At 34.0% G+C, this 280835-nt stretch overlaps 24 protein-coding genes across 35 annotated transcripts; 13 read left to right on the top strand and 11 right to left on the bottom strand.

Moving 5' to 3' along the window:
- Window positions 1–25714: 25714 nt before the first annotated feature.
- On the bottom strand, window positions 25715–48614 carry LOC106707805 (anoctamin-1). 9 transcript variants are annotated; one of them, XM_045686134.1, is made up of 22 exons: window positions 48131–48614; window positions 43383–43480; window positions 40269–40385; window positions 39362–39448; window positions 38545–38761; window positions 38154–38219; window positions 37631–37699; window positions 33719–33879; window positions 33006–33174; window positions 32806–32926; window positions 32273–32384; window positions 32039–32199; window positions 31820–31956; window positions 31096–31362; window positions 30686–30889; window positions 30346–30494; window positions 29919–30004; window positions 29618–29823; window positions 29069–29229; window positions 28434–28536; window positions 27903–28089; window positions 25715–25912 (listed from the first exon to the last, which is right to left on the bottom strand). In XM_045686134.1, the coding sequence occupies exons 1-22, from the start codon at window positions 48359–48361 to the stop codon at window positions 25755–25757; spliced, it is 3267 nt and encodes a 1088-aa protein (XP_045542090.1). In that variant the 5' UTR covers window positions 48362–48614; the 3' UTR covers window positions 25715–25754. The 9 variants fall into 9 exon arrangements, with proteins under 9 accessions (XP_045542090.1, XP_045542117.1, XP_045542104.1 ...); XM_045686161.1 differs by lacking the exon at window positions 48131–48614 and adding an exon at window positions 43841–43934; XM_045686148.1 differs by lacking the exon at window positions 48131–48614 and adding an exon at window positions 43653–43784.
- A 288-nt stretch (window positions 48615–48902) lies between these two features.
- Window positions 48903–56491, top strand: LOC106707883 (dolichyl-diphosphooligosaccharide--protein glycosyltransferase subunit STT3A). The gene is made up of 13 exons (XM_014499330.2): window positions 48903–49177; window positions 49555–49722; window positions 50151–50311; window positions 50490–50687; window positions 51195–51386; window positions 51727–51880; window positions 52203–52280; window positions 52482–52642; window positions 53150–53314; window positions 53797–53985; window positions 54298–54517; window positions 54915–55103; window positions 55682–56491. Exons 1-13 carry the CDS (start codon window positions 49075–49077, stop codon window positions 55825–55827), a joined length of 2124 nt encoding a protein of 707 aa, XP_014354816.1. The 5' UTR covers window positions 48903–49074; the 3' UTR covers window positions 55828–56491.
- Window positions 56492–57728: 1237 nt separating this feature from the next.
- Window positions 57729–59717, bottom strand: LOC106707848. The gene is made up of 7 exons (XM_014499292.2): window positions 59555–59717; window positions 59301–59473; window positions 59017–59194; window positions 58675–58832; window positions 58429–58603; window positions 58033–58157; window positions 57729–57895 (listed from the first exon to the last, which is right to left on the bottom strand). The coding sequence occupies exons 1-7, from the start codon at window positions 59601–59603 to the stop codon at window positions 57764–57766; spliced, it is 990 nt and encodes a 329-aa protein (XP_014354778.2). The 5' UTR covers window positions 59604–59717; the 3' UTR covers window positions 57729–57763.
- A 1381-nt stretch (window positions 59718–61098) lies between these two features.
- On the top strand, window positions 61099–64051 carry LOC106707806 (SET and MYND domain-containing protein 4). 2 transcript variants are annotated; one of them, XM_045686364.1, is made up of 3 exons: window positions 61099–61300; window positions 62007–63384; window positions 63533–64051. In XM_045686364.1, exons 2-3 carry the CDS (start codon window positions 62012–62014, stop codon window positions 63876–63878), a joined length of 1719 nt encoding a protein of 572 aa, XP_045542320.1. In that variant the 5' UTR covers window positions 61099–61300; window positions 62007–62011; the 3' UTR covers window positions 63879–64051. The 2 variants fall into 2 exon arrangements, with proteins under 2 accessions (XP_045542320.1, XP_045542319.1); XM_045686363.1 differs by having other exon boundaries at window positions 61099–61304.
- Window positions 64052–64957: 906 nt separating this feature from the next.
- On the bottom strand, window positions 64958–70987 carry LOC106707829 (exonuclease 3'-5' domain-containing protein 2). The gene is made up of 10 exons (XM_014499268.2): window positions 70681–70987; window positions 70421–70577; window positions 69955–70155; window positions 69173–69414; window positions 68544–68696; window positions 67320–67522; window positions 66204–66369; window positions 65724–65885; window positions 65454–65618; window positions 64958–65241 (listed from the first exon to the last, which is right to left on the bottom strand). Exons 1-10 carry the CDS (start codon window positions 70869–70871, stop codon window positions 65178–65180), a joined length of 1704 nt encoding a protein of 567 aa, XP_014354754.2. The 5' UTR covers window positions 70872–70987; the 3' UTR covers window positions 64958–65177.
- A 248-nt stretch (window positions 70988–71235) lies between these two features.
- LOC106707869 (probable ATP-dependent RNA helicase DDX23) lies at window positions 71236–73844 on the top strand. Its single transcript, XM_014499315.2, has one exon. The coding sequence runs from the start codon at window positions 71372–71374 to the stop codon at window positions 73838–73840; it is 2469 nt and encodes an 822-aa protein (XP_014354801.2). The 5' UTR covers window positions 71236–71371; the 3' UTR covers window positions 73841–73844.
- On the bottom strand, window positions 73750–75963 carry LOC106707870. Its single transcript, XM_014499316.2, has 8 exons — window positions 75869–75963; window positions 75619–75782; window positions 75380–75546; window positions 75136–75245; window positions 74825–74960; window positions 74564–74736; window positions 74130–74168; window positions 73750–73993 (listed from the first exon to the last, which is right to left on the bottom strand). The coding sequence occupies exons 2-6, from the start codon at window positions 75780–75782 to the stop codon at window positions 74564–74566; spliced, it is 750 nt and encodes a 249-aa protein (XP_014354802.2). The 5' UTR covers window positions 75869–75963; the 3' UTR covers window positions 73750–73993; window positions 74130–74168.
- A 538-nt stretch (window positions 75964–76501) lies between these two features.
- LOC106707807 lies at window positions 76502–83272 on the top strand. Its single transcript, XM_014499244.2, has 3 exons — window positions 76502–76625; window positions 80473–80646; window positions 82981–83272. Exons 1-3 carry the CDS (start codon window positions 76559–76561, stop codon window positions 83064–83066), a joined length of 327 nt encoding a protein of 108 aa, XP_014354730.2. The 5' UTR covers window positions 76502–76558; the 3' UTR covers window positions 83067–83272.
- Window positions 83273–89256: 5984 nt separating this feature from the next.
- On the top strand, window positions 89257–101279 carry LOC106707808 (neural Wiskott-Aldrich syndrome protein). The gene is made up of 11 exons (XM_045686514.1): window positions 89257–89618; window positions 93215–93442; window positions 96489–96588; window positions 97745–97906; window positions 98280–98396; window positions 99009–99182; window positions 99593–99712; window positions 99789–99887; window positions 99972–100195; window positions 100297–100386; window positions 100557–101279. Exons 1-11 carry the CDS (start codon window positions 89523–89525, stop codon window positions 100722–100724), a joined length of 1578 nt encoding a protein of 525 aa, XP_045542470.1. The 5' UTR covers window positions 89257–89522; the 3' UTR covers window positions 100725–101279.
- An 8755-nt stretch (window positions 101280–110034) lies between these two features.
- On the bottom strand, window positions 110035–116267 carry LOC106707871 (zinc finger protein 729). Its single transcript, XM_014499317.2, has 6 exons — window positions 116176–116267; window positions 115891–116054; window positions 115318–115450; window positions 113941–115060; window positions 112902–113727; window positions 110035–112793 (listed from the first exon to the last, which is right to left on the bottom strand). Exons 2-6 carry the CDS (start codon window positions 116008–116010, stop codon window positions 110151–110153), a joined length of 4842 nt encoding a protein of 1613 aa, XP_014354803.2. The 5' UTR covers window positions 116011–116054; window positions 116176–116267; the 3' UTR covers window positions 110035–110150.
- A 1312-nt stretch (window positions 116268–117579) lies between these two features.
- On the top strand, window positions 117580–120310 carry LOC106707819 (protein arginine N-methyltransferase 9). Its single transcript, XM_014499256.2, has one exon. It carries the CDS (start codon window positions 117763–117765, stop codon window positions 119947–119949), a length of 2187 nt encoding a protein of 728 aa, XP_014354742.2. The 5' UTR covers window positions 117580–117762; the 3' UTR covers window positions 119950–120310.
- A 2594-nt stretch (window positions 120311–122904) lies between these two features.
- Window positions 122905–133221, bottom strand: LOC106707809 (PAX3- and PAX7-binding protein 1). Its single transcript, XM_014499246.2, has 16 exons — window positions 132895–133221; window positions 132292–132419; window positions 131674–131931; window positions 130887–131034; window positions 130587–130688; window positions 129824–129968; window positions 128951–129140; window positions 128076–128199; window positions 127328–127531; window positions 127052–127227; window positions 126901–126965; window positions 126558–126730; window positions 125166–125346; window positions 124359–124492; window positions 123605–123779; window positions 122905–123097 (listed from the first exon to the last, which is right to left on the bottom strand). Exons 1-16 carry the CDS (start codon window positions 133052–133054, stop codon window positions 123043–123045), a joined length of 2418 nt encoding a protein of 805 aa, XP_014354732.2. The 5' UTR covers window positions 133055–133221; the 3' UTR covers window positions 122905–123042.
- Window positions 133222–133579: 358 nt separating this feature from the next.
- On the top strand, window positions 133580–136157 carry LOC106707818 (60S acidic ribosomal protein P0). Its single transcript, XM_045686712.1, has 7 exons — window positions 133580–133657; window positions 133818–133910; window positions 134188–134424; window positions 134561–134717; window positions 134986–135110; window positions 135517–135753; window positions 135895–136157. The coding sequence occupies exons 2-7, from the start codon at window positions 133857–133859 to the stop codon at window positions 136033–136035; spliced, it is 951 nt and encodes a 316-aa protein (XP_045542668.1). The 5' UTR covers window positions 133580–133657; window positions 133818–133856; the 3' UTR covers window positions 136036–136157.
- Window positions 136158–138737: 2580 nt separating this feature from the next.
- LOC106707810 (E3 ubiquitin-protein ligase RNF13) lies at window positions 138738–148572 on the bottom strand. Of its 2 annotated transcripts, none has more exons than XM_045686311.1 (12): window positions 148423–148572; window positions 147128–147310; window positions 144717–144886; window positions 144276–144367; window positions 142372–142477; window positions 141979–142084; window positions 141536–141710; window positions 141073–141233; window positions 140890–140988; window positions 140739–140785; window positions 139620–139753; window positions 138738–139259 (listed from the first exon to the last, which is right to left on the bottom strand). In XM_045686311.1, the coding sequence occupies exons 2-12, from the start codon at window positions 147212–147214 to the stop codon at window positions 139204–139206; spliced, it is 1233 nt and encodes a 410-aa protein (XP_045542267.1). In that variant the 5' UTR covers window positions 147215–147310; window positions 148423–148572; the 3' UTR covers window positions 138738–139203. The 2 variants fall into 2 exon arrangements, with proteins under 2 accessions (XP_045542267.1, XP_045542268.1); XM_045686312.1 differs by having other exon boundaries at window positions 147128–147305.
- Window positions 148573–149549: 977 nt separating this feature from the next.
- Window positions 149550–154478, top strand: LOC106707811 (solute carrier family 22 member 3). The gene is made up of 12 exons (XM_045686477.1): window positions 149550–149632; window positions 149966–150180; window positions 150506–150689; window positions 151045–151174; window positions 151361–151489; window positions 151717–151909; window positions 151995–152100; window positions 152228–152460; window positions 152561–152640; window positions 152727–152902; window positions 153187–153341; window positions 154338–154478. Exons 1-12 carry the CDS (start codon window positions 149591–149593, stop codon window positions 154384–154386), a joined length of 1692 nt encoding a protein of 563 aa, XP_045542433.1. The 5' UTR covers window positions 149550–149590; the 3' UTR covers window positions 154387–154478.
- Window positions 154479–157774: 3296 nt separating this feature from the next.
- Window positions 157775–172281, top strand: LOC106707836 (beta-alanine transporter). 2 transcript variants are annotated; one of them, XM_045686362.1, is made up of 12 exons: window positions 157775–157807; window positions 166726–166952; window positions 167832–168012; window positions 169360–169489; window positions 169828–169956; window positions 170247–170439; window positions 170580–170685; window positions 170831–171063; window positions 171142–171221; window positions 171400–171575; window positions 171697–171851; window positions 172096–172281. In XM_045686362.1, exons 1-12 carry the CDS (start codon window positions 157805–157807, stop codon window positions 172151–172153), a joined length of 1671 nt encoding a protein of 556 aa, XP_045542318.1. In that variant the 5' UTR covers window positions 157775–157804; the 3' UTR covers window positions 172154–172281. The 2 variants fall into 2 exon arrangements, with proteins under 2 accessions (XP_045542318.1, XP_014354765.2); XM_014499279.2 differs by lacking the exon at window positions 157775–157807 and adding an exon at window positions 165665–165874.
- Window positions 172282–175083: 2802 nt separating this feature from the next.
- LOC106707812 (solute carrier family 22 member 3) lies at window positions 175084–181109 on the top strand. Its single transcript, XM_045686467.1, has 12 exons — window positions 175084–175211; window positions 176270–176496; window positions 176881–177061; window positions 177478–177607; window positions 178007–178135; window positions 178497–178689; window positions 178768–178873; window positions 179028–179260; window positions 180022–180101; window positions 180192–180367; window positions 180672–180826; window positions 180966–181109. The coding sequence occupies exons 1-12, from the start codon at window positions 175167–175169 to the stop codon at window positions 181018–181020; spliced, it is 1710 nt and encodes a 569-aa protein (XP_045542423.1). The 5' UTR covers window positions 175084–175166; the 3' UTR covers window positions 181021–181109.
- Window positions 181110–181450: 341 nt separating this feature from the next.
- Window positions 181451–188687, bottom strand: LOC106707813 (general transcription factor IIF subunit 1). Its single transcript, XM_045686347.1, has 13 exons — window positions 188409–188687; window positions 187854–188032; window positions 186354–186479; window positions 186137–186238; window positions 185849–185917; window positions 185577–185698; window positions 184966–185088; window positions 184702–184810; window positions 184264–184329; window positions 183562–183710; window positions 182863–182976; window positions 182190–182331; window positions 181451–181670 (listed from the first exon to the last, which is right to left on the bottom strand). Exons 1-13 carry the CDS (start codon window positions 188436–188438, stop codon window positions 181463–181465), a joined length of 1539 nt encoding a protein of 512 aa, XP_045542303.1. The 5' UTR covers window positions 188439–188687; the 3' UTR covers window positions 181451–181462.
- Window positions 188688–189239: 552 nt separating this feature from the next.
- On the top strand, window positions 189240–192497 carry LOC106707834 (kelch domain-containing protein 4). Its single transcript, XM_045686405.1, has 10 exons — window positions 189240–189439; window positions 189535–189708; window positions 189953–190074; window positions 190332–190440; window positions 190683–190910; window positions 190981–191187; window positions 191264–191432; window positions 191512–191594; window positions 191643–191772; window positions 192135–192497. The coding sequence occupies exons 1-10, from the start codon at window positions 189329–189331 to the stop codon at window positions 192266–192268; spliced, it is 1467 nt and encodes a 488-aa protein (XP_045542361.1). The 5' UTR covers window positions 189240–189328; the 3' UTR covers window positions 192269–192497.
- Window positions 192498–195582: 3085 nt separating this feature from the next.
- LOC106707814 (glypican-6) lies at window positions 195583–254520 on the bottom strand. The gene is made up of 11 exons (XM_045686513.1): window positions 254132–254520; window positions 210022–210174; window positions 203042–203165; window positions 202054–202164; window positions 200285–200441; window positions 197982–198144; window positions 197201–197776; window positions 196543–196699; window positions 196211–196383; window positions 195982–196125; window positions 195583–195905 (listed from the first exon to the last, which is right to left on the bottom strand). Exons 1-11 carry the CDS (start codon window positions 254349–254351, stop codon window positions 195583–195585), a joined length of 2301 nt encoding a protein of 766 aa, XP_045542469.1. The 5' UTR covers window positions 254352–254520.
- A 340-nt stretch (window positions 254521–254860) lies between these two features.
- On the top strand, window positions 254861–257265 carry LOC106707833 (probable pseudouridine-5'-phosphatase). The gene is made up of 4 exons (XM_014499275.2): window positions 254861–255167; window positions 255389–255607; window positions 255779–256011; window positions 256425–257265. Exons 1-4 carry the CDS (start codon window positions 255053–255055, stop codon window positions 256599–256601), a joined length of 744 nt encoding a protein of 247 aa, XP_014354761.2. The 5' UTR covers window positions 254861–255052; the 3' UTR covers window positions 256602–257265.
- Window positions 257266–258103: 838 nt separating this feature from the next.
- Window positions 258104–259443, bottom strand: LOC106707854 (NADH dehydrogenase [ubiquinone] 1 alpha subcomplex subunit 2). The gene is made up of 3 exons (XM_014499298.2): window positions 259260–259443; window positions 258966–259072; window positions 258104–258230 (listed from the first exon to the last, which is right to left on the bottom strand). Exons 1-3 carry the CDS (start codon window positions 259340–259342, stop codon window positions 258148–258150), a joined length of 273 nt encoding a protein of 90 aa, XP_014354784.1. The 5' UTR covers window positions 259343–259443; the 3' UTR covers window positions 258104–258147.
- A 2061-nt stretch (window positions 259444–261504) lies between these two features.
- LOC106707835 (DCN1-like protein 1) lies at window positions 261505–263642 on the bottom strand. The gene is made up of 3 exons (XM_014499278.2): window positions 263544–263642; window positions 262813–263412; window positions 261505–262183 (listed from the first exon to the last, which is right to left on the bottom strand). The coding sequence occupies exons 1-3, from the start codon at window positions 263544–263546 to the stop codon at window positions 261989–261991; spliced, it is 798 nt and encodes a 265-aa protein (XP_014354764.1). The 5' UTR covers window positions 263547–263642; the 3' UTR covers window positions 261505–261988.
- Window positions 263643–264141: 499 nt separating this feature from the next.
- On the top strand, window positions 264142–267746 carry LOC106707815 (probable glutamate--tRNA ligase, mitochondrial). The gene is made up of 6 exons (XM_014499252.2): window positions 264142–264512; window positions 264606–264801; window positions 265278–265492; window positions 265823–265938; window positions 266747–266856; window positions 267210–267746. Exons 1-6 carry the CDS (start codon window positions 264175–264177, stop codon window positions 267744–267746), a joined length of 1512 nt encoding a protein of 503 aa, XP_014354738.2. The 5' UTR covers window positions 264142–264174.
- Window positions 267747–280835: the final 13089 nt, after the last annotated feature.

Raw genomic sequence — 280835 nt, 5'->3', positions numbered from 1 at the left:
TGAAATCAAAACTTCTCAAATGAGTAATATTTCAAAAATAAATGAGTATATTAACAGAAACGGCCTGTAAATTAATCACCCACTTTAAGATAAGTAATCAAAGTAACATACTGCCATACTTAGATGCGAATCTACTACTAAAAAACTAAAGAAGTCTGTTAACAAACGAAATACGTGTATATGCGAGTAAAAGTTTTAGTAATACATCAATGAGGTAAGAGAGGTAGAGCGTCGGTGGCTCAGGGGTTAAGCACTTGACTTGCAATCTGCAGGTCCTGGGTTCGAATCCCGCCATGTACCAATGTGTTTTTCGATTTTCGATTTACATATGTACATTTATCCGACGTTCTTACGGTGAAGGAAAACATCGTGATGCAACCTGCATATATCTGAGAAGAAGTTCAATGATATGTGTGAAGTCAACCAACCCGCACTTGGCCAGCGTGGTTGACTATGGCCTAGACACCCCTAACTTGGGGTAGGCTCCGAGCCCCTCGGTGGGGACGTATAGTGAGCTGATGATGATGATGATCAATGAGGTAAACGGCTCTAATCCTGTTATCAAGTTGCGTGAGCGTGAAAACACCGTAAGCGATGTTTTATCAGTCGTCCTCACCGCGCCGTATCTCGCGAACAGCTTTTACAAGTCACGGTTTACTCTAGCTTTTATTAAAATAATTTTGACATTATAATCCGTGTTGTTAGAAGACACTATCCTCAGGAGGAAACGATGAACAGAGAGAGAGCGGTTACGTTACTTTACTTTACAAAACATACATAGAATAATTAAATATATAATTTGAATGTTAATTCAATTGCATCTTTTTGTAAAACTTTAAAATACGTTTAAATAGATATCATTTAATATCTCTTATTGATTTCTTAAATTAAACAATTATTGTTAAGGAAGGCACTTAAGGAAATTGGATCACGTTCAATTTAACGTAAGTACATATCTCAAAAAGCCATCTTTATTGTCCCCTTGTTTACTACGGACATTGACGTATTACGAAATAAGTTTTCCTTATCAAATTAATATAACAAAAATTTAAATATTACAAGGTTTGTCCTATAAGAATGATCATCATCAGCTCACTATACGTCCCCAATGAGAGTCCCAGTGTAAGTTGGTTGACTTCACACATATCTTTGAATATCTTCGCATATATATGCAGGTTGCATCACGATGTTTTAATGTTTTCCTTCACCGTAAGAACGACGGATAAATGTACATATGTAAATAGAAAAACACATTGATACATGGCGGGATTCGAACCCAGTTAAATATACATATGTAAATCTAAAATAGAAAAACACATTGATACATGGCGGGATTCGAACCCAGTTAAATATACATATGTAAATCTAAAATAGAAAAACACATTGATACATGGCGGGATTCGAACCCAGTTAAATATACATATGTAAATCTAAAATAGAAAAACACATTGATACATGGCGGGATTCGAACCCAGTTAAATATACATATGTAAATCTAAAATAGAAAAACACATTGATACATGGCGGGATTCGAACCCAGTTAAATATACATATGTAAATCTAAAATAGAAAAACACATTGGTACATGGCGGGATTCGAACCCAGTTAAATATACATATGTAAATCTAAAATAGAAAAACACATTGGTACATGGCGGGATTCGAACCCAGTTAAATATACATATGTAAATCTAAAATAGAAAAACACATTGATACATGGCGGGATTCGAACCCAGTTAAATATACATATGTAAATCTAAAATAGAAAAACACATTGATACATGGCGGGATTCGAACCCAGTTAAATATACATATGTAAATCTAAAATAGAAAAACACATTGGTACATGGCGGGATTTGAACCCAGTTAAATATACATATGTAAATCTAAAATAGAAAAACACATTGATACATGGCGGGATTCGAACCCAGTTAAATATACATATGTAAATCTAAAATAGAAAAACACATTGGTACATGGCGGGATTCGAACCCAGTTAAATATACATATGTAAATCTAAAATAGAAAAACACATTGGTACATGGCGGGATTCGAACCCAGTTAAATATACATATGTAAATCTAAAATAGAAAAACACATTGATACATGGCGGGATTCGAACCCAGTTAAATATACATATGTAAATCTAAAATAGAAAAACACATTGATACATGGCGGGATTCGAACCCAGTTAAATATACATATGTAAATCTAAAATAGAAAAACACATTGGTACATGGCGGGATTCGAACCCAGTTAAATATACATATGTAAATCTAAAATAGAAAAACACATTGATACATGGCGGGATTCGAACCCAGTTAAATATACATATGTAAATCTAAAATAGAAAAACACATTGATACATGGCGGGATTCGAACCCAGTTAAATATACATATGTAAATCTAAAATAGAAAAACACATTGATACATGGCGGGATTCGAACCCAGTTAAATATACATATGTAAATCTAAAATAGAAAAACACATTGATACATGGCGGGATTCGAACCCAGTTAAATATACATATGTAAATCTAAAATAGAAAAACACATTGGTACATGGCGGGATTCGAACCCAGTTAAATATACATATGTAAATCTAAAATAGAAAAACACATTGATACATGGCGGGATTCGAACCCAGTTAAATATACATATGTAAATCTAAAATAGAAAAACACATTGATACATGGCGGGATTCGAACCCAGTTAAATATACATATGTAAATCTAAAATAGAAAAACACATTGGTACATGGCGGGATTCGAACCCAGTTAAATATACATATGTAAATCTAAAATAGAAAAACACATTGATACATGGCGGGATTCGAACCCAGTTAAATATACATATGTAAATCTAAAATAGAAAAACACATTGATACATGGCGGGATTCGAACCCAGTTAAACATACATATGTAAATCTAAAATAGAAAAACACATTGATACATGGCGGGATTCGAACCCAGTTAAATATACATATGTAAATCTAAAATAGAAAAACACATTGATACATGGCGGGATTCGAACCCAGTTAAATATACATATGTAAATCTAAAATAGAAAAACACATTGATACATGGCGGGATTCGAACCCAGTTAAATATACATATGTAAATCTAAAATAGAAAAACACATTGATACATGGCGGGATTCGAACCCAGTTAAATATACATATGTAAATCTAAAATAGAAAAACACATTGATACATGGCGGGATTCGAACCCAGTTAAACATACATATGTAAATCTAAAATAGAAAAACACATTGATACATGGCGGGATTCGAACCCAGTTAAATATACATATGTAAATCTAAAATAGAAAAACACATTGATACATGGCGGGATTCGAACCCAGTTAAACATACATATGTAAATCTAAAATAGAAAAACACATTGATACATGGCGGGATTCGAACCCAGTTAAATATACATATGTAAATCTAAAATAGAAAAACACATTGATACATGGCGGGATTCTAACCCAGTTAAACATACATATGTAAATCTAAAATAGAAAATACATTGGTGCATGGCGGGATTCGAACCCAGGACCTGTAAATTAACAAGTGCTTAACTCCTGAACTACCGACGCTCACATATAAAAATACAAAAAGGTAATGAATGAGAAAAATTAATACATTTAAGAACGAATTTTAGGCAATTTAGGATTAATGCTTAGATAGAAAACCTCTTCCTTAATATTTGTTTTAAATTTTTGAATGAAATGTTTTGATTCAATTTATATTATTACTTAGAGTTTTGTATTTATTACAATAATCATGTAACAGTCAGTTCTGATTTTTGATTCTTTACAAAATATTTATCACTTTTTCTGTTTTCTTTCTCATCGTTAATTTTAAGTGTTTATTAACATGTATTGTTATCTCTATTTTTTTACAAAAGGAATGAATGAGAGGCATAGCAATACTGTTGTAATACGTCAGACAAACATCTGAAATGTTAAATGTCCTTGTTATAATTGGGTAACCCGCCCTCACCTTCTCTTATCGGCGGCAAACAAAAACAAAGTGCGGTTGAGGCGCGAGATTAATGAAGAAACGTGTCACATGTGTTTTTTGTGCTCATAAATTTGTCACAGTGCGACAGATTTACGTTTTCGTATTTTCCCTGGATAATGTGTAACTCAAATAAATGGTTAATAATTGATACACATTACGCGAGAAAGATGAGAGAACTTTTAAGATAATGTGTTATCGAATTATTCAAACTTAAATCTTTTTCCTTTTTCCACAGCACCATTAAATTTTAGCTCACTTTAGTCTCCACTGAGGGGCTCAGAGCCTACCCTAAGTCTAAGTGTCTAGGACATAGTCAACCGAGCTGGCACAATGCGGGTTTACACTTATGTTTTTGAATATCTTCTCACCATCATTAGCAACAGTCATTTTTAGTATTCCGGACAAAAAACATTGGAAAAATAATACGTTCATAAAGTTTATCACGAAGATTATTCAAATATGCTGAACACGGCCGAAACCTTTTTATAATACCGCTGTGAATTTAATTTCATGTAATTTAACGATGTATCAAATTAATAATTATAAATTTATTATGACCCAGCCTCGGCTTATTAACAAAGGGTCAATTAATTAAAATTTAAGAGTTAATATTGTTATGAATAATTTAATTAACTCATTTCTGTTTTGACGATTCTTTCCTTGCATTACAACATAATTAATTTTTTTTATTAAGTTAAGTGTTAAGTTAAAGATATTCATTTACGACGTTTACATAAAATTGGCCACTATTATACTTTCTTTTAAACTTTATGTAAGTTGTCGTTAGAAAATTCTTCCATTATATACTCGTATTATATTGATACAAGGTAGCGAACATAATCTAGATCAATCAGACGTTAACTTACATCTAATGTCGAACAGTAAGTGACCTTTTGAAAGAAAATGTAACTCTTAACCGCGAGAAGGAAAGAAACCGTAATGGAATGTAGACGAAGAAAATATTTCAACAAAATCAATATAAACTGAAACGATTTTTGAAACTGTTCCATCAGTTTCTAGGCCTCTGTGAAAATTAACTTTATCTGAACTTAATTTGATAAATAATGCATCAGATGCATTAAATAATGGACCCATTATCATTCATACATTAGCTCATATGCAAGCAGAAAATAAATGGTTAATGCTATGGAAATTTTATATTACTCGTCAAAAGTAAGCAGTACAATTTTAAAATTGAAACTCTTTACTAAATTTACAAAATAAAAACTGTTTTGTAACTTAAGAATGTAACGGTAATGTATAATTTTTAACTAGTATACATTAAGATTTTTTAACTGAATTGGTAAAAAACTAAAATTATATTTATAAGCATGTTAAAATATTATTACGGTGTCATTAATTTTAATTTTAATGTTAATTCAGAACTAAAATATAGGTATGTTATACACAAATAATGGGGCATATAGTTTGAATAATTTAAGTTCCAATCAAGAAACAAGACGTGCCCCAAATACGAGTATGAGCGCGTGATTATTGACAAGGAAATTGCTGCCGAGTGTATTCTATGAATTACAGTGCTTGTGAATTAATTAAATCAATAACACATTAATTATGTTACATTGAATTTAAGTAACAAACCGGCAGGAGATATAGAAATTGTTATTTTGAAACAAATTTAGTTGTGTACATACTAGTGTCCCTCTGCTGCATAGACTTCTGCATGCATCTGTATCATTATTCTATTACAGTTAAAACTTTAGATGATCAATGATTATTTTTTTAAAGTACTGTGGGCTTATAGAAGTCATCATCTTCCTGGCCTTATCCCACTCACGTGGGGTCGGCACAAAAGGTTTTATGAACCTTAAAGTTTTGACTTAATTTTTTACGGCCGGCCATCTGCTTGTCGCCAACTCTATTTGGGAGAAAGGAAGATTTACCTAAGGCTTATAGAAATAAAGTAAATATAACGTTTACAAGTATTATGTTGCAAAATAGAAGATAAAAAAAAACTCAATCTTTTTCACACTGAGAAAACATTTCCATTCGAATTACTCCTCCAATGTTAAAAGTCCACCGAGAAAGAAAAATAAACGAATGCAAACATTATTTGAATTACGTAAATATGTTTTCTCCGGAACGAATAATAAATAATTTTCATTTACTGCCGATTCATAATATTTAAGAGATATGAATCAAACGATCAAGTAAATTATTTTAACAATCGTACTAGCATTTATCAGATAACGGAGGTCACTGTTTTGAAGTTAAAACCGTTTCAATTGACTTACCTCCTGATGTAAAACGACTCAAGTCGTATTAAAACCACACATCCTGTATACAACTGAAAACTACGACATCATAATGTTAATCTTTGCCAAACTCTACAAAAATATTACACAGATAATAAATGGCCAGTAAATTAAATCTAATGTCGGTACCAGGAAGTTAACCGATAAATAATATTTTGGCGTTGCTGCCGCATAGCGTATTTGTAAATCCGCCATACATGGTACTGAAAGGGCAAGATTTAATATGCACAAAGAAACTTGAATTAACCTTTTTAAATATGGAAGAAACTTAAAAAAATCGAAATAAATATTACCATATTTTTTTCATTTATCTTAAAGATCTTGTGTTGTAATCGTTTGTTTAATTATATGAAAAAAGTTTATTTATCTAAGACGTGAATATCGATTTTTGACCTACTCATTTTACTTCAACCTTCCTTAAGCCTTCAGCTTTATCGGAAAAAAGGTTAATTTTTCCTTAGCTTTTAAAAATCTTAACGTTTTTAGGTTAAGTGGGTTTTTATTTCCCATTGTCTGAGAAAAAATATAATCCATTGTCACTTCGATGTAATATTTAATTCACAATTTTCTTACAAACAATTTCTTTTTACTTCTTTTTCAAATACAAACATTATATTGCTTTAATAATAAAGAAAGACCCTGTACTAAATTTCTACAGACTCAGTAAAACGTATGTACATTTTAGTTACTCTGGATTTTACTAAATTAGTGCTGAAAAAATTGTGACTGTGTTTTGGACAGTAGTGATGTGCGTACCTTATATGAGTATATCGATAAGTCGTACGTAATGACGCAAGTACGTCGGAAGTTAATTATCAATAAACAAGTCTCCCGCTTTCATTATCCTTGTTGACACAATTTATAAGCCAGCTCGTACACGATAACGGAATTAATATATTGTCTACGGATTGAGCAGAATATCAAATTACTATCAAAATATAAGAGAAAACTTTACAAATATGTTTTTACATACAAGTAGACTAGCACAACGGCCGTCCCAGGTATTGCTGTGGGATGAGATGGAAAGGGACATACTGGAGCATCAAGTCTTGGTCTGGGCGTAGATGGTGCGGTACTACGGAAGGTGGAGACTTTTAATGTCAATGGCGAAAGCTCACATTGTGTTGATGCGTCACTCTAGTTAGTTTAACTTGACCTTGACATCCAAGCTTACCATTTTATTCATGGAGTAAAAATTATATACTGATGAAATAAATGTGACAATTGTCGCCACATTACAATCTTAGTTAAATGATTTTTTACAACAAATCTGTCGCACATTTATTTTAAAACGGAAACTCGATGTCGGTAATGGCTTTCACTTAATTTTTTTTGGTTTGACAAAATTGAGTGAACGTTAATAGCTGGTAGCTATTAAGCATCGCTTTTATTACTGTTTTATTAATTAAAAAAAAAGTGCGTAACTCAAAATTTATTAAAAAAAAATGTAAACGGAGTAACCACAACATAATGCTTACAATCAGGTAATAAGTAATTTTTTAATTGTTTGTTCGATTAAATATATTAAAAAAAAAATTGGTAAACAAACAATGGGAGAACAAATTTTTATCCTTGCCAATAAATATTCGGAATAAATGTCTCGTCCAACTTAAGTTATCACGAGTTTTATTAAAAGAACACAGAAGCAAAGGATGATTATAGAACAAAACTTTAGTAAAAGTAATATAGTAAGTACAAGGTAAATATATAACGCTAGGTTTTCGCTGCATCTAAACTTCATACAAAACATATTGCCTATGATTATCTCTGTTTTTCAATGGGAATAATAGCTATGATTATTTATTATTATAAAATTTTGATATTGGAGTTTCAACTGTAAAACCGCATAGTAAATGCAAGAGACATCGGCTCCACATATCTTAAGTAACTTGACTTAATCTTAACTCTTAATAAAGTTTGTTTAATGGTGACTTGAGACCATTAAAAGTTCAAATATTTAAAGTTCACAGACTAACTCTGTTGGCATCTCGTTAGTCTTGATTTATTGGTTTTGTGAAACTCAATAATTAATTCTCTAAATTCAAATTGCTCTGTTGAAATAAAGCATTAAGCTCTCGTAACTCAAAGGTTCGATGATCGCTTTATATAAGTACTTAGTGCGTACAGTATTTGGTGAGATACTTACAGATATTGATATAGTTACCTCTACTTACGCTTTAATATTGATGAAGGCTTTTCTCCTCAATCTAATACGTATTATTTTATATGTTAATTGAACTATAAACAACTACGACCAAGAATTTACAAATTTTCCATTGAATTGACATGCATTACACATTCGTTCGAGAAAACGTATCGAAGGGCAAGATGACACAGCCGTTTTCAACTCGCCACAATGTAACCAACTCGCTCACGTAAACGCCTTGACATGTAGCTCAAGGGTCCATACTAGAACATTGACAAAAGGGATAATTGTTAACTAGATTAAAGGTAAATACCAATAGTCCTTAAACTAATAACCAGGGTACAGAGCAAGCGCAAGCTTCATTTTATAATCATTCTACAGTTTATCCCCAAGGGTTGGCGAATGGTAGGTGGCTGTGGTTGCGGACGAAAACGAAAGCGTGTCCGCAACCCCTCCATTATGCGTTGGATTAACAGAGGGGTTTAGTGGGTATGCTTCCCATCTGGAAGAGAATCCTACATAACTACCGCGCCTCCCCCGGGGCGCGGAGTATGCATAAAGCATTCCCCTCTGAAAAAAAAAAGGTAGCTGTAAAAATTAAGTCTACACATTAAGGTTAATAAAACCTTGTTCGTCGACCCTACGTGAGTGAGATAAGGCCATGAAAATGATGTTTAGTATATATCTAGTTTACCATTACTTTTGTTCGGCTATTTAATAAAAATAGCATTGTCATATTAAATGAAGATTTTTTTTTTTTGTTTAGTTTATAAAATACTTCTCTACTGTCCTAGTAATACAACCTTGTAATACAATAGTTGTTTCATCTGAACCATGGATTCAATTAAGTATACACTGGGTCAATTGTTTTAAAATAAATTCAATATGTCAACCAATACAATAAGAACCACATGATACTGCTTGTAAACCGATTGATGTGAGGTCTATGTATATTGGTCAGCAACACTGGTATTACGCGGTCGGTGTCCATTATGGAAGCTATTCACTATTGATTGTTCACTCTATGTCATCAATGTCTCGAATATTCAATGTATAAAGTAATCTATGTTGGCAGATATTAAAAAGTTTCGGCAACTACATGTGCAAAGATTAAACCAGTATTAAGTATGTATTAAACCACCATTAAAGTGACGATATTAATTGTAACATGGTGACGAAACTCATCGATTAAGTTCAGATAATGATAGCAATCGGACAATACGTTCTCCTGTTATCTAACGACAGTCGATACGATAAAAAATCTTTGTGGAGCGTATTTTGTTACATTCTTTTCAAGGATTTTATCAGGGTTAAAAATCGTCCCAACGTGGATATTACTGTCAGAGTGAACCTATTGGAGGAGGACATTACGAGTAAATCACACAGCGTGAACCTCCGGCACAAAAGTTGTTAAAGTTGGACAATCGCCTTATTTATTACATAGTTTATTTATTTGATTACTTTATTTATTTGTTTATTTATAAATACACAAAACAGATAAATTATTGTAACATTCATAAAAGAAATAAAAATTGTGTAATACACACCACTGACTATTTATTATAGTACAGACTAGTATTATAAATGCGAAAGTTTAGATGGATGGATGGATGGACGTTTGTTTGAAGTTATCTTCGGAACGGATCTTGATGAAATTTGGCACAGATGTAGAACATTGTCCGGAAGAACACGTAGGTTATTTCTTAAGTTTTTTTTTCATAATAAAGAACGGAGTCGTGTAAAAGCTAGTTACAGATTAAGACAAAATTATTAGGAAAAAATTAGTGGAACAATCAGGAAATAAAGTTTCACGTACAAATAATGTTAAATTTTAGTTAGATTTGATTCAAAATAGTCCAAAACTTTTCGATTTTTTCAACATAACATGTACATCATGTAATGATAGTTAACAAACAGTATATAATTATGCGCCTATTCTTTCTAATTAACTTTTTCTTAATTTGTCGTATGTATATACAAAATGAAATTAACTTGTTTGTCGTTTTGCGAATTGGAAATTTGTTTTGATTCGATTAGTATTCAAAACACGATTCCTCGTGTCGACAACACGAGTAGCAACCGTCATACATAAACAGAATATTCTAGTAAATACGTTGTTTGTGTTTTTAGTTTCATTAATGGTATAAAGACGTTTACAAGAACACGTTTTAACACTGTTCTTATTAAAGAGTTATTCGCTTTAAAGAGTTATTATGCATTAAGTCTGAACGTGACTTAATGGATCACTTTGACGCGAAAATTTTAATAAAGATGTCTACTAAAATGTCTATATCTAAATTAAAAGACTAATTAAGTATCTATGATATATCTAAGAATATCTATGAAGTTCAACTTTCTTTTTTACTATCGCGCATTATTATATTTTACACTATTTTTACGGACATTAACAAAAATATCGTTAGTTTTATTTCAAAATTTTCATGATATACTCCTGTACTACTCATTGTTCAGAGTACACCAACTAAGGTATATTAAGAAAGAAAAAAACAATAAGCATATCGTGAAATACTGGCAACATCATTTATAAAGAACTATTTTGTCATAATATTATTTTACACAATATTTCTCTGACTAAAATGTCCACTAACTCAACCACTCGAAATATTTATTCTTCAAAGAGCAAATATAGAAGTGCTACGATATCTTGAGCGTAGCACATCTACGAATATATACTTTTAATGGCGTAGCACCGTTTAATATAATAAATAATTAACCTATGAATTATACCATGTCTATTCAACACTGAACCACTCATCCAAGACATTATATTAAAGCTCTCATTCACGTTTAACAATAACCAAGACGTTTTATGATTTTACCCAACTGACTCAAGAGCTATGTATGTAATTTCCATTGTGATTGCTTGTAGCCTAAAATAATAATCAGCTTTTGATGAATAATATGTCATTTAATTCATATTTTTCCCTTGAGTTTTAAAGGATTACAGTAGGGTTTTTAGTTTTTATAGAAGCAGTATTAGTCAATGTTAACTAAAAAAGAAAGTGACTTAAATAAAAACAGTAGTCTCTATTACCATACGACTCGGTGCGGCGGAAGTTCTCTAGGGAAATCTAATAAAATCTTTATGTGCTCAGCACGCGCTACTAAAATAGATTGAAGATAGTCGATTCAATTGGCCCAATAAACTATTCCTGTGTAGTAACCGCCCGCCGTGATAATAAGCAAATCGACTAACAATATGTTCAAATAGATGTAACAACATTACTTAATTGTTAAGTAATACGGTCTCATAAAAACCTTTAAATACATAACGTTCGTTTCGGAGAAAAATTAAATTAATAACACTTGTATTTTATTGTAATTGTGAAATTGCTCCCACACGTAAAACCGAAGACAACAAACAAAAAAGTTAAATAAGAATGAATTGTAGGTATCTACTACCAAACTGAATAAGGTTGTGTTTAATTAACTTGCACGTAAACTAACGTTAAAACACAAAACGCATCTAAACATTATGTTGCATTTTTTTTCTATTTGTCTTAATAACTTTCTTGAGCGCACCTTTTCAATTACGACGTCCATTTTTTTCTAAAGGCAGTTTCATTAGATGTGGCGAAGCTTTCCGGATATTGTGTGGAATTGGCAATTGAAAAGGAAATTTGTATTGTCTTCCACATGGATATTAGAGTTGTGCGAATATCGTTCGAATCGAATCAAATATTATTTAATTTCAAATCGATTATTATGTGGGTTTCGATTCGACGAATTCTTAAAAAAGTCGAATTATTTTGGGACTTGATCAACTTTAGATTCATAAGTTAAAATTATCCGCACCCCTAATATATATATATATACGTAACCTCTATAGATGGAATTTTTCATACAAGTTTAACACTGAGAGTATTTACCCTAACAAAAGGCGTCCTGAGGCCTTTTTTCGACTCACTTTTAAGCTCCGGATTAGGTTTCTATATGTTATAGGTCAATGATCTTTCATTTTAAAGGTACTTGTATTGGTAGCATACGCAGCAATCATACAAGGACTTCAACACTATATTACAGTTGTGGTTCGACCAGGACGACGGCGACCAGGCGAGCAGGCGACCAGGACGAATATGGAATAAGCAATTTGTACAGAGAATAGAGATTACAACTAAGTATAAAAAGAAATAAATAATTTAACTTTTAATAATTTGAATAAATAAATAAAATCGACAAATGAAAAGCTACAATAACAAATTTCCAGCAGGCTACACTTACAAAATGGAATGAATTATTTTAATACTAGATGTCGACCGTGGCTCCGTTTGCGCGGAATAAAATAAAAACTTAAGTAGTAGTCTATGTGTTCTTCCAGGCGATCTGGAGATACCTTCTAACAAGCATCCATCCATCCAAAGTAATAATTTGAGTAACATTAACTCAATTGAATTATCCCTTATCATTTTTTATTATTATCGTAACAGGATCGTTATAGTTAAACTCTACGAGACCGCAATCTCGATGACATAATATTTGCTTTTTGTTATCCATTCATACAAAAAAATTAAAATCTCGTGACCAACTTTATCTTTTTATTACGTCAACTTTAAAACAATTTTTCCTGTATCGTGTGTTTATAAATTTGCTCATGGTCAGCAGTTAGTTAATCTAAATCACGAATGCAATAATTTTTTGGATGATTTAAGTATGTTACTAAAAATGTAATTAAGATAGATCACGATTTTTCTCGATCACAATTTTAAATAACAGATTAATTTACAATCTAGAACGTTTTCAATACATTTTCGATTGTTGGATCTTATTTTTCAAATTGGATCAAAGAAGACTCCTTAAATCTTGATTTAAATTGGCTAAACTTTGATTTACAAACTACAAAACAACCCAACTCATCCTAGCATCGTATCGCACGAAAATTACAAAGCAAACTACTAACTAAAGTAATTTAAATGCACGTGATTTTGACTTGATTAAGGTCTTTGATATGCAAAATAAAGGTCAGTTTATTTTAACATGACGACTTCAGTTTTAGTTTTGAGTACGAAGAGTAATTCGATTTTCTACTTACTAATATTATAAATGCGAATGTTTAAATGGATGGATGGATATTTGTTAGAAGTTACACAGCGGTCAAAGAGATGTCACTGAAATTTGACATAGATATAGAATACTAGCTTTTTCCCGCGACTCCGTCCGCGCGGAATAAAAAAATAGAAAACGGGGTAAAAATTATCCTATGTCCTTTTCCTGGTCCTAAGCTACCTGCCCACCAATTTTCAATCGAATCGATTCAGCCGTTCTTGAGTTATAAATGGTGTAACTAACACGACTTTCTTTTATATATATAGATATATAGTCTGGAAGAACACACAGGCTATGTGAGTTGTGGGCATCATATTAGTAACCTTATTAATTATTATTTGTATAAAACATTTGCGTCACTTTTGCTGATTCAGAACTAGTCAATTATTATTTCACGAATTCGTGAGTTTGGAACTATCTTGGGTCTTTATCAAGGGTGTTAATAACGGGTCAAATAAGAACAAAGGGTAAGACGTAGGATTCCTTAGACTGAATATTTGTCTTATTCCTCTGTTTAGTTTTTTTTTGTAACAGAACAAATTTTCTTTTCTTCGAAACGAATAAATAAAAAGTCTTACTCATTTCTTTAATTTTTGTCTGAAAATAACGTAATTTAAAGAATAGACTATTATTTCATTATTTTATCAAATTACACAAAATGCCCTGGAGCGAAAATAGAATATTAATTTCACGCGAGATTGAATCGCTTCAGATTTCTCAGTACTTATTACAATAAAAACGTCACGAAGTTTTTTGTGATATCATTAATTCAAAAGAACATAAATTTTCATTTGATTTTTTTTACTATTATCTATATACTAAGTAACTATTGAATACAAAAAGGTCAAGAACGAGACAAAAATCACCGCATCGTAAGCACGCTGTGGCATATCTGTTAGGCCACTCGTACACAAGCAACGTAAATTGTCGAAACTAATATAGTATGGTTGCATGGCGAGAATAGCCTTGTACGCACTCGATATTAACTGTATAAATTTACCCCATCTTAAAAACTTGACTTTACTCACTAATCTTTAGAAACAGGTTGCGAGCTGCCTTTGGTGATGACAGATAGAAATAGAAGACGCGCGCTGCGTACAAATCTTTACGACGTTGGATTGCAAGTCGCTTAGCGACTAAACTCGCCAGCTTTCGAAGATTTACGAAAGGCTTTATTCAAGCGATGACCAGTTTAAACAAATCTTAATTCGATTAATTACAATATGTATTTGTATGTAGCGATGACATAAGTAGAGGAGTGTTTATCCATCGAAGCGTCTCTAATTTAATTGATTCTCCACTGACTCAGATTAGAGGATATCGATCTAGTCTTGCTCACAATTATATTACATTGAAGGACATCTCTCATCAATTATATAGCAATACGGTATTAAGATGACGAATTTTAAATACACGAGAGAGGTGTGTCAGAACCGCGCTAGAAAATCCGCAATCTTTGCCAACTCTTCTGGGTTACGAGCGTGAGTTACGTTGTTGTTATAACCTAAAATACTTATTCATGTTATCTATACATGGTTCATCCCGTCACATGTTTCATACCCAGAAGCCTATGTTTTTCTTTCTTCGATAACTTTTTCTGTAGCATAAATATCAAAAAAAAAATCAAAAGGAAAGATAAAGTGCGTGACACTTTTTCTTAACAAATACTACTTCAAATCTAGTTCAATATTTCGATGTAGACTTTATTTGGAATACAAATGTAATGCGGAAACCAACCAAGTGCTTAAATATTTATTCAAGCGAAAAGAATTTTCAGAAACATAAATATCAGGTGTGTTCTCGTATAAAATGAGATGATATTTAAAAATAAATTTTATTACTTTAATAACAAATTAAAAATATCCGTTAAGAACTTTTCATAAAAATTTTTGAGTACCAAGTCTAAAATTCAAACTGACAATTCATGCAAATTTGTGAAATACGCGAAAAATGTAATAAAGCATAAAACTCTAAACGTCAAGTCAGGGGAAGACCTTTGTGAATAAAAGACGGCTTAGGGAATCGCTGTGTGATCGAATTGATTAAATATAATTCAGCTGAATGTGTAAGGGATTTTTCGAATGGAGGTCGAAAACGATGCCTTTCCACTTAGAGTATCGCACAACAAACTTTTAACGAGCAAAATTTTAAATAATCTCACTGACTGACGTACACAGAGAAGATAATCGGTCGACAAAAAAAGACACTTTGAATAGATTTCTCATACATAACCTATACTAAGGGGGTACATAACATCTTTGAAAGAGGTCGTAAGTGGAATATTATTAAAGTTATAAATGAACTGTGAAGGAAAATTATATTTCCACTACAAAAATTACTAAGGAAATTAGACAAATCAATTACAACTCTTTGACTAAAATGGTATACTGACGGTCACTCCTATTAATATTATAAATGAATAAAAATTATGAATATCAGAAAGTTTTGAAAGGGGAAGGACATCGCTGCCTCATGACCAACGAATCAACATAAATTATAACTTTTATATGAAACAGAAACGATTTATGCGCTAACTTGTGACGTGAATCGTATGCAAAATGGCGTATGGAAAAACTTTACCAATTGACATACTATAAAAGTGAATGAAGTTATTTTTAAAGCCAGATTCGTTTTATATTAAAGTAAAAAAAGATAACCTAATACTACTACTTGCCCTACACTATTATGCCGAACAGTCATCGACAAAATTTGTATTCAAATATGTGCAGCGCCTCTATCGAGCGTAAAGTACAACAAAAAAAAATCACACTTATTTTGGCATAATTATCGCTGACGTTACGAAGGCGATTTTTACAAATATTCGTGTTAGGCCCACAGTAAAAACCGTGATTTACTACTCGGCAAAAGACATATAATCCCTCTCATCCTTTATAAAAAAAAATGGGATATCCCAGTTTTTACCAGTATATGTATTATTTGCTTGAATAACTAATGCTTTTGGTGGACATATAAGTTGGTTTTTTAATGGGTTTATATGTATTTAAATCCCATAGTGTCAGCAAGGAGCCTAAAGGACTGAAGCGATTTATTAAGGATTTTTTTGTGAATAAACGAGTCCAATCTCATTCGACATACTTCTATTACATCGCAAAATAAATTTTTCGATTTTTTCGAGTATATTCAAAAATTAAAAAGTATTATGTACAAAACCACACAATAGATGGCGCTATCCATTAGAGTCTCAATCAGTCGGGATTTTTTTTTAAATCAAGGTTAGGTTATGAACAAGTTGTTCTATAGAAAAAACTAACGTTTAAAGTGTTCAAATTAAAACAGACAGTTTAAAATTAGAGCGCTAACACATCGACGGTTCATCATTTAGACCGTCAGTAACACGACAAGATTTAATTAACGACCGGAATTATTGTGACTGCATAACGTCATGTCGACTACGGACCACTACGTTTGTCAGGTCCCAAAATGGAAAACAGTGAAATGACATACAATGAGATGAAATTTATTGTCACTCGACGATCCAAAATTCATTTTCAATTCAACATACTGATCTACACAGATCCTATTTGACACTTTTTAATGAAAAAAACTCTTAAATGAAATAAAATAACTACGTTATAATTCTATTCAGTCATTTGTTATACGCGAAACAAATACCAGTAACAGAAATCCTTAAGAATTGTTGACGAACTAAATACCGTGGGTTTTTGATACCAAAATCTCCGTTTAAAACATATTGCTATCTCTCTGTTGTCAAACATAATGCCAGGGATATCTTTTATACAGAGATTTTGGTCTCGGAAACCTACGGATAGAGAAATTAATAATGATGATGTCTTTACAAAATTAAAACGTAGTATATCGCCATTATTTAAAAATAGACTTCATGATAAAATAATAATAGACGGATTGAAAAAAAAAACTCAATAAAACAATAGTGCCGCAAACCAGGTCGATATTTTCTATCTGCAGTAACGCATAACCAATTACTTCAGATGTATCATTATTATGCAATTTGTAGTGAGTTGAGTATTTGTCATGAATCCATTGTACAAACTGTTAATTGGATTAAATAAAAATTATCTTTATTGCAGACATCATTCAGTTAAACAGTTTTTAAACCCAACACTTTTTTTTTAACTAAAAAATATATATTTTTAAATTTTCTAGCAATAAACGATCAAATAGTTTAATCAAATTAGCAAATAACTAAAATATTCAGGTATCAAACATTTTGAAAAACACTTATTATTTCACCAAAAAAATTTCGTTTATTGGTAACATTATATTTTGATCTATAATACCTACAAATGTTTAGATGCATCTAATAACTAATATGAAATTGCCAATAATGCCATGGGATAAAGAAAGACGTACACACTCGAGGCAGTTCTCGAGTATAACAGTGACAGTTCCAATCCCTCGAGAATAAGTAACTTGATACTTATGAAATATAACATTATTGACAACATAATATACTGTAGTGGGGGCGCCCTTACAGCTTTTAATATAATTGAAGTAAAAGTTCTTCCAATAGGTACAGTCACTTTCATACGCGGTATTCCAGATACGGCAAATTTATGTGGGCAAGCTATCTTATCCGACGTTCTTACAGTGAAGGAAAACATCGTGATGCTGCACATATCTGAGAAGAAATTCAAAAGATATGTGTGAAGTCAACCCGCACTTGCCAGCGTGGTTGACTATGGCCTAGTCACCCCTAACTTGGGGTAGGCTCCGAGCCCCTCAGTGGGGACGTATAGTGAGCTGATGATGATGAAGCTAATATTTAAAATCACAAAAGATATAGAAAATCACCTAAAATAATAAACATGACAAGAAAGCTATAGCGCGAATTTGACCTTTTGACCTTTGCTTGTGACCCTTTTTTAACATTGACATGAGGACGCTAGTGAGTCTTTTAACTTAGTTTGACATATGCCCAACGGGTCAGTTAATTGATGGTCGATAGCAAAATAATTGTCTTGTACCTCGCAACTAACCTTAAAACTTCCTAACTAACCTCACCTTAACTCCGCCTCTTTTCACAAATATACAATTAGGCTGCTACCGAATAACTGTAGGTTACTTGCATTGTACCTCTGACTATTATATATTGGATAGGCTATTGTATTAAAATAGTAGTTGTATATTGTAGTTTCAACGTTTATTCAAGGCAAGGTATTACGAAAAATAATGTTATCATTTGGACCACCGATAATTCCGTAAAAATAAAATTATATGTCACTTTTAGTTCAAGGACATAGTTTGGTTTTAAATTGTAAAGTAAACCGCATAAGTAAGGTTAACATAAATGCATCGGCTAGACGGCTCCAAGCACAGAATGCAAGCACAGAGCGGCGAAACTCCATTAGTAGACGCATTTGCAAATAATTGCTTATTCAGCTTGAATTACTGCACATCGAAGAAACATTAGTAGATGAAACTAAAAGTAATTTGTTTACCGAAAGAATAAACTATTTTTTTTTAATTTCTCCCCGCGACTTCTCCCGCGAAAAGCATACATTTTTAAAATATCCTGAAATACGTATTTAATTGTTTATATTAGGGATGCAACGGATGTCTGTTTCCGTTTCCGCAAGTGCGGAAGTTCCGCACGCTTTTCAACATCCGTTTCTGCTTCTGTTTCCGCAACTTTTATAACGGAGATAAAACGGAACTTTACGACGGCTGAGAGATCCAAATGCGCGGCGCGAGACGCGCAGTCCGTGCGCGACCTTTCGGCACTTGTCGCATTTGTTTGTTTACGTACTATTTTGTGAATTTAAGCGCGTAATATTTTCTGCTGCTGTTTGAAACAATCAGTTTCTCTTGCTGGAGTAAACTGTCTAGTTGTTGTCCATATAAAATTTGACAACTTGCAAAATGTGACTATTTCATACTTACGAGTTATTAAATTTACTTTTGAATAAGTGATAACCATGTAATATATCATCATCATTATATAGTTAGAAATATATTTGTCGTTTGTCAACACGAGTGGTTTGGCGAACTTTAATTTGTAAATAGTGTAACTTTGTTTCCTGAAAATAAATTTTAAAAAACGCGTATTTTAACTTATTGCAGCGCAGTAAAAATACAAATATTGAAGGCTAAAGGACACCGATATCCAATGCCTTAATAAATTAAAAACGAATACAAACTGTTTTTACCGAAAAAATTTTTTTTGTAAATATGTTTTTTATTATTATTTACACTTCTGTTTCCGCATCCGTTTCCGTTTCCGTTTCTGCTAAAATTTATTTTTGACATCTGTTTCCGTTTCTGGTTCCGCTAAGACACTTCCGTTGCATCACTAGTTTATATAGAAAACAGTTTTCTTAAGAAGTTTTAGGAATTAATTTATAAAAATTATTTTTTATTTCTCGGCTACATAATAACCGAAATCTCTGTGGTCAATTTTGCAATCAATGGATTTTAGAAACCTTGCACTATCAATTATTACCATTCTAATTACAAATACGCTAATTTTGTAGGTTTGTCTCGAATCAATGTCAATTTGCTTCACTTGACCTTAATTAGGAATCGAAAATAAGTACTTCGATGAAACCGCCTCTTAGCAGCCTATATTCAATACTTTGCGAATGTGCCTCATTTCCTGTGTTTCGTTCCATTAAAAAGTACTTTATAAGGAGAATCTATTGTTGCTCTAAAATATAATTCGATTATGTTACGTGTGGTGAGGAAATTGAATATTGATGCTCTTGTAGTCAATGTCTAAACCCATTCTAAAGCAAATTCACGATTATAGAACTCACAAAAAAAGTCGAATGGAATTTCTATATGTTGTTATAGCTATATTTGAAATGTTATTAGCCCTTAAAACGATATTTTAAAGGTGATTGTTAAAGAAATTATCATGTATAAATTATATAAATTAGCATCGTCTTGTTATGAATGTTAGAACAAAGTATTTAATTGGCTATTTATGAAGGCTGCATATTCCCACGCGCGAACAAACAAAAACCTATATTTCCACATACGAAGAAAAATGGTTTATCTAATATATAAAATTCTCGTGTCACAGTTTTCGTCACCGTACTCCTCCGAAACGGCTTGACCGATTCTCATGAAATTTTGTGAGCATATTCAGTAGGTCTGAGAATCGGCCAACATCTATTTTTCATAACCCCCCCCCCCCATTTTTTAAGTGCGCGCGGACGGAGTCGCGGGCGACAGCTAGTAATAGATAAAATAAAAGTTGAATACTTTCACGTACTAAGAAGATAAACTTGCACTCAACGATTATATCGTGTAATCTAATTTAACTTCATACTATTATCTTAAATGAATTGTTGCGTAAGAACAACCATGTTCACTGTCAGTTAACTATGAGAAATATAAATTTAAAAAATAACGATTCTTCAATGAATCTACACAATATTTATGCATTTTTTTTATATGGTGACAGGTTCAGTCCCTACATCATCTCTCTGTCCTTATCACACTTATGTAGGGTCCGCGCACCAGGTTTAATTTATTCTCTCTTATGAATCTTGAAATCTTAGTAGCAAATAAATAACAATGAAATCTACTTTACAAATCTAGGGCAATATGTAGGATAAATTCGCAAGGGCTAATAGGCGTAAGCATTTTCCTCACATAAAAATATGCATAATGGGAACACACGATGCCGTGGAATATAACTTAAGCGGTAAAAAATGATAATTCAAGAAGCGTTCCCAAATATGTTAACGCTGCCGCGACTAGTTTACAAGGAAAATAATTTAACTATAAATTACCAACAAGTGCAACCAGCTCCGCATTATAATGCAATATCGGTTAACATCATTTAACTAAATTCAATGCACGAGTTAAGAGGATGTAAACAAGATTGCATGAACATAGACGGTGTGTGGCAACAACAGAATACCGTCTAAACTAAACAATAGAACCTAGTATTAAAATAATGCTCCATAGACTGTTAGCAATTATTTATGATTATGTATTCATTCACATAAATTGAAAACATTATCCTTCTACAAATCATTAATAATTAAAGATAAAGACTTGAAATTGAGAAGGCGGAGTAGCAGATATGGTTATACATAAATATTTACTTGTTTTAGTAGAAAGAGCAATAATAGATTCATACTAAAATTTCACAGAAACCAACAAAGTTGAATATAGAAAACAGCTAAAACACTAACGTACATATCGCCTCTTTACAAGAACAACGTGATATTTTTAAACCACAAATTTAGAGGAAAGCAATTTTTAACATTTAAATATTGATAAATTCTAAAATATTGATAATTTTACCGTCGGAAAACAATAAAATTGTTGCGGTAATTAATGTGTAAAATTAATTTATCAACGCTTGAATTGTTTGAAATTGCTCTCCTGTAAAGTTGTGGTTTTAAAAATATCACGTTGTTCTTGTAAAGAGGCGATATGTCCGGTGTCGGCACCGACTAGTTTCGAACCCATCGGGGGCCCTTCATCAGGGTGAATGGGTGGTATTATTTTGCGGACGCGGCCCTTTGCTCACTATATTATTAGTCACTTTCTATATTAATTAATAATAATGTCTCTCAAGTTTGAATAAATTAATAACAAAATTAAAATGATGATGAGCTTCCAGTTTTTTTCTAGAAAAGAACAATGGAATAGATAAGAATGGAGGATAGCACGTCGGTGACAACTTAACATAACAGAGGCAATATGGAATGCCATTAATGTTATATTTAGATTAGCTTATTTTATATCAAAAGGTGACAGACGAGCAAATGGTCATCTTAATTAAAATAGTGAAGCGACCTCTGCCCATTGACATACGCAATTTCAGATGTTTTTTTTTTTTGAAAAAATAAAGCTTTGTTTTTGAAAAGAAACTTTTTTTACTTTTGGCAGTTTATTAAAATATGTAATTATATCTCGTTTTTGTTGTTTATTTTGGTGAAACGCAAATTTTCCTAATTTTTTTAAATAAAATTAAAAGTTGGCTCAATTACTATCGATGTAATTTAGTAACGATTCTGTAACTTACGATTTCGTATGAAAAGCAACTATGGAATTGTAATTTTTCGCGATACAATGTTATTGTTTAATCATTCAGTAAGGACTCTACCAAACCTTTTAATGAATTTTATTTCCTATCTCCCTTTACGTTGTATCCCTTTTTCAAGTTACCGTAGAACCTTAAATTGCTACGTTACTACTAATTCAAAGCACTACTCAAGCACTTAATTACTTAAATTAACTTACATTTTCACTTAAAATAATATAACAAAGACTTTTAAAACTTTAACATGTCTTTACACAACAAAATTATACACAATTGGTTACATTATCACACAAGTTTCACAATAAAAACTCTTAAACTTTGTGTCTTTAGTAAACACATGCACTCTCGTCCACCGCCGCGACGTAACTGAAAAATATTTGTATCAATACAATTTGAGTGATAGCATAATCTCATTTAATTCTCTCATCAAGAGAGGATTTGTTTTGGCGGGAAATTGAATTATTAAATTAAATTTGTGATACAGAAACCGCGATAGTCGAGTTGTTGAACGATCGACATTCGAAACTAACCACCGGATCTAATTTAAAGTTGAAAAAATAAGGAAGGAAATAAAAAATAAAACTTTTTTTAACTTTCCATATATTGTTCGTATAAACTTTATAAATACAAGCGTTTTACATTTAACTGCATTGGTTAACAATAGTCATAAATGGACATTGAAAGCGTTTTTATACCACGACACCAACACTACTATATTTGTGACTACAAATGTTTACTTAAAAGTAATAGTGTAACACTTACTGTAGGTTTCTGAGACCGAAATCTCTTTGAAATATATTTTTATCTCTATTTATTCTAAGATAATGATAGAGATGGCTATGTTTTGTACAGATATTTTGGTCTCAGAAATCAACAATTAAAATGTTGGACTTGATAAGATCGGTAAAAAATTACAAATATATTATAGAAAAAAAGATAAAAAAATAAATAAAAAATAGATGATGCTTATATATAATTACAAGTGTTTAGAAGTAATATTTAAAAAGAATTTTATCATCAAAACAGCCAATTTCTCTACAAAGTATTTATTGCAAAATATTTATTTTGGTTATATTAATAGACTAGTAGACAAATAACAGCCAAAATCTTTGAACATAAAATAATTTTTAACACTCAAACAAACTGTAGTTATAGAAAATATAAATTTATAAAAAAGTAAAAAAAAAATATTTTTTTCCCCAAAACTTCGTGAACAAATATCTAAAATTAGTTCGGAAACATATTATACTTTATCATAATAAATAACAGAAATTTTATATAAATACAATAAACGTTTGTAAATATTACGAAATTAATTAAAAACTAAATCCATTTTTGTTTTTACGACATAAACCAACTTACCGTGGATTTCTGAGACCAAGATCCCCTGAGAGAAAAATGAGGTTAAAATATGTTATCTCTGGTTTCTTAAAGATAATGACATAGATGACGACATGTTTTATACAGACTTTGATCTCAAAAACATTTTCCAACAATAAGCAATAGCACCGGATGCGAATTAACTATACTTTTTTAACAACATTATTTTTTCCATAGATATATTTACGCTTAATAATAGTTTGCTTTAAGCTTTAGAAATAACAAGAAATCATTGGTGCATATTTATATGAGGTATAAATTAAAATCCCTATTTCACGACCGAACCCAATATTCTATTCTTAGGATCGATCTGTTTTTTTTATTTTACGGAATTAATTAATCGCCAACAATGTTTTAAAAATATTTATTACGTATTCAAGTGTATTTATTTTCGGCTTAACGATATAATTTATTATTTAATGAACACACGATTTTCGTTATAAAAATTTACCAAAAGTTCTGTTTTTTAAACGATTTCATTAAATAAAAATAATACAGATTGTAATGTTTTCTATGAGCATTTAAAATTATTTCAAAATATAGAATCAAAAATATTATATTTTAGGTTACATATAAACACAGAGGTTTAAATAAATAATATTTGTATGTATAATTGTACATAAAAAAATGTGAGATTCATTTTTGACTTATATTTACTACCTTTATTATTTAGAACCTTTCAAAACTCCATAAAATATTAAATAAACCTATGTATTAAATGTTTTAATTTAAATTGTTCTATCTTTTCCTTTATTAAGTAATGTAAAAAATTATATCAACCCAAATAACTTATTTGTAAGACAACAATATCATTCATATATACGTAGGAATTAGGAACCTAAAAAGTAGTCAGGGACATTTATTTCCTACCCACCAGTAAAATGTCATTTATCACCCACAATGTACTAAGATCAAGAATTCCTCATAGCAACATATTACATGACAAATTATAGCTCTTATGGTAAAAGTTTGCATTATTTCACTGTACATATAGGAAACATATCCGCAGTTAAGTACATATATAAAAAAGCTAAAGATCCTACTTTCGAGACAAATGGAAAAAGTATATGAATATGTACTTAATCTATGTACTACTTATGTATAATATATAAATTAATATATAAAAGGCAAAAATGAGATAATTCCTAATGATTCTAAGGAGATTGAATATATTTATGACATATATATAATAAACTAGCTTGGCGTCGCTAAACCATTATTTTCTATATTGCGCATTAACAAAAAAAAATTGTTGTTTAATCTATTTCTCTGTAAGTTTGAATTAATTCCATTTTAAGTTTTTTTTTTTACATATCATATCATACGAAATATACTTTTGTCATGTAAGTAAAGTCGAGCCCTCGTTTGTTTGTTTTACAATTGATATGCAAGTGTTACTAGAGTAATAAAATAGGTTTACACCACAAAATAAATTAATATACAGATTCTATATCAAAGCTTATGAAATGTGCGTCTGATTTTTTTGTTATTTAATTTCTTTATCAGAAGCATATTAATATTTTGTATAAAAAAAAATCTAATTTCACTGTTATAATCTGTTATAAATCTCTCATTAATCTGTTATAAAATATTTGGTGACCATATTTAAAAAAACATTAAAAAAAATTGTTTTTTTGGTCACTGGCTTATAAGTTGTATAATTTGGCTTTTTAACTTATACACGCATTCATACAACCGACAAGAATAAAAAAATCACATGTGATGTTGACAATAGAACACCGGTCCATCACCACAAAAAGACCTAAGCATCTGTTAAATACGTGAATGTTGTCAACAATTACGGTGACCACGCAACGGTTCGGTAAACCATATCTCTAGTATAGACGACGACGTTGACAATAACTAGACATGCGCTGGACCTGGCCGCTCCTGTGTTGTCGTGTTGGTGACCACATGCTTAGCGATGTCCGTGATGTTTGGATGGTCACCATGCGCAGCCAGATCGAAATCGGACCCCGACAGCGAGGCTATGTGGTTCCAATCAGAATCGCTTCTGTCACCTGGTTATGATAAGTTGTTTTAAAATTGTGTGATAGAAAGATTTTCATTAAAAAATAATGTAACTATGGAGCGCAATCAATAGTTACTTACCATCATATAGGTTATCTTACTTTTAAATTTTTTAATATTTAAAAACAGATCTGTCATAGTCTGGAAATTTATTTATTTTAAACTGTAGGTGAACCATTATTTCGTTCATTTCCCGATTGTTTTAACTCATACTTCTAAAAATTATATCTAAAAGGAAATTTATTTCAAAGCAACAAAGTAAAAAAAAAATAGAACTTCAAACAACCTAAAATACCTTACAACTAGCCAAACTACTTGAAAACCCAACACAAAATGTCAAAGCCAATCAATTAATAGCGTAATGCGATTTAGTTGAAAAAAAGGAAATTTAATCTGTGGTATATTAGTGTTTAAATTGAATTTAATTTTCAACGACAGTGTTGCTATAGTGTAAGAAAGTGTTACCAGCAATCATGTTATTTATTTACTATTAAATTATCTAATATATAAAGTATATAATATATTTAAATTATATATTATAATATATATAAATATAAATTATAATAAGCTTTCAAGACTATATTCGATACTTTAGTATAAACAGACATTTTACTCAGAAAAAAACTTCACGGTCATTTTAAAATAAAAAGGGATGGGCTTTTCGTACAAATAGTCATGAAAGCTTTAATTACATTTATAAATAATTAAATATTTAAGAATTTGTGTTTTATTTTTGTTAATTGCATGCCGTAAGTTAAATTTAAATTAAAAAAATTCACTCACACATGTCTCTGAGAGCTCGTAACTGCAGCTTTAACTTATAAATGTATTACTTAGTGTAATTCTAAGTTATTATCTAAGCTCGCTTTAGTAATACGACCAAATTAAAAAACCTTAACTTATATAAGTTTTTTTTATTTATTTAGTTGTTGAGGATCTTTCATTTGGTATGTAAGACTGCGTTGGATGTAACATGTGGCTATGTAACTACTTAATTGCAAAGCGTAAGAAAGTAAACCCTAACACATATTTATAAGGTTCATTTTAGAATAACTAAATAAATATTAGTAAAGCAAATTGACTACTAATATTAAAATTATATCAAAAACATTTACGTATCTGCGATAGAAATTTTATCTTTATTAAGGGAGAGTTGTTTACAAAAGAAGAATTTTTCGTTACTTTTTATTCTATTTGGATTGTTTAAAATAAGCATTTTACGTACAGTACAGGTGTTTCAGCAATGAAAACCCACTATAAGATACCACCAATACACGCTTCCAGAAGCTAAAGCACCTGATATAACTCTCCCAAATAACTACCCTAATTTATACCCAAAAGCGTGGTCATTATATACATTATTTTGTCACTGAGTGAACACTTAAACATATTAAGTTCTTGTATAATAATACTTACGCTTCACAAATATTTTCATACTAAATTAACGTTCGGGAGATAAACTTTGGCAAGTTTGTTAACATACACAATGGAAACCTAACCTAATTTAAAACATTCCTGTAAAATATCACACAACACAGTCTTAAAATACGACCTTCATTAACTGATATATACAACTTAAAATAGACTAGAAATTAGGTATGAAAATGTATTATTTTACAATCAACTATCTCTATGAAAAAAAAAACATAATTTACTTTAATATACGAAAAAAAAAGTTCAAACAATAGATCTGGATTGGTTAATTCAAGTTAAAAATTAATCCCCTTAGGACTAGATTCGACCAAAAACTTACTTTAAACCACCATTCATAATATAGTTTAGCCGTTTTTTTTTAAATAATTAAAAAAAACAATTATCAATATAAAAATATCACATATATAAAACAATACATTTTTTTCTAAAACATAAATTATAAATAAAAAATAAAAAATCAGTTAAGTAAGGGTCGTTGTTAGTATGGCACACATATAAAGCGGATACGCTACCGTGCCATGTCCTATACGCTAGTGATGGGTCCACCTTGCGCACGCGCATCCGCGCGCGTGTCCGTGCGCGAGTTGTTGCGCTCGGCGAGCGTTCGCGCGCGCGTCTCGTCCAATATGAAGCTGTTGATGACGTAAGCCTCGCGCCGGATGCGATCGCGCAGCTCTCCGGACATGTCCGGTATCGCCCACTTCACTATTATCATCACCAGCGCCACCACGTTCTGTTACAAACACTCATTCTTTTACACTCACTCTCTCTCACGTAGAGTTGCCAGGTCGTCAAACCTACAAGCCGGACAGACCAGCCAGTTTGGCCGGACATTTCGGTAAAAAGGTCAGACACCCTGTATTATTTAGAATTTTGTCTCAGTATTAATAGGTACACTCAGGTTTGGGAAATGTAAAAAGCCTAACAAAAGCCGGAAAACCCTTTATTTTGGCCGGACACGCAATCAAAAAGCCTACCTATGTCCGGCTTTATCCGGACGCCTAGCAACGCTAATCCCACGAGTGTTTCAACTAAAGTTCACGTCACTATTTTTTTTTTAATAAAAATATAACTCACCTCAAAAACAACGACAAAGGCCAGTCTCGCACCAATAATATGCCAATACCAGTTAGAGTGTTCGTAGTCGTCTCCTTCTTTGTAATACCAGTATCCGGGATAGCTACAATACAAAGATTAAAAAAGAAAAACTTTTTTAATTACCAACATTGTATTGAATAAATAACCATCTAGTAAGTAAGTGTAAGTAAATTATAGTTCCATGGCAGCCATTTCTTTTTTAAATATTTTCTGGCCTGGATACTTGTCTTTTAGTCCTTTTGGCCGCATGACAGCCATACAGTTCAATGTTGCCATTTTCATAATATCGAAATTCCATTAAAATATCACACAAATGTTGGTGAAGTTGCTAATATGTTCGGATGTAATAATTTTAATAGTAGGAAATTACTACGAAATTCAAGTCATAAGATGCAAATCAATTGCTTCGAATTAAAACATGAACAACTATCAGAAGAAGTTGGGAAATTTTTGTGCACTGGCAACACTTAAAACTTGTAAGAGCCCCATCAATATAAAAAAACTGCCATTAGATCCTTGTGGGACTGTATAATCCTTCAAATTTAACTTGTGGCTTCAAGTTTCTGACTACTAGTGCCACTAACTGCACTGTCACTAACTGCACTGTCACTAACCTGCACATGGACTGGTTGTACTTGGACTCGTGCGGCGGATGCTCAAGCACGGTGACATTGAAGTCAGCCAGCGTGTGGTTAACGTAGTTATCCAGTGATCCAGTCGAGTAATGGTACACCAGCCGCGGAATGAACTCCGACGTGAACGCTATTATGAATCCCTACAACGAACACAACACGTCAGTTAGTTTATCTCAATATTAATGTTTAAATGGATGGATGGATGTTTGTTGCAAGGTATTCCAAGAACTGCTCAACAGAACTCACTGAAATTTTGCATGGATGTAAAACATACTCTAGAAGAACACATAGGCTGAATAAGATTTTTTTTTAATTCCGCGCGAACGAAAACGCGGGCAACAGCTAGTGAACTGTAGATTTTAAAAATCACCTAAAGTGTCACATAAGGTCTGTTATTTAGTTAAAGATTTCTGGAAACGGAGACTAAGTCAAGATATATTCCGACTCGAAGGACCATATGGGAAAACTTTTGAGATTGCTCTACCCACAGGAGTATTGTTTATGTTTTAACATATTGTGTTGACTCACGTTGGTGATGATGCTGAGCTTGCCGATGGTGTCGAGGATGCGGTACCAGACGCCGATGTCTATAACGCGCTGGGGCACAGGTCTGCGGTAGCAAGTCAAGAACTTCTTGGCGTCAAGTCGCATCTCAAGCACATTGTTGATGAGCGCAAACAGCGGCGCCAGTGGAAACGCAGCCACGAATATAGTTACAAAACCGTACTGTAATACTAAAAAAAATAAGTAGGTTTTAATAACAAACTCTAACAGGTATCCTATCTTGTTTAACAAGTGTGTGAATTAATTTAATTTATACAAAACTTACCCATTTCAAGATATTCTGGAAATAGACCCATATTACCAAAGTCGACTAGTTTGAAATCTTTTACCCATTGTATTGGACTTTTTATTCTGCAACCAATAACATTATATAACGTAACTGTTAAAAAAAAACTTGAGAGGTGTGTTGGGACACTCGGATGGAACGAAGTTCCTTTCAATTAATTAGTGAAGGAACAATGTTTATTCTATGAATAAAAAACTTAAGTCTTCACAAGAAGTACATTTTATTTCTATGAATTATCGTTATATATTGTCACGTCGTTGCCATGGTGAAGTAGCGCTCATTCGTCGTTAACATACTATAACAAAAAGTGTCGTGACAACTTTTCGTAAGAATTTTTTCCGTCTAGCCCCCTTTGACTTCGTTCCAATAATTGAATTTAGTTTATCAAAGGTAACTTGTTATTTACCGGTTTTTCCTTCCAATGGTGCGTATGATGTTCCACCACTTGAGGAGATAAGGCAGGAGCATCTCGACCACGGTGTTGATGAACTGCTTTCCCACCATGATGATGGCCAGCTGGATAGACAGCTCTAGTAAACAGCCACCCGGAGCGCACTATAGAAATAGAACGTCTACATTATCTATTAAAATTGAGTCAAAAGCACTTAAATTCTGACAATGTGACAGAATATCAAAATGTATTTTACAAAAGATTCTGGATTGTTCCCTTGTCCCTTAATTTATTAATTTAACACACATGATTCTTCAAGCTGGTATCTAAGAATAGACAAAGATTAAAACCTCACCTCTTCTTGTCTATGTCCAAACAGTCTCACATAGTCCCCGGGCCGGCCAATAAACTTGCCTTTGAAAAACGCAATATAGAATATTGAGGCGTAGTAGTTGACGAATTGAAGGAGATATATCTTGAGCGTCAACGAATCGTCGAATTCAGTTTGCGTTCGCAGCAGCTCCTTTTCCGTCAGCCATTCCGCGAGGTACTGATACACCTGGACAAAATAAAAGATTTTTGCAACATTTATTGATTTTTACTGTATGTTATTTTATTTTTGGTCCTTCGAATCACCTAATGTAAACTTAAAAAGATGGAAAAGCTTATCCTATTGAGAAAAACAGGCTTCTTCTTCTAAGGGTCGTTTTAGGGACTTCTTTAATGACCAATTAACGATAATGATTGCAGAAGATAAACACTCACGTAATTAAATATACAGATGAAAACAAGATTGATGCAGGCAGCTGTAGCGGTGGTGAACATGATGGGATTGGATGTGATGAGGTCCTTGTCGTTGCGGCGCAGGATGCTGGCTCCGAGGAGTGACATGCGGTACAGCACCACACCCAGAACAGTGGCCAGCGCCAGCAGCACCAGCAGCGCTACCACACTGAACGACATCAGCGTGGCCGGGAGACGCATGCGCCAGTACGGCACTGTCGGCTCGCGCACACCAGTTACCACATTCAGCTGGTAAACGATTATCAACTTTATTACGTCTGACATACAGATCAAATTAATCAAATTAATCAAATTTAAAAGTATTATGTCGTATAAGGAAGAGGCTCCGGTCTTTTCGACGATTGCATAAATTGACAAATTTACGTAACTATTACTTATCTTTTATTTACAAGCCATTTGCAATCAAATATGATATGAGCCAAAATTTTCAGTTAAACTGAAGTTAACTAATTGTCGCTCGCGACTCCGTCCGCTCGGAAATAAAATAAAGGTTAATAAGTAGCCTATGTGTTCTTCCACACTAGATTCTGCATCTATGGTAAATTTCAGCGAGATTCATACAGCCGTCTTATAGATACTTTTTACAAACAACTATCCATCCATTCAACAATACATCCAAACATTCCCATTTATAATATTAGTAAGATTATTTACTACACTATTATACAAAAAGGACGACACTCACTTGTGTCCTCTTGACGTGCGCCAGCCGGGCCAGGTACTGTGGTCTGGGATGCTCCTCATACACGTCGAAGCCTGTCAGGTCCCATCTGTGTGTCATCTCCGCTGAGTATCTCTTCCACATCTCTAAGAAACATGCAGCTGGAAAAAAACAAACATAACATAATACAAATTTCACGACGTTTTACGGCGCTATGAAGTGAAATAGGGTCAAAATACTAACCCCAGAAGCTCATAAAGATGGCAAAGAAGACAGTGGTGGAGTTATCGAAGAGGTAAGTGATACGCGACTGCAAACATGTGTCTCGTAAGTCCCAGTACTCGCAGAAGTAATCACATAACGGACACATCTTTATATTTGACTCGTAATTACATACATCTTCACTGTAAAATACAATCAATTATAAAATAATAATCTGTTATTCTCAAATTGCATACAAAAAAGTTAATTATTTACCTTGGTTTATAAGAAGATAGAGTAGAGGCAGAATATATCACGCAAATAAGACCAACTATAGACGCTGGGATCAACATGTGAGTGTAAAATCCCAACCAAGCAAAGTACAGTCCTGTAAAAAAATATCATTTATAAATAGTTTAAAGTTACATTGTTACAATCTTACTAATATTATAAACTAGCTTTAACCCGCGACTTCGTCCGCGCGGAATAAAAAAAATGCACACAAGATAAAACAGTTCCTATGTCGGTCTCCTAGTTCTAAGCTACCTCCCCATCAATTTTCAGCTAAATCAGTTCGACCGATCTTGAGTTATAAATAGTGTAACTAACACGACTTTCTTTTATATATATAGATATGGATGGATGGATGGAAGTTTTTTGAAGGTATCTCCGGAACGGATCTTGATAAAATTTGGCACAAATGTAGAAATTAGTCTGGAATACTTAGATATAGACTACTTATTTTGTTTTTTAATTCCGTGCGGACGGAGTCGCGGGCGACATTTAGTAAGTAATAATAAGTTTCATACCAATTTTAACTCCAAAGTAATCCTTTACATAATCCAGGGGTTGATATTTAATACATTTGGTTACACTAGCCCACTCCGTATATAACAAATGTCGCATAGAGCCAGGAGTTTTCAAATCACCCTTGAAAATTAAAAAAAAAAAAAAATTACCAAATATCTAATTACCAATCAAAATTTCTTAGTAGTATACGTTTACTTACATCGTGTAGAGGATACGCTGCACTGTAAGTATTGTATGATATAAGCCGAGCGATACCAAAAGCGAAGTCGTCATTCTGTCGCTCCGAGAAACGTTTACGATCCAATATGAATTGAACGATGCGAGATCGTACTGACGGGGTCCAGAAACAATCCGACGCTGTATCAAATCTGGAAACGAAACAACGTATATATTTAAAAGTTTATTCCCACTATTTTCGTAGTAATCAATCTATATATATAAAAGAAAGTCGTGTTAGTTACACTATTTATGACTCAAGATCGGTCGAACTGATTTAGCTGAAAATTGATGGGGAGGTAGCTTAGAACTAGGCGACGGACATAGGAACTTTTTTATCTTGTGTGCATTTTTTTAATTCCGCGCAGACGAAGTCGCGGGTAAAAGCTAGTTTATTATGTTTTATTACATTTTGACAAATAATAAAACATATCCTATTGTGGAAACCAAAAACTGTCTTTTATATGCAAACTCCACCGTTTTTTGTATTTTTTTATGATTCAAGGCACTAGACTTGTTGGTCCTTCGAGACAGATAAAGTAAAAATATAGTTATACTAGCCGTCGCCCGTGACTCCGTAGGCGCGGAAAAAAAAATTTAATTAGTAACCTACGTGTTCTTCAAGACTTTGTTCTACGCACATTCGCATTAATATTAGTAAGATTTGATTAAAAAATATGAATTCGAGATACGTACAAGTATTCTTTATCCTTAGAGTATATTGCGGTTAACCGATGCTTTCTTTCCGGAAACTTCGTGTGGTCGACTCTAATCTTCGACATGAAGCTATCCCAGCAAGCCTGTATTCTATCTAATAACGTGTTCGTCTTCTCATGCACGTCTTTTAATGCTGAAAACTAGAAAACACAACTTTATTGCTATACAATAAAGTTCAATTCCGGTTGCTGTTAATTAATATGGACACGGTAGCATTATAGTTCAATAACAAAGTCTCATACCAAAAGTATTCCGATAGAATTGGTACACATTTACTGTGGGTTTCCGAGACCAAAATTCGTTCAAAACAATATTGTTATCTATGTTTTTTTTTTATTATTTTTTTATTTAGTAATTTAAGAGGCTTTGTCGCAATGCGACCATATTGCCCCATAAGCCTTCCAATTAATACACATTACATCTAATTATCTACATTGTTTCTTAAACACATGTCAGTCAACTTAAACATCATCCTGGCCTCGTCAGAAGACGGGTAAGCCAGGATAGTATTTATCTGACCGACATTATACCCGAAAACCTTAAAATAATTACGTCTAAGCCGTTCGTTCCGAGCACACTCCAAAACAACATGATGGATATCTTCTACTACCCCACAGTCTCTGCAATTAGGTGATTGAACTTTTTTCATGAGAAATCCGAACTTGTTGCCGGGAATGTGTCCGGAACGTAATCTCATCGCCATCTTTATGAACAATGCTGACATTTGGATACTGTCTACCCACGGGCGTAAGGAGATTTGTGGTTGGATCGTCTTGTACCAAATCCCGCATATTCTCGACCTGACGTCGAAATACTCCTGCCAAGCGCACTTACACATTTCTTTTAAATTTTGTACCTTATCTGTATAAAATGGTAATATGTGAAAAGGGAGTCCATCGGTAATGGCTTGTCTAGCTAGCAGATCCACATCATCACTTCTCATTATTTGGCTGTGCGATGGAATCCATTGTAATCTTATCTTTTTATTTTGTTTTTGTAACCTTAGAATCGACTCTAATATACTGTAGGCAATCGGTGTGCCTCGCTTAAGCGAGGTACAGCGAGCCAGGTGTTGTAGCGAACTTTTAGAGTCCGTTAAAATAACAAATTTGTCAGAACTAATCGACGTAATGTATGCCAGAGCTTCTGCAATTGCGATTAGCTCTGCAGTCATTATGCAGACGTCCGAGTCGATCCTAAGCTTAACAACACTTATATCATGATCATCTAATATAGCTGCCCGGTTCCCTTTTTGTCTTTAGACCCGTCTGTAAAAATCCTATACCAACCTTCGTATTCTTTTACAATAAAATTTGTGCAAATCATTTGAATGTTTTGAATGTTGTAAGTACGCTTAGCACGAGTAAGTTCTGGAATCGAGTCTGAAATCACTTCTGAAAGATCAATGTTGCTTATCCAAGTTTCGAGCATGTACATCTCAAGTTGTTTGCTGGTGTAGATTGGCGTCGATTCCAGCGAGTTTTGGGTTGTAGTAAGTAAGGGTTGTTTTTTCCTAGTCCAGAACGCCAAATGCATAGTGGAGGAAAGCTTCTGGATGACTTCGATACTACCATTTTTGTCCAAAGATTTAGATTTAAGCCAAAAAAGCATCTATGTTTTGTACAAGATAATGACAGGGATGACAACATTAAGATATTTTAGTACAAAAACACCTTTATAAAAAGACTATTTTTTAATTAGTCTGTGAAAAGAAAATAATCATGCAGGTCGCAATGATACTTGTCTATAGTATTAAAAAAATACAATACAATATCACAAGATAACATCTATTTGAATTATTTCCTTGTATCTGTGAACAATAGACACGAAACTCCGCATACAACAATCACCATGCAATATATAACAATATAAGTAAAACCAAAATAACTGACTCACTACCGTTTATAATTTTTAAAAATATTTATCAACGATAACACACATTTTTTGTTGTTTACAAGGACTTTTTTTATTTATTTATTTATTTATTTAAACTTTGTACATACACATGAAGTATTGTACTGGAAAGCTTAACTCTAAAAGAGTTCTCTTACAGCTTACCATTATATAGAGAGAGGTTGTTTAATGGGTAATTTATTTATTTATTTATTTAATAAGTAAATGTGTGTACAAGTCGTCATAAATAACGTCTTAAATAATAAACTATAACTTTATTATACAACAAAATATAGTCATACATTTATAGTGATATTAGCTAAGTTTTTTTTTAATTTCTTTAGTTCCTCCCCATTGCATATACTCTGATGAACTATTTGATCATAAAATTATTTGTATTAAGCTTGTGCTTCATTAATCCAAAGCGTGTATATATTCATTTAGCAAAATGCGTAATAATGTGATGAAAATTTGATGGAAAACCGCATAACCGATGTCCAACGATATGAAAAGAAGGACGTTTAATATTTCTACACAAAACCAAAAAAAAAAGTAAAAAAAAATTACTATTCTATTGGTCTATTGTTCAGAACTAATGCAGAATTATTGTGGCATGTCTTTATTAAGTCAGTCGGTCTGTTAATCAATTTATTGACTCATATTAATACACAAAAAATGCAATTTTTTGCTATAAATAAGCAGGGGTTATGTTAAAGAATACAAAATCATTTAAAAGTATATCATATCCCTTAACGAAGAATATAAATCTATGACTCATAAGTAACATAACCAGATTAAACTGTCGAAGCTAACCATTCTTGATACTTTTATTCTAAAATTTTCTTAAAGTTTCTACGAGTATTTTTTATAAATAAAAAAACATAATGTATCAAGCATCCACCGTCTCATAGTGAAATTAAATTTATTTACAGCAATGATATGACAGCGTCGAAACACGCGCAACCCGCCATAGGCAAAGCAATTGAGATAGGAAATCTGCATTTAAATAGACATTTTATTTCATTGTGTTTAGGTTTAGTTTCATTTGTCCGTGAAATATTCAGTATAATACACTTCCCCATCTCTCGTATGCGCGAAATTACGACTTAAAACCACAACCAGAAGCAAGTAATAATTCATGCGAATAAAAATATAATTGTTTTGATCACAATTTAGCACACGTTGAAATAATATGTTTCATTAGTCAATGTATACAAGATCAATCAAGAAGCCAGAGGAGAAACTAAATGAACTGGTAACCGTGAGTTTCCATTGCTGTGAGATTCGAGTCATGTGACTATCTTATTGATATTGTTGTCTCTAGTCAATGAGAATGTAAGCGACGGCAATATGTATTAATACAAATGCTAATAAACCAAAGTTCTGGAGTTATCTTTTCATTCACCTTTAAAAAAAATTTTTTTTGTATGTAATAGCAGTGAAAAGTCACGGTATAATGACGTAAAACAAATCAGTAAACATGCATGCAAAACATTTCAGCACGGTTATAAAATTAATTACAGTCGGTGCACATTAAATTCAGTGTTACCAGTCACCAAAATACACCAACAACTAATAACAATTCAAAACAAAAGCAATTATAGTATGTACTAATAACTCATCTCTTTAAATGTTGTATGAAGAATTACGGAAGAATCCACAAGCATAAAGGGTGTTTCAGCATACCGAACAATCGGCCCAATAGGATTATTCTCATTGGGCCGACTGATTCTGGTATTACCAATCTGATAGGCCCACCAATCGTTACAACAGGATACACCCAACATAAGATATACCAAGAATTATAAAACAATATTCCTACCTATAGTTATTTAATATTATGTTAATTTATAGTCTGCTAAGCTGTTAAATTGTTAGATAGTTAGACGACCCACTGGCCAACCTACAACCGAGTTAATTGTATGTAACAGCTATAATGTTTACGAGAAACGTCTTGTTAGCAAGCGAGCGGGCGCGGTAGATACGACATCTGCATACCTTCGACATATACATGGCGGCATTCAGTATTGCATTCGTCTTCCCACTTTTTCTTATTTTACTGCAGTCCTATGAACGTACAGACAATTTAAAAACAAAGCGATTTTTTTCTGTGTTTAAAGCACATAATGCCTGTTTAAATGCTTGTGCCGTTTCAATTTTAATTTGAAAATGCAATAAAAAATTATGAAATATAAAAATCGAGTGCTCTTATGAGTGACGGTGTAGAATTTAATATCAAAACAAACTGATTTTGTTTGTATTAGTAACAAAGTAACCTTAATAATTCTTTACGCAAATGTCTCTTCCCTAAAATTTAAATCTTGAATTTTAAAACAAATAACATAAAATTCGATCCCAAATTTTTATATGATTTATGAATGCAAAAATAAAATCCCTGCAAAATAAAAACATTTACTAAGTTACATAAATCTAAAGTTAATTTTCACCAACGACAGAAGCCAAACACAATCCTGCATTAACTTAGTACACCGACATAAAAAACAAAATCTATTCCACGTACCTTCATCGGCATCCGAAGTTTTAAGATTTCACTGTAGTCCTTTAAAACTGAAAGGGGTGCATGTATCTAAAAACAAACACAGAAAATCAATACCAAATATAACCTTACTAATAAGAAAGTTGTCTAGATAAATAAACTGTGAACTATTTCAACAATCTTTCGAAAATCTTATGGTTGAATTTACGTAATAATTTTTGCTCTGTTAATTTTAAAATATGAATAGTTTTAAATACACTATATGTGTTACTACTATATAATTAAGTATTACTAAACTTCACTAAGCAAGTATTTAAGTAACCAATTAAAATCTTCTAAGTGCAGAAGTAACACTAATAAAAAATTAGCTATATAGAAGAGTAAAATTACAGTACACTTTCTGTAAAAAAAATACCTTAACAAAGTGCAATCCGTGCAAGTTTTCCGGCGCCTCCCTCTCCAACTGCAGGCCCTCTTTCTCGAGATTCTCCTCGAATACTTTCCTTTGCTTGAAGGCTTCCGGCGTGGTGGAGTTCTCCCTGCCCGCCTCCCACACAAGCACAAAGTCCACCGAACGTACACCGTCGTTGAAGCTCAGTGATGGATTGTTTAGTATACCGCCCATCACTATCCTATTTAGAGCATATACTGATAATTATAAATACGTATTTCGTATGATTTAAAAGCGTATTTAGAGCGGGTAATTATTATAAATCGATACTAATAAGTATCGATTTCCAATGTTTCACTAAACATAGCTATAAATTTCACAATTCGATGTTGTGAATTTTGTTTTTTACCAAAGAAAAAAATATGTTTTTATAAGTATTTCAGTAGTGAAAGGTCACGGTAAAGAAAATAAATTCTAAACTAAAAGAAGTTTGTGCAACATTAACACAATTCAACGTTTTGTGTGAAATTGATTGTGTATCGCTTTCTCTTCGTCAGTCAAAATTTTAGATAGTTTAGTGGTGATGTTAGTTATTTTACTGGTATTACTTTATAATTTCAGATCATTCAAAATGTATTAATGGATAATGGAGTCATGCATAAATGCCCAACATATTAATATACCGCATAACAAACACCCTGAATTACACCTAAGACAAATAACATAACAAAGACATATAACATAATCAACATACAACATAATATAATTTACAATTGCCAACATAACATAATCCCTTATTTTAATTCACAATTGCAAGACGAACGTAACAAAAATATAGAACCTTATCCCATTCCCCAGTATCTTCTCTGATGTAAAGCCATTACCATGACTTGCAGATATTTTCGTAATACCGTTGAAACGCGAATAACTAAGAAAAAAATTATGCTATATTTAATTAAGAAAATTTTAAACTAATCGCCTATACTTTCTTGCTTAGATTCTTAACATAATCCGAATCATTTTATTTATCAAGACAAATAGTTATCTAGTAATTATTCGTTTTATAACTCACATTTTAAGGTCGAATTGAGTACAATAATAATACCTCTTGCAAAAGTTGAATAACTCTTTCATATCAACCAATCAACTATTATGATTGTAAATAAAATTGATCAACATTGATCAGAAACGACTATTATCAATTGATCATAGTTTCATTACGTGCTAGTGTCAAAAAGACAATGTCTCTTCGTACAAGACATTCCTTGTATTGCTACTTGAAAAAAAACTACAAAAAAAACAAACAAAATATGCGTAACTTCTACAGAAAATTCTCATGCAATTGAGTCTCGTTAATTCCGAACAAAAAATATAAATCAAAATTAAAAACCATGCTGTATAATATGTGTGCGAAAAAACGCAATTTGGAGTCGTATATTTTTCTTCTATTTGGAATACTACCTCTGCTTATCAATTTGTAACTTTATAAAGAGGAAAGATTTGTACTTTTGTATGTATCGTATAAACTCAAAAACTACAGGACCTATTTGAAAAATTCTTATGTCACCTCTGTTACTCTGCGATGAGATTTCTAAACTTAGGTTTATCACTAGTTTTTGTTTTGTTTTATTAAAAAAAACTGCAAAAACTAAAAATTAAATAAGATGAGAGTATAACAGACATATGGCTTGCTAATGTGATCAAATTTCATGTCAATCATTTGTCGGTTGGCCAAACATGTTACTTACGAGCAATGATTGGCCACAGGTTTGCCATTATTGTTGGAGGAGTCGAGGTGTGGTTGCGCGGGCTCGCCGCAGCCGCACTCTTCCGCGGCTCGGGTCGAAGCTTCGCTACCGTTGTCACTGAAATTATTATTTTCATTGTATGGCCAACTTTTTGTAAACATGATGATCAAAAATTCATGTTGCATAAGTAGTGGTGATGACCAAGTGAATTGATTTCTTTCTATACATATAAATCAAATTATTCGCGTCATGTTTAGACATTTGGCAATTAATTTATACAATAGTATAGTAATTGTCAGGTATCTTAACTGCTCTATATTTCATAGGAGTTGCTGCGCAGAACACAATTTTCGATGCGGAGCGACGACATTACGCAGCGCGCCGATGACCTTGGGCCGCTAAGATATTTGAAAAGAACTATAAGACTACTTTAAAATGCCTATAAAAGAAAGATGTTCAACTTGTTGATACTTATAAAATAAAAATTGCTTTGTATTTTACGAGATTATAAGCAAATAATCAATTAAAATACCTTAGAAAAATATTGATTTTCCGTAAACATTAATTGGAAAATATGAAATCAAAAAGATGATTCTTTAAAATCATAGGTACATCTTGCGTGTGTACAATTCGTTACGAGGTCTTCGTAATCATTGAATGCCAATTATTCACTAGCTAACTTCTTTTTTTTTATAAAGTTTTGACACTTCACTCCTTAGTACATGTAAATTAGTACTGGGCAAAATTATATGTGTTATATGCAAATTATTTAAATATACAACATTTATGTAAAACTGTATTTGCTCTGGAGACAACTGGAATAGATTGTATTAACACGTTCCATGCCGCTAAATATTTAATATGATAATAAACTCGCCAGCTGATTCGTTGCAACTGAACGTGTTAAGATTTATTAAACAAAAACTAATTTACATTAGAATTTATAGAGTATTTTAAGCAAATCAACTACAGCGACTATTGTTTTGAAAATAACAGGAAAAACCAGAATAGTTACAATGGGAAAAATCAACGCACATTAATATTGTTACTGGACCCACTACGTCAGGTCTGAGTAGAACTTTGTTTATATAGAGAAATACAAAAAAAGTTAACAAAAGTATCCTTATATTTTACTACTCTGTATTATAATTAATTTCTACATAATACTATTCTCTCATATCCCATTTAACCCACCATTTAACCGTGAAAACATTTTGTACTATAGTAGTGGTGAAAATTTATGTAAAGCTCTGTTATGTGAAGTCTGATAACGAGTGAGTGACAAACAATCAATACCCACATGATGTCATATATTAGCGCCTAATAATACGCTAGGTTAACGCACTGCTGCTTAAGATTCACTGTTGACTATATTCTTGAAAGAATTTTATTGAATACTAGCTGTCGCCCGGGACTCCGTCCGCGCGCAGTTAAAAAAAAAACTAAATGGGGGGGGGGGGGGTTTAAAAATAGATGTTGGCCGATTCTCAGACCTACTGAATATGCTCACAAAATTACATGAGAATCGGTCAAGCCGTTTCGGAGGAGTTCAAGTTCGAACCCCGTGACACGAGAATTTTCTATATAAGACTAGCTGTCGCCCGCGACTCCGTCCGCACGCAGTTAAAAAAAAAACTAAATGGGGGGGGGTTTATGAAAAATAGATGTTGGCCGATTCTCAGACCTACTGAATATGCTCACAAAATTTCATGAGAATCGATCAAGCCGTTTCGGAGGAGTACGGTGACGAAAACTGTGACACGAGAATTTTATATATTAGATATATCTTAACATCAGACTAATAAATATCTATACATTATGTATAATCATGGATTCCTGCGTATTTTGAGAAGGACTTTAAACACTCAAGACGCTTTATCCGCTCGAATAAACCCTGGCCGTAGCAATAAATATCAAAATGGTAACAGAAATTATAAAACATTATATAATAGCAGAAAATTGATAAAATACTTGTGCCCGATTTAATTTAAAAACATATACAATAATCGCTATCAACGTTATATTTTATTTGAGACCGGTATTAAAGAAGTTGAGTAAAAGTTGTTCAAGCGCTTGCAGTCAATATTACCAAATAACCATGCCTTTGCTACGTTGTGACACAACCTGACATAAATTCTTTAAAAGCTAATATTTATCAAACTGAACTAATATATTATTATTTATTATAAATATTGTATGAATTTATTAATTTATTAAAAACTAGCTTTTACCCGCGACTCCGTCCGCGCGGAATAAAAAATAGAAAACGGGGTAAAAATTATCCTATGTCCGTTTCCTGGTTCTAAGCTACCTGCCCACCAATTTTCAGTCAAATCGATTCAGCCGTTCTTGAGTTATAAATAGTGTAACTAACACGACTTTCTTTTATATATATAGATACGAATGTTTAGATGGATGGATGTTTGTTTGAAGGTATCTCCATAACGGCTCAATGGATCTCGATTAAATTTGGCACAGATGTAGAACAACACAAGAAGAACACATAGGCTACAAATTAAGTTTTTTCGATTCCGCGCGGACGGAATCGTGGACGACAGCTGTAACAATATAAGGCGTAAAAAATATTGTAAAATGTTTCGATCACATTTATTATTTTCTTATTATTTAATGTATGTTATGACAATTACAAGCTTATAATGAATAGCTTTTATTAATAATGGTAAAATAAAATACCACACCCATATATAACAAAACATGCTGTGGGAATAAGCTAATTAAGGGCCAGTTATATTAGTGAATAAAACGAAGTAAACAATGCCTATAAAATATTATGTATGTTTTGTAATTTAAGTAAATAAAATTAAAACTATAACGAATTTAAAATAAAAAGTCCCGCACAAATATCACTAAAGCACATTCAAATACCACATTCATAAAAAAACAAACCGCTTGTTATGGATATAAAAGAAATAACGAAAAAATCGTATCTTATTATTGTAGGCTATTTATATTCTTAAACTTTTACTTAACTTTTATATACCTATAAAACTCTTTTATACCATAAAAACTTTTTTATCAACAGCCCGTTAGTAAGACAATGACAAAGAAACATAATGTTAAACACAGATCCAAACAGCAAACATCTAAACTCACCGATCGGTGTTCATGTCTTGCGACAAATTGTCCTGGTATGTACTGAGGACGGACATGGCCTGCAGGTCGCCTATCTTCTCCTGCGTCTCCTTCTCCGCCTGCTCCAAACAGGAAGAGAAAGTGTCAATCTCTTGCCGAAATTGCACCGAACAAAATACGCTAAAAGTGCCATATCGCCAACCGCACAAACATCCTTGGCTTCGTTATACCACCGAGTCAATGACATTAATGTGCTCAGATAACGAAAAATAAAGGTCGTTTACACCGTACTTTGTAGTCGCGTCTCGCGTGCGTTCTAAACACTCTCTGCGTTCCAGCATCGTAAATAACGTACCGCAGCACTTCGATAAAAGACCTAGCTATCATCGTCAACGCTCGAGTCGCGGCAGTGAACTGCAAAGGCGGCTAGAGGCGCGCTCTCGCGACCTTGGCCGTTTCACACTGAAAAGCTGATTCACCTGTGTTTGATTAAGAGTCTCAAGAGCTAAGTTGGTGCGCCGTAAAACATTTTATACACAAAGACGTCCTCTCACTTGGTGCACTAAAAAAATATTATTCATTAAAACACAGGCACTCTTTCAAACTAATTAGTAAAATTAACCAGTAACATAAGACACATTCGTCGTCTTGCACGCGTAGCGACCTACTGTGTAATATTTAGTTTGGTATTAGATTAGTTACACGCAAAATGATACGGACGTCTAAAATAAGAATTATCGCGTTTTATATTACATAAAACATACAACATGAACGTCATAGTAGCAAACTTGACAGATTAGGTTGAACAGCTTCATTCGAATCCTGAATGTACAATGACATTATCTTTAAAGATATCACTTTTTAATAATAATAATTTCTGTACCTATCAATTAGGTCCAGTCCAGTTGAGATAAAAGCTCAGACAATTTGGACTATTATACAAAACCTGAACTGTCCATTGCATTGTAAAGTGACAAATAAAAGGTACATGTTTGACTCATATCCTCAAACAATGGAAATGACGTCGTAAATTCAAATAATAAGAATTCGTCACTAGGTATATTACAGCAAATAACACACATTCTACACAACAATTCTTCAAAACCAGTGTGTAGATAGCCTAAGGCGGTAGTTATCTTTAATAGACTAACACAAGGGTAAATACATTTGCATTTTAATAACTCTAGTTAAAAGTTAAGCACCTCTATTCCCTATAGCATTCCAACATGAATAGTGTATTAAAATAATTGATGTTTCTAAAGAAAAAAAATGGTTATTATGAGAAAACTATAAAAGATAGATATATGCCATCGCAGACTTTTATTTAGCACATTTAAAGAGCTACAATTCTTCCATACATCATTTTTATGTAGGTCCTATAGTTTAGCCTATGTAAGCACTGAAAGCAAAAATGTCCCTAATTTTCGCACCACATTTTGAAGCTAAATTCAAAATCTACTAGCCTTCTAGTTATTTAAAAAAAACAAAAAAATGGGAAATCTGCAAGCACTTCCTTTCAATTAAAATAATTTTTATCAAAATCGGACTACCAGGGGCGCAGTTTCGCGATAACACACATAAAAAAAACAGTCGAATTGATAACCTCCTTCTTTTTGAAGTCGGCTAAAAATATGTTTAAAACCTACAATGAATATCCTATTGCTATTGGAAATAACACAGTATGGTACTTTTATGGTACTTTTTAGACAATCTAAATGGTAAGAATTATGAAGAAAAATAAATTTTTCAGTGAACTACTAATGTTTTGTGTATACTAATATTATTATGGGGGAAAAATTGATTGTTCATCTGTTTATTTCTTTTAAATAGAATCCTAAACTACTGACCCAATTTGAAAAATTCTTTTACCGTTGGGAAGCTACACTATCCCTATCCCCAGTTGACAGAAGCTATATTTATTGCTATATTATTTTAAATTCTAAATAACTAGTTTTAAAATATGTTATTAGATCATGTTATTACAAGACAATGTTGCTTAAATATACTTATTAATTAGTATACTAATTATATAAAATTTTAATGATAATGAAGGATTATAAAGGTAATTTCAATGTCAACTATAATTATAAATGAATTGGAGTAATAGTAAACAAAGATTTGTTCATTAACAGTTAGTAAATAAGGATTATTTACTATTAGAATATTTATGAGAATCATGTAGTTAACATGCAAAGCTGATCAACAAAGCAAAAAAACCTGTCTGACTAATTCTAAGCTTTATAAAGAGAATATTAAAGAAATAAAGACAGTAACTCTGAATCTTAACATATTGAATTTAAGGTTGAAATTAATATATCTAATGCCCGAATACTGAAACGTTACTTAAATATCTCCTTTCGTAAGCATTGCTTACAATTTAACAGACGTCAAAATTTAAGTGGAATACACAAACGCAAATCAAGACATGTAAGCGCGTGATTCCGTAAGTAGACGTATTATTTTTACGTCATGGCAACATCCTTTGTTTTCGGTCAAAGAGTGTCTAAAAAATACTTGTTCTCGATTACGTTTTCTTAAAATTCACTTTACGTATCCGTTTCACGCAGCATGGCTTGGACAACCTATAGTTGTAAGACGTGTTCATTCCCAAATAGTAAAGAAATTTAAAATAAAAATACTAAATAATCAAAAATCAAAGAAGGTTGTTAAAAAATATCCTTTCTGTTTAAAGTATTTTTAAATAAAAAAAAATTAAAAAATTTGACCATACTTTTGTAGAATGGAAAGCATCTGGCGTTATGTTTTGACAAGTTTAAATTAATAAAATTTTAATAAATCATAATATCATCAAGACACTTTTTAAGCAGTTTAAGCGGGCGCAGACAGATGTCGCTACAAACCTATTTGCGATTTCGATATATTCTCGTTCAGTCGGCATTTTTATATAAATACTAGCTGTCGCCCGCGACTCCGTTCGTGCGCAGTTAAAAAAAACTTTATAGGGGTATGAATAATAGATTTTGGCCGATTCTCAGACCTACTGAATATGCTCACAAAATTTCATGAGAATCGGTCAAGCCATTTCGGAGGAGTACGGGAACGAACATTGTGACATGAGAATTTTATTTGTCCGAATGCGATGATTATGATGAAGCAGACATGTTAACACCTTAGATTTTAACTTTTAAGATAGCCCGCGACCACTCTTAAATTGTTGGCGTACTTAAGTCGACATGACAGTTCTTTTGACAGCAAAATGTCGTTGAGTGACGATCCAGTATAAGAAACATGATATTGAGTGGCCTTTAAGCATGGTACGACTTGAGTGGCATCAAAGTTGAGATGCGTCTTTAACTGACTTACGAAAATTCCATATTGGAGTTTAAGCGTGGTCTTATAATTTAAGACGCTCTTACATATTTAAGTGACGTTTCAGTATTCGGGCATAAGACAACTAATTTATTCAACTTGCACTTAAACATCTTCTGGTGACATTCAAAACTTTAATAAATAATAATAAAAATCAATTATTTAGTAATTAATTTTAATATTAGAGTGAAGTGAAAAATTTGAATTAATGTCTTAATACTAACTTGGCTACTAGTAAATTATTACATACTACTTTAAATACAAGAAAAATAATTAAAAAAATGGGACCCATCTGCAAGCATATATCGATTGGAATTTTTTTTATCAAAATCGGAGCACCAAGGGCGGAGTTTCACAGTAACACACATTAAAAGAAATACAGTTGAATTGATAACCTCCTTCTTTTTGAAGTCGGCTAAAATGTAAACTACACTGAGTAGCCATAAGAGTTTCTACATAGTAAAGCACTTAAGTAAAACAAGATTCACTTTGTAAACCCACATGGGGTATATAGGATTACATTATTTCATTAATGGAAATATACTGCAACATTGCAAATAATGGGTATTGCTTAACTAAACATTATTTATTTGTCCGAAACATAATGGAACTAATCTTAACTCCATGAGATGTAAAGTTACAGAACAAGATACCTATACCTAAATTATTATAAACTATGTTAGGATGTGCTAAGAGTTTTTGTACCCAATCAAAAGATGGTTAATATTTTGTTTGAAATAGGAAGGCATTATCTATGATCAGACCATGATATTACTGTTCATAGCGGAATATTTTAGTAAACATTCCCATTTACCAGAAACATCTTATCTACTTATAGCACTATTGAATGTTGTTTGTTTAACTAACATCATAATGCAAGGCTTTATTGACCAATGATGTCACCATTTTTAGACTTTTCCAAATGAAAATAATGGCACATATTTAATTATGCAAATGAAGCACATAGTCTAGTTTATGTAAAGATTATATTCTTATATACTTCTATAGAATATTTTAAAAATGATCAATAAAAAAATGTTTACAACAGAGCACTTTAAACCTTGTGAAATTTAACTAATGTAATAACAGTTTAACTCATTTGTAGTCTGTTGTAAGTACTAACAGATTTTGAGTCTGTTGGAAGGTCTGTATGAATTAATATCAGTCCCACTCACCCCAAGTTTAGGCCCCTAATAGGGACCTATTTACTTATGTCTATAACTAATTGAGAAACTAATAGATACAAATATGAGACTTAATGTAAGTTAATGTTTTATTTAATTTATAAGAATACTGTATAAATATAACTTAAAATGTTGTTACATTGAAAGTTGACGAAACTACACCCTTCCACAATAGTTATACACTTTCAATCATACATTTGTGCATGAGAATTTAACACATTAATTTAATACAAAATAAAACTGTTGTAAACTTACTGAGTGAAAGTCTCCAGCTCCATCTTCAAATAGTTGTTGGAGCGCAAGTTCATTTCTTTGTGCGGCGGTCAGGAAGGATTCGGTTTCTGTAGCGTCTGATCTCTTATGGTGTAATTTCACACCGCCAGCGTAAATTGGTGTCGATATCTTTGGCGTAAACACATTCTCTTCAGGTCTTTCCAGTAGTGGCTTTGGTACGTCTTCTTCGAGAGATGGATCCCCGTCAGACATTACTTATACGTTTATTTAAATGCTAACAACTCACAGTCATTATACGAATTCGGATTTTTTTCTTCCTGATTCTATTAGTCACCAAACTGAGGCTAATGATACATTGCACTAACTTTCATCTAACGCAACGATTAGATATTGTTATATAGAAATTAAGTTAATGGTGAGCAAGAAATTCAACAAAACAATCATTAAAATATTAAACGGGATGAAACGATGATAATCAAAACGGAAAATCAGAGGAATAAAAGAACGGCTGAAATGAAAGATGAGAATAAAATGACATATGGCAAAATGACAATCAAATGACATTGACACAAAAAAAATGAAACAGATTGTAAAAAGTTCATTCGGATGTTTCTGGATTTCAAACTTTAGCTTTGACTTATTTATTTAAAGTTAAATAATATTTATGATATTTAATGTAATTATTTACTACTTCAACAATTTGAGAATACTTATTTTCAGATATTTTTTGAAAAAAGATAATTTAAAAACTACAGGAATGGGTGTATTCACCCCTTTACCATTATGCCACGCCGCTCGCAAACTGTCATCGACGTCAATGCGTCAAACAATCTTTTTCGTCCTAGGTAGCATTCAATAAGTGAATAGGTTGCCGGCGAAATTATTTTCATTTATTTGCAGTGTAAACTGTTTTAAATCAAATTTATGTTATGATTTAAATTTGTGTTAAATAAACTGCATCCAATATGACCGTAGAGACCCAACCTAAGGCAAAACTGCCATACCTCTCCTCCGATAAACAGCTAACGTTTATAAAATTGGCTGTTTTATCAATGGCAGCAATCTTATGTAAGTAATTTAATTGATTATTATAGCTCTTTACATGCACTAAATAGCGCTTCATACATTAGTACTAAGAACATGCACAACTATAAATAATACTTTATGTTTCAAGTTAGTCACGGTACCTCACCATTATTTATATTATTCGTATTTCAGTCATCTAATTCGTTAAATCGCATGTATGTTTACATGGATATTATACTGAATTTGTCTTGCCATATTCAAATCAACATATAAGAATTAACCTTAGCACTTTACTTTGATATTTGAACTGCATTTTATAAACGAACATAGTAAAATTACAAGACAATTAGAGAGTTCAACCAGTAACAAATAAAGTTAGTTAGTTGATTTTGTCATATTCAATGAAAAAAAAATTTCAGCATTTGCAACCAGGCTGTTTTCGGTACTTCGCTTTGAGAGTGTCATCCACGAGTTTGATCCATACTTCAACTATAGAACTACTCGCTACCTCACGGAGGAGGGTTTTTACAACTTCCACAACTGGTTTGATGATCGAGCATGGTACCCGTTGGGTCGTATTATTGGAGGTAAGTTTTTATTAATAATGCACCTTCTTGTCTTAGTAAATCCACATTTACATTCCAAACAAATGTTTTCTAAAAAACCACATGTATTAATTTATTTAAATGTTGCACTTTGAACATTCTATGATTCTATTGACTTTAAGAATATTAACATATTTTCTTATCAAATTTTAAGAAGTCAATTTTTAGCTACATATTTTTTTTTTAAATACCAGCAACTGAATGATACTAATTTTATAAATGCCAAAGTTTGGATGATTGGGTGGATGTTTGTTAGAAGGTATCTCCAGAATGTTTCAACAGATTTCAGATGTAGACCATAGTGTAGAAGAACACATAGGCTATTAATTAAGTTTTTTATAAATTCTGCATGGATGGATTTGCAGACAATAGTTTTGTTTATAAGTTTAAATTACAATATTGTTTTTTAGGTACAATATACCCTGGTTTGATGGTGACATCGGCAACACTTTACAATATTATGCAGTTTCTAAATATCACAATAGACATTAGAAATGTCTGTGTCTTCCTCGCACCTTTTTTCTCATCTCTAACTACAATTGTCACTTATCTGCTGACTAAGGAACTTAAGGTAATTTCATTTAAATTATATTTGTTTTTTATTATAAAAATAATATATTTTGTTTGATTTTCTGTCATTTTTCAATACCAAAACCTTCATACAAAAAACATATTGTTGTGTGAGAATGCTGTCAAGATTATATGTGAATAAAAAATAAAAAAAAATACCTCTAAATATTGTTCTTTAGGATGAAGGTGCAGGTTTAGTTGCAGCCGCAATGATAGCTATTGTACCAGGATACATCAGTCGGTCAGTCGCTGGCAGTTACGATAATGAAGGCATAGCCATATTCTGCATGTTGCTTACATACTACTTTTGGATAAAAGCAGTCAATACAGGAACCATTCTGTGGGCTACGATGACTGCTCTTGCTTATTTCTACATGGTAAGGATTCTTATATATTATTGTTTTTTTTTTTTTTTTTTGATTGTGCTACCTTTTATTTAGATTGCTGTATAAAGTAAATATACGGTTATCATGTGCCAATCATAGATCAATAAGGTGGATGTTTCACACTGATAAGTTAATACTTATCCGTTTTTGCACTTTCACACATTTTATTTAATATTTTGAAATCTACAACATCATAAAGAACTTTTGAATGAATGTTATGAGATTTTTTTTGTAATGGAATTGGAATTGAATTGAATTTAAATAAAATGGTTCATAGCATGCATATCTATATATATAAAAGAAAGTCGTGTTAGTTACACTATTTATAACTCAAGAACGGCTGAAACGATTTGACTGAAAATTGGTGGGCAGGTAGCTTAGAACCAGGAAACGGACATAGGATAATTTTTACCCCGTTTTCTATTTTTTATTCCGCGCGGACGGAGTCGCGGGTAAAAGCTAGTATTAAAATAAATCTAACATTATATACAATTACAGGTATCATCATGGGGTGGTTATGTGTTCCTAATCAACTTGATCCCACTTCATGTACTAGCACTGATGTTACTGGGTCGTTTCTCTGCCCGTGTGTATGTGGCGTACAGCACACTGTACTGTGTTGGCACTATACTGTCAATGCAGATCTCATTTGTCGGCTTCCAACCAGTACAGAGCTCGGAGCACATGTTGGTGAGTTAAAAATTTGTATTAAGGAATAATTTTAAGAACTTGCAACACCCACGAATAAAAAAATATATAAAAATTTACATTTTATTATACAAAACTGCTTGAGTTTTATGTGTGCTCAAAGTCATCTATACTATATTATAAAAAGATAAGATTTGAATGTTTGTTTGCATTGAATGAGCTCCGAAACTACTGAACCAAATTTGAAAAATGGTTTACTATAAGCTATAATATGCCATAGGCTTTATTTATTACTGGATATTTTTTAAATTCCGTACAGACAAAACTGCGGGCTACCATAGTTCTTAATACCTCAGCTGAATGCTTCATATGTATTGTATAGGCTCTGGGTACGTTTGGTCTGTGCCAGCTGTATGCGTTCGCACAGTACCTGCGCGCAAGACTCTCGCCTGCCAACTTTGAGCTGCTGTTCCGAGCATTACTCACTACTTTGTTGGCAACACTGGGCACTGCTGTCGTTGCTCTCACTGTCACAGGTTGGTACTACCTATTTAGTGCCTCACTATGATTCTTATATCCTTAATTTCGTTAATACTGGCAAGTATATTGTTAGGTATGAAATAATTACTTTTTGATACCTATATGAAAAAAATTATATTGCTTATATTATTTAATATACATACATTTTCCATATATATGTATATATATATATATATATATATGTGTGTGTGTGTGTGTGTGTTTTACATATGTATACATATACGTATATGTATATATATGTTAAATTTTTCATTCCTAAATTTTATTTACAAAAAAATTCAACGAAACAAACAGTTTGAGTATTTTCTAAATTTTCAGGAAAAATTTCACCATGGACGGGAAGATTCTACTCTCTGCTTGATCCTTCTTATGCTAAGAATCACATTCCTATCATTGGTAAGTTTGTCTATGAATTTTTTAAATCTATGGATTTTTTAAATTATATTAAAGAATAATCATACTTATATTATAAATACGAAAGCTTAGATGGATGGATGAGTCTTAGAAGGTATCTACGGAGTCGGGGGCGACAACTAGTCCAAAAAAAATATGTATACGCTAAATTCTTTAAATGTGACCAAAGTTTTTTCTCCTCAGCATCTGTATCGGAGCACCAGCCCACGTCGTGGTCCTCGTTCTACTTCGATCTGCAGGTGCTGGTGTTCCTCTTCCCCGCTGGACTCTACTTCTGCTTCAGCAAACTAACCGATGCCAACATATTCATCATACTTTATGGAGTGCTCAGTATTTACTTTGCGGTGAGTGACTTAGTACACTTATAGTTATTTAATTGTCATTAAATCAGTCCCTTAGTGTGGTAAAATAAATCTATTTTTATAGTCTGCTTAGTTTTCATTGTGTAAAATCTTATATATATAAAAGAAAGTCGTGTTAGTTACACTATTTATAACTCAAGAACGACTGAATCGATTTGACTGAAAATTGGTGGGCAGGTAGCTTAGAACCAGGAAACGGACATAGGATAATTTTTACCCTGTTTTTTATTTTTTATTCCGCGCGGACGGAGTCGCTGGTAAAAGCTAGTTTTAAATAAATAAACAATTAGATATGAAATAGTAATTATTGCATTTTAACTTAAATGATGACAACAGAAAGTTTGATAGCGTAGTAGGCGAAGTCGAGAATTTCTCCATTGCCTCCGCACTATGATCCATACACTTTGATCGCTGATTACTTCAATCACTTTATAATACATTATTACAAAAACCGATATAACTAAAGCTACACACTGGTAATATATCCAGGGTGTGATGGTCCGTCTCATGCTGGTACTTGCTCCGGTGATGTGCATCGTGTCTGGAGTGGCTGCGTCCAGTTTGCTGAGTCTGCATGTCAAAGATATAGAACCTAAAGTAGATAAACATGATAAGAAAAAGAAACACGAGAACAATTTTGTATTCCGGTCTGAGGTAAGATTTTAATTTCACCTTGTTAGAAATTTTTAAATATAGATAAGCGAAATTATATTTATTTGTATCACTACAAATTTACATATAATATTTTTTGTAATAATCAAATAAATTGGTAGCTTCGAACCAATAACTATTTTTATAATCTGTACCCATAACAACTAAGCTATTAGTGCTTTGAAGCCTCTTATCAAGTTGGCATGTTTAGTTCTTATATAATATAATGGATAAAAACTTCTCCATAGAACAAAAAAACAATATACTTTACTATTTTTGTTAAAACCCATTTCCTCAAATAACTATATAAAATTAACTACCCTTATTTTAAAATATCACTTCACCGTATCTCACAATTTTCCCGAAATAATCTAAAAAAAAAAGTCAAATCGTTACGACTGCCATATTTATATGGAATTTGACATATCTCTGTTTATTTAATTTCAACTTTCAATTGAAATGGAGATTAATTGAGTGATGTCTAGGTGGGGACATTGTTTGTGTGCGTGTTGGGCTGCTTGCTGGTGTCGTATGTGTTCCACTGTACGTGGGTGACGTCAGAGGCGTACTCCTCCCCCTCTATCGTGTTGTCTGCGCGCGCTCACGACGGCGCCAGGATCATATTCGACGATTTCCGTGAAGCGTACACCTGGCTCAAGATGAATACACCTGAGGTATATCTTCAAATCTGTCTATTTTTTATCTATTTCTCATTAATTTAACTTTTTAGCCGACTTCAAAAAGAAGGAGGTTATCAATTCAACTGATTTTTTTTTTTTATGTGAGTTACTGCGAATCTCTGCCCCTGGTGGTCCGATTTTGATATAAATTATTTTAATCGAAAGGAAGTGCTTGCAGATGGGTCCCATTTTTTTTTTTTTTAAATAACTAGTAGATTTTTAAATCATCTAGACTAGTATTTTTTCCTAACGAATTTATAATTTTTCCTACTTCATTACTTATTGTTTTTTTGTCTCCTTGCGCAGGAGTCGAAGGTGATGTCGTGGTGGGACTATGGTTACCAGATAACAGCGATGGCGAACCGCACAGTAATAGTGGATAACAATACGTGGAACAATACGCACATTTCGCGCGTTGGACAAGCCATGGCCTCCAGCGAGGAGCGCGCCTACGAGATCATGCGAGAGCTGGACGTAGACTATGTTCTAGTAATATTTGGTGGACTCGTGGGGTACTCTTCTGATGGTAAGAAATTGTTAAATCTTGTAAATCAACATTTAGAAACTTCATCATCATCATCAGCTCACTACAGTTGCCCACTGAGGGGCTCGGAGCGTACCCTAAGTTAGGGGTGACTAGGCCATAGTCAACCACAGCCAAGTGCGGGTTGACTTCATACATATCATTGAATTTCTTCTCAGATATGTGCAGCATCACGGTCTATATAAGTGATTCCCAAACTATTTTGGACAAGTGACTCCCTTTTCTAAAATAAACCGTTACCACAGACCCCCATGGCCAAATTACCTACTTTTAAGATCAATTATTATTATTCATTCTGACTTAGGTCAATAGAAGAAGACAAAGTGAGAATTAGCAATCCCTGGTCTATATTATATAATGATAAAATTGTTGTTTTTAGACATAAACAAGTTCCTATGGATGGTTCGCATTGGTGGTAGTACTGAGCGTGGTGCTCACATTAGAGAGGCGGACTACTACACTCCAGCGGGAGAGTTCCGCGTTGACGCTGATGGTGCACCCACACTGCTCAACTGTCTCATGTACAAGATGAGCTACTACAAGTTCGGTCTCGTCTACACTGAAGGAGGTCAGTACATCACTACTAGCATACAAATAAATCCAATATGGCTACCACCTCAAAATGGCGGATCACATATTTGTACCTTTTACTAAATGATAGGTTTTAACTAATACAATATCTTTTCTTAATGTTAAAATAAGGAATTGACTTGAATAAATTAATTATTTTTAAGAAATATAGCAGCTTATGATATTAAATGACATAAATTAGTATAGGCACTTTATCTTACTTCTTACTAATATTATAAACTAGCTTTTACCCGCGACTCTGTCCGCGCGGAATAAAAAAATGCCCCCAAGATAAAAAAAGTTCCTATGTCCGTCTCCTAGTTCTAAGCTACCTCCACATAAATTTTCATCTAAATCAGTTCGACCGATCTTGAGTTATAAATAGTGTAACTAACACGACTTTCTTTTATATATATAGATGCGAATGTTTAGATGGATGGATGTTTGAATGTATCTCCAAAACTAGAAAATAGTCTAGGACAAATAGGCTACTAATTAAGTCTTTTTTTATTCCGCGCGGAGTCGCGGGCGACAACTATGTCGATATATTATTGAATAAGTTTTGGTATGTCGCAGGTCGTCCTCCGGGCTTCGACCGTGTGCGTGGTGCGGAGATCGGCAACAAGGACTTCAATCTGGACGTACTGGAGGAGGCCTACACCACGGAGCACTGGCTCGTCCGCATCTACAAGGTGAAGCCGCTGCCCAACCGCGGTCTCTGATCACCACTCACCATCATTGACCATCTAACACCATTGATCACCACTCATAAGTAATCATCGAGATGAATGGATAATGTCAATATACTATATGCTTGAATTTCATACATTTATATTTGTAAGTCTCGCAATCTTTCTTATCTTGTACTAATTACCCACTCATGCTTTCCTCAAGCTCTCTATTGATGAAATTAATTTTTTGATCAGTTTAATAGTTTTAAAGTAAAAAAAAAAAACATTAAATTATATTGAATTTGTCACAAAAACTAGGCTAAGATCTAGGTAAGATAGCACAAAAAGCTAAGATCGACTAAGATTGCGAGCAGTCGTATATTTATCAAGCAATTTTAGTGTCAAAGTATGCTAGTGATGATAGACATGTCTTTTTCATTCATTTTCATAATTTAATATTAATTTACAACAGTACTGTAAGTGTAAAAATACAGAACCATTGAAAACTGCACACTACCAATGTGTTCATACTAAATCAAATTAAATAATATATATTTTTTAATGGAAACTGTTTATTATTTAACAATTTTTTTTACTAAAATCAGCAGATTAATAACAAGATGTGTCCTTACAGAATCATTGACGTACAAATTTAAGTATAACTTGTCTCAAAATTTTAAGCACAGATGTCAGTAATTTGTCTCAAATAAGAATCACACAGTAGAACAATTTAACAATGAGCGAAGCTGTTAAGATTTTATATTATGCCTCAAAATTAACAATAAACACAGAACTATTTATTTTCTATCTATCTAATATATCCATTGGTCAATGTTTATTGGATAATGAGTTATTGGTGATCGATCAGTGTGCTAAAGTGGACTTGATCCCGATGAGATGCGAAAAATACCTTGAAAACTTATTTAAAAGTTTCCTGTAGTGCAGAAATGCTGAATCTTAGGTAATTAGATAGAATATTATAATTGTTATTATAAATAATTTTTCTGTTAAAATAAAATTTAAGATAATTTTATAACAGTTTATTCTTTGCTCCAATGATAATTTTAATTTCTTGGAATATTAATAGATTTTTTTTATTGATATATTAGATCACTTAAACAGAAAATTAACAGATAATTTAGCATTCAGTAGTGCGAGCTAGCAATTATTTTTTACTATAAATATAAGAACAGAAAATAGTTTTAAAATATCTGAAGTTAGACATGCGAGAAGAGAACCAATAATGGATTAAAAATAATATAGCTTTCAAAATTACTTTCCTCATTTGAAATTTCCTGATATTGTTATAAATTGAATATAAAATCGGGAAATACGTATAAATTTCAATACCGGATATTTAATGCGCAATTGTATGCCGATTTTATATTAAGTTCCTTGTACAAATGTCATTAAAAAATCTACAATTCAGACATAACCATATTAGTCACAAGTTAGCTTAACTCATATAGTACATTAAAAATAAATTTGGAAATTAGTAGCACAAATATTATTATAATTCAAGGCAATTTTCGTAGACCTAGACCCAATGTTATGTATGAAGTTCTGTATAAATTCATTTTTATATTTTTATTTCTAATAAATTTTTTAATGATATACAAATGTTTTATTTTCCAATGTGATATTATCATCTATCTATATATATAAAAGAAAGTCGTGTTAGTTACACTATTTATAACTCAAGAACGACTGAATCAATTTGACTGAAAATTTGTGGGCAGGTAGCTTAGAACCAGGAAAAGGACATAGGATAATTTTTACCCCGTTTTCTATTTTTTATTCCGCGCGGACGGAGTCGCAGGTAAAAGCTAGTAGTGAATATTTCTTGTGTTTTCTGGAATAATATTGTTTAATTCACATTTATATAACACAAGATATTAAATAAAAATCAGTTTATGTATTAAATTATATTTACAATTTTTTATATAGCTTAACAAAAATATTAACGAGACAAACTAGCAGTATAAGTTTATATATCATCATCATTGTCACCCTGATCGGAACATTCTTCGGGGAGAAAGGTGTCATCATTGTGGGGGTTGTGTCTGTTGGGCCGGAAGCGCTTGCGTCTCAGCTGCTGATTTGGTTCATCTACTGTCAGCTGTAAACAGGACAATATAGTAAATAATATCTTAATGAAGAGAGTACTGTAGTAGACTTGTATTGTATTGTATTATAAGGAATTTGAGTAGGATTTTTTTTTTATCAATTTATTATTGTATGTAGTGTAATCAATACCTGTTTCAACAGTTTGTAAGGTCCAATTCCATCCATGAATGCATCTTTGAATGCTTTATGAAGCTCTTTCTTTCTGAACACTGTACATTGTGTGTGCAGAACACTTGATATGTCCTCTGATAAATCTGTTGAAATAAAGTAGATTATTTGATAAACACTGAATTTCATTCTATTTAAGATCTGTTTAATACAAATTCTCTGATCATTATAAATGGATAGTTTCTTAGAAATGTTAGCTTTTGCTTTGTCAATTTAAATGTGCTTTTTATCTTTATCTTCAAACACTGCTTCCTAATGCTATTGTCAGCACCAACATTGAAAAAAATCAAATAGGCACAAAATATCATGACAATAGCCTGTCCATGTAAGTGGTTAGAGACTTAATTTAATATTTACCTGCATCATTGAATCTGTAAGTCTTAGGTCTTATATCATTGATGTCATAATCTAGGATAAGAGCTATAGGAATCATAACAAATTCATTGTCCACATTCGCTTCAGCAAAAAATGATATCTCTATATATGACGAATCTAATTTTTTAAATAACTTTGCTTCAATGTTTAATAATTTCTGTAAATCACAAAATCAATTTCATTTCATAATAGTCATATTAAATCAATAATATGAATTTAGAATATCACCTTTAGAGCATCAAATTGTGCGAGTCTATCGTAATATGCGACAAGAGCTTTTCGTATAGATCCAAGACATGCTGGTTTCATCACATTATCAAACTCTTCAATAACAGCTTTGAAATTAAAGCCAAGTGGAAATGAACTTCTTTTTATTTCGTTTTTTCCTATAATATAGAGAAATATTACATTTGTAACTATAATTTAATAAAAAAATAAACCTCAATATTCTATTACAAGACGTAACAATAACACTTATGGCAACATAAAGATGTTTTTTGCATTAAAGTGAACTCACCAGGCCAATCGGTAACACTACTAAAATACTATTGTGTGGAAATAAAGGCTTACCCAAGGTCATGTCAATTTCCAAACAGTGTTTGACTTGGTGTTGTGAATCATGCTGCAAGTGATAGACAATGCAGCAGAGCTCCCCAGACATATAAGACTGCACCTCCATACCTGACACCATAGATGTTAACTCCAGATTTTTCTTCATTGTGTCAATTGAATTTTGTAGCATAATTATCTAGTTGATATAATTTTATTAATAACATTTACCTATTTTGTTAGTCTTATTACAAATTGCAGATATGCCCGAGGTTAATATAACAAACCGGAAAATAATTAAATACCTGGGGTCTAACAAAAACTTCGGGTTTTTTCGGTAAGCTATTGACTGGTGCAGATTTGCTTCTATACTTATTGCGCTGGATCTGAAATAACTCATAATGTTTTTGCCTAAGCTGTCTTTCTAGGTCCTGTATCTCTTCCTGCAACTCTTGAAAGTCATCTGGTGCTTTAGTAGCTAAAAATAACGAAGAATACAAACTCTAATTACACAGTTCTTTCATATAAGTAACTCAGAAATTTAAAGGAAAATACATACCGCCTTTTCGGAATAACTTTGTTATTTTTATTTGTTTAGTGTTCGTCATTATTCCGACAATATTTTCTCAGTAGTAGAAATTATAAATTACCTACTGAACGACGAAATTACAACGGTTTTACAGTTTAAATTCGTTTTGCGTTTTGTTTTGTTGCGTTGTCCAAAGAGTATGTATCTGCTTCGAAGTATTACCTAGGCCACAAAGAGTATGTAACTACTTCGTAGTAGGCCAGCTCAGTAGGCAAGGTGCGCTTGAAATCAGCGCTGACGCCTATAGAAGCCAATAAGTCAGTTTGACCGATAACTGGGATGGCGTTCTACTTTTCAGGCTAGTTCGGCCATTCCTCGGTAACTGGCATAATGTGGACGGTCTGGATCTGGCCAGTCCAGCTGCTGGTCATTTTCGGTTTCGAAAAAAGTTTTTCATATTTTCTGTAAGCAAGAAATTTTTGACTATAAAGTATAAAAAGGACCTTGACACTTTTTTAATATTGACAAACAGACGCTACTATGCTATCATTAGTTTGATTTATTCCCGGGGTTTTTCTTTGTCGGTCTATCCAAGATTTAAAAGGATCTTGAGACACTTTTTTTGGCATTGACAGGGGAGGTGCTAGTGAGCTCTCATAATTTAACTTTTGTCCACCGATTCAGATAACTTTTTTGGTCCATACATTGGTAGAGTGGTACGGTTTTAATAGAGCCCGCAATTTATTTTAATTTTAATTATCATACTTATCTAATTTTATTTTATATTAATTTAAATTTAAATTAAATTTATTTTAATTTTAATTATCATATTTATCTAGTTTTATTTTATATCAATTTAAATTTAAATTAAATTTTTTGATCCCACAGTAAAATTATTTTATATAATTTTGTGGGACATAGTTCTATTTTAGGTTATTATTGTATTGTAAATAAATAAATAAATAATAATAACATCTGCATGAATGGACCGACTCGACCGGTAAAATACCAAGACCACACAAAAGGCCGGCGTGAAATGGAAGTAACTCCGTGTTTCGCCTGATAAGAGTGCCTGTCGGAGGCCTAATTTTAGTCCTTTTTTTCATTCCCAACCTTTTCTTTTTAAGTATAAAAGTAAAAGTATTTGAAAGGAAAATGGATTTGACAGAAGAACTGGAAGGTGAAATACCCTCTTACTGTGCGTCCTCAGATCCCAACGGCAACGACAAAAGGCAATGGATCTGCAAATGTTAATGGGCAACGGTCATTTTGCTATTTTGGCGAATTCAAGAGGCCGCTTTGTCCTTTGCCACTTTTAGCTATATTAAAAAATACCTAATCTTAACAGCTCAATATAAAATAGACAAGCAGTAGATAGTTCGTTTTTACATTTGTAATATTTTTCGAATTGCCAACATAAACTTTCTTATCTATAAAAATTAATATATATTATAAATTTGTTTTTTAATCTACTACAAAAAATCAAAAACAGTTATGTTTTTGTCTATGGTCAGGTAATTTCCTAAAATAATATTCGTCGAGGAAAATCTACGTCTACGGTCAAATCAAACAAACAACAATTTGGCGTTGGAAGGCACTTGTCGTACCTTACTGTTTCATATTTCGTTGAGTTTAGATTTGCTATTTTACCGTTTTATAACCTATCCTAAAGTTCTTTTGTCCAACTTATTTTACTGTGAAGTTTCTCTATCAAATTCTAAGGAAAGTAAAGTTGGTTTATCTACATTGCCGTTTTATTGAAGAATCATCTTACGTGTAGGTAAGTTTAAAATTATTTAAAATTGCTGCAAAGATGTTTTAGGAATTATTCCAATGTTTAATAATTATAAATAGAATAGAAATATAATAAGATGCACTTATGCACTCAATAGACTTGCATAGTTTGATATTAATATTCAAAGTTAATGTCGAAACCTGCATTATTCAAAAATGTATCCCTTCAAGTCGGGCAGAAATTTACATATACTTTTAGGGTAGCGATATACTCACAACAATAAATAATGTATATATCAATTATTTGTTTCAATACTAGTTTTAGTCATAGTAGTTGTCATAATATTTCTTCATCTCTGCTTTTGAATATCAAGTAAAGTCTGTGATGATTATACTTTTATAGTTTATTAATTTCATAAAATAATTGTCAAATCAAAGTTTTTAAGCTATTGTTATTGAAGATTAATAATTTTTGTGTAATTTGTGTAAATTGTATTGTTATCTATATATATAAAAGAAAGTTGTGTTAGTTACACCATTTATAACTCAAGAACGGCTGAATCGATTTGACTGAAAATTGGTGAGCAGGTAGCTTAGAACCAGGAATAGGACATAGGATAATTTTTACCCCGTTTTCTTTTCTTTTTTTTTATTCCGCGCGGACGGAGTCGCGGGAAAAAGCTAGTTTTGTATAGTTTATACTTATTTTACTAACAATTTGTCTTATATGTAAATATTTCATTTACAGACAAGATGTTTATTATGCCATCTACTCACCAACAATACTTAAGGGATAGAGGTTTGACAACTGAAATTTATGCAGCAATGGACAGTGATGACTATGCTGATGTGGTTATGGCAGCTTTTCAAGCACTTGAAAAGAGTGGTGGCTTCCCACGCATACCCAGAGTTTATAAATGTGAAACAAAATCTAATGAGTATCGTGATGTTGGCAACCTCGCATTTAAAACGGGAAATTACAATGAAGCACTAGAATGCTATAATCGAGCACTTATGTATGCCCCGAATAACTCCAGGGCAATGAAGCTTGCATACAGCAATAGATCTGCTGTTTTTCTAAACAGGAAACAATTTCATGCTTGTAAAGTCGACATAGATCATTGCTTTCAACTTGGTTGTCCATCAGATATTATTGAAAAATTAAAGAAAAGAATGGCATCGGTTAAACTGTTAAGTGACATAGAAGCACAAGCTATGTTAGAATTAAAAGGTAAATTTGCTGATATTTTTAAGTTGGGAACTGAGCGAAATCCTCAAATACCTTGTGTTAGTGCCAATGTCGAAGTTGTTAAGAAAGATTCTTCTGTAAAGATAGTTGCAGCAAAAGACATTAAGGTTGGAACCCTTCTAGCATTGGAACCGTCATTTGTAAGTTGTAATAATGAAGAGAATGTTGCTTTTTCTTGCCATTACTGTCACAAGATGTCATTGAACCTTATCCCATGTGATAGATGCTGTTTTGTTATGTTCTGTGATGAGAAATGTAAAAAGCTTTGCTTTAAAGATTTTCATAGCATCGAATGTCAAATTATGGAACTAATTGAGAAACATATTTGTAGTCCAATGGCAAAATTGATGGTCAAAGGTGCTATTAAAATTGTACAACTGTGTGAGTCCTGGGAAGAGATAAAAACAATTTCACATTGCACAGGATCAAAAAGAATAAGCACTGCTTCAGTGCAGGAAATGTTTGATGGTGGAAATAAGCTTTCTGTGCTTTGTTATAATGATGATAAGCTGTTTGTACATGGAAGCATGTATGTGGCCAGTTTCTTCTGTGCAACAATAATTTATTATTTAGAAAAAGTGCCAGACTTTTTCCCTCGTTTATTAGGAGAAAGGAAAACGGCGAGGGAAACTCTGGGACGGCTCCTAATGTACTTTGCATTGTATGCTGAACCTACACAAGTTGTATTAACCGTAAGCAACAGAATTTCATCAATTACGTACAGCCATCCGCATATAAATCACGGATGGTATCCATTCGTCGGAAAATTGCGGCAATCTTGCAATCCTAATGTCATTGTTTCAAATTTGAACAAAACTGCTGCATTGATAGCATCACAACCTATCGAAAAAGGAACGGAGTTGACTGTTTCTTACATGTGAGTATTTACTAATAATGTGATAATAGAATTTGCACTGTGACTAATTTAAAAAAATTGTAAATGTCTGCTCACATCTTTCTATTAATTTTATTGGCTTATTCCTGGAACGTTTTTTAGTTTCTAAGATTTTTTTTTTTGTTTCCAGGGGTCATTACCATACACTAAATATTGATGTACATGCAAAAAATTGCATATCATTTGTAAAAACTGGAAAAGTTTGCAATTGTGAAATATGCAATGGCAATTGGAAATTGCAAACCAACAAGAGTGTGTTAACAGAAAAACAACGCAAAATGTACAATAATAAGTTTCGGCCAATAATGAACAACGCGGACTTTACCAAAATACATGAATATCTTTCACAATTGTCTGAAGTGATGACTTGTTTAAATAATGTGCCTTTCTCTGAAGAATATAAAAATGTTTTTACTATGTTTCATAAATGCATATTAGCATATGAGGAAAGTAAAGGCAACCTAGTTATAGATTAGATTAAAAAATTTGTCTATCCCAGATTTTTTTTTTTCACATCTCCAAAACTAAACCCCCCTTGAACCGCCGGAAATTAAAAAAAACACCTCCTCGCTGCTCATTGATTCCAATAAAATAGATAATCATACTATTAAGTGAATGTTTAGATGGATGTTTGTATGAAGGTATCTCCAGTACGGTCCAACAGATCTTGATGAAATTTGGCACAGATGTAGAACATAGTTTGAAAGAGCACATAGGCTACTAAATTTTTTCTAATCCGCGCGGACGGAACCGCGGGCGACAGCTAGTCATTTATATTTAAATTATCTATATTATTAAACTGTTTAAATTTTCGTGAGACATTATAATAAAATTAATTCATAATTTATTACAATTTATGTTTTTCTTTGGTTATAAGTATATTTTTTTTAGGCATGTATGAAATATTCTTTACTTTCAGATCCTCTTTCCAAATTTCTGCTCCTATATACGACTTTTGCGCGACTTGGTTCCCGAGTTTTTATACTTTTCAGTTGCTTGTCAGTGGCTAAATACACTTGCGTGTGAAAGCCAAGAAGAGAAGAAAAAAAATTAAGAACGGCCGGTGACCGTCGTTGCTCATTCTTTTTTTTGTTTTAAATTGAATAAAAATTTTATTTATAAATAATTGTATGATTTTAAGATAGATATCTATACATATAAAAGAAAGTCGAACTGATTTAGCTGAAAATTGGTGGGCAGGTAGCTTAGAACAAGGAAACGGACATAGGATAATTTTTACCCCGTTTTCTATTTTTTATTCCGCGCGGACGGAGTCGCGGGTAAAAGCTAGTTAAACATATTAATCGTTTTAAGGATTATCGTAACAAATGTGTAAATAAGATTAAGGCATTGAAATAAATAAATACATTATTTAAAAATGTTTTGTTTATTGATATTCCTCAATATTTTACAATTTAAAAAACAACAAATTGTACATCTTATGAATTTATAAAAATGATTACAAGAGAGAAAAAAAACAACAAACGGTACATTTTATTGATGGGAAAAGGACGGTAACAAGCGGGACGTGACAGTGACGTACAACATGTGGTCGTCACGTTTACGCCGCGTCACCGCCGCGGGATGCTGAGACCAGCTTGATGTTCCCTTTGCCTCTCTCTTTCAGCCACGAAACCGAGGCGAAGCCCTAAAAATATCAAAACGTAACTAAACATTTCCTCCAACTTAGATCCGTCCGCTTGAAGTCTAGCAGCTAACTACAACTGCGCAGTTCCTGACTGTGTCGTCACTAATGTCAGCTTGATTCACAGCATTTAAAGTCCTATCAGCTTTGCGTCTTCATCAGAAAGACGACCTTCTTCTAACCGTATTTTTAACCTGAAATAAGACTTCTTAATTTTACACGTTATATAGAAAAATATGAATGGTTCATCGACATGTTTACAGAAAAGAACCATAAAGTAAAACTGTTCCTTACACGTGCTGGAATTGAAATGTTATCAAAACGACACATTACATTGAAACTTTGGTTGCCAAATTTAGAGCTAAAAGGCTTTAAAAACGATGCACTGAATGATTGAATGAATGACCTCTGCTCGTTGTGATCTAGCGACCAGAGCTGCGGCATGTGTCGCGGTCGCATGGAGGTGAGGAAGTGCTGCCGCCAAAGCCGCTCCAGCTGCAGCAGACCCTCATGCTTCATGAAGTATTCCACCACTTTATGTCCGTGCGACTCGTAGTCTATATTCTCAAACCTGTCAGATAATAACCAAAGACAATTCTTCATCCAAACATAAAAATTTAAGTGGTAGAACTTATCTAATACTGGAGTTAAAAAAATATTGGAATTAGAAGCTTACACAACTTGCATGTCCGCCACCTTTTTCAGAAGTTCCTCTGTGATTTGTTCATGTTGGGGGAAGTTACGTAATATAATTTGTTCCAGCTCGTTCCTCCTCTCCTCTGGCAGAACATGCTTCCTCGACTGATAAAGCAGAGCGCGAGCGGCTGAACGAATTTTTCTATTTAACAAAAATTAATTAGTTTTAACAAAGCAAAACCAATAGTATTTTACCAAAAAAAAAGAGACTGCACTCTTTATTTATTCATAAAGAAGCTGACTGCGAATTTTTCATTATTAGTTAGTGAGCTTCCAGACTATGTTCTACATCTATGCCAAATTTCAGTGAGATCCATACGGCCATTTTGGAGATACCTTCTAACAAACATCGATAAGAATTGAAATATAAAGATAGATAAAGAAGAATAAAGAAAAGAAGAATGAGAAAGTCAATGTTTTAAACATACAAGTATATTGTATAGGTTTTATTTTAACTAACTTGCAGTCGGCGTCCTCCTTGAATTTGTTGTCGGTGTGCGCGGCGAGCGGCGCGCCGCACTGCTCGGCGAGCCGCTCGCGCACCGCCTGGTCGCGCATGTTGCTGCGCTGGTGGCAGCCCGTGCACAGCAGCACCACATCGTGCGATGAATGGTCTTTCATTATTTCTAATCAACGAAAAATACATAAAAACATTAAAAAAATCCAAAAACTCGTCCAAACACTCACAATGTGAAGTGAAATACCGCCCTTCAGTACTAATGGATCCTTCTAAACAGAATAATACCTAAGTAGGTGTCCCTTCCGCTGATAGCTTTCGCTAAATTCTTGTTAATAAATTTAATTAATAAAAATTCGAAAATTCGAAAATAATTTATGGTAGACTAGTTTTCGCCCCCGACTCCGTACGCGCAGAATTAGAAAATAAAATTATAAGTAGCCTATATGTTCCAGATTGTTCTATAACTGTACCGAATTTCATTACGATCCGTTGAGCCGTTCCGGAGATACCTCAAACAAACATCCATACATCTAAACATTTTCATCTATATATATAAAAGAAAGTCGTGTTAATTATACTATTTGTAACTCAAGATCGGTCGAACTGATTTAGCTGAAAATTGGTGGGCAGGTAGCTTAGAACCAGGAAACGGACAAAGGATAATTTTTACCCAGTTTTCTATTTTTTTTTATCCCGCGCGGACGGAGCCGCGGGTAAAAGCTAGTTTATAATATTCGTTACATTGTTTGAATGTATTTCATACTTAGATTTATATTTCCTAGTATTGTTAGTGTTTGTCACCAACAACAATATACTGCGGAAGTTTGATAATTTAATATCAAAGTATATGACGCATCAATATTACAACTCTTTATACATACATAACTGTTAGATTACATAAATCTACTGGATAAATCTAATTCTTCCATTCAGAAAGATTAGGTGGGTTAACAGTATAAAAAAACTTAGGCTTAATAACAAGTAACTACTGTTTTTTTTATAGTTTAATTTAGTTTTTCTTTCTAAGTGTTTTTTATTTTTATTTTTTACAACAAACATGAAACAATATAGTAAATTGACGCGAGGAATTGGAATTTTATACAACAAGAATTTTACCTGGAAAATATTTTCTGTATTCTCTGGGCACGACATTTTTTCGTATATAAGAGTTATCGCCGCCGCAAACAACGCATTTGTTTTCTTTAGTAAGTTGGTAGTATCGGCCAACCTCTCCCACAGAACGGCCCGAAGGCTCGAAACGCAGACGTACTGTGAGCGGATTCTCGTTCACCACATCTGCCAATCCTTTATCTACGTACCTTAAAACAATTAACATAGTAAAATATAAAATACTAGCTTTTACCCGCGACTCCGTCCGCGCGGAAAAAAAAATGCACACAAGATAAAAAAGTACCTATGTCGGTCTCCTAGTTCTAAGCTACCTCCCCATCAATTTTCAGCTAAATCAGTTCGACCGATCTTGAGTTATAAATAGTGTAACTAACACGACTTTCTTTTATATATGTAGACTAATAAAGTTTAAATAATAAATCTAACCAAATTTTAGGTTTATTTAGGTTTAATTTTTATCTGTCTGCCTGTGATGTGAGCAAGCCGGATACACATAGTTATGAAATTCTAAAATTGAATAAAAAAAAAACTGGTTACATTTCGAGGATTGATATTCTGTGTGCCTAGCGAGAATTTACTTTTGTAGCAACAAATCTCATACTAATTATGACATAATTGATGAAGGTACAAAGGCACGATTGTCACAAACACCTATTTGTGGCTCACTAATACAGTCCGGTTTAGTTTAGCTCTTAACAACTGTGCCACCGACACTCTAACACTCTCCTAAATATTATGTATACTTTCCCGAACACTTATTTATAGAACTTATTGACTTTTACTTATTTATTGATCTAAATTTACTTTATAATTTATGTGTAATTAAAGTTTTGCAAAAAACCGTAAAATCTTATCTTACTAATATTATAAATACGAATGTTTGGATGGATGAATGTTTGTGTGAAGATATCGTCGGATCTTGATGAAATTTGGTACAGATGTAGAACATAGTCTGGAAGAACACATAGAGTACTTATTACGTTCTTTATAACTCCACGCGGACGGAGTGGCGGGTGACAGCTAGTATAATCATAACTTATTAATTAGGGCGCCATCTGTTGCTCCATATTTAGAAACATATTTACAAAACATATTTTTTGCCATTTTTATTTATTTAAAAAATACTTCAACATGCACAAATAAAGAAATTGAACACAATTATAATAAAAGATAAATCAAAAGTGTATTTCAAATGTTGTAATGACTCACCATTCAGCCTTTTTGGTGTCACAAGTGCATAACAACTCTCCATCTGGTGCCACTAAGAAACAATTGTGGTACAGCGGCTTGGACCGCGTCGCGTGCGGATATCGTTTGCTTACTACAGAGTCTTTCGTTAATTTACCTTCCTTATCTTTTTTCCTACAAAAAAAACGTAACTTTGATTTCAAAAATTAATTTCATATTTCAATAGCCTATTAATTAATTAAGATAAAAAAGAAAAATCTTTGTTTATTTGACATAACATATTATACAGTACTAGTTTTATATACTTGTTGCTTTAGCTTTATATACTTGTTGTGATTTAAATAAGAGCCAAAAGCAAGTATATATAATACAAGCAACATACATTTTTTGACAAGATACCAACAACACTCACATGTTTTGTCCCAGATTCATTCATAAATCTTATTTATTAATGAGGCAGCTGATTTCTTTATGCTTTATTTATACTTTATGCTTATGCATTACATTACATGCGTATACATTTATACTTTATGCTTTATATTAGATTGGAATATCTATTAAAATATTTTAAATCATACAAAACAAATAAAAGTATTATCATTAATAAGAGTTATTCAAAGAAAAATATTTATTATTTTTTACATACATACATTTCACTGCCCAATTTAGATGTGTGTTTATTTTTAAAACCAATATCAGCATACTTCCAGCAAATATTATTGATATTGTTCCAAACTTTATTATCATTTGAAAGGTTCAACCAACTCCATATTGAGCCATACTTCTTATTTATAAGGTAAACAAAGATCTTAATAGAGACATGAGCATCAGCTGCTGCGTAGTTAATTTGTGTTTGTGTTAACTCATCAACTTCCCAGTTACTGCAACGCACCTGAAAACTAAAGACTGGTACAATTTGCACACAATTTTTTTACTACCTCTTGTTACATCTAAGAATTATGTAGTGCTTTCGCTTGTGATGATGCAGAGTCACAGTAAAATAAAACAGCCTTAATCAGTTTAACAATAGAGGAATGTATTAAAAATATGTACACAACAGGAAGGAAGAAAGAATGAACGATATTATAACTGAAGAAAAAATTGCCATATGTGTGTTGGGGTTGCCAACACCTCTGACAATTTATTAATATTTGTTATCTTGACCTAGACTATGTTAATTCGACTATTGGGGATGTCTTATCCATGTAAAACTTTTTGTCTGACATTGTATGGATGGCATTATGATTAACTAGCTTTTACCCGCGACTCTGTCCGCGCGGAATAAAAAAAACGGAGTAAAAATTAAATCAGTCAAATCGATCAGCCGTTCTTGAGTTATAAATAGTGTAACTAACACGACTTTCTTTTATATATATAGATTTATGTCATAAGTTTGGCCTATAATTTCGTATATCAAGATGTTTTTACTTACCCTCCAACTCTTGTCTAAAATAATGTTGAGTTCAGATTGAGCCAAGAAAGCTAAACCACCTGAAGTATGGCCGGCAAGTTCTACAATGTGCCGTAGATCCAAAGTGGACTTTAATGATACTGAATAATCACTTAATAAATATTTAGCATCATCAAATGGTGCCACACCTACTTTGAATATGTTCTCGTCTTCTAAAAGCTCCTGGAAGACATTATTAAACCATTTTAACTACAATTTTTTACACTTCACTAATAATTAATATATGATATGGAAGTAACACATATAATTTTATTTTATTGCTCATTATTTCATCTTCAAAGGAAATGTCACAGTGGCAAAAGTATATTGATGTCTGATGATGAAATTGTATAACTATCTTTTTTTCAAGTATTTAAATACTGTTTAGTAGCATTTATATATCCTTTTTATTCTATTATCACACAGCTATTAATAGTAATTTAATTACCTTTAAAGAGTTGGGTATAGTCTTTAAGTGGCTAAGTCTGAACAAACCACAATAACCATCATAAGAAGAGAGCTGAACCAAAGCAACAGGTTGTCTTCTGCCCTGATTTGTAACCCATTCACAATCAAAACCGACAGCTTTATGGAGTCTTATTCTCCTGAAATATATTATAAAATATTTGTTATTTCTTTCTGAACTTAAATTTTTGAGAAGTAAAACCAAACTGACTTTGCTAAAATTTGACTAATAAAATGTGTTACCTGCGTAATTCATTTATAACTTCATCGCAGCACTCTTCTGTGATCACGTTTCTAATTATTAAGTAGTTAAGAGCATCGACTGCATTTCTTTTTCTCAGTTTATATTTTAATATCAACAAAGTGGCACCGGCGAAACCGACAGCTAGAGCCGTAGAGGTTACAAATGTTTTTAATTTTAAATATGTATCCATGGCAATAATAACAATTAATTAACAGTCAATCTTACGATAGTAATAAAATATATTGCTTAGTAGTTATGCATTTCATAATAAAAAGACATCATAACATACAAAGCAAACATTTGTTAAGCAACTGACAATGACAGCTGACAGTGCACCGTTTTTTTTTTTTTCGCCAATGGCGCAGGCTATCGTCTTCCGACCATATTCTACAGCGTTTTATTTTTAGTTTGGTAAAGTATATAGTTTATTTAGTAGTTTTAACATATTATTCATAGTTTTTAAATAATAAAAACTTTACTCTAACAGCTCAACAAAGAGTTAGAAAAAAGATTGATGTAAAATCAAACTGGTCCGTACTGAATTCAAATTTATTTAATCTTGTATCTTGCAGTCATCTGTCGCTGTTAAATCATATTGTTGTGATTCTGATTCTACGTATTTCATAAAATAAATTACTTTCACACTTTTTATATTACTTATGTAAAAATACATATTTTATGTAATTAATTATGGCACGGGATAGAAGTCCAGAGCGGAGGCGATCACGCTCTAGAGAAAGACGAGAAAGAGATCGTCACGACGATCGTGAATCTTACCGGGACAAAACCAAACGCCGAGAAAGATCAAGAAGTCCACGGAAAGAGCGAGATAGATCTCGTAGCCCTCAGAGGAAGGAAAGAGATCGTTCCAGAAGTCCTCGTAAAGACCGTGATCGTTCAAAAAGTCCATCGCGTCGAGAACGCGGGCGGTCTCGAAGTCCAAAGAAACGTGATGGAAAAGAAAAAAATGAAAAGGAAAAGCGATACGATGATAAAGTCAAGGATAAGAAAGATGACGATAAAAAACATAGCGAAGATAAGCCTGAGGTTGTAGAAGAAGAACCAAAACCTGTAAAAAAGGAACCATTATCTCTGGAAGAACTGCTTGCTAAAAAGAAAGCAGAAGAGGAGGCTAGAAGTAAACCTGTTTTTCTAACAAAAGAGCAGAGAGCTGCTTTAGCACTGCAAAGGAGACATGAACAAGTGGAGGCTATGAAAGCCAATGTCGAAAGACCTACCATTACTACGATTGATCTCACTGGGCCCTCGGTGCCTTCCAGAAGGGAGGAGGATAGGAAGTATAGGGAGGAAAGAGAAAAAGAACGTGAGAGGGAAAGAGAACGTAAATATGAGGATAGAAAAAATGCATCTGATAGAAGAGATGACAAAAAAGATAAAAATGATGATGTATCCAAAAATAAAGATAAGGAAAGAGAAGAAGAAGCTATCAAGGCACGCTACTTAGGCATAGTAAAAAAGAAGCGCAGAGTTCGAAGGCTTAATGACAGAAAATTTGTTTTTGACTGGGATGCTTCAGAGGACACTTCAAATGATTACAATGTTTTGTATAAAGAAAGACATCAAGTGCAATTTTTTGGGCGTGGACATATTGCAGGAATTGATATTAAAGCACAGAAAAAAGATCATAGTAAGTTCTATGGAAACCTGTTGGAGAAACGCAGAACTGAATTAGAGAAGGAACAAGAAAAGTTGAGATTAAAGAAGGTTAAAAAGAAAGAAGACAAACAGAAGTGGGATGACAGGCACTGGTCTGAAAAAGATCACGATGAAATGACAGAGAGAGATTGGCGCATATTCAGGGAGGATTATAACATAACTATTAAAGGTGGCAAAATTCCTAATCCTATACGGTCTTGGAAGGAAGCAGGCTTCCATCAAGATATAATGGAAATTATTAATAAAGTTGGATACAAAAGTCCTACACCTATTCAGAGACAAGCTATCCCTATCGGATTACAAAACCGTGATATCATTGGTGTTGCTGAAACAGGTTCTGGAAAAACACTTGCGTTCCTTATACCCCTTCTCACTTGGATACAATCTTTACCAAAAAGTGAGCGAATGGAAGATGCTGATCAAGGACCTTATGCCATTATTTTAGCTCCAACTCGTGAGTTGGCTCAACAGATTGAAGAAGAGACAAACAAATTTGGCATCCCACTTGGTATTACATCAGTGGTGGTTGTGGGTGGTTTATCCCGAGAGGAACAAGGTTTCAAACTTAGATTGGGTTGCGAAATTGTAATAGCCACACCAGGTCGTTTAATTGATGTATTAGAGAATAGGTACTTAGTTCTAAACCGTTGCACTTACGTTGTTCTTGATGAAGCCGATCGTATGATTGACATGGGTTTTGAGCCAGATGTGCAAAAGATCTTAGAATATATGCCTGTGTCTAATATCAAGCCCGATACAGATGCAGCTGAGGATGCTGCAGTTCTACTGGCAAATTATAACACGAAAAAGAAGTATAGACAAACTGTGATGTTCACAGCAACTATGCCTCCAGCAGTAGAACGTTTAGCAAGGAGTTATTTGAGGAGACCAGCAATTGTTTACATTGGATCAGTAGGCAAGCCAGTTGACAGAACTGAGCAGGTAGTATTCATGATCGGCGAGAGTGAGAAGCGTAGGAAATTAACAGAAATACTACAGCGCGGAGTCGAACCGCCAATCATAATATTCGTTAACCAGAAAAAAGGTGCCGATGTTCTTGCAAAAGGCCTCGAAAAGCTGGGATTCAACGCCTGTACATTGCATGGTGGTAAAGGCCAAGAACAGCGTGACTTTGCATTGGCTAGTCTTAAAAATGGTTCCAAAGACATACTGGTGGCAACAGATGTTGCTGGTCGAGGTATTGATATTAAAGACGTCAGTATAGTAATTAACTATGATATGGCAAAAAGTATTGAAGATTATACACATCGTATCGGTCGTACAGGACGTGCCGGCAAAACTGGTAAAGCGATATCTTTCGTGACTAAGGAAGACTCTGCTGTGTTCTATGACCTAAAGCAAGTGTTGCTCTCCAGCTCGGTTTCCACTTGTCCTCCTGAATTAATGAACCATCCAGAGGCTCAACACAAACCAGGGACTGTTGTCACTAAAAAGCGACGGGAGGAAATGATTTTCGCATAAGTTGTATTCATAATTTAATTAATGCTCTTTGAAACTGAATTGTATAATTACAACTGGCTTTGTACAACAAACTTTGTATTTCATTTCAATACACAGGAATAAATAATATAAGTAGTGTTGTGGACATCACATTGTTTTAATTCTTCTCAATTTCTGAAAAAAAAAATATAGTTATTTAAGAGAAAAGTATATATTAGCAAATTTCTTTGTTATGGCGACTAAAATTTGCAAATTTTCAAGTACTTTTGTGTCATCATTTTGATAATGTAAACGTATGATCTATACTCACTTTACATACTTCCATTTTCTACTTTATTTTCACGGAAATCTGAAAAAACTTGATTTGTTATAAATTACCAAAAATAAAAAATAATAATATATAGCTTAAAAGCTTGAAATAACATATATTAAAAAAGGCTATAACAATACAGATACAAGCAAAACAAAAAAGTAAGCAACATTAAGCTATGTAATAGAGTAGATAAGCAAAAGCATAAAATAGAACATCCAAAACGTGAGATATGAGCGCTTTGGGTTGTGGGAATGTGGAAATAATTAGTTAGGATTTATTAATGAACAAGAACTTTTTAAAAATCATAAGCAGAAAAAAAATATGGATGTTATAAACATGGCATGACTATTACAATTTCAACAGAAAGCAACGGGAAATAAGCAGAGTGAAGTTTAGAAACCATGCTCTCAGCTAACTGTTCCAGTTTATACCTATTCTTTACTTTCTGATGGTTTATCATCAACCACATCCTTCAAAGGAGGTGGCATAATGGCCTGTTTGGCTGACACAGCTAATGAAACTGTTAAGTCAACAAATTCAGAAAAATTCTTGGGCAATAATAAGTCTGGGAATTTCACTTCCAGTTGTGGGTCTCCTGGTTTCACTGGTGATTAAATTGATGAATTAAACATTAATAAATTAATATACAGTATTCTAACTAATTTTTTTAATTAGTCAATAAAAATACTAACCACCATAAAGGAAGTTGTAAGCAATATTGATATATTGTTTGGCTAAGGCTCCATTATTCTTAGCTAAATCCTTTGTCTCTTCAGGGAAACAGATTGCTCCCATTGCTGTTGTGCCAATACCAGCATAAAATACCCTCTGAAATAAGAAAATAAAATTGTTTATTCATAACATATTTTTATCTTCATTTCTGAATAAAATAAAAGAATAAATAAACAATTGACTAGAATGTTGACAGGTTTAGAATATGTTAGACTACAACTTCAGATTCTGTTTTAAACATCATTATTAGAATAAAAAAATGATAACTCACTCTAATAAAACCTCCCCTAAGTCCAAATATAAATCCTGTTAAGCCACCCATTACAACAGCCCCATACCTTATGTCCTTGTTATCTTCCTCTCTTAAATATTTTACAATCCCTGAAAATTAAGAACACTGTTAAGTAAGAATAAGTAATGCAAATTCTCTAGAGATAAAATCTTTGTAAATTTTGACAGTTTTTAATGTATGTAATTGGTAAATGCTTAATTTATTAAGATATAAAAATACTTACAATCAGTTCGGTCCCTTAATTCGTGATAATTATCTTGTACTGTATGCAAGAGAGATTCGGTATGAGCAATTCCTATTTCTGCTGTCTCTCGCACAGCACGAACTGGTGGCTGTAGCACTGATCTTAAGTAGCTGTTCTTATTTGACTCTGATAATGACCGAATATATCTGTAAGAGAAAGATAATATTACTTGCCGTTTATAAAATTGTTTATTACGTTATAATACTGAAAATACATACTCTCCGTATTCGGCATGTGGCGCTTCATATATTGGAAGGTCAGATGGTCTCATTGGTGGCGGCTTTAATGGCTCTCCGGGTTTTTCTTGCACAGGAGTCGCGGCACTGACCGTCGGTACAAGAGCGATCACTCCAGCAGTCCCTATCGCCACTTTCCTCAGCATCTTCCAAAAAAGTGTTTGGTTTTAGGTATTTGAAATGAACAAAATATGAAATGTACAACAAACTTATTGGTATAAATGTCCGGTACCTTGAATGTAATTATTAAAAATTACATAAAATATAATACAACAAGGACAAGTTCGCTCAATCAGCTGGTTGGCTTGACACCTGTCAAATTTACATACAGTTCTACAGTTACATAACAAAAAAGAGTAGTAATAAAAACTACATCCACATCAAATTTATTACCTATAAGCATTTGAAATGATCTCAGTAGATATAAAAACAAAATTTAAAGTCATGATCGGTAAGAAACACGGTAACAATGAATTAATGAATGTTGTATTTGAATGAAATGTTTGACAACCAAATTACTTTTCTGGTAATGGTAACACATCCATCCATGTCATTTCTCCATTTCATTTTAAATTCTCTCTCTTTGTCCTGTCTAGATTTTAGATAGTTCGCCTCATCTGACACTATTTTCCTTTGGATTTGGATAATAAATGTCCTTTCTCCTGAAACTGTAATTTTCTTGCACGATCATTGTAATATAAATAAATTTTCTTTGTTATTAAATTCGGTGCAACGACGTTTCACATTGTAAATATTATCCATCTAAAAGTGAAATTACATCTATAGTGAAACGGATGAAAATAACGTGATTGTGAGTACGATATCGAAAAATCAAACGTGTTATATTAATTTAAAACGGTAATTGGTGTTAAAATTATTAATATTTCTTTTTAATTGCCTTTGTAACCGAGTTATATTAAAAATGTCCGGAGTGCGCGCTGGTCGTGTACCTAAGCGCCTGAGAGCTCATCGTATGAAGAGTCGGTCAGGTAAGCGAAGGCCCGCATGATGGTGCTTCGCCGCAGTCGGCACAGAGCGCGGGAAACGAATTGCTTGAAGACCTATCTTTAGTTTAGTTTGCTTCTGTTCAAACTCATTACGAAGGTTCCATTTTCCATTTTACTAGAAATTCAGTAAAACTTAAAGTAAACACCATTTCCATCGATCTATTTTTATGACCTTACCATAACTAACATGAAATCTATATTTGTGCATGTGAAGTCCTATGTACAAAGGGGTAATTTGAAAGTATTACATCCAATAAAGTATCAAAGATATGGTTCAGAGTCTACGCTGTTAGTGACCAATCAAAAGAAAACTGCTAACAAAACTGTTGCTTAACTTTTGTAAATCCCCATTTCATTGATGACATGACAAATATGGATACCTTCCCTTCAACTACTCTATTTTGGGTTGGTACAACAAATTTCTGTTTTCAAAATCATTTTCTCTTTCATCATTGTAGTTGTTTTCCTTCTAGGTAATGTCACCTTCACACAATCCATCACATCATTGTCTACTGTCAAATGTTTTACATTATGTGCAATATTATATGGAGCCTTCAAATGAGCACTTATTACAGTTATAGTTGCATTCTAACGAGAGTGTGTGATTTACTAACAAATAACTTGCATTGATCCAGGATGTAAGGTGCATGATGTTTAGAGTGATGAACACTTAACTCCACCTTTAAGGATCCACAATACCAAATGGCTGAGGAACTTAGGAATGAAATGGTACACATTCTTTTATTTATTGACATTACATTTATTTCTTGTTTTGGTCAATTATGTTTACTTTATATTTGCACTATAATTTTAATATAATTGAGAAAATTCATAAATCAAACTAATAAATCATTATAAGTCTTAAAATTGATAACTGAATTATATTTTTGCACTGCTTGAATATTTTGATTGAATAGATTTTTTTATCACTCTTTTTGTTATGGGCTTTTATTAAATTTCTTGCTTTTTTACCTATATTTTTCTAGAAGTTGCAATTTTACAACAATTTTCTGTAAATTATTGTGAAGTTCATATTGATTACAAACATCTTAATGTTAAGGCATGTAACAGAAACTTTGAAAGTAGGTATCATTTGGAATCTATTGGTTTTAGCAAATAATATGCATGTAATATTAATAAAAAAATATTAGTGTATATAATTTTAGTGTTGTTTACCCAACTAAATTCAGGATGTGTTTGTCACTTAAATAGATATTAGTTTTCAAAAAAATATGCGTTCTTTGTCCATACAATTTAGTTGAAGTTTATAATATTATCACCTTGTGGTATTTTTTTGTAGCCATACTAGTGTATCTTATTTGTCTTGTATTTGACCTTCAATGTTATCTATTTCTGTTCTTTTTTTTACTCAGTTTTCACTGTTAAAATACTGACAAAAAATAAAATCAATCATTTCCATTAATATTGTCACACTAGCTGTTGCCACTACGTTCCCGCGATATTAAAAATGACATAATAAGTAGCTTATGTATTCTTCCAGATTATGTTCTGAATCTGTGCAAAATTTCATCAAGATCCATTGAGGTATTCCAATGATACCTTCTAATAAACATCCACCCATCCATCTAAACATTCACATTTATAATATTAGTAAGATTTAGCACTTATTTTTTTACTATACTGTGCCAATCCTCTTGCATGAGAGGTGGATATGTTCTCATATCCAATGCATACTTACAATATTCACTGTTTTTATTATTTGAGACAGTGTGCGGGTATTTCCTTTGGTGTCTTTTGTAATTATTTGCACAGAGAATAATTACCTAACATACTACAATTTTGTTACATTGATTGTGTGAACATAAGAGGAACGTTTTGCGTCACAGCTTCATTGTGAGGCAATTATAATCAGATTTGAAAGGAAACTCTTTGAAGCGCACATTAACATAACAATGATTGTAGACGTAATGAGTCCTTTGCTAAATAGGACTCTTGGCAAAACGCCATAATTTGTGTTAGTAAAATTTTATGTTCCATGCATTCCTTGCATTATCAGTAGGGCTGCTAAACCAAACACTGGGCGTTAAAAAAAGACCAACCAGAAGATGTCGCCACCCCTAATCATGAGACAAAATTCTCCGTGCAGGACAGTTGGTGGGCTATCATACAGTGGAATATTGTAACCCTGACCAAATATTCTGCAATAACCTATGAAACTCTGGATTACATTTTTCTTTTGCTTATTAGGGAATGTAGCAATTTAATACGATTTTTATCGTGTATAAGTTTAAAAACAATATCTAAAATTTGCCACATTTTGATATAAAGAAAAGTTAATTTACTAATGAAAAATTATTCAATATCATGGTGTAAAATGTTTCTAGTTTTGTGTCTGTTCACCCCATTTAAAAGTATCCATTTCCCTTTATACTTTGTCTAACTATCTGGACGGCGAGCATAAAGGTTTATTTCTAGTTGCAGTGCATTCTTTCGTAACTAGACAAAAAAATATCATCACTTTTTTGTCTTAAATTTTACTAGACTATACTTTACTATTTATTATCGAGAGATTACGAATCCATTACTAAAATTATTAGAGAAATATTCTTGTAGATATATTTTAATCTCAGTAAAAGGTATATTGTTAGTCAGCCACTATAGTAATGAATGTGCCCCTACGTACGTACTGAGCGTATTTTTACGGCTCCCCTGCGGATAAAACTATCTCGTTTATAATTATTGTTATTCTGTACATACAATCATTCAGTACTCCTTTCATTAATTACACAACGATAACACTGTCTATCTTACAAAGGTGTCATAGAAATGAAGACGTCTGATATGATTACTTTATACTTTATATTATTATAAACACTTAACTAGTATAGAAAAGGTATATTATATTTTTATTAAACGGCAAATATCGTCATTCTATCGATTTACTAGAAGTATATACAGCTATCGGTCTTAAACACATCAAACTATATAAAAACAGCCTTAACTTTTGTAACGTATACACGTATACGTAAACACTTGTCATCGAGATGTGAAAATTTTTAGAGCTATCTATATCTATTTTAAATTATGTTCTAAATAAAAGATTTGTCTTTCGAGTCCTTTTCTTCATTAATTATTGTTTTTATGACAAAAAAAATGTTCTGTACAAAAACATTTAAGTAATGCATATTCGTTGGTTGTGTCAAGGCAACGCTGATGACGTAAAATGGACGTGACCCAGTAATTAAAGATAATGTATGGCTTGGTATATTGTGCGGTCTATCATCACCGAACCTAATGAATTTCGTAAAAGTGGACACACGTATTAACATTATACTCTTTAGAAATAGAACGTACAATTAGTAGAGCCAAAAGCTAACTGATGATTGTGTGTTTTAGAGTTAGTTATTACCTCTGTTAGTATCCACTTATTGCTATCAATTTGAGCAAATAGAAAATTATGTTGCAATCGAAATCATTTGGAACGTTGTTATGAAGGAAATATAAAAAAGGTTTTATAGATAATAGACAAAATAAAAAAAAATTACGTGATAATTGCAGTGAAATGCGTTTGTTGACCTAAATGCTCAATGAACGATTAACATTTTTTTACTTTTTAACTTTAGATTCATATTCAGGTAAAGAAACTAACCAATATCGTTTTTACCGTTATTTGTAATTTGTAAACAAAACAATACTCTTATATCTGTCAATATCATAATGGCGCGAAAAGTGGAAGTGATCATAGATTAATAATTCAATATCATAGATAAAATAGATAATTGTTTAACGACTCTATTGATCACGATAAGGCTATCACCACCAACTATGTTTGTTTTATATGTTAATTATGATTTTTATGACATTCCAGTGCTGAGAATGATGGCAATAATGCAGGACAGGAACAGTGAGGAGGTGCCTCGCGAGTTCTTGGAGACAGGCAGGACGGGCCGGAGAAACGCCATGCCTGATATATTGCACCCCCAGGGCGCCGAGATGACGACGGCGGACCTGCCCTCCCGGTTGCAACAGCTGGCCACTACTGGTATTGCAATTTTTGGCACAAAGTTTATTAACATAATTAAAAATTGTACAAAAGCCATGAGTATCAAATGAAAACGTACACATTATTGATTTTGTTAGTGGTTTTAAAAAAAAAATTAAAACAAATGTATTTCTTGTTGTCAAACCACGGTCATTTTCAACAGCTGGTGAAATACGTCATCCTCTCTAGGTCATCCACTTATAAGCCGAAAAAATGTCAACAACTTATGCGATGAAACATTTTAAACGCATAAGCGCAAAATGTATTAAAATACGATTGCTTCAATAGTGGTAGACAACATCTGTTTAACGAATGGGCCAGCACGCCCGGTACAAGTCGAAGTGATTCCGTTTTTCGTCTGATAAGTGTGCGTGCCGGAAGCCTAATTTCCCATGCTTATCTTGTATAGAAAGTATGGGAAGGGGAAGTTGATTTGATGGAACAATTCACTTTCTGTTCGTCTCTACCTCCATCCATTAAATGTAGGCAACGCATCTGCAACTGCGGATTCCTAAAGGCAGCGGTCGCTTCGCTATTTCGGCGAAATCTCAGTTTTAATAATACTATACTAGTCAGCTTTTATTCGTTAAGTTTAGTACAAAAATACTGGAGTAAGAAGTAGGCTATTTACTGTGTTGGTGTCACACAATTTGTTTGAACGATTAGGGTCGGTCGGCAATTAACAAAACCGACTTTATCCATCGTACCGCGACGAACGCGTGCTTGAATGACGTGACAAATTGAGCTCCCTTCTGACGTAGTGTGTCACGTGAATTTTCTAGAATTAGACTAACCTAATAGTCGAAGTAAATATAGTTCTTTACAAAATATGATGTTTAACTTGAGATTTTAATTTAATAGATTTAATTAAATGGATTTCCACTTCCTTAACATTACTTATTCAGTTCATATAGAGATACATAATTGGGTTTGTAATGGGAACATAATATATCACTGCAAATTGATTGTGGCATCGTTAACTCTGTTATATACTGACTCCAAAGCGGCTTGTTTGAGTAAAATGAGCCCTTATTTACGTGGCTTAATCAGGTCAATAGTTCCTATGAGATACATAATGAGTCCAATCAAATCGACCGTGTGTGTCGCTACACAATGTTTACACAGTTAGGGTGTTACATTTTTTTTTCACATTTCTTTTCATAGCGTAGCATTGATATTTTTTATAACTTTTACCCTAATTGATAGATGGGATATGTTTCTTGTTGATATTTTTATACGTTTAATAGTGAATTAAACGTATAAATAGGCATGAAGATTAACGACTTTTTTGAATTGTCGGTTCATTAAAAATAACGACGCATAACATCCTTGCAAATAATTTTAATTAAATGCTTTATCTAATCTGTATGACCCTAACTTTTTAATATAGTGTGCATAAATGTGTTTACGATATTTCTAAGTGGATATAATAGTAGGGAAGGTATATAAAGTATGCAAGGCATGTCAAATCAACTTCTTTTCACTACATTAGGTTTTTTTCACGTAATTGTCGAACTTCCTAGTGAAAATCACACAGAACGACCCAATTATTAAATTAAATTAATTAACTAAGCAAAGTATATACCAAACTTCTGGTTTTTTCTATCTTATTAATTTTATAATATAACTGAAGAATATAATAGATAGATATGAATGATATATGATAAATATGACTTATTTGTCATCTCTTTGCAAAATCATGTTTGAAACATACCAAATGTTTAAGACATCGATGTAGGGACGCGTTTCGTATATCTCGATATGTACGTAAATAGCTGATACTGAAATAACATTTAGCGACGTAAAACGAGCGCGATCATCTCGTCTTGCGTCACCGCACTAATCTGCAGCTTATCGGTCAACGTTGAGACAAACAACTTGCGCACATGGCCTAATGTTGACGAATATGTTTTGTCTTTAATGAAATCGTGAGATTATTTTGAAGTCAACGTTCAATAAATCTTGACATTGTACAACATAAGAAGGTACAGTGTAGCATGACCAATCTAATTATCTATAACTGTAACGCCTGTTTTTTTTAATATCACCATCAGCTCACTATACGTCCCCACTGAGGGACTCGGAGCCTACCCTAAGTTAGGGGTGACAAGGCCATAGTGAACCACGTTGGCCCAGTACGAGTCGGTTGAAAATTAAGTAATACAGAATTACAATGTTTTTTGTACAGCTATATCGATAGTAAAACAGTTTTTACTATCGATATAGCTGTACAAAAAACATTTACGTTTACAAAGAGATTAAAGATAAAAAGATGCCAACGTAATAAGATGGACGTAGATTGTATTATTTTATTGCAAATTTTATTTTTTCCAGATCCAGAACACCCGCAGCCGAGCACATCGAAGAATGATCTCGAAGCGTCCAAAGAGGATCCAGCAAGTAAAAGTAATTGCAGTTGAGCTGCCTCGCAATATGGTCGCTGACCACTGGACTTGCCCAAAGTTAAAGTAATCTCAAAAAGGTAAATAGAAACCCTAAGCACTGAATATAGTGTAGGCCCACCTTTTTGTAGGAAGGTATAGTGTACAAATATAGCTCTAATGATAGTTTGTAAAGGCTATGTGTAATTTAATTTGTACTAAATAATTACATACAGAAGTTCTTTAAAATGATTTTGACATTTTTTGAAAAAAAAAAGTAATAATTTTTGTCTATGCTATGTAAGTTTTTAAAACTTCTTTTCGGTTACTTTCGGAAACATTTATATATTCTGCTGCCAATAACACAAAGTAAAGCATTAAATAGTACTACATTGTCACATTAAATTGATTAAATTATACCTTTAAAGATGCTATTTAGTGATAAAAACTTTTTATGTGCTCTATTGTCAACTGTGTTGTTTGTTTGAGCGTCAAGAATATTTTTTTTTAATAACTGACGAGGCTATTAATTTAGAAAATAGTGATATGCAAAGCATCGAAGCAATTGTTTTACCTTGGTTGTGAGTGTGTACGAAATGTTTGTGTTCTACGTCTTTTGTATAACTCTACGAGACTCCTTGGCTAAATACATCGAATCTTTGTTATGTAATGTTATTGTTTAATTATATTTTCCTATAGTTTTAGGCTATATTAAATAGCTGTGTAAAAAATTGTCATAATTATTTCATCTACTTTTTTATTACTGTTAACAATGACAGCTAATTAGCTGATAAAAGGGCTTGATTGGAAAAGTACAGAACACTATGAAAAATCTAATATGGCCGCCGTCAAATAATGGCGGATGACATATTTTTGTACAGCTACGAATAAAAGAACTTGACTGTTACAATATCATGTTAAAATACAATTTGAAACATGTATTGACAACCTAAAAATAAATCGCTTAAAAGTTTTTTGACCAAAGTTGGAACTGACTTGTAATATATTTAACAATACTTGTTTTGTACTCCATTGGCTTAAATCCCATACAGTTACTTTAGTAATTTGCAACCTTTGTAATTATAAGAAAACATAATAATTAGCAAATATTTAATTTCTTATGCTATTTGATCTCTTTTTTATATATACGATACGATAGCACACATTTTTCTGACAACTAACCTCTATAGCAGCACCTCTCTTAGTCGCATTAAACATTTAGTTTTAGCTTAGAATGTCAGCAGAAACTACTTGGACTATTTATATTTTAATAGTACTTTTCTAATACTTTAATAACTTTTTTTACAGACTATCGGTTATTATAGTAAAATAATAAATTTAAGAAAATATAATTTTACTTTAATGTTAATTGTACCTCCTGGAATACAGTAAAAAAAATATTTCATATAAATAAAAATAATCTATTAATTAAGAAACGGCTTAACTCACGTTTGATCGTCCGGTGACGGTGAGTTAAGCCGTTTCTTAATTAATAGATTATGATGTCTCACGAAAGTTTAAACAATTTAAAAATAATCTATTCATTATTTAGTACAATACATTTAGAATATTTGTGTGATTTTGTCTAAAATCATGCACAATACGGTTTGATAAATACCCTAAATCTTCATCCCCCCATCCATAGCCTTGGTGCTACATTTTTAAATTTATACAAAGCTACAAATGCTTATCAAAATGTTGGGAGATTGTACCTTGAGATTTCGAGAGCTATATGGTCAAATTGACCATAAGGGAATGGGGAGAAAAGCTTTTAGTAGGTGACGCCATCATGGACTGTTATCAGTTGAATTTTTATAACTGATTCTAGCAATTTAAAAAATGTGTTAAATTTTTTGTTGTAAATAATTTATGTTGTATGTGAAATTATTTTGCGTGAAATTTGACGGAACTAGTTGCTTATAGCTACAGTTCACAGATTACTTTGTGTATAAAATAAAATTTGTTTGCGGTACATACTATTGGTATATGAGAACACACTTTCTATTTAAAACATATCCCTCTCATTATTTTTGATAAATAATAATGTTTCACTCTCGATTATGCTGACATCTATAGTGTGCAAAAGGTAGTTTTTCTCCCCATTAAATGTAGAACAATGTTACATGCAACAATGATGCATTGTGAGTCGTGCATAATATTTATACCAATATACTAACGTTGATTCAATGATAAACTTTAAATGCTATTTAGTGGTTTAACGCTTATTTGCACTTATAAAACGAGACAAAAAACATGTCAATTATCAATAACACACGTAAATATTTATAATATACCTTCAATTTAGTGCTAAGAAGATACAATAATTGAAAAATAAATAGCTACTAACTGTATTCTTACCAGATTTGGGAGTTATGTTGTTCATAAAATTTTTGCAAGTCCTCTTATATAAAAGGAATTTATAACAATAATACATTTATATACTTAGCGTGGGTGAAAGGAAAACCGATAACGTGCTTTATGAGGAGTCTGCTGTAGTCTGGGAGTATTTTTAAGGACTTAATGATTTACGTCAATTTACGTGAATTATTATTAAATGTGGAAATCCAACGTACATTAGTAAAGTCGAATATAGATTTTGTTAGTAAATTAAAATTCTTACTTATCTGTGTGAATTATTTCGACCATAGACAAATCCATGTTAAGTGAATGTTTTCACCATAGCGTCCACTTAATTCGATTTTTTTCAAGATTCTTTATTCTATTCATTTTAATTATTTCAAATGAACTGACTTAAGAACCATTATATAATTGTATATAGCATTAAAGCTACGTAGGAATTTTGAAATTAGATGTGAGTCCATTTAGAGAAATTGGAACAAGGATAGGTACAGGTTTAAAATAATTGCGTGAATTAATTTTTATACCTTTATATAACGGTTTAGAAAAAAATTAGCTTTTAATCTACTAAACTGTACATATCTATAATAATGAAGCGTTTAGCAAAGTAGTTCTGTCATTGTAAAATAATGTCTCAATTGTTGATTTAGCCCCTTTGTGCACAAGGCAACGTAAACCTTCGAAACTAATATAGTATCCTTACGTCGCGAGTATCTGGTTGCTCACGCTCCGTACTTGCAAAGTTGAATCGTCGATGCACGTCGTCTTTTCAGTTAGTACATGTTAACTTGCTCCGCCATCTTGAAAATCACGGTGAGCAAAGTCAACAAAATGTCAGCGATGCGTGCCTATGTACGAAACTCTATGGCATTGTATTGCATAAATCGCTTAGTGACTAAAATCGTCGTGTTTCGACGATTTGCGTTGCATTGTGTACGAAAGGCCTGAAAGTGAATATAATTTTTTAAACATCCTTATTTTCTAATTACTATATATGACAAACAACCTAATTTCCAGTCTTATATATATGACATAAAAAAATATTTTGTTCCAAATTACCAGAGCTGGGCATTAACTCGTTAATCCGTTAATCGTTAATTAACGAAGTTAACATTTTGCTTAACGGATTAACTTTTAAGTTAACTTCAAAAAGTGTTAACGCTTTTGTTAACTTCCGTTAAAATCAACTTCCGTTAATAAAAGTCCGTTAATCGTTAAATTAGAAACTTGGAGACGTGCTGTCATTTTGTTTATATTAAGCGCCACGCCACGCTCGTAAGTTCAACTATGTTGGGCGACTGTCAGCGACTCGAATGGTGAGCGAACGAGTTGATAATTGATATATGTGAAGTTCGCGTGCAAGTGTGATGCATCAGAGCGTCCGGGAAAGACGTGACTAACAGGACAAAATCAAAAGAAGGTTCGAAATAGTTTATTTCATAACGAGTCTATAAAAGCACGAATATGTAATAGCCCACATTCCGAACGCTCTTCATCCCTGCAATACGCCACTTTTTGAGCAACTGTATTAAGAACACTTTTTTACTCGTGCTTTTTCTTTAGCTTTTCCAAACTCGTGCGTTCTCTTTCCCAACTGTCAAAATAATGTCTATTAAAAAGAAAAAAACAACCACGAAGTTTTTATGATTCATGCAAATATTTCTAAAAAGAAGCTCCTAATTTATTATAATATCAGATTTAATGATTTGATTCAATGAATTAGGTTGGTTTCATTTTATTTCATCTCATTAAATTTCATTTTCATTTCATATCAATAAAAATAATCTACCGAAGACTTCGCTGTTTGGGCATAGTTCCCCTTGCCTACCCAGAATGGGTGAAGAAAACAAAAAAAAATCTCTGTATTCTTTTACGGTTGGCGCCATTTTCCAAATATTTTAGTTAGATGAGTTTATTGTGTTTTTATTATTAAATTAAATTGCTTCATTTTTTCACAACTGTATTAAAAATAGTTGTTTAGTACATGGGCGAAACTGTCATTACAACTTGTGTCAACTGGGCCAACTCAACCCTCACCTTCGGCTGCGCTTCGGGTCGGGTAGACATTTGTCGGAACACTTTGCGATGACAGGCTTTCCGCACTCGTAATGAAATATACTATAATGCATTCATACTTGTCTCCAATACTAATGTCTTATAGAATTAAGATTAATTTTTATTAATTTTTATATTACTAAAAATTAATTTTCATATTAATAAAAAAAAAATTTATACTAATAAAAATTAATTTTTATAATTAAAATAATCAAATTAATATTTTAAACAAGTGTCGCCACCATAAGTGTTAAAGTAGTATGTATAATTTTGGTATGGTTAACTGTTAACGATTAACTTTAACTTGCGTTAAATTTTCGAGAATTTAACGCTTTAACGATTAACGAAGTTAAATTTTTAATTAACGAATTAACGATTAACGAAGTTAACTTTTCGATTAACTGTGCCCACCTGTGCAAATTACATTAATCGTTTGAAGTAAACTTTATACGTTGAATAACTAATGAGATAGAATGGATAGCACGTGTGAGTTTCGAATGTCGCAAAACTTGTATATTAACATAGTGACATAACTCGGATAATCGGATAATAAATCTTAGTAGAAGTATCACGTCAATAGTTTTTCACAGGATGAGTTCGCAACATATTTTCGTTCGAAACATTCACATATACAAGTTATCTCTTTTCCCCTGACGGAAGGTTAAGATCGAAACCAGAACAAGAACACATCCGCCCATTACTCTGAATTTGGCTAGGGTCGTTAACTATATTATGTAATAATTTGTTAGATCTCATGATTTTTACGAAATATGAGTTTTGTTGTTATTGTAATAGGATAAAGAGTTTTTGTGTCTGAGTAGATATGTTATATTGTTTAAAATTAATCTTTGTAATTTATAGTTACAGTGAATTTTGATTATTGCTTAAGGTAAATGTGATAATATTAAAATTTTCAGGTAAATTATAACCTCTTTTATCTATAATTACTTAATATTTTATTGATTGCAAGTTTATTTGCATTGTTTAAATTGAACTCGAAGTACCTATGTAGGTATATGCTTAACTTCAATACTCAAAAAGTATTTTGTTATTTTGGAAAAGTGACATTAAATCCCAAACAAACATAATCGGAAGAGGTTATGAAAGCAGATTTTTTTGTATAAAAATATTAAAAGTATATATTTCAACATGATAGTATCTCTTCACAACTACATATTTTGAAATTGCAAATGTATTTGGAAGTTTTTGTATTTGATTTGTTACAAATATATAAATATAAGAAAACATGTACTGTCGTTTTATTTATATTATTTATTTAAGTTAACTTTTTTGTTCCTGTGCCAGCACCGCGCCAAACCGAAATCAGTAATCTCTGCCTACCCCTCGAGTTATGGACGAGATATTGTGTCGTTGTTGAACGCAGTTATTAACATTTGTTGCCATTAATACAATGGAATATAGTGACATTATAAGACATCTCGGAAAAGAACACTTAACTAGTGTTAACATAATAATAGATGGTGTTATCCTCAAATCACAGGTAGTTATATAAAATTTCAACCATGCAATATATTGCCGAAATGTTTATTTCAATCGTATGGTTCTCCTTTTTTTAAAGATAAGGAGAGACGACAATGAAACTCATGTTTCGACTGTGGAAACTGTAAGGTGCTCGTTACCTAAATAATTTAGAATAAAAAAGACGTATAAAGTAAAAGGTAAAACAAATTTTTACCATTTCTTTTATTAATGCAATGAGTAGCGAAACAATAAATTTGACAATTTGTACCGTGAAACGAAACGCATGAGAAAGGTTTTTGACAACCAGTCATCAAGAAACTTTGAGTATGGCAACTTGTGGCTGTGGCAACTGGCAACATTAGTCTGATGATTGATGTTTCACGTACGGATGTAGAGAAAGTAATTTGTGATTTTTCCAAGTTTATCTCGTTTAAACGTGAAATGATTATTTCCGTGTCGTAAGAAATGCTCTTATTGCTGTTTAGAGTCAATTGCGAACATAAAATAAAAAGTGTAACGTCAAAATGTTGGGAGACCGCTATGACTGATCGTTTTTATCGTGGCTGTTTATAGTGTTTTTATGAGTGTATTTAAAAGTCAATGGGAAGGATGCCGAGGGGAGAACACAGGCCTAGCACCCTGTTGTCGCGGGACGAGAACGAACAGGTGTTCAGCCTCATCGGACCTAAGTGCCAGGTAGGTCAATATGTACCGCGTCCTTCCTCGTGATTCAGTCAATAGATTAAACATTATCTTTACCTGTATCGAAGAATTTCGATGATACGGACGCGATAAGCATTAACGTTTTAGATAAAATTTGATTTGTTCGATTTAAAAAGTTTGTAAATCACTCAGAACTTAAAAATACTTATTTTTATGGAATGAAACTGAATAACACTTAAATTAATGACATCATCTAAAGAAACAAAAATTCCTTAACAGAATAAACATTCATTAATAAAAAAAGTTTTTTCTTATAACTGATGCACATTTAAATAAAGTAGTGTCATTGGAGTAATTTTAACTAACAAAAGTCAAAATTTCATAAAATAAAAAGAAAACACTGAAGGCCACATAATTTATATTCCATTATACTATCATTAACATTTTCTGTAACAATTTTAATTTCATTTAACTATCATTGTAGTAATTTAAAAATGATAAATATTTTGACCGATGAAGCTATGAAAATTTTCCAGACCCTCATTTTTTATTCATAATTTGTTATATTGTGGCAAAATAAATAAAGTAGCTAATCTACAAACCATGAATTAATGGATAGATACATATATTATTTATATTATAGTATTTGCATGTGTTGAGGTGACTTTTACAAAAGTGCAACCAATTGAATGATTAAAATAATAATGTTCTTTGACAATAACCAATTTCTGAATTTTACTAATATTATAAATTCGAATGTTTAGATGGATGGATGGATGTTTGATAGAAGGTATCTCCAGAACAGCTAAATGGTATTCACTGAAACTTTTGTATAGATGTAGAACATAGTCTGGGAGAACACATAGGCTACTAAATAAGATTTATTTATTAATTCCTTGTGGAGGCTTGTAAATCGTCTAAACCAGTGTTTCTGAAAGTAGACTGAGCTTTGATCTTTCAAAAATATTTCCAACCTTGGGACCTATTGACTGTCTTATTTGTTCTAATTGGAATGAAAAGTGTTAATAATATCAAGGGCTTAAATATAAATGACTAGCTGTCGCCCATGACTCCATCTGCGCGAAATTAAAAATAAGTATAATGAGTAGGATATGTGTTCTTCCAGATTATGTTCTAAATCTGTGTTGAATTTCATCAAGATTATTTGAGCAGTTCCGGAGATACCTACAAACAAACATCCATCCATCCATCTAAAAATATGCATTTATAATGTTTGTAAAGTATAGTGTAATATTAGTGAAAATTGAACACTGAAATGTACAGTCTAAAATTTCAGAGTACAATTTTCATTCCCAATGGTGGGTACTAATTGTATTTTGAAAACATCTGTTCTAAAGCATTATTTCTAGTCTATTCACTTTATAAAGAACAAGTGATAATCACATCAATAGATTCATTCAGTTTCAATAAGAGTTACTCAGAAATGTATAATAAATGATTATTGAAACTCTTAAAAAACAATAAAATTATATAAAAACAAGTTTATGACTTGTTATGTAAATATATCCAGAGATGGTATCAAAGCAATTCCTCTCTATATACATGCAAGTACATAGCTATGTGCAGTGAAAGTGTCAATGAATTTGAATCCTGCTTTAAAACCTCTCTGTCTTGTATAACAGCATTTAGTTTATAGCCTTACAAAGACACATTTACTGCCACAGTCTCACCTGACAAGTTACCTTTCATACATAGAAATTAAATAAAAAATTGTAGTTGCACTGAATGTGTTGAATATTGTGAGATCAGATTAATTTATGTTGAAACTGAAAGCTATATATATAACTAGCTTTTACCCGCGACTCCGTTCGCGCGGAATAAAAAAATGCACACAAGATAAAAAAGTTCCTATGTCCGTCTCCTAGTTCTAAGCTACCTCCCCATCAATTTTCAGCTAAATCAGTTCGACTGATCTTGAGTTATAAATAGTGTAACTAACACGACTTTTTTTTATATATATAGATAATATAGATATAAGATTATATATCAGGGTGTGTGTAAATTTGTACTATTAATATAAATGCAAATGTTTAGATGGAGAGATGTTTGTTTGAAGGTATCTCCAGAACAGTTCGACGGATCTTGATGAAATTTGAAACAGATGTATATAGTCGGGAAGAACACAACACTACGTATTTTATTTAATTCCGCGCGGAAAGAGTCGCGAGCGACAGCTAGTTATATAAATAATCCTAAAATATTTCTTTATTATATAAACATCATAATTTAGGGGTCAATAACACTGACAAAATATTTGTATTCAATATATTGTTATCAGTTATTTTCAAAGGATATAAAATGTCAATATGTTTTGATACAAGGTTTTCTTAAGTGAGAACTCACTTATACCTTTCATTTTAATTGTTGTAAACCACATATTTGAACATTATTGTTACCTCTATTTCTTTCAAGATCAACATTCGGTTAATAGTATTACATTTATCACAATGAACACCAATTGTCACATAATAAGTGATTTTGCAACATATTGTATCATATCAAAGTAATTGTTTATGTACAATGTTTGTTTTTACAAAAATGTTAAGGATTGTTGTTGTATTTTTTTAATTTAATAAATCCTCATAATTGTCAATAATGTTTAATTCTTCTCTTTCATTTTCAAAATTTTACGAAACTTACTTCGAACATTATTTATTTACTTTGTACTTAGTTGCACCACCTCAATTATATAGTTCATTTAATACAATAAGAAGTAACAGCATAAACAATCTATAACCTAATATTCCCATTTACAGTCAAAGAATTTAATTCACTGCCCACTTGGGACGATTATCGTACAACAAATCACAATAAGCGCCATAATTTAGCACATATGTATGTTGATATGAAAAGATTTTTTTACATTTAATTGCATTTAAGTGCCAAATGACATTTCATTGCAATGGTTAGGAAATAAACGTCCTCGACTGTACACGGTATGATAATACAATATTATCGATCTATTCAAATGTCCCGATGAAACAGGACGCTAACCTGCTTAAATACCTTTTCGAATTTCCTTTTCAATCAGTCATTTCCTGCGACCGTCCGGAACTACTTACATCGATAGGAGCCGGAAATAATAAGCCTGTTACTAATTCTTGTAAAAATATATTTTGTCTTATTCGGTATTTCCATTTATTAAACATATTTTGTATTAGTTGTCGTCCGTGACTCCGTCCGCGTGGAATTAAAAAAAAACTTAATAAGTAGCCTATGTGTTCTTCCAGACTATGAATTCCAGAATATCTACATCTTTGATATATTTCATCGAGATCCGTTGAGCCGTTTTGGAGATACCTTCAAACAAACGTCCATCCATCCATCCATCTAAACATTCCATTCCATCATTTTATAATATTAGTAAGATTGAAACTTTAATCTTATGTACGTGTAAAAACTGGAGACTAATTTTGATCGTGGCTGATTTAATTGCCGAAACACTTTAGAAAATGGAACATAATTGTACAATTTAATGTCGTGTGTCTCATTTAATTCAGATTATTGCAGACGTTTAGTTATTAAATACCAAACAGGCGTCCAATGTTTCGTATTAAGATAAGGTAACTGTTTTTAAGTGAATGAAAGACGATTTGTTTTATCCGCAGAGCTTAGCGACTGCCGTCGTCCAACTGTTCACGACAGAAGGTCCCGCGCATTCAGAATGGAAGAAAAAGGACACAGGTGTACTGTGCCTCATCAAGGACAACGGCAGGCGGTCCTATTTCTTCCGTATTTATTGCCTGTACCGCAAGGCTATGATATGGGAACACGAAGTCTACCTCCAGATAGAATATAAAAGCCCCAGACCTTATCTACACACGTTTGAAGCTGAGGTGAGTCAATTTTATTTTGATTTGATTTAAATAAATTCAATTATAGATCGAGCATTCGAATCATTTTCCTACAACTTTTACTATAATTGTCTGTAGCAAACAAGTAGTACTTTAAATTTAGACAGGACAACACAACTTGTTACCATTATGTATGAGTCGTCTGTTGTTCAACTGGTAAACTGTAATTTTTAAAAACTTTCATAAATAGCTATTGGTTCATTGATTGCCATGTTTATTTAAAGAATTATATTTCATACTATGTTATACAAGACTTTCTCCAGTTAAATTATGCTAATGACATATGAATGGTGACAATAATCACAGAATAAAAATCGGGACTCTTTAATATAACGGAATTTGCCGTATATTATATTTGAATTACCAATAGATTACAAAATTTGCATCATCCAAAATTATAAATAATTACAGTAAAGATTATTCACACAAGGAATAAGACCACACTCCAGTTATTCGCGTTATTCAACAGTCTTTCTCGATGTACTTCAGTTCGGTATAGATCTTTTCACTCGTAATCGTCAAATTAATTACAAGGCTTATCTATGTTGTCGTGATGTATTGTTTTCGAGCATATTCTAAGAGTGTATTCAACAGTTGATTGCTATAATGTATACTGGCCAAGACTTGACAGTTAAGCACTGTGTGAATATTCCAGCTGTAGGCTTCTTAATTAATATTATCCTTCAATTAGGAATATTCAATAACACAATGTATTCTTTATCGTCGCCTTTCCCTGTACTTACGACAATTTTATGTTAAGATTACTTACATGTTATGGCTGTGTTTATTACAATTTCTGTCTATATTTATCTAACTATACTATTATTTTTAAAATAGTATGTACATAAATCTAATAAACGGCACAAACTTATATATAGTATGTTGTAGACGTGTAAGTGTAGGACGCGATAAATTCTTTATGTAGAAAGCAAGTGAATTACATCACCCTTTAATACGTGATACGATTACCATGGATATATATGTAATACCTACCTACAACTTCTAGTGAGAAAGCGGAACATACAGATAAGGATGGAAATAAAAAGATTTGCCTGATACCTAGAAAAATATAATTTCAATCTTGTAACTACGCTATTTGCCGATGGAATGTAAAAAAAAATTTTTACATTAAATAAAGCTTGCAACACACCTTTAGTTTTAACTGTTGTTAAATATTGCCTAAACACAAATGATTTGACTGTACAGTTAAAACTGAAGGTGTGTTGCGGGCTTAATAGTTTGTTTCAACTGTATACACAAAAAAAGTGATAGACTTTTAAAACTGCCGTTCGGAACTGGTTCAATTAATCTATCATTACTTAAATGCTCTAGTTACACACATTTCTTTATAATTATACAATGTTCGTGCAAAATATTAATAGCACGAAGTAATTGCTTAATCTGTCTGCGAGACGTTAATGCCCCTTTCACATGAAATCGAACAAGGTCAGTTCCTTCCGGCGGGGTGACATCCATCCATCAATTGGGTTTACATCCGCCACTTTGGAACATTATATTTTATGTTTACAATAAAATGGACATGATATCTTTGTTTCGTTTAAAAAATATCTATAAAATTACCGTACCGAATATTTGATAAAAATATACGATTGTCTCTTTCTAACGTCAGATACTCCTTTACTCTTTTTATATAAAAATTACGGTTACTTATCACTTTCCTTTAATAAAAATCTGATCATGTAAACACGTGAGTATGCTGTGTGCCCTACTAACGCATCCATTCATCGTTGTAACCTTATTCTTATTTTATCAAACAACTATTATTCAATGAATCATCAATAAACTATGGGCGTGTGATCAACATCGAGACGTCGAGATTTAAAAACAAAAAAGTCACCGACGTTCCTCGTTACGCAATCTATCGCAAGAATGAACAGTGGTCGGGTCGGATCGGCTGTTCATTGTTTTCTTCAGTCTGACAGAACGTAACAGCTCATTTGAGTCGAGCTTTCTAATTCTGCGCCTGCGCCGCCGTCTGCAATGGACAGGCGACGCTTACGTCACATCAGAGCTGTTATGTAAATCAGTTTTGGTGTTCTGATATGGACAATGCAAAAATATGCTCGTCTCGTACGCATTACTTTGTCTAACAGTCATTATCATACTCGATGACTCTTTGATCCTATGAGCAATGCACATTCAATTAATACGTCATTATGTATCTCAATATAGTTAAAAGTTATCGCTTAATATGACTATAAACATGTATAAAAGATACGTTTATTGTAAAGACTAATGCCAAAAACGAACAAAAATCTCCCGAAAACCTCAAAACTCGAAGGCTGTGGTACTACTGCTACAAAATTTGAATAACACATTTGTACGTAAAACTACATAACTTTATAACCCAAAGTAAGGGAAGAGAGATGAGGCAAATTTGTTTTTGTACTTATTTACGTTATCTTACTTCATACTAATATTATAAATACGAATGTTTAGACGGATGGATGGATGTTTGTTTGAAGGTATCTCCAGAACGCCTCAACTAATCTTGATGAAATTTGGCCTAGAGGTAGATCATACTATGTTTTTTTTTAAAATTCCGTGCGGATGTAACGCAGTGCAATGAACGGAAAATTTTTACTAAGATCAAATAATTATGTTGATATCTATTTAAACATTAAAAGCGATTAAACTATAAATAGGAAAGTTTTATTTGCCATTTATGCTCCTAGCAGCATCCAACTATAAAACCGGTGTTCAGGAACAAACTATATATCAACATACTAATAAAGTCAAGTAGTGGAAGTTGTTCTAAATAATTCTATTGATAATATTTATAATCGAAACACCCGTTTCATATATAGTTACCTCTATTTTTTAGAAAAAATGAGCGTGATGTGAAAATATGTTTTAGATTTCTAAAAATCAATAAAAAAAATAAAAAGATTTATAAGTACTTTTTCATATGGCAACAATAAGACAGTGTTGTTGGAAATAAAAAAAACGTAGTACTATGGTTTTGTAATTTCATGTTATTAAAATTATATGAAATTATCTTTTTCAGGACTATATGACCGCGTTCAATTTCGCCAACGAAGATGAGGCGAAAATACTTAGAGACACCCTTATCGAGAAGATCGAATTGCGGAAACAGAGACGGCAAGGTAAAATTCTATGTTAATAGACTAAAATGATACAGTGCCATGCAAACTTTATGGCGGTTAACAATTTCGCACAAGACACGGCGCAGATCACAATTTTAGGTATCGGCGGAACATAAAGGGATGCAGAGGTTGTACAAACATCTACGCACGCTTTCGTCTACTCTCATCCCGCGTGCTAACACAAGCGCTGTCACCTAAAACCAAGCCTGCATAAAATTTGAATACTTTCTAGAGTTTATACAGAAATAACGATTAAAATGAAGTAATTGTACTTCGTAATCGTGATTTTTTCGGGTTTTCTTTAAAAACAAGCAATAGTATTGTTCACGCATTGTTAAGTTGAATTTTATAATACTGTGATTTCATCGGTCGTTGTTTTCTATAGCTGGCATAATAATACACAACTGTTTACTAACAAATATCTCATATATAAACAAGCGCACGCTGTTGTGTTACTGCCGAGCTCCTGATGTGTATGTTACGTTTATAAAATACCTACGTAAAATAAATGTCAATACAACTTTCCAAATACATCACCGTGAATATAATATTAATACAAAAATTTCCCAAACACATATAAAAAATCAAACCATACATACAAACATGAATTATGATATTGGTTTTTCTATTATATAGTTTGAGAATTTATGATCAACTATTAACGGGTATTAGCTTCACTCACGGAGAGGTTCTCGCATGTACGCAGACATGAAGAACAAAACATATATTTTTTATTAAAAACTTCGCTAATATCTAGCCTTTTTATTAAATTTAAAAATAGTAATATATAAAATGTTTAAATTAGTAACCAAATTGCAATCTTACTAATATTATAAATGCGAATGTTTGGATGGATGGGATGTTTCTTTGAAGGTATCTCCAGAACGGCTCAACAGATCTCGATAAAATTTGGAATAGATGTAGATCATAGTCTGGAAGAACACATAGGCTACTTATGATTTTTTTAATTACACGCGGACGGAGTCGCGTGCGATAGCTAGTGTACTATAATAAGTAGTTTTTAGAATAACTAATTTGTGGTACCTGCAAGAAATGAAAGGCTTTTTTATTTATTTTATTTATTAGCTGGTATGGAAAAGTATGATCTCTTAAGATTTTACCATATTCCTTTCTTATTGCCGTGTATACGTTGCAGAACGACGGCAGAAGTCAATGATGGCGGCTCGCATGAACAGTACGACGTCGCAGCGATCGGTTCGGCACAACGGCGTCGCTCCGCCCATGCCAGTCCCACTGCAAACTACCCATCAAGCTCCCCTGCCCACACAACAGCCTGTTAAAACACCTTCCTTTTCAGGCAAGTAGATCTCAATTTAGTCCTAAACGAGGTTTAGGCTAAGCGCCATCTGCGCCTCAAGTCCGTTGAAGCTGTAAACGCCAATTCAAGGCTAACAGTGCCTACTCAAAAAAAATTACATAAGAGTGACGGTTTCCAAATGAAATGTTGTGACCACTATTCAATTATTCACAGCTTATTTAAAAAGTATTTTGTAAGTATTTCTAATTAAATATGGAAAGAGTAAAGATACGAACAAAAAAAATACATTTTCCTACATAAGAGAAGACGAGAAATGTAGTGCGTTCTTTCAATATAGTATATAGGTACTAGATTCTTGGCAATTCAAATAACAACTAAAAAGTTCTTAAGTTAATTTTGTACTTTATTACAGGCGGAAATTATACATTGAAGAGCAAAAAACCTAAAGGTCGGAAACTAACGAAAGCCGACATCGGCTCACCGAAAGACTTCCAGCACATATCCCACGTCGGCTGGGATGCTAACAAAGGTGAGTTATTCTTATAGTCAACTGTCAAAGCTTTCCGTAGAAGTTTTTTTTTATTTACTTTAATATTTTAACAGTGGTAGATCCTGCAACAACAATATTTGTTGGGTGCACGAATTGGTCGGGTCGACCGGTGCAATACCACGACCACACAGAAGACTGGCGTGAAGTGGAAGTAATTCCGCGTTTTGTCTGATGAGTGTGGTACCGGAGGCCTAATTTTAATCCCCTTTCCCTTCCCACCCTTTTCTTATTAGGAAAGGATAGGGGAAGTGGATTTGTCGGAAGAGGGGACGCATAGGAAGGAGAAATATCCTCTTTCTGTGCGTCCCCTTCTCCGTTAATTAAAGTTAGGCAACGCATCTGCATTTGCGGATGTCTATGGCAACGGTCGCCTCGCTATTTCGGCGAATCCAAGTGGCCGTTTGCTAGTTTGCCACCTTATGATATAAAAAAAATATTGTTCTGCACATTAACATATCTAATTAAATAAGTGATCCCTCTAGACTTATTTAACTACGGAAATAGACATTCTATTGAGCTTTAATATTCCACTGAACTCAACAGATTATATGACTAAATAATTAATATTGTTGTATTTGTTTTATGCGACAGGTTTCGATGTGGACTTACCCGAAGAGGAGATGCGATCTTTCTTCTCGAAAGCGGGCATATCAGAGACGCAGCTGCAGGACCACGACACCATGGAGTTTGTGTACGACTTCATCAACTCGCACGGTGGTATCAACGCTGTCAAGGACGACCTGCACGACGCACCTCGACAGAAAAGTAATTCCATATGTCTTTTCATTTACAGCTGTAGTGAAAGATAAGAGAATAGAAGCTTCATAGGTTGGACTTAATTTTAGACAGTAACGAACGCCTACAACCTAAAATTCTAGCCTAAAATTGACATTTATAAAAATTGTTGCATGAATAATTTGCCGGCATTATTTGTATGTATTAATATTAATCTTACCAATATTATAAATGCGAATGTTTAGATGGATGGATGTTTCTTTGAAGGTATATCCGCAACGGCTCAACGGATCTTTATGATGAGATGTAGGACATAGTCTGGAAGAACACATAGGCTACTTATTACGTTTTTTTTTTGTTACAGAAACGCGGGCGACAGCTAGTGTTATATAACTTTACGATTTAGATAAAATTAGTAATATTTTCGTTTGTATTTTCAGATTCAATTCGTTCCCCTGCGCCGCAGTCTGCGCCCCCCGCGCCCCCTGCACCCCCCGCGCCTCCAGTGCCGTCGCGCGCCCCCTCGCGCACGCACTCGCAGCCGCACCCGCCCGCACCGCGTTAGTACACAACCTTAGTTACATATAAAAAGAAACGTATATTATCAAGGTAATGTTATGTATGTGTATGTTACAGCGTCACGAGCGCCCCCACCGCCCCCCGCGCGCGCCGTGCCCCCGCCACCGCCCCCCTCGCTCACCGCGCCCAGGAACCCCCCGCCGCGACCCCCGCAACGTGAGTACTAACTTAGACTTCTTACCACTTATAATTTCATTTGGTTTTTATTATTAAATAAAAATGTCTGTATGTCGTGTGCAGCGCTGCCGAGCTCTGTTGCGTTGCCGCCGGCGGTACCGCCCCCGCCCCCGCCGGGCGTGCCGCCGCCCCCACCGCCGGCTCCACCCGCACCCCCCCTGCCGCCACCCCCGCCTCCACCCGCCCTGTCCCCCGCCGCACCCACACCCTCCCCCGCCTCCCCCGCCGCGCCAGACCCCCGCGCCGCCCTCATGGAGAGCATACGTAGCGGTAGCAAACAGCTCAGGGTGAGTTTGAAACTGCCTACTTACTTTTTTTTATACTTTTAATATCTACTTTTTTTTATTAATTCAAAATCAAATTATTATTATTAATGTATAACCCCCAGCATGTGGAGGTCGGCTCCAAGACGTCGTTGAACGAAGACAACAGAAGCAATCTGCTCAGCGAGATCAGACGCGGCATCGATTTGAAATCGGTAATAAAATAAACAAATTAATAAACTCATTTATGACATTTTCCTCGACGCTGTCACATAATCGACATTTAATAAATTTTAATTTGATAATTTTACACTTATTAGCAGTTATAAATTCATTTAAAAATTATTTTCCAATACGTGGTACGACATAAAATATCTTCTTCCAGGTGTCCCGTTCTACAAGCAGCTCGGGCGAGAGGGCGAAGCCCGAGGCGCAAGTGCGTTCGTGCGGCCTGGCCGAAGCCCTAGCGCGGGCGCTGGACGAACGCAACCGCGCCATACACTCCTCCGACTCGGACAACACCGACGCCGACAGCGACGGTGAATGGGACTAGTGACGTCATTACACTGACGCTGTGACGTCACATATCCCCACACTACAGAACATCAGGCGACAATACTGCGTTAAGACACTTCCAACGCCGACAGTTATGACGGCATTAGATTTCGACATGTTTCTTATTCCGACAACATTCGCCGACAATATTGTGTCGGCCGAAAGATTTACAAGTCATATTTGTCGCATCGAAACGAGACAACCATAAACAAGTGAACTGAAAAAATATATTTATAAAGGTGCGTATACACTACAATAATTCTTTACTTTGCTTTCATAAAGATGCAAGTCACACGGATATAAATTATATCACCTTTACTTCGCCTCACTTGTTTGTATGCTACAAGCATGCTGTGACGTCATCATACTAAAGTCTTATCGTATTCTTCCATGGTCTAGTATTGATGTTTCAATTCATAGATATACTAATGAATAGACCATTCAGACAATATATCTATTGTATTTGATAATACCCTTGCGTGATATATAGGCATAATAATTATAATAAGATCCCGAAGTGTCGTATATAATTGTGTTCCCTGAGTCGCTCAATATTTTACTGTCTCTACAGTAGTATAAACTTAGTTCGATTTTTATATGAAGAGCTTTGACAAGTCTGAAACATTACATACTCTATGGTTACTTACGTTCCGTTACCCCACAGTTTCTTAATATTTTTTAAAGTATTATTATTAATAAAAAGGTGCAAAGTTATTTCTTTATAAATTTGTTAAATTAAAAAGTACTTGATCAATAGATGTTTTTTTTTTCTAAGAATATTGGTATTATATATAAGTGGTATAAGTAGTAATTATTCAGCATATCTTTTAACTGTCAAAGTTCATTATACAAAATTTCAAGAACAAAAATGGTGTAACTTTTTTTTAATGTTAGAAAAATATACTTTCATAGTTTTTATACTTATTATTTTTTTATTAAATGTGTAAATTAATTAATAATAGTATATCATTTAATTTAATAAAACAAGAATCGTTATGTAATTTTGATTGGACGCAAATACAGTAGAAATAAAAAAATGATTTCTTTTATTCTTTGTTGTATTTTGCAGATAAAACTACGTTTATGTTATTCAGTTTTGCCTAATTAATATTTTTCTTCCCTTTTATGATCTCTAAGAATTTTCTTAACTTAGGTGTTGAAATTTCATATCTTATTTCTATTGTTAGCTCAGATATATTATAATTCCCTAAATTTTTCATAAGCTCAGGCAATTTTTTAATATTCATGTTTAAGAGAAGTCTGAATTTATTCTATAATATCGATGGGTACCGGGAATAAAGCCGCAATCGTAAAAATGAAAATGTTCAGGAAAAAATATTTAATGAAATTATGGAATAACTATAAAACCACTGAATATCTTAAAATAAATTATATGTCACCTTGTTCGTTATTTTTTGCCTAAAGTACTGTTGCAGTTACAAGATTGTATATTTTATCCAAATAGGAAAAAATCGCTAAAGATCATATTGCTACTATTTATGTCGAAAGGTTGTTCCCATAATAGTCACTTACAGCTTTGTTCCACGAAAAAAAAAATGAATGTTGATACAGTAATAACATGTTACAGCTTTTTTCAGTGTATTATAGGATACACGATGGATACAGTAACCATAGTTTGTGTTCTTATTCCTTGAACTTGATGAGCGTTTTGTGGACGGTATTCATATTTTACTGTATATTCATCGTTGTATGTTTTTTTTTAATCTTTTATCTTTGCGTGAATATCTTATTTTTATTGACAGTGCTTTTATTATTATTATTTTTTTACTAGAAATATAAGAATGGATCATTTAAAGTGGTAGAAATAAAGAGCATTATGTTATTATTAAACAATCATTTATTGAATCAAAGTAGCATAATTAGACTTTTTTACTTATATTATCCATGAAAATTAAGAATTCCTAATAAAAAAGGTACTTATGCTTAACTTTAAAACTTGTGCTATTTAAATTAAATTGTTTTATAAAATGTACCTACTCTAATTATAATAAACTAAGACTAGTTTATTAGGAACTGTAGGAAATAAACTCATCTAAACCAACATTCGTATTATCTTAACATAATAAAAAAATTGGGTACCAAAATATTTAAAGCAAAATCACGTCTAAAGACTTGACTCCTGTAGCGGATCCTGTACCTCAGCAGTTTCGTCGGTTCCACATGCCAAAGATTTATAGAAATCGTGATAATATTGTGGAATATCATGACTGTTACAAAGACTCAGTAGATCAGAGTACAGAGCTTTCGACACAGGAACCGGTTCGTTGTAAGCTCCTTGTAATTCAGGAAGAGTTGCAGATTCAGCTGTAGAATACGTAGAAACAACGTGTCCATTTCCTGCTCGCTCAAACCTGGCCCTTCCTCCCCTTGTGCTCTGTACTCTCCTCCTTACTCTGCTTGGTAATGCACGTGTTTCTAGTTCTAAATATTCATCTTCAAAACTATATTTAAATTTCAATTTACCCGGCTCGGTATGACACGCGTTGACTTCCATAATGTTAGACCACATCACTTTATTACCGTTTGAGTCATGCATCCAGTTTTGCCCTTCAATTAGCAATTTAATGTTTAAAAAATCGGACTGGTTCATCTCAACGACATTATACTTTTCACCCGTAACTTTCGCATTCATGGCTATTCCGTACATTTGTTCTGGTGAGTATATAAATTTATTTTTCTTTAACTCTCGCTCTCGAAAAATCGGTGAGTGATATTCATTTGAAATTTTGTAGCCGCATACAAATAAGGCGCAAAAATGAAGCGATTTTTATTTTGACCACGACATCCGTCTGAATACAGTGATATTTTATTAATCGATCTGATATATTCACTCTCCAGAAACTTGAATATGCAACTACCAATCTCAATAGCACCTCGTTTAGCTATTGCGTGATGCCACATAAAGCAGTAGCCTAGTTTTCGACTTGCATCAAACACTGTTAAGTTGTATACTGGGTATTTACGCTTATAGTAAAATACTCCAACTTCTGATTTGGGGATGTAGAGAACTTTCTCTAAATCGAAAATTGCAATGGTTTCTGAATCGCTTGCTTTTTCTTTTTCAGTTTCTTTTATATTACGTACTGTTTCTTTATTTTTAATGTGCATATCATAGTTAACTTGCATTGCTTTTTTTGTATCGTCATCAGCTCGTTTATAACGTGCACACGTTGTACATTGATCTTTCTTAGGCTTAAAGAAAGAATAATTAAACTGCGTATTAAATATCTTTCTGTACTGCCGTGCAGACGCCATTTTAACATCTTGATAATTATCTTGTTCTGAAAACCATTGCTTATACAGTCTATACATTTTCGAAATATTGAGATCGTCAGATAGGTATAGTTTTTGAGAGTCCTTTCTGACGTAATGAGCTTCCACTGTCGGGAATAGTTTTATATGTTGCACGACACTCTCTTCAGTTGACGAGCCCGTTTTGTGAGGTCTATTATTATGACATCCACGCAAATCAGCTAGGCTCTCATCATACTTCACTTTTTCTAAAGCAGTAAATACCATAGTATCAGAGATTTTCAAAGTGTTTAAAAAGAAATTCTTGCATACTAGTTCTTTTGAACTAGTATGCAAGAATTTCTTTGATGTTTTTACACCATCTCCAGGTGTAAAAACACCATCAATCAGAAAATAATATTTCAGTGTTTGGGTGCGGTTACATTTTCTATTAATCGTGGTTCGCTTAATATCTTGAGCTTGGATATTCCTTAAAATAAATTGCCACTGAAGTTCATGATTTAAGTAAATGTCATTTGTAAAATATCAGAAAACAAAAATTTTGACACAGGTACATTAATTCGAATCATGAACAGATGACTATAAAATTGTAAAATAATTATTGTAGATTATTATCTTCAGTAATACAAATAAAATAACTATAGTTTGGTAGTCTTGTGCGTGATTTAATATTTGCTGCCATTGAGTAACGACTCAACGATAGTTTAGTAGGTACAGCAATGTTTAGTGCGAATCTGTTAACATCAAAGTAGGTACAGTAATGTATAGTGCGTTTAATGTTTACATGTTTTATTCCCTGGAAGAAAGCCGTAATTACAATTGCTGGTCTAAAATTGAAACAAAAATTTCACTTTCAACATAACCGTATTGTTCCAGTAATATTTTTCTAAACGTTTACCAGGAACAAACAATTAATGTACAAAGTGATTTTTCTATTTTTGTCATTTTCCATCAGAATTAAGTAAAAAAAATATATAAGGTGTATTTAGGTCCGTAGATACCGAATCTGACTTAACCCGAAGACTGTCGCAATATCCATTGCGACATTATTCCAACTACCCATCGATATCATTGCGTCCGAACATTTTCTTTAAATAATTTGATACCTCTAACACAGTATTTTTATTATTTACATTATTTTGGCAATTATTTAACTTTCTTATATAAAAAAATCGATGAACTTGCAAAGCATTTAGTAATTACTGTAAAAAGTGTCTTAACTTCATGTCTATAAACAAATATATATATATTTTTATGTATTCATTAGTTTATAAGAAATTTTATTTATATAACGTTTTTGTATGTAAATCTTTGTAATTCCCATGTAAATGTGTACATAGTTTTTCGGTAGATGGACGACTGAAGAACGTTATTGTATTATAATTTGTATAGGCCGTTACAATCGTTTTGGCGGCTCAAGGTCAGTGCGCATTGCCCTCCCCCCGCAGCCTCTGACGCCCCGCTGCTTCGCGCAACGACTTGTTCGATATTCCGAGCTGCGAACATATATGAATGTAATAATAATTTAATATGTAGTTGAAGGTTTAATGTTCAAATACTTTGTATAGCATGTTATAAAGCACGTCTCTAAATATACTAACTCAATTCTTCCCGATAACTATTATAATAATTTTCCAAGTAATACATTAAGCAATAATTATTTTTAAGTTTTTTTTTAATGTCACAGATGTAAACAACGATTTAGCGTCTTTTTTTTTTTTTTTGTTGTAATATTTTAGCGTATGGTCTGGGTCGTTCGCGTATTGGCATCGTAGATTCGTATTTAACATTTTTGATTTATTTAAAAAATTTGAAAGTAAAATAATAAAAAATCATTGTAATTTTTTTGATGTAAGAAATACATATTAAAATCACACTTTAAGTATTTCTATTTTATTGTTAAGACGATAAAAATTATACATTATATATATCGTAAGTCAATAGCTTTGAATCCTGCTCGTTATTCTTTCAATATTTATTTAAACAGTTAGTTCCTATCCAACCGCCCATAGATATTTATATATAGACATAGTTCCCAAGAAAGTTTGTTTTGGTTAGGAAATTTAGTAGAAAAAATGACCTATCACCTGTCACATGAGACCACGCAATCTATGGATAGATTTTGTTATTTTAATTCATGTTGTTATTTAAACTAATTGAAATACAGAAGATTTCTATTGAAATATTATTTCCAGATATAACCTTAACTATTATCCTCTAATGAACATTGTATTTAGCTAATACGGAACGACTCTGACTTCGTTACTTCAAATATTTGTCTAGACTAAGATATAACATTTAACTTTTAGCAAAATCCTCCCAAAATATAACGTATTTTTACATTTTAGAGGTATTTAGAAAAAAAATAGTTTTCTTTTAATTGGTTTTTTAATACTAACTTATATAGAAACGGCTAAAACACTCACGTATATATATATCCGGTGTCGTCACCGACTAGGTTTTTTAATAGATAAATATTAAGTGCCAAATATTTGTTATCTTGTTAATTTGTTTTCCGTAACGCCATTGTGTTTATTATATAAACCTAGGCTGTATTAAATTGGGAATCCTCTCCATTTTGAAGTCTTAAGTCATTGTTAATTAGACGCTTACAGTGGGTTTCTGAAACCAAAATCTCCGTCTAAAACATATTGTTAGGGAACATACCCATACTACGTGACCTATTTTTTAAGATTTTTCGACCCCTCCCTCCCCTCGGTGACCATTCGTAGTATATACCAAGACCCCCCCCCTCCCCCTTTAGTTTACACGTAGTAATTCATAATTATGATTTTTAATCATTTCACAGGCAAAAATTGAAAAAAAAAAATAATTTGACTCATACTCGTCTTTATTGCATAAGACTGCAATAAAGACGACTTCCAAAACACATAAAACTTCTTGTAGCCTCCTGGATAGAATCCGCAGAGGTCGCACGCGAGACAGATTGTCCACTGCACCACCATGCACCAACTGTGAGTTTACAAAGCGCTAAACACCGCGCTATATTCGAGTATAGGTCGAAAAAATACGAGATTTCTCTCATTAAAATCGACTACGTGACAAAAAGCTGAACCACCCCCCCCCCCCTCCCGTGACTGACCGTAGTATTTTAAAGACTTCGCCCCCCCCCCCCCCTAAACGGGTCACGTAGTATGGGTACGTTCCCTTATCTGTTTTTTTAAGATAATGTCTGGGAAGGCGATATGTTTTATAAAGAGATTTTGTTATTGCCTTTACAGTCACATGAAATATCTTTCTGAATATTTTTTTCTATCAATGACTTTGTGAGTTGGATGATGTTATAGAACTTTTTTAAATACCTCCAAAATGTGAATATACACAAACAGAAGCGCCGCTATTATTGGTGTTAGTAATAAACAAAGCTGCGTCTGTGATGTGGTGCCCTCTGCCGCTCTGCGTGAGTCGGTCTATATGTAACGTAGCGTAGCTCTTTGTACATTGTAAAATGACGCATAGCTATTTTTATAATGTTCGAGTAAAGTTTATGTTTTATATTTATTCTTGTGTGCGAGGTTGTGCTGGCTTACGAGACTAACCGAGTGTAACCACCTCTACACTATGTTGAATAAATAAACGATCATTAATTACATTTTGTAGTTTATTTTATATAAGTTTATTCTTTCTTGTATGAAAATTTGAATCATAGTGGGCACAAATATGTGTGAAAATCAACGATCTTCGTATCGTCATAGTTATTTATGTTAACATTAGTATGAAATTTTGGATATACTTAGCGTTGCCAGGCGTCCGGATAAAGCCGGACATAGGTAGGCTTTCTGAATGTGTGTCCGGCCAAAATAAAAAGAGAGTGGCCGAGCGCAGGTGTCGAGAGTCGACAGACGGTCGTGTCCGGCCAAACTGGTTAGTCTGTCCGGCTATTGGGTTTGGCGATCTGGCACCCGTAGATGTACTTTACCCCCGATAGGGGACTGCACAAATTTTGTCGATGACTTACAATGGCGATTTTCACAAATATTCCAGCTAGGCTCACAGAATTATCTCTTCCTCTTTATCATCTAACTAGTTACGTACAGGTGATTTAATAAGCGTCTCTTTTATACAGTACTAGCAACGTTGCCTAGTTCCGTTCTAAAAAATATTACCCAAGTACAGTCCGGCCAGTTCACGGTATACCGCTTAAGGAAATTGCCTTATTCTTTCTTATTCCTTTTTTCTTCCTTCTTCTTCCGTCCCCTTCTTACAAATAATCAGTAAGGTAGCAATGAGTTGTGCAAACGGGATAATAGTAACAAATGTTCGTAAGAAACGGATTTTTACCACGATCTCGGACTCTTTTAAGGGGAATACCGCCAGATATCCCAATAGTACCTACTTGGAAAAGTATTTTTTTTTGTGTTGTTGGATATAAAAAAAAACTCTTTATAATTTGTATTTATTTAAGAACTAAACAATTATTTTACATTTTTCAGTACTGATTTGAACTAAATCTAAAATATAATCGCAAAATTGAATTACAAACATGAATACCAAAACAATCAATTACGACATAGTTAATACAGCGAAGGTATTATCAAATTTAGCAGATAACAAGTACTTAAGTACTTTCAAGTCAACAAAGAATTTAAAAAATACATATTTTAAATTCAACTTATTGTTGAGATCACAGAAGTAATCATATTTTAATAGGACTTTTAACAAATCATTTAAATTCACGATAAATTTACTATTACTTTGGCAACTTACTCCAGATGGAGTAGTGAAAAGAAAATTTTGGAATGATCAACAAAATAAAGCAAATACCACATTTAAAGACAAATTTAAACAATCAAATTTATATATTTCTATAAGAAGTCTACAAGTAAAACAAATATTTCTACATAATACCTAATTATAAAAAAAAAAGATTTGAGGATGACATCGCCTCAGTCAATAAAATATATAGAGTTCTCTTATTTTAATATACTAACTTACAAGTAAAATTTGTATACCTTAAAGTGAAAAATACAATTTAATTAAAGTCCCATTTCAAATGTCCATTTGTTGCTCTTTGTTCATCTCAAGTAACTGGCTCTATCAATTTAACTGCCATACTCATAGTTGGTTTCTAAGAACTAAACCACTCTAAGGTAAGGTAATGTTTTAAACAGGGATTTTGAACTCAGAAACTAACGATTAATGAGTTTAAAGGAGACCCATAGTGGAGGTTTAGTATGAAGTCTGCTACATAAGTGACCGTGACTCTGAGAGCAGAAAGTGTAATTTTAATATGTTAAACTCGAAAGATCTTCTATTATTCGATGGGTTAAAAATCTATACCTACTGTTTACAGTTTTATTTAGGTACTAAAAAATGTCAATATCATTTCGGTTGCAATTAAATATATTTCACTATCATAATAAAAAAAATTTTTTGTTTTACTTTAAACAGTTTTATCAATATTGCAGTTTTTTTCTTTCAAATATATCGTTACAGTTTTATACCACTATATATCTTATAATGAGGTTATGTTGCCTTATAAAAAGCTAACAATTTTATTTAAATTACAATATGGCAGCCCAATAGCTGGTAAATTATACATTAAGAAAAAAAAACTAACGTAACTAAAGTACAATTAAAAAAACTATGTTTCTTCTTAAAATTATATATACACAATTTAAAGTCCAACTTTTATTAAAAAAAAAACATTCAAATTTCAACAATGCGATCAGTGCTCTTTTAATATTATCTCTTTTAAATTGACGAATTGACAGAGCGTCACCATACGAGTATTTTTTTGGAAAATAAGTGTGTATTTTAGTAAAGTTGCCTTGACTTTTAGCAAAAATATTTGAACGAAATGAAAAATATGATAACATGATTCTGAAACATGAAAATCTACTTAAACATACTATAACTAAATTATATAATAATTTATAAGATCTTTATTTATACCTTAAACATATTTAACACGCATAACCTACGCAATAAACATATACATTTAGATCAATAATAACATAATTCACTGCACACTTCAGCAGAGTTTCGAATAACTTTTTTTAATGTCACTTATAACTTAAAGTGGAGAATTCTTCAGTTTTATTTGCCATATGCTTTGGTCAATGAAAACAGATACTCAAATAGCTTAGCTTACTCAATAATTTCCACATCAAATGTTAGTTAGATTAATTCAGTCATCTATAGTAATGATGTTAACAATATCTTCACCGTCTAGGCTGTTATCATCGACCAAGTCGACCACATTAAGAGTCTCTTCTTCCTTTTGCTTGTAAAGCGATAGAACATCTGATATAATGGGCGCATGGACCATTTGATGAATACTCATATCTGTGGAATTTTGACTCTCCTCATCTTGTGTCATGTAATCATTGTGAGGTACATTCGGCTCTACGGCCATCTCGTCCTCATCATCGCTGTGCCCGTAGAATTTTTCGTCGTCTTTCTCGTCCTTGGGCGTGTACGAATTGATAAGAGCCAAGAGGTTCTCGTCGCAGGTGAACACTTTCGATGGATTAGAATCCTCTTTGTCGCATTCGTGTTGTGAGAACACTTTGCAAGAAGTAAAGTATTTGCGACACTGCTGGCACTGGTTCTGAAGATGCGCGCGGTAGTGGTTGTGCAAGTTGGGGAAGAGATCCCCGCAGACGACGCACGGCTCCGGGCGCACCATCGCGCGGTAGTGCAGTTTCTGCTTCGACTTGTGCACCGCCCTCATGTGCCTTATGAAGGGTCCGTAGCGCACGAATTTCTCCCCGCACTGCCGACACTTTATCGGCTTCTTGTCGTACTTTCTGCTGCGGTGGGAGAACGCGTGGATGTTGAACGCGTCAATAGTTTTAAACTTGAGAGGGCAGAAGCGGCACGAGATGGAGCCGGACACCTTATGGATATGGTCGTGCAGCCGCTGCGAGTTCTTCTTCGTCGTGGGCTTGAAGCAAAACGCACACTCCTCGTATTTCGGTCTTAGATCACTTTCGTTCTTCTCATCGACCTCTTCTTCACTCTCTATTGCGCACAGGTGATTGTCGTACTCAATCTGAGAGTAAAAATACTCTGAGCATTTTTTACATCTATTCTCTTCATGGTATGCCAAATGTTTGTGGAGGTTGAAGAATATTTTGTTGCAAATATGGCACTTTTCCTCTATCGACTCTTTGGGCAATACCGTCCATTCCTTATCGTCCCCGTGGACATCTCTCATGTGATATATAAACTCTCTAAATGCGACAAAAGTCTCATCGCAGTGCTCGCACTTGGTCGGGTTGTCGACGTTCAGCTGTGAAAAATGATGGTTTTTATGCTTTTTGAACACCGTCAGTGTGTTGAACTTTCGGTTGCAGTACAGGCAGCCGTAGAAACCGACGGTGCGATGATAGACTTTGTGAGTACTCAGAGCGAACTCATTCTCGAACACTTTAAAGCAATAATCGCAGACAAAGTCCTTTTTACCTTCAGACACCTCTTTACAAACTTTAATATTGTGCTGAGTTCTCAGATGACAGTCTAATTTAACTTGAAGATGAAATGCTTTGTAACAGATATGGCACTTCACTTTCCGGGGATACACCTCCGTGTCGCCGACGAGTTTCTTCTTGTCGCAGCTGAAGGTGAGGTGGCCCTCCAAGAATCTGAGCGAGCTGAAGTAGTCGAAGCAGTAGTTGCACCTCAGTGAATTGTGGTAATCAATGTGTCGCTCGAAGTTGCCTTTGCTCGCGAGTATCTTAAGGCAGATGGAGCACTGGAACTCTTTGAGAGGTCCATTCAGCGTTATCTCGGTGCGCTCCGCTATCCACGTCTCGGTGATGTCGTGGACGTCGCGCAGGTGATAATGCAGATCGTATCCCCGCGTGAAGGTTTCCTCGCAATGCATGCACTTGAGAGGCTCATCGATATATTTTTGTGTCAAGTGAGATTTAATGTGCAGGCGATGACCCTTCAAAGACATGGTCTTCTTGCCGCAGAATTTGCATTTAAAGAATTCCGGCTTCCTCAAGTGGGCCTCCTCATGGTGCTGCAGCCTGCGCTCGTCGAGGAATACTTTGGCGCATAGTTTACACGAGAAGTAACTCTGCTGCGGCGCATCCGGATCGTTCTTTATCATTTTGCTCTCGGGATGCGTCCGCCGCAGATGACGGATGAGTTTAACGAGATCGGGATAGAATCGGCTACAAATCGGGCACTTTACCTTGTCCTTTCTGAGCTTCGCTATCCTGGCCTGGTGCGATTGGTGATCAAAGTTGTGCCCCTTCACGTGTTTTCTGTGATAGACTTCGTCGATGAATCCTTTCCCGCATATTGTACATTTGTAAGGGCCATTGTCGTCCTCGTAATGAGATCGGACATGCAGCTCCAATGTTCTCTTGTTGGTGAACATAATGCCGCAGATGTTGCATTCATGACGGGCGCCGAAGAGCGAGGTCTTCGACTTGTGCCATATGACATGATGCTTGAGCGAGACTTCGGAGTCGCACACTTTCCCGCAGTATTGGCAGGTGTGTGCCGCGGCGGGCTCGCGGGCGACGGCCGACTCGATGCCGACCACCGTGTTGTTGGCGCTCTCGCCGCGCTTGTAGTGTATCGCCATGTGAGAAAGGTACACCTTTCGGAACTGAAAGACTCTCTTGCATATGGAGCACTGGTAGTCCTTATTCTTGAAACGCGTCTGTTTGTGGAAATTCATATGTGCCTTCGCGGCGCGGAGGTGCTTGCTCTTGCGGTTGCAGATGGTGCAGGTGAGAAGCGCGGGGTCCAGGTTTGTGTCGTTGTAGTGTTTTCGCATGTGCAGCCGGTAGTGACACTGGAACCGGAATACCTGGAGGACATATTGAAACAAATATAGATATTTGAAGGTCAGAGAACACTTGATTAACATGCACTTGATTAAAAAACACTTGATTAACAACAGATTCTATATGCTCACCTCTTTACAGACAAAACATTCCAGCTTCTTTTCAATGTTGTTGCCGACATTAGAATGCCAGTTGATGTGCCTCTTCAGTGATATCAAGGTGGGCATCTGCTTGCCACAGGTGGGGCAGGTGAAGCCGGACAGATTGACTAGTGGTGCAGACTCGGGATCAGACGGAACCGTCACAAGGTCGTCGCGATCCTGGCCCGAAGCCAGAGGTTCCGTCTTGGTCACGACGACCTCACAAAAATCCGCCAACTCCGCGCGCTGCAGCTTGGGCGTTTGCGGCTGCTTCAGCCGGTGCACCAACTTGATGTGCGTGGCCAGTGAGCTGCAGCTCTTAAACTTCTCATTGCATTCCGCACACGTGTACAGATTACGAGGCTTTATGTTAATAGTTGTGTGTTTTTGGTTGTGCTCGTTTATTGCGCTCACTTTCATTTCTATGTCACAGATGAGACACTTCACACTGCAGTCTTTGAGGCTGATTTTGGCTCTCTTCGTGCCGGAGCTCATGTTGTGTTTGGTCTTCTTGTGCTGAATTAACAGACGCTTGTAAGAAAATTCCTTCTCACAAATATCGCATGTATTGTCGTCATCGTCTTCTTGACTAGATTCCGACTCGGACTCACGGTAGGACTCGCTCAGCAAACTGCTGTCCTTCTCCTCTGGCTCTTGTTTTATCTCTAACTCTCCATCCAAGTGCTTCTGTTCATGAGTGACGAGAGCTTTCTTATAGGTGAATCGTTTCTCACACATGCTACACTTCAGTGGTCCAGAAGATACATGAGGATTTGAGTAGTTTGCTAAATCTGCTTCATTGTCTGTAGGACTTTCACTGTAATTGAAAATTACAATTAATAGATTATAAAAACATTAATTTTTAGCTTGTGAAATTATGTGATTTTTTTGAACCAAACTTTTAAAATAACAGTTTAGATGGTAAATTATGTATGTAATTCTTCAAACAAGAGAGAATTTTTGTAGCAAACATAAAGGAATCATTGACACTTTCAGCAGTAGAAATAACATATTTTTAATTCTAACATACCATGTATTGACTTCAGCCATTTCATCATCACCCATGTTGGACATATGCCCTGCCAGATGACTTATGAGCTGGTCTTGAGACACCATCTTCTTACTACATATGCGACATTCAAATGAACCTTCCATAGATTTGTCGACACTCTTGTTTTGTTCCCCACAAACAGACAAATGCATATTTTTTATATGAAGGAAATAAGTGCTCTTTTTAGACAAAACTTTGCGGCAGAGTGGACATGTGAAAATAATAACATCGCGCTTCTTTGAACAATTATCAAAGTGTTCAATGTAAACATTATAATCCTCGAATGGCTGCGCGCAAAAATAACAAGGGGCGACGTTTGCACCGTTTTCGACTATTTGCTCATATTTATCGCGTTTTAGAACAGCCGCATGTACTACTCTCATATGTTTCTCCAAATTATCTATAGTTTTAAATTTGTTTGAGCACATTTCACATTCAATTTTGTTTTGCGAGGAAACAGAGTCAATTGGCTCCAGTGAAACTTGCAACTCTTTAATTGGTGACTTTGGTAATATCTTTCCGCATGTTTCTTGGTGACGTTTCAACATTATTTTCAATTTAAATTTCTTGTCACATTTCTCACATTCCATCTTATCCTCAATATCATTGGCATTCTCCACTTCACTATTCTCAACAGGTTGTGGTATGTTGACTATAACGTTCTTGTAACTTTTCCTTAAATGAACTTTGGAATGTGCGGACACACCTTTTTGTGAGGCGAATTCTTTGCCACAAACTTTACATTTGAATTCGCTCTTTGATGGTTCATCAGAATCAGTTTCAACAGAGCATTGGGAACCACTATTGTCTTCATAATCAGAGTCTGCATTAGAAGAGTTAAGGGTTCTTCTTGGCCTTTTTTCTGCAGCACGAAGTTCCGCCACTCGTTTAGTAGAGGTGGGTCGGTATTCATAGGATTGTCCGCTGGATGATGTATTGTCAATACTTTCCGCACTACGTTTTCTGCTCCGACTTGCAGGAGAGACTTTTGTTTCCGTCGGCGATGTTGTGGCCTGAGTCTTAACAGACACATCTGTGTTGTTAGAGAATGCTGAGTCGCTGCTCTGCCTGTTTGTAGGTGAAGGTACAGCACTGTAACCTGATATGTAAATAAAACTATATAAAGAATGACATGAGTATATAAAGTACAAAAATTTATTGCATTGATGGCATTTGAGGGTCTCTTATTAATATTCCTTAAAATAACAAGAAAACAAACTCCATATGGAATATTTAAAATGTGTAGATATCAGAGTTGACTTTCATATATGTCACAGAAAAACCAAAAATATTGTGTTATAGAGTGTATCAGTCAATGAAATACACATTAGTAATGATAAAAAACAAAATATTTACCAGGTGGAGGCACATAATTTCGTCGCAACTCCTGATCCGATCTTTCACACTGCTGCTTGAATATGTGTGCACTGCTAAGCTTCTGAATACACTCTGAGCATATCTTGTCTGGCAGTCCATCTCCTTCATATATCTTTAAATAACAAAGGTACAAGATAAGGTTACTTTCTTAGAAAGAAGGGTGTCCATTTTCATCTTTTTGGCAGTAAAAGGACAGCTTAAGAAGCTGTAAGAAAGCTGCTACTCAGAATTTTGGACCAAAGAAGATATTGGTTGATATAATTGATTGGTTGATTTAGTAAAAGATTGGAAATTTGTTATTTTTAATTGAACAGGGCGTAAAACAATAAGGAATCAAATAGTTTTAGATTTAGCAGTAATATCAAGATAACATTTCGTCATACTTGTGATCCATTTTTCGTTCATTTATCCAAACTGAACTGTATAACATGGGCAAAAACCAATTACAACATAGATTAACATAGTTGTATTGAGTGGTAAAGTATTTTTAAACGTAAAGTGGCAACTGAAAAACATAGCCGCTACTCAAATAAGACAATTAAAGGATTTTACCTTTACTCGAGCACATTCCATAACCATCTCCGCGAGCTGCAAGTTGTTATCCATCGTGAAGATGGAATAAAAGTCGCCGAGTTTGAGGCAGAGCCTACATTTTCCAAGCTTGAGGGCCATATTGATTTCTTTACACCAATCTTCATGACACTACAAAATCGCATCTGCGAAATAATGTGTTGTTATACGTCCATAAGTATGAATATTTATCAACATTATTGCTAACTAAACCACGCAAATCCATATTTACTTTTCACGTAGTAAATTTAAACAAGATAAAAGTACCTGGCTTGCCGGCATACTCCATTATTGGTTGCAATTGGTTGTTATTGGTCTGGTTTGGTTTACTATATTGGTACAATTTCTGGTATAACGTACCATTGCTACGTTCACATACTACCAATAGGGATGAGCGTTGATTAAATGAGATACTTGAATCAACCGTTTTCCGTAATCCCCCTCCAACGTATCAACCATTGACATTTTTATTTAACAAGCTGAATTCAACTATTTGAATCGACTTCTTTTTTCGCTCCCAGTCTTCTGGTGTTTCTTTACTTTATTGGATGTGCAATGGCCACACACACACCTGAGTTTACAAGATAACTAGTCCATCGAGTAGTTGAAAATTAACGTAACGTAGCGGTGACGCCAAAACTACCAAAATGTTAGAAATACCAACAATAATAACGGGTTAGTCCATCTACAGTTTGTCTATTAATAAGGAAGTGTGTTTGACAATTCACTATTATAGAAATGCTTTGAATAAAATTGGCGATGAATCTTTTCAATTTTCGATAGTTGGTCTCATAGAATTTGCATTCGATAATTACGTGAAAATTATTTTTTGCATTCCAATGTAAATAAAATTTATTTTTTTCAATTCCCATTTCGTTCTTTATAATAAAGAAATAAATCTTTTAACCGATAGGGATATGAAAAAGGTATTTAATTTTTTTTAGTTAATTGTAGCTATTGAATAAGAAAAAACATGATATTACAGCTATAATGTGAACAGAACTTTACGATAATTTTTTTACATTGAAACGTGAGCGGGGAGATGTGCTAAGGATTCAAGTGCATTCCCGGAATCCCCTTTTATTAAACTTGAATATTTATTTTATGCCATTTTCTATACCTGTGTAGGTTTTACATATTTTTTTCTTTGTGTAATGCCAACTCATATTCCTCTATATTTTCAGAAATAAAAGTTATTTTTTTAACGAAAAATCGCTTAAACTTATAGACATAAAAGTTATTCTTTAAAAAGTTTAAAGAATTTTCACAGATTGCTCCTCGGACATGTATTACCCCTTTTATATATCAAGGGAAATGGATGGACAAACCCGATAGCAGCGCCTCTCATCGTGCCAGATATCCTGTTTCGAATATAAAGTACCAAAAATATTCAAATAATACGATGAATACTGTGGCATTGTGTAAACATGGAAACATGTCATAACTAGGGATGTTGACGGTTTTATCATGAACGAAACCTGAGCATTGAAGATTTTGTCAACTAGGTAGTTGAGGTGAGGAGTGTCCACCACACATTCAATAAAGAAGGTCCTGAAAACCGTGAAAACCGGAGGTGAAAAAAAAAGGAACAGTGACTCCTTCGTAAACTATTCGATGATTACAACTAAAACATGAAAAATTCAACCAGTTGATAATAGAATGAAAAACGGTTAATAGTTGATACGTTTATTTAAGCCCATCTCTAAACAAGACTAAGATGCACAATATTGATATTTGTTGATATTGAGCGAAATCAATTATAATTGCGTTTTTACACTTTGTGTGCGCTGAAATTGTGCGCCGCAGGAGTTAGTACGCATAAAAGATATAAGGTGATACGCAAAATTTTTGAAAATGGAGGAAATAGAAGGAGACTATGTGAACTACGCACGGCAACTTTCGTCGAGTGGTAATCTTAGCAAATCTTTCGATATATACATTTCGGTTTTTGAAAAGAATCCCCGCCTTAAAAACATGTATGAACCAGAATTCCAGATCGTTATGATGCGGTACAATGAAACCTTGTCCGCAGCTGGAAAGATTGAAGACATATTTACTAATTTTAGTCGCGCTATTAAGATTTTCCCGAAAAACGTATACCTGTTGAATGAGATTGGCAAATATTTGTATAAGTTCGGTTATTACGAAGAGGCTTGGTCTCACTTCCAGAAAGCTCTCAGCGCGAATTCCGGTTTTGTAAATGCGGAAAAGAATTTGAATTCTGTGAAAAATTTACTTGTTGAAAGATGGCATTTTCGAATGTTAAATGACAAAAAACGAAATGAGCTATTTCGAGCCGCTATTCATGAGATAGTCAAGTTCGGCAAGGATAACGTGATTGATGTTGGAACTGGGACAGGCTTGCTGGCGCTGTTTGCTCGGAAGTGCCAGCCACTGACCATCACTGCATGTGATGGCTCTAGTGTTATGACTAAAATAGCAGAGAATATAATACAAGACTATGAGATAAATGATATAGCCATTGTAAACAAGATGTCCACAGCCATGGATTATAAAGAGATAGGTTCCAAATGCACTGTCCTGGTGACTGAAATGTTTGATGCTGGCTTATTCGGGGAACATGTGTTGCAAACACTGTTGCATGCTTGGAATTATTTGATAGATGTTGGAGGAAAAGTAATTCCTGGTAGAGCAGAGTTCTTTGTAGCAGGTGTAAATTGCAACTACCTTAATTTAAAATATCAGCTGGGGCAAGGCATTAAAACTTTATTGAATATCCCCACAGCAAATGTTCACATGATGTCCAATGATGAGACATATGACTGTGAAGATGTACATTCTTTCAAAGATTTAAAATACATGACTGAAGAGCATTCTCTCATCAAAATAGACTTTAATAATTATGATGATATTCAAGATAAGTTATATCGAAGTGAACCTTTCAATATTGACTTGATTGCCACCCAAGATGGTGAAATAAATTGTATGATCGGTTGGTTTAACTTGTATTTGACAGATAATGTTACAATAACAACAGATCCCCGCTCTGAAGATCGGTGCAATGCTTGGCAGCAGGCTGTCTTCTTTGACATCATACCAAAAGAAGTTAAAAAGAATGACTCATATACTACACAATTTTTGATGAATACTGGAAAGTTGACTATGGTTCCCAATTACAATATAAACATTGACAAGATTTCGCATGAAGCATTGAGATTTTTGAATGATTCAGAATATGTGAAGACGATTCTTGGATGCGTTGGCATGGCTTGTGTCTACCTTGGTCAAATTATTGAGATGGCCGAGATTGTTGTTATTGATTTATGCCCATTCCCTCTGTTTGGTTTGCAAATGTTGAAAAGAGGTGCCAAGTCCTTGGTCTGTACTGCTAGAACTTATAATGATGAAATATTCATTCTTAAAGTCTTAGAAGCCAATAAAATTGACATATCCAAAATAACTATACTAGTGGGAGATCTGTGGAATTTGGATTCTTTTGTTGATACATTATTCCATGCAATTTTTTGCCATCCTTTCGAGTTATGTGGGGAAATTGATTTGAGACTGAAAGATATAGCTCACGAATTGAAGACATCCCATTTGGCACCGGGAGGTCTTTACATGCCGGCCACCATTAGCATCATAGGCCAGCTTGTTGATAGTCACTGGCTAGACATTAACAACAGGGTTTACGATGAAAATACAATTGATTACAAAGTATCGGGATATATGAATGTGTATCAAGTATCACAGAACTTCTGTATTGACATGTCCCGTTTGGAATACACTCCTATGTCGCGGCCTACATGTTTGGGTGAGTGTTCAAATGAGTTAAGATCGTTTGTGATTAATGTACCTATCATTAAGGATGGCACAGCAAATGCCATTCTTTGCTGGTATAAAATTGAATTGATGGAAGACATAGGAGAAATAGCCACAAATAGAAGTGACGGTTTTGTAGACAGCATAGCGTTCCTTGCTGATCCTAAAGTTCCAATGAAGAAAGGAGATATTGCGAATGTATTGCGCTGCGTTGATCCTGATGGTGGTTTTAAACTACTTGTCGATATCGAAAATTAATGGTTATAGGCTAACATACATTTATTTATGAAACCTTTTTTATTAGTTACCATAAGTAATAAAATTTTATTTTTTATCAAACTAAGCAGGAATGTTAAGTGAAGGTTAACTCTAGGCAGTAATTTTTTATCCAAATGACATACACTGCTGATCATAGATCTCACTCGATAATTTTTAAGACTCCTCTAATACATAATAGTTCCTTATTTTATTTTACTTTAGGCGTCAAACCAATGTGTTAGTAAAAATATTTTTTCAACCTTTACTAGTCATAATAAAGTAAGTATAGGGTATAACTTAGGGTCCTTCAAGAAGCGAGCGTATCACAATCTCAAAGGCCGGCAACGCATTTGCGATTCCTCTGGTATTGCAGATGTCCATGGGCGTTGATGAACACCTTGGTGTTCCCGCTGCTCGTTTGCCTCCTTCTCTTATAAAAAAAAAAAATGTATACTGAGTAAATGTTGAAATATTGTTGTTTTTGTTAGACATCCCAAATGAAATTATGTAAATATTTTTTTTCTAGCTTTAACAGCTAATGTTATGTATTTTAAGTTACAAAATGAAGTCTGAATTTTAGAATTGTTTAATTTTGACCCTAAATGTAAGTGTTAATTTTTATAAATGCAGTCACATAGTTTATACAACATGCAACTTTTTTATGCTGATTTTTCATTTATATGAAATATTTTCCTTATTTTATAGATTTTGTTGTGTTTATCAAAGAGTTTTGTAGTAAATGTAATTGAAATAAATGTTGCTGGCGATGTATATTTATATTTTCTATTTTAAGAATTGTATTTTATTGTGTCGTAGTAAAAACTTGCCATCTTATCAACAAAGTCTGACCTGGTGAGCATAAATCAAACTAAATTACAATAACTTACTAGTACCCTTCTGCAACTGTCAAAAAGTGTCAATATCCTTGTAGCTCTCATGTCATGTCTTGTTCTGTCATTTTCTAAGCCTACAGACCCATTCTGATCTGATGAAGTTGGCACTTCACTTTATAACCAGACATTTTTGTAGCATACTTATTTATATTGTCAAGTTCATGATATAATTGCTTATGTGTGGTATATTATATAATGATATACATATAATGAAATAAATAATATGTTTTTAGCTATAATGATGTTGCTTTGTATGTGCTTGTAAACACTGAATCCAAATTGATTTAAGTAAAATACGTATTAAATGACTTGCATTTATATATTAAAGTATTGTGTAACAAAATATTTCAGTGTTAGACTGAATGTGACATTTCCTGATGTAATGTTTTTGAAATAAAGTAGATTATAAAATAAGATTGTATTATTTTTTTTTGCCAAACTAACGGAAATTTTTTATATGTCTGTTGGATTGGGACCAAAACATGCTGGATCAGGTTTTTTTAAGATTCATTAATATTAATATGATATACTGTTCGTAAGAAACGAGATTCTTACCACGATTAGGCTGTTTGAGCTCCCGATATTTCGACACAGTTGCATGCATATTGGTAAAAACCACGAAAGTTTGAAGTTATATATTGATTTATATGCTACTTCAAGAGTTCCTTAAGGGTATAACCCAGCGATTGTCAAACTTATTTCTTTCACCGCCCCCTTTGAAAATCAATTATATTTCAGAGCGCCCCTAATTTTTATTCAGCCCTAAAACTTAAAAACCACAATTTCATTACTTTAATTAATTTCAATGCCTCCCATTTTTGGGCCTCTTATCGCCCCCTCCTAGGTTTCAAACGCCTCCAAGGGGGCGTTATCGCCCACTTTGGGAAACACTGGTATGAACCTATATATGGGGTATAAAAATATATATGGGTTTAATTAATTTTTTTTCAAATAACTATTTTTATTTAACTTTTTCTGTTGTAGCTTGAAGTTATAATTTAATTTGCGGATCTTAAAAAAAACTACAATGATTCGTCTTATTTCTTTATTAATATTAATTAAATATCAATCAATGTCCTCTCAATATAATTGTTAACTTATTTATACACTACAAAATCCAATTGCATACAAAAATATTTATAAATGTATATTCTCTTCAATGAGAAATAAGCTCAATACGCACGCAAAGTTACAACTTAATTGTCTACAACATTAATTATTTAACCATCCAAATAAAATTAATTAACTAACGGAATAGAATAAACAAAAAACATAGAAGTATGAACAAAACTGAATTATCATTACTTCACAATGTCTTATAAATAGCGGCGTTGTTGCAAAAAAAAGAAACCTAATTCCTAAATAAAAATTATATAAGAAATGTAATAATAGAAAGATGTTTTTTTTAATATCTACAAACAGACTATTTTTATAAGTTTGTTGTTTACTTAAAGGACACACTTTTGTTTATTTTAACATATTCCTTTCCCGCGTATTTGTATCAAAGACTATGGCTAGAGCAGTCATTGAAAAAGGACAAGAATTTGTAGAGCTTACATGTTCTATGTAAAAAATACTGCAAGCAGAAAATCTAGAAGACTGGCGAATGTAATGTACACTGGGTAGCTTTTTTAAAATTGCTCAATAAGTCGTTTAAAAGACCATGCATCTAAAATAAAAAGTGGTGTATAAATTAAATGTCTCTTAGTTAACCAGCAATAGGTGGTTTTATTTCCCAGTGCTCCGTATTGAGGGTGCACATTATTGCTGGTACTTCCCCCGTGTAATTTATGTTGTATGTTTGGACCTCAACAGGGTCTGATATCGAATGTACACTGCGTAATACTTTGAGATATAATTAATTTTGATTTCGCAACTAAAAGCAGATTTTAATTTGAAATGTTCATATAATTTTTATTTTTCTTATTAACGGACATAATTGATTTTAATCAAAGACCAAGCAAAGGTCTTTGTCTATGTAGTTTTCTGTTTTCGTTTTATAGTTTTAAATATTTACAACAGAATGGATATTTTTAAATCGATTCATGAACAAGACATGTCACCTTTCAAACGAACATCGATATTTCTTGTTCGATTATATTTTAATCGATGACAGAATCATTTCATACATAGTTGTCTCTCTTCATGACATATATCCTGTATGTTAACGCAAATGAGTTCTGCGACGACTAATTTGATGTCATTCAGCCGCGCGCGCCTCGGACAAGATGTTGCGCGCTTGTTCCAGTGCTTTCCTGTTGATAAAAATTATATTTAGTTCAAAATAACAAGTTTTACAATTTTTTTATTAAACCACAAATACTGGTACTATGCGTTAGTACTGTACTTTTTACTTTCTGCGGGCAACAGGCGGCTCAAAGTCACAGAAAGGGCAATGGGCAGAACCAAAGTATCCGACATTGCTCAAAGAATTGTAAACCTTAAGTAGCGATGGGCCGGCCATATTGCCCACAGAACGAACGGCAGATGGGGCCACAAAGTACTGGAATGGCGGCCATGTACCGACGATCTGGTCAAGGTTACGGCAGCATCCTGGATGCGGGTTACATAGAACGGATCATCGTGGTCTTGGGAGAGGCCTATGCCCAGTAATGGCCGTTATGAGGCTGAATAGATTGATGGACTGTATTTTATTACATTTTCTGTTACAAAAAAAAAACTTAAAAGTAATTTTTTTATCTAGCCATCTAGTGTTTGTTATTTCGCTTAAGGCAGAGCTAGGTTATCTAGAGTATACATACAAGTGCATAGGATTGTCAGTTTGTAGTCGTGCGAGAGCTAGTTGTGCGAGTCTGGCGAGGCGATGTAGCGCGCGCGTGCGCAGTGTGCCGGTGCGGGGCAATGTGTCCGCTAGTGCTGCGCCCGCAGCCGCCGCCTGCACACCTGGCGCAGCACCCGCAGCACAGCACAGCGTCTCTGTGTACACAGTTCAACATTTTTTTAATATATCTGAAAACTATTTAGTAAATCATAATCTACATATTTGAGTAAGTTTCAAAGATAATGTGGGCTATTTCATATTTTCCGTTTTTTATTTTTTTGGAACGAAGTTCCTTATCGCGCGTTATGAAAGGGGGCTAGACGGAAAAAATTCTTACGAAAAGTTGTCACGACACTATTTGCTATAGTAAGTATGTTAACGACGAATGAGCGCTACTTCACCATGGCAACGACGTGACAATATATAACGAAAATTCATAGAAATAAAATGTACTTCTTGTGAAGACTTAAGTTTTTTATTCATAGAATAAACATTGGTTCTTTCACTAATTAATAGAAAGAAACTTCGTTCCATCCGGGTGTCCCTTGACACCTCTCAAGTTTTTTTATAAAAAAAAGTAGACAAACAAGCTGGAACACCAAAGGTGATCATCGATTCCCATGGACATCTGCAACATCAGAGAAACTTCAGATGCGTTGTCGCCCTTAATGTTGTAAATATCTAATCTTGTGATTATACTAGTTCTTGTGTAACAAAGTCCAGATATAATTTACCAATGAGTGAGAGTACGAGGGTGTCCGCATTGAGTGTTGGCGGAGGTGCGGAGAGCGCGAGCGCGGCGCGCATCAGCCTTACACCTGCGCCTACGCAGCGCCGCCAGAAAGCACCACCAGCGCCCTCCAATACGCTGTCAAGTACAATTCATTTTAAATTCATCCATTTTATTAAAGTCCAATCTCATATATTTCTTCCCAAAATCTATATATATAAAAGAAAGTCGTGTTAGTTACACTATTTATAACTCAAGAACGGCTGAATCGATTTGACTGAAAATTGGTGGGCAGGTAGCTTAGAACCAGGAAACGTACATAGGATAATTTTTACCCCGTTTTCTATTTTTTATTCCGCGCGGACGGAGTCGCGGGTAAAAGCTAGTATCATTTTATTTCTGATAAATTTTATAGGAATTCTTAGTTTTGTTTACAATCTTTTTTTAATAAAATATTACGGCATATATTTAATATAATGTATGTAAACTAAGGACTGAGGAGCGTCGGTGGTTCAGGAATAAGCACTTGACTTGCAATCTTCAGGTCCTGGGTTCAATCCCACCATATACCAATGTGTTTTTTGATTTACATATGTACATTTATCCGACATTTTTACAATGACGGAAAACGTCGTGATACTGCACATATTCAACCCGCACTTGGCTGTGGTTGACTATGTCTTAGTCATCCTTAATTCAATTCCTTAATTCATTCAAATCCTTAGTCAATTGGGGATAGATTCCGAGCTTGTCAGTGAGGACGAATAGAGAGGTGATGATGATGATGATGATGATGATGATGTATACTGACTGTGGCGGTAGTGCAGGTAAGAATACATCAGCATGTAGTGCTGCAGCGAGTCGTGCGCGTGCGGCTGTGGCCAGTCTGCGCAGTGCAGCTCCGCCCGGCAACGCACACGCACGCTCCAACACACGCCGCAGACGCACGCATGCGCGCACGCACATAGGATCCCAAGCTTGCTCCACCAGCTCTATAATACATATACTGCTCTTATATATTATACTTTTATATATAACTTATGAGTTAATAAAGTAGTTTTTGAATTTTTAACAAAAAAAAAAATTATTTCGCTTTTCAATTTTTTTAAAGTAATACAGTATAACCCGTTTAATACGATCACGCTTAATACGATTTCTCGCATAATACGCCGCTTTACGCCAGTCCCTGCAACTTGAGACATATTTTCATACATTTCTTAATGCTTAATACGACTCGTCATCCCGTTAAATACGCCCTCGCTCAGGCCATACGCCCGCACTCGAGGCCAGCCGACAGCGCTCTAACGGCGAGGATGAGCCGTCGTGTTGGAAGAAGAAGAACCCCAGATACTGCAGGGTTTTCCTGGATATTCTTCCATTGATGACAATGTAGCACCGTACGAAATTCAATAAATTGAAGATTTTATTGAGAATGTGAATAACACACAAAATGAGGCCTATATAAGTGATAATGATGAAGACGAAGATGAGTCGACTCCGGTTTTGTGAAACGCCCAGGCATTATCAGCTGTAAATGATTTAAGACGCTATGTTGCTTCTTTGGATCAAAGTGATAAGAAGACGCACTGCAAAAGTTGAATTATGTTGAAAATCTTTTAATTGCTAATGCATCAAAATCTTTCTGTCAAACCAAAATAAGTGATTATTTTAAATACAATATGTATTGTAATATGTAATGTATTTAATGTACATAATTTAAAATAATAAGAACAAAATACATAATAATATGTAGTAAGTTCGTTTTATTTTCCCTATCCCGCATAATACGCTTTCTCGCTTAAGACGCGTTTTAGGTGGGGTCCCTGAGAAATCGTATTAAGCGGGTTTTACTGTATTCCCAAATTTACTGTTGTTGTGCAAAGAAAACGGAAAGTTTCATGAACGGATAAAACAATGTCACAGTGACAGATGTCAATGGTTACCTTTAATAAAATTACCTTTGTTCTCTCGTTTAAAATAATAGCAAGTAGCAAGTTACTATCCCTCTATAATATTGTAAGTTTTATCAAAGATGTACTTCAAAAGCACTTAGAACTCAATATTTACTTGTTATAAATTAATATCTAAACTTTTTTCTTTTTTTTTAGCAAATAGGCAATTTGTACTTACGCGTTTTAGCAGCTACTAATTACGGTATAAATGTTACAAATTAAAACAAAAACAAACAAAAAAGATGTTTTACCTGTAACTTTGGGTAGCACGACCTTGTTTATGAGTGTGGGCACAAGCAGTAGGTCTGGGTCATCTCGCAGCGCCGCCTCGCTCAGTCCCGCACCCGGACTCGTCTCCTCCTCCTCTGACAGCTCGGAGTCACTCGACAGCCTCTCAGCGCGCACTCCGTACATCATCAGACATCTGGTTCAAGTTTACATAAGTTTCACATTTTATTTCTTTGAATTAACATTTTCCTCCATGGATGGATGGATCATCAGTTTCTTAAACAACTACAAAAATAATTACTACAAATTTACTTTATAACATCAAGTTTATATAAAAAAACGTACAAATAAAATATAAATGCTCACTTGTACCAGTCCATCTTTTCATAATCTTCATTGTCTTCATCCGCCAACGGATTCCACAGTATCAACTGAAATACAAATATTTTGATTAGCAACATGTATCAAAACATGAAAATATCAACACCAAAGTGCCATTTAAAATTATGGAGGATACCTCATGCCGGATATATGGTGCGAGTAACTTCGGCAGGCAATCAGCGACGTACGCATCGTTATAGAGTGCGGGCTGTGAGCGTCGCCAACGCGACACACGCGCGCATACACCGCGTACACTCCGCCACGCCGGCAACGCGTCCGCAAACACCTGAGATGACATCTGACGGATTGCCTCTGAAAACAAAAATTATACCAAAGTTAAGAAATTTGTTGAAATAAAGCCAAATAAAGTGTCGGAATACTGTGGAAGTGACTGGTTCATTCTTACACTTACCAGCTTCCTGTGCAAAGTGTTGTTGTTCAGTGGGTGGCAGATCATCATCACTGGAGTCTCCGTCTCGGTGCGTAGGAGCCCCCGCCCCTGCAGCTGCTGCGGTGGCCTCTCGCCGCAACCTGCGCACACGTCGCCTCCCCTCGCGCTCCGCCGCGCGTCGCGTCTTCTCCTCGCTGTCTACTGGCTTCGCTACGCCGGGACGGGCTGTAATAATGTCATCATCGGCTCACTATACGTCCCCACTGAGGAGCTCGGAGCCTACCCCAAGTTAGGGGTGACTAGGACATAGTCAACCACGCTAGCCAAGTGCAGGTTGACTTCACACATATCATTGAATATCTTCTCAGATATGTGCAGCATCACGATGTTTTCCTTCACCGTAATAACATCGGATAAATGTACATATGTAAATCAAAAAACACATTGGTACATGGCGGGATTCGAACCCAGGACCTGCAGATTGCAAGTCAAGTGCTTAACAATGTATCTGATTAATTTTATAAATGCGAATGTTAAGATGGATGGATGTATGTATGAAAGTATATCCAGAACGGCTCAACAGATCTCGAAGAAATTTAGCATAGATGTAGATCATAGTCTAGAAAATCACATACTCATTATGTTTCTTTTTTAATTCCGCACGGACGAAGTTGCGGGCGAAAGCTAGTAATATGAATATTATTTTTAATTGCTTGCTTACATTAAATATTTAAGCAAAGGTATGTTGTGTATGTGAGGTGTTATATACCTGCGAGTGCGAGTACATCCTGTGCCTGGTCGCGCACGTCAGCACGCCGGCGCTCCACGAGGAACTCACAGCGGCGCCGGTGCAGCATCAGCGCGCGAGCCTCCAGCGCCTCCAGCTGCGGCATCTACACCACGTACAGTACATTACATCTCACATATATCTTGTAACATCAGTAATGTACATACATGTTTTCCCATCGTCAGCCATTTATCAATTCGACTGTATTTTTTTTAATGTATGTTACCGCAATGCTCGGCCCCTGGTGCTCCGATTTTTATAAAAATTATTTTAATCGAAAGGAACTGCTTGCAGATCTGTCCCATTTTCTTGAATTTATTTAAATAACTAAAAGACTAGTAGATTTTGTATTTTATAACACGCGTACGTTCGGTCACCGTACATACCGTACCATTAAGCCGTAGTTTTAGATAATTAACCAAATTATTTCCTAACCCCAGCATTATTCTTTGTATGTATGTACCAACTCGTACAAATAATTTATTATTATAACGAAATCTTGAAGATTAAAAGATTAATTTTAAATTATCATCAACTAAAATCTTTAATAATCTATTTTCACACATTTTCATTCATTATAAGTGAGTCTTTGTTTGTCAGTATGTCTGTGACATGTATAAATGTATTCAAATATGTTAGCGGCTCCGGCAAGATCTAATATATAAAATTCTCGTGTCACAATGTTCGTTCCCGTACTCCTCCGAAACGGCTTTCCCGATTCTCATGAAATTTTGTGAGCATATTCAGTAGGTCTGAGAATCGGCCAACATCCATTTTTCATACCCCCCCATTTAGTTTTTTTAAACTGCTCGCGGACGGAGTCCCGGGCGACAGCTAGTATTTGAATAGTTATATACCTTTTCATCGAGACATTCGACAAGATCGGTGATATAACCGCGTGCGGCTTGAGCGCGGCGATATGCGGCATCGAGGTGATTGCGTCGTGCGGCTCGAGACTCCCGCATGCGAGCCGCAAGCAGCAGCCGCGTGTTCACCTCCTCCCGCTTCCTCGCCCTCACCGACCTCTCCTTCCGCAGCTCCTCTAACCTGGTACAAGAACACCAAGATTATTAGGGTCCTTCAAGAAGCGAGCGTATCACCATCTCAAAGGCCGGCAACGCATCTGCGATTCCTCTGGTATTTTAGATGTCCATGGACTTTGATGAACAGACTTGGTGTTCCCGCTGCTCGTTTGCCTTCTTCTCTTATAAAAAAAAATACCTATGGGACTTTAGTTTTTCCTGTACTAAGTGTTGCTCTTAACTATCTGATATGATTTTTAGTATAAGAGATTTTTTTATTGATCAACCTTTTAATTTAATTTTCCTAGTACATTTTTCTTAGTAAGATTATTAATTCCAGTCAGTAAAATGACATTTCCTGTGTTACAAGTTTTTAGTCCCAAAAAGTGATGTGGTAGAATCGAATTTTTACAATGAAATGTTAGTTGAGATTAAATTTTTTTTTTTTCAATATCAAATTGCCTTTATCACTATTCGGGTCATCCTTTTTTGTATCTGTGACAGTTGCACTTGTCATTTTATTGACTGGAATTAATAATCATACTTTATGGCAAATTTCAACGAGATCTGTTTAACTGTTTTACAAATCTCTTGTTAAATCTTTTCGTATTTTTAATATTACTTTTATATAATTTAAATATAAATTTGTCGCTTATCACCAAAATGAAAAATACCTAAACTAATAAAGAAGTATATAACAACATGTACCTTGATGTGAGCGCTTCAAGAAGTTGTTGTGGTGTAGTGGGTGTGGTGTTGTCAGCTGTGAGCAATGACCGCAAGTATGATGTGTCAGACACCTGCGGGGCTGGGGGTGGTACTGCGAACGGGTTCAAATCCGTATTGCCATCACCTGATGAATACGGAATGTCTTAAATTAATGTAAAGTAAAACGGATCAAAATTAATCACGGAGTTAATACAAGGAAAACTGGAAAAGACTGGAAATTCCAAGATTTTTATGATTAATTCAACTATTTACTACACAGATAAAAAATATATATACAGTCAAAACCGTTTATAGCGACATCGTTTAGAACAACATCCCGGTTAAATTGACCAAAATCAAAGGTCCTGGCTGAATGTTATTACATATCTTTCCTATTAATACCTGTCACCGGTTGTTACAACTATCAGTTTTTACGACTCAATATGAGTAGTCCCTTCGATGTCGTTATAACAGATTTTGACTGTATATTTAAATCCATTTAATATTTTATACAACAATAACTCTCGCCCGTGACTTCGTCCGCACGGAATTAAAAAAATAAAATAAATAGCCTATGTGTTCTTCCGGACTATGATCCCTGCCAAATTTCAATGAGATATGTTGAGCCGTTCTGAAGATACCTTCAAACATCCATCCATCCATTCAAACATTTGCATTTATAATATTAGTAAAATTTAGGCTTATTGAATAACAAGAATTATGTAAAACATTGAATCATTATGTATTTCAAAGACAAACTCACCTGTAATATCAATATTAGCGGGCATTGCTTTTTGTATTTGCTGTTTCTCCCATTCCTCATCTTCGCTGTCCAGCTCTTCTTCAGAGGCGGCTGCGGTGCCACCTGGTGGTGACAAAAGTAACTCTGTACTTTCTGATGCTATATTAAGACTATTGCCTTATGTAATTTATTCAAGTGTTATATAATAAATAATGACATATATACTAGTCTGGTTCTTACTTGGAATTCTGCATTTTCAAATAAACAGAATATTCAAACCGTCTACTTTTTAAAATCAATGCTACTATATTTAATACTTACGTTTAGGTTTATCACTAGGCAGGACAAGTCCGCAGACTTCTATCCTGCCATCCTCGTCGTCGTCATCACCGGAGCCGTCGTCCCGGATTAGCCGCGGGCCCGGCACAGCCTCCGATCTGATAGGAACGAAGTCACCCAACTCGCGAGCCTGCAATTACAAGTTTCATATTGAAATTGACTTATTTAATAAGTCATAATTGATACAAAAGCACATACAATTTCAATAACCAATACCTCAATAACATATTTTTGTTTTAATACCAAATGTGAATTACTTCTTCTTATTTTTGTATAAAATTTACAAAACTTCAATTCCAAGGAAAATCTATATATATAAAAGAAAGTCGTGTTAGTTACACTATTTATAACTCAAGAAGGTAGGCAAGTAGCTTAGAACTAGGAGAGGGACATAGGAATTTTTACCCCGTTCTCTATTTTTTATTCCGCGCGGACGGAGTCGCGGGCAAAAGCTAGAGTTGTATGAATTGAAAAAAAAAACAATGTACCTACATAACTTTTCGCGCAGCAACATGTGCAATTCCTCATGCGTAAGTTAAGCAAACTTGTACAAATATGTAGAAGTGTACAACATAAACAGATGACTGGGAAACAGGTGCAGATGCATCTTAACAAGTACAAGCATACCCGGACTGCATTACTACATGTATACAAATATGCACTTTGTATCCATTATTTAATACAAAACTGTAGGCGCCAGAAGACACAAACGAGGGTGTCGACTTCGTCGCGTGGTGACGGCCATCTCTTAGTCCCTCACCTCTCATACCTGCTGTCGGGTCTTGCGCGCCGCGTGGATGAGCGCCGCGTCGGGTATGTGGCCCGGCTGTGCGAGCGCAGCGCGAACCGACTCCGCGCGGTACCGATGAAAACCCCTACTATCCTCGTCTGCCTCCATCTCATCATCAGACAAGTCCCCAGCTCCATCTGCCGCAAGGGCCTCGCGTCCCGACAGTATGAGACCCTCCAGTGATACTTTCTTCTTGACCTTTGGCTTTTCTTCCATGTCCTCATTGTCCATTGTGCCCTGGATATTGTAATAGAATTATTAACAGTTACGGGTAATATGAGATTATAATTGTGTGAGTATTCACAAGATAAAGTGCTGCAACTTGATTATCTGGAATTAAGTTATCCAGACTTGGTATTCCTCCCACACCCTCTGTGATCACAGTTCCATGCGTTTCACAACGTAAACATTCACATTTGTAATATTTGTGAGATTAGATATTGCATAATACTTGAATTTCACCGTGCCTTAAGGGACTCCTTTTAATAATATATTTTAGTTTTTATGTTATATTTTTTAAGGTTTTAGGTTCAAGCGTAATTTATATTTGTGATTTCTTGAATTGTTATGTATTGTTTGTCTTTGTGTGAACATTACCTCAGGAGAATTATTGTCATATTTGTTATTATCACCATCAGGGACACGACGTTTTTCCTTCTCACGCCTCTTGGCAAGTTTCTTGCTTTGCGAAGATTTTTTTACTTTAAAAACTTCTCCATCATCCTCTGTTATAAAATAGAATGAATTAAATTATGTTTATTCAATGATGTAATAATTTTCAAAGAATATTACGTCAGTTGAAGAGCAATTTTTATCAAGTGGAAAAAAAAACAAATTATTATGGTATAAATTGTTGTTACAGTTAAAGTAACAAGTTGATTGGACTTAGAAAAACCTCCTATGCTTTTAAAATAAGATAAATCAAGTAAGATTTTAGAATCTGTATTTTTTTACATTCCAAAGATATAGTTTAAAATAAAAAAAATTACAAGCAATAATTATTTTGTTTTGAATAATTGTTTTTTATCATGTTTTGCTACATCAATTTTTGTATAAGTACTTAAAAAAAAGTATTATCTTTTCAATCATAGTTCTAGTATTGGTTTTAAAATATTAGCATGTTTATATTGCATAGTAATCAACAAAACTTCATATTTATTAGGTTATAACTAGACAAATTATTCTAGGTTAAGGACAAACCTTCGTCAGCAAAACTCAAGAGTGTAGTATTTTTAACAGGCTTGTTTTCTTTTTTCTGGCTGATGATAGGAGGTGGTGGTGGTTCAGGATCACCGTCATCGTCATCATCAGCGCAAAAGACGCGTCGTTGAATCTTCTTTGGTTTACGAAATAATGACATTATTTTGTTTTATGAGTAGTCTGATGATAGATAATTATGATTGACAAGAATATTGTCTTTATGTTTTCACTGTAAACTTTCTGATTAATTTAGTAAGGACTGTACAATTCAATGATATTTTTATAATTTTCGACGCTCTATGCAAAGAATTCACAAATTCATTGGCTGTCAATGTCTTTTATTTTTTAGTCTGTGATAGTTTTTCGTTTTTCCACTATGGTCAGTGCACACAGATTATGTAATGCTAGTGTTGGGCTTTTAAAAAAAACCTTTCGTTAAATAGAAACGCTGCTAGATTAATAGCTAAGAACGCTATCCCACTGGCGTTTTACAAGCGTTTACGGCGTTTAGCCTAATAGGGACAAATTAACCCTGATATCAAAAAATATTATTCCCGAAATATTTTTTGATACCAGGGTTTAAGCAATTCAAAATCCTATTTTGACGGAGATAATTAAAACCGATAAATCGGTAAAGTTTTGGAGTTGCCATATCAAAAACTGGAAAATGGTTTGACATTGCGCATTCCCTACAACCCAACACTAGATCTGTCTTTGTGTCCCACGAACGCACACGTTCTGTGCGTTTTTGTGTTTGGTCTTGGTAAGTTGTCCCAAATCTGGATTTATTTAAGTAATCAATTACAGTTTTCTTTGTTTTAATGTGGTATTATAATCCTTGTTACATTTACTATAAATAATGTGCAATATTTATATGAAATCGGTGAAGTGTGTCTTCTTACAAAAATGTGTTTGTCTTCTAGTCCTTAAATTTCTTCGAAGTCCCTACTTCACTCATCAAGATGGGTAGGGAGGACAAGGCTACTTGGAAGACTAACTACTTCACCAAAATCATCGTAAGTTTGATTTGTTTTAGTCAACGTTTGCAAACAATATGTCTGTCCTAATACCAGTGAGCACGAAATTGGTTCTCTGGCTTCGCTTTCAGACTAAATCAACGTCTTCAAATTTATCCTAGTGTGATAGTTTCATATATTAACATTGCACTGGCATTTTGGAGATACAAGAAAACCTTTTCGACAAATTTAGTTGACAGTATTTTATTAGATAAATTACTTTTCAAAGTGTATAATAATATAAACTTTTCTATAATAAGTCTTTTATTGATTTCAGCAACTCTTAGACGAGTATCCGAAATGCTTCTTAGTGGGAGCAGACAACGTGGGTTCGACCCAGATGCAGCAGATCCGTATCTCGCTGCGAGGCCACAGTATCGTGCTGATGGGCAAGAACACAATGATGCGCAAAGCTATCAAAGACCACCTGGAGAACAACCCGGCCCTGGAGAAGCTGCTGCCACACATCAAGGGAAATGTTGGATTTGTGTTCACCCGCGGAGACTTGGTGGAGGTAAATAAGCATCAATATGTTTGAATTACATAGAATAATTGGTAAACTCAAAATTGTTGAGTATAAATGTGTAAAATCTTATGAAATAAAATATACAAAATTTGAAATGTTCAAAATTGTAATTCTTCTATGTTAGGTGCGTGATAAACTGCTGGAGAACAAGGTGCGCGCGCCTGCTCGTCCTGGTGCTATCGCGCCTCTTTCCGTCGTCATCCCGGCACACAACACCGGTCTGGGCCCTGAGAAGACCTCTTTCTTCCAGGCCCTCTCTATCCCCACCAAGATTTCCAAGGGTAAGAAAAAGATTACTAAGTTTAATTTTTTTTGTTTGCTTGTAAATATTTGCAATATCTTGAGGGTATATGAAAAATTATAATATGAAACTCTCTTTAAAGCAAATTCAACTGTAATAAAACTGTATTGATTAACTCATATTTTATAAAAATGCATTAATAGAAAACTAAAATGTGTAGAAACTCCTTTACCATTTGTTGCAAAACTTTCAAAGACATCTTTCATATTTTTAATGCAGTATTATAATAAACATTAGTATGTTGTCAGGTACCATTGAAATCATCAACGATGTGCACATCCTGAAGCCCGGCGACAAGGTGGGCGCCTCTGAGGCCACACTCCTCAACATGTTGAACATCTCACCCTTCTCGTATGGTCTGGTCGTTAAACAGGTGAGCAAAAGGAACATTTTACTCTATATTTTGCAAGTTAATTCATAGCTTTATTTTGTAACTAAATATCTTTGGGTAGTCAAAAGAGAAGTAACTAAATAAGTTAAATAACTTTGCATTGATAGTGCAGTTTCAGCCTGTTTACTACGGTCCAAAGTGTTGAGTACAGTCTGCATAAAATAATGCATTCTGATAATTTATCTTTGGTATAGTAGTTGCTGCATGGATATAGAATATTTCTGTGTGATAACAGAAGTGAGATCTATTGGCAGACATTTTAAAACTTTCATAAATATAATGTACAAAAAGCTGCTTACAAAGTGTACAGATTATTTAGATAATTAATGTAATTTCTAAATTGTATCAAGAAACTATTTGATGGTAATAATTTTTATTTTCAATCCAGGTGTATGACTCTGGCACCATTTTCGCGCCGGCGATCCTGGACATAAAGCCAGAGGACCTGCGCGCCAAGTTCATGGAGGGTGTGGCAAATGTGGCTGCGCTTTCGCTGGCTGCAGGATACCCCACGCTGGCCTCCGCCCCGCACTCCATCGCCAACGGATTCAAGAACCTGCTCGCCATCGCCGCAGTTACAGAAGTCGAGTTCAAAGAGGCCACCACTATCAAGGAGTTCATCAAGGTATGTTATCGAGGTTTACAAGTTTAATATTTGCCCATAACTGCTTTTGTTAAAGCAATAAAAAAAAATTGCCTGTTTTCTTAATTGCTGGCTTGATTTGAAATGTCCATGAAATATACCTATCTTATGTATTCCTATCAGGACCCGAGCAAGTTCGCGGCAGCTGCAGTGTCAGCCCCGGCCGCAGCAGCGCCAGTCGCAGACAAGAAGGAGGAGGAGAAGAAGCCCGAGAAGGAGGAGTCCGAAAGCGACGACGACATGGGCTTCGGTCTCTTTGACTAAACTGTTGTGGCTTAGTCTCGCTCCCACTGTGACAGGACTCGTCGCGCCGCCGGCTCGGACAGCTATATGGCGGCCAACACAAGTCTACACAGCGGTTGCTAGTCAATAAATGCTACTATGACTATTTGTCTTCTTTTATTTTGTTCTATGATACATCTATTGAATTTATGAATATGAAGGAGAGCGACGCCTTTTTTACCTACCGCGCTTGTCACAGCTAAAACATTGTTGCAGTAAAGCCGCGCTTCAGTTAGGCAACAATTGACGCGCAACTTGTTTGGCAACGTTGCAAAACAACCCTCGATGTTGACAATCTGTTTTGCATCGTTAATTGAGCAACAATTATCAAGTGAGGAATTTGGAAGTGACGCGTTATAACAGTATATTAAAACGCAAGGCTGCGGTAACATGGTCACTGATGACGTAATCTTCCCTTAGGGCGGAATTTCATTAAGATAACTCATACAGCATGAGAGTCAGTCGATGATAGCAAGCGTCGTTTGGGGACACAGTTGAGTATAGCCGCGTACCCACCTAGCGCACAGGCTCACGCGGCAGCCTCGTGAGCCAATGCCTCCGCTGGTGTGGACGTGCCTCGGCCTGCCTCGGGCGCGCATTTCCTCGACCGAGCACGGCTCGGCCCCGATCCATCTATTGTCGGTTAACTTGACGCGCTCAAAGGTGCCTCAGTGAGCGCTGTGCGTTAGGTGGGGACGGTTATGTTTTGGCTCGCGAGCGAAGCTACTTCAAGTTTTGTCTCTTGCCGTGTTTGTCTTCTGTAATTTTGATATCATGGGCAGTCAGGAGGAGTCCAGTAGGTTTTTTTGATACGTGACTGTTTCCGTTTCTTTAAACAATAAGCAGCTAGGAAAATAGCTGCAGCTGAAAATACACGACTGTCTATTACGAATACTCGCGGACTTATGATGGCTCAGCCTGCCTCGCAAGGCGGCCACGGTCACGCGGAACAAAACTACTGAGGCTGCCGCAGGAGCCATCGCTCGCGATCCGGACACCGAGGCTGCCGCGTGAGCCTGTGCGCTAGGTGGGTACGCGGCTTTTTAAAAGCGCTTTCGTATGAATTATTCGGTAAAAAAGCGCCCGTGTGAATGAGTGCGTTCCTGACCCTGTAGGGTGATCATTTGCTCAGTCAACGCCAAATAAATGTTTAGCCAATGTTACCAAGTTATTCCTTAGGAAAGTATATACTACGAATTAAAATTCAATTTGTGTCCAAACGATTTTATTTCTTTGGTTTTTATCCTAAGAAGTTGTAACGATTAGAAGCTTCGTCGCTCCTAGCGTTTATTACGCTTAAATTTATCTTTACATACATTAGTCCCTTCTGTCACCAGTCGAGAAGAAAAATATAATTATATCACATAAGGTACAGACAATTTTAAATATACATATATTCTTAACTTAAAAACGAAGATAATGTATAAAAATGGCAAAAGAAGTTTTAAACACAATTAAAAATATAACATTTCTTCTAATACTATACTAAAAAGTTCTTGAAGCGTGTTAGTTAGCTACAAAATAAATTTTCTGAACATATGGCTCGGCTTTTTACATCAAATAGGTATATATAATTATATCACCGAAGAATTATGTATGCCGCCAGTTTGTAAATTGCCTAGACAAATTATAAAAAGAAGCAAATTACACGTGAAACAAATTCAATCATAATGTGATTAAAATTTGTACAGATTCTTCATAAGAACGCCGTTGCTTTGTCAATGAATTTGTTTATATGCAATTAATTGCGGACTCAATGATTTGCCTATGTAATTTAGAAATAGACGGTATTCACGATCTCTCAGTAACTTTCAAATAATATCTGGATAGATATATTGAGGATTTTTTTACTATATTTGTCATTTTTATGTGGAAAAAGATGTATTTGATTTCTATTTCTAAAAGTAAGAAAATATTATGTAAACTATATTTCAACAAAACTAATACCAAAATAAAATTTACATTGTCTTTTTTTGTGTAACTTTAGTTAACAATTTCAAAATCACAGAAATACTTAGAATAACGACAAATAATAATTCAACATATTTTTAATCGACAAGAATATAAAAATACACAAAAAAGAGTTAACTAAAATAGAAAATTTAAAACTGATTTAAAAGCAAATGTTTCTAATAATACAATTTTTTGATGTATTTTTAATTTTTTAGAAAATTCAATTGACTTCCCATCACTAAGCGTAAGACGAAGAAATAAACGAAAGTGAGGTTAATTATATTATTTTAAAGTGCAAAATATTTGCCGTGCATACATTTTGAGCTACACTGACCAGATTATATTATGCAAGGACAGTATTGAAAATTGTTTTTCAAAGTATTTTTGTTTTTTCTAAAAATGACTATAAAAGTACAGTCGCCTTCTTTCGCGGTGTTCCAGTTACAAAAAATTGTCTCGCACCTTGCAAACGAAAGCACGCTGCCCTCCCCCCCCCCTATTTACGAATAATTAATTACGATGCTGTTAATGTTTTTTGTTTTCGTCAATTTATGTTTAAAGTCTCTTAAGTTTTTTTTAATAAATCAAGTTGGAAAATCATATTTGTAGTCATATTACATTTAAATTACGTGTCTAAATGAAGTAAATATGTGACTTTTTTAAAGGTACAAAAAAACTACAAGTATGACTCATTTCTTTACGTCAAGTCTAAAGACATTTGTGAGCTCTTAGTTAAAGGTATTATATAACCAATTGTGATGTTAGTGTGTTGTAAAATTGTCTTATTTATATTTTTACTATACAAATTAGTTGCATATTCATGTATATTTAATAAATTATTGGTCAAGAAGACATCCACCTCAATATACAAAGTCAATAACTAATGCCTTAAAAATTATACTTATAATTGTGGGTGCAAAACAATGGATAAAACATTTTTTTTGTTATAACGACGTCTCACACATTATTCAAACACAAGTAATTTTAACCGAGCCTTGTCACAATTGAAAAAAAAAACGAAACCTAGAGTTAATATTGCACAACACTTTCGTATTTTCTAATTGTAATTGATGTTACCTTATTTTGTTTCGCGTAGTGTTTGCAATTAGCGCTAAGAATGGCGCGGTTCTGTTTGGACGTTACAAGATGGCGGCGGGTGACGTCACACGGTCAGATACACGTCACTTACGGACGCGTTCATAATATATGCTGCGGAGTGACATCCGCCGGAGACACTGGTAATGCAGCCACACCTACAAGTAAAGTAAATAAAGGAAGGCCTAATTATATAAGTAAAGGAGGCCTAATTTTAGTTCACGTTACCTTCCCAACCTTTTTATAAGGAAATGATGGGAAAGGGAAGTGGATTTGACAGGGGAGGGCTCGCAGAAAGAAGATATATCCTCTTCCTATGCGTCTCCTCCTCTGTCGATTAAAGGTAGGCAACGCAGCTGCTATTACGGATGTCTTTGGGCAGCGGTCGCTTGACTGTTTAGACGGATTCAGGTTACCGCTTGCTATTTGCCACATTATGATATATAAAAAAAAGTATTGTATTGTATAAAATAAATTATGGTTTAATCCAATTTCCCTTGTTTTTTTTTACAACTCACCTATTTCCCCTTGTGTTTCACTGTTAATGGATGCATTTTGGCGAGCGTGCGCTCTTCTTTCGCGTCTCGAGCGCCGCTGTCTCCGCTCCGTGCGCGCCACCAGCGACTGTGTCTCCTCCGCTTCCACACTTGCACTGTACTCACAAATATCACCTCTCTTACCACTCAATTTAAACCCTCACTTAATATATATTGTTATCTCCCTTATTTGTTAAAAACTCAGATAATAATAATAATAATAATAATAAACTCATTTAATCCATTCAGAAAGCAAACAATAATTGGGAAGTAAACACTAATAATGTAAAAAAAAAAAAATAATAACAAAATAACAAAACATGCTGAAGGGAGGGAAAAACACAAAAGCTATATATAAAAAAGCAACAGGCATGTACATATTAACAGGTATAAAAAATTAAAATTCCTACTAGATTTGCAATGCTGAATGGATAAGGCCTTTACTCAGCATTGTGCTTATTACTTTTCAGAAATAAGCGCTGATATTCTGCAAAAGCCTTAGCATCAGTGCGTCAGTTACAGCAGTAAATAATTGTTAATTTTCATACATGTATAAGTGAAATAAGGTGATCCAAAAAAAAAAAAAAAAAAAGATGTACATATAATTACGAATTTAGGTTAGGTTGAGAGTAAAATAAAGTATAATTTGGAAAGGGGAAAAAATAATAATTGGGGAATCTTCCGATCATTGCTGAAAAACAAATGAGGGGTCTGTAGGTCTGATTACGCATTCACAACTCTTTTTGAATTTTCATCAAAAACGATCTCAATTTGCTTTTAAATGTAATTTTGGTGCGTGCGCTCTTAATCGGCGGCGGGATGTTGTTCCAACACTTTGTTGCCGCATACCGAAAGCTACCTCGGAACACGGCGGACTTGTGACGTTGGGTGCACAATTGCGGAAAACGTCGCCCCTGTTCGGAGCCCCTGCTCCTTGTAAAAATCAGTTTATTGCTCAGGTATTTTGGAGCTTCTGTGTTTATAATCTCAAAGAGCAAGCATGCTAAGTGAAGTTTTCTGCGATAAGTGATTTTTAACATGTTATGCTCATTTAGGAATAAGATAAGGTTACATTACGAATTTGTACTTATAAGTACTTACTTTTCGCCATTATTTGTCTGTTCAGTTTCTTCTGAAGGCTGAGCGCTCTGGAATAAACAAAAATATTAAGTCTAAGGCAACGAATGAAGCCAACTGATAAATAGACTGTATTTTGGTTTAAATTTACAGTCGAGCTTCATACAGTGCGTACCTCTGCGTCTTGTGCGCGCTCATGGCGCTCGCGAAGGCGCACCATATGTCGCACAGCGCGCACAAACGGGTTCTCTCTCTGTTCATCAAATGTACCACCCTGGAAACATATATACATATAAACTAGCGATATATCGAACCAAACACCCACCAGCACGAAACCCTGTATTAGTGAAGTACTAACCTGTGTGAGGACTTGATCGCTGTCTGCGAGCAGTGGCTCAGTGTCGCTGTCAGAGTCTGAGCGAGTTCGCGGCTCTCCGGCGGCCAACACTCGCCGCTTGCACACGGGACATACGCGTCGATTCTGCGTCAACCACGGGTCGATGCACTTCGAGTGGTACGCTACATACAAATATACACACAAATTGAGTAATTACTTCAGCCAAATATACATTTAATTGCTTGTAAAAATAAATAACAGGTCATTAAAATTGATAAAAAAAAATTGAACTCACGAATACTGTACACAGTATTCCAAATTAGTTAATTTTGTAGGTCAATGTTGTTTTTGTAGAGCGATCAATCAATCAGGTAAAGAGAAAATTAACCAATGCAAAAATACGAAATCAATAACTTTTTTGCACCCTGAAATTACGCAATCTAATATAAGGCATCTATTAAACAAATATAATATAATATCTAACCATGTGCACAAGGCAGCACTCGCAGACGCTCGCCCTCCTGGTAGTCATCGAGGCAGATAGCGCAAGTGTCGTATGGATCACCCTTACTGAACTTGCAGGTCGGGATCTTCTTCAGGAACCTGTTCGGTAGGCGATGTCGTCGAGCACGTCGTCGGTCTTTTATGCATTTTATTATCTAAAATTAAATATAATGTTCCTTATATTAAATGTTTGTTTGGATGGATGGATGGATGAATTTTTGTTTGAAAGTATATCCAGAACGACTCAATGGATCTCGATGAAATTTGGAATAGATGTAGATCATAGTCTGGAAGAATGCATAGGCTACTTATATTTTTTTTGGGCGTCAGCTAGAACGACATAAATGCAAGTCTAATGGATTTAAATATATCTCATAGAGCAAGACATTATGGAATTATTATTTCTCTGATTGAAATACTCACCATAAATATAAGTATCACAATGAGGCATAGAACCACTACGACTGCAAAGGGCACCAGCAAACTATTAATATTGTACGGTGAAATACCGTCCAACATTATATAATAACTGAAAACCGAGAACAAAACTCATTTGATATGCTAAATAGTGCACAGACAGAAAACATGAAAAATATCTTAAATTAACTTAAGATTTTTTACTTTCAGATCTTTAAGGGCATTCGCAAAAAAATCCACTGACTTTACAATTGAATTAAAAAATATTGTTGGTTAAGGTTGTTTTCAAAGAGAATGACAAATGTAAATATGCCTTAATAAAAGTATTTTGATAAATGAAAACCCACACTATAGTACATTCGTAAGTGTACCACCGCGAACGAAGCCGACTGTACTTACTTTCCGAAAGTGTAGAGGTATGCTTCAATGAGCACTTGCCCCGTCTTGTCGCTCACAAAAGTTGACGGAATCAATATACCATCCGGGTTTTTAGCCGACATTGTCTCTGAAAATAAACACTCTTTGTTACAGATGGCGCTTGTTTCATCGGGTTGAGTTTAAGGCGCTAAATGGATATCGGGTTAAGTCTACCCACAGGCTACAAGTCCAACCTTAATGATATAATAAAGTGTAAGCACACACTTCTTTATAACGCAGGATTGTAGCAATCATGACATATTTTTTAACATTTCTATTTGTAAAAAAAGCCCTATATTAAGGACTCGCTTTAAGGAAATATTTTTCACGCCCTTAAATTTGGTAGGTGAGTAAATTGAAAAAACTCATAAGAGAAAGGGACAAAAATTGCAAGTCAATAGCAGCAAAGATGGATGGTTGCCATGGTAACGGTAATCCTCATCCAATGGCAATGGCTTTCTTTGTCATTTCAACATTTGAATTTTGACATTTACAATTAAAAAAAAGATTGACTGTGTAACAAAAATGGGATGCAAAAACGGATGTAGCCCCACGAGAAAAGCTAGTTGAGAACTATAAACTTTATATTAATTTCAATGTGTTGTTTTTCTCTTCAGATTATATCGCGGTGTAAACAATTTTTATTAAATATTGATAACAAAACGCAATTCGTATTGTTTGTTGCGGTGTTTACATATACACATATATATAAAAGAAAGTCGTGTTAGTTACACTATTTATAACTCAAGATCGGTCGAACTGATTTAGCTGAATGTATGGGGAGGTAGCTTAGAACTAGGAGACGGACATTGGTACTTTTTTATCTTGTGTGCATTTTTTTATTCCGCGAGGACGGAGTCGCGTGCAACTGCTAGTATATTATAAAATAAAAACTCAATAAAATTACTATTAGTGGCAAAGATTTAATTATAATTTGAAATACACAATAATAATAATAATATTATAATAATTTTTTGAGTATTTTATGGGTCCTGGGTTTTATAAGAAATTATATATGGTTTATTTGGCCATGAACAACAATTATCTAAAATATAATAGAGTTGATCTTAGACTTATGCAGATTAGTAGACAGAGAAAAATAGATTCGTACGAGCTAAGAAGAGAAGTAAGTAATTCAAGTAATCCTTTTACAATAAAGGGTTAAAGACAGACTTTTATATAACAATAAAACAGAGACTTACATGATATTTATTCACTTGTGTATTGAAATACGCCATGTCTATTTATTACTACTGTCAATACGTAAATGCAATGGACAGAGACAAGTTCGCGATATCAATGCGGTTAACGCACGGATAAGAGGTCGTCTCAGTAATAAACTTACGGAAGGATTGTCTTGAGATGTATTTGATTACTTTTATTTAAACTTATTGTGAACTAACTTTGGCCAACGAATCCGTTAGCGTGAAATTAAAAAAACTTAATAAGTAGCCTATGTGTTCTTCAAGACTGGGTTCTATATCTGTGCCAAATTTGATCAAGATCCGTTTAGCCGTTCCGGATATACCTTCAAAGAAATATCCATCTATCTATCCATCCATCCAAACATTCGCATTTATAACATTGATAAGAAGTAAGATTAGAATAATTCAATTCAAAATAAGAATTTCAACTTCTCAGATTTACAAAAAAAAAAAAAAAAGTTACAATGTAAGTTAATATCAAAGGTAATCTCGTTATAAGAAAAAAATATTATTTATCGTTGGGATAAATTTTTGTCCGACTGCTAGGAGGGCAATGTTTTTGTATGGTCCTACTGTAACCTAAACGGTTCCATCAATTTTATTGTTCCCCAGAATATTAATTTAGTGTTGACGAGCTATTTTAGTTATTTTTAATGAACTCTACACTTTTGTACAACTCACCAAGATCGCTAGAGTTGACATTGTGTACAATGGCACAGTCGTAGCCGGCTGCCTGCGCGTTACGAATCTTTATCTCAAAGCTGCAATTAAATCTGCAACAAAAACAAACATTAGCTTTTAGCTGTGGGTTTCTGAGACCAAAATCTCCATTTAAAACATATTGTTAACCTCTTTTTTTTCAAAAATGACAGAGATGACGTTGTTTTATATACAGATGTTGGTCTCAGAAACCAAAGATAAGTCTATTAATTGACAATAAAATGGTATCGGATTGATAACTGTCACTGCCAAAACTTATTCCTATATTTGTAATTTGCCCTGGGAAATCGTAAAAATTTTTCTTATTTTTTATGATTTGGAAAACTATAAACAGGCGGAGTACACGATTTGTCTGCGACATAACCACTAGGTACTATTAGGATTTTTGAAATGTGTGTATACCTGGCGAGTAGCACTATCCATTTGCCGGTGAAGTTGTCGGTGACCTGCGGAGGTGGCGGCAGGGCGGAGCACCCGTCCTCGGGCTCGCCCTGAACCAGCAGCCCGCGCAACCCCGTTAGCGGCACCTCGCCGCCGAAAGTCGCCGGCATGTCGGGGAACTCTTGCGCTATCTGTACAAATAATTTATTTAAATTATTATTTATAATTGAATATTGTCACAAGAGCTACTACTAATATTATGAATACGAATGTTTAGATGGTTGGATGTTTGTTAGAAGGTAACTCCATAACGAATCTAGAACATAGGCCTACCTGTCAAGTTTTTTACAAGCGGAGGGAATTGTGAGCGACAGCTAGTATGGGATATAAATTACTTTGACAAATTTTTAACCTCATTGCATTGTCAGCTATACATGACGGTTCACAGAAATGGGTTGGAAATAAATGTCCTTGACTATAAAACATACTCAATTCCTCCAGTTCAACTTAATATTTTGTTTCAGTCTTTTTGACGACAGTAATAGGGACGGCATTATGTTTTTGTAAACTCAATGTAAATTCATAGGTAGATAATTATAAATACTACACAGTATAATGAAATAGTAGATTCATAGTGAGTAGGTCATGAAACTAACAATGTGAGTGGCTTCTTGAGAGATAACTTGCTGCAAACAAATAAGATTAAACCTAACGTAAATAAAATGCTCCACAATGTTTACTATCAAATAAGGTTTCCTTAGTTATTTTTAGGAAGCATTGTATAAAATGATTAATATTACATGAATACTGTCAAAAAACACGTAAAATATATTAATTAGATGTAAATAAAAAATAATGAAAATTTACTAAACACCTCAAGAATGTAATAACTAAAACACAAAAAAAAAAATTGTAAAAAGATTGAAAACTGACAATTCAATTAAAGACAACAAAAAATTAGACCAATTTAAACTCTTTAGTTCAAACCCTTCTGTAATTTGACAAACTATTAAAATGAGCCATATCTCTTTGTAATAAGATTTAATTTCCAATGTAATTGACTAACATGAGGAAACATTAACAATGTAAAATGGGTGCTAATTGTTCAATGTGTGCTTGTTAACCTCTATTGAAACAGAACAATGTGAACATCTTTATTATTATAAAATAAAACTTTAATAAAGTTCGATATAAGTAAATTACGAGGAGAAATAAATTTTATAATTTAATTCCAATTGTGTATAAAATTTCATAGTTTTGAAAGTTGAACCAGGATAAGCAAGAGTATGTTAATCTATTACTCATAAATATTTCTCTCTAACTCGAGTGTCTCGCTTGTGGAAGTAGTCCTAGTGAACAATGACTCTCGCTTAACAGTTTCTCACTTACTCAGTTCTCGCTTGTAATACATTAATATTGACTACTAGTCGAGTTACCATGAGTTGTTAACCCTGACACATCTAAAATATCATTGTATATATTTGGTTATTGATATGAGTGAAGTCAATTTTTCATAATACTCTTGAGGGCTTTGAACATATAGATAACTATATTGATTGTATATTTATCACTTTGTATATAGATTTGATATTAGCACATAAATAACAGTCTTATCTCAATTGACCTTGTTTAAATTATATCACTAGGTCTTTGGAACACAACAACGAAATATGATTAAGTTGATCCAGTATTGTTTAGTTCGCAATCTACAGCTAGTTAAATTATAGGACAGATAAATGTATTCAAGTTTTTGTAGAAAATATATTTTTGCCTTACAAGTATAGACATCATTCAGTACTATATGTTAATGCAATGTGCATAACTGAGGTTATGTATGAGTCAGTGATGCGAAGGAATTTCTTTTTAATTGCAAAAGTGGGTGCAAAAACATGTATTGCAAAGTGCTAACGTACACTTATGTTTATGTTAGACATAATCTATATATATAAAAGAAAGTCGTGTTAGTTACACTATTTATAACTCAAGATGGGTCGAACTGATTTAACTGAAAATTAATGGGGAGGTAGTTTAGAACTGGGAGACGGACATAGGAACTTTTTTATTTTGTGTGCATCTTTTTTAATCCACGCGGACGGAGTCGCGGGTAAAAGCTAGTTATTGATAATGATGAAAATAATAGCAATAAGAACAAGATGTGATCTTATTAAATGGTTTAGTGGAATTTAAAAATTAAGTCAATTTATTGAATTGTATAAATATATTTTTTTTAATTATTTAAATTGAAGATAAGAACGTTAGGGTTTCTATAAAGTGGTCTATTTTGGCATATGTTGACAGGAAATGGATCTCTCAACATAGATCAGATCACCAAGGAACCGTAGCATTCCTCAAGTAACTGATAATCTCTAGTAGATAACCAAATAATTTAGTAAATATAATTCTAAGATTAAAACTAAGTATGTAATACTCACTGTGTGTGGTGTGTCCACCGTGTAAACATATACATTAGCAGTGGCTCTAGTGAGTAGTGCCAAGAGGCAGGCGATGGCACGCTGCATGTTGGCGCGGTCCCACCAGCGCCCTCAGGGTGCAACGTCACGTCTTATGTGCTCCCTTCTGTGCCACAGACCGGCGACAGAGCATGGTCTGCTATTCTGAAAAGATTTTGTATTAAGGCCTTTTTTTAGATGTATTTGAGAAAATGATGAGATTGTAATTATTTTATTTGTCAAACTTTAAGTCAGATAATCACATTTCTGAGTTCTGTTTCTGTTTCTGAGTTTTTGGTTCTTATTATGATCACCAAAAAATATAACTATGCTAAATGGATATTCTTTGTAAAGGTTATAATAACATAAAAAAAGTTAACATTTTGTATTTTGTTAGATACCCTTAATTACATCATCACACAATTTTAAGAAAGTATAATAACTGAAAAAGAGAAATACTGTATTTACTTTGTTTAGGTGTTAGATTGAAACAAGGTTAAATACCAGGTTTACATTATGCCAGTACAGTAGGATAGTAGTGTGCAACACTGGCATACAACATGGATAATGTAAACTATAATGGACACTAGTGGGGCCATAAAGTCAATGGGAGGCCAGCACTACTGTCCTACTGTACTAGTATGTTGCAAGCCAGGCATAAATCATCTTTTTTTTGCAACAGACCATTTGAGCAATATCTACCACAGTGAATCAATATACCTGACTGAATACATCAGTGGTAGCTAGATTCACTTGCATTATTAAAAATAACTCGTCATAACTTCAGGTTCAGATTGTACATAATCAAATGTCTGTGACGTTTTTAACCTATATTACAAATAATAATTGATACACATTGTAACTTGTATTAACAAGGTTAGCAATAATATTGATAAAGTTCAGATCACAAGTTGCAGATAATACAAAAGTGTGGATATCTTTATCAAGACGTGGGAACAAAATTTAGAACAATCGGAACAGATAATGCAGATCACTTATTGTTTATTTATACAACAGTGTACATTGTTTTGAAATTGATAACAAAGTGAATTTCGTAATCACAACATTTGCTTCTGATCGAACCCGAACGTAATTTTGCACTATGCAAATTAGCAGGATATTTCAATTAAATTAAACAGTTAGGACATGGTGGCCTTGAGTCACGTGCTAACAACCACAATAACTTCATTCCATGATATTATTACTGTATCTAAAGCAAATACAACAGCTTAATAATCGGTACGTGAAACACAAAAGAAATTATGAAGCGTACTTACAATTAAAGTAGTTTTGATCCACGTATTTATAGAGCACAATCAGTTTTATAATCAATACACAATTTCATTACAATTTGACGAATAAATATTTCTCAAAACGAAAAATATGAACTATTACGACTGAATCACTTTTTGATGAAAAAATCAAGCCATTCCTATATCTAATGTCAACGATGGTACGTTCATAAACCTATACTTTTTGTTTTATTTGTTGTGTTTTTGCTATAATGGAAGCAAAAACAACACATAAAAATTAATACTATTATTGTTTCCAATTTTTAAAAAATTGCAAACGTTATTTGAGAATTACAAAAATCACGAACTATTTAGTTTCGGAACGTCTTTCATTGACAGTAAAACGGTCTGCATAGACCATAGTGTACACCTAATTCCTGTGAGCGGTATTTAGACATAAGTTATAATCTTATAATTTATAATTTATGTAAAAAAGACTGAAAACTACTATAATTTGTACTTAATGATTTACTTATTTAGTATATAGTATTAAAATATCGTTGAAAAAGAAAATTACAGCGCCTAACATTTTTATCTTGACTTTAAGATCGGTTTATGTTATGATTTAAATGTTAGGAGCGTAATTTGTTTTTTACTGTACTTTTACTAATATTATAAATGCGAATGTTTAGATGGATGGATGTTTGTTTGAAGGTAACTCCGGAACGGCTCAACGGATCTTAATGAAATTTGGCACATATGTAGAACATAGTCTGGAAGAACACATAGTCTACTTATTAAGTTTTATTTTTAATTCCGCACGGACGTTTTCTCGGTCGACAGCTAATATTTATATATTAAAACAGTTCTCCTTTGTCGAATTTCAGAGCCGACTAACACAATGATAAATGATAACGATAAACATGTTCCGTGTTGATTTGGAAGTTATATACCTTATTATCTATACTATCTAACTTGTGCAGCAGTGCAGAAGACATTATTTGGTTGATAAACTTTTAGCAACTATCTTGGTACCACATGACATTGAAATTTAATAAACTTATCCGTATGACAATCTGATACACATACCTAAGATTAATTTATCTTAGAAATAAAACATTAGGATAAGAATATTAATTATCAACATTTGATCAGTTTATTGGTGACTTATCAATAATTCGCACGTACACATTCACCGAATACAAAAACGAAAATGGCAGGCGATAATGAAATAATTGTACATGAAAGTAATGAGGTATGTTACTAATAGTTTTTTATTCTAGGTATTATAACAATAAAATTTACATTATAGATATTTTTAAGCCTTCAACTAACTTTTGAATGATTCGTTGGTTATACTTTGTTTCGTTTATAAAAATAAAAAGTTTGGTAAATTAAATTAACGAATACCTTTATCGTCTTCTTTGTTGAAACCGTAATGTAAGAAAGGTAAAAAGCTGCGCTGGTATAACTAATTAGAAAGAATGATGATTTAGTTTGTTTTAAAAAAAAAGATTTAAAGCACAGATTAGTTGTAATTAAGACTAAAGAGGGTAAAAAACTTTAATATTAACATTTCATGTTGTAGAATAAGGAAAATACAAGTGACATCGGCGGCGCGCTCGACAGGGTTATCGAGCATGTTGGCGAGCTGGGCTTGTATCAGCGCCTGCTGTTCATATGCATGCTGCCGTTCGGCATGGTGTGGGCCTTCGCCTATATGGGGCAAATATTCATCACCGCCACCCCACAGGAGCACTGGTGCAGAGTGCCGGAGTTGGCAGGCCTTAGCGTGGAACTTAGGTTTGAATTATTACGTAACAAAGTTAGTTACAGTGAATTGAAACATCGTGGTGAAAACATAATCGGTGAAGAAATTCAAATACATGTGTGAAGTCAACAAACCCGTATTGGCCTAGCGTGGTTGACTATGGCCTAGTTTCCTCTAACTTGGGTAGGACCTGAGCTTCTTGTTGTTGTCCAGTTAATTGTTGGCTTGTAAGTTTCTATTGCGAACAGTACAATGGAGACGGCAAAAGAAACTGATGCGTAAAGAAAGTACTGCGAACGGAGAGATACATAAAACATGTAATTATGTTAACTAACAATCCTGTTTAAACGATTTCAGACGAACCCTCTCCATTCCCGGAGCGGTAGAAGGCGACTACGATCACTGTCGGATGTACGCCGCTAACTGGACGCAGGTGCTACAAACCCTGATACCGCCGGAACCCGGCACACCCACAGTGCCCTGTCAGCACGGCTGGGAGTTTCTCTTCGATGACATACCCTACTCAACTGTTGTTAACGAGGTATGTTAAGTAAGAGTTAATTATATGTAGTTTTCATCCCTTTTTGTAACGAAGTTCCTTATCGCGCGTTGTGAAAGGGGGCTAGACGGAAAAAATTCTTACGAAAATTTGTCACGACACTTTTTGCTATGTTAACGACGAATGAGCGCTACTTTACCATGGCAACGACGTGACAATATATAACGAAAATTCATAGAAATAAAATGTACTTCTTGTGAAGACTTAAGTTTTTTATTCATAGAATAAACATTGGTTCCTTCACTAATTAATCGAAAGGAACTTCGTTCCATCCGGGTGGCCCTTGACACCTATCAAGTTTTATTTTTATTTTAAGAAGTTAATTTCCTGCTTACAGAGGGAATGGGTGTGCGATCGGGCGAGCAATGTGCCGTGGTCTCAGACGATAAACTTCGTCGGCTCCATCTTCGGCGGTATTATCTGCGGCACGTTAGCAGACAAGTATGGACGACTACCTGTTTTAATTTGTAAGTTTATCACATTCCTGTCTTCGCAAGAGTGAAGCGAGCAGGTACTAATATATTTTTCACGTCAATTTTGCGTTAATTCTGTGAGGTTGTAGCAATTAACCAAAAGGTCCACTTAGTACTCCCTGCTGTTTCTTCCAGCTGTAGTATTCTTGAGATATTGCTATTGAAAAATTTATATTTCAGTCGCTAACATCGTTGGCTGTCTGGGCGGTGTGGCGACCATGTTTACGAACGGTTTCTGGGACTTCTCGATGTGTCGTTTTATAGTCGGCATGTCCTGTGACAGCTGCTTCATGATCATATATATCCTGGGTAAGACTTAAAATTACTTACCCTAACGTCGATTCCTCGTCGATTGTTCGTAGTAATGGCACAGAACTCTTTGTATTTAACATTTAACCGTCTTTAAAATTTCTGGTTTATACAAAATGTGGTACACAAAGATATCCTCTTTCCTGCCATCACCTCTGATTAATCTGTTTATCCTAATTATTCTATGGATTTTTGGATTCTATGGATTCTATGCATTTTTGTTTCAGTATTGGAATACGTAGGTACTCGGTACCGAACCTTAATAGCTAACATGTCAATAGCATTGTTCTTCGGTGGCGGCTGCCTTTTGCTGCCGTGGCTGGCGCTGTGGATCTCCGACTGGCGATACTTCGTACTGGCCACCTCGCTGCCCATGCTATTAGCCGTGTTTACGCCTCTTATAGTGCCGGAGAGTGCTAGGTTAGCTAAGCAATACACAAATGTCATAACTTTAATATGAACCTGTTTTAAATGTTTCTATTTAACATTAAATTAATTTTCACAGGTGGCTAGTGTCTAAGGGTAGAGTGGACGATGCGGTAAAGATTTTGAAAAGATTCGAAAGATTAAACCAGACTAAGATACCACAGCAAGTGATGGATGATTTCATTGTAAGTAATTGTTGTCAATAGACCTGCGTGTATGAATGTCATTACGGATTAATAGAGCTATGTTTTATATATATCTATTACGAAGGACGTTTTTGTTAACCAATCAACTCCTTAATTTCCTTTTCAGTTTGCTGGGATAACTAACAACGAAAAGGAAGACAACATTTTCACGCTACTAAGGACATCGTCTCTTCGTAAGATGCTGGCTCTTTTGGTGATCACCTTTATGGCGGTGGCGGTGATATTTGACGGAATCATTCGTATGTCGGAGAACCTCGGCCTTGACCTCTTTATCACTTTCGCCGTCACCTCCGCCTCGGAGATACCATCTATCGGTATACTGGTGTTTTTATTAGACAGGTTTGCACGAAAATTATTATTTGTAGGCAGACATTTGGGAACGCTTTTTATCTAATAGTATTGTGTTGATTTACATGTTTTAACTTTGATTCTTTTCCAGATTTGGTCGACGAAAACTAGTTTTTGCTCCAATAATGGTATCAGGCATTTTGTCTCTAATAACTGCCTTCCTTCCTCGCGGTAAGTTATAATCTATACAAACTTGAAACATTAATATGACTTTGGAAACATTCGTAAACACAATTTCGACGATTTTATTATACCAGGCGTGGTGACAGTTGCAATGGCGACGTTGGCGCGGTTCTTCATAAACATGGCGTACGGCGCCATCATCCAGTGGACGCCCGAGCTGCTGCCGACGGCGACACGCGCCTCCGGAGCCTCGCTCGTGCATATCAGCGCCTTTGCGGGGCTTGTTGTCTCCCCTTTCATTGTATATTCGGTGAGGCTACAAACAAACAAAACGGCTACAACTAGAGATATCTTAGTTCTTCAAACGGCTACAACTAGAGATGTCACGGGCACTGTCTCAGAAACACTTGTATAGAAATATTGTCATCAAATATTGTTTACTGAACTGATCTGGATGAAATTTGGAACAAAGAATACAGTCTGAAATAAAGTCATAATCTTCGAAACATTCGTGACGAACAGAAAAACGTTATCGGAGATAAAACGGTTTTATTCGTTTGTATTTCTTAAACAATTTCTTTGTTTCGTTGACAGGAACGTGCTTGGGAAGGTCTCCCGTTGATCATCATCGCAGTGCTGGCGGTGATGTCTGGCGCCACGGCATTGTTTCTGCCGGAGACAGCGGGTCGCAGCATGCCGCAGACTATGGAGGATTGGCACCAGCTTGCGGCCACCTCCCGTTGTCACCAGTCAGTACATTCTTAGAGCGCTTTTAGCGTCCTCCTTAGTGTACTAGGGAACCCCCTTAATAACTCCTCGACTGTCGGATGACTTATGGCAGTAGTTATGTGTAAATCAGCTCTGAACCGGTTCAAAAGTTCAGCTCACATAAACTCGTAGTTCGCAGCTCGAAAGGCAAATCTCTATCTCGGTAAAATTTTAGCTCATCTGCTTCACACATGTGAAGTTCTGAGATGATCCGCAGGTCATAAATTATAGTTGAATTAATCATGTATGGCCTCCCTTATATGGCAGTATTTGTTATTTACTTTTGCCTTAGAATGTTGAAAAAATTACTAAGTACTTTTTATCAAGGCAATAGTTATTTTCGTAACACAATTTGGTGACCGCGATAAATCGATTATTCAAATTAACAGCGTGTTTTCGTTAATCGAAACTAATGGCCGGATGTCTTTTGTTTTTGTCCACGCACGGCTTGTTATTGTCTATGCGTAATAGTCGAATCAAATTGTAAGTCATAGTGAAAATTTGTTTTTCTTTATTTTTTTAAATACGCGAAATATATTTGACCAGAACTAATGAGGCAACAGGTACAATCTAGTACCATTTAATTAGTATTTATTTATTAGCTTTGCAGTGTGTCATAGAGTTTATTTTTTTATCATGGCAACAAAGCAATTAAGTTTTTTTATTTTTTATTTGTGTTTAATGCGAAAACTAGTAATTTTAGGAGCCAATGTTTGATTTTAATCTTAAAATATTATGCATTGATAACAAAAAGAAAACTTTCGTAGAAGTATAACATTATTTATTGATTTCTGAGACCAAGATTTCTGTAAAAAATATAACGTCATCTATCTCATTATCTTTTGCAGAACAGAGATAACTTAAGTTTGTTTTATGCGGGGATTTGGTCTCGGAAACCAACGATAAGAAGTGTAATAACATGATATATAAACGTGACAATTTGGTTTTGTTGTTAGTTTTTTTTTTAATTTTTTTAGGAAACAAAGAGACACCGAGGCGTCTTCTGGTGTGCCGGTGAGCAGTTGACACTTGTCCACGGATCTCTTTCATGTGCTTTCTACTTCAATCTACTATACAATAAAAGGAGTAATAATTTCGAATTTTGATGTTTTATTTGAAAATGGAAACATGAAATTTCAATGAAAACTAAGAGTTATTCAAAAACACAGAAAATATGAAATAGATGATTTCCGAAGACATTTAATATTAAATATACCTTTCTTTACACAGTTTTAACTTTTTATCACTACAATCTGTCGCCCGCAAGTCCGTCCGCACGGAATTAAAAAAGAAAAAGTAGCCTTTGTATTCTTCCAAAATATTTTCTACATCTGTACCAAATTCATCAATTCATCAAGATCCTTTCAGCCGTTCCGGAGATATCTTCAAACAAACATCCATCTAAACTTTCGCATTTATAATATTAGTAAGATTTGGAACTGCTGATACTTATCTTAATAGTAGGTATTTCCTAAGCCCTAAGTTATCTCTAGTTTACGTTATTACACAAGCTGTCTTCATTTGTGATACAAACAATTATATATTACAATTCGATATCTTCACTTAACATTTTGTAAATGCGATCGTGTGTAGATAGTAGCCATCTTATCTTAGTGCAACGTACGCGAGGTGTCAAGGCGATCCTTTTTACATAATGACGTTATATCTTTTAACTAACGCCATCAGTCCTTTGTAAATATTACTGTTTGTTTAATGTATTGGTTCTTGCAGGGCGCTTCGATCTGTAGTTATACCACATTTTAGTATGATGATAGAATAGAATGGAAACTTTCAGATGTTTAACTATTTTAGTAAACTAATACAGCCATTTTCATTATCAGTGGGAAAGATAGAACATGAAGGTTGTTAACTGTGAATTTAAACTGTCTTAACTGTCATGTAAAAGTACACAATTTCTATCTCTGTTCAGAGTTCAAAGAGTATGAGCGTGAGGGCAATAAACACAGGAGCTACGGCAGTGGAGACTCGCTGTAAAACTAATGCATCTGAGACCAAAAACCCCTCTTAAACATAAAGTTATCTCTGTTTTTATCAAAAAAGAAAGACAGGGATGACGATATGTTTTATACAGAGGTTTTTGTGTCTTAACCTACGGTTAGTGAACTTTTTAAAAAATTTAATCTGTCATCAGTTCTCTGGTGTTCTTTTTTTTTCAAAAGGAAATCTTAATTTAATTTAACTACTTAATCAAATAAGTGAATTTTAACACATATGTATTTGTTAAAACAACGACTGATTACATGAAGTTATCTCGTCATCTTTATCGTGTAAGATAAAGTATTTTATTAACCTCTTGTAAATAACTTTACACATGACAATAGCAAATAACCACCATAAGAATAATTCACAGACCTTCCTATAATTACAACTATATGTTTATTACGATGACGTTAAATTAATAGCATTTCAAAACCTTTGTTTCAATTTATAACATTGTTTATGAATTATAATATAAAAATATTTTATGGAGTTTTACGAGACACTATAATTATATTACTATAGAATAATTATTTTAATATATCTACACGTATAAATCTCTTATTATGATCAATTACATTGACGTAAAATCTTAGTTACGTAGAAATGACGTCAAGATGATTTTTACCGTGAATTTCTTAGATCAGACATAGATTTTAACAGTGGTAGATCCCACAACAACAATATTTGCTGGGTGAACGAATTGGCCGGGTCGACCGGTGAAATACCACGACCACACAGAAGACAGGCGTGAAGTGGAAGCAATTCCGCATTCTGTCTGATGAGTGTGGTCCCGGAGGCCTAATTAGGCCTAAATACTCCTCTTTCGAAGCGGATTTGGCGGAAGAGGGGGCGCAAAGGAAGGGGAAATATTCTCTTTCTGTGCGTCCCCTTCTCCATTGATTAAAGGTAGGCAACGCGTCTGCATTTGCGGATGTCTATGGGCAACGGTTGCCTTGCTAAATCGGCGAATTCAGGTGGTCGTTTGCTCGTTATCCACCTTTTGATATAAAAAAACCTCCGTATAAAACATATCGTCATCCCTGTCATTATCTTTGACAAAACAGAGATAACAATATTTTTTAAATGCAGATTTAGGTCTCAAAAACCCACGGTTATTGATATAAATTCCCCAAAATAATGATCGTGGATCCGAATCTAAACTATTACAGATACAAGTGATAGACTTGAATATTAAACATATCAAACTTTTTTATTTTAATATTCAATTATATTTAATATAAATATTTATTATTAATATTAAATATTGAACAGTTATTTTATGTGATATTACCAATACTTATTACTATTTTTTGGAATATTCAGTATTCACACATTTAAGATCTTTATAGACATTAGACTACAGCCATAGGTTATCCTGGTTTAATAAATTTCTAATTAGGACCTTTATTCAAAATTCAATGATACCCTGCCTACCTCTGTATTGTGAAAGAAAATTAATGCTGTTTTTTTCTCATTAAAACAAGTTTACGCTCCTTAGCATACATTCCAAGTCAAGCAATTTTATTGAGAAAAACTTTGATGCGAAGCATGAAAAGCTCGGTATTGAAATAACGCTCGCCGAGGTCACGATTGGTCGGTGACCTTTTGCGCTGTTTTGCTATTGGTCTATTTTAGTAAAGTTTACCGCAGTGCGTAAAAGGTAAACTTAATAAAAGGAAACTTTTAAATAATTATATGTTAAAAAATTTCATTCAAACGATTTCGCAGATCGCATAATCTGCAGGTCCAGGGTTCGAATCCCACCATGTACCAATGTGTTTTTCGATTTTCGATTTACACATGTACATTTATCCGACGTTCTTACGGTGAAGGAAAACATCGTGATGCAACCTGCACATGTCTGAGAAGAGATTCAATGATATGTGTGAAGTCAACCAACTCGCACTTGGCTAGCGTGGTTGACTATGGCCTAGTCACCCCTAACTTGGGGTAGGCTCCGAGCCCCTCGGTGGGGACGTATAGTGAGCTGATGATGATGATGATGATGATGATTTCGCAGATAATTGAACATTTTCATTTTTGTTGGAAATGCAACTTGCAAGGTGTTGATGAGTTTTTCGCGCAAAATTTGTAATAGTTAGAGACTTTTCTGTGGTAAAACCGGCTGGGCTTTCATTGTAATGAAAATATAAACAAGTAGATGTACAGAGTAAATTGCATTTTATTTCTTGAAAAATAAAGTGACTTTTCGTTTGTGCGCATACCTCTACGAGTGGTTCATATGTAATGGCACATTGCAGTATACAAGTGTATCTGCAACGATCGGTCGCGCCAACTGGGTGAAAACATTTGAATTTCGAATATTTCATCCACAATTAAAAAAAAAGTTTTCTGACAAAAGTTGCTATTTTTCGGCCAGAATTGAGAGTGTATTTTAAAAAAAGTTTTTTATATGTTTTATTTTAAATGAAATAGAGTCGAAATGGTGAGTTTGTACACTTGTATTTTTTTAATATGCTATGATTTCTAAACTAGCAACAACAAAACAAATTCAAAAATCAATGATATGAAAACAATGATTACTTGTCATCATTTTGTCAACACCATGCAGCAAAAAAAAACGAAATAGAAAAATGTTGAATAATTTATTGCTATATAATTATTTGTTACAAATACATGTCTTTACTACCCGTAAAACAATAAATATTATATAAATAAACATAAAAGTTATCTGTCATCGTAACATTTGTTTATTTTTTTTGTTCATGCTTTCAGTCCAGCATCTCTATGTATTCTTTGATCAACTTTTCAACCGTATTTGCAAATTCAATCATTGCTGATCGGTTTTTATGGTGGAAAATTTAATTTCCTATTTACTAACAGGTGGTATTTATTCAAATATGTTTCTACCCAAAGAATATTGTGATACAATATACTACAAATATTGTGACCACCCATTGCCATTGCCATTGCCAGGGGTCAGTGATTACGTGAGTGTAAATCATTATGAAAGATTAAAACTAAGAATTTAGAATAATAAATAATAATTTTGGTAAATAATTAATTATTAAAATCAGTTCGTTTATTATATTGTACTTACTGTGAATACTCAAGTCAAACTCCGGTCAATCGACGGGGTTTACTTTGTTAATTGTGTGATACCCCTAACATGTTGCATTCAAGGACTCATAAGTTTATTAATTTAATGGCAACTGTCAAAAGCATTTTTTCTTAAAATATTTTATAAACAAAGTTTATTGTAATTTTTTTTTGTTGCGTTGCCAGCTTTTTTAAGTAACATTTGTTCAAAAACGTATTGGTAAATCAGATTTTGTTTTAATCAAGGGATATATAATACTATATTATTAAAGTATATATTATATACTTCAAAAAAAAAAAAAAAACTTACCGTGCTTATCTCCGAGTATTACGATCAAAGTGTTTAAAATGATAAAGCTTCTCTGCTTTAGGTTAGGTCATCACATCCGTGGAGCGCACTATAATCGTGACAAGGATAACCACGTTACCTAACTGTTCTAGTAATCAATCGAATAGTACTTGTAAATTCCATATTAATTCATATTCGGTGAAGAACGATTATTTAGATCCTTTTGTGTGATTGTGATTTGATTGCGGTTTGAGACTTAGCTAAAAGCAACGAGTTAAAAAAACTATCTTCCAAGAATTGCTTACAAAAATTTCAAATCATAAGGTTATTGCATAAACGTACGTAGTTTTGTTCTATTTATAATATTTTATTACTCATTTTTATTGTTGGTGTATTTTTGGAAGTAATTTTGCTTTATTTGTTAATATTATATTTAATTTTAAAATATTCCTCCCAAGTAAAGTTGGTGACAGACAGGCCGTAAAAAATTAAGCCAAAACTAGAAGGTTTATAAAATCCTATGCGCCGAACCTACTTGAGTGAGATAATTCCAGGGAGATGATGATATACATACCTAATAAAAAAAATCTTATGAAATAAAATATGACCTTGTTAAATTTGATAAAGAGTGTAATATTTAATTATTATTATTATCGGTCGAGTTTCTTGATTTTATTGATTTTTATCGTTGTAAAGGTCGTGTAATATGATAGATTATGTTATTGAGTAACTATATCATAATCTGTTAATTGCGTCCCAGTTTTAAATGCTGTACAAATCTATTGTAAAGGAAACTACGCTAATAAAGCATGCAAACTTCGCATAATCTTTTAAATGTTATAAGACCGTAAATTTTGTACATGTGCGCTAAATTAATGCTCAGTAAATTCCCACTAAACTGACAAATGCTTTAAGCGAATAGCAAATAAATTACAAGATCTTGATATCACGCTCGAAAATGCAAATATAGACAAGCTTAATTGCAACATTAAATACAAAGTAATTTGAATTAGATTGCAGTTATTTTGAACAAAACATAAATAATCATCTGACAAACAATATTATAATATTGTAGATTTAAAGAGAATATAAATGGATGGCTATATCTCTATGACACTTAGGGGAAGGATTTAAATTGAATGCTCACTCGTGAAAATTGGATCAGTCGTTTAGGTTATGGCCGCTCCAGATGTTTAGTGTTTGCTACAACAGCCACAATCATCAAACACGTACCAAACACCCAACACAAACAGGCATCCCCACGTTTGTCAAACATCCTTTGATTTGTGTAGAAAAATCGCAGAGACGCCAGACAGCGAACACCAAACAAATCAGGCAAACACCAATCCACACTTCATGTTTGCTGTTCGCCGTCGTTTGTCAAGTGTGGGTAGCGGGCATTACGGCATACAAGTGATCACAATGGAATTTATATACCATACAAACCCACATAAATTAAAACTTTTACGCGCGAAAAACATTACCTTTATGAGTCATTCGGATAATAAATCAAAACTAAATGTTGATGTGTCAAATAGTTTTATTGTTCTTTATATTTAGGATTGTGTTGTCTGTGATTTGTTAGTATGATTAATTTGAATATTTAAAAAGGTGTCTTACAATATCTTTACACATTACAATACATACTGTATACGATGTGTATTAAATATTTTATACTCGAATGGTCTAAATACTTTTTTCCTTTAGATACAGAAATGTTTGGAGGCCTAATTTTAGTCCTCTTCCCCTTCATAATCTTTTATTATTGGGAAAGGATGAGAAGGGAAAGTGGATTTGGCGACAGAGGAGACGCATAGGAAGGGGAAATGTCCTCTTTCTGTGCGTCCTCTTCTCCGTTGATTAAAGGTAGGTAACACATCTGCATGTTTGGGCAACGTTCGCCTCGCTATTTCGGCGAATTCAGGTGACCGTTTGGCACCTTTTCATATAAAAAAATGTTTGACTTTTATTTTTACATTAATTTATTTAATTATCTATTTAATTATCTTCACAGACACAACTTTATTGCCATTGTTGATAATATTAGTAACAGTAGAATGTTTTTCATCTGCTATCTCATGGTTAATTTTACTTATAAAATGTTTATCTTTCATTTAATTACTGTATTCAGAATAATAAGTAAATGAAAGTGGAAAATTATATGAGACATTTTTTAATCTCAACTTGAGAATTCAAAAATTTGTTAGTTTAGCAAAAATATTCATATTAATTAAACAGGAAAAAGTTTTGTATTGGTTTAATTAAATCATCTTAATACATTTACGATATTTACAGGCGTTATCAAAAGAAATTTAAAACTCTTGTGTACAATATCCTTAGTATTTTCTTTTATGTAAAGTCTATTGTTAGAATGTGTTAATCTTCGTTTATTTTGCGAGATCAGTAATGCGTCTTTTATCTCAAATGGCTGACTTCGTAACATACAAATATTGGAGTTAATTTATCATTGTTACATGCTCTTACAATACTGTAATGTGTTCTGCTTACATTTTACAAATGTCTTAATTTTTATTGTTTACTAGCTTTTTCCCGCGACTCCGTCCGCGCGGAATAAAAAAAACAAGAAAAGAAAACAGGGTAAAAAATATCCTATGTCCTATTCCTGGTTCTAAGCTACCTGCCCACCAATTTTCAGTCAAATCGATTCAGCCGTTCTTGAGTTATAAATGGTGTAACTAACACAACTTTCTTTTATATATATAGATTTTCTTTTGCTTGTGTTGTTTTTAATGAATCTGGACGACTAATTTTAGGGGTAAATTTCGTTGAATTTCAATAACAAAGCTTAGTTTCCACATAATAAAGCGCTTTAACTGATTCAAGGTTGATGCTTATCGCTATAGTAATGAAATACATTATTCACTGTAGTCCTTGGTTTTCAAGGTCGTATATTTCAAGCAAACAACTGAATAATGTACGACGTAACAATAATAAACAATAAGCTTCCAAGTACATTCAACTTAAGTATTTGTTGTTAGTAAAAACAATGTTTTCGCGGATATGTTAGTATGTTTCTATGTTTTATGGTTTTGACTTGATAAGAACACTTTTCAATATAAATAATTGACTGTTAGACTACTTAATTAGTGCCTGTAATTTAAATAACCTACGGCCCACGAACATCTACTTATCTGGACTACCTATCTTCTCTCCAAAGTTGGCCATGTTTGGCCGACTTGTTGGCGTTACTATGCAAATATAACATATAAGGTAAATCTAATAAGATAAACCAAACGTTTTCAGTTATTTATTTATTTTCAGTTTTGGTCATAGCAAATTGTATAAACATTACAGGGCTAAGTATTTAGTATTGATGTGATCGTGTTTGTATGTTGTCCCATTTAAGATATAAAGGTTAGTACTAGGAAGCGTCGGTGGCTCAGGGGATAAGCAGGTCATGGGTTCGAATCCGGCCATGTACCAATGTGTTTTTCGAGTTTTGATTTACATATGTAAATTTATCCGACGTTCTTACGGTGAAGGAAAACATTGTGATGCTGCTGCACATATCTGAATTATTTGAAGAAATTCAAAGATATGTGTGAAGTGAACCAACCCGCACTGAGCCAGCGTGGTTGACTATGGCCTTGTCACCCCTAACTTAGGGTAGGCTCCGAGCCCCTCAGTAGGGACGTATAGTACGCTGATGATGATGATGATGATGATGTTAGTACTAGCGGCTATATATTGTTACATATTTTCCATGTTTATTTACTAATTTTAACATAATTTGTATGGATAAAAGATAATGTACACTTTAAACTTTATATTGATTTGTAAATAATAGTGAAAATAACGACGCCTATATACATAGATTTTTCTTTTTTAAATTCGTTTTTTGTAATATTTTATACGCATTACAATTATGAAATTAAAGTGAAAATTATTTATGTATCTATAAGTGTTTGCGTGCAGAACTGCTCTATCGATCCTTATATAAAAGAACTAAAAAGTTACCTAAAGTTTCAGCGATAAATCGTGCTTTTTTTCTCGATAGCGCGATGTTTATATTAATTCAATGCCATGGAACTTTGGCTAAAATATTAGCATACTATGGAAATAATAAGTAAGAAGGTATTGAGTTTAGATATGTCTACGTTTAGCAATGTATGGAGAAGTAGTAATGTGACGACGCTCCGTTGGGAAATGGGCAGGATGTTGATGAGCGAAGTTTGGCGAATACAGAAGTGTCATAATGAGTGGGCTAAGACTTATTAAGTATTTTAATATGAAAACAAAAAGAGAGCGTCAGTGGCGCAGTTGCGCAGACTGAGCCGGACCGTCCCACGGTGGTCTCAAATCGGATTTGAGGGACTTAGGGTCAAAGTGTTCGTTACCAGTTTTTTCTTTATGGAAATGAGTAGAGGACATCAACCCAAATAATAGTTGTCATGTACATTTTTTGCCTAAAGGTTGTAGTTTGGACAGAAAAAAATAATCATCGTTTTTTTTGTATGAAACGCATCAAAAAATGTTAAATTGTAGCTAAGCCCTGTTTGATCCCGCCTTCAAACCTTTTTTTTCTTAATCCCTGTCTAGTCTACTATCGTTACACATAGTAAACTTGCGCAACTAGCTGCTACTCTTCGAGATTAAACGATTTAAAAATTTGCAAAATCAGGATTATTTTTAAAATATTTATTTTGTATTTACATATTTTATTTGCACCTACTTTATAAAGAACTGAATAAAAATGTATTTAAACTATGATTATAATGTCAATATCAAACATAATATCAAAAACTAGTGTCTAAACTTACTCACTATTGCTATCACTATGTTGCAATTGCAATGTATCTACATCTTGAAATTTGATTTCTGACTCTCTCGAAAAAGGTAGCAGCTCTTTGGCTCTTGGCGATAGAACCATTGCATTTTGATTTCTCATACGAGGTCTTAGCGCTGAAATCTTCGGATCAGACGACAACCTTTATTTACTTCAACCTTTTTGAATTTTGATGGCTCCGAGTGTTTCTATTTCACCTCTTATACTAGTTCTTATAGCTGCCACTGTTGATTTTGTTTCTTTTGTAAATTTAAAAAAAAATAGGACGACAATAGAACGTTGAAGACGGTCCGTCATTTTCCCAAACAATACTTCCATCAGATTTCTGCAGCCTTATTGGAACTAGACTAGCCATAAAAATACTAGTCATCAAATTCTTCATCTGACTTCTGTTTGTAGTTACTTTGACGGGAAGCTCCATCTAAGGCCCATTTACTAATAAGCTGTAATTCTGCAGTAGAGTCCAAGTCAAAAGCAAGTACATCCAGAAGTCATGATACTGTCAAGTTCAGCAGGGGCTTGAAGTTTAATGGATGCTCCTTCATTAGTAATTGTCTTGTCTTCTTTGTCTGGATAACACTGTAATTTGGCTTGCTTAAGCTTAATAATATGACGGATACAGCTCAGAGCCAGTTTCGCCCACTGCCTCTCTAAAATTGATGTATTGCCACTTCGATAGTTTTAGGGAAACAAACAATGCTTAGATGGAGCTTCCCGTCAAAGTAACAGGAAACAGGAGTCAGATGAAGAATTTGATGACTAGTATTTTTACGGCTAGTCTAGTTCCAATAAGGCTGCAGAACCTGATGGAACTATTGTTTGGGAAAATGACGGACCGTCTTCAACGTTCTATTGTCGTCCTATTTTTTTTTTAATTAACAAAAGAAACAAAATCAACAGTGGCAGCTATAAGAACTAGTATAAGAGGTGAAATAGAAACACTCGGAGCCATCAAAATTCAAAAAGGTTGAAGTAAATAAAGGTTGTCGTCTGATCCGAAGATTTCAGCGCTAAGACCTCGTATGAGAAATCAAAATGCAATGGTTCTATCGCCAAGAGCCAAAGAGCTGCTACCTTTTTCGAGAGAGTCAGAAATCAAATTTCAAGATGTAGATACATTGCAATTGCAACATGGTGATAGCAATAGTGAGTAAGTTTAGACACTAGTTTTTGATATTATGTTTGATATTGACATTATAATCATAATTTAAATAGATTTTTATTCAGTTCTTTATAAAGTAGGTGCAAATAAAATATGTAAATGCAAAATAAATATTTTAAAAATAATCCTGATTTTGCAAATTTTTAAATCGTTTAATCTCGAAGAGTAGCAGCTAGTTGCGCAAGTTTACTATGTGTAACGATAGTAGACTAGACAGGGATTAAGAAAAAAAAGGTTTGAAGGCGGGATCAAACAGGGCTTAGCTACAATTTAACATTTTTTGATGCGTTTCATACAAAAAAAACGATGATTATTTTTTTCTGTCCAAACTACAACCTTTAGGCAAAAAATGTACATGACAACTATTATTTGGGTTGATGTCCTCTACTCATTTCCATAAAGAAAAAACTGGTAACGAACACTTTGACCCTAAGTCCCTCAAATCCGATTTGAGACCACCGTGCGTCCATCCAATGTGGTTTTCTATTTTTTTTTTCTTTAGCCATTGTCAATGGAAAGGTGGTCTGAGGAAATGACGTGTTGACACCTGTCTCCATTTCAAAGCGAACGCGATTTCCTAAAATATTTCGGTTGTCGAATTAACCACGGTTAAACAACAGTGTGGTTACGGTGATTTTGATGGTCTGAAAGCGATTAGCATACAGCCAACTATTGTCTACAAACATTAGTGCTCGTTCCAATTTCCTTGTGCATCGACTATACTTTGTAAGCACTTTTTCTAACAAGACGTTGCCCGCTCGAGCCTATATTTTTTAAATTATAACTTGACGTCAATGCGAAACTATTCTATCCTTACTGTTATTGTTATTCGATGTTCATCTAAATAAATAAATTCCATTGATTTTATGTAATTTGTGTAGAAAAGTTATACGAAAAGGTTCTGAACATAAATGAGACAACGATCTAAATCGTAGTTTTCGGTGCATGATATACTCGTTTTTACGCACGTAATCAATTTCCGAATAGGGCATCGTTACCTGTATTTTTTAATCGAGAAACAACGTAAATACGTAGCCAAATTCGATCCTGCATGCTTTAGATATCAGACCACGAGAAGTATTGGACGTGTTTAACGAGTGACTGCAATAGTTACACTTTGATAAATGTATATTGTTTTTTTGGTGAATTGCGGTTCAAGATGAGAATAAAGGAGTCAGAATCCATTGGAATGGAGGTTTGTTTTATAATTTATTCAGGATTCCAAAAAAAAAAAAAATTAAAAATAGGACTTTTTTGTATAGTACATCGAAGTTGTATTAACATAAAGATATAAAGACTATTGTTGTTGTTGCTTGTTTTAAAGAAATCTTTACATTTTGTAGGTTAAAATGTTTTACTTGTTCTTAAGTTTATTATTATTATTTTCTCTACTCTGGATTTCTAACAAATTATTTCTTTTATAAATATCATAACAACCGATGTGCAGATAAACAAACAGTTGACGACGCGTGTGGATATCCAGTGACAAAAATATTTTTTTATCCCTTTGTACCACAAAAATTATTTTGGATTCCCACTCCAATATCTCATTTTATAAATTTTCGGATGCAACAGGAATTATCTATTTAGCGTTGGTTTCTGAGATTAAAATCTCTATATGAAACATATGGTCACCCCTGTCATTATTTTTGACAAAACGGAGATAACAATGTTTTAAACGAGGACTTTGGTATTAGAAACCTACGGTTAGTCATGTATTTATTAAGGTTTTCATTTCGTTAAACGAAACAATCTCACTGAGATAATCTATCCTGCACATGGATAGGATAATTATGACTTCTTACCAGAGAAACTACTTACTAAAACAAGTCGAACAGTTTGTACTATTTGTAAATCGAATAAGGAACTGAAATGACTACTGTACAAACTTACTAAATTATTTTAACGTTTCGTTGTTACAAAATAACTTTTTGAATGACGAATCAATTTGGAAACGGAGATGTGTTGAACCTCCATTGGCTGCTAAGGACAGGGAGATGATTTTGATGATATAAATGAGCTTTTTGCATTTCTTTTTTTTTGCAGGAAAAAGAACAAATGAAGAAGAAGGAGGCGGGAGACAGTGATGCTCTGGAAAACGTGTTGTATCACGTCGGTGGCATGGGGCTTTACCAGAGAATGCTGTTCCTCTCCATGCTGCCAGTCGGTATTTTCTTCGCCTTCATTTACTTTGGGCAGATGTTTATCACGGCTACACCGCAGCAGCACTGGTGCCATGTACCGGAGTTGGCGCACTTGGATATGGAGACCAGGTAACTAACGCATATGAATCCCCGAATAGTCATTTTAAAATAATATGTTACATACTTTATATATTATAGTTTACTTGATTAACTGATGGTTTCTGAGAGGAAAATCTCTTTATAAAACATATCGTCGTCCCTATCATTATGTTTGACAAAACAGAGATAGCAATATTATATTTTCATGGGAGGTTTTGGTCTCAGAAACCCACGGTCAGTAATGTAATCTCATTCACAAAAATAACTAAGTGCAAAATTTTATTCCCGTAATTTTGATATTTGTAGATAAGGTAGGTAATAAGGATAAAGGTTTGAATAATTGCGAATCAATTAAAACGCGTATAGCAGATTATCTAAAGGGGGTAAAAGTTTTGACTTCGCAGCCATTGGATCAGGGCGGAAACTCCTCTTTAAAGCGGATTCTGGATTGTGTCTAGAAGTAGATATTTAGTATATAAACAAGATGTCACTTTCAGAATAATATAAACTTTGTATCGAAAGATAATTGTGAAAACAATCATCGCATCTATGTACACGTAATGATATTTAGATTCATACTTCCTCTGAAACTGGAAACCGATCTAAAGTTTTAAATGTACGAAATGCTTATCAGATTACGCTGCTTCTATCTACGAGTATGTTCGAAATTGAATAATGATAACATTTTTAAGAAATTTGGATATGTATACATTAGTAACGCCGACAAACAAACCGACTAACAGTATGCCTTTGATACTCTGGAGGAAGGAATGATTTTTCACTCTTCAAAATTGGACAGAGGCTACAGAAGCCACAATGGACCTATAAGTTGGGTTGTCGAAATTCAATTATCTGTACGTATTGAAAGAAAATTTTAATGGTGTTGATTTAAATGTTTCTTGTTTTAAGACGTAATCTGTCAGTTCCGCGCGTGGGTGATGGTTGGGTTCAGTGCGCGGTGTACGCTGCCAACTGGAGCCTCGTCCTGCACACCATGCAGCCGCCGGAGCCCAGCACACCCACGGTGCCCTGCCAGAACGGCTGGGACTTCCAACTGGGAGACATTCCATATCACACAGTTGTCAGCGAGGTAAGATTACATTTGGCACTCAATCAAGTCTTAAATGAGTAAGGAATGTCGAGGGAAAATTGTAACAGAAACATCTTTGCCTGTTACTTTAGAAATCCCGTAATGTATAAATTTAATCCAGATAATTTTCAAAGAACAAACTGACACAGATTAAAAGATTAAAATTAAGTGTGAAAAAGCCTTTCATTACGTGTGATCTAGAGTTAGGAATGAGTGTGGTTTTGTTCTTTTATGAATCACTTTAAACAAATTATTATTTTATCTCATTGTGTAAACATCTCCTTACAATTATTTAAATTTAATGTTGATATTTTATTGGCGTCTTAGACAGTGGCTTTTGGTTTTCTGCAAACTTTTTCCTTATTTTGTACAATTTGTGTAATGTAATTATACTTGCGTACATGACGTAACATTGGAATGTACGGTTTACACAAAAGTTTACGTCTTTCGACAAACAATCACACTGTGCAACATCAAAAAAATCACTGACATCCCGGGTGGTGATTTGTATTAGCTATGTTTAGTATAAACAACAGATAATAAATTAATATTTACATATCACGTCCCAGGACAAAAATAACTGTAATTTTCGTAACGTAAGATTATAATCTTACTTTATTTACTTTCCGCTACACTTAGTTAAACAAAACAAAACTGGCCTTTAAGTTCAGGTTTCGTGCTTAAAAAAATATAAAAAAACGAACCATTACTGCCATCTGAGAAAATCATTTTACCGCCGTTACACATCAAACTTGGTTTGATAAAGAATTTTGTAAAAGCTCTCCCCAAAGACGAACCTGGATTTTTATTTCTTAAAACAAAATTTCCTATGCTAAGTGAGGTAAAAATTAAAGAAGGTATTTTCATCGGTCCTGACATAAGGAAATTGGTCAATGATCCTGCTTTTTTATCGAGCCTCAGATCTATTGAAAAAAAATGCATGGTTGGCTTTTGTTGACGTCACAAAAAATTTCTCGAAAATCACAAATCGGATTTTCATGAAAAGATTAATCGGATGCTGGATGCTTAACACAAATAGGATCCAATATGTCAATGTTCAAAATTTATTTTTTACACTCCCATTTAAGTTTCTTTCCTGATAACATCAGGCGCAAGATCTTAGGGTTCAGTAAGTATGAACACGGTGAAAGATTTCATCAAGAAATTGCAGAATACGGGAAGCGTTACCAGGGTAGATTGGAGCCTGCCATGATTGCAGACTACTGTTGGAGCCTCCAGAGGGATACTGCCACTACCGATTAAGAGAAAAACCCGTCGTTTCTTTTTTTAATATTTCAAATTTTAGTACGTTAAGTTTATTTTCATAATTGTTTTGTTTGCTGTTAGCGTGGCTGGGTGTGCGAGTACTCCGGTTACGCGCCCCTGGCACAAACAATATACTTCGTGGGCTCTCTAGTGGGAGGTATATTCTTTGGTTGGATGGCTGACCGTTTCGGGAGAGTGCCTGCTCTAGTTGGTAAGAGTAAAGTTTATTTAGACGAATGAATAATTAAAATAACCTTAATAAGATAGAAACAACATTTGTACATTTGATTACAAAACCGTCGTCCTTGTTCTATTAAAAGAACGCTTTCTCCCCAAGGTCTTGCTGGCCTTGACCGTTTGTTTTTTAAAGATCTTTTATAGAGATTACAAAAGTATTCACAGGGCTATAAAATGTTCCATATTAAAATATCTTTGAATTGTATAATTCAAATGTACACGCCGATCATAATAAGTTTATGGAATTTTTTTAATTTCTCCTTTTTAAAACCTTTGGTGAAATACCGTACTTATATATCGTAATATTTTCAGGTACGCATTTGGTAGCGTGTGTGGGCGGTTTGGGAACTATATACACGACGGACATCTGGGACTTCATTTTCTGCCGGTTCCTAGTGGGCATGGCGTTCGATAACAACTTCATGATGTTGTACATACTTGGTAGGTGTAACATAGTAATCGTGAAATTCCATCTCCGTAACACTCGTTTAAAACATAATATTATTCACAATTTTTCAAAGAAAAGCAGAGACAAGTGATTGGAGAAAGCCACAATAAAGATTTATATACGAAATAGATACTTAAAAATATCATGTAATACTTAATATTTTGAAGATAAAAGACGAATCACACTTGGACGTAATTTTTTATCAAAAGTAGGTCCTCCCGTTAATTCGTTATAACTTACTTTAAATTAATTCCATGTTTACTAATGATTGATTGTCTTCCAGTGCTAGAGTACGTGGGCCCTCGTCACAGAACATGGGTGGCGAGCATGGCAACCGCTCTATTCTTCGGCGGCGGTTGTCTCCTGTTGCCCTGGATCGCTTACTTCATAGCGGACTGGCGCAAGTTCCTATGGGCTACCTCCTTGCCTATGGCTGTTTGCGTGTTTGTACCTTTCGTCATTCCTGAGAGTGCAAGGTAACCTACCAGGGCTTCTTTATAGTGACATATTTTTAAAAGCTGTTATTTTAATTTCGATCCTCCAAACGATGAAGATATCATTTGAAAAATCAATATTCTACACTTTATTTTAACCGTAACTTTTTATTATTTTACAGGTGGCTAGCATCGCGCGGAAAGGTCAACCAAGCAGTTAAGATCCTGAAGAGAATTGAGAAAATCAACGGAACAAAGATCCCTCAAGACGTTATGGATGAATTTATTGTAAGGTTTAACTTGATTATAAAGAAAAATTCTAATTAATTATGAAATAAATCCGCATACTTTTCTGCTTGAACTAATTTAATAAATTGTGCTAGAGAATTATTCAGGACGCAAACTTTATCTAATCCTGACTAAAATTTCACAGGTATCCTCAAGTCAGACAAGACAGTCGAGGGAATCGCTTTTCGATCTATTCCGAAGCGGTCCACTGCGTAACATGATCATATTTATGGTGGTAATCTACATGGCGTGTGCGATGATGTTCGACGGCCTCGTGCGCATGTCCGAAGGTCTAGGCCTCGATTTCTTTATCACCTTCACCCTTACCTCGGCCACTGAGATACCCTCGGTGACTTTCGTCGCTATAGTTCTAGACAGGTGAGAAATTAACATACATATAAATAGATTTGATTTAGTTTATGACAACATCTGCATGTTTTAATATTTATTTTCCAGATGGGGACGAAGGAAACTAACAATTGGCCCCATTGTCACTGCTGGCACATTCACATTAATTGCTGCCTTTTTATCCAAAGGTAATAAAATGTCATGTATATTAAACAACCAACTCAGAATATCTACAGCGGTTAACTGTTTCTCCAAACATATAGTGCTTGGCGTGAGCATGATATATTTTATATTTTTATGTACATAGTTTGATTTCAAGAATTTTGGGGGTATAGCTTTTTTCACGTTGTTTACTTTGTTGCACAGGCGTGCCGCAAGTGACGCTGGCGATTGCATCGCGCTTTATGATAAACATGTCGTACACGGCGATCGTGCAGTGGAGCGCCGAGCTGGTGCCGACGGGCGCGCGCGCGTCTGGTTCTGCTCTAATACACGTCAGCGGGTACATCGCCACCATGATGTCGCCCTTCATCGTATACTCGGTAAGTAATCGGATGCTTTCTCCTTCGTAGTCAAACATCTGCCACAGTTATCCAATGAGCTTTTTATTCGCATGTCGCTAGAAATCTAATAAAAATGTATGAAATTTTATACTCGTATTAGGAACGATTTTGGAGCTCACTCCCGCTGCTGATCCTGGGCGGCACGGCGCTGTTGGCGAGCAGCTTCGCATTCCTTCTGCCTGAGACCATGGGCCGGCCGATGCCGCAGACCATCGTCGAGGGCGAGAAGTTCGTCATGTCGCACACCGTGTGCGGGTAAGAATCTTTTCAATGCAATATTTTGTTGAGTTCCCGTAAGTTACATCTCAATGAGACCATTAAATATGACATGTCAGATTCAGTGTTATCAGACAACTAAGTCTATCAAATTTATCCTTTAAAACAAGTATAAGTTTGAGGTTAGGTCTTTCAAGTAATGTCAGGAATTTTCTTCTGTCGCGCCCAGATATATAGTCCGAGTTCGTCCCGAATTAACTAAAGTATTAACTTTTGTTTTTAGGAAAGCTGAGGATGAAGATGAATTAAAATATGAAAAACAGAAGGCTCTCATCACATAGGAAGTACACGCTATATTGTACGTAGATCAGGGGTGCAGAACCTCTTGGCAACATCTCAACTGTTGATCAATTTAGTTTGTAAAAACTTTATTATATTTAGTACAACGAAATTAAAATAATATAATTAAGTACTCAAATGTGTATCGTCGTTATGGGAACATTACATCTCGGGATTAAAATAAAATGCCTTTATATACTTTGATGTTTGAAATTATGATAATATTATCTGTGAGTATATTTAAGGAAATATTCGTCCGCAAGAGACATATCTGAGTAGCAATTAGAACGCAACATTTTAACTATATTAAGAAATTTGTTTCATTTTTTTAATTAGGCATAACATTATAGTACAAATCAAACTTATAATGAACACGAAATATTAAATTTGTAATAATTATGTACAAGTTTTTACTTTGTACTTTATTGTTAACAATGTATGTCTCAGTCAGTGCGTTAATAATAGGATCCATTTACTGTGATATTAACTGATTAGTTTATGTATTAAATACGATAATATACGAGTAAACGACACTTACATATCATAAGAGTTAAGGATAACAGTTAAATTGTGATTATCTTTTTGTCAATTATTACATAATTATTTTATGAACGATTTTACAAAAGAAACATAACATTTATATTGTAAATGCGTAATAAAACAGTTTTTGGTTAAATCTTACTAATATAATAAATGCGAATGTTTAGATGGATGGATGTTTGTTTGAAGGTATTTCCAAAACGGCTCAACTGATCTTCATGAAATTTGACACAGTTGTAGAACATAGTTTGGAAGAACACATAGGCTACTTATTATATTTTTTAATTCCGCGCGGACGGAGTCGAAAGCTAGTAATGGTGTAAATTATAAATATGTTGTTAAAGATTAAATTATTACATTTCCATATATTGTTATATAGGTCATTATTATACAGCGCGGAGACTTTTTACATTGACAGTAACGTTATTAATGTCTCAAATGATTTTTATTAACAATAATGTTATTTAAAATCATGTACTTTTACTTGATAAGATGTTGATTGATGTTAAAATATAATTTTGTGAGAAAAATTATTTGTGATAATTGTGTTATTTTAGTATATTATCAATTCAGTATGTTACTAGTAATAATTAATTTATTTGAATAAGGTTTAATCTTACGTGATAATATTATTCATTTGTAATTTTATATAAGATGAGAATAATGATATAACAATATCTAAGTAATAATGTTATTATTTAAATAAATAGTTAAAATATTAAATACGACTTTTATTGTGCGACAATATCTTCAGAAGAAACTATATTCAACTTTATTCGCTTTTAATATTATTAAATAAGGATAAGTATTCGAGATTAACACAATAAAAAATAAGCAGTACTACCTCACAGAAGAAAGGCTTGAGGTAGAACAATTTTATGGCTTTGCGTTTCCAGTACTGAAAGCTGAAACTGCACTGAAACATGATTTAAGCCGAGATCACGTGGCCACCAAAATTACTTCATTTTAGCAAAGGATCCTCTGGTGTTACAGATGTCCATGGGCGTCGTTGCTTGCACCCTTCTCTTATAAATAAAGGATACTAATAAGTAAAAAGATTTTCTAATCTCCAACACTCGTTGACAACTCAATTTGTTAGTGCAGTTTTATTCTCACATCTTGAAATACGAGTGCATCATAGTATTAAGACCGGCTACACTAAAAGAGCGGCTCTACATAGAGCGCTTCATTTGTGGTAGGAGTACTCGACTGCGTGCCTTTCCTCACTTATGTTTAACTGCCACGCTCGAGTAAATCAAAAAATTCCCGCTTCGGCCACCCTACTAAACCGTCCAGCCAATCTGCGAGAAAAACACATGAAAAAAATCGTTTAATTTTTTTATACAAAACGGCAATTTCATAGGTAAAGGCCTAATATAATTAAGTCACTGTCCAATAAACTTGGATTATACATCTCATCTCATGTATTATCCTAATTTTATCTCTAATTACCAAATGACAAGGCTACAATTTACTGTTATCGTAATATAAGTACAGTCAGCATCACAATCTTTATAAACGTCTTTCAAAATAAGTTATTTTTTATTGGGTAAATAATTTGACTTTCTAATGTCAGGAATATCGCATTAGAATTAAAAATGAAATCAATTAAGTATACATGTATCTTTTTTTCTTTTGACAGCTCCATAAATCTTTTATGTTTTCCCCATCCATAAATAGTTTAATTTTATTGACATTGGTACATCTTCTGTAAATGAGTGGTGTGACGAGAAAATGATTCCTCTTTAATACATCCTTTTTACCCGAAACCTTTTCTAAAATTTTAAATACTAACCTAAAAGCAAGGGTGTAATTTTCCCTAAAAATATTTATTTAATTTAGATCTAATTTGTTTAGTTTCGACATTGACTGTACTAACATTTCAGGTAATGAAAAAAGTAATCAGACGGAGCTTAAAAGCAAACATCCTTACTAGCATGTAAAGAACAATAATAATTTTTTTATCGTAAAGTGGATAATCTGATGAGACGGGTAGGCGGGGACAAACCCTTGAACCCATAGATACACTAGATATAGAAGGACTAGTTAAATTTCCCAACTATTCAATCTGTTGGGAAGTAAGCCGATAATAAGTATTAATTTTATTTAATTTGGGACATATAGGTAACTAAAATATTTATTCCATCAACTGTTTAATGAAAACCTTGCTTAAATCAAACTTAGTCCAAACTGATTGGTGTCGATATATATTTTATTAAATTTTACATATGTAAAGTTTTTATATAGTTATAAAACCTTATGTACATGTTGTTTGTTCATCGGAAGGTGTGTCTCGCTTGAGACTAATCTCAAAATGATAGGTCTAATTACGGAATTCGTTTTATCAAGAAACCAACATCTGTAAATATGTGGACACTGCGAACCCAGCGATCATTCCTCCTCGGTCGGCAGCTGTTGACGAACGGACTTACCAATAGACAGTTTTTATATATTCTTTTTGTGTTAATTAACAAAATGATTTTGACTAAAGTAGACACAGATGATCCAGATTATGTTGAGGTTTGTTATGTTCAATTATCATCTTATTTATTTAAAAAAAATAATTTATCCGTACATTTCCGCTGCGGTAATTTTATAACAAATATATTGATGTTCATTTTCAATTTTTTAACAATTTGTAATAATTCTTGTATGAATAAATCGGTAGAGGAAACCTAGACATGTTTTATTACATAACTATTCTATCCCGTACAATTTATTTGTCTGAAAAATGATAGAGAAGTTATCAAAATGTGAGAGATTAAAATAGTAATGTTTCCATGTAAATGTTTCAGCAGTGCGATCTCACTTTTACAAATTAGGCAAAAGTTGTTGTCTGAAGCTTAATTTAAAAAAGCAACTCTTTCATATTTAAAAGTCATCACGTGAATCATACTAAATAAACCTAGAATTGATTATTATCTATTGTACTAATAGTTTAGTTATATTAAAATATTTTTTAAGTTTAAGTTATTTTTATCAATCAAACATCCAATTTACTTAAATATTAGTTTATTTATGATAGTGTGCACTTACAACTTGTACTTTTACTTGTTTTGTAACTATCTACCCACCCTGTTCATTTTCATTTAACAGCTTGTATCATAGAAACGACTTTATTATCCTAATAAACTTTATTGCTAAGCAATAGTGAACAAGCCAGATGAATTAGGCGTCTTTATTAACAGATTAGTATGAACATGCATTTAATATCCTAAACTGGAGTTTTATTGCCACATTTTGTAACTACATCGAGATAATCTTATGCAATTAGATTACAACCTCGAAAATAGGATTATCAGTATTGCTGTGTGTAAAAATTAAGCCAGTAATTAATAAATGCGTTTATTTGTCGTGTTTCGTTAATTAAAATCCAATCGTAATTTACGTGGTTTTATTTTGCTCTAAATAAGCTTCAAAACCCAGTCACGCCTAATTTGGGTAGGCTCTGAAAATCTCGGCGGGGACATTTATAAGCTGACGACAATAATGCTTTAAAAATAAAGGACGGTAAAATGTATAATTGGAGGTCCGTATGTACGAAAGTGACTACTCACTGTCTTCTAACTTCTTCGCAGAGCTGTAAAGAAGAGATGAAGAAGGAACCGGTAGGCAGCGACGCGCTGGAGAGAGTTCTCTACCACGTGGGGGAGATGGGCCGCTACCAGAAGCTGATGTTCCTCTCGATGCTACCGTTCGCTCTGTTGTTCACCTTCATCTACTTTGGGCAGATGTTCATCACGGCCACGCCACAGCAGCACTGGTGTCATGTACCGGAGTTGGCGCACTTAGATATGGAGACCAGGTTAGATAGCGGACTTTCTGTAATTTAAAATCTAACTTGATATCAATGTGTACTTGTAATTAATTATTTCCAAGCGCTCCCATCTCTGAAACATCCCTTCAAAATCATATTGTCTCCTCTTTTTTTCAAAGATGGCGAGTGGTATTACTATATGTTTTTATAAATAAATTTCTGCCGTGAAATCAAACAGTTACTCGACTTACAAGAGGGTATGCTGTGTAGCTGTTTAAATATTACTCATGCTTAGAAGCTTTGCCGATGGCTCAAAACTTCATGCGTTAACTGACGGTACTGAGTAGACGAGCGCCGGTGGCGATGGGTGTTAATGGGAGGGGGAGGCATCGGAAAACCTTCTGTGCTTGGCTAATATATTATTTTTTTTAGACGTAACCTGTCAGTGCCTCGTGTGGGGGATGGATGGGCGCAGTGCGAGATGTATGCGGCCAACTGGAGCCTCGTGCTGGATGCCATGCAGCCGCCAGAGCCTAGCACACCTAAGCTGCCCTGTCAGCATGGCTGGGACTTCCTGCTGAAAGACATTCCTTACCAAACCGTCGTCAGTGAGGTTAGGTTCAACAAAAGTAACCTGGATGAGAAACAATTGCATTGTGGCGTCTAAAACTAATGTATACGATAGAGCTTTATAATGCTTGTGCTTATGCTTCCGATGTTACTTAGACCTACAGATTCAGTATGTACAAAAATCAGAAATAAGCCCAGGAGTATACTGATTTTATTTGTGTTACATCGAAGTAACAGCCTGAGCCGAGGCTCCCGAGGAGCCCTCGAGCCTAGTTACTCTTAAACGAGGTTTAGACTAAGCGCCATCTGCGCCCGGCCACCTCAAGCCCAGTGAAACTGTAAATGCCTCCTCAAGGCAAACAGTGACTACTCAGTCACAAAAAAAATCGAGTTCAACTGTTTTATTTTCATAAATTTTCATAACGTGTAATTATATTATTTATTTTATTTATTCGTCAGCGTGGCTGGGTGTGCGAGTACTCCGGCTACGCGCCGTTCGCACAGACTATGTACTTCGTGGGTTCGTTAACGGGAGGTATATTATTCGGATGGGCAGCTGATCACTTCGGTCGAGTACCAGCTTTGGTTGGTAAGGATTTTTGATGTCACAAAGAAATTTTTTTTTGTCGGTGTGTATTGTTAGCAAGCCGGCAAAAATCTAGTGAAATAATTCAATCAATTTTGGAGATTTTTTGCTATTTAATAAGTAAAATTTGTGTCTTTTTAACGTACTAGTTACGCTATTCTTGTACCCTTTGTACTTAACATTTACATTCACCATTTTTATTAAAAAGAAGAACAATTAGATTTGTATTTTTACATGTAACGAATAAACACAACAAACACGTGACCGATTTCTTAAGTTATTTGCTATTAGAAATATGCATTATCACTGAGTATCATAGGCTATAGTTATTACTAGATGTTTTTAATCCCGCGCGGATGAGGTTGCAGGCAAAAACTAACCTACAAATAATTTTATTTACAGGTGCAAATCTAATAGCGTGTGTAGGTGGCTTGGGCACTATATTCACGAAGGGATTATGGGATTTCGTCTTCTGCCGTTTCCTCGTGGGAATGGCGTTTGACAATAGTTTTACGTTATTGTATATACTTGGTAAGCAACTAATCTTAGTTTCGGTTAAATTAACTACCACGTTATATTAGTAACGCCTTATATCTCTCTTCAGATACTTATCAGGACCGTGTAAACCAAACACGTGTTTTGGTAATTCTAGGCGTATTTGAAAATTACTATAGAAACGTCCATACTAAAATGTATTTCTACGACATCAAGTTACAGATTAATTTTAGTTACCACAAGTGAATTTGCAGTGGTTATCATTTTTATTAATTTTGTTTATTATTATTTATTGTTAATATTAAAGATTATAAAACCTCGCGCGTCGTACTCACGTAAATGGGATAAGACCAAATATATGATTATATTTTTTGAGGAGTTTTCCTTTTTGCTTTAGTCTTAGAGTACGTGGGTCCGAAGCAAAGGACGTGGGTAGCGAACGTACCCTTAGCGCTCTTCTTCGGCGGCAGCAGCCTGGTGATCCCGTGGGTGGCGTACTTGATCGCGGATTGGCGCAAGTTCCTCTGGTACAGCACGTTGCCGCTCTCGTTTTGTTTGCTGGTTCCTTATCTTATACCGGAAAGCGCTAGGTAAATATTTAATGCCGCTAAGATTTAGAACGTGGGTTCCTATTAGTGTGGATTTATTATGAGTAATAATTTCTACAGATGGCTCGCATCACGCGGCAAAGTGAACCAAGCTGTCAAAGTGCTGAAAAAGTTTGAGAGAATTAACCGCACGAAAGTCCCTCAGGACGTTATGGATGACTTTATTGTAAGTACATACTCACTAATAACTAACAAGAAAAAATAACTAAAAACCGAATAAATCAAGAAAAACGTTAACAATAAGCAATCAAATTAATTGAATGTACTGAATACCTTTTTTTTAATTTATAGAAGCAGCTAATTATTTAATATTCCGTCAGGTATCATCAAGTCAATCCAGAGAGAGCAAAGAGTCAATAATCGAGGTATTCAAGAGCGCCCCTTTGCGGAAGATGATGTTGCTGCTAATGGTGATTTACATGGGTTGCTCGGTGATCTTCGACGGGCTGGTGCGCATGTCTGAGGGTCTGGGGGTCGACTTCTTCTTGGCCTTCACACTCGCGGCCTCCACGCAAATACCATCTGTGGGACTCGTTGCCCTCTTACTTGACAGGTTAGAATAATTTTCAAACATGCTTCAAATTCAAATTAATTTATTTTATTACATACTAGCTTTTACCCGCGACTCCGTCCGCGCGGAATAAAACATAGAAAACGGGGTAAAAATTATCCTATGTCCGTTTCCTGGTTCTAAGCTACCTGTTCACCAATTTTCAGTCAAATCGATTCATCCGTTCTTGAGTTATAAATGGTGTAACTAACACAACTTTCTTTTATATATATATAGACTAGCTTTTACCTGCGACTCCGTCCGCGCGGAATTAAAAATAAAAAAGGGGTAAAAATTATCCTATGTCCGTTTCCTGGTTCTAAGCTACCTGCCCACCAATTTTCAGTCAAATCGATTCAGCCGTTCTTGAGTTATAAATAGTGTAACTAACACGACTTTCTTAGTTATAAATGGTGTAACTAACACAACTTTCTTTTATATATATAGACTAGCTTTTACCTGCGACTCCGTCCGCGCGGAATTAAAAATAAAAAAAGGGGTAAAAATTATCCTATGTCCGTTTCCTGGTTCTAAGCTACCTGCCCACCAATTTTCAGTCAAATCGATTCAGCCGTTCTTGAGTTATAAATAGTGTAACTAACACGACTTTCTTTTATATATATAGATTATATAATGCTTACTTGTATGGTTAATAATTGTCTCATTGTATGTACGTATAAGTCAGAATTTAGTTTCGTCTCTCATTCAAAATTAATTAATTAGGTAAAAAAATGCTATTTTTCATTTGTAATCTCATTTCACAGGTTAGGAAGAAGGAACTTTACAATGGGACCTATCATTATGACTGGAATATTCACAATCACTGCAGCTTTCGTGCCTAAAGGTACCTTTATCATTTATTATTATATAATGTCTGTCTCTGATCTGTCTGTTTTTTTTCATGTTAAACTAACAACTAACATGTTGTACCCAGGTCTGCCACAGATGATCCTGGCGATCGCGTCTCGGTTCTCGATCAATATGGCGTACACGGCGGCGGTGCAGTGGAGTACCGAGCTGGTGCCGACGGGCGCACGCGCCTCAGGACTGTCACTTGTGCACGTCAGCGGTTACGTCGGCAATATGCTCTCGCCTTTGATCGTGTACTCGGTAAATAATAGACATAATAAATAATACAATACTTTCATATAAAATGAAAAGAATCTGTGACGAATGGAAACTCTGAAGGGTACTAAAAATCTGCAGTCGTTCAAGTTTTCTGCCACTGCGAAATTAACCATAAACTTTTATTGAAATAAAAACCAAATAATGAAGGAACAGTCAAAATCAACTATAAGAATAAAATCTTGTTCTCTTATTCATGTTTAGAAGACTAAAGTCTATTCCTAGTTTTTAATAAAGTACCCACATAGACGTATTCAAAACATCAATGTATGTTTAATGTTTGTTTTAGGCACGTATCTGGGGCCCGTTCCCACTGTTAACGTTGGGCTCGATTGCGCTAACAGTAAGCAGTTTCTGCTTCCTGCTGCCCGAGACCAAAGGCCGGTCAATGCCGCAGACCATCGCGGACGGAGAAAGAGTAATGCGGTCACACACTTTGTGCGGGTGAGACAGTGATAACAATATTATTTTTTGTATGAATGTTTAATGACGATAAATAGAGTGCGATAAGGACAGATGATGATAGCAGTGAAAACCTGGAAACAATGTAGTTCATGTTAATATATTCATATTTTTGTTTCAGAAAAGCTGAAGAAGAAACAGATTTGAACGAGAAAGAAAAAACACTCATCACATAAGGCCCGTGATAAAATATTTTAGCTTTATTTACTTTAAATGTCGTAAATTTTATCGAAACGTCGCGTCGTCTAAATAATACGAGTATGTAAAACGCAATATTCAATAAGAAAAGTTAAATTCTAGAAAGTTATTTATCGCAATTATTGTAAATAAGTTATTATTTTTAATAAGATTTTAACTTAAGAAAGGCCTAGAGGCACAAGTTACATTTAAAATAAATTAAAGAAAAAAAATTGATGAATTATTTCTAATTTTTCATTAAGTCATAAGTCATACCTACCATAGAGTAAGAAACCTAACAGAGCGGTCATTATATCATACCTACCATAGAGCAAGAAACCTAACAGAGCGGTCATTAAGTCATACCTACCATAGAGTAAGGAACCTAACAGAGCGGATACACGAAAGAAAACAACAAAAAGTTGTTGATAAATTTATTAATCATGTATGGTTGATGCTGAGATACATTTTTCCGTTGATGTTCTGCTTGAGGGGGTTGATACGTTTGAGGATCTGAGTCATTGTCTCAACAAGACGGTCACTGCTGACTCCGGTGCGTTTCGACTTGAACTTGGTCAACAGCTCTGTGGTTGTCATAGGTTTGCGGGCCAAGTATCGCCTCACCGCTTCCTCAGTCACACCACACTCGCTGCAGTATGCAAGAAAACTTTCAAATAAACTAACATAGATGGCACTAAAATAAATAATAAATGATGGTTCTAGATTTGGACACCATTAAAATATTATATACTGTTACTTTGATGTTATAAAAAAACCACAAGTATATCTTTACCGGTGAGAGACGTTAATATCGCGGATAATTCTCTCACAATATATATAAAACCTATTTAGTTATAGAAAAAGACTTAAAAGAAAAAACAAGAAACAGCTCCAGTAAAAAAGAGGAACTTGTGACATTTTTTGAAGTTGATAGGGGGGCGCTAGTGTGCTGTCATAACTTTGACTTACTATCACTGGATCAGATAGCCTCTTCGACCTATAGTTCCAGATTTAGCCGTATTTTAGAAATTACATGCTACCACTTTGACGACAGAAAAGAAAGGGCTCAATATATAGTGGTTTTTGATAAAAAATATTTTAATCGAAAGGAAGTGCTAGCAGGTGGGTCCCATTTTTTGTTTTTTTTTTTATGTAGTTATATGCTTACGTGTATGCTGCATCAAGTTTGACTCGTTTGCTGGGATGGTGCGCAGACGCCGCATTGGCTGCAGCGACCGCCGCAGCAGCACCACCTGCGCTGACTCCCGGCTGCGGAGTACCCGCACGAGATGTACTCGCAGACCCCGGCGCTGTATACATATACACTTAGTCACATTGCAGGAGCGATATTTGCATTATAAAAAACTTGTGAGCCATCATGGGACGCCTGCCAGATGTGAAACATCGTGTGTGTACAAGTAATATGCATAAAATATTAAATAAATAATAATGATAATAATAATAATGACAATAATGATAAAAAAATTATAAAAAAATGATAAAATAATGATAATAATAATAATGTATACCTCAGTATAGCGTAGCGACCCGTCGCCACACCGTACACTACTACACATAAAATATATATATATATATTTGTATACCTTAGTATAGCTTGGCGACCCGTCGCCACGGCAAGCGTCGCCACGCCAACGATTTGGTTTACAAGTGATCCTATAGATGTTTCACATCAAAAAACTTTTGTATGGAGATAAATTGAATCCAATGAACATTTTATCTATTTACGATACTTTTAACACTCTCATTGCTACAAAGCTTTTAAAGTATTAAAATTGATGTGATTTCATCAAGTCTAAAAATATAATGTGACTAAATATCACCTGAGGAGTTTGCCGCTGGCGGGTTCTTGTCGCTGGTCTTAGTCTTCTTGGTCTTCTTTGGGCCGCTGGTCTCCGGGTCCGTGTCCGAGTCAGAACTAAAGTCACTGCTCGACTCTGTCAAGTAATTATACAATTGTGGTACAAATTGTCGAAATTCAGCCACAAAATATTAACCTAGACTAGATAATAGCTAATCTTTGATAGATGACACATATTGACAAAACAACAATCAAGATAAAAATCTAAGATCAACTATAAAACTTCAGCAGAAAGAAAAAAAAAATTGACTTTTTATATTTCACTAGCTCTGTTGCCTGCGACTCCGTCCGCGCGGAATTAAAAAAAAACGTAATAAGTAGTCTATGTGTTCTTCCAAACTATGTTCTACATCTGTACCAAATTTCATCAAAATCCGTTGAGCCATTTTGGAGATACATTCAAACATCCATCCATCCATCTAAACATCTATATATATAAAAGAAAGTCGTGTTAGTTACACTATTTATAACTCAAGAACGGCTGAATCGATTTGACTGAAAATTGGTGGGCAGGTAGCTTAGAACCAGGAAACGGACATAGGATAATGAAAAGACAGAGTCGCGGGTAAAAGCTAGTTTATAATATTAGTAAGATTTTAAATACTTTTAAGTAATTCAAATACCAAAATATGTATAGTCTAGATTTTTTATCTGTATTTACCTTTTTTACCCTCATCCCCCTTCTTTTTGGCCTTCTTGGTGAGCTTGCTGGCGCGCTCCTCTCCCTCTTTGGTGGGCTCATCCTCCTGCTCCGACTCCTGCTTCTGTTCCTGCTCCTCTTCAGATTCCTCTTCCGATGTCAAGATTTTCCTGACACAAGACAAAGATTGTTTTAGTCATTTCTACTTTATTGGTCTGAGAATATAAAAAATAACTAGATATTTCCAGCAATTTGATTCGTCACAAGGTAAAATATCAAGTAAATCTAGTAATTAGGCTGACAAAATGTATAAAGATGTTATACGATAAATTACCTTGAAGTCAATCTTTTCCATTCCATCTAATATTACATAGTATTTACACAACTCACGCCTATAACCCAAAGAGGTAGGCAGAGATCACGGACTTTTTTTTAAATTACTTATTTCTAACCTGGATTCAAAGTCCTTTAGCCGTATACATCAATAAGACAACTTTATACAAAAAAACAACTAAAAAAAGGAATCAAACATAAACTCTACAAACAATAATCAAATCAAAAATCTAAAAACACATTGGTACATGCCGGGATTCGAACCCAAAACCTATAGATTACAAATCAAGTGTTTAACCCCTGAGCCACCGAGCGCTAACATAATTTTTAATAGTTTACAATTGACTATTAATACTTTAAATACACTAATTTGAAAAAAAAAATAGTTACCTGAGTCCGTCTTCTTCTGCCACTCCTTTCAACTCTTTATTCGCCTTAGACTCGTGATCTGATTCACTGAAGATATAAAAAAAAATATATGTAAAAGATAATGTAGTTACTTTCTAATTTAACTTATAATCAAAAAATGCAAGCAATCTGCCATTAAACAGCGTACTAGCTGTCTCCCGCGACTTTGTCCGAGATGAATAAAAAAAAACTTGATTATTAGCCTATGTGTTCTTCCAAACTATGTTCTACATCTGTGCCAAATTTCATCAAGATCCGTTGAGCCGTTTAAGAGATACCTTCAAACAAACATCCATCCATACAAACATTCGCATTTATAGTATTAGTAAGATAGTAACAAGATATAATTTTGTACATTGCTATAATTAATTTTTGACTTTATTACATTGTGTTAAAGTATATTTTTATTTGTTACATTACCTTTCCGATGAGTCAGATATGTAGTCCCTCTCCCTTCCCTCTTCATCACCGTCGTCACTCTCCTCAAATGCCTCATCATCTACTTTCCTCTTCTTCTTTGTCAGTGCCGCTTTAAAAAAAATCAACATTATTTTTTTTTGTGAAACAAAAAAAATAACCATTTAAAATGTGTCTCTATTTCTAAATCTAAATCTAAAATTAAAAATGTAGTTTTTAATAAACAATAGAAAACATGGTGTTAACAATTTAGAGAAGAATTCAAACCTTTTTTGTCCTTTTTCTTCTTGGCGCCGGAGTCGCTGTCGTTATCCTTCTCACCCTCCTCGGAATCATCATCAGATTCGTCTTCAGACGCCATCCATTCGTCCATTTCAGATATCTTAAGCTCTGAAATTTATTTACACATTAGTCTAAAACTGGTCTATTATTGTTAATTTTACCCTAATTATTAGGGTAAAGCACACAGTAAAAGGATATGTACATATTTGAATATGTTATGTTATATTTTTTTGATACGCAATTGGAGCAAAATCATGGGAACATTTTATGTTTATTAAGAGAATGTATGGAAGAGTAGACATTGTATATTTAAACTCGATTTACCTAGAAGTAATAGACAATAATTTCAGATGATTTGTATCAACAATATAAATTAAAAAAATACAAGTAAATCAAAACATTTTTACACGAACAATTCAATGAGACTTCAATGAATCTCCGAGTGGAGGGAACTAAATTTGAGGGTTCACTAATTTTAATACAAAATGGCATGGGATTCCCCAAAACCATGAAAATTTTTAAAGGACTCTATAAGAAAAAAAATTTCAGAATCTCTGCTATAAAAAATAATAATAGTTAAAATTTAAAGACGTCACCTTTCTTAGCCTTGGCTCCTTTGGGCTTCTTCTCATCAGGATCATCTGCGTCGTCGGCACCTTCCTCACCGCGCATGCGCTTGCGGAACATCAGGGAGAAGTAATTTATCACCTTGTTACGTCTAAAAAAACACAAAATTTATACGCACTTCCAAAAGTAAACCATGCCCAGGTTTCAGCATTTTCAAAGCCCTGGATGTGATAGGGTATCTTAGGGAAAACCCTTGAATCAGGGCAAAGATTTATATGTGTAGAAAATATATAAAATTTACCTTCCGAATTCTTGTTCTGCTTCTTCAGCGGATAACGCCTTGTATCTCTGTATTGGCTGGAAGTTGTACCTGTCAGTTTAGGGTATTTTTAATTAAGATATGGAATCCATTTTACCTATCTAAGAATCAAATTAACAATTCGAATACCTGATCTAACAGTTGGAGAACAATCAATACCTTTATGTACCCTCTTCAATACAAATCAATAAAAATAATCTTCAAATCAACGTTAAGGATTGTTTTTGGGTTCGGACATCAAGTTTTAATACATTCAAAATGTAAACTTACCACTCAAGCAATGGGAATGCTTCAATAGTGTTGCCCACACCGTGAGTGAATACGTAGTACGCCGCATTCTCTGACACACCACCCTCGCGGATCCCTTTGAACCTGTTACATTGATAAGATCCGTAAACAAAGAATAATCGACCTAGATTTGGTTGCAGTTATTATACTGCAAGTCAGTGGTTTACAACATTTTTGCATGTTTCACATCCGAACTTACTTTTTGCCACCAATCTTGAGGATCCAAGGCTGATCTTCAGGCTTGTACTTCCTTGATGTGATGCCAAATTTCTTGCGGCGTGCCTCTTCCCGAAGATCTCGACCGTACTCTGAGCCTGCACCATACCTGACATATTTGTTAAAATAATTTAGTTTACGTTTTACTTTGTAACTAGTGATGCAACGGAAGTGTCTTAGCGGAACCAGAAACGGAAACAGATGTCAAAAATAAATTTTAGCAGAAACGGAAACGGAAGCGGATGCGGAAACAGAAGTGTAAATGATATGAAAAAAAAAATTTTTTTTTGATAAAAACAGTTTGTATTCGTTTTTAATTTATTAAGGCATTGAATATCGGTGTCCTTTAGCCTTCAATGTATGTATTTTTACTGTGCTGCAATAAGTTAAAATACGTGTTGACAAACGGAGGCTTTTAAATATTAAAACTTAAAAATAAAAATATTTTTAAATAATAAAATTCACCGTAAAAAGTTTGGGCTCCCAGCAGTTACCTTTTTTATTTTGTAAACAGCGAATGTGTTAAGTATCAAATGCACCAAATCTACATTAGCAAAAGATATAATTATTAGGCGTCGTGGCTAGTGGCACTTGACTTGCAATCTGCAGGGGCTGGGTTCGTATCTCGCCATGTACCAATGTGTTTTTCGATTTACATATATACATTTATCCTACATTCTTACGGTGAAGGAAACCATAGTGATGCTACCTGCACATATCTGAGAAAAAATTCAATGATGTGTGTGAAGTCAACCCACTCTGGGCCTGTGTGGTTGACTATGGCCTAGTCACCCCTAATTTGGGGTAGGCTCCGAGCCCCTTAGTGGGGATGTATAGTGAGCTGATGATAATAATGATGATGATATATTACATGGTTATCACTTATTCAAAAGTACATTTAATAACTTGTAAGTATGAAATAGTCACATTTTGCCAGTTGTCAAATTTTATATGGACAACAACTAGACAGTTAACTCCAGCAAGAGAAACTGATTGTTTCAAACAGCAGCAGAAAATATTACGCGCTTAAATTCACGAAAAAGTACGTAAACACACAAATGCGACAAGTGCCGAAAGGCCGCACACAGACTGCGCGTCTCGCGCCGCGCAATTGGATCTCTCAGCCGTCGTAAAGTTCCGTTTTATCTCCGTTATAAAAGTTGCGGAAACAGAAGCAGAAACGGATGTTGAAAAGCACGCGGAACTTCCGCACTTGCGGAAACGGAAACAGACATCCGTTGCATCACTATTTGTAACCACCATACATATTTTCAGATAAGATGTTACATAGATATTTTTTTTATACTAATAAACATTTCAAAGCTTGACAGTGTTCTTTTCATTAAATTTTGCATTTTCACATGTCATGCATTTTAAAGATTAAATTTGTACAAAACACAATACCTGAAGGTTTATGTATATGTTTGTACATTGTAATAATTGAGTCAATGCTCAATTAATTAAATAATCCTTACATTCTTACTTAGGCATTTCTTCTTCAATTCCTTTGAACTCCTTGATGTTGTTCTCACGTTCCATTTTCACGTGAGTCCATTTTGCAAAGTCCACTTTAAGAGTGGCATTAAATCTCATCACATGATGTTTCTTTTTAATGTTCTTTGGCACTCGTATTGTGAATTCCTGCACTGCCGCGTCTTGAGACTGTAATGAAGATTTGAGGGTTTCTCAGCCATTGTACTGATGATGATCATAGTTAGTTTAGTTCTGTAGTTGTGGAAACTATAGCTTATACAAAGATATTTATTGACTCACAAAGGATACACATAATGTATTTGAAAGTTGACAACGTAAAAACCTGCCTATGTGGCGATTAATAGAAAAAAAAGGCAAATTTCAACCAAAGTATAAATTATGAATTTGAACATTTAATGCTATCATTATGGATAAAAATGTTGGCTTAAAAAATTGTTTCCAGTGTATCCTAGAGGGTGAATCTTCATAAGTGAAAATGGTGTTATATGACATACTAAACGAAAACATTTGAAATTATTATTTGATAGTTAACAAACATATTTACCGATGCTCCTCCTGGAGGGTTATTCATCATAAGTATCTATACTAGAAAATTGTACAAATATAACTCGAAGCTTTAATATTGTTTTATGGAAAAATTAGATAATTTACACTAAGATAAGAATTAACACTATAAAAGAAAAAAACAACAATCTAATGGCATTGACATTGTTTTGGATGCCCTGAATTAGATTTTTAATCTGATTTATAGAGAAATCACACGGACACAGAGACAACGCAACGTTTTCCGATTGATAATTTACGGATTGGACTGATGGATGGATGTCAAATTGTCAAAGGAATGACAAACAAACGGATACGGAAATGTACAGTCCATTCCTATACATAATTTCTTCGGCCATTAAATTGCATTTTAAATGTTCTTTTATCAAATTTTTATGGTTGAGCTTCAAAAAAACATAATTATTGCATTTTTATTTATATTTAAGGCGGTTTAATTAATTTATTTTTGTGATTCACGTACGCATTAGTTCTGGCATATGTTTTTTTTTTTAATATCACAACAGTGTGATAGAAGAAGAACGAAACTCTTTACCGGTTAAACAAATGACAATTGACATTGACAATCATGTCAGCATGACATGTACAATGTTCATTGTTCATGTTCAAAAGCTGTTGCAATTTACGTTTTAGGTTTTGTTTGAGTTTCTTGGGAGTTAAAACTCTTGTAAAAAAAAAGATTTTATCAAGATCTCGTATAAATTAGTGATATTAATTGATTGTAATATGTAGGAGCTTAAACTAAACTCATGACTACATTTAATTTTACTATTTTGATGCAAATGCAAGTTGATTTAATCAGTTTTCGAACGTGACTCTGTCAAACATAGTTTACATGTGTTGAATTAGATGTAATTTTGTTTAAAAAATACCTACTTAATAAAGAATATTTAAAACAGCAAAATGGGTAAAAAGAAAAATAAAAATAAAGTAAGCGGTGCCGTAAAGACCGCTGCAAAAACGGAAAAGAAGTTAGCAAATAAATTAAAAAAAGAACTCGCAAATTTGGGAGAGGTTATTTCAATTTTATAATTACATATAATATCCATTGACTTTATTATTAATTGCGCCTTTTTAAGGCCGTATATTAAAAATAGTTTTATTTGTAGGAAGATATAGCTAAAGTTGTAGCCCAAATAGAGCGGGAAGAAGCGAAGCGCGCTGCGGCTAGTGAGAAGAATCTACCCGGGCCTCCGAGTGCCAGAGCGTACGCTACTCTCACGCCGCATCCCACTCTCAATGAACTTATATTGTTTGGTGGTGAATACCACAATGGACAAAAGGTATTGACAATGTAATATTTTTTATCTATGACTAAGGCCCTGTAGGTTCCACAACTCCTCATATTTTGCATGTAATTGTTACTTATAGTAATTGTATATTATAACTTTAAACACACTACAACAGTTTAGTTATAATTACAACAGGCCATAAGTACAGAATTATCTGATTTTTTAATCTATTCAGAATAAATAAGTGTATAATAAAATTTTTATACTTTAAAACACTAAATTCGTATAATTCCAGACAGAAGTGTACAATGAGCTAATATTCTACAACCCTGTGAGCAACAGCTGGCGGCAGGTGAAGGCACCCGGTGCACCACCACCCCGTAGTGCCCACCAAGCTGTAGCTACTCCTGCCAATAAGTAAGCTTAGTTATTTATTGACCAAGTAAGTAAGTGCGTCCACTACACCTCTCCCTTACTAAGGACAAATTTTGAGTGAAAATGCAACAACATCTTGTATTGACATCCCATAAGAGATGCATAATGTCATACTTAATACCAAAATTACATTAAGCCATGTGAGATGTTGATGAGAGGTACTATTGACCATTTGGGATAATTGTTTTTTCTGTCCGTTCAACAGTTTTTTTTTAATTCACCGTAACTGTGTTTCTTAGAGGTGAACTGTGGGTGTTTGGAGGAGAATTTACAAGTCCATCAGAGACACAATTCTACCATTACAAGGATCTTTGGTGTTTTTCACTTGCGGAAAAGAAATGGGAAAAGGTATTTAACTTTAGTTAATTATTATTAATTTTAATATATGGCTTCAATTGGTATAGGTTTAAATGTCACATTCATTAAATGGTGATGAAGCGAGTATCTTGCATGAGTGTGAAGTTAGTATAAAGCTAAGTTTAATTACTATAGCTATGGCAATGTACTGTGCGAGTTCCACTTTTGCTGCTGTAATCCAGTGTTTCATTCAATTTGACTGGAATAATGTATACTGGGCATAATGGTAATAGGTCGTGGCTCCAAATGGTCCGTCAGCGCGGTCCGGTCATCGCATGTCGTTATTGGGACGGAAACTGCTGGTGTTCGGCGGGTACTGCGACGACGGTCGCGAGTGCCGCTACCACGACGACCTATTCGCCTTCTCCCTGGATACCAGGACGTGGGAGAAGATCACCCCTAATGGTAGAGGGCCCAGCCCGCGATCAGCTTGTCTCATGCTGCCTGCTGGGAATGATTCGGTAACTAATTTTATAATAATGCCTTAAATAACTTTTAAGAAATCATATTTGACATGTATTTGTGGTATAGGTGATAATTTACGGTGGTTTCTCGCGTGTGCGCGACGGGAGGACGGAGCGCGCGTGTACGCACACGGATATGTTCCGGCTCAGCTGCAGTACGAGCGGGACTTGGGCGTGGCGCTCGCTGGGGGGCGGGGCTCGGACTGCGCGCGCCGGTCTCGCCGCAGCCGTCAACGTGCATGCCAACAGGGCCTACGTGTTCGGTGGCGTCAATGTAAATATCGCTTGGAAACTATGTTCATTTTACAATGAATACATTGTGGTCTTTATTATTCTATCTAACATTGTAGGATGTAGAAGAGACGGAAGAGGAGCTCAAAGGAGAGATGAGCGATGACCTGTCCGTATTGGACTTGGAGACGGCGCGGTGGCATGGTGTCACTCTGCGCTCCGATCAGCCACGCCCACCTGCCGCTCAAGACACGCCCAAGGAGGAGCCGTGCCCAGAACCTGTCACAGGTACACATCTTGTGTGTTATCTTAATTAGTAAATAAAACGAAATTATATTACTATCAGGGAGTTGATTTTGTCTTGCAGTGATAACAGACGAGGTGTTCACAATAAAGCTGGGTGGTGGTCCAGTGGTGACGCGGGAGGAGGGGGCGGGGCGAGAGCGCGCGGTGGGCGGGGCAGGGGGCGGGGCAGGGGGCGCGGGGGGCGGGGCAGAGGGCGCGGGGGGCGGGCCGAGCGCGCGCATGTCGGCCACGTTGGCCGCACACCGCTCCGTACTATACGTGTACGGCGGCGTATTGGAGAAGGAAGAGAAGCAGTTCTATCTGGGAGATATGTACAGCCTTGGTAAGTTCCTCACAGACACACTCTTTATAACCTGCTAAAAGGAGGAGGTGATTTACTGTCACCCAGTTAATCATACCAAACAGGTTCTTTAGGAGAAGTTACTACTTCTGATATATTTTATATTAGTGCAGTAGTTTTGTTTATCCAGAACTAATGAATGTTTTCTTTTAATAAAAGCATTTTTTTCTTATTTTGTATTTTATTGGAAGTGTAGGGAAAGATGTCGCATGTTCACAATCTGCCAATGACTTTGTTAAAAATATCACTTTAGTTTAAATTTAAATATAGAGGATTCATATTAAAATTGTACTCTTGTAAACTGTACCATTAGGTTATATTTAATAATCAAAACCTGTTTTCAGATTTACACAAACTGAACGAGTGGAAGACTATAATCTGTCAGCCCGCGTTGCCTGACTGGCTCGGCTCAGACTCTGAGGAGTATGACTCTGATGGCTCCGACGAGGAGTCTGACAGTGACGACTCTGACGAATAAACCAGTGAAAGTGTCAAGTGAATAGTGTTTAAGTGTTATCAGTGTCTAAAGATCTAGAGATTACCAAACTTTTTTTCTTATTGAACCCCGTCAAAATTTTCCTTTTTTTGGTGAAACTGTGCTGTCAATTTCTTTAACTTCCAACAACCCCCAACAAGTCTTCCGTAGACCCCAGGAGGTCTATCAGGACCACTTTTAAAAGTAACAGTCTAAAGTGATCAGGGTTTTGATGTGAGGGTTTTTGTTCGGGAGATGATAATATGTAAGTTTAAATCAAAAAGTCCTTTAAATAAAAAATCGTAAATGTAATTTTTAACAATGTTTGTTGTGTACCAATTTTGGTATCAAAAATTGTACATATTTGAACCAGGTCTGTAATTATTTTAAGGACAACACTGATTTTTTATAAATAAATATGAGAATAAGATTGCAAAATATTTTTTTCTTTTCCCGAGATGTGCAAATATTTTATTCATTCAAGGTTTTGCTTGTCTTCAAAGCAGTGGATAGAAAAAAAAACTTCAGTACACATTTATTTATTTATTTATATACAGGATAACTACATAAGTATTAATATCATAAAAGTATATTTTATAGATTCCAAGTAACATTTACGTATCTTCAAGATTTTTCACTTTTTTTGTGAAAAACAAACACTAGAGGGCGCCGCGTTGATTTGATAATTTCAATTTGATACCCTGTTAATTAAATAATTTTATCAAACCGTACAAAAACTAATATAACTAGATTTTTTTTTAAAAGATTTCCGATTTAACTAACTTTACGATTAATATGTACAAATTCTATTATTTGTTATCTTGAAAACTGAAACAAACTCTTTTGAAAGGTATATTTAAAGCTAGTGAAATTGCCAAATCATTGGTTTTATGTTTGAAAAATTAAATTTAAAGCAGTATGTATAAAATCAAAGGTTAGAATATTTTTATGGTGTGAAAAAGAAAAACCTGTTTTTTATCACTGCATAATTTTTGTTGCCAAAATTATCCATAAAAGGCCGTAATTAAAGACATGGGAAACAAATATTTTAATCTGCCGAATAAATGTTTTATTTCAATAATGAATTTTCACGTATCTTTTGGTCCCGTCTTGCACAAGTTTCTTTACTGCAAAGATGTATTAAAAATGTCCTGCGAGAAAATCTCAAATATTAAATGCAATGAGAGTACACTATACCAACGAAAGATAAAAAGAAAAGAAAAATTTCCATTTAATTAAGAAATAATAACATTTTATTACCATATTAATATATTCATATTTTACATATTGAAAAATATCTTCTAAACATACAACAAAATTTAATTCTCGAAGTACATTCAGTGTTGTACAAAAACTGCGAAATAAACTGCGTAGATTATAATAAATATATCTCAAACTCTCTTACCATAGACAAAACATACAATACTTTTTTATTTCTCTTTTTTTCCTAAGACAGGTGTCAAGTGTTTCAGCAGTGGAAATAACACAAACAAATACTAGTTGTACACTAGTTTTTGTTTCAGTGTTGTTTTTCCTAAGTTATAGAATTTATAAAGTTTAAATAAAAAAAACAGACTGTTTATATCGGTTTTTGTACATCACTGGTCTTTTATGAAGGCTGACGATTATTTTATAGAAAAATATTGTGCGTTTTTTTTTAGTTTATTAAAAAAAATTATACAAAATGTATTAAATTAGTGTTGGCTGCCGCCATTTTGATAAAATATATTTCTATCGAAATTAGTATGGCATGTGAGAGTAAACTTAAGTAAAATATACACTGGCTTACTTCAATATAATTTTAAAAAATAATAATAACTTATTTAATTATTTAATTTTCAATTCATCGCAATTTGACTATATTTTAATTATAATTAAATAAATGTTCATTAGCGATGTATTGTAAATTAAAAATTTATTTGTATTAACTAGCAAAGTAAAGCTGAAGCCAAAATTATATTAAATGTATAAAAAGATTAAATATAAAGTGAATTCATTGTTATGTCAGTCGATAAAAACTTGTCTGAATGAAATAAAAAAAATATGTATGTACAATACAAAGCAATTTTTGCTACATAGTATTTGATTATTGTTAAAAATTCATTACTAAATAAAATTCAAACAAATGTGTACTAATTTTAGCTGCATTATAATTGATTAAAAAAATAATAATTGAAAAAGCAAATCAGTCTCTTAAATTAAGATTAGATTTAAGAATAAATTTTATTTACAGTTTAAACACGTTTGACATTACAACTAGGTGTGACTTCGCGCCAAAAATATATTTACAAAAAAAAAGTGAAACTGACAGCTGAGGTGTCGTTCTGAAACTCAACGTTTGACAGAAATGACATTGAAGTCACACTTTCATAGATTCCCCGAACATACTCTGTACTTATAAAAAAAACATACATTCGCTATCTAATTTAATTATAATTTACAATTTATTATTTACAAAGAAGATTCAATAAATACACGATTTGACTGGATATTTTAAACTTTTCGTCTCGGCGACGTAACACAATGTTACATAGTAAAATAAAGTACCGTTTTTTTATTGTCAGACACTTCAGATAATTTCTCCAGTTAGATGACACAAAACATAGAAAGTAAATTTATAACTAGTATAAAATTGGATACATGACAAAAATTCATTACTTTTTTTTTTCTATAAAGCAAAAGTGATCGTGCAACAGTTTAAGAAATAAACAAATAAATATATTGTTGCGCAATATTTCGCGTATAAAGTTATCGATGAGTCTCGTTTGATAAATAAGTATTGTTAGTGATAATCGTACAAAACACTCCAGTTCATTATTAATTTCATTGGATATACAAGATATCGATTTCACTTCTGCCAACATTCCGCAACTTGTCTCATATCACAGCAGCGCGCTATCCCGCTCACTCCCTACCGCCGCATCTGACTAGGCTGTCCCTTTCACACGAACCCGATTTCAATTTGGCAACGTCATTATTGGATTCAGTGTTGCCAGTTTTTTAAACATGGCGAATTGAGTTACTACTATTTTATTTTTGGATTCTTATGTGTTTGTGAAATATTTCATGAAATTCAAGATATTAACTGAAAATTTATATTAAAATCTCGATCTCGAAAAAATTAATCGATCTCGAGATTGTGAAATTGCTATTTTAAATTAAATAAATTATTTAACTTACACGATTACGGTTTTAAATAAATATCTGCTATTGTAAAATAACTTATTTTAAAATTCATATCGCGTCCCAAGTGAATCTAGATTTGACAACAAATAAGAGAGCCGTCCGTTGGGGGGACGTTGCCAGAGAGAAGAGATCTAGAAGAGATCTGTGACGATTGTGCCGAACCAGGCGCAGACCACCGGCAGCGCGTACGTGAACAGCGCCTTGCTCAGTGAGGGGCGCGGCGCGGCGCCCGGCACCACCTCCTCCACCGGCGGCGCCTCGCGCGGCGGCTCGAGGGGCGCCTCACTCGTGCCGGCGGCGGCGGGCGCCCGCGCACTGCTCGTGTCGGGCAGGCGCACGCGCACCTTGCCGCCGCCCGGGGGCAGCGCGGCGCTCGGCGCCTCCGACACCACCAGCCGGGGCTCCGTCACCGCCTCCGGGGTCACCTCCTCCGTGGGCTGACTCTCCCCTGATCCTGTAAAGTTTATAATGTTAGCATATTGGTCGTCGTATGTTTCCTGATAGCCGACAATCGGTGTCGTGTAGTGTACCTTCGGGGTAGTCCAGGTTGGAGTCGCGGTCCTCGTCATCGTCGGGCAGGTCGTCGTCGCCGTCGTCGCCGGAGCCCGAGCCTGACCCCGCCACGGCCACCAGGTCCAGCCCCGACGCCGCCGCCGCCGTCTCCTGCAGCTTGTCTGTGGACAATACACCATAAATTTAAGTTTTTTTAAAGGTGATTTCGACGTTAAGAATTTATAGTAGTAAAAAGTATATCGTTACCTTCATCTTTCCACTGAACCTCGACACCGTTGTAGGCGTCCTTGAGTCGTGCGGTGAGCGCCCTCAGCGCGTCTGCCTGCGCGCGCGCCGCCGGACCCGCAGACCCCGCGCTCCGCACCTCCGGGTTAGACGCTAGCGCCGCCGAGCCGTCGCCAGCTGTACTACTCGTGTAGCTGTAAGATTATGTACTATGCTTAAATAATTATAGTAAAACATTACTTTGTCAAATGTAGTTCGAATTGTTGAAATCCTGCTTGAAGGACCATCTAATTTATATGTCAATTATATTAAGTGATTGTGCGCTAATGAGAGACGCGGTGTGTAGTATGTACCTGGCGAGCGCGGAGCCGTTGTAGCAAGGCGCGGTGGTGACGCTGAGCGGTGCGCAGAGTGCGGCCGGCAGCTGCGCCCAGTAGCGCCGCGAGCCGCGCACACGCGCCCGCGTCTCCCGCATCAGCCGCTCCAGCACCGGGCTGCCCCACTCCGCACCTGACAAACATCACATTTCATTCAAAACTACTAACGCAATTGACACATTTTAGACATAAAATATTCACTGAAATCATCCGTGACCCATAACAAAAACCTGTTTCGGTGAACAGACGACTGATTTTAAAGGTAAATCACAAGTACAAGAACCTGCGTTATAAAAAAGAATGTCCGAAGAACGAGTCGCTTAAGTATGTATTATCGGTATTGCGGTAACACCGACATACTAAAGTTAATAAAGGTAGAGGGTTTGTTTTATCGCTATCGTTGTAAACAGTAGCGTGTGGGAACAAAGTAATGAGTTAGTAATTACAGCGAGTCGTAACAAAGGCGGTGTAGCCTACTCGCTCTGTGTACTGATTGCAAACCGCATTGACAATCAAAGACCTCCTTTTAAACACACATTTTATAGTGTTGTAGTTAACATCTACTAATTATGATAATTTATTGTTTTTCCCATTTTCATTAGCCTGCTATTTGTGTATATTGCACGTGACTCACCGTGTACATCATCAGCTTTGGTGGCGATGGGCTTCTTCTTCTTGGAGCCGCGCTTGCCCTCGAAGTCGAAGGGCTTCATATAGATGTCTCCGCCCGCGGCGTCGGGCCCCGCCTCCCGCCGCCGCCGCTCGTGCTCCTCGTACTCCTCCAAGTCAATGTGTCCTCTCATGTACTGGAGGAAGCGCTCTCGCGATTTGGCCTGCTCACCCATCTCCTCCGCCGCCTTCTTGATGTCCTCGGAACTCTGGAGGCTTACAAGCGAAGGGTCGTTGTTCACTAAGCTCTCGAAGGACGCTTCTATCTCGAAGTCGTCCACGTCGTTGGCTTTCTGGTTCCAGTCGAAGTCTGGAATGGAGCGGGCGAAGCGCCGCGACCTGTCCGGCGCGAAGAAGGGTCCTGCGCCACCGTCGCCGCCCAAGTTGGGCTTCCCGCAGCCCGCGAAGATCTTCTGCGATATCTCCTGGTTGTGCTCCTGGAAGCTCATTATCGCCTCAGATATCTTTATGTCGATGGGCTCAACCACCATAGCTATGTTGAAAGGTCCTTGTAGACGATCGGCCACCTTCTCTACGGAATCTGTAATAAAAATAACCTAGATGTTAATAATGGTTAAAGTCTATAAACCTCGGCCCACAGAAATGATCACACCCTCACTGGGTGTGATCCTGGCTATATAAAAAGCTGGGAATACAATACTGAATGTCGTATATTTAGAGATTTAAAGATTATCATTTTAAAGATTAAGTAGAGCAGTTAGGCTATTCATCAGTCATGAACTGACCGACGTAAGCATCCCAGAGGTCGGCGAGGTCTGCGTGCGCGTGCAGACAGCCGCGCAGCACGTTGTGGCAGTAGCGCGAACAGGCAGGCGCCGTGACACCGCCGCACGCGCCGCACCACCGCAGCCGCGCCCACGCCGCGCCGCACTCGCTACTCAGCTCCACCTGGCGATACCATCACGATGCGATCACAATAAGACCACGATACTCGATATACGTCATGCGAAACATTTAACTTTGTTAATAGAACGCGTAAGGCATATTAGATTTGACTTAGTTAATGGTATAGTATAGGGAAGGTAAAAGAATCTTGTTAATTTGATTAATTGTTATTAAAATAATGCTAATAATAATAACGTTGTCAAAAATTACGAGAATTTCATTAAATTATGTTATGGAATGATAATTAGTGCGAAGACAGTATGCAAATGTGTTAAAAATATCTTTCTGGGGTTCGACATATTGAGGTTAGTTTTGCTAAAGTATTTCCCACGTAAACGGTAAATACATCCTCTCATACAACTCTTAGCATATTGGTAATTGCATTAATAATTCAAGGTTTTTCTAAACCGAGAATTCTGAATTAGCACAAAATTTTTGCGAGCGTAAATAGTTCTCGTATCTTTTACGTCTATACCAAAATATGCTTGTGGAAATACTAAACGATATTAATACTAGTAATTATAATGTAAAAATATGTGTAAACTCAAACAACTCATAGATAGCATAATTGTAGACTTTGCTTATATTATTTAGGTTTAAACTCATTTAAAATTACTTAGATAACAAAGTCCTGTCTGGTATTATATCGTAAAATATACAGCGTGCAAATAGAATACACAAACGGAACCAAATCTGATATTGGTGCAATAAAATACAATAAATCTGACACAATACAAATTGTTGAGGGTTGCTAAATTAAGAATAAAACATATAACAATCGTTATCGCGTAAAATAATAAATTGAACGTTTTGTAGATAACCTTTAGCTTTATTCTAAGAAAATAAAATTCTGGAGAAATACCAAGCGGTTAACATCAACACAAGAAATGATAACAATCGTTCACATATTGGGTACCAAGTCTGTTATAATTTAATGAAAAAATAGCGACCCTCCCCGGCTTCGCCAGGGTAGCAAAGGATATACAACTGAACTCTTTTCTGTAACATCCTTCCCGGTGACGTCACATGATGCTAACATCCCTATTTATGGCTCATATTTGCCTTATAAGATGACATCAGACTCCGGTCGCGAATTTAAATAAGAAAAATCATGTCCACTTCAAAGATAATTCGGCAATATAATTCCGAGAAGCGCACATGTATCTGTTATGTTCGTTGTAATTAAATTATTAATTGCGGATTGTGTGTCATCCGGGCGCCAAGCGAGGACTGGGATGTACGGATGTTGAATCAGTGATGGCGCATAGTAATAAGCGGAGCGATTAACGCGGCGGGTTTTTTGTATTGCCCAAGCACTTATAAAGAAATTAAAGCTTTTGTTTACTTGCAAATGACAGCTCTTGTTTCAGACCGTCTTAAACGCGCCTATTAATGTTTTTGACTATTAAATCTATCTCCTATATTAGTTAAAATTCTCACCACCGCCGCCGTCAGTGCCAAAATGGCGAAAATGAAGTAGGCACAAAATCGTATTCATAAGACTTAAACAAGTAGTACCCGCCACATAGTACCCGCCGCGTACTTTTAGCGAGGTCAGATGCTGTCTTGAATATTGATATTCAGTTTATAAAACTCTGTGCTGCCAAAATTTGCATGAGACAATGTGTCGGTCGGCGCCACTGTCATTGTTATCGACCGACGTTGGACGTTATGGTGCAGTTCGCGAATTATTGATGACACGAATGACGAGTGAACGGATATAGAATTGTCAAATATACAACATTGGATATTTTCGACTACTAAAATTATTTGCTTATATCTTACTGTTCGTAAGAAATGGGATTCTCACCACGATTAGGCTATTTGAGCTCCCGATATTCCCGGTAAGAATTCCATTTCTTACGAACAGTATATTAGTAAAAACCACGAAAGTTTGAAGTTATATATTATTATTTGCTTAGTTCTACATTTTGATTTTTTATAATCCTTGCGCATCATTGCATCGTAATAGATCCACATATGTCCTCACTTTGTTAAACAAACTGGATCACTTGAACCAAAGCAGTCCATACTACAATCAGATTCACAGGTTGTAGGTTGTAGTTAATGTCTGGTCCGTAGATTGTATGATAGTTGATCAGTTGGTTGATGAGCTTTGGTGTACGTGTGCGTGTGGGTGTACCTGCATCATGTTGCGCACGACGTCCGAGCCGGCACGCAGCGCCTTGTGGAAGGTACGCGTGGCAACAAAGGCGCGCCGCAGCTGCACCGACAGCTTGTGCGGCACGTCCTCGAACGGTTGGATGTCGCGCATATGCTCGTTCACACAACGCAAATACCTGTATATAAATATAGCATTAGGTTTAGGAAGAAGAAACGCTGGCTGTGGGCAGCTTAGGATCTGGCTTTGTAGCGTTCAATGGAGGAGACCTATGTACAGCAGCAGACGACCAGTCCTAATGAATAAATGGAACGAAATGCAAAGTCAAAAGAGGTCCTGTGTGACCCTCAGGAAATTTTCCTTCGAACGATTTATCTGAAAATTTAACTCAGGTTGTACATAGACTATGAAATTAAAAGCCAAACGCCATAGCCCTGTGAAAAATCTAGAGACAAGGATGTCGCGGGTAACAAAGCTCGCTCGGTCTCGGCAAAGCGGCCCTCGTGTGTCAAGTGACGTGAGCTTTTGTCGGGCTTGCGGCGGCTGCAGCGGGGGCGCGGGCGTGCAATGTCGCTCGCAGATATACGCTTTCCCTCGCTTATTTATTTTAACGAAAAAATCTAAGCAATTTTACCTTTATAATGTAATCACAGACTTATTGAAGCAGATAAGTTTGTATCATTAATTAAAACACTCCATAGACAATAAATGACAATGTCTGCCAGTGAAATTTGTAAATATAATTTCTCATTTCCATTGAATTCGAGACACTTATTGTACTACATTGTTATCAATTAATTAAGTTTTTAATAACATTATGAAAAATAGAGGACCATTGTATGAAAATCAGATTAGATAAATGTCAAATGTTTGTTAAATCCACTCATTCCAATATACGAAATCATTGAAAGACATCAAATTAGGTATTTATATATTTTAATAGCTATTATTCATTAATTGCCATTATTAAAAGCAGGCGTCTGGCGCTCGACAACTAGCATGAAGTTGTTAAATATAAAAAATAAATCGGACCAATCAATATAGTAATAAAAAACCACAGCTGTTAATGTAGTTTATAAAACAAGCCAATCTAACTCATATACCAATCAAATAAAGCCTTAATTGAGTGAACAATTATAATGATTGTCTAGTCATCTAGACTTACAACTTTGAAATGATATGATCAATCTTTCAGTACTAATCTAGGTTTTATTTCGAAAGAAATATGGTATAAATTAGTTTGTAACTAAGTGTCGTGAATACAGGCAATAGAAACTCGAGTGAGTAACGACCTTTAAAGCAATTTATGCTTAAATAACACGTAAACAAACGATCGAGGGCGATAATATGGCGTGAAGTGGCACCGGGGAACTGTTATGATAACATTATAGAGCACTAATGTGCGCCCGCGAAGGACCACCGGCTTCGTGCTTAAATAAGTTTATGAACAATGAGGTTATAAAGTCAGCAGATGAATTATAGCTACGATAGTGCATTGTGCTAACTTACTTTATTAAAAAAAAAACGAAAGTAGAGCGTTTTAGTCGATTAAAAAAATTACACAAATAATACCTAAGTTTCCTTGGTTTTAACATCAGATTTCAAGAATCATTCGAACACATTTTGTTCTGCTGCTGGATTATAGTTTTAAATGTGATTTAATTCTAATTTATTTTAGCTCTAGTTGTTAACTTAGAGGCCGGTCATTTTACATTCGTCATTCAAATGTGATATGCGATTTTCTTTGTTTAAATTGTATCTAAGCGTTCCAAGTGTAAATAGACACTTACTTCTGGTCGAAGCTGTATTGAGAGTTGAGAACTGTGAACATCTTCTCGTAGAGGATGCCGAAGAAGTCGTCCATCATCTTGTCGAAGTTCGTGTCCCCGCGCGTGTAGTAACTGCAAAAAATATTGCACATAAAAACAGTTTCATTTTTATCTTCCATATTAAATTGTAGGTACTCCTCGTGTAAGTGTGCTGTAACCGCCTTTACGTCCAACATTCTAACGATGGTTCCCCATTTATACCAAAACAGCTGTCGCCCGCGACTCCGTCCGCCCGGAATTAAAAAAAGCATAATAAAGCCTATGTGTTCTTCCAGACTGTTCTACATCTATGCCAAATTTCATCGAGATCCATTGAGCTGTTCTGGAGATACCTTCAAACAAACATCCATCCATCCAAACATTCGCATTTATAAAATTAATAAGATTGAATTGACCAACGTGAAACAGAACACAAGGTTTGTAACTATCTTAGTGAACCCTAAGTTTTATTAATGAACTTATTAAATATGCACTCATCAGTATTTTCAAGGGTTGACTAACAATTTGTTTAGGAGCGAAAACTTCTATTGTAATATTAAAGTATAAACAATAAACAAAAATACATAGCTGGTATATGCAAGTTTGTTTTTACGGACTCTGTTGTTTTAGCGCGTGCGAACAATAAAGTGCGTAACAAGGGGGCGTTGCCGGTAGCCGTAGAGTCGTAGAGGGTGGTAGTTGGGGGTGCAAGGGGGTAACATCGCCCCGAGGGTGCAATCAGGGGAGCGGGTCTCACCATCAGTAATTGCAACCGGATTTGTTCACAGAAAATATACTTTTTAATTATACACCTGTCAACTACGCTTTAGTGATGCGTTAACATTGAAATAAATCGTTTTAAATCACTTTAAAATTATTCTAACGTCACGGTAGTGAAGAAGTTAGTTACCAACTTAGATTATAAAGTAATTTATTAGCGTTTTAGATTTATTATATTGGTAACACTTACTTCTGTAGCTGCTCGAAAAGTTGTTCGAAAACATATGAGTGTTGCTCGTAGATCATGCCGTATGTTCGCTTGAACATGTTATGGAATTCCTCCCGTGACACTTTCAAAAGCTTTCGAAAGAATTCTGTAACAAGAGAAAAGTAAATAAAATAAATTACAATGGGAAAAGACAATTTGATCGACTAATGAGCTTCCGAGAATTTAAATTGTAAGTTTAAATGTAATAGAAATCCAAAACAATTGATACTGTAAAAGCATTATTCTCTAATTATAAGATTTTTTTACATTAGCACTGCTTTTTTTGTGAGAATCAGCTTGTTCAAGATGTTGTATATCGGATTTATTTCTTTATAAAAATAGCTATGACTCAGATGAAGCTCAGTCGACTGGATGAGTAATGTTAAATCGTACGAAATACGCTCCGCCGTCGCCAATTTGTAAAATCTCTTTATTTCAACGGCTTCACTTTTGATATAAATCAAGTCAAATTAAATACATTTACACACATAGCGGAAACGGTTAGTACGTCTGTTGCTATCCTCTTTACTTCGAAAAGGCTGAAAGGAAAAGTGATTTTTTGAAATATGAAAAAATATAAAGACGTCGATATAACAACATCGATACGATTCAGTCGCGTGCGGCCTCAGGCTAATGCACGCGACGTCAAGTTTGTACCGGTGGTACACTGAGAAGTGCTGATAGTTAAAATGTTTTTTAGATATAACAGATGAAGAGATGACAAGGAGAACGAAGAGATGAGAGAGAGTAGAGATGAAGAGAAGAAGAGAGAGAAGGAAGAGATGTATAGATTGCGTTAAAGGTGAAATTTTTAGAATGAGGTTTCATTGTCAAACCATGCAAAAACGATAAATGTTCTTGTACGAATGCCTCGGCTGTGGGAACACACGGTAATAATTATAAAATAGAATTCAGACTTTCATCAGCTGAGTGTGTCCCGGACTTTAGTTTGTAGCAGAAGCGAGTCGTGAGTCAATCAACTTGTGTACACAATTCCAGTGAACTCTATCACCATCTCTCACGCGCTGTAATTATTGAATCACTCGACGGTGATGGCCTCAAGGGTTACAAGGAAATCTTCACTTATTTCAATCTACATACAAATAAATGTACAAATACGACAAGATTCGAAATCACAGCAAAGAAGCAAAGGCGTTCATAATACGTATAGGACAGCTGGTTTTATGAAAACAAAAGCAGATAAGCATATAAAACACTAGCTTTCATCTCTGCGTCCGCGCGGAATAGAAAAAACATAATAAGTAGCCTATGTGTTCTTCCAGACTATGTTCTACATCTATGCCGAATTTCATCAAGACCCGTTGAGCCGTTCGGGAGATACCTTCAAAGAATTTATCCATCCATCTAAACGTTCACATTTATATTATTACTCGTAGTATGATTTAAAAATATTTTACAAACATTATATTAAAATCAAATATGTTATATTCGACATTAAATCTATAAATGTGCGAGGCATTTCGTTTTTGTGATGAGAGAATCATTGGATTTATAATAGTAACCGCAGAGTGACCGCACGCCGATCCATTCATGCGGTTCTAGAAATTAAATAGCGGCACAAAGATATTGTTGCGAACGTTTACGTTATTCTCAATGATTCTTGGCATCGTTCGTAGAGCAATTTTAATAATAAATCCGTAAGGAAAATCGAATTCGGGAAACTGTTCGCGGTTACCGTGAATTTCATTGTAACACATGTAGAGAAACAGTACTGATATCTCTGTTTTTTTTTAAATTGAATGAGCGGGATGGCAATATTACGACGGGAGAGGAAATTTACTGTTGAAGGAAATCTTAGAAGTAGAGTATGTTTAGTGCCAACGACAGCATCATCTTAGTCCTCCATTTTACTTACATTATAATATTTAAAAAGTTTTAATGAAAAGCTACTCAGTGTGTTCTAAAGTTTTCGTGAAGTTGTTACTATAGAGGCGTTTACAATTAGTCCCGTAATTACATTTGTTAACGTCGATCTATCCGCTTGTTTATAGTCACATGAATATGTATAAATTATGCATACAACGAAACGTAATCAAAATAATTTTGAGCAAATCTTGTGTAACTAATAAGATGAGCATATTAGAGAGACATATACTATTAACAGTTTTAAATAGATAAATAAATTGTAAGTAAAACTGAAACCGATATTTTTAAAAATAACGTTATGAAATATGTAGCAATAACAAGTGTTTGTGATGAGTAAATCGGAACGTAACACATATATTCATAACAAGGTCGTTACATACAATATAAGCTAAGATGGAAATAGATTCAATAGAAGAATAGAGAGAATAAGAGTAAGAGTTCTTATCAAGAGAAATTTAAATCTATGAGAATTTTTAAAAACGACCTTCGCTTAAATTTTTCTTTTTTTGATTACAATATAATTATAACTGTCATCGTTTATATTCTGGCAGCTGAGTAAACGAGCTATAAAATATGTAACGAGGGTGTTAGCGGCTGCATTTCCGCCGCGGGAGCCACGTGCGCGGTCCATCACCTGTCTAGAAATAAACCTGGCCGAAAACAATATGCGAGATAAAATAGTCTCAAATTTATCGTTTTTAATTATATCGATAAAGCGAACATCACTAGTATAGGTTTAAATATATTTAGGGTTGTCAATAACGATAAAGAGAAACGAGTAATAAGCAACCGTTTTGTTTCATTCGTTTTATTTGCATACATTTGTTACGGGTACAGTTAGGACTTTTATGATTGTTGTAAAATCGAACATGGTTTTATTACATTGAAAATTTTTACAAACTTTATTAATATTATTCCAATGTTTAACCAGTTAGTTAGGAAGATTTTTTTTTATGACTTAGTAGTCACTGTTTGCCTTGAGGAGGCATTTACAGTTTCACCGAGCTTGAGGTGGCCGGGCGCAGATGGCGCTTAGCCTAAACCTCGTTTAATATTTTATTGTGTGTGAGTGTTATTTTATAAACGCAACAGTTTGCTAACACGCGTATAGTTTTACAGGCGCGTAGTAAATCACGGCGCGGTTCCTATTTCCAACCGCCCTCAGTTCAAAATTAACGACATGGTCGGCTAAAAATATATACACATTTCGGGAGCAATAGATCTTAATGGCGGCTCATTTGTACCGCCGATTAGAATATATGACTGATGATTTTGCTGTAATTCATTTTGGACGTCGAATGGTAAAAGCCTGACGTTTATAGATGTCGGTTTTCACCAAGCAAGCTTTATTAAGGCACCGAATACTTGGTAGAAAAATGTTTTTGTTTTGACTAGATTTTATCATATCGTATCTTGTCCTTTGAAGATATAAAATTTTATGAAGAGAGAGCGCTATGTATAAAACATGCAAATTATTTTTTAACGTCTGTGAACTATTCAAGAATAGACTAGACTACTACTAGACTAGACTAGAAATATGTTAATATTTAATAAGTACAGATATGGTATGTAATCCATCGATATCCGCAGTGCATGCGACATCAAAGGTATCAGCTCAGACGTGGTGTATAATTGCATCAGACAACGGGACCGAGAGGCGACGGTCCAAAGATGGCGCGATCACCGCCGGCCGACGCCGCCATCTTGCCCTCGACTCCGACACACAATCAATTATCGCTCCGTAACCGATTCTAAGAAATGACCGCGGATAATTATCCAGGAATTGGGAGAGACTGGACCTTGGAGAATGCCAGTTAATTGATACTAATGATGTGCGTTTTGATTTTATTAATTTGAGAAGTGGTGGTGTAGATAACATGGTACATCATACTAGTTTCACTCAACTAACTTTACAACTAAAGTTCTATGGGTATATTGTACAAGTGAATGATGAAAGAGTGTTATACAATATGAAAAAAATAATTAAATTCACCAAAAAGCTTGTAACATTTGTACCACAATCCTGAAATAAATAAACTACCTACGAGAATACTTCTGTAGGATTAAAAAATTAAGGCTTTCTATTACTGTTAAATTTCTACGTCATAAATACGATATAAAATGAATTAACTACGCTTGAATCTGTAGTAGATAGAGGTCGTAAATAGCTGTAAAAATCCGTGATCGCTCAATCAAGGTCCGTGGGAACGTTAGTCGGTTTTAACTCAGGAATGGACCTGCGCTCGGGGCTCGGCAGGATGGAAAGTGCCGGCGTCAATATTGGTACAGGTCGGCACTCGCTCGGCCCGCCTCTTACAAACTATCCGTTGACCAATTCATTCATCTTTATTCAATTCTTTTAGTTTGAGTAGCGCTATGTGCATTAATATTCAAACAACTAGTTTTATTTTATTTCGAATTTAATTTTGAACGTTAATAATAAGGAATATAGTATAAATGTATTTATTTAGCTACGTACTATTCTAAAATATCATTGAAATCGTTTCAAACGCAAAAACATTTCTGCATATAATACACGCAATGAATGCAGATAATATTTGTCTACTACGTTTTTTACTGCATAAATATATTTAATTCAATAAATCAAAAAGAAAAATTAAATACAAGAACATTAGCGCAGAAATACAATTCTTTATCTCCCGATGACATAATTCTACGACATTCCTTATGCATGAAGCAATATGAATGAACAAGCTCATTGTATTAAGTTGCAAATTTTGTATCTTTAACATTGTAATTTTAAACTACTGTATAAGAATAAAATGAATACTCAAAGTTATGACTGCGAATGCCTTTTGTAGGACTTTAAAATGTCCGTCGAGTCTCACAAGACTAAACAATGAACCCCTACCATGAGTCGAATGAAAGAAAGTATTCAAAAACGTCGTTTAATGTCGAATGCTTCATGCGTCATGATTCACACGTAGACTAATTCCCAAAATTACTAAATATGTATAAGAAAATTTCGCATTTCCTTTACATGTTTATTCAAATAAGTCTCGCGTTAAATGTTTATTAATAGGGAATTAGAAAAAAAAAACTTCCCGTATAAATTGAAAAAAAAATGTTTTGAGGTTAATTAATACATGAAGAAACAAGAGTCCAATACTTTCGTAGCATTAATTATACATTCCAAAGATGTCATGTCTCACGAATACAAAAACGAATGGTCAATATTTATCACTGTGACATAAATCAATAAAAATTTCGTTTGCGAATGGACATGGTCAATGGCTGTGGAAGAAAAAAAAATAACGCGCGATTTCGCATGTCGTTACAATTCGACGAGCCGAAATGTAAACATCACTGACGCATAAATAAACACGTTAGACTTATTAGAGTACCTTTTCTAATTGTGCACAAAAAACTGAACGTACACCAAACAAACGGATTGTGTATCACTTTCCGCAATAGATTTCCGTACTTTATTGCTGTTGGCGTTCATTACTTACGTTGTAAATGTAAAACCACTACTATAAGATCTATAAAAATGCTTTTCCTGCAAATATTGTCGTTTGCAAATTGTGTTTAGAGCATATTATGACCAATGTTACGACTATCTTAATAGACATTTGCAACTTGTTTACTAAATAACTCTTTTTTAATTAACAAACAAGCGAACAAAAAGACAGCATACCGCCTACAAAAAAAGTCGATTGATTCGATAAAAAGTCGACTCGTTAAACAGGCATTGCTTGAGATAAATCCATCGGACGCGAGTGTAAAAGCTAATTATAACCGAATGACAGCGAGCGAAGCTGCGTGTGAATGCAGTATGAAATTTTAATTACTTATATTCATACTTTTTTATCTTTGCTCTTGGTAACTTTATTTTGTGGTCGGGTTTCGTGCGAGGCAAAAGCTTGGCCGGTTTTCTGCCACAAATAGGTATGCCTTTGTTCAGCATCAGTCAGTTTAAGACCAAAATCTCCGTTTAAAATATAGTGTCAACTTTGTTTTATCAAGAATAACAAGGATGACGATATGTTTTATACATAGATTTGGATCTCGGAAACCCACGGTAAATTTTTTAAAATTAATGTTTCATTTATTATCACTTTAATAAAAAAATAATTAAGCTGTTAATTAAAGTACTTAAATCAGATCGCAGTTAAGGAAATAGGTTACATGTATTATGTTAAATAGTCACTTAACACTTTATTAGTTACTTTGGCTCGGGCAAGCGGACGTAACTAATGACCCAATTTTTATTTCGTTCCATCAAATAAAAACATAATTGGCGATAAAATTACATTATTCGCTGTTGACAAAGTATATGGGAAGGAAAAAATTAAGCTCCGTTAAATCACCAATTAAGCATCAGAATCTATTGAAGTACTGACTAAAATTAAATAAATAAGATAAATTTTTTTCATATTTTCAATGTATTAAATGAGATTGTTCGATGGTTTCGGATCTCAGGTCGATTCTATTTATACCTTTAATTAAGTAGTAGGTAGTTAATTTTATGTCTGACTAAATAAAATTTTTTGCGCATTTCAAAGTAAAGTTGTTTTTATCTTTTTACATTGGTAATGAATAGCTATTTCTTCTAGTTTAATAGAAAATGAGTTTGTTCATTGATCGAGCGACAATTACAATCAACATATTTCTTCTAAAATTGGAAATCATTTTTTTTTCTAGACTTCAATGATATAAAATTAGATTCGAGTGATAACTCATAGTAGGGGATGGCAGTAGCAGAGCGTTGTGAGCACGGGCCGAGAGTGCGCCGTTAGTGCCCAGACGGCCACTTGGTTACTGCTAATGCCCCGACAGACCATTGACAATGCTCCGCAATACAACTGTACTTGTGTTTTGTCTACAGATGCTTGGCTATGGTTGGCTGTTTTGATGTTTTTATTTTTTATCGCAGACTTTATGGGATATATTTTTATAAGTATAATAACACGGATGAACGGAAAGCGTCATAGATGACATTGATTAAGAAGGGAGTTATCACTGAAATGTTGAGAACATCCTGGTGCTACCCCACATAGAGTGGGATAAAGATAGAGTGTTAATGATAAGGTGACGTGGTGAAGATGACTTACCATCGAACTTCCTCGCTCTGACGGTGAGGATGTCCGCCAGTTTGGCCAGCTCGCTTCGCAGCGAGTCGGTCAGCTGTTGATGTGCGCGCTGCGTTAACGCTACGTTCGCTTTAGGCCCACAACAACCTTTGTTGAGACAGAGACCACCCGCGTCTGTAAAAAAAAATATATTATGTTAATATGACTTCTGATTATAAAGATCAGTTTAAATTCTTACGCATATTAATCTATGAAATGTTTATATGTTTGTCTTCACGCGTTTCTAAACCACAGGAGAAATTTTGATGAAAATTTTGTTCTTGGGACGCCAGAGAAGGTTTGTGACCGACAAAATTTAAACGTAAAATAAAAACAAAACAATGATTTTTTCGTTATTAATTTGTTGTTTCATCTAAATAACTAATGTACGTGTATATGTTTTACCTTCTTTTTACAAACAAAACATGTTACAAAATTTGGGATCGACTACCAGGGTCACATAAATTGATGTGCAACGCAAACATCGTTCGGGAGTGTTGGCTTCGGTCACCTCTGAAGCAATTTATCGACCGGTCGGGTCCCCAACTGCTGGCTTAATGCAATAACGCCTCGGGCTAGACGGATGTTTAAACTTATTTGGGCCCCCATCGATACACGATGAAGGTCGGACCCCACTGTACTTGGTACAGACTCCATCTAAATTAAGACAAGATTTTCAATTTAAATATGCCTCGTTATTCGTCTAGCATTAGTTAAGAAAAGGCTATAATAAATTGGCTGGATGGAAATCATAAGAAATAGTTTACGTAATAGAAAGACTTAGTATTTTAAAGAAGGTATCTCTAATACCTAGACAATAGGAAAAAATAGAAACCTTCGTACTACATTTTCTTTTACAAGAGGTATAATACTATATTGTTTAATTAAAAATAAAACATTTCAAAACTTCATTACAGAATGTAGCTGTGCTTTCAACCTCTGAGCCGGGATAAACAAGATTATGTGCTGTTTCATTTAATACGCACAATGAAATATCAACTTTTATGTAATGAGATAGAGTGCATTATGACTTATTTGAAAAATAGTGAATTCAATTTAAATTTTTAGTATGGTGCAATATTTTAAAGAAAACGGATGATTGTTATTAAAAACAATTTCAAACAAAATTCACTCAAAAGTAACATAAAAAAACAATTTCAAACAAAATGCATTCAAAAGTACCATAAAAAACAATCTCAAACAAAATACACTAAAAAGAAACAAAATAATGTCATGAAAACTTCTTTCTTTCTTTCTTCTCTCTTTCAAAAACCCTCTAAACTCTAAAGAAAGTTCTCTTCTTTCTTGTAACATGTCTATATTGTATAATTATTGTTGTTTCGCAGTCGGTGTCGGCCGAAGTAAATAGGTGACATTTTATATTTGAGATGTATTAGACATACTTACGTTTATGTCCCTACTTAGGCCGAAACCGACTCCAAAATAACAATAATTATACAATATAGACATGTTACAAGAAAGAAGAGAACTTTCTTTAGAGTTTAGAGGGTTTTTGAAAGAGAGAAGAAAGAAAGAAAGAAGTTTTCATGACATTATTTTGTTTCTTTTTAGTGTATTTTGTTTGAGATTGTTTTTTATGGTACTTTTGAATGCATTTTGTTTGAAATTGTTTTTTTATGTTACTTTTGAGTGAATTTTGTTTGAAATTGTTTTTTTACGTTACTTTTGAGTGCATTTTGTTTGAAATTGTTTTTTTACGTTACTTTTGAGTGCATTTTGTTTGAAATTGTTTTTTTTAAGTTACTTTTGAGCGCATTTTGTTTGAGATAGTTTTTTTTTGTTTTGAAGTCGGCTATTTTTTTTTCTTAAAATGTTTGTTTTATTTCTCAATTTTTAGTGAATTTGAAGTTTAATTACAAATTTCCTTAATACGTATAAGAACATAAATAAGACAAATAAAGAAAAGGACTTTCCTATTTAATATGTGTGTACTTCAATTCAAAAACTAATTTAGAATACACCAGATAACCACTTATCCTTTAAACAATGAAATAATTATCAAAATCGGTATACAAATTGAAAATTAACGAACTCATACATCGTAGCATGCCTTTAATTTAGTCCAGCCGCGCGCCGCAGTAGCATTTTTCGAATGCGCGTAGTTTTTAATAATTTAATATCTTCCAAACTATTGATCAGAATTACATAGTTTAAAGGCTAATGTAATCTGCATTTAATACTCTAGCCATCAAACATATTTATTTGGATAAGGATTCATATCGAATATAATATAATAGCGCCGTAAGCTTACGACGCTGTTTTTCGTGTGCAATTTAATCGAAGTTTGTTCATAATAACATGGTTTTTGTGAGACATCCATAGATGATAGATATATACCACCTGAGACTTTTATTTAGAAAATTTAAGGATCTATAATTACTCGATACATCATTTTAATGTAGGTCATATAGTTTGACCTACGTAAGCCCAGAAAGCAAATTTGTGCTATTCATTGTAACGCGATGTAGCATTTTTCGTTTCCGCGTAATTTTATTCTTACGATATCTCCTAAAATATTAGACAGAATGATATAGTTTCAATTGCAAATATAATCTACATTAAATTATCTTGATAATGAACATATTTATTTACATAAGGGTTAATACTGAACTTGAATAATAGCGTCGGAAATAGGGCATGAATTTAATTAATGTTTCTAAAGAAAAAAATGGTTATTGTGAGAAAACTATAAAAGATAGATATATGCTATCGCGGACTTTTATTTAGCACATTTAAAGAGCTACAATTCGCCATACATCATTTTTATGTAGGTCCTATAGTTTAGCCTACGTAAGCGCTGAAAGCAAAAATGTCCCTAATTTCCGCAACAAATTTTGAAGCTGTATTCAAAATCTACTAGTCTTCTAGTTATTTAAAAAAAAAACAAAAAAATGGGACCCACCTGCAAGCACTTCCTTTCGATTAAAATAATTTTTATCAAAATCGGACCACCAGGGGCCGAGTTTCGCGGTAACACACATAAAAAAAAAAAAAAATACAGTCGAATTGATAACCTCCTTCTTTTTGAAGTCGGCTAAAAAGGCTGGAATAAACAAACTAAACTCAAAGTGAAATTTAACCCATAAGTATTGATTGCCTTTTTGATGGTCTATTACGTATATTTGTGACAGTTGCTAGAACGTATTCCTAACGTCATCAAAAAAATTGTATGGGGTTTTTTATTGTACTTTACGCGCGGTAGAGACCCTGCACAAATTCTAATACAAATTTTACCGATAACGTTACGATAACCATGCTAGGCCCCCTGGTCGTAGAATTTCACTGTCGTGACAGTTGCGGTATGTGACATTTGAGACAACAATATGTATTACGAGTTATACAAGTGTGACGGCAGTGGAATTCTACGGCGAGAACAACAAAATATCGACAAACAATAGAATGTCTAGATTATGCCAATTACATGATTCTGTTTTGTAAGTCACTTCGATAACCCTTTAACGGACACTGCAAAGACGTATGCTGTCATTTGGAATCCTATCAATTCCTAGAACGGGAGACGTTGAAAGTCTACATTCACTATCTGACGCTTAAAATAGCCAGTTGTCATTACGTATTGTATAAGCTATTATCTAAAATTACATGTTTACAAATCTTTGTTACAACACAACAGATGAAGCAGTTTTAAATGAAATTTATTATTTTTTAAAACTATGACAGTTACTTATTTTTATTTCTTATTTCGTTTTGATTATACATGTAGATTTAGTTGACGGCGTTCTTTAAACAGATTTTAATAACATTTTTGTAAATACATTTTAAAGACGTATAGTTTATTTCATAAGTTACATGTCGCCTATTGCCAAGTATACTGACTTTTGGAAATCCGCAACACCAAAGTGTAGATAAGTTGTCGAGCTCTAAGAGCGGGGTCAGATCTCTTATGACTTGGGCCATACAACAGACGTGCGCATCCCTAAAGCATGGGGGCGATCGGCGTTGAATCCTAGCGATAATATGCGCCACCGCATCGTTTGACATTTCAATGTTCATAGCAGTGCGCCGTTATCGAAGGGCGGGAGCGAAGGGCTCCCTTGTAAATATTCATTCGATTCATACTATGTCCCTGACCGGAGAGAACTAGGGAGAAATAAAGCCCTCTTTACTGCACATACGTTCATACAAGAGTCATTCAATGTTAAGACATACCGACATTATGCATTGACGAATAGTCAATACATATCACGTAGGCTATTCTTTTGTGTTCTTTTAGATTCGTGAGTAAATTTTAATTTAATTGACAATTGACTATCAATTGTTTGACGTCGTGATGATTAGCATATTTATATGCGTATTCTTTGAAGTGGCAGATTGATTGATTAACCGATGTACAATTTATTTTGGTGTTTGTTTTACAGATTCTTAAGAACAATTTCTAGCCTCCATACATATCGATATACACAAAACTCAGCTATGTTTTAATAAAACCTTTTACTAAAATGTTTTAATAAATATATAAGCTTTGATGATTTTTTGAAATTTCTCATGATTTAATAATATATTTTAATGCTTTGATCTTTAATATTCAAAGAAGCGAATGACAGTAGTAAAATTTATTTTATGCATTACGTGGCGAAATTGTTTCTTTATATATGAACTTTGACTTTTAAGTGGCAGGACGTGTTAGGAGCTGTATTTCCCTCTGTCAAATAAAAACGAATAAATTCTAAACTTGAATGTTTGTGTGATCGTTTTGTGTATGTAAACTTTTGATGTCACCCCACGCGAAAAGTGGCAGAATTTATTTAGTACAACGGCGGGCGGCTCGTTGTCCAGTCCATTTCTCTAAAGTCAAAGTAACTGAATGGGCCGTTGTGATTTAGTTCATGTTCCGAATATAATTCGTGCAGCCCCCAACGTCTTTAATCTCTGTGATGCTGCTAAAATAAACAGTCTCCCTCCGACAGTGATGTTTGAACAACTCATATCCGTTGACTGGGTAGGTCTTCGTTCAAAAACTTATCTCTGCGTAATAATAACGGATTTGTTTTTTTATAAAATGAAAAAAAAAAATGGTACTGATCCGTGTCTGTGCATGGAACTTAGAAAAACTACAAAGTTACATTATTATTTACAAATGCTATAAAACTCAAGAAACCAACAGTTGGTTGGTCAGTTTGTAACTTCGACTGACGACTTCGATGAACAATAAAACGACTTGAATGCGATTTTCACTTAGCTTCACTTAATATTTCTCATATTAAAAAATATCATAACATTATGATGAACTATAAAACGTACAGATCGATAAACGCATTCTAAACGTGGAGCTGACTCTACTTTTGCTTTAGATATTTCAGTATCGAACAACGTTCATTTCGCGTTTAAAACATGTCAAGAAATCTCAACACATGTGAACCTTTTAACTTTCATGCGCCGTTTACAAAGCCGAGAAAGCTTTCACGAGAAACAGTTTATAGATTATTGGCTGGTTGAAGTGGTTTCTTTAAGTAAAAAACCCGACAATATTAACTCGGAACGTGTTTTAAAGAGCCCACGTATACTTGAAATTATCTCGCAAATGTATCAGGTGGCAGTGGAGCTACCAAATTGTAAATTATGTTGTTGACAGTTATTTTATCGTAAAAATTTCATTACATTTTTATCTGTAACTTAATCGTTACGGAAATGATGTCCAATATAAAAAGGAACAGAATTTCTTCGCTCTAATAATGAGGGTCTGGACATAATGTGGGTGAATAACGAAATTTTGCGAAATTAATTGACAAAGGAATTTGATATTAAAAATGATTGAATTTGTTTTCAAATTTCACAACCATTTTTGTATCCACGCTATTCAAATTACGTTATTAAATACTGTGTATCTTTATAGCAGGAACTATTGAATATAAAAATGAGATGTTATAAACGATTTATTTTCAAACTCGGCCTCATAATTTATATAAGTCATAGAAAAATGTAGGTACCATTTATATTAACTGGTTATATCCTGCCAGTATACATGGTACAAAACACAACAATTCAATTAACGTCATTTTCAAAACAACTGGCAACACCGCCTCGTTACCGCGTTTATTAAAAGCGCGATATAATCTGTGCGAACGTATTTTACACGTAATTTTATTTCTAAACGGGCATTTTGTTAAACGTCGCGTCGCTGCGTAAATAACGTCTGAAATGGATTGTGAATCTGTTGCATTGCAGTTTCGGGTTGAATGAACAATATTGCTTAAAAGTAAAAATAAATATACTGCAAAATAAAAACTGCTTGTTTTAACAAACCAACCACAGATATAATAAACAATTAGACAGACTGAAGAAGATGTCGTGCTGTAAGTTTAAAAAAAATTGAAGTAAACTGTTTATAAATATGTTGCAAAGCAGCAGTGCAACATAATAAATAATACTTTTTATCTTAAGTGAAGAATACTAAACTATAATTTATAACCCAAAAGTAATTAAAACGTGGATTTTAAACATTCAAATGAAAAGGAAACGTGTGTAAATTGATAAAATACATGCACATGGCTACCGAGGCGTCAACATCCGTGAGGTGGAAAAAACATTGGATGGTAATTTACGCATAGCTGTTGAATTGTGGTCACATTAAAAAAAAAACGTTTATTTCGTTGCGGAAAATAATTTTAACACATATCAAACAAATTACAGATATCACGATATCTTTTCAAACTTGCACGTGAATACAATAAAAAATATATATTAGATTTAACTTCATATGTCAAAAGATTAGGTTCAGTCCAGTTTCATTTAACTAGATTTTTCTAATTTATAACAATATCAACTAGTGTCAGTATAAACGATTGACATAATTTAAATTTAAGCCATAAAAACAAAAGTAAAAGTTATTGTTTTATATAATTAAAAACTTTGTTGAATATAATTTATGTTAATACGATATATTAAGAAAGTTAATAGAAGCTAGAATGCTGATTACACGAGAGCTGTAAACAAGACTCGTGTGATTGCCCACTACTAAGGATACCATTTGTTATTTATAATCTACTAGTCGCCGTCCACGACTCCGTCCGCGCAGAATTAAAAAAAAAATCAATAAGTAGCCTATGTGTTCTACCAGACTGTGTTCTACATATGTGTCAAATTTCATCAAGAGCCATTGAGCTGTTATGGAGATACCTTCTAACAAATATTCATCCATACATCCATCTTAACTTTCGCATTTAAAGATTAATTATTTTCAACAATAATTATTATTATTATTATTATATTAGGTCCTTACATATAAAATTGGCGTTTTTCGTACTGGCCACTTTAATCACGAATTTCTCCTCTTTGGTAAGGAATTCCAAATTCAAATTTGTACAGCTATAGACTCATGTATTTGTGGTTCGATGACCGTCATTCATTTGTTTTTTTTCTTCTGTTTTTTTTCTGTTTGCGTCACTCATTTTACAAAATGGAAAACTTAAAATATCGCATTATTTACGAGTACGAGTTCCGCCGTGGCACTAGTGCTGCGGAAACGACTCGAAGGGTGAATGATGTGTATGGCGGTCGTGTTGCAAAAGAAAACGCAGTTCGTTTTTGGTTCCAACGTTTTCGTTCTGGAAATTTCGATCTGCAGAACAAGCCCCGTGGACGGCCTGAGACTCAAGTTGATAATGAAGAGTTGAAGGCTATTGTGGAAGCGGATCCATCGCAAACCACGTCCGAGTTAGCAGCAGGCTGCGATGTTAGTGATAAAACTGTTTTAATTCACTTGAAGCAAATTGGGAAGATTAAAAAGCTTGAAAGGTGGGTACCTCACAAATTGACTGAAGCAAACCGGCAAACGCGCGTCGACTGTTGCGTTACATTACTAAACCGGCACAATAATGAAGGTATTTTAAACCGAATCATTACCTGTGATGCAAAATGGGTTCTTTACGATAATCGGAAGCGCTCAGCGCAATGGTTGTATCCTGGCCAGCCAGCCAAATCCTGCTCCAAGCGAAAATTAGCCCCAAAAAAGTTACTTGTAAGCGTTTGGTGGACTAGTGCCGGTATTGTTCATTACAGTTTTCTCAAATCTGGCCAGACTATAACGGCTGATGTCTATTGTCAGCAATTGCAAACCATGATGGTAAAGCTAGCGGCTAAACAACCTAGGCTGGTCAATCGCTCCACGCCACTGCTGCTTCACGACAACGCTAGACCACACACTGCGCAACAGACGGCTACTAAATTAGAAGAGCTTCAATTGGAAAGTCTAAGACATCCTCCGTACTCCCCGGACCTTGCTCCAACAGATTACCATTTTTTTCGAAATTTGGATAACTTCTTGCAAGGGAAAAAATTCAACTCCGATGGGGCAGTCCAAATCGCCTTCAAAGGTTTTATTGATTCCCGTCCGACTGGTTTTTTTAGTAAAGGGATCAATGAACTACCCATGAGATGGCAAAAGTGCATAGAAAATAATGATTCATACTTTGATTAATTAAATATATTATATTAAAAATATTCGACTTTTTGTTCCTCCCATACAAAACGCCAATTTCATATGTAAGGACCTAATATTATTATTCGATCATTGTGGCGATCTTTGGAGGAGGCCTATGCTCAGCAGTGGGCGTTACGAGGCTGAATGGATGGATGATAATAATAAAATTCAGTATCTTTAACTAGCAAATTCATTCTACGACAGGTCTCAAAGACATGATATAAAGAAGCATTTAAGAAATGGAATACTTTTTCAATAACTTTAATAAAAACAATAAATTGAAATTTCCTGCTATTATATCATGTAAATATGATACTTATAAATTTGTACAATGTCTACGAATCTGCAATTTCTCTTAAACCAAGTAGCGTAGCCTCTTATCGACGTAAGTGAGGTAATCATTCTTTGCCGCGTTAATATTCGTTGCCTCGAGCGCCCTCCAACATGGCGCCGGCATTCAATTCATAATTTAAAAGGAAAACACTCCAGATTCGCGCGAACCTTTGAAGTAGGTGTCGGTGAAGAACGCCTCTATTATCACGCAATTTATTTACATAAAATCTCTTGTCGAAACAACGCAAGCCGCTGAGAGCAGACTTTCAGATAAATTATTAAACAAATCGTCATAGCTTTTGTCAGTCCTTTGAATAATGAGTAAAATGATACTCTTGTTTCTGTAAAATGTAATTGGAACAATTCACAGTTTTTATTGTTATTGATTTGAAATAAAACTTGACAAAGTACTAAATAAGTGATCTATTTTACTTATAGTTTACAAAATTGAAAATCAAGTCAGTTTAACATGTTGTGTAACATTAGCGAAATTAAGTAGATTAAAAAATAAAAAGACTGGAAACTGTTTGGTTATCATTATTACCACCCAAATAAAAAAACGTCTATAAATAAATCTTATATAGATAATTATTAAAAACCCTAACAATAGAACCATTAAGCGATTACAAGAGCGCTCGAAAGAAATCATGCGATAGCTATTTATTTGTGAAAACAATGATTACAGGGCATCGGCCGGCCACCTACGTCGGTATAATGAGAAACAAAATTACTGGCCGGCCACGCCACGGCCACATGGTCACATGCTAGATGACCGGAGCGGCCGATACATTATCCGAGAACAATGGCGGGTGAAGAAATGTCAAATACTCAATTACTACAAGTCTCCCTCTCACTACATTCTCACTTTGTAATGTATAATCGACTTTTTTACTTACATTTTTATGTAAATTACTTTGTAAAAATTATCAAACCTTCAAACTACAACTGAGTATTAACAATTCATAATATATATGCATATATATATACAATAAAAACCTATAAATAACTTTATTTATAGGTAAAATCTATTAATGTTGCCTTAGGCAAAAGAGATGGAAAGAGTAAAATTTCATATCGTCTTACGTAATTATGTGGCCCACCCAAGTGAACTCGCATTGAAGATTACAAAGTTTTTTGTTGAGAAAATCAACAAAATGAAGTCATCAAATGAAACGACTGATTTAATTTAGTGATGTCCTAACGACACATAAACTACGACGATTAACATTGAGTTCACGTCCAAATACTTATTATTGCCTTCAACGATAACACAAAGCCGACGTATGGTAGTTAAAAAGATTTATAAACAATATTATTATCTGCGCGGAGCATATTAAAAGGCAATAATATATTGTCTTGGGCATACAAAGTGACAGTCTATATTTATACAAGGTTTAAGTCAAGACGTACCCTTTCGTAGGTAACGATAAAGTAACTGTCCGCATAGTCTAAGAAACGAAACATCACATTTTCTACGTTTTACTTCGGTAAAATACTGTTCGTATCAAGATAAAATCAATTTATGACAACAGATAAATGTTTTAGTACAAATTCCGAGCGTTGATTTCGAAAGATCAAAGATAGAGACATATTTTGATTGTATGTCATGATAATAAAAATATATTGGAATTTCCTGACATACGTCACGTCCATTAAATATATCGATTTAAAATTATCGATAAATGAATCGATTTTTACAATTTTATCGTTTCATGGGTACATCACTATTTCCTATGGTGCGTTATGCTCAACGCTAATCTGTGGCGATTATGATCCGGGTTAATCCCATCGGCGCGCTATCGTTAACCGCTCAATGTATCATTTATAGGCCCGAGCGGCTTACTCCCGGATTACTTTAATACAATTGACACATTCCCCTATTACAAATGTATCGGAAATAATATAATGATACCGACAACAAATTACTGGCCGATTATTTTTTCATTTTTTTTACATTTTGATTTAACGAAAGCTGTTGACACTAAGTGCTAAAAAAGCTGGCCACTGAGTAACTAAATTTTAATTAATATTAAAATAAATTAAACATCCTCCATGGAGGTTTAACAAGCAAGTCTCGTGCGTGACGGTTTACCGAAGTGACATTATGAATACATAGTACATAATGTATAGTGTACTCGTAGTCCGTAGGCCTCGTGTACATTAGCAAGTAAATGAGCTTGTAGCTACCGCGTAATGGACTACTTACCGTCCTCTGCCAACGTCAACGGACTATTTTAGCGACGAGAAAATTTGTCAGTTAGTTGCCAGTTTCATCTAGTTAAATATAAATAAACTTGGGTCTGGCCGATTCACTTGCTTACTATCCTGGATACCCAAAACTCGATAAAGAACGATAAATAACAATAAATAATAGTTCGCTAACATGATATTTTTGTATGTTTGCCTGTCTGTCCACAAATGCGTGTTTGATTCGAGTAATCTCCAAAAGGGCTGGACCGATTTTGACGGGACTTTTAATGGAAGGTAGATTATGTGTGCGGGTAATTTAGTAACTTAGGCTATTTTTTCTGCGCTGTCATGGTCGCGGGCTAGAAAATCATAAAATACTAAGAACCTAGAAAGTTGATATGTCGCACATTGCACACGAAAAAAAATGTTAAATTCCACCAATAAATTAAATTCCAAAAGCGATGAATTCGCATTGCTAAACAAAATTAGCACTTACTTCCTAGTGATTAAGTTAACTTTTTATTGAATTGCAATTTTCATAGCCTGTACGGTTCCGCGAACGGAAGACGCAACCATCTGTGACAGCGCTGCGAAGCGCTTTCGACCGTTTCGGCCAATGATAGCTTCCTCGATGCGACAATGCGGGCTGTTTAAGCTGTACTCACGCCAATTTAAACTCTAATTAATATGACTTCCAGATTATAATGGTATATTTATACATATTAGATAATCCTTACGTATGTTATGGGAAAAATGCTCTTGCCATTTTTGTTAAAAACGGAAGCTAACTAGCAGAAACCGTATTAGAAGATTTATTATTAAGACAATACAGTCTCAATTTTCCTAATTTTTCTTAGTATATAGAACGCTTAGAACTGTAAATTTTGCAATAAGAGCCATATATTGGCTTAGTTCACATCAGGGTTCGCTTCGACGTTGTCTCGCTTTTGCGGTAGTGTTGCAGAGCCTTTGATAATTTTTTGAAAATACGATTGTAAACATCGAAAACTTGTATGTATTGTGACACGGATGTAGCGGAGATGCAGGCAACATTCCGAGACGACCTCTGCCGGACACTTGTGCAATTTTTGCATGCCTTCGACATTACGTAAGCATTCAATGCGAATTTTGTACCGGTCATGTTTTACAGGACTTTGCGTTGGCGTCGCATAATTTGATTTTATCATGAGACTTGATTTGTTATTTCAAGATTCCATACCAAATAATCGTATAAACTCCTCTTTTCAGTCCAAAAATATATGTGAAATTAGAAACAGATATATCTTACATTTATACTTTTAAAGTCAACTTTATGTCGTTCGTAACTGTACAATGGAGCAGACGTGTTGGCTCTTATTTTTTCCAGTTAGTAAAAACTCTATGAATGTTGTAGCAAAAAGTTACAAGGCTTTGGAGAGATATAATGTAGATTAGTGTTGATATAATTGTGTTTAAATTTCGGCGTCAATGTGTTAATATAATACAAATAAAGCGTCTGTAACTAAACATTATGTAGTTAAAACTAAAACAAGTAATAAAACACGAAATCTGCACACTGAGCGTGTTAATAATAACCCGATCGTCGGCCTTTGGCGTTGAGACCCGTCCTCACATTCCCCAAGGATAAATAAAGAATGACGCATCCGCAGATTCCTTTATAATTAGTCGATCCTGCGAGTGGTCAGATTGCCCATATCTGGGCTCTTTGGTAACGAATAAAAAGTGATATTTGCGGCTGGGATACATGGGCATGGCTTTATTTGCTTACTTAAAACCTGATAAATTGGGCTTGACGGCTTACCGGTTATTTAGACTAATGGGATTTTTTCCCATTTGGCCGATTAAAAAATATTCCTATTTGGCCGAATTATCGACAGGCTCATTGATTATTCGTACATATTTAACATGTTGGCAAATATTTTTATATTCTCACGAATATGCCTCAATACTTTGTAGTATATTTGTATTTTGTAGACATCGTAACAAATAACGTCTTTGAAATGGTAATGAATTTAATTTGGAACGAAGGGAGGGTACAATAAGTAGGTATGATAAAATATAACAGTGTACATTTTTTATTTGTAAAAAACGTAAACACTTATTGTACGTGTTTCGCCAGTGAAAATCCACAGTTTCTGAGACAAGTTATACTTATTATATATGTTTTGTAAAAGATTTTTCGACCTGTGTGCAGTGACCAGTTCTTATTTCTAGCACACTGGTCACGTACAGACAGAAATTCCCTCGGGCCGATGTTATTGTAAGAGAGGCCTCATTGCAATGCATTGCTGGTAGAGGGCGCATTCCGGGATATTGAAATGGGTATATCTACACGGACTGTATTATGGGCGTCGGGACTTAACTGCCTTATTAAATAAATTGTTGTACCTTTATTTTGAACACAAATTAGTAAATGGGTGGTCCTGCCACCTATATAAATAATTTAGTTGAATTGGGACTTAAAGTACAGAGTAAACTAAATATATATATGCCATTAATCTGGCCAATAAAGTCATAAAAATATTCTTAATAATCTTTTGCTATCATTCAATTTAATGCTATTATTTAAAACAAGTTTTATTTTTATTTAAATTTATTATCCTCGATAAACCCTTTAAATGAAGTCAGAAGCTAAAGCAATTAAGATATGTGCGTTATAATAAAAACACCGTAAATAGTTTGCTGACCCAAATACCGAGATGACGCGACACTCTAGGGTTGCCAGTGAAAAAAATATTTTTACTTCCAAAACTAGTTTTAATGCAAAATATTTTTCTACTATTACTCTAATGATGTGAACGAAACTAATTCCCGTTTCCTATATGACAATATGTTTTTACACAAGTTTTAAAACAGTGTAAACTTACTGTGACACCTATCTGACATATTGATGTAAAATAGCAAATGCAAATAGCAAATTTCGGATAATAAGTTGCAATTTTTTGCGAGCGACAACCCTGACAAGTCGGTGTTATCTTTCCCGTTCATTGTCGTGATTTACGAGGTGGTTTCTTTGAACTGGTGATAGCGACGATGAGTTTGTTTCTTACACTTGCACACGTTCAATAACAACCGTCCATACACTTATGTCAAATTAATCCATTCAAGACATGAACAAAGAATAGATTCTAATATTATTAATGCATCTTCTTCTTCTTCTTAGCCATGTAACGCCCACTGTTGGACATAGGCCTCCCCCAAAGATCGCCACGATGTCCTGTGCAACCCGCATCCAGGATACTCCCGCAACCTTGACCAGATCATCGCTCCATCTTGCGGGAGGCCTGCCCACGCTGCGTCGACCTGTCCGTGGTCACCATTCCAGTACATGCATCGCATTTTGTAATTCCTTGGGTTACCATTATAAGACTGTAAGGCAGTAAGAATCTCTTTAATATTGTTGTACTAAATAAACCGACTTAAAGTGTTGGTTATGTATAGTAAACTATTGCCCGCCACACAATGTAGTTGTATTAAGGAGTTCCGTAACAAAACTTATGTTCTATGTTTATAGCTTATTGTTTCTCTTTATAGCTGAAAGATATTGTCTAAGACCGTCTTAAATTACACGCGGGAAGACAATGTGTGGGGATTTACTTTTAAAAACTATTCTGTGTGGCTTTCATTTTCTGTCATAGACAAAAAGGAATTTATGTTTACGTTTTTTTGATACAAGCCTCATTTTTTATGAAGTTACTGTCCTTCATTAAATCTACTTTTTATTAACATTTCTTTACTTAAAAAATATAGATTTTCTAATGACTGGTTTATTCATAAAACAAAACAGTAAAATCTAATATATAAAATTCTCGTGTCAGTTTTCGTCACCGTACTCCTCCGAAACGGCTTGACCGATTCTCATGAAATTTTGTGAGCATATTCAGTAGGTCTGAGAATCGGCCAACATCTATTTTTCATTTTTTTTTCAACTGCGCGCGGACGGAGTCGCGGGCGACAGCTAGTAATTCATAAAAAATTAAGTGTTGGATCCAATGTTTAGTTTGATGGTTGAAAATATTTCGCTTTTTACTGTTCTTTTATTTGTATCTGAGAGAATGTTTTTTTTGTCTGTGACAGGTGCGCGTTAAAATAGGTTTTATTTCAAAGTAGGATAGGACTACAATTACTTGCATCCTTTTTGCGTAACATGAGGGCCCGCATGCGTTATTAATGTTGCAGTCCTCAAAATGTTTTTATACATGATATAAAGATTAATAAAATGAACTCTATTCAATTATGATAAGGTTGTTATTTGTTTGCGATCTTCATTTTTTATCCTATGGAATTTTTTGCTACTACAAGTCATCAGTAATCATAACCTTTTGACTGTTATTTATATAAGTTATATTAATATTGGAAAATGTTAGGACCATTTATCTTTTATAGAGTATAAATAAATTAAATTTATTAGTTTATAACTCCAAAATACGAGTACACGTTGCTTTTGAGCTTTTACTAATTTTCGCTTCCGCTATGGTTTTAACCTGCAAACACGAAATTGCTAGCACAAAACAATCTTTTTTTTTTCAAGTAATACATTCAAGTTTTATTTTTTCGTTCGAAATTTAAATCGACAATAGGGAGCCGAGAAGCTACATAATGTGATCAATACATTGACGGCTCCCGCAGAGGTCAAAGCGTTTTATGTCTCTGCCAAACGGATGTATCTGTCGTCTTGCTCGTTACAACCGAAATACACGCAACGCTTCCTATGTTGTCCGTAATTAGTTTGTTAATAATAATTATTATTATTATTGACTTTAAATTGTGATTACTTTGATGTTTGATTTGTGACATCTAAGAGATATGTACATTTTTAAAGAATTAGAAACATATCTCCAATAATTTTTAGGAGAATTTAAGGAGGAGGATTTGGAGAGTATAAGAACTTTTACTTGTCTATTCTATGTTTAACTTAAGACATTGTACGATAATAAAATAAGGAAACCCATAATCGAGATACTATTAGGCACTAGTGATTTTTGATTTTTTTTCTTTAAATCAACATTTTCAAATACCGCACAAAAGGTGAAGTTTAAAATTCTCTTTCAAGCATTACGGTTACTTGCAAGTGAAAAGTGAGAAAAAAACCGTTGTCTACAATTCACGAGCGGGCTGTTTGAGCCCTCTCATTGTTAGAGGGGTGGGGTCTCGCACTTGTCAGTGGGGGGTAGTCGACCGTCGGCTGTACAGTATTATTAGACGCAAACTTTATAGCGGCTCGTACTTACGACAGGCAGCCTGTCTGCGCAGCCGTGTGCCACTTCGGGTGGAGGAAAGTGGCGCACGGGAGATCCTCGCCTTCGCATTCTTTTCCGTCCTATATTTTACCTTAAACCTGTGCTCTCTTTCATGCGAAATTCCGAGCCGTTGTAAAGTTTGCATGGCACTGTACAGTCGTGTACAATGACTCTGAAATTAAGATTGCTTAGGGCGTGCGACGTGATTTTCTCCTGCTTAAGTTTGTTTGTGTTTTTTGTGTTGAGCTGACGGGTATAGTTTACTGAGCTGTTGTTTCTCTGTCACAAAGTTGTGTTTACATTTGCGAATTTATTTACAGCTTTAAAGACAAAGAAATAATAAATAAAAAAGAGGAAACTTTCTTAAAATTAAGATAAACAATTAGTCTGACAAGAATAAATATAGTAGAGGACGTTTCTGAATTAAGAGACTTTATACCAAAAAAATAATACACAGATGAGTTTGCAACGAATTGAGTCTAATCACGATTATTTTAAAGTTTAAATTCCTGTAAAAGTTGTAGGTTTAATACAGTTGCACATTTTATGGGGACGAGTTAAAGTTAAAGTTGTTCCTTGACTTCGCTATGAAAGGGGGTGTTGAAGAAGCAAATTGGAATTGTTCGCAAGTTCGACGTCGTTGGCTCGGACAGCATTCCTAGCCCGTTTTATGACTCCCGCATATTTTCCGTCATTTACAAGGGAAAAGGGCAAAAAAATGCAAGGACTTAAATGTGGGAATGCAAGCTCTACAACTTGTTCCATCCTATTTATAAACGAAACAAAACATAAAGTTGTTGAATACTAAATCAGTGTTGAACAAAAATTTTATCGTTGAAAATTTTCCAGTTAATTATTGTTTTCTGTGAATAACATAATTACTTTTACCAAGAATCAGGCCGAAAGGTATATTAATTTTTGAAAAAAATATGTCAAAGCTATAACGTAATAATATTACTTTTAAATAAGTAATATTAAGCATTTTCTGGCTTAAAAATTACGTTAAAATAAAAACTTTAAGGTAAAACTCTCGAAGCATCGGCCACGTGCATCTAGGTGAAGTGCTCCTACAGCCGACCGGCAAAGGTAAATAGGTCATCCAACCATATCTATAAAAAAGTCAAAGTAGCGTAATCTATATATATAAAAGAAAGTCGTGTTAGTTATACTATTTATAACTCAAGAACGGCTGAATTGATTTGACTGAAAATTGGTGGGCAGGTAGCTTAGAACCAGGAAACGGACATAGGATAATTTTTACCCCGTTTTCTATTTTTTATTCCGCGCGGACGGAGTCGCGGGTAAAAGCTTGTTTTTTGTAATTAACATTCTTGATTTAAATTTATAATTCTAGATTTTTTTACACCCATCTTCTACCTAACATAACCACTTCCTCGCTCTAGGATTCATAGATCATTTAAACTATAAATGTACATGTAAATGTAATTTGAATTTATCCATATACTGGCTGTCGCCCGCGACTCCATCCACACGGAATTAAAAAAACTTAATAAGTGACCTATGAGTTCTTCCAGACTATGTTCTACATCTATGCCAAATTTAACTGAGATCCATGCAGCCGTTCTGGAGATACCTTCTAACAAACATTCACCCATCTATCCATCCAATCATTCCCATTAATATTATGAGTAAAATTGAAGCATCAAATATTCACTTACAATTTACTTTTAAAGGTGTAGCCGCATTTAGAAACTAACCTGGTTCCTGTTGATTTATAGTTTTACGAAAACGGTGACTATAATTTTAATAAATTAAACTAGAACTAACCAGCACTAAAACTAGAACTAACCAGTCGTAATAAATAAAGTATCTGTCGCACTCAAAAGTATTTTAATGGTCATTTAAATAGTCCCATACTAAAGATTTCAAATATTAAACCTACATTAACACTAGCTTGACTACACTTAGCGTAGATTATTCGTCCATCTTGAAAGACGATTACTTAGAGCCCCTGGAGACTACAGAAATTTAAACGGCAGATAATTTAATCTTGCTTAATCATCTTGAAAACATATGAAGGTGTGCCAAACACGGATTTGTAGTGTAATTTGGGCTTAACATCCCAACCCGATCAAACTATCGGGCGATAAAAATCTTTAGTCTGCGGAGGTCCTTAAACTGCGACTTCTATAATACTCTTGTTGATTATAGGTAGATAATTGAGTAGAAAGAGACGTGAGATTTTTTATATATTCCAACATAGTATGTTACAATGTTATTAAATATAGCAATCCATTATGGTAAGTGCCGAAGCCGTGGCTTTGCTTACACAGCGTTGCTTATAGAATCGAACGTGGGTCTTCTCGTAAACAAACCCGCGGCGTCGACGTACATGATCCGAGTGAGAGAACTCAACTGACACATCGTATACTATGCGGGAGACATATTTACAGAATGCTTTTTTTTAATTATTAATATGAGTCGAATTCAGTTTTCAGTTTGTAAGTAGAGCGTCGGTGGCTCAGAGGTTAAGCACTTGACTTGCAATCTGCAGATCCTGGGTTCGAATCCTGCCATGTACCAATGTGTTTTTGGATTTTCGATGTATATTTATTAGATACACATTATACATTTATCCGACATTCTTACAGTGAAGGAAAACATCGTGATGCAACCTGCACATATGTGAGAAGAAAATCAGTGATATATGTGAAGTCAACCCGCACTGGGCCAGCGTGGTTGACTATGCCCTAGTCAACCCTAACTTAAGGTAGGCTCTGAACTCCTCAATGGGGACATATAGTGAGCTGATGATGATGTGATTCAGTTTTTCTATGAGATCGTATGAGAAAGGTAAGCATTTATACTTTGTCTATGGATCTTGAAATTATAACCATCGAGTTAACAATTCACAAAATGAATGGTTTTCCAAGCTTTAGTTTAGCACATCGTATAGACAAGTACGTGCTCTGCGCGATTTTCATCTAATAATAACGTAAGAAATATTTGTGCGTCGAGACTGCATTTGAATGTAGCGAGACGATGTTATATTTTAGGTTTATGGCAACATTTATTTTATGGTCACATATTGCCACATACTGAAGGAACTAGTAATAACGTTACGCCACACATAACTTACAAATTTTATATATGGCAATATGAGTATACTAAACAAATTGGTTGTCTTAAGCATAATGTTAATATCAATTTCTAAATGAACACTAAATAGTACTTTGAGACATCTTAAAAGGGCACTAACTGTGATAGTCTATTTTGTATTTATTAGGAAAATGTTCGCTGCAAATACTTTTTAAAACTAACATAGTTTATGTATATCTCTGAGTTTTTAAACACATTGTATGTTATAACTATTGCATTTTCTAAGATATTTTATTAGTTCGCAAATATTAATAAATTAAAATTAAAGACAATTTTTATTTAACATGCACTAACGATAGACTTTCTATCGAGTTATGATCGAAATAACGTAGTAGGGGCGTTTTCTAGATGCAACAAAAACTCGTTGCGACTAATGAAAGTGTATAAAAGAGCCTCGGTGCAAGAAGATAGCAAACACGCCACACTCGAACCAACTACATACAAAGAACTAGTATATTTACAGTGTGTAAGGATGAATAGTACCATCCTTGTGGATTTCAGAGACGAAAAGGAATTCATTAACACGAAAGTAGGTTTGCATTGTGTTGTGGAAATTACATTTGTAATTATATGGTTTACCACAATGTATGGTTACGTGATGAAGTAGCCGTGACCCAGAAGCATTATCTGGTTCATTTGGTGATAATATTTTTTAACAAATCATAAGTTGATATAAAACTTTAATTTATCTGATAATATTTTGCAAACATAAAATACGTGATAGTTCAGTATAAAAATTAAAAGAAAGATGGCGACCTTACGCAATAAACATAATCCACTCTTCACTTGGAGACCACAATGTTTATCCTCACCTGTAACAAAGATAGAAAAGTAAATTAATCAACTAATTAGAGTGGAAACTGAAAAAACAGAATTCAATTAAACAAAAAATGAAATGTCGTTTGGTGTTACCGCTAAAATAAAAAAAATCAGGCAAAGATGTTTATCTGGTACAGCCGTTACGAAATTTCTTACATCGGATAAGGACTGGGGATTAAGGTCGAAGCACACCCGGTCGGATTACATCTTAATAATACCAGTAAAGCATAGAATCGAACGCATTGTACGAAACTTTAGTGCGTGAGTGTCCACTTGACAACATATGAGAGATAATAGATAATATTGCACTTCTGCAACGAGCCATTGTCAGATTTAAAAAGCATTCTGTTTTTAAGCCCATTGTGCGCGCTACAATAGAGCTGGCGCATTTTAAAGCCCGGTAATGCCTTTCTACAAGGATGAGGTTTTTTACGGCACAGATGTTGCAAAACGAAATAATAATAATTAACATGGAGACTGCGAAAAATTTGAATTATATCAGTGAGCCAGATTAAGTTTTTTTTTTTAATTCCGATGTCTACATAGAATAACAAATGTTATTTGTGAAACTACTCCAGTGACATTTGTAATGGCAGAATGATCCAAGGGCCTTTGCCCACCCTCACGGATGAACTGAAATAACAATAACTGAGACGTAGAGAGAAAATATTTGTTGTAACAGGAAGACGCAGGAAGGGACGACGGGTGTTCCGAGATGAGGTGATGAATAGCTGTGTATTATTAGCTCATTGCTAAGTAATTTGAGAGTATGCCGATAGAGTAGGCCGACCATATTTCTTAAACCGCTATTGTATTGAAAAATTTTGTCGCATGAATTTAAAACTGCATAATATATGGGTTCATAGATTTATACAGAGATAGGTATGTATATATACAAAGTAAGTTTGACAATATGTTATTTTAGAACTTGCTTTTGAATTTTTTTAGAAGGTGCGTATCATTTTCTTCGCCAAATAAATTTGGTCATGTCTAAATTGTTTGTGTGTTAATTTCAATGAACTACACAAAATTAGATACAAGTTAATTAATTATACCGTTAAATTACATCAGTAGTAGAATTTATAGTGCCGACAATATTCCACAGATAATCAACAGGCAATGTAACTACAGATTATATTTAACAGTTGGTGCGGTACAGTGCGGTGGTGGCACGGGGCAGCGGGCACTATCTTTAGAGCGTCAATGTAAACACATCGGGCAGGCGCGCCGCGGTCAATATCCACCGCAAATAGAAGCTGCGCGTTTGTCGTGCGGAGCCGACGCACCGCACAAGGGTTGAGAAACTTTCGAGTACCGAGCGACGTCGACAGCCCTACTTTGTGCATTTCTAGCAACAACTATACCTATAGTATGACGTACAGTGCAGTCGCGTACATCACTATTGTACCTACTGAATACCAACACATTAACCTGTGGGCATAACTGTACATCGTTGTCTTAGTGTTATCCGTCAGAATTTTTTAAGTGTCACCATCATTATCAATATCACCCTGTATTAGTCCATTGCAGTATTGCTTTGCCATGACCTTTCAAGATACCATAAAATAACGCTAATAACACAGTAAAAATGCAGCTTTAAATTAATAAAACACTACAATACCGTAAGGAGTTTGTAATCTGATGTAACAAGTGCCGTAGTAATCCCAGCTACTGAATGACCGTACAAGCTCTTTGTATCAGAGATCCGCTGGTCCTTTCAACGGGATCCGCCTGTTTGTTCGTACAACAGCACTATCTAATCTACATCTAGTCTGGCGGTGCATTGTCTTGCGGCGCGCGATGCACAAACAACGCGGTGCCTCTATACTTCACTCGACTTACAAATGTTTAAACATTCCACTTTTTTACTTTTAATATCCGACATCGGTGAATTAAACGGCCAGTACTTACTGCCACACAAGTCACGAAAGGAGCCCTTTGTTGTAGATTAAATGAGAGAAATTTGGGTGCGGCAGATAAATTGGAAATTGAATTTAGCCCGTCAATGTATCCGTAATTATTTTTTTACCTGACTGTGACATTAAATTAACAAATGACGTTACCAAAAATGGCGACTGTCTTATACAGCAGTCGATAATACTTCAAACATAAAAGTCGCCTTCGTGGAGACAAAAACTTGTTACAACCAAAAGGTAACAACCACATAGGGCCACCCGTGACGCGGTCGGAGGCATACCAACTTATTCCAACAAACGCATTCCTTAATTGAATCGGTCCGTAATTAGAGTCGACGTCAGGGTTTACAACACTGAGAAATTTAATTACCCGTTCAGAGATTTAATACTAACTTTTTTTAAGAGCAAATTCTATCTACGACTTTTTGTCAGTTGTGAACTTTTACAGATTCATGAGTCCAGTTGCTTACAGCAGCTTCTTATGCATGGAATGAAACTTTATCGGTAATATTACTTCCCTAAAGCGGCTATGTTAACGACAAATCGTTATAGTCTATGGTTTTCGATGACTCAGAACATAAACTGTTCCCTATATGTAAAACTTGATGAATACTTTGAGTTGATAAGAAATCTTATTTGTGTTCCCCGTCGCTTATAGGAACTTTTGAATGTTGTTATATTAAAAGAACCTAGAGTAATGCTAACAATCCTTATGTATGATGTTTTTCGCTTAAGAATTCCATAACATTGGCAGAAAATCAATTAAAATTTGCTATAACACTTTGTCTGAGTCAATGTCCTTGTGCATTTCTGAGAAAAGTGATGTTTTTGACGATTTTTTTCTAACCTAATTGTCTAAAAATAGTCCTAACATATATATTTTTTTAGAAAATATTGAATTCACATGATTTATTTTATGATAATTAGTTAATGTTCTAATAAACTTTATTTTTAAATATTGTTGTTAAATTTGCAATATAAAGCCATTCCGTATACTGTTTTAATAAAAAAAAAACCACACATTGAATACGTTTATTGAACAGTTTGTTTATACACTTAATATGCAATAAAAAGTGCGATTGTTTTTGTAATGAATGGCAAAGAAATACACAAGTTCGCTTTTCTACTGCGCACGCAAGTGCTACATAATATGTTTTTACAATATATAAATTATGTTTTACAAATTGCAATGTGTTATTCACTTCATATAAAGTTGGTTGCCAACGTCACAAACTTTACATACATTAAGTATACATTAAGTGAAGCAAATCCTTCACTTCTGTTCTATTTGTGGTTAAAGTTATTGTTAGACGACTTGATTACTCGATAATCACTTTAAAAAAGATATTAAAAATCTACAATAAAATCGACTCCACAAAAGTGGGCATATTTTAGTAGAACTTTTTACTATTACTTTACTAATATTTGTATTTTTTTAATGATTTGTGTGGGTGGCAACCCTAGCGGGGAGCGTGTTTCGTGTATTTGTACGCCAGCTGTTACAACGGAAGATGGCGACACTTGCTCAAACATGAATCTGACTCCATTATGCTGCATTTATTTAATAATTAATATTCCTTTGAAACTTTTCTAAGTAATTAAATTATTAAGGTATCTAATTTTTATTCCTAAAAATCAATTTAGTAAACCAGACTTTACTATCTTAGATGTTGTATTGCAAATACATACTAAAACTCATATAGGTTACAAATAATTGTCAGGTGAAAATTTAGTTGAACTGTTAGGTATAACCCACAACGCTTTCACCGTTTTTACTGCACTTAGTTAAGATGAAAAATATTTCGAAGTAATTAAACATATAAAAAACTTTCGAAACGGAACAAGCTCATTAATTTAATTGTCAAAGGAAATCGCATAGGTATTTCTGTACAAGACGTTAGAATCCTTCGTTCCTTAGTCACCACACCAACTTATAACGAGGACTGGTGACGATAATTGGCGCCAAACGAACCAGCAAATTGAAAAATAAAATCGACGTCAAGTTAAGACCAGAATAAGAATGCGGTCCGGCGCCACTGAACGCCGTATAATAAATCACGAGATGTCCACTGTCGCCGTTCGCGTATGCTACCCATCGCTGCTCTAATATAGCCCTTAAATAACTATAAAGAAACATAAAATGCAATGGAGACTGTAACTGATGTCACACCGATATGATAGTGTCCGTTGATTTTATACCTGCTCATAAAAAAGTAAAAAAGGTGCAAAGACACCACACCTTTCGTTTTGGAAAGAAGTGGCAATTTATAAAATTTTTAGAACAATTTTTGCTGTCTTATGTTGTTTAAAATTTCTATCACAACAAAATCAAACAATGCTAAAAGTAAAAAAAAACAAGAAAGTTTTCATTTAAACTCAGTGGCGATAAAAAAGTCAATTCATTAAATTTACAGATAAACAAAGCGCTTCCGACAGAGCTGTCATCGTTGTAATTTATTACCACTGCCCACTGCAAAGTAAATTGACTGCATGCATCGAAACATTATTAAAAAAATCATGTGAAAATATATAGAAACAATAATCAACATGTACAAAGAATTGTATTATTATAATTTAAATGTTTAACAATCAACTTTTCCTTACAATATTGAATAATTATTTTTACTGCTAAGGGACCAATACACTAAGGGACTGACTTGAGTTACCTGACTACACTATACACACCTGCCATCAGAGGGCAGTATCGGAGGATGATAAGTAATGGTCGACATTCACCAACACAAGATGCCGCAGGTGCGCCCAATGTTTAAGATAGGCTAAGTTTTGATAATACGGTAGTCAGACGAAAGGTGAATCTTACATCCGTTACTATTGGTTTCCATAACATATTGTTATAACACACGTTGTCTTTAAAGAACATAACTAACAATAGTACAGAATTTTGGGCAGTGGAAACATACTACTACTACTAGGAAATAAAAATACTGTCTGTCAAAAAAGAGCTGTCCACTTTAAAATGAAAAAATAATAAGGAAATGAAGTAATAATTATATGTTCAAGTCTAATTTGATAATGATTCTTAATACCACGATACAATATAACCCAAATAAATTGTACCTATCATATTGTGCATAGGTCACTCACGCGGTGTTCTGTTCGCTATCGATAAAATAATTCAGGCCTACGACAAAATTACACTGAATTACTAACGCGTATCGATATCATATCAGCTGTATCTATAAAGAGGGACGATTCTATCGATATCGACATCTATAACTTCTATCACTATTTTACAAAGCAGTTGTATTTATAATCTTATCTTCATTGTTTTAAAGTCTATTATGCAATGAACTTGAAAGTTTAAGTGGGCACTTGAAGCGTTTCTAATACGATTAACTGTCGATACGCAAATTGATTAGCCGTTACTCTATTTGACATTAATTTAGTTGAAACAAACTTCTAATTGTATTTTTTTCTGTGAAATTCAAAACAAAAAATAATTTAATAAAGAAACAGGTAGAATCTTTGCATGAACCACAATAATACCTACATATTAAACACATGTGATATTTACAGTCTACTATTTCTTAGAAGTAAAAAGCTTTCACAAATCTATACAAATTTTCTTTTACGAAATTTTCTCTATTTTATTAAATATATTCACTGATAGTAATTAAAAATTGTTAGTCTGATTAGTTTCAAAACAATTACAATCCCAATCTAAAACATAATTCGTAGAGTAACCCGGAAGTGTGTGGAATTAAGGAAACCGTCAATTCGTTGGTTGGTAAGACATGGAAGTCGTACAATGTTTACAGAAATAAGTCTCGCGTTAAGGGATATACCACATTGTATACGTCTGCTGTAATCCGGAACTCAATCGATTACCAGGAATATAGTACACGCCACAAATCTACAATCGTCTGAAGTAAGCTACAAGTAATTTCAATACAACGCCTAGCGTAGGTAAACAAAATATCGTCAAATACATTATGATATTACTTTTGTAATTATTGTGTTTTCAGTTATTTTGTGAAAATTGTGAGAAAGAATGTAGTATAATTGTAAAATAGTGTGTTACCAGAAATATTTAAGTCCAAGTCCATCCATCCATCCATGTAAACATTCGCATAATATTAGTACGATTATTCGTTTTAGCAAAAATTGTTGATGCTTTTTTCACAGAGTAAACGATATAAAAGGTACATGAGCCAAAGGTGTGTTAGAGAAAGACTATGTCTCGCATCACTCTACACTTTTGAGCAGCTAACTTCAGAGTTATAAGGATATATGGCGTGGAGTATACCATTGTTTACGTTTATTGTGCTCGGAAACTCCAATTGGATTATATGGAATGTATTGTTATCATAACAAACTGACATAACCTTCGATTGACAGACTGATGTGAGTCAGAGAACAGTTTTACAAATGTTGGATCAATATTTGATTCGACGGTGAATGGTTAGTTCTACATTTTATGTTATGAATATCAGTGTCAAGTAGTCAATGTAAAATTACTTTTCTCAAACTTAAATCTATACTAGCTTTTACACGCGACTCCGTCCGCGCGGAATAAAAAATAGAAAACGGGGTAAAAATTATCCTATGTCCTATTTGGTATTCATGATTATTATCCAGGTAATCAAAACCACAAATTGGTATCCTATGTCCTAATTGGTTCTAAGCTACCTGCCCACCAATTTTCAGTCAAATCGATTCAGCCGTTCTTGAGTTATAAATGGTGTAACTAACACGACTTTCTTTTATATATATAGATTTGTATATTGAAGAAGTTTACTTTTCGAATACGAATCATTATGCAAAGTAATATGTGGCCAACATCCGAACAAACATTGGAACGAAATTATGAAAATAACATCAGAGTTATTTCTTGGCAAGCGCAAAACCAGATGCGCTGTCAAAATTATCTAACTGCCGGTCAGTGGGTCGTCTGATATCCGCCGCCTTTGAAGATCACTGAACAGTATTGTTACACTGTATTAAACATTATCTTATACTGTACCAAACCCTTATTTGTTTGTTCAGCGGTTGCTGTGCTTTATCTTTGACAGATCGACTTCACTGACCCAAATACTTTTCTACTGCGAATGTCATAGTGAAAGACTAGTTAATATGTTTAATAAGATGAACACTATGTATGTGTGGTACCTATTTAACAGGATGCTGGATTTATGAGTTTCCACTGTCCAAAAAATTGTATTAAAACGTCTATCCTTGTTTATTCAAAGTGAATGAGTGGGTTGCTTAAATTTGTATTAACACTTTTCGGGCAGTATCAATCTTACTAATATTATAAATGCGAATGTTTAGAAGGATGGATGAATGGGTAATTGATTGGTGGTATCTCCGGAACGGTTGAACGGATCTTGATGTTTGGCACAGATGTAGAACATAGTCTGGAAGAACATTTAGGCTACTTATTAAGTTTTTTTTTAATTCCGCGCGGACGGAGTCGCGGGCGACAGCTAGTTCAAGATAAAATGGATTATAAGATTAAAATATCTGAAAGTACAATATTAATTTCTAAACTTAGGGCAGAAAAAAAACAAATTAGAAAACTTTGAAGTTAAGAACGTTGTTTTTATCCGTACGTTTAAATTATTGAAGTTGTTTTTAATCGTTTCGTGTAGATTTATAAAAGTCATCAGAGCGGATACTTCAAAAGGTTTCATTTGATCTAAACAGGAAATTCATTCCACTTCCTTTAGCAAATCGAGTAAACATTTCAACGGAATATTGTAGTGAAAACGATTTTCCAACAAGTTTAACCGAACTGTTTTTAATAGTGAAAGTGGCCTGTATAATCTAAACATATCTTTGCGTTAATGAGAAATACATAGTTGAGTATTGGCGTAACGTAAAATAAATGTCAATACAAACAACATTAAATTCCTTCTCGCATTTTAAAACAAAACATTATGACTGTTAAAATTACAACTGTAATTGTTACATTATTGTAAGAAATAAATGTCTCTGTTCCTTACTTACTAATTCCTACACAAAACATCAGTTGATAGACTTGTCCCCGTTCAAATACAGGGCAAGTCGTTAGTTTCTCTTTTCATCTTATTTTTCTGACTAAGCTTTCTTTGATATAGGTTTCAACGTCTCTTATTTATTATTTATCCTGCCTAAGATAATTAAAATAACCCACAGCTATATTTATCATCAAATTATAGCGGTTATATTGTATAAGTTATTACCCATCTATTTTAAATTGTGGTCGTTGTCAACTGGTTGCTGAAACTGGTGCTGTGCCTATTAACTTGTGCGTGTATTGATCGTTGGCAATTATTAGTATCCCGGAGCTATCCAGACATAAAACCGGACAATTACCTGGACAAATTATGTTATTAAGTATCCACAGGTATTTGCCACCTGGACCACATTCTTATTTCTCTACGTTGAATATTATCTACATCTCTTTCGTTATCCGTTTATTAAATATCAGGTTATACTTGTTACGTCTTGTCTATTTCGAATTCTTGACTCTATAGTCTTCTATATTTTAAAACGATAAGTCTTAGAACTTAAACCTGGTGAGGTTTTTTAAAGATTAAATTCTAAGTTGCAAAGTATTAAGATCCTTCGAGGTATGCTGACAATAATATTGCAATGTAATAATAGAATAATTAATTTGAGATATCAGAAAGTAAAGCATATCTTTATTTTGCTTGTGTTTGATCTGTTGTTGAATACAATAGCATTATTATAAGATATAAAAGTTGCCGACAAGTATCAAGTGTCAGAATTCCTTGCAAATGACGAAGCTAAGCGGTTCATCTAAAAGTATGAGACAGTAATCGTTTTACACTTTAATTAAACATTGATCAGATTGAATTTCCATCATTAGGTTACTAGGTTAGAGTAGATTAGATTTAGTATGAAAAATCTTAAAGGTGAAAAAATATGTACCTAGATGATAAGTATAGTCCGACAAGGATGTTGTGACATTTCTGACATTGTCAAGGGGGCGCTTAAGAGCTTTTGAAATTTAGTTTTACCTTATGCTCACCGGGTCGACTATATGACTGACTATAGATTACCCTACTGATGTCAGGGTGCAGTAGTCGTGCTGTAAATAGCCTAACGATATGGGTCGTGTGGTCATTGCGCGGCTGGCAGCCGACGCCGCGGCGCCCAGATATCATAACTACACACGAGAGAACTATTCTGTACGAATCAATATACACTCTACTCGTAAATATTTTATGACTATTCACTAATGGAGTAAATCTACTCGCCTAGTCGTCTACTGTGTAATACATTTTAATCGCATTTGCAGTTTTAATTCATATTATGTACGGCGTTTTATCGACATCGAGCAATCCCAACTATAATTTGAACGTCAAAGTGACAAAATGAATACTAAAGAACTTAACGTTAAAATTTATATAAGTAGTGTAGTCATATAGTTATATAACTGACTAACTTAACATCGTATTCATAAAATAGTGATAACTAACCTAGTTTTAGTGTAAATAATATTTTTAGAAGATTATAATATGAGTGTAATGTGTCTAATAGTTGTTAGAAAAGACAGAATTTAATACGACAATCGTCGACCGCAAACCGATCTCAAACATCCTTCGATATGTAATATCTTCAGTTCACTGGTGACCTGATAAATATAATTAATAGTTGTTAATAACGTAAAAAGAAATAATTACCACAATAGCGAAAAAAAAAAACATCAAATAAGTACCTACTACTATTTTAAAAGTAAACTTGCATTGAACCACTTTGACCATTTCCTGACCTGTTCAGTTAAATTATTTTATTCAGTACAAATATTTAGTGAAAACAGTACTCATAGAAAATACACGGATGTCGAACGAGCCGCACCACAATCTAAACATTTTTTTTTCTAATTCCGATAACTCCGAATGCAGCTGCATCGTTTATTTGTACACAACTCGTTCCTACCTACGTTTAATAACTTCGTTAATTGACGCAAAGCCCGCATTCCCTCGATCTTTATTCGACTCGTTCGGAAGGACAAAGGCAACTTTTACAACTGACACCCGCTAGACAAAATTGAAATCGTGTTCGGTGTATCGTAACGCATCGAAACCGTTAATTGCTATCATAAAATGGTACCAATGGACGAGATACAACATCTATACGCATATATGTTTCCTTTTTCAAAAATGACGTGAACTGATTATGATATGCTTTTGTTTTGAAGTGACAAGCAGTTAATATTATCTAAGGGCCTAGCACGAAAGTTCGTGAGAACATTTTCGTATGGCATTGACAAATTTTGTATTAAAATTTGTGCAGCGTGCGTAAAGTATACCTATAAATTTCATAATATTTTGTCGATATGGTTACGAAAATTTTCTCATGAATATTCGTGGTAGGTCCATTGTTGTATTTTGCACCAATGAAAGGCATCAACTATTAATGACCGTCAACTGTCAGATGTTACTATAATTATAACAATGGACATTAATATTAATCTTACTAATATTATAAATGCGAATATTTAGATGGATGGATGGATGTTTATTTGAAGGTATATCCGGAACGGCTCAACGGATCTCTATGAAATTTGGCATAGATGTAGATCATAGTCTGTCAGAACACATAGGCTACTTATTATGTTTTTCTTTTAATTCCGCGCTGACGGAGTCGCCGGCAACAGCTAGTTTATTATAAAATCATTTGTAACAGCATTTTATTGCAAGAGTAGTTACCCCTCGGCGCCGCATCGTACACAATTTAAGCAACAGTTTTCACAGACTACAATAAAAATATATTTTTAGATTTTTATATTACATAAAAGTCATGTGAATTACGCCTCCATGCAAACTGGCTATCAAACTTTTTACTTCATTCTCTAGGCAGTCATAATAAACATAAATAAAACTGGGATTATACCGTACCAGTTATTGTCGACAGCCTCTGACGTAATCAATTGGAATAGCCTATATTCCATATCTGATACTATTGGTTTATTCCATATTTATAGTTTAAAAACAACTATTGAGTTTTGATATAGGCAAGAACGGTAAAAGAGATCGAAAAATACCTCACAGGAAAACACACTTCCTACGAAAAAAAATGTAGAGCTTATCAACATTGTCTTAAAGCGTCATATTGTACTGCATAGAGATAAGTGTTTATGACTAATGTGTTCTATAGACACAATGACAAAAACTTACAATCTAACAAAAGTGTTGTACCACACCGTTACGTGTCTGTTTAGAACCTCGTTAGTCATCTAATAAACAACTCTATTTACTGTAACATAAGTTATATAATTGTGTGTGTATTAGAAGTAAGAGGAGGCGGCCGGCGCCTTTGACCGAGAGAGATAACATCTACATCGGGCAGGTAGGTTTTTATTGACGGTGCAAGACGCCCGGGTCCCGACGAATTTGTGTATTGTGTCATTTTTCACACAAAACGTTCCCAGCTCCTAGTGTACGCCTGTTCACCAAGAAACGTTTGAACTCGGATGACGTTACACTGACTATTTCTTATGAAGTAATAGACCATGCTTGAATATTTTGCGTCTTTCACAATAGTATATAAATAAGAAAATAAATGATATAACCTCCTTCTTTTTGAAGTCGGCTAAAAATATTATTAGGTACAACTGTAAAAAAAATACAAGCTTATATAAAAAAAACTGTTATTATTGTAAGGAGTTTTGTCTTAGAATTGGGGTAGATTGTCATGGAATACGTCAACACTGGTATACAGTATTGAGTGAGTTATGAGTATCAACATCTGGCATTTTGACACCATTTATTTTCTTTATGGATAGATGTTAGTTATTCCAGACATTGGATATTTTGTTATAATTCTATAAGCTAATTCTTATAGTAATACATAATACGTTCGTGTTTAAATATAACTGCATGAAATTGAATTTTAAATAATAAATGAGTTCTGAGAAAACTATTTTAAACATAATCTGATAGAATGCAATAGAAGTCATAAAAGTGTCCGTTGCATCAGTTCGAATTTAGAATACAAATGAGGAAGGATTTTAAATTTGTTGCTTGTTATGAAAAAGGGAATCTGTAATTTACTTATCGATAGCTTATATTCTTCTAACAGTTATATAAAACATATTGTTGTCTCTGTATTTAATTAAGAGAAGGTGACGTTGGTACTATGCGTTTCGGCAGGGACCACGGTTACACCATATCTAATGTTCAAGCAATGCTTTTCAGTGTCAGACGGCATTCTAGTGTCGATTTCATTGTTATGGTAACCAACCCAATTGTAATTATTCCGGTATTTTAACAGGCTGGAACGCGACTGTACTCACTTTTTGACTGTCTCTTGTTAGACAAACGTTTGCTGACAAAGGTGTCGTATTAAAAATGAGTTTAGAATGTTGGGCAAATGTTTGTCATATTATGTTCAGAGATGGCGCGTTAAGTAAAATGTTGGGAGAAATCGTGTATAGTGCCGGATCGACTTGTTTTTGTGATCGCCCACTCGGGTTTTTGGAATTCCTATAGCCGCCCCCCGTGACCCGTGCCGCCGGCGGTCTCTACGTTTCATTCATAACTCGGCGTGATATTCATCCCCTCCGATTGCCCTTAACATCAGTTTCAATTACAAAGATACCATCGCATGTGTTCGGACGGTGCGTTTACTAAGACAATTACTTTAAATACGATGTTTTTGTGTTTATTGATTTAGGCGAGCCACCAACGTCGTACAAGGAAATTGTAAATTTTAAAATAAATAAACTGTCCTGTGATAAAGACAACTTAAGTTCTTTGAATTTAAGAGCTTTTTAGGGCTGCTCTACACGTACAGATTCGAACAACCGGCAGTTTAAAGCAAGATATCCGTGTACGGCATTTACAGATACATTCTTAGCCCATAGCTTTCTTAATTGTAGGTAGAAGAAGTCGCTGAGCCGACCAGGATATCATCGTAGAGAACGGTTCAAGGTGTACTGAGTCATAGTTCATTGCACTACACTGCAGGTGCAAAAACGCAAATTAAACGTAGATAAACGAATTGGCGACAGAACCGGTCGCGCTCAATGTAAGTTAGGGTTGCCAAAACATAAATAGGTAATAAATTACGCAAAATAGACCTGGAATGTTAATTTTGACATGATCAAATACAGCTTAAGGTTATTAGACAATTTAGACTTTTTGAAAGATATGCTAAGAATTCACTTAAATTCAATTATATCAATATTATATTAAAGGCTGATTTACTACATAAATAACTATTTCACCATTTTTACCTGTTGACAACCCTAAAACAAGAAGGAACTAGTTAGGCAATCAAGAGCAAAACGTTAGACAATTTTTTCTTATAACTCGATATGCTAAGTAAGAGTTTGTTTTTATTTTACAAGAACCACCTCATAGATACTTTTTATTCTAGACGACGCTTCACCACTTAGAAATATTCTTGCTTTTAATCAGGATTTAAAATACTTATTATATTACGTATAGAAATTAACGCCGATACTATTATTTTTTTAAATAACAACTCACAAATAAGTTTGTTTCTGTGGACGAGAGAATGGTATTCAAAATGTTAAAAAAAAAAGTATAAAAGCCGTGTAAAACAGAAAACGTTCTTGTACATTTGCGAGTCATTAAATGCGGTGTTACGGGGTGATCGTCCGTTCCTCTCAGGGCTTCATAATTACGGGGCGCGTTAACTCAGTTGCAGTTTATAGGTCTGGGGCCGCGGAGGTCCCCTGCCCCTACCTCCCCCACCTCCTCCTCTTCCCCCATCACTCCCCCGGCTCGGACAGGACGGACTGCATTCCGCTCCCATGCGGCCGCCCCCGCGCGCCCTCACCACTTTCCAAAATATTACGTATCTTTAAGATATTCAAGTAGGGTAATTTTAATTTGCAATTCTACAGTTTTTAGCAATAATAATTACCTGCTATTTACTGTATAAAAATCAATATAACTAATATAACCTACTTAGAAAAATTAGTACCTATTCCAAAAAAGCTTAACATGTTACTTAGTTAACTTGAATTAGCAAATTGCAGTTAAAAGTGGATCATCGATTGTTACAAAACAGGTAGAGTCGATTAAAAATAACTTTGTAATATTCCCATTTATCTATCAAATTCTATTTAAAAGCATCAAAGTGATTGCGGCATCTAAATAGAAAACGTATTAACTGAACAAATTCCCATTGGAGTATCACAGAGCTGGTCGATTCACACGCTTATATTCCATTAAGTAAATCGGTCGATGACGAATCGTCCACTAAATCGAGATTACAATGATTAGGGGCGCGCATTCCAGAGCGGGCCACGGCCGCGGTATGCACGCCATCGATCCTAACTCGTTTTGTTTTCGCCACGTCATAACTCGATCTCGAATTCTCGAGCCCTGGACTGAGGTACAGGGCTGTCAATAACAGGATACATAACAGACTTTTCTTCTTTAAAGTAAGTTAAAGATATTTAGAAAAACAAAGACTTAACGTCTGTCCTAGTAACGCCTTCGTCACAGTACCAAAACCTGTATAGAAAATGATTTTCATTTCATATCATTATAAACATCTCAACCAGAAGTCAAATTTATTTGAAGATTTGCAATCAATAAGGTATCTTGGTAGAAGATAAAAAGCGGGCGTATAATTTGATAACAAATAAAAAAAAATGTTTTACTTTTTAACTAGCAACCCTATTTGTCTATGGTCGATTGAATCTCGTTTCATTTTCTTCACTAGAAATCGAATCGGCAACGTCTGCGCATATTTTACGCTGTAACCGAAAGTACCTCACGTCAATACGTTTTAAAAATGCACAGCTAATGTCTTGATTAACTTTCATTATTGATTATGCGATTGATTATGTTTTATGCTCAATGTCTTCAATTATTAAGAATCTTATTATGGTAATTACAATAAAGTAAACATAAAGATATATTTTCTGATATAATTAGAGATTTTTTTACCTGTGAATACTACATCCAGTGAAATAGAGACAGTTTACAATATCTGTAACTATGTAATAAATAAAGTTATAAATTTGTTAGACGACGAGAATAAACAAAAATCAATGAAATTATAGTAAAGCATATGTTTGAAAAATATGGATTTATCAACTGAGCTAATCTAGCTCTTAGTCTAGCCATAAAACTTATTCAACAAGTCAAAATATTTTCACATTGTGTTGCAAATTTTTGAAATTCGAAACCAGATAAAAACGGTTCTTTGTTAGTCCGAAAAACCGGTAACCGTCGGCAACGTCGGTTGAGACCTTAATGATCACCTCTTGCTTGCCTTAATTGGTACGTACTTAAATATTTACTCCTTTTAAGATGAGTCAAACCGAAATAACAGCGCGTACCAATTATCTGATTATACAAGATGTTCATACATGTTCAACTTTTAACGCATAACTAAAAGCAGAATAAGAATAAAATGCTCTCTAACCAATTTCATTAAGCCGAATTTAAGGTAAAAAAAAAATTTTGAACGCCAAAAATCATAGCTAATATTCGTATATTATTAGAAAAAATAAAAGAACTAACATACTAATTAGGTCTATAATATTTCAACAGATGTCCTAAAATAAAAAAAAAACCTGTTAACATTTTTCGCCTTCGAAAAGCGATCGATGGAAATGTAAAGGAATATCAATGAGACCCGAATAGAAAATAGGTCGGGAGGATTATTGAATAATGTAGAATGAAATCGATAGACCGCCAATAACATAGCGCTCCGAAACCAGAGACATCGAATATGATAGGTGAGGTGTCATGGCCGCCGGCGCTTAACAATTGTGCTCCATTTCTGATACTAAAATAAACCGGTTATGATCTATTTGAATTAAAAGTGTAAGTGAGAATTTTAAAATCAAAACATTAGGTTGACATCATCTCTTCAGCTTTTGTATGTAAATAGTAATTAGTAGCTATACAGGGTATCTCTAAGTATTCAGGCAGTAAAACTCACAGTCATCATCATTTTCCTGGCCTTATCCCACTCACGTGGGGTGGGCGTACAAGGTTTTATAAAGCTCAAAGCTTTGACTTAATTTTATAACGGCTGGCCGCCTGTCTGATGCCAACCCTCTATATTCTTGAAAGCCTCTAGTGAAAGCTTGCGAAGCTGGATTACATTGCATGCATTTATTGTAGTCGTAAACTGAAGTCTTGGTTCTAGACCCGATTGACTTGTTTATTCGTATCTCAGACAAAAAACTCACGACAAAGTTAATTAAGGTAATTAGTGTTTCCAATTATGAATTAATCATACGTCTTTTGCATAATTGGCGTCAGTTGACAAAAGTTGCTAAAGATGGCGAATGCAGTTGTTTTTCAAACCGGCAGACGGATATTGTTGGGCGCGGCACGACCGGTCCGGAGCAACAAGTCGCCACCTGTCCGGCCACTGGAATGTCCGTCTGAGAATTAAATCCTTTATCGAATCAAATTGATGAACTAAAGGTAAAATGAATACTGCTAAGACATAATAAAGGAATCATTAGATAGTAGATACAAGTTGTTAGTAGTAGATTTGTTTACAATTACTACTCAAATGTTCTAGTTCACATTAAAGTCGTGATACATTCAATTGTTTAGTATGTCAGAGGCATATTAACTTCTTGATCAAAGTTCTTTATATTATGAAACAATTTATACGTACTTTTTGTACATAGTGTTTGTGCTATGTTTACCTAATTAGCTGATAATAGAACTATGGTTACTGATATACAAGTCGGATCTTCAATCTTTTAACCTCAGATACATGGTTCATGGCTAACGTGACTCAACAACCATGAAAATATATCTAGACTAAACAATTTTGAATAAGAACAGATTTTATACAAAACTTATTAAATGTAAACAACCGAAGAACAATCCAGTACACGTAGCCGTTCTATAACTCAAAAGAACTTAATATATAACTTTATTGTTTGAAACATCTACTCTTTAAAACCTTTCGAAAACAGAAGACCGCAGGAATGGGCACCTGGTGAGCTCCTGTGCATCGTCCCAAAGTCAACTTAAAACCTGAAGGTGAGTTTGAGAAAAAAAGACTAGAACAATGGCGTACGGAAGATAGGGCACTGATGCGTCATCTCAATGACTACCTTTAATAAATAAATCTCGATGTACAAATTCTCCGAATACGTGAACTCATTTATCTCATCGGCACACATTGTAATTATTTACGAGAGTGATGATTTAAACAGATTACAATTAACAATGTGATTGCATCCCGGCAAATAAAACAATAAAGATACCTACAATGAATGACTCGACATTGTGACAATAGATGTCGAAATCTAGTGATATGGTGTATAAAACTTAATTCACAGGTTTCTCGTCTGTTCAGAAATAGATTGTAATTGTCTTTAATAACAAGAGCCACGTAATGGCAATAACGTCACAGCCTTCTTCAAAGTGAATCTGGCTCGAAGGACCATTTCATTAAAATAATCATACGTGAGTCAAGTATAATACTAATTTATAAGAAAATGTGACTAACTTTTGATTCAACAAATTAATATGGCCGGAAAGAATCACAGACAATATAAATTCACATTTTTAAGTTTAGTATTTTTTTTGTATGGCAATAAAAATTCTTTATACCCAATCTATAATTAGGAATGTAATCAAATAAATACCGCACTCTTAATAGATAAGTTTCCAGAAAGTATTGCTAGATAATTGATCGTAATAATATGACAGTCTGGTGGGCCGCAGTTCGAGGTCGAGATCGCAAACCAAGCAATTTACCAAATTGTTATGTCAACCCACGTAACACGTGTATACAACGAAATGTATCCTGCGACAGGGTTGCCATAACAAAAAATAGTGTTGCAAACATTGTTTCTGTATAGAGTATGTTAATCTTGTTCGCAACATACTTCTTAAACATTTTTTAAACAATAAAATGAATGATACATAATATTATGATCATCATCGATTAAATTTTTAGTGTTACAAATAAGAGTTACCTTTTTTATAACCCCTTTTAAATGTTACAGATGTCTATAGGCAGCTGTCACTTCGCTATGTTAGCGAATTTAGATAGCTTCTTGCTTGTTTGCAGTTTTTATTAACAAAAAACTACTTAAGACACACCCCAGCAATAAAATTAATATTAAATCTACTTTTTAACTATTTTTTTCTAATATTAGAACCACCCCTGTCTTAAGCAGTTAGTTACTCTGGCTATTAAATAAGTATAACTCAATCAAATTTAACAACGCTACGTTTATGACCTTTGATCACAAGTAAGTAACTTAACATGTGTGTCTATTGTAATTGAGGTCAAGAGGCTCTCAAATGTATGCATTAAATAAAAAAATACTTTTAATATTGCTAATTATAATTCATTTTTAATTTATCCCAACGTTCCAATAAAAATAAAAACTTAGCAGTTGACTATACCTAATTGTCAAATTCTTTTTGTCATTTCAGAAAAGGAACGCCTACATTCATTGTCTGTGGCGGCATCCTGTTTCCCGCGTAATTCGAGGGCCTAATTACAGAATAAGAGGTTACGGAATGCGACATAAAAGGCTCTGACATAGCCGATGTGCCATTCAACTAACTCAATTTAAAGGGTTCGTATGAAAGCCTGAATAATGGACGTCGTAATCGTATTTCATATGTAGGTATTTGCCAATTTGGATGTAAGGCCCGTTTTTTGTAAGGGTTAGAAATTAAGGTTTATTCCCAATTAATTGCTGTACATACTTTCTTTTAAATTTCGTAACGTATGTATGTTTTTTAACGAATTAGCATAATTAGAAATTTAATGTTGTGATTATGTGTAATAACTAGAAAAAGTTTAAATTTTTCCAGAATCGAACTCGAGAACTTTATTTGAAATAAAAAATCAAAGCTACGAACTGATTTCTAACTCATTAAAAGTTATTGCCTTGTCTATCACTTACTTATGCTTTAGTTAAAGATAACTTCAGTATGCCAAGCGAAACTATTGAAACTTGTTACTGTACTATCCCTAGGGTGTGAACTGATATATTAGTAATCACGCGGTGCCTAATCAATAAGTATGCAGGCAGGGTCACCGACCTGTCGTGTTTACCCGACACACTGTCGCCTGACATTTGTCAACCAACCGACTGAACAAACTGTATGCCATACTATTGGGATTCGGTGAGAGTCGATATTCCGGGAATGTCATACGCTAAATACAAGTGCGAGATCGCTTAGTAATTGAGCGTACAAACTTTGAATGCTAGTTTGACTACTGAATAATGTTTATTTGTAATAAACACGTGGCACTATGTTCCGAGGTGAATAACCGACAAATTTTTATAACTAGTTTTAAATAATATAAAATTTTACAGACTTGCTAAAACCGATGACAAAGCGATTATAGTTATAACGTAGAAAAACACATTTACGAATAGTTTAGTTCTTTGACACGTAACAAAAAAAAGTGATATATTTAAAAAACGAAACTGATTTCAATCTCGGGCCTCATTGGACGGGTCTTGTGATTCTTTTTAAGGCGTAAGACATTGGCAACTTTATTGCCAATAAATCAACGATCCAAATTATAAAACCATAACGTGGGCCGTGGACTTAATTAAACGGAAATTAGTAAAGGTCATTCTATAAAAAATAATACAGAATCGAAAATCTTCAATGTTATAATGTCAAATTATTTTGTAACCATTGAACAAGATACTCTGCCGTTGTGTGGGTGCGTATACTATTTGTAGATGTGATAGAGTGGCACAGATTAAATAGAAATATTTATATAACACCGTATTAATTATGTACATATTACTATGTAATTAAATCACATATACGAGGCTAATAACGTTTTATTCAAATATTTTTACTTTTTTAACGTTAAGACTAGTGTTAAATTAGGAAGTACCCGTATATATGTACGTATATATGTACAAGTATTCAGAACCTTCGTTTATTGAAGGGACACACAAGAAAGAGCATAAATGCTTTTTTCTTTCTTTCATTTACAGAAAGACCGAGATTAAGCAAATGCCTGGCTAATGCATATATCCTTTATTATATTGATGTAAAGAGCAGGAAAAGTATGTCAAGATTAAAGTTAGTCAATGAATAAACGTTAAACGTGCTCATTCACTCTTCCACTACCGTAACACTCGTTATAAAATTAATACGTTTAATTACAAGTACATAAAAAATAGCGAAAACTATTGTTTTTTTTTTAAGTTATACAAATGTTTCAAAAATGTATACACAGTTACAGTTTGGTGTTACTAAAAAATAATATAAAGAATGGTATAATCTAAAAGTTTAAGAAGCGTCGTCTTGTCAGGACATCCGTTATCTATTGCCGCGAGTCCTGTGACAGGCGTGATAGATAGCTGGGCTGGGAAAGTGAAGCAAACAGGATAACTCTAACGATAACAATACACATCCTTCAATTTAAGACATCTTTGGGACCTTTACTGGGCTTAATTTTTTATATAAAACTTTATAACAACAACCAGCAAGTTATACCGAAAACAAAATTACTACATGATTTAATTTATACGAATAACTACTACGTTTTTACAGAGTTTATATCTGGTATTTACTTTTTTTAAGAATGATGTTCAAATTTCAATGGAACTAATGAGATAACAATATGTTCTTGTACTAATTCTGCAGAAATTTTCGGTGAAGTTCAAGAAGTGCAGCATTCAGTCAGACATGTCGTGTCGTGTGCGGTTAAGTCTGTGGTTTGGCGAGTGTCACTTCTTCACATTTTAAGACTCACATCTCGAGCGCAAGTGTCCTACACAACTTCAGACTTTCGATGAGCTCGCCCAGACATTTTATCCGCACTTATAAAGCTACTGCATATCTTAGCACCTATTTCCACTTAGCGCTTAATGGAAGTAGACTATTACTTCGTACATCTTATATCTTACTTCTTACTAATATTATAAATGCGAAAGTTTAGATGTATGGATGTTTGTTTGAAGGTATCTCCGGAACGGCTGAACGGATCTTGATGAGATTTGTCACAGATATAGAACATAGTCTGGAGGAACACAAGGCCTTATTTAAATTCCGCACGGACGGAGTGGCGGGTGACATCTAGTTATTCAATAAGTCTACCATGGTATTTTTTATGATACAAATACATGACAAAACATTACAAGTGTGTTTTTAAAGAGTCTATAATATTTTTTTTATTACAACGTATATTCCTACGAAAGAATACAAATAGGAAAGTATAAAAAGCCAACAAGTAAGTGCAAATCCACTTCACTATTCAATTTACGATTGCGGTTGTTCAAGCATTTGCTATTCAATAAATTAGTATGCGTATTACTACGTTTAATTTAACAATTTACAGCACGTCAGTAATAAATCGCCATCATATGACGTATATCCTCTTCCTGCAAGTGCGGAGATCGCATAAGAGGCAGGCTTACCACTTGACAGTTAATATGACTACAAAACCTGACAGATGGGCCCGCGTATCGAGTTATACAAAACTATTTGCATGCCGCGGTATAGGGTTGTAAACCGTGCAAAAAATTACTACAAAGAAAAAAACTATGAATAAGTAAGTACTAACTTACGTGAAATCTTTCTTAAACACGATTTTAGATATTGATACACTCTTTTTTAATTTTCATTCAAGTAATGCGTGCTTTTACTACACGTAATCAGAAATATTTGCTAACTTGCTGGTAACAAAACGACTTTTTGTCATAAAAATATTTCTAAAATCAGCAACTATTAACATGTTACTGGCAACCCTAGCTTTAATAAGCATGCAACACTCGCAAGGCGGCATAACGGGCGAACTGTCGCGCCGCCTCGCCATCGCTTGCGAATATATTGCTAATAATTAAATACCGAAGCTTCTTAAAGGACATGTATGAATCCCTTGGCCACCGGAAAAGGATGTTATGAATCATTATCATTATAATTCAACGTACATTCATCGATCATTTTACGATCATTTACGATCATTCACAGAACTTCAGCACGATTTTTGACGCAATCAAACTTTTTAACTTCATATTTTGCCTGGAATGAAAAACAAGGAATTCAGAGACGACTGAAATCACGAATTATAGATTTAGGGAGATGATGATTTTGCTGAGAAAGAAAAATTTAAAATAATAGTTACAAAGACAATGTCGTCAACTTTTTTTATATTTTATGCAGAGATGGTCATAGGTAGGTTCTGCAAGTGACTTTTAACGCAGAGGCAAATCGCTAGCTTGCAAAACGAGATAAAATTTGTCTGGGAATATCGACTTAAGCAAAGATGTAAAAATAAAAATATATTTACGTGTTCTATAGAATTCGTGGCCGGTCTTGATTGTTGATAGCCGATCGAGGTGGAATAAAAAAATCAAATTTAATATTCATAAATATGAATTTTTAGAACAAAAACGAGATTAGCGGTGCATACAATACAAAAACTACATTTATTTTCACAGCTAGTCTAGACGGTCGAAGTAAATTCTTCGAAATGGAGTCGAGTATTTATTAATTCCTGGTACTGCTATCGATCACCATTGAGCTGTATAGTAGCTAGACTAACTCGAATCGAATAATAAATGCATTTGTCGAGAATATCTCGGCCAGCGTCTGAAACCTTATCGAAGTCAAGTCCGCAAAGACTACTCTGCGTTCGCCTACATAACCCATTACCTGCCTACCGCTGCGTGCTTTTAACTTTAATAGCACTTCCTCACTATCATCAACAAACAAATTCCAACTTTACACAATTACAATAAAGATCAATCTTGTAGTAAAGTTGTTTAAAATCGTAAAGCTAAAGCCTCATAAGATTCAGTTCGCACAAATGTAGGTAGATTTATGTGGCAATGCATTTCATAACAACGCCCACTGCGTCAAATACACCCACGAACCGACCACTTTTGGGCCGAACTTATCTTTGTGAGACTGCGATTAAATCAAATAAGTATAGCAGTTATAAAGTGCCTCCCTAAACTATCAAGTTAACTGACAATATAAGCAGCCTATAAATTATTTAATAAAGCTTTAGATCAACTAATGGTAAAGTATAAAAGCTATGACCTCTTCAGTTTTTCTTACCAAGCGAATGATGTTCCATATGCGCATTCGAGACGGCACAAGGTCTGAGGACATGCAATTTCTTAGCGAATTCAATAATCGACCCGTTATACGGAGATCGGAGAAAATAAGGTTTTATAACTTTCTGAGTATAAGATGATAGATCAGGTTTTTCATTCAGGTTTCCATTGGTGTTGCGATCATTAGATCGGTTAAATTTGAAGCAAAAGTAGTTTAAGATCGATTATAGCTTCAAAAAAATACGGTTAAAATTTTATTTTCCTAATTAATAGATAACGGATGATTAATATTAATTCAAAAATCGAACACTTCGATTTTTTGTGAATTAACCTTCACAGACAATTCTGTGAACATTATAAAACACGACTCTTGTTTCGACTTGTTTAACCTCCAGGTAAATGTACCTTGGAAGATCCTTATCGCAGGGGGTTTTACATTTCTTGAATAACAATAGCTACCGGCCCTTCCTATCCCTTCCCTTACGATTCCGTTACTAATAAATATCTCTAAACTATCACCGTATCGCAGATAGGCTATAAAGATTATTTTGTCACTGTTGGATTATTATTTTGTCATACCTTGGTTTTTCTCTGTTCCCGTTTATGATATACAATAATCTAATGAAAATTATTGTTATATTGTGTGTGTGTGTGCTTGTGTTTGTTGTTTAATAGAAAGAAGTACGTTTTAAATTCTTTAAAAAAATGAATTCGCTTTCTAGTGGGTAGTTAAATATTTCAAAATTTGCGTGTCACTAATTTTGAATAATTCCTACGTTATTATAGTTGGTCTATTTTACTTTATGCATTGTAAGCTATTAATGTTTCTTTTTACATTAAATCAGTAAAAATAATTGCTGGCTGCGCTCTTGCATGCCGGCGGCGCGCGCTTTAAATAGAAATTACTATTTTTTGTACTGAACATTCATTTAACACCAACTCATAGTTATTAGAAGTTTTTTAATCTATATTTATCTTCATTAAGCCGCTATCAAAGTGCCTGTAAAAGATAGCGCGTGATTCTCACCTGAGTTAGCTTGTTCTTGTATGTCAACATCCAACAACACTCCTTTCTTTTCGAAGAAAGTTTTCACTTTAGCACAGGATGTCTCAGTGTCCGCGGATGACACAATGGCGAATAAACTCGCAACTATCACCAAATACATTATTTGGTTCTTTATACTCGATCCAAAAATCGATTTTTTGTTAGGGGACAGTTTCACACAACAACACACGTTCACAGCCATGTTCACGGGATTTAATTTTAGACTGTTCTAAAATATATTATATAAGGCGTACCATAAATAAAAATAAAAGTATAGTTAAATTTTCTTTTAACTTAACTTTTCAAATATTATGCACGCCATTCAAAAAACGCAACAACTCAACTGCGATCCATGACGATCGCAGGACGACTGCCGCTGACTGAAGTGTGCTGAAAGCCGGAAAGTTAACTTAACTACAGTTGTTGCCACTGTATCAAAAATATTTGAAGCTGGGTAATTTGGCTTTTTACAAAAAAAACAAGTTTTTTTCTATAAAATTAGGTTTGACCGGTTTGGAAAACATATTGAGAATAAATAGGTATTTTGAGTGTGAAATTCTACAAAAAATAGTACTTGCAACACAAAATATTCTGTCCCTTCCCAACTAAAATAAAATTGCTTAAATAGAAAGAGAAAAATGATAACTTCTCAGTTTCAAAGAAATGTACTGTACTGATGATATTTTTAATTCATATTTTGATAAGCAACCAACAACTTGTCATTTTATTAACTTCACAATTTAATTTCAACGTACACATTTAAAATAGCCTGACGCCGCTATTCGTCGTATATTAAAGTATTTTATTATTTGATAGTCAACGCTACATGGTAGACGTAACATTGTTAATTCAGAAAACACTCTATTTCAGTCACGTTTACATAACATTTTGTGTAGTCTCAAAATGAGAATTTATTTGTTACAAAATTTATCGAAAACGATCGGAAGGAGATTTTTAGCGACACATAATGTGAGGAAAGTAACTCATTGCATATTTGATATGGACGGTCTTCTGTTAGGTAAGTACCTATGTAAATGCGCTCGACCTTTTTGATTGTTGTCAATGTTAATGTACTGAAGGTTATATTTACGCTCTACAGAAGAAATGTTTGCGTTTCAATTTGATTGTATAATCAGTAAATGTCAATACCAACATGATTTACAATGCGATTTATTTTATACAACTTATATGTAGAACTTTATTTATTCAAAACATATAAATCTTATATTTTTTTTATAGATACAGAGCAAGTTTATAAAAAGATGATAACTCAGCTTTGTGCAAACTACGGGCACAAGTACACGGATGAGCTGATGATGAAGGTACTTGGTGGAACTGAACAGAGGTTGTCTGAAATTCTATGCAAAGAGCTGAAACTACCTGTCGCACCTCATGAATTCAGAGACCAGTTGCTGAAACTTGGTGACACCATGTTAGCTGGAACACCTTTATTAGATGGTAAATGTTGTACAACACATACATTTTTACGTGTTAAAAAATTGTGCGAATGTTGTGTGAAGAATTCTGAGTAATTATTTATTAAAGTATGCAGTTGAATGTCTTATTACCAGTCTTAGTCATAATTTTTATATCATTTATTTTATATTCGTTATTTTGATAACTTTACAGGTGCTGAAAGATTAATTCGTCACCTGCACAAGACGCAAGTACCATTCGCCTTAGCAACATCATCAAGTGAGCGCTCTGTTCAGACTAAGATTGCTTGCCATAAGGAGTTGTTTAGTCTTTTCAACCATATGGTTATGGGCAGCTCTGACAAAGAAGTCAAATTTGGAAAACCACATCCAGATATATTTCTTGTTGCCGCTACCAGATTTCTGGACAAACCTGATCCATCTAAGGTACAAAATTTCATGTTTTTATAAGTTATAGTAAAAACTGTTATTTAGTTGAGTATAAGAATAAAGTGATGGTTAAAAATAAATATGTTGTTGCTTAACTTCTAACTACAGTCAAACCTGTATAAGTGAGAGTCATAGAGACCGTGGTATTTGTCGCTTATGGAAGTTTTCCGTTGGGATCGACAGGGCTCTTGCTTATAGAAGTTTCTCGCTCAACCAAGTTCAAATGTAGTTGCCGAAAACTAAGCCTATAACTAAAAATTTGAGGAAATTTTTTTGGTCAATGTCAGTCAAACTGTGCACTAAGCACAGATCGAAAAAAGAATGAAAGATTCGAAACTTATGTTGTACAAAGTATTTAAGTTATTAAACACCATTGATAATTTATATAAATTTTGTTTGTGAATTTTCAGTGTTTGGTATTTGAGGACTCTCCACATGGTGTGACCGCTGGCATTGAGGCGGGAATGCAGGTAGTCATGGTGCCCGACCCACACCTCGACAAAAGACTCACCAAACATGCTACCATCGTTCTACCAACACTAGCCAAGTTCCAACCAGAAATGTTTGGGTTACCAGCGTTCCAATGACCGTTACATAAGATCCTAAATTAAGTTGTAATGTATATATGTTATTTATAGGATTTTGGTTTCAAGTTATTTTTACACTATGGTTATAGATGGAAGTTATTATCTCACACTTTATTGGCTACATCTGATCATTTTAAATATCTCGGGTTCTGTGTAGTCTGTGACACATAATGTGTTACCTACTTCTTTTGGAAATCAGGTAATTAAAAAGCAAGCAGGCTTTCAGGTTCTATCTTTGTGGAACTTACATAGTGATATTTGGAATTCTTATTTGAGATTTCAGAGACAAAAATTTCTGTAAAGAATATTGTCATTCCTCTCATTATCTTTAATAAAAAGAGATAACAATATGTTTTAAACAGGGATTTTGATTTTAGAACCGACAATTAGACTTGTAGTTCATTTGTGTAGTAATTAATAATAGTTTTGTTAACATGTGGAGTAAGAAATAGTAGGAATTTGTATATAAGATAAATTTTATATTAAAACAGTACTGTGAGTCTTGACTCTAGTGAAATTTGTATAGACAATTAAAGTTGTCTCTGTTTTTTACAAAGAGAATGTAATAGATGACATAGTGTATACACATGTCAGTGCAGTAGAAATCCACAGATAATAAAATGTAAACTCACATACACTCGATATTTTATACTTTTATAGTAAATAGAAATATTCATTAAAAATTTTAAATCTCATTTCAATACCAATTTCGGGTAACACGAATTTTGGAAGCAATTATTTTTTTTCTGAATTTCGGACAAAAGTAATTTGCTTAAACAGTCAAAAAATTATATAATGTGTATTATTATATTTATTCAATGTATTTGTTATAATAAATTCATCATATTATCCATCTTTAAGTTGTCAAATGTTCGTAAATGAGCTAGTACTTAAAAACAAAAAATTTTTTTTGTACTTTTGGTTGTGATTTCGTAATTAATAAACACTTTTGTATCAATGATAAAATTATATTTTTTTTAATAAGTTTCATATCCATATTTGATATTAAAATATATAATGCGAAATACTTTTTTATATACAAATAGAATTTCTTATGTGCATGTGATTGTTATACATAGTGTTTTATATTTGTTATGTTTTACATGTGTAGTTTATAGAGTAAATAAGCATAATAAATTATTTGTACAAGCGATGTTGTGTTATTCAATTCTGTTATTACTAAACCACTGTATTTGTTCTTTAATAGTGAACTTGGGCAAAGGTAGCAACGAAATATGCCCAAATGTACCAGCTACCTTCCCATCCAATACACTTGAAATCAGCTCAGCCGACAGCAAAAAAAATGGTTTTTCTTTATCAATACAAATATGTACGAAATATGATTTTTTGGTTCAATATTACATAATGACACTCCATTATCATTATGTATAGATTTCAAAGGAAAAGGTTCTCGATTTATGCTTGTAATATTTATTTATACATAAGTTGTCTCAACAAAACAAAAAATAATATACATGTGAAAATAAACAAAATTACTTTCTAGTAACTATTTATTATTAACATAATTAAATTAAAACAAAACAAATCATTTGGATAGTTTCTGCACTTCATTGAGAACATCGTCTGCCTTCATATTTGTCAATGGAGTGCTGCGCTCTTCACCTTTTTCTGGAAATTAAATTTATAATATTAGAGATTGTACATGAAACAAAGTTACATAATACATAACATATTTCAAAATACATAATATATAAAAAAATATTTATAATATTACTACAAGTCTTAACATTCAAATGTAATTCTACTAATAAAATTAACAATATTTTAATATGTTAAAAATTTAAAACTAACAAAAATACTATACTTTAAGCAAATTACAACTGTGCGAATTTTCTATCTATTATCCAGTTTGTAACGAGTTTTTCCAATATTGAAATACAATAAAAATTTAAAAATAGGTATTTAATATTCTTATTGCAACTTGAAACAGTATCTTAGCTACGTTTATTTATTAACTACTGAAACATATGATATTGAATAACCATTTAATTTATATAATCTTATTCAACTTCTGTATGATGCTATAAACTTGATCACAATTCAAATCAGTTAACGGTTCACAAAGTTCACGGCCCCTTTCTGTGAAAATTACACATTCATCAAGTTTAAATAACATATCAAACCTATAATGGACATTACAAATCTTCAACACAACTTGGTATTTACTTAAGAAAATGTTTATAAAGAAATTTAGGCATGTATTTGGGATATTCAGTTACACATATATTAGTATATATTTTGGTAATCAGTGGTACTGTTTATCCACACTCTTAAATGTATCACTGTGAAGATATATCGCTTGGTTATACTAAATTGCAGTAAGAAAATTATAATTTCACCTACCATATCTAGCCCATATACGAGGTTGAATTCCGTTGCATTCACGAATCAAAATTGGGAAGGTAGGATTAGCCTTTTTTAAGCTCACGTAAGATTTTTGAATGAATTCCCTGAAACAATAACATTTTTTTCATTCAAAGAAGTTAATAAAACTTGCGAAATTGATTTTTTTTTCTTTTATCTCACTCTAGAATAATATATGACTGCTACTGCATACTTTTGAATCCCCACTGGAACTATCAGGGCTGTTTATACTAAGTAAAAAAGGTTATAAAATATTTATGTAATCAAAAGTACCTGACTCCAGCGGATTGCGGACTTGTTTGACACAAATGAATTCTCAACTCCTTTAGTCTTCCACCTAGTCGCACGGCCGACATTTTTAAGTATTATAAAGTTATTAAGTATTAAAAGTCAAAGTATTATAATTTCAATCTATTTAGATTTTGCAAACTGACATGAAAATAATTGCAAAATGGTATTGACAGTGACAGTGACATTGTTGACATTAGCAGGTACCTGCAATTTTTTTTCTTTTCACGTTCTGTAATAGCTACGAAAGGTTTTACTATTTTATAACTATTAATTAATTTTATATTCAAACTAGCTTTTACCCGCGACTCCGTCCGCGTGGAATAAAAAATAGAAAACGGGGTAAAAATTATCCTATGTCCGTTTCCTGGTTCTAAGCCTACCAATTTTCAGTCAAATCGATTCAGCCGTTCTTGAGTTATAAATAGTGGAACTAACACGACTTTCTTTTATATATATAGATTTTGCAATAGCACATAATCCAAAGTAAAGATTAGTCAATCAATTTAATTAATAATAAACTGTTATAAAACTAAAACTAGCACTAGCGTAAACTGTTATAAATGCGAAAGTTTAGATGGATCAAAAGATGGATGTGTGTTTGAAGTTATCTCCGGAACGGATCTTGATTCTTGATGAAAATTGGCACAGTTGTAGAACATAGTCTAGAACACGTAGGATACTTATCACGTTTTTTTAATGCGAGTTTGAATGGATGGATGTATGTTATCAAGTATCTCAAAAATGGTTTAAGGGATTTCGATTAAATTCGGCACAAATTTAGAACACAACCCAGATCTGGAAGAACACATAGTTTCCCCCTCGGTGGGGTCGTATAAAAACCCAGGCGTGATAAGAGAACAAATACCTTTACCTATATTATTTATGTATAAATACCTACCATTCATACATACCTTGTTTTAAATTATTATCACATTAAAATAGCAAGGATATCAGCACATCCATTGGTAGTAAAAGATTATTTTATATTAACAATTTAATGTAATTAATTTTCAATACATCAATTTATTTTTGTACATTAAGTCTAAGTACCAATATGTTTTCTACGATCTCATGTCTCGTTTAATCTATAAAAAAGCAACAATTTCAATTTTTTAAATTAATCTTTAAAAAATTACACCTTTATGCCAATAGCCAAAAAATGGATGAAAGTTATAAATCGTCAGCCACATTTTTACACACTAATAAAATTTGTTCATATTAAAACAATTTTACCGAGATTTTTATGTTTTAATTTCGAATATATTACGAAATTACTACAATAATCACAGATCACGCTTTTGATAAGTCATTTTATGTTAGAATAAGATTCAGATAAATTCTATGTGTTTAGCTTTTCTGGTATGTTTTGTTATTTAAGGCATTAAGGCAATAAATTAAAATAATATACAATTAATTTTGATTAATTAATTGAACAATGTATTTTTTTGTAAATTCAAGATTTGTGCCAAATTATAAATATCTTTTTTATATTTCAAATATTACACTAAAAAAAATTTCAAATGTGTACATGTACTGCTACTTTGAAAATATATTTTTTTAAAGTTATTTTTTTATTTTCAACTGTTTTTTTTTAATCGAAATCCAGATGTTTCACTAGATTCTTAATTATTCCAATCTCAAATTTAAAGTTTACAAACAAACAAACTCACTGTTTATTCACAAACTTTAGGTTGTAGATTGAAATAATGTAAAAATGTTACTAGCAACTAGAAAAAGTCTATTTTTGTACACTTTTTTTTCTTAAAAAATTCCAACTTAAATACAGCATGTTTAAAATTCAATAGTGGATATTAAAGTAATATGTTAAATAGATGAAATGAACAAAAAAAGTCAACAATCAATTGTATATTTGCATTAATCAACTGTTAAAATTGGTATATGAGAAAATCAAAACAGAAACTCTATGCTATAATTAAGAAAACTAAAAAAAAAAGATATACCATGTATATACATATTTACATAGAGATTTGCTTTAATGCTGCAATTGTTAGAAATACAATAAAAAAAAAACTATATAATTGTAATTTTTCTTCACACATTAGTTATTCATCTCAAATAAAAATAGATTATTCTATGACATTGCCTAACTTGAGATAGAAGAATGGATATAATGAAAAAAAAAAAGAAACCTAATACTTTTTAAAAATTGACATCCTTGTGAATTTCAACTTTATTTCTAAATTTTCAAATTTTTTTTAGTAATAATTTGATAAATTTTAATGTCCAATAAAAACCATTCTATATCTAATACTCGAACTTTAGTTTACTTTTGTCACATGGTGACAAAATTATGCCTATGTGACATGACATATATTTATATTTGTAATTAAATTTATAATTTAGAAGAAAGGGTTGAATAAACCCTACATTTATCTAACGGACGTATGAAACAAGACAGTAGCATAGTAGGGTAATAAATTAAGAAACAAAAACACCATTGCATAACAAAGCAGTTCCCGCTTCAAGTTCCAAGCCTACGGCCTGACCACTGCACAATTCAAATTTAGTCAGCTACGAAATTCGAAGATTATGGCGACCCATTCGTTACACAGATGTACGCTATACAGAACGAAGCGAGCAAGTAGTGGCTGAATGAATGTCCGAATGCCACTGTACCATATTTGTACTTGTGTTTCTACATTAACACTGGTTATCCTCGCTTCGAACTGTAGGTTATATTTCGATGTCAGCTAGCCGGACGCTGGCTCTAGGGCTTTGACCCCGTCTGCTGTTAAGCCTTGCTTTTGACACCACTCAACAAAGTCGTCTATAAGCACTGGCCAGGCACCTTCCGCATCATAGTTGCTCATGCCATCATCTATTTGTGTAGCAAAGTCCAGTAAGAGATTCCAAGTGTCCTTTGGAATAGATCTTTTATGATGCTCCTGGAATGTTACATTATTCATGTTTTATTAAGGTTTTAAGGCTCAATAGGCAAAGTTATTTTGCTTTATGTAATTTCAATATTGAAATAACTCTAGTGTGATATATTGATAGCAAGTACTTTTGATTTATGAAGTTTTTAAATTCACCTTTGATTGTTTATCATAATCATAGACAAATTTATTTTATTTTATAGTGGTACTAGCTGTCGTCCACAACTCCATCCACGCGGAATTAAAAGAAAACTAAATTAGTAGCCTGAACACATAGACTTCCAGACTGTGTTCTATACCAAATTTCATCTAGATCCATGCAGCCATTCCGGAGATACCTTCTAACAAACATCTATCCATCCATCTAAACATTCGCATTTATAACACTAGGAAGATTAAAACCACAAGTTGGGATGGCTTTAAAAATAAATATGTAAGTTGATGTTTCAAACCAATTTGAGAGTAAACACTATTTTAGTGAGCTGATTATAGGATTTTGTATGGATTTGGAGACTATTTTCATTAGACCTATAGCAATGGTCCCAGTAAAACAGATTAAAATTAATAATTATACTTTCACACTTGTTACAGTATGATTAACATTATACTGAAATGTCTAATAAGATATGATAACATACCGTTAGAAATTTACACCAAGCGTCTAAAAATTTAAACCTCCCACGGAGCACAATATTCCAATAAGCCACAGCCATGTCTAGTTCTAATCCTTTCTGACCTGGGTTCTTAGCATAATTAAATGTGAAGTGATAAAAATCTTTGAATTTGTTTGGATCTTTAATTTCCAATTCGAGTGTTGGTAATTTAGCTTTTAATTTTTCTATGCTGTCTACACCCAGCTCTACAAGACCTGTTGTAAATTCATCTTTAGTGAACTCGCACTGCACTGCAGCTTTACATTTCCATGCTATTATTAAAACTAATATAGATTCTGGACTAAGGTTTAGATCTTCTAGGAACTTCATTACACCATCTACGGTTATCTTATCATTTTCCTGTTGATCTCTATACTTATTGAATAGTTGATCAACCCTTTTTCTGTCAACAGCAAATTTACCAGAGTCTTTGTAATATGCGTCGGGGTTCTGAAAATAGTTGTCACTGGCTAAGTCTAATTTCCAATCGTTTTGCGAAAGGCAATAAATAGCTGTGCTCTCACTCGTTTGCGTAAACGCGACGAACTTCTTAACTTTATCTCTCTGTGATGATTTTAATTTATTCTGAAAAGAAAACGGAGTAACGTCATAACCTCAGAATATTGCAACTGTCAAATGCCTAGCGCCAAAGTTATTATTAAAAATATTATGTTTTGTAACGAAGGAAACAATATTTTATGACTATTGTTACAAACCATTTTCGTAAGATTATTGTTAATTCTATTAATGACTTTCACTAGTTCACTGTTATTTCGACATTAGAGCTAAATTCACAGATTAAAATAAATAACAATCACAGACAATTTGAATGTTACCATTCATTTGATAACCGCCAAAAATAACTACAGATTATAAATATATCACGTAGAAAAAATAAATAAAAAGGAGATGAAGATAATAATTTTTTTTGGTTTATAGGTTGCAGTGCCTAGCTGGATTATTAACAAAAATGAAGCATTTTATGCAACTTACATTTTAACTAATGGTGGTTACTTGCTTTGAATTGAACGAAGTGATAATTAGGAATAAGATTTTTTTCTCCATATTTCTGATCTAGATTTATCAATGTCTATACTTATCAATAAACATCTTTCATAAGTAAATTGTTTGGGTAAATTTTCCGTACAAAAGCTCTGTATCTCTTTTTTTAACGGGCAACAAATTTAAAATTGTCAAATCATAGAAAAAAAACCAGCTGATTATGACAGTACAAAGACAAAAAAAAAGTAAGCAAAATATTATGAAATAAATAAGCAATTTTTTTTTTTGATTAAAGATTAATGGTAATATTTATGAAACTAGTGAAAAGTATATTGAATTTTTAAAATGGTGAACATTGTTATGAACAGTTTGTTTATACCTTCGTATAACCTATATCGGACATTGAAAACTGTTTGCCCGCGAGTAAGATTTGCGCCTAGTCCCACGGGATATTTACATTTGGGTGGTTTAAGGACCGCTGTTTATAATTATTTATTTGCAAAATCAAGAGGTGGTGTATTTATTTTGCGGATAGAAGATACAGATCAAACCAGAAAAGTGCCGGGTTCGGTGGAGGCTCTTGTAAAGGATTTAAATTGGGCGGGCCTTGAATATGATGAAGGACCTGGAAAAGACAGTCAATATGGACCTTATATTCAAAGCGAACGATTGAATATATATAAGTATGATTCTTATTATGCAAAATTATTTTATAACTTTCTTGAGACTTCTTTATCTTGAAATACATGGATTCAGGAATTTACTTATTGTTTCAGAGATCACATAGATAAATTACTTAACAATGGATCTGCATACCATTGCTTCTGCACAGAAAGGAGACTGAATATATTGCGGAGGGATGCTGTTAAGTTACAAAGAGTGCCCAAGTATGACAATCGGTGCAGACATCTGACACCGGAAGAGGTCAAGGAAAAAATTAAATCTGGAATTCCATATTGTATTAGATTTAAGGTAACATATAAAAACAAGTAATCCTAAGCATTTCATAGTTTTAAAACGTCAAATTAATAATTAAAAAGGTTATCACAATTCACTAATTACAGCCTCAATTCACCATGTTTTGTATAAAGGATAGGCACAACATCATAAAAAGTCTTATTCTGTAAATATTTTAGTAGTTTTAAAGTTAAGTATCAAAGGTTAGTTGTACTATTTTATTGAAATTTAAAATATTAAGCTATCATAATTAACAGATGGTACAACCATGATTGTACTGTTATCTATACCTATATATATAAAAGAGTAAAGTAACTGACTCAAGTATCAATGCACAGCCAAAACCTCTGGGTTTAGAGACTTGAAATTTTCCATAGAGGTTCCTGACGTCGTCCCCTAAGGGTCCAAAATTGTAGTCCAAAATTTATATTGAGCAATTGAATATATAAGGGCTAAATATTTGAATTTTCCTTTCTTGTTTGTAATTCTAGCTTACCTCAGACATCCAATATTACCAAGACATGGTGTTTGGTAATATAGCTTATGATGTATCTCTGAATGAAGGTGACCCTGTACTCATAAAAGGTGATGGTTATCCAACATATCATTTTGCTAATGTCGTTGATGATCATCTTATGGAAGTGAGTCATGTATTACGTGGTGTGGAGTGGCAGATATCTACAACAAAGCATTTATTGATATACAGGTGAGGGTTTAAATTACAAAGTATTAAGTGAAAGAGTACATCTGTATGACATATATATATTTGTCTCTTCAAAGCTATTGAAATTGATGGCAATGTTTTTTGTACACAAGTAAAAACTTGGTTAGATGGAATAAACCTTTTATTTAGTTGCAAAAGTCCTAATGTTTGTCATCAAATCTTGATCCACTTCGCAGTCACCAATTGGCTTAGATCAATTTAAATTTTGGACATATGTGTAAATAGTGTGACTGATCTGATTATGAAGCTTGAAGATGGTCGTAGGAACTTCATAATGAAATGACACAACCTCTGTGTTTTGTTTAATTTTAGAGCTTTTGGATGGACGCCACCAGAATTTGGTCACTTGCCATTGATTGTAAATTCAGATGGAACAAAACTAAGCAAAAGACAAAGTGATGTCAAAGTGGAAGATTATAGAAATAATGGTGTGTATTATAATTAAGACACATTTCGACGCCCCCAACAAATAATCCTGTAATGCACTCTTACCGGGTTCTTGCTTTTCCGTCGAATTCGCCATCTAAAGATCCTATTACATGTTTTTTAAATATTTTTCTTAATGTTAATTACGGAGATAAAAAGTCATAATTGAAACAGATTTTTTTTATTTCCGGTATTATAATTTTTCCTTCATAGCATAGAATACGCCCGGAATATATGAATGAAAATTAAATACAATGAAGCTATAAAAATTAGCTTTGTTTTGGTATCTAAAAGATTCTTGTACAATAATTATTGATGAAGTTATTATAGAAAGATATAAAAAATATAAAAAAAGATATAAATATGTAAAAAATAAGAGCGTCGGTGGCTCAGGGGTTAAGCACTTGACTTGCAATCTGCAGGTCCTGGGTTCGAATCCCGCCATGTACCAATGTGTTTTTCGATTTTCGATTTACATATGTACATTTTATCCGACGTTCTTACGGTGAAGGAAAACATCGTGATGCAACCTGCACATATCTGAGAAGAAATTCAATGATATGTGTGAAGTCAACCAACCCGCACTTGGCCAGCGTTGTTGACTATGGCCTAGTCACCCCTAAAATCGGTGGGGACGTATAGTGAGCTGATGATGATGATATTATAGAAATACGATTTTTTGCTTCTGAAAAATGGGGGCGTCGATATTATCTTGTCATCTCTACATTTTCATAGGGAACGAAAGGGATGATAATATTATGTATAGTTTATGGAAAAAAACCGGTTAACATTTGTGTGTACTGTTTACAGGTATACTTCCATTAGCGCTAGTGAACTACATTACATTGTCTGGTGGTGGCTTCGACCACGTCGTTGGCGAAGGAGTCCGTTTGAAGACAATGGAGGAATTAACTAAAGAGGTAATTTGCGTATGGGCATAGTTTTTATGTAACTGGTATACGGCTATGCAAACTTTATGACGGCTCGCACTTTCGAAAGAGATGTTGCATACAATGATATTTTAGGTATATTTTAGTCGTAATGATTTCGACAAAGTTCTCATTTGTGTTATTCCTCCTCACCATAGACAAGGTAGAAAATTTATAAGAGAAGTTACTTCAGAATTTAGAGGAAAATTATGAGGAAGTCTCTTTGTAGAATCGTAATGGGGCGCTCTCCTGGGCACGCTTTACTCCACTAGTAATGGACCCACCAGTGAAGTTTTAATCTTTTAATATAATAGAATCATTTATTTTAAATGTTAAAATTCTAGTTCCAGATCGAAAGAATCTCGTCACATCCCAGTCGGTTAAATCCAGATCTATTGGAGGAATGCAATCGATTGGAGATAAAGCGGCAACTACAAGATCATAAACTGTCAGAACAATTAATCGATAATTTGCAAGAATTGATTAAAACTACTTATCCAGAACACAATTTAAATGTTTCCAAAGAACATATAAGAAATATCTTAATATGGGCTACATCCAGAATAACAAGGATAGAAGAATTAGTTTCGACAAAGTTCGCATTTATGTGGATACTCCCGACCATAGACAAGATAGAAATAGACAATAGTTTATTGGAGAAGTTAGTTCAGGATTTGGAGAAGATTGAAAATTTTGAGGAAGATTCTCTGAAGAATCATTTAAGAAACTTCTCGGAAGAGAATGACATTAAATTTCCAACATTGATGAAAATGCTGAGATCAGTTCTCAGTGGGCTGAAGGAAGGTCCTGGTGTTGCGGAAATGATGCATTTATTAGGGAAAAGTCAATCTTTAGAAAGAATAAAGGCTGTTATGCGATAATATTTTTTTTATTTCCCTTATGATTTATGGGTACACATGCTAACATGTTTATGTTAGTGGAAAGTTTAAATTTTATTTATTTGAAAAAAAAAACCTATTTATGTGTAAAGTCAGCTGCATAAATATGTATACATTTTACAAAGCTTCAGAAAGTTGTATACAGTTTTGGTATCAAAAATCTGTATAAGGGTATCCGTCTCTAAACTTCCGACTGTGATTAAATGCTACTGACGTAGTTTCGAAAGTTTTGTATATGTATATGCAGTCAGCTGGACTGTACTTGTATAAAATGCTCGAATTAAACAAACATTTAGAAAGAGTACAATGTGGTTAAGAATGATAAAGCACAATGCACAAGTCTGGGATACAGTATTATCAGAAGCAGACTTTAAAGCAATAAACGGAACTTAATACAGCTGTCAGTGGCCGCAGTTAGACGCGGCGACATCTGTCAGCTGACGTCACTCCGGTTGTGGTTGATTACTTGTAGACAGTACGTGTAGACAGTGTTCGTTTTTTAATAGACTTTTAATTCTATTGTTTGTCTTTTTATTTTAAATTTAAACAGATAATATTTTTATTTAGATGTTAATTATCGTTTTTTTTTTTAATTAAACATCATGTAGTACATCGATTTTATTCTGAAAAAAAGCTGTTACCAAACTTTGTCATATCAAAGCATGTGATATTTAAACGTTTTAGAGATGAACTACCGTCAGCAGGAAACTGTACCAACCATATATGATAGAAAGTTATATCTAAACTTACTTATTATTATTACTAAACTTACTTAAACTTACCCGTGGCATTTCACTTAATTCAATAGACAAATTGCTTTGCTGTTTAAAGTTAGAACAGAGTTTTAATGGGATGGTGAAATTGACAAGCGGAGAGATAACGAGGGACGCGCCGCGCTATTATAAATTTAATTCCAAGAATTTTATAAACAAGGTTTATTAAATTCTTACCCATAATTTTTTTCTATTTCAAGAGTAGCAAGGTGTGTAATTAAAGACGATTTTTATTAAAAATTTTATATAAAAAAGGGTAAATTATTTTACGTTAATTACCGCCATAAACGTAACATTATATCCTTTGCCATAGACTGTCTTACTCTGGGCCGCTTATTAATTACTTCAACAATAAGTGTGAGAAATCTACAGTAAATATTTGCTTTAGTAAACAAAAAAGAGTCAATATTAAATAGAATTAAACTATTAATATAGAAAAAAAAAATTATTTCAAACTTCAATTCAGAAACAGAAATTCCTGTATTGTCAGTTAGAATTCAATGCGGCAATATAAGAATTCACGGAGAGCATCCAGGCATCGTATCGGACCATAGACAGTAAGCAGGCGGATAGGTTCTCATTTGCAGCACTTTAATGTATTTTAAATCAATTGCAGGGCAGATTTGCCATTGTGTCAATATAAAGTGACATACTCGTAATTTGTCACCAGAAAGAAGGCAGATTATTATTTCTTGGTATTTTTTACGACTCTCATGACTCTTACTGCCAAAGAAAAATAACTAACAGTAATCACTTAAAATATGTGTAAAGGAATGCTTGTTCAAACAATACTTTATTTGTTTCATGAAAAATAGTTACAGTTGTTTGTAAATTCCTGACGCGAGCACTTTCGCCTTCTATTTGAAAATTTAAAAGTAAAAAAGAAATATACATTTGCAAAAGTTTCGAAATAGTCCCCCTTGTGGGTGATAGTTCTGTTACAGACAGAGCTATGTCGCCACTCGAGCACGTGAGAGTATGGCTATTTACAAAGCTGCTCGATAGCCCAAGACGCGGGTCTCCACACGTGACTTCTAGGAACTATTAAAGTTAACTCATGCAGAAATACTTTGAAAACTACGTCTTTACTATAAATAATCTTCTGAGTGAAAATATCTCTAATGTGTTTTTTATTGTAAGGATAAATACTTATCATCACTTATTATGTATTATTACTTATTATGTCAATATTTAAAATTACAGTCTCAAGTCTCAACTCATATATTTTAATGCTCGTCAAAACATGTAACTGACATTGTCCCATTTATTTCTATTAACATGGCAACACCACCGCTCTTCTTGCAAAGGGCAGGCTAATTCCAATTTCCTAGACGAGGTATCAGTGCCACTCCGCGGTGTCGCCGACGCCGAGTTAAGAATGAACGGCACAAAGATATGAGATGCGCGGCGTCTTCGGTAAAAGCTTAATCTGCACTTTGCAGTTCTTTGAGGCTTAATAATTTTATAAGATTGATTAAGGCTGCTGTTTAAATACCTATTCTACTCTAAGTTACTAACTTTTATGCTCTTTACAACATAAAAGCACTCAAAATGTAACTTAACATTTGGAAAATCAATTTCTCCGTTGTTAAAATAATTATTATATTCAGAATAGAAAGCTATAAAAAAATCTTTTTCATTTTTATCCCGACTTGGTACAAATTCAAAAAGTCTCTATGTAAAAGGAACGAAAATCTCTTGCTTCTTTATAACCGACCCCATCATTATAGTCGTTGTCAGTTCGTTTTGAGGAAAATAATTGGATTCTATTTAATCTTTTTTGACAACAAAAGGGAAGCAAATAATACGGTTACGAAGAAATAAATAAAAATACGATGTATTGTATCATTGGTAACTTTAATCTTACATATAAAATTCTCGTGTCACGGGGTTCAAACTTGAACTCCTCCGAAACGGCTTGACCGATTCTCATGAAATTTTGTTAGCATATTCAGTAGGTCTGAGAAAGAAAGAAAGAAAGAAAGTTTTTTATTAACACAAAAAAGATTAAACCAAAAAAACAATAACCTTATACTAACATAAAATTACACATAAATAATCCGGATATTAAGTTACCATTTATGGTTATTTAGGGTAATCTTGTGATGCCCACACTAGGCATAGCCTGTATCGTGGACACCAGAGAGAATCGGCCAACATCTATTTTTTCATAACGCCCCCCCATTTAGTTTTTTTTTAACTGCGCGCGGACGGAGTCGCGGGCGACAGCTAGTATTAATATATATTGTATATGGAATTAAAATACAATCTTGATTAGGAATATTAACGTAAAAAAATCTATGGAATAACTTGAGACACCAACAACTTTAAGGTTTATAAAACCTTGTGTGCCGAAACCACCTGAATGGGAAAAAGCCAGGGAGATGATGATGATCGTCATCATCATCAACCTGCTTTTATCCCTATGGAGGGTCGGCACTATGTACTACTCCTCCATACATCTCTATCAGCCGTCATATCTGAATTTACCCCCTTCTTACGCATATCCTATTTCACACAATCCATCCATACTTTCATTGGTCTTCCTCTACCTTTATAGCCGTCCACATTCAATCTGAGATGATAATGAACGTGAGACAACAATATGTTTTTTCGAATATATTGGTAGTGAAAAAACTTACGTGGTAACAATCTGTATAATATTTTTTCTCGTCGCGGCTTCAAAGTTCAGAATGGAAAATTCACTTGTATTCCATTACGAATTTAACGTTCAACCTCCAAGCTTTTATACGAGCCATTTCGTAATTGCTTTTCTAAATAGTGTATCATATACGTTTACTGTTATTGTTTCGTTCTAGACATTTCTATTTAAGTAATCATCTATATATATATAAAAGAAAGTCGTGTTAGTTACACTATTTATAACTCAAGAACGGCAGAATCGATTTGACTGAAAATTGGTGGGCAGGTAGCTTAGAACCAGGAAACGGACATAGGATAATTTTTAAACCGTTTTCTATTTTTTATTCCGCGCGGACGGAGTCGCGGGTAAAAGCTAGTAATTTATATAAATACTAGTAGTACGAGATCACTTATTATAATTATTTTTTGACCAGCGACGAACCGTATTAAATCGTTACTAATCTAATTCATGGAATCTTTCTTTTCTTTTTTCATTATAAATTCTACATTAATTTATTAAAATAATTCATATAGTAGCAATTGTAATGATTGTAACGAAACTTGTAACAAATGTATGTAATAAGGGGACACGCAACACGCAAGAAAGGGCAATTAACCCGCGCGTGACGGATGAGACGCGAACCTTGCGGCAGCGGCTAATGGATTGTGTCCGGACACGTAATATAACACCCTAGCCAATTTGCTACGGCCATGTAGTAAGTTTTATACATCCAGGTCGATTTTTTCGTTTGATAGTGAACTTGCCAGGCGAGTACATGGCATTGTGGCACTCTGTGTATTTTTCTTTTGTCCGTCTGAGAGTGGGTAACGTTTTTTATTTTACTAATATTATAAATGCGAATGTATGGATAGATGAATGTTTGTTAGAAGGTATCTCCAGAAAGGCTGCATGGATCTCGCTGAAATTAGGCATAGATATAAAACACAATCCGGAAGAACAGTTTTGTTTAATTTCGAGCGCACGGATCCGCGGGTAAAAGTTAGTATACTGTATTATTGTTTTTCGATGAACAAATTTGAGATGTCTTGGTCTATGACATTATTAGTTATTACACACGAAAATATGATGATAAAGATACAAGTGCTGATATTTTACTCGTATGATGGGGATAGAAATATAGAGGACAGAATTACAGTTTTATCTGATTTTATATGATATTTTGAGTCATATCAATGTATTTCGTCTTTTATATTTCTTATATTTACATAAATAACATAAACAAACGAGTCAGTTATTATGAAAGATCAGTGCTAGAGATATAACACGAAACTTTTATAAGTTAGAATTAAGGAAAAGGCGAAAAAACCGTGTCACTAGTTTCTATGACAGATAAATGAAAGGCCATTACTATCCTGTCGGAAAGTGGCAATTAATCCCAGTTTTCTCGTGACATGGTAAGAATATACTCGAGGACTGACCCATCTAAAGGGTCATTGGAACGTACTAAGAATTGTTCTACAGGGAATTATTCGCTAGAGATATATAAATAAGTATATTAAGAGGGTCGGTGGCTCAGGGGTTAAGCACATGACTCGCAATCTGCAAGTCCTGTGTTTTAATATCGCCATGTACCAATGTGTTTTTCGATTTTCGATTTACATTTGTACATGTGTGGTTGACTATGGCCTAGTCACCCCTAACTTAGGGTAGGATCCGAGCCCCTCAGTGGGGACATATAGTAAGCTGAAGACTATGGATGATACGAATAAGTACATCAAATACTGCAAATAGCTAATTCCATTTATTGAATTTAGTTAAAATACTTTAGGTAAATTAATTGTATAGAATAAAAAAATATTTTACTCGCATAATATGTATTTAGAACACTAAGGTAAATATTGTTGAATGCAGAATTAAACATTCTGCCAAAGAGGTGAAATACTGGCCACAAGACTTTAGCCTTTTTGTATTAGAAAAAGATAGACAGGATAAGAGAATCGCGCGGGAAATGTTAAAAACGGGATGTAGTAGTTATTAGAGTTTTATGAAGTTTTAAGAATTTTAACAACGGAATAAAGTATTTTTGGCTGCCGTGTTGCTGTTTTCAATTTATCCACATATTGTTTTACATTTAACTTAAACATTGATTTTATAAAGGTTAACCTGATTGTAAGGGTGTCTAATTGGAAGTTATTTAGTTTCGGTTAAGAAGGTTAACCAGTTGTTGTCGACCCCTGAACCTCGAATGTCTTGACGAATAACCCGCAATATTAAATCCAACTAACCCTTCCTAAATATATACATGTAGCATATAAGATTACGTATATATTCAAACAGGATCATTCAAGTGGGTCGACTAGGTCCCAACTGATCCCTAGCACTGTGTATGTGGTCGGTGGAATAGAATTTACGGCTTCAATCTATTTCTTGTGATCCCTTATATTTAATGCTGAAGATTTTAGATCTTGTCTCAATTTAAATAGTCTTAAATGAAAAGATATTAATATAATTTTCGATAGCTTAGCTACCAAAGTATTAAAAATTATTAGAACTCTATAAGCGTTAAAAAAACTAATGTAATATAAGTTTAGATCTGAGACTAAATAAAAGGTTCTATTCTTAGAAAGTAATAAATAAAATGTCTAAGAACATCGTTTTTAAACACAAGTCATAGAAATGAAATACACAAAACATCTCGACAAGCAGTTGTTTGCCCTTTTATCTGTGAGGCAGGACATTTAATTAGATCTCTTTACAGCTCTTTGTGCTACCAAGAATGTTTACAATAAGAATGAGCCAGTTCATTTTATTTTAATTAAATTCACAAAGAATTCTTATAATAGTGAATGTTTTTTTTTGTTATTAAAAAAACTATATATAGGTATGTAAAAGAAAGTCGTGTTAGTTACACTATTTATAACTCAAGATCGGTCGAACTGATTTAGCTGAAAATTGATGGGGAGGTAGCTTAGAACTAGGAGACGGACATAGGAACTTTTTTATCATTTTAGCTTATACATACGTCAACCCTTTTATACCGTGACTAGTGCCCGGTGCGGTTTTTTGACAAATCAGTGGAAGAACACATAGGCTACTTATTAAGTATTTTTTTAATTCCGTGCGGACAGAGTCGCGGGTGACAGCTAGATCATTACAAAATTAAAAAGGTAACAAAGTCGTTAATAATATTAATTTCAATTTATTCCCTGTTCCGTTAAATTATGACTACCGTTTTCATTATGAAACATTTATAAAGCCGATGAACACGAACGTTTTGTTTCTTTTGTTTTGGATCTCATTAAAATATTAACGGTTGTAATTATCTAACCGAAATGAGGCAAAGATTTATGTTCGTAAGTAATTAAATAAAAATGTAATTAATAATGCGCTGCTATTAAGGTATATTTTGGAGCGAGGATTATGATCGTGATTTTCATTTATTTTTAACTAGCTATCGCCCGAGACTCCGTCCGCGTGGAATTTAAAAAACGTAATAAGTAGTCTATGTGTTCTTCCAGACTATGTTCTACATCTGTGCTAAATTTCATCAAGATCTGTTGAGCCGTTCTGGAGATACATTCGCACAAACATCCATCCATTTATCTGAACATTCGCATTTACAATATTAGTAAGATTTAGACTTTTATTTATAATTATGTATTCAATTTAAGATTGTATATTAATTATCAACAGGCTAAACTGATTAATATTATGACTGTCCTCGTAAATCAATAACTTATTGTTACTTTGTTTACTTGAGTTTGTTTCAACCTAAACAAGTTTTATTAGATCTATAAAAATGGGAATAGCACTCGTAGTACCATTATTCTAAAGTTAATAATAACTTTGCAGATTTAACAAGTATTTGAACAATTTTTTGTGTATTATTTTTTATTTTATTGTATATGGTATTGCAAAAAGATATTTATCGGAATTATATGCATTTAAAAATGCTGATTTAATATGAAAAGATACATTTAAGAAATATTTTTACAAACCTCAATAGAACCGCAATCGCAATGTAAAAACCGTTACGGAAATTTATTTAATGTGGCTAACCGCGTTTATGTAATTTCAATAACGAAGCGGCTACGAGTAGCGTAGCACATTTTGCTACGGTTTTCGTAGCGGTACTATAACCGCAGATGTGGTTGGACGTTTTAAAGAAAAGAAGCTATGTAGCTTCACGAATATGTTTATATTTGTATTGCTTATAACGAGAAAGCAATTTTTAAACTTTTTGTCTGTCCACAAAATCTGCGTTTGTTCCCGGTATTTCCGAAACAGCTGGACCGATTTTGACAGGACTTATTTTAATTCCACGCTGACAATGTCACGGGCAACAGCTAAGTAATTTTTAATATTCTTAGGATTAAGAAACCATAAAAGGATGTAAGTTATATTTCGGACACTAAAAATTAAAAAGGTAATGAATATGAGTTACAAAAATACATATTTATATAGACAGTTGGATAAGTAAATGTATTTTGAATGTAGACAACACTGTACTATTGAATTTTAATGTAGAGACAAATACTCCTTACATATTTATTACGACCATACGACCCTTTTAGCTTTTAGCAGATTGAATTCTGCGATCGCGAAACCGTTATATTATGAATCATCCGCCATTTTGAATTAGTTAAGATGTCAAATGTCTAAATGTATACGTAATATTGTACAAAGAACCAAATTAGTTTCTTACTTAAAATCGAATATTGTACATAAACTGTCACTATAAGGCCCATTGTACACGAGGCATAGTAAATAATCTAAACTAACTCGAAACTAACATTGCACGGTTGCGTCGCGAGAATCGCGTTGCGCGCGCTCCGTACACAACGTTGAATCGTCGATGCGCGTCGTCTATTCGGTCAGTATACAGAATACATGTCAACTGTATAGATTTGCTCCGCCATCTTGATAAACAGAATTGATGACGAATTATGAATATACGAACCTCAATGACACTGTAATGCGTAAGTCGCTTTGCAACTGGACTTCCGGGTTTCGAGGATTTGGGTCGCCTTGTGTACGAGGAGCGTTAGAGTTATTATTTAACACGTAGTTATACTGCTGTGACAACTTTTAGAAACTATTGCATTGTGAATATCACTGAAATGAAAAGGAAATAAACGTCCCTCACTATATTTTTGGTAAATGCTACATTAATTTTTTGGGTTAGTTGTCTTTCTAGTTTCTTCAGAAGCTTAAACATTAACTTTATCCTTAATACATACACACGTTAACGAGTTTATATAATTTAAAAGGTGGCAGCCATGATTGGAAAGTTTTTTATCTCCCCAGTAGTACTCCTGGCACGTAGTACACAAATCCTATAAAATCCTGTCATACTCTTGGATTTTACATTAGGCTTTAACGAAGTTGATTTATATGAAAAACACGAGATTGAGTACAGATTTAATATTTGTGTTTAAAGAAAATTGCTCTTTAAAGAGATTTTAATATAATTTTGAAGATAAAAAGCTTGCACTAATTTATTTATATTTCATTACATTATTGTTTGAAATATTTGAGAGTTGATGAACAGAGTCCTGATCTTAATATTGATGATGATGATAACAAGTTGAAGCACCTAAAATATATCTAAAAAATTCAAATGTACTAAGCTATTAAAGTTTTGCGAAGAATGTTATATTTTTTTGTCTTCCTTTTTAAAGGAGGTTAATAAAATACACCATTGTAAAAGTATCCTAAACGATAATGCCAGACCAAGGCTACACGGAGTAGTAACCTTGACATTAGCAGGCTTTGGACCGTGACGTGCTACGAATGCTACGGAGCTACTACGGCTACGAAGTTATTACGGAGATTTTCTTTATTTTGTAAATTACTGTTGTTAAATAATTATAATATATTATTTAACACCTTCTTTGCATCAATACGTTGATATTTTAGAAATAGATAGGTGATTTAGAAAGATGCTTGATACATTTCAAAAATATTTGTAAATAACATGTGGGTAGCGCGGACGATACCTAAACAAACAAAAACTTGCGACAGCAAACTTCGGTACTGAACAAATATTGATAGTAATTTTATATGTATTACCATAGCCAAATAAAATCGAAATATATTGTAAATATATATTAAATATTATTATGTAATACTAAAATAAAAAGTTAACACAAGCTTCTCGTAGAAGAAAAAATATATAGTCGGAGATAGTTTTAAAATATTAACCGTGGTTATGAATATACATAATCTTACTTCTTTCTAATATTATAAATGCAAATATTTGGATGGATGAATGAATGTTTGTTTGAAGATATCTCCACAACAGCTCAACGGATCTCTTTAAAATTGGAATATATGTAGATCATAATCTGGAAAAACACAAAGGCTACTTATTATGTTTTTTTAACACTCCATGCGGACGGAGTTGCGGGCGGCCGCTAGTATTTTATAACGAGGATATGGCTGGAGAACATGTCTTATACTGAATGTAATAAAAACAAAAAGAAATGATTTGGTTTGAAATTAATCACATTGTTAAATATTATTAAACTAAACTTTATATTCTTTCGAACAAATTAAATGCAGTAAAATTAAACATGAATATTGCACGAAACTTTATTATGAACATTACAGTATAAGCTGATTGGTTTTTTAAAGGTTAATATCGGAACATCTATATATATAAAAGAAAGTCGTGATAGTTACACTATTTATAACTCAAGAACGGCTGAATCGATTTGACTGAAAATTGATGGGCAGCTTAGAACCAGGAAACGGACATAGGATAATAATTTTTACACCGTTTTCTATTACTTATTCCGCGCGGACGGAGTCGCGGGTAAAAGCTAGTATATATATAAAAGAAAGTCGTGTTAGTTACACTATTTATAACTTAAGAACGGCTGAATCGATTTGACTGAAAATTGGTGGACAGGTAGCTTAGAACCAGGAAACGGACATAAGATAATTTTTACCCCGTTTTCTATTTTTTATTCCGACCGGACGGAGTCACGGGTAAAAGCTAGTTTACGATAAAGCTCATTACAAACAACGGCCAATCATTTAAATGTTTTTGACATGCTATATTGGCTCTGTATTTCCGAATTCTGTTTTCCGATAATGAAAATTGACGTGAAGTTTAATGAATTTAATCCGTAGTAGTGTACTAGGGAAGCATGTGACATGGAGAGCTTAAAATATTATTTAGAAGTAAGTATATAGAAGAGACGAATGCTATCTAAATTTTTAACTCTTAAATATATAAGGATAAGGAAAATATATATAAGGGATAAGGATAGGAAAATGTTGATTAGTATTGTACTATTGCTTGTATTGTCCATATTAAAAAACGTCACTAATACTAGCTTATTTTTTTTTATATTTGTAACGAATGAATTTAGCCAAATAATAGAAAATGGAATTTTACTTACTGTCAAGCCATGTTTTGCTCTGCCGAACACATTTAAAATTCCCTTGTTGCATTTAATATGAGAAATGAGATAGGAAAATATATTAAATTTTTCTATTACTAAAATAAATAAGATGTAGAAAATACTAGGTTAGAAATATTTTAAAGAATAATTTAATACTAAATTAGCTATAACAGATCACAAAAGGGATAAAGGGTCGAGAGTTTTTCTTTCTTTAATAGAAACTGTCAAACAAACGACCATTATTGATATCACTAAAGTAGTGAAGTCACATTTAATATTTTTTTTGAAGTTTCAGGCGGGCTTCGACCGCAGCCGCCTTTGATGACGTATGCTTGTGGCTGATACTAAAGTTGTTCGCTTTTATTTGCACATATAGCATTTATAAAACAAGTGAAGAACAAGTAGTTGGAAAATTACTTATATTTCTAGTAACCTTTCCAAATAAGCTCTACACTTTTTCTAGGATATAGTTCACAGCAGTTGTTTATACGAGTATTACTGGCTCAGGAGATATTCCTTTGTGACCTGAAACATAAACGGCTGCAATGTTTTTCCAGTCAGGTTTTTAGTTTTTTCTAACCGCAAAATTATAATCAGCTATTACTGGTTGAAATGTGTAATATAGACGCCGGATATAAACGGAAAAATAAAAAAACACAATCATGCTGCGGGTCGTATCTATTTCGAGTTGGATGCTTTGATAATTTATGACAGGATATTAATGATATTGCTGTTAAGATATTGAAAGATAAGCTGCACAAGAAATATCACTAGTACATGATATTTTTACTAAAATTTTAATCGAATTAAATATACAATAAAACCTGTGTTATGTATTCTGATAAATTTTATCAAGCTTTTTAATGAACACCGGTAAGTAACAGAAGTCAGATATTTAGCAAATTGGCGCAACATCTAAATTGTTTTTTTTTTCTTATCCTACTTTTCGAAGATTCTGTCGTTGACTGTATTAACGAAGAAACTTTTTGGAACTGATAATTAAGGCGATATTAAGTTTTGTCAGAGTTGACAAGAAGCGCGTAATTTTCGAACGGTCACGAACTGGAAGGGTATTGTCGAACGCATAAATTTAACTTTCCCAATTAGTGCTATAACCATTTTATAGCACTAATTGGGAATTTTTGCATGACTTTTTTGTAGTACTTGTTGATAAATGTCACTATACTAAATTTTATTTTCAAACATAAGATTTAAAAGCTAATAATAATATTTAAATAGTTCTAATTCTTTTGATATTTGAAAACCATTTCATAAATATCCTTTCCTACTAACTAAGTAGCATTTTTATGTTTCATCTTAAAATGGTAGGAGTATAAAATAATTGAAATATGTCAAAGAACCTTTAGTATTTATAATGTAACGGGAAAATTACTTATAAAATAACCAAAAAACAAATCATTAATTCACGACGTGAGAAAAGTTACGTAGACATATGCTCGTATGTGATAATGAGTTTAGAGTTTGCTTTGTTTAACTATTGTATTTGAGCGTTGAAATGAAAAGCCTAAAGCGCCGACGCTTACCATTTACAACGTGATTTATTGACATTGTTCTCAGGTAAACGTGAAACTTTACGGCTTAGGTAACATACCGCTGTTTACGAAGTCTCTCCCTCACGTATCTACGGTCTTATGAGATTTAAACGTAAATGATTTAATACCGCAAATGGAACAAAGTTAAATGCATAGTTATATATTTAACTTAGTATAAATCACCTTGAGCCCTAAAAGCTGGGATCCACGAGTTGTCTTAGACTACTTACCAATTCGATGACGTTCATGATAGTAATATTACAAAGGTGTTACGAGACTCGAGACTCATCGTTAGAAGGAACCTTGTCATTTTCATATTTTCTGTTCATAAAAAAACTGTTCAAAAAAAGCAATTCCACGGTTCAGCGATCAGAGCAAACATTTGCAACGCTGCGGCTCTACATGTCAATGTTTGAATAACCCACTTTGCATACATTTTCATACGTATTTTTTTTGAAGTCGTTTAAAAGTAACTATCATAAAATTAGACTTCTAAGAAGGGAAGTAGAAAATACGACCGTTTCTTATGTCGGTAAAAAACTTTATAATAGTAACAAGTAATGTTAAAAGAACGAAAGTATTAAGTACTTTGCAAGTAAAACTTAAAACTTAGAAATACGGCAGTTACAAAATCATGGTGAGGTTTGTCCTAGCTTGAGGTTGATATATGTAATAATAAAAACAGGCCTATTTATTTAAGGTATTTACAGGTAAAACACTAATTTTAC

This window comes from Papilio machaon, chromosome 3 (assembly GCF_912999745.1).
Source record: "Papilio machaon chromosome 3, ilPapMach1.1, whole genome shotgun sequence".
NCBI lineage: Eukaryota > Metazoa > Arthropoda > Insecta > Lepidoptera > Papilionidae > Papilio > Papilio machaon.
The sequence above is the reverse complement of the archived record's forward strand: the minus strand, read 5'-3'. Positions and strand labels throughout refer to the sequence as shown.

Bases quoted from the DNA above. Each gene is read 5' to 3' on its own strand.
- LOC106707811 (XM_045686477.1), top strand. From the start codon at position 149,591: ATGGCAGGCGATAATGAAATAATTGTACATGAAAGTAATGAG. The intron at 151,175-151,360 runs GTAAGTTTATCA...TTTATATTTCAG, and splicing joins ACGACTACCTGTTTTAATTT to TCGCTAACATCGTTGGCTGT. The intron at 152,903-153,186 runs GTGAGGCTACAA...TTTCGTTGACAG, and splicing joins CCCCTTTCATTGTATATTCG to GAACGTGCTTGGGAAGGTCT.
- LOC106707805 (XM_045686134.1), bottom strand. From the start codon at position 48,361: ATGTCTGACGGGGATCCATCTCTCGAAGAAGACGTACCAAAGCCACTA. The intron at 37,700-38,153 runs GTACGTGGAATA...GTACGTTCATAG, and splicing joins AACTTCGGATGCCGATGAAG to GACTGCAGTAAAATAAGAAA. The intron at 32,927-33,005 runs GTAAGTAAACGT...TTAATTTTCAAG, and splicing joins CAGCGTATCCTCTACACGAT to GGTGATTTGAAAACTCCTGG.
- LOC106707806 (XM_045686364.1), top strand. From the start codon at position 62,012: ATGTTTATTATGCCATCTACTCACCAACAATACTTAAGGGATAGAGGT. The intron at 63,385-63,532 runs GTGAGTATTTAC...TTTTGTTTCCAG, and splicing joins GAGTTGACTGTTTCTTACAT to GGGTCATTACCATACACTAA.
- LOC106707883 (XM_014499330.2), top strand. From the start codon at position 49,075: ATGACCGTAGAGACCCAACCTAAGGCAAAACTGCCATACCTCTCCTCC. The intron at 50,312-50,489 runs GTAATTTCATTT...ATTGTTCTTTAG, and splicing joins TGCTGACTAAGGAACTTAAG to GATGAAGGTGCAGGTTTAGT. The intron at 52,643-53,149 runs GTGAGTGACTTA...TAATATATCCAG, and splicing joins TGCTCAGTATTTACTTTGCG to GGTGTGATGGTCCGTCTCAT.
- LOC106707834 (XM_045686405.1), top strand. From the start codon at position 189,329: ATGGGTAAAAAGAAAAATAAAAATAAAGTAAGCGGTGCCGTAAAGACC. The intron at 190,075-190,331 runs GTAAGCTTAGTT...TGTGTTTCTTAG, and splicing joins GTAGCTACTCCTGCCAATAA to AGGTGAACTGTGGGTGTTTG. The intron at 191,188-191,263 runs GTAAATATCGCT...CTAACATTGTAG, and splicing joins ACGTGTTCGGTGGCGTCAAT to GATGTAGAAGAGACGGAAGA.
- LOC106707819 (XM_014499256.2), top strand. From the start codon at position 117,763: ATGGAGGAAATAGAAGGAGACTATGTGAACTACGCACGGCAACTTTCG.
- LOC106707835 (XM_014499278.2), bottom strand. The intron at 262,184-262,812 runs GTATGTTATCAT...GTAACATTCCAG, and splicing joins CTTGGTGTAAATTTCTAACG to GAGCATCATAAAAGATCTAT.
- LOC106707871 (XM_014499317.2), bottom strand. From the start codon at position 116,010: ATGGCCCTCAAGCTTGGAAAATGTAGGCTCTGCCTCAAACTCGGCGAC. The intron at 113,728-113,940 runs GTATGTTAGAAT...TTTCAATTACAG, and splicing joins ATGGCTGAAGTCAATACATG to TGAAAGTCCTACAGACAATG. The intron at 112,794-112,901 runs GTGAGCATATAG...TATGTCCTCCAG, and splicing joins AATGTTTTGTCTGTAAAGAG to GTATTCCGGTTCCAGTGTCA.
- LOC106707814 (XM_045686513.1), bottom strand. From the start codon at position 254,351: ATGGCTGTGAACGTGTGTTGTTGTGTGAAACTGTCCCCTAACAAAAAA. The intron at 198,145-200,284 runs GTACACCCACAC...TGGTATCGCCAG, and splicing joins TCGTGCGCAACATGATGCAG to GTGGAGCTGAGTAGCGAGTG. The intron at 196,126-196,210 runs GTAACGATATAC...TATTGTCCACAG, and splicing joins GGTTCAGTGGAAAGATGAAG to ACAAGCTGCAGGAGACGGCG.
- LOC106707829 (XM_014499268.2), bottom strand. From the start codon at position 70,871: ATGGATACATATTTAAAATTAAAAACATTTGTAACCTCTACGGCTCTA. The intron at 70,578-70,680 runs GTAACACATTTT...AATATATTTCAG, and splicing joins GTTATAAATGAATTACGCAG to GAGAATAAGACTCCATAAAG. The intron at 68,697-69,172 runs GTATGTATGTAA...TTTTTTTTGTAG, and splicing joins TCTAAATTGGGCAGTGAAAT to GAAAAAAGATAAGGAAGGTA.
- LOC106707813 (XM_045686347.1), bottom strand. From the start codon at position 188,438: ATGATGAATAACCCTCCAGGAGGAGCATCG. The intron at 185,918-186,136 runs GTAAGTTTACAT...CTAAACTGACAG, and splicing joins GCATTCCCATTGCTTGAGTG to GTACAACTTCCAGCCAATAC. The intron at 184,811-184,965 runs GTTTGAATTCTT...TTTTTTTTAAAG, and splicing joins GAAGAAAAAGGACAAAAAAG to CGGCACTGACAAAGAAGAAG.
- LOC106707818 (XM_045686712.1), top strand. From the start codon at position 133,857: ATGGGTAGGGAGGACAAGGCTACTTGGAAGACTAACTACTTCACCAAA. The intron at 134,718-134,985 runs GTAAGAAAAAGA...GTATGTTGTCAG, and splicing joins CCCCACCAAGATTTCCAAGG to GTACCATTGAAATCATCAAC. The intron at 135,754-135,894 runs GTATGTTATCGA...TATTCCTATCAG, and splicing joins CTATCAAGGAGTTCATCAAG to GACCCGAGCAAGTTCGCGGC.
- LOC106707836 (XM_014499279.2), top strand. From the start codon at position 165,839: ATGAGAATAAAGGAGTCAGAATCCATTGGAATGGAG. The intron at 169,490-169,827 runs GTAAGAGTAAAG...TAATATTTTCAG, and splicing joins GAGAGTGCCTGCTCTAGTTG to GTACGCATTTGGTAGCGTGT. The intron at 170,440-170,579 runs GTAACCTACCAG...ATTATTTTACAG, and splicing joins GTCATTCCTGAGAGTGCAAG to GTGGCTAGCATCGCGCGGAA.
- LOC106707870 (XM_014499316.2), bottom strand. From the start codon at position 75,782: ATGCTGAGGAAAGTGGCGATAGGGACTGCTGGAGTGATCGCTCTTGTA. The intron at 75,246-75,379 runs GTAAGTATTTTT...CTTAATTTTCAG, and splicing joins ATTAAGGGACCGAACTGATT to GGATTGTAAAATATTTAAGA. The intron at 74,961-75,135 runs GTGAGTTATCAT...TTCTTATTTCAG, and splicing joins TTAGGGGAGGTTTTATTAGA to AGGGTATTTTATGCTGGTAT.
- LOC106707854 (XM_014499298.2), bottom strand. From the start codon at position 259,342: ATGTCGGCCGTGCGACTAGGTGGAAGACTAAAGGAGTTGAGAATTCAT. The intron at 259,073-259,259 runs GTACTTTTGATT...TTATTGTTTCAG, and splicing joins CCGCAATCCGCTGGAGTCAG to GGAATTCATTCAAAAATCTT. The intron at 258,231-258,965 runs GTAGGTGAAATT...TTTAATTTCCAG, and splicing joins TCGTATATGGGCTAGATATG to AAAAAGGTGAAGAGCGCAGC.
- LOC106707833 (XM_014499275.2), top strand. From the start codon at position 255,053: ATGAGAATTTATTTGTTACAAAATTTATCGAAAACGATCGGAAGGAGA. The intron at 255,608-255,778 runs GTAAATGTTGTA...ATAACTTTACAG, and splicing joins TGGAACACCTTTATTAGATG to GTGCTGAAAGATTAATTCGT. The intron at 256,012-256,424 runs GTACAAAATTTC...GTGAATTTTCAG, and splicing joins ACAAACCTGATCCATCTAAG to TGTTTGGTATTTGAGGACTC.
- LOC106707812 (XM_045686467.1), top strand. From the start codon at position 175,167: ATGATTTTGACTAAAGTAGACACAGATGATCCAGATTATGTTGAG. The intron at 177,062-177,477 runs GTTAGGTTCAAC...TTTATTCGTCAG, and splicing joins ACCAAACCGTCGTCAGTGAG to CGTGGCTGGGTGTGCGAGTA. The intron at 177,608-178,006 runs GTAAGGATTTTT...TTTTATTTACAG, and splicing joins TCGAGTACCAGCTTTGGTTG to GTGCAAATCTAATAGCGTGT.
- LOC106707869 (XM_014499315.2), top strand. From the start codon at position 71,372: ATGGCACGGGATAGAAGTCCAGAGCGGAGGCGATCACGCTCTAGAGAA.
- LOC106707807 (XM_014499244.2), top strand. From the start codon at position 76,559: ATGTCCGGAGTGCGCGCTGGTCGTGTACCTAAGCGCCTGAGAGCTCAT. The intron at 76,626-80,472 runs GTAAGCGAAGGC...ATGACATTCCAG, and splicing joins TCGTATGAAGAGTCGGTCAG to TGCTGAGAATGATGGCAATA. The intron at 80,647-82,980 runs GTATTGCAATTT...TATTTTTTCCAG, and splicing joins GCAACAGCTGGCCACTACTG to ATCCAGAACACCCGCAGCCG.
- LOC106707815 (XM_014499252.2), top strand. From the start codon at position 264,175: ATGGTGAACATTGTTATGAACAGTTTGTTTATACCTTCGTATAACCTA. The intron at 264,802-265,277 runs GTAACATATAAA...TTGTAATTCTAG, and splicing joins CATATTGTATTAGATTTAAG to CTTACCTCAGACATCCAATA. The intron at 265,493-265,822 runs GTGAGGGTTTAA...GTTTAATTTTAG, and splicing joins AAGCATTTATTGATATACAG to AGCTTTTGGATGGACGCCAC.
- LOC106707809 (XM_014499246.2), bottom strand. From the start codon at position 133,054: ATGTCATTATTTCGTAAACCAAAGAAGATTCAACGACGCGTCTTTTGC. The intron at 128,200-128,950 runs GTATATAACTAT...TACGTGGTGTAG, and splicing joins TCGAATGTCTCGATGAAAAG to ATGCCGCAGCTGGAGGCGCT. The intron at 124,493-125,165 runs GTCAGTATACAT...TGTACTTGACAG, and splicing joins TTACCTGCACTACCGCCACA to CGTATTGGAGGGCGCTGGTG.
- LOC106707808 (XM_045686514.1), top strand. From the start codon at position 89,523: ATGGGAAGGATGCCGAGGGGAGAACACAGGCCTAGCACCCTGTTGTCG. The intron at 96,589-97,744 runs GTAAAATTCTAT...TATACGTTGCAG, and splicing joins GCGGAAACAGAGACGGCAAG to AACGACGGCAGAAGTCAATG. The intron at 99,183-99,592 runs GTAATTCCATAT...TTGTATTTTCAG, and splicing joins CGACGCACCTCGACAGAAAA to ATTCAATTCGTTCCCCTGCG.
- LOC106707848 (XM_014499292.2), bottom strand. From the start codon at position 59,603: ATGACGAACACTAAACAAATAAAAATAACAAAGTTATTCCGAAAAGGC. The intron at 59,195-59,300 runs GTATTTAATTAT...TATATCAACTAG, and splicing joins AAGTTTTTGTTAGACCCCAG to ATAATTATGCTACAAAATTC. The intron at 58,604-58,674 runs GTGATATTCTAA...TGTGATTTACAG, and splicing joins CACAATTTGATGCTCTAAAG to AAATTATTAAACATTGAAGC.
- LOC106707810 (XM_045686311.1), bottom strand. From the start codon at position 147,214: ATGCAGCGTGCCATCGCCTGCCTCTTGGCACTACTCACTAGAGCCACT. The intron at 142,085-142,371 runs GTAAGTACAGTC...CTCGGTTTTCAG, and splicing joins TACCTCTACACTTTCGGAAA to TTATTATATAATGTTGGACG. The intron at 141,711-141,978 runs GTGAGTATTTCA...ATTTAATTTTAG, and splicing joins TTGTGATACTTATATTTATG to ATAATAAAATGCATAAAAGA.